At 38.6% G+C, this 229,119-nt stretch overlaps 5 protein-coding genes across 15 annotated transcripts; 1 reads left to right on the forward strand and 4 right to left on the reverse strand.

Moving 5' to 3' along the window:
- Positions 1 to 5,065: 5,065 nt before the first annotated feature.
- Positions 5,066 to 12,874, reverse strand: VCPKMT (valosin containing protein lysine methyltransferase). Of its 2 annotated transcripts, XM_030319066.2 has the most exons (6): positions 12,045 to 12,874; positions 11,837 to 11,947; positions 11,596 to 11,668; positions 10,660 to 10,779; positions 9,313 to 9,417; positions 5,066 to 6,188 (listed from the first exon to the last, which is right to left on the reverse strand). In XM_030319066.2, the coding sequence occupies exons 1-6, from the start codon at positions 12,308 to 12,310 to the stop codon at positions 6,174 to 6,176; spliced, it is 690 nt and encodes a 229-aa protein (XP_030174926.1). In that variant the 5' UTR covers positions 12,311 to 12,874; the 3' UTR covers positions 5,066 to 6,173. The 2 variants fall into 2 exon arrangements, with proteins under 2 accessions (XP_030174926.1, XP_030174924.1); XM_030319064.2 differs by lacking the exon at positions 5,066 to 6,188 and having other exon boundaries at positions 8,928 to 9,417.
- A 92-nt stretch (positions 12,875 to 12,966) lies between these two features.
- SOS2 (SOS Ras/Rho guanine nucleotide exchange factor 2) lies at positions 12,967 to 103,596 on the reverse strand. Of its 2 annotated transcripts, XM_030319049.2 has the most exons (23): positions 103,494 to 103,596; positions 79,081 to 79,206; positions 76,326 to 76,457; positions 75,047 to 75,211; positions 71,345 to 71,548; positions 68,041 to 68,184; positions 65,023 to 65,133; positions 60,845 to 60,943; positions 48,533 to 48,660; positions 47,145 to 47,800; positions 45,631 to 45,712; positions 44,134 to 44,256; positions 39,925 to 40,028; positions 37,887 to 38,109; positions 34,612 to 34,731; positions 34,281 to 34,443; positions 30,460 to 30,577; positions 29,209 to 29,381; positions 26,021 to 26,137; positions 24,480 to 24,741; positions 23,908 to 23,949; positions 15,526 to 15,635; positions 12,967 to 14,696 (listed from the first exon to the last, which is right to left on the reverse strand). In XM_030319049.2, the coding sequence occupies exons 1-23, from the start codon at positions 103,578 to 103,580 to the stop codon at positions 14,187 to 14,189; spliced, it is 3,999 nt and encodes a 1,332-aa protein (XP_030174909.1). In that variant the 5' UTR covers positions 103,581 to 103,596; the 3' UTR covers positions 12,967 to 14,186. The 2 variants fall into 2 exon arrangements, with proteins under 2 accessions (XP_030174909.1, XP_030174910.1); XM_030319050.2 differs by lacking the exon at positions 23,908 to 23,949.
- Positions 103,597 to 109,504: 5,908 nt separating this feature from the next.
- On the reverse strand, positions 109,505 to 151,570 carry L2HGDH (L-2-hydroxyglutarate dehydrogenase). 2 transcript variants are annotated; one of them, XM_030319055.1, is made up of 10 exons: positions 151,358 to 151,568; positions 147,278 to 147,393; positions 146,397 to 146,548; positions 139,741 to 139,872; positions 132,268 to 132,430; positions 130,255 to 130,289; positions 123,922 to 124,089; positions 122,571 to 122,728; positions 120,970 to 121,101; positions 109,505 to 109,902 (listed from the first exon to the last, which is right to left on the reverse strand). In XM_030319055.1, exons 1-10 carry the CDS (start codon positions 151,495 to 151,497, stop codon positions 109,707 to 109,709), a joined length of 1,392 nt encoding a protein of 463 aa, XP_030174915.1. In that variant the 5' UTR covers positions 151,498 to 151,568; the 3' UTR covers positions 109,505 to 109,706. The 2 variants fall into 2 exon arrangements, with proteins under 2 accessions (XP_030174915.1, XP_030174917.1); XM_030319057.1 differs by lacking the exons at positions 130,255 to 130,289; positions 132,268 to 132,430 and having other exon boundaries at positions 151,358 to 151,570.
- A 105-nt stretch (positions 151,571 to 151,675) lies between these two features.
- Positions 151,676 to 168,090, forward strand: DMAC2L (distal membrane arm assembly complex 2 like). 6 transcript variants are annotated; one of them, XM_030319068.1, is made up of 6 exons: positions 151,676 to 151,735; positions 158,120 to 158,231; positions 159,338 to 159,546; positions 160,118 to 160,289; positions 161,344 to 161,454; positions 164,357 to 164,459. In XM_030319068.1, exons 2-6 carry the CDS (start codon positions 158,125 to 158,127, stop codon positions 164,439 to 164,441), a joined length of 684 nt encoding a protein of 227 aa, XP_030174928.1. In that variant the 5' UTR covers positions 151,676 to 151,735; positions 158,120 to 158,124; the 3' UTR covers positions 164,442 to 164,459. The 6 variants fall into 6 exon arrangements, with proteins under 6 accessions (XP_030174928.1, XP_030174929.1, XP_030174930.1 ...); XM_030319069.1 differs by lacking the exon at positions 151,676 to 151,735 and adding an exon at positions 151,742 to 151,829; XM_030319070.1 differs by lacking the exons at positions 151,676 to 151,735; positions 164,357 to 164,459 and adding exons at positions 154,837 to 155,004; positions 166,978 to 168,089.
- CDKL1 (cyclin dependent kinase like 1) lies at positions 164,531 to 222,403 on the reverse strand. 3 transcript variants are annotated; one of them, XM_030319059.1, is made up of 10 exons: positions 222,363 to 222,403; positions 221,510 to 221,801; positions 187,922 to 188,043; positions 176,574 to 176,646; positions 174,078 to 174,168; positions 173,266 to 173,466; positions 170,982 to 171,064; positions 168,101 to 168,157; positions 166,745 to 166,900; positions 164,531 to 164,638 (listed from the first exon to the last, which is right to left on the reverse strand). In XM_030319059.1, the coding sequence occupies exons 2-10, from the start codon at positions 221,678 to 221,680 to the stop codon at positions 164,531 to 164,533; spliced, it is 1,062 nt and encodes a 353-aa protein (XP_030174919.1). In that variant the 5' UTR covers positions 221,681 to 221,801; positions 222,363 to 222,403. The 3 variants fall into 3 exon arrangements, with proteins under 3 accessions (XP_030174919.1, XP_030174920.1, XP_030174923.1); XM_030319063.1 differs by lacking the exon at positions 164,531 to 164,638 and adding an exon at positions 166,547 to 166,604; XM_030319060.2 differs by lacking the exon at positions 222,363 to 222,403 and having other exon boundaries at positions 221,510 to 222,061.
- Between the last annotated feature and the right edge of the window lie 6,716 nt (positions 222,404 to 229,119).

Below are 229,119 nucleotides of genomic sequence, written 5' to 3' on the forward strand. Positions count from 1 at the left end.
TAGAGTTAATACATCTAAACTTTGAAAATAGTTATGTGGATACATCAAGTCCTAGACTTCAGAAAAATGGTCTGCTGCTATACATTTAATTACCTATTACCTAACTGGTCTCAGTTTAACAGATGTGATAATAAGAATCACAGAGCGAAGAAGTGGCTAAAAGTCCAGGGAGGTGGAATGTTAATCCTGGAGCACCAGACAGCAAGATCAGGCTCCTGTATTTAGAAATGAGGAATTCTATTTGAAATGAGGATTCCTTTGAATGCCCATGGCACATACTTTAAAACCATAAGAATGAGGGGCACCTGGATGGTTCTGTCAGTTAAGCTTCTGACTTCGGATCAGGTCATGATCGCCCAGGCTGTGGGTTTGAGCCCCATGTTGGGCTCTGTGCTGACAGCTCAGAGCCTGGAGCCTGCTTCAGATTCTGTGTCTCCCTCTCTCTGCTCCTCCCCTGCTCATGCTCTGTCTCTCTGCATCTCTCTCAAAAATAAACAAATATTCAAAAAATAAAAAAATAAAATAATACCTTAAAATGAATAGCAAACAGGGGTGCCTGGGTGGCTGAGTTGGTAGGAGCATCCTACTTCGGCTCAGGTCATAACCACATGGTTTGTGGGTTCGAGCCCCACGTTGGGCTTTGCCCTGACAAGAGGGAGCCTGCTTGGGATTCTCTGTCTCCCTCTCTGCCGCTCTCCCACTCACACACTCTCTCAAAAATAAATAAAATATTAAAAAAAAAAAAACCACACAAACAGCAAACAAATGTTTTTCTTCCAGTCCATTTTCTTCCTTTTTCTAAAATTGCTTACGTGTTCAAGTAACAGTGTTGTGGAACAGTGCTCTCAACCTCCTCCTACCCCAACCACCATTCCCACCATGATGGGGGAGTGATGTTTACACGGATCCTATACTCTCAAACAGATGTCCAGATTTTATACTGTCATATAGATAAAAATAGATTTATACCATACACATTTTCCTAGTCCCTACATGTAAAGTAATTCCACCTCTACTATAATCACAATATATATTGAACACTTACTACGTGCCAGGCACATGAGTGCATTTCACATATTAAACTGACTTAATCCCCATGGCAAACTATTCGGTGGATACTATTATGATCCCCATCTTACATATGAGAAATCAAGCACACGGAGTTTAAATAACTTCCTCAAGGTCACACAGCTAGTAAATGGCAGAACTGGAATTCAAGCCAAGATAATCTGGTCTCTAGGCCTGTGCTGACACATGGTTTTCAGAATGCATGAAAAAAACATTATCATGGAGATAATTTGCTCTAACACATTTTTAAGTCTATTGTTTGGAAACTATCTTGTTAATAAAAATTGACATAAAATCTATCTCACAATTGATGGGCTCACTAGGTCTTCACAAAACTCCAACTAATACTTAAGAACCTAAGACAATGTCTTAAATGACTCCAAGTATGTAACAGTTTTAACCTACCTAACTGGTGTAAATGGTTTGAGAATTCACTGCTTTCTTACTCAAAACTATGTAAAGTGAAAACTTTGCGTTTCCATTACTTTTCAGTCAGATTTTGTTGCCACATTTTTTTTTCTGTATTTGAATTAGCTTGAAGGTCTCCATGGTATGAGAACTGAATATTCTACTTTTACAATGTTTATTATCAACGAATCAAAAACTCTTTCAAACCCTGATGTTCCTTGAGGAGAAAGAGAAACTGAATGTCAAGAAGCTGGCCTAAGCCTACAGGACGATGGTACAGCCAGACAGAGCTTCAGTCTTGTGATGCAAAAGCTACTTATTACTCTAGTGAGGAAAGTACACTGGTTTGAAAAGCTAATTAAAATTAATTAGAAGGTTCAAGTACCTCAAACATAAAATCATGCATTATATAAAAGGTACTTTCAAGGTCAATTTTTCAGAACTTGACCAACTAATTTAGTTTCTTAAATGTCTCTCACAGAAGATATCAATAGCAGGGAAATGGTTTATGAATTGCAATTTCTGTAGCTTTAGGAATAACACTCAGAAATTCAAAAGGTATATCAGAATGCAATCGGGGCACCTGGGTGGCTCAATCAGCTAAGCTTCCGACTTCGTCTCAGGTCATAATCTCATGGTTAGTGGGCTTGAGCCCTGCATCAAGCTGTGCACCGACAGTGTGAAGCCTGCTTGGGATTTTCTCTCTCTCCTCTCTTCCCCTCCCTCACTGTGCGCAAGTGCTCTCTCAAAATGAATAAACTTTAAAGAAAAAGAATGCGATAGACATCACGATAAATCAAATACAATTTTATAAGAAAAAATTCCACTTTACTTACACTGTTGTTATGGTCTGAATGTTGGACCTGGCCCAGCCCAAAATCTTATGTTAAAACTTATTCCCCCAATGTGATGGTATTTGGAGGTGGGCATTTGAGAGATGAGTAGGTCGTGAGGATGAAGCTCTCAAAAGTGGGATCAGTGCCCTATAAAAGTGACCCCAGGGGGATCCTTTGTCTCTTCTGCCATGTGCAGTTACCATGAGAAGACAGCTGCCTATGAGGAAGTTGATCTTGGACCTGGAAGCTGCCTTGATCTTGGACTTCCAGCCTCCAGAACCATGAGAAATAAATTTCTGTTGTTTATAAGCCTTCCAGTCTGGGATATTTTGTTCCAGCAGCCCAAACACACTAAGACAACCATGTTATACTGGAAAACAACTCATGATAGGTAGGTTTATTTTATTTATTTTTAAGTAGGCTCCACACCCAATGTAGAGTTTGAACTCATGACCCTGAGATCAAGGGTTGGATGTTCTACCAACTGAGCCACCCAGGTATGTTTATTCTTTAAAATCTAATTTGGTTCTCCTTTAAAATGCAAGTGTGATTCTAATTCAAAATATTCTATTTTAGCAACTTTCTTTTTATAAACTGTTTAAAGACAAAGTCAAGCAATGCCATCTACAGGGAAACTTTAGAACAACAGTCCTATTTCTATAACCCACGCTTCTTTAAATTAATAGAGCATTTATAGTCTGAGTTATAATATTGCATTTGGTATCATCTGGCAAGAAAAAAACAGCAGCTGTGTAAAAAAAATCCCACTAACAATCATTCTGGAATAATATTTCCTAAAATAATTAAAAATAACCTAACTTCACTCCCAAGTTTATCACACTTTGGTTATGAACCATACCTGATTGAGATTCAAGTTATGCAACCTCAAGAAACCTTAGTTTTAACTGGTATGCAGGGAAGACTCAAGTCATTGGAGACTGACCTGCAACAATTTCCTTTTTCCAACTATTGAACTCCCCTCCCTCTTCCTCTTGAGTAGCATCACCTTCCCCTTGTCGGATTCTCTAAATTTTCAGGTAAATAGTTTCTAAAGTTCAGTCCTGTTTAAACCCTATTTCACAGACCAGTCCACATCGCATTCAAAGCTCTTTCCTTCCCTATGCAGTACAGGCCCACTCTAATCATGGATGGGTTGTTTTCTTATTTCTCCTCCTTTTTCTCTGCTCTCTTTCCCTTGGGAAGTAGATGCTGGAACGCAGTGGTTCCCAATTTAGACCAAACACCCAAACCACCTGGAGCCCTTTGACAAAAATGCCATGCCTCTTACTTAATTGAACTGGTACCTGAACATGGCTTTTGTTTGCTTTTAATTTTCTAGGTGATTCCACACGCAGCCTAGTTTGAGAATCACTGCTTTACAAAAGGGGCTCCCTAACTGGCAACAACTGCATGCTGATAATGGGCCTATGGGTTTCACGGTGCACAGTGGCAACTCCTCCTTCCCCTCCCCTGCAACCCAGCCCTGGCAGTCCCTGGAGGTTTGAGAGTTGGCTGCATTCTGGCTGATCCCCAGTCCCTAGCATCACACCTCTCTCATTTATAGCACCCGCCCCTGAACTTCCTCATGTGACTGCACACGTCCTCCAACTCTTAGGCTGACAGGACCCATCTTTAATACCTCTCTGCCTGGCAGCCCCCGCCCTCCAATTCTATTCCTGTGCTCTGGAATAGCAACGCACATATGCTAACCTGCTGAGTAAACACAAATCCAACCAGGTGGAGAAAATGCTGGGTTCCCTTCTTAAAGGCATCCTGAATTGTTCCCTTAGGCCTACCTCTCGTGCTTTCTGAGTACAGATGCTCCCTGTCCCTTCTCTCATGACAGCCCAAAGGACTAAATCCCATTCCCCAACACTGCTTCTCCCTAGCCTCCCAGCTGTCTGTGGAATGGTGGTTCGGGACAGGACGTTCCACAAACCGGCAGCCCTCGGTAAGCCCTGCAGGGCTCATGGGTCCTAACCACCAGTGGTGCCCTGATCTTACAACGTGGAGACTTGCTACCTTGGTACCTTTTAGTCTCTGTTTTGGTCTTACTCCAGAATAGGAAAAGAAAAATCCCATGATTTAATGTTACAAATTACTTAAATCTGCAGTCAGTAACTTACGTCAGTTCTCTAGAACAGATGTCAATGAATGTATGCGAATGACTTATTAAGGAAGTAAGAAGGAGTGGGAATAGGACAGGGAAGGAAGCACGCCCAAGCAAAGGGGTGATTCTGACCAAGCTGTAGAGGCTGACCTCAACCCAGCTCCTCCAGAGAGTTCCGGAGTGTAAACGTACACCTATGTGAGGTAAAGGAGCTGGGCTTTCATACAGAAATGTCAAGGAGCACTTCAGGCCGAAGACCTGGAGGTACTGAGTATTAGAAGCATAGTGAACAGGGGAGGAGGGTGAACAGGTATCTGAGGAATCTGGGTGGATCACTATAGCTGGTCAATGTCAGACTTACTTCTACAAGTTCTACAACGTTACCAAAAAGGCTAAATAGACTTCACTGATAATAACTGGTGCTATCTGTAACTAACAAAGTATCATATATTTAGTTTACACTGTTTAGTAAACTGCTTAATAAAATGCTAAGGGCAGTATGAACAATGTATTTTGAGAAAGAACAGCAAAACAAATTTTAAAGACTGAAGGAAGCCTGGAGGAAAGAATGGTTCTTTTGCTAGAAAGTCTGCTTTAGACATTCATTTTCTTCAAAACAATCTCTGAAACATTCACAAAATCACAGGGTCTCAAAAACAATGTTTATTTTAATACATAAAATGTGCCACCAAGCACCAATGCCTGTAAGTACCAGAATCCCATCCAGTTAGTATTACTCTTCACAACTGGTATGACTGAAGTCCTTGACAGATCCGAGTCTGAGCAGATGATTACCATCACTAACATAAAACAGACGACACAGAACCAAAATCATTTGCTAAATGTATACAGAACTACATGTGTAGTTACTTAAAAACCTTTCTCTGTTCCATGTAAAAACACCAGTGATTTTAGTCATTTTCCTAGAAGATACACACAAGGAGAAGTGCAAGAGCCACGTAAGTGCACAAGCCTGAAAGTGGGCTTTTTATTCTCACTCCATTCTCAAATGGAAGATTCTGTAAAGATACCTTTCCCCACTCCTGATTTCTTACTTTCATTCTTACCAACTCATTACAGTATAATTTACTATCCAACTCACATAGACATGTATGGTGGAGGAAAAGAATAAAACTTTGGCTAATTTAAATATAGAAAACAGTATTTTTGTTTTTTTTTAAATAAAAGAAAATTTAAATACTAAAGCTATCTTAATAACAGCAATGAAGTGGAAGGTATATATAAAACCACTGCAGAATTATGTTAAAATAAAAATCTTTTTTTAGATTTATCTATCTTGAAGACAACTAAATTTTACTAGTTTCAATTTAAACATAATTACATAGTAATAGATGTCTCTCTTTAGAAATTGGATCAATTTATCCCTGGTTTCCTGAAGATACACCAAGTCATGGTTATGCTGCTTCACTGTTTATTTCTGGCAGACTTTGGCAAATCACAATATCTATTTTCATTTGAGGAGTGACTGATATGCAATTTTCTTTTAAGCAGAACCTGATGCTGAGCTAAAAGTAAACTAAGTTGGATTTCAGGCCCAATGGCAGGCAGGCAGTCAGTAATCATTTTTCGAATTGCAGGCAGCCCATGGTAGTTTTCATTTATATATCAAATCTCTACGGACATGCTGGAATAATCTGTGAACACAATCTTCCCATGCTGTATTCACATGCTCCACTCACATCTTTAGCTTACCCAGGTTGTTAGAGACTTGGGTAAGATGACTAAAGATTTCACGATGGAGATTTCTATAAGAAAAAAAAAAAAAGAAACTTTAAAACTTTAAAGAGGCTTTCTAAAAAGAAACTTTAAGTACTTACTGGGTACTTAATACTAGGTAATATGCCTAGTAATGGCTAAATGCAATTCAAAGGAATAGCCATGCATAATTTTTGGAGATGGTTCGTTGCTGATACCTAAATGCAAGCAACCAAAGAAAAATGACATACACTGGACATCATCAAAATTAAAAAGCTCTGTGCTTCAAAGGACATACTATCAAGAAAACAAAAAGACAACTCACAGAATGAGAGAAAGTATTTGCAAGTCACGTTCTGGTAAGGGTCTAGTATCCAAAATATATAAAGAACTGTTACAACTCAATGATAAAAAGACGACCCAATTTAAAAACAGGCAAAGTACTTTTGTAAAGATATACAAATGGCCAGTAAGTACATGAAAAGATATTCAACATCATTAGTTACTTGGGAAATGAAAATAAAAACCACAATGAGATACCACTTCATCCCTACTAAGATGGCTAGAATCAAAAAATGGACAATGACAAGTGTTGGTGAGGACACAAAGAAATTAGAACCCTCAGCTATTGCTGGTGGGAACGTAAAGTGATACAGCAGCTTTGGAATACAGTTTATTAATTCCTCAAAAAGTTAAACAGAATTCCCATATAACCCAGCAATTCTACTCTAAGGTACATACCCAAGAGACCTGAAAACACAGATCACACAAAAATTCTCACATGGATATTCATAATAGTATTATTCATTATAGCCAAAAAGTGAAAACGACTGAAATGCCTATCAAGTGATGAATGGATAAGGTGTAGTATATGCATGCAAAGAAATATTAAAACTATATTAAAAAAAACATATTATACCTAAAAAAAAACTGTAAGGAGTTAAGTGCTGAGGATGTAGGCTCCAACATGGGTAAACCTTAAAAACACTGTGCTGTTAGAAGCCAGATACAGGAAGCCACACAGTGTGTGGTTCCATTTATATGAAATGTTCAGAATAGGAAAATCCATAGAGAACAGACTGGTGGTTGCCAAGGGCTAGGGAGAGGCAGGAATAGGAAGTGACTGCTAACAGGTATGGGGTTTCTTTGTGAGGTGATAAAAATGTTTTGAATTAAAAAGTGGTGACAGCTGTGCAACTCTGTGAGTATACTATAAAACTAGTGCATTGTACATTTTAAAAGGGTGAATTTTATGGTGTGTGAATGTTACCAACTTTTTCAAAAGAAACTGATTCTGGGGCATCTGGGTGGTTCAGTGGGTTGAGCATTGGACTCTTGAGCTACTCAGGTCATGATCCCAGGGTTGTGGGATTGAATCCTGCATCAGGCTCTGCACTGAGTGTGGAGCTTAAGATTCTCTCCCTCTCTCTCAGGGCCCCTGGGTGGCTCAGTTGGTTGAGCTTCTGACTCTTGATTTCAGATAAGGTCATGATCTCACAGCTGTGAGATCAAGCCTGTTGGGCCCCAGTGTGGAGCCCACTAGGGATTCACTTTCCCTCTTGCTTTGCCCCTCCCCTGCTCATGCTTGTGGGATTTCTCTTCCCCGACCCCTGCTTGTGCTCTGTAACAATTAACAATTAAAAAAAAAAAAAAAAGTGATTCTTTGGGGGGAAAAAAAAGGAAGCCTGTACATTTAGGAAACACAAAATCTTTATGCCTCAAAAAAATCCTACTTTCAAAACTACACCACGAGGGCACCTGGCTGGCTCAGTTGGTAGAGCACATGACTCCTGATCTCGGTATTGTAAATTTGAGCCCCACGGTGGGTGCAGAGATTACTCAAAAATAAATCTTTTTTTTCTTCTTCTTTTAAATGTTTATTTATTCTGAGAGAGACAGGGAGAACGTGAGCTGGGGAGGGGCAGAGAGAGAGGGAGAGAGAGAATTCCAAGCGGGCTCCGTGCTATCAGCACAGAGCCTGATGCAGGGCTCAATTTCACAAACCATGAGATTGTGATACAAGCTGAAATCAACAGTTGGATGCTTAACCACTGAGCCACCCAGGTACCCCTAAAAATAAACCTTTAAACAAACAAAAACCCTGTACAACAGCCTGAGCTAAAACCACATTCCTTAAGACCTAAAACATTTTTAAATTTATCTTTATATCTCCAGCACCATGCCAAATAAAAGTTAGTGGATCTGAATTACTAACCCCACTAGTCCTCTTTCTTTATACTCCTAACACCTAGCCTTGATCTCCCAAATTGCAAGTTATTTGCTTTTGGCTAGAATTCACATAATGAGAAAACTTCATCAACAAATTCAACAAATTCAATCATAGCAAAGAGAACAGAAACAAGTGGGATTTACTAAATTAAGCATCTTTAATGCATAAACTTGACCATGTCTTTGCTTTATACTAGTCACATATACAGAAGGTGATACAAAAATGGATGAGACACAATTCTTCCTTTCTACAGGTTCAAACTCTAGGCATCACAGAGGCAACTTGCATAAAATATAATTACTGTAACAGGTAAAGAAAGCAACAAAAAAGGGAAACATACATAAATTCTATTTAACAGAGTGCATTTTTATTTACTGTACAGACCTACCTTATTATATTTTACTCTGACAATTTAAAAGAATTTGGGGCGCCTGGGTGGCTCAGTCAGTTAAACATCCAACTTTGGCTCAGGTCATGATCTCACAGTTCGTGAGTTTGAGCCGTGAGTTGGGCTCCGTGCTGACAATAGTGCAGAGCCTGCTTGGAATTTTCTCTCTCCCTCTCTCTCTGCCCCTCCCTCACTCACTCAAAATAAATAAATTTAAAATAAATTTTGAATGATTGGAGAAAGTTCACAAAAGTCAGAACTAATAAGAGACAATACAAACTTATAAACAGCTGAGTTCCTTGCTTAAGCTGATGTCCAATTATAAACCTCTATTATTTACAGATGGAAAGGACCTTTATAAAAGCAGCCTGCCTAATTTTAAAGGAAGAATCCAAGGCCAAGGAGATTATCTTAACACTGAAAGTGCCTTAGTTCAGTGAGTTATCAGAGCAGTTTCCCCACATCACAATCAACATCTACACCACACATTAGCTCAGAGACCATGCCCAGCTAATGAAATCTCCTCAGAGGATAAAGGAGCTAGGAATATATTTACCGGTTTTTTCTTTCTGATGTATAAAATATGAATATCTTCACTTCGATATTCTTCATCATGTTTCTCCAAAGGAATTTTTTCAAAGTCAAAGTCTAGTTGGAGTAGCTATAAATTTAAAAGAGATATACTTTAAATTAAGTAATATGAAGTGTCCTGTGGTGACAGAAGTCAGAATGATGGTTAATTTTAGAGTACTGACCAGGGAAGGGCATGTAGGAGCCTTCTGAGGTCGTAAAAGTGTTCTATAGCTTTATGTAGGGTGGTGGTTGCTTGGGTGTATACACATGAAAAAGTGAGCCGAGCACTGGATATATGTGCATTGTACATGTGTTTTAATTCAACTGAAACAGTTTAGCAATATAAAATTTTCAATTATACTCTCAAAAGTTCATTAACTTTAATTGTCAAGAAAAATATAAACCATTTTAGCACATATCTGAGGCAGAGTCATATATTTGTTTTCTCATTTAAGTAAAGTAGTCCTTTCAGGGCTGTGTAGATGTACCCTCAAGAGGAGTCACTTGTAAAGTGATGGATTTTTGCCCATCAAAAGCGTTTGGGTGACAACCAGGGGAAGATGGGTAAAGATACATGGGACTCTATGTACTACTCTTGCAACTTTGTGTGAATTTTTATTTCAAAGTAAAAAGTAAAAAAAAGAGGGGGAGGAGGGGAGAGGGGAGAGGGGAGAGGGGAAGAAACTGAAAGCAGATAGGTTTTCTTCCAGGACACGTGGGTGGCTCAGTCAGTTAAGTGTCTGACTCTTGATTTCAGCTCAGGTCATGATTTCACAGTTCATGGGTTCTTGGGATTGAGCCCCATGCTGGGCTCTGCCCTGACAGCAGGGAGCCTGCTTGGGATTCTCTCTCTCACTCTCTCTCTGCCTCTGCCCTGCTCACTCTCTCTCAAAATAAATAAGTAAACTTAAAAAAAAAAAAAAAAAAGCAGATACAATATCTTGGTCAAAGCTTTCATAAAAACATAGAGAAAACCACAGAGGTAAAAACATATCACATATCAATGTTTCCATGATGTATACTCCAAAAGTAATACATACATCAATATGTTCCCCAAAGGTAGCACAGTGTTTAATCAAGAAACATTATTTTAGATTGTTCTCTAAATACTAGATCACCTAATTAGAAAGAAAAAGAAATAAAGGATTAGAAAAGATGAAAAAAGCGGAAGTCTTAATAGAACGGTGGGCAATGAAAGATCCTCTCCTTGGGTTCATACAACCAGAATGTTTTCCCCACTCAAGAGTACCATAATATACTTGAACACACAGTCACATACAGCCTCACAGAAGGGTAATCAGTACAAAAACCTATCTAGTACAGTACTTACCTCAAAATACTTTTTCTCAATTTCTGGATTTTTTCCCATGGTTCGTTGTTCATAACAACATATAATACAAGTCTCAAATCCACTAATATCTTTTAGAGTTTTCAACAATGGCTCCAAAGACTGTTCAAAAAAGGATATAGTTTTTATTTATGATTTTTAAAAATTTATATTTTTACTATAAAAAGGGGGCAGGGGAAGTGGAGGGTAACCATAATTCCCCTCCAACTTATCCATCTTTGAATCAATCCAACAAAGTACATGTGGTTAAAGCTCTGTAACTAATGACTGGTAAACTTCTCTTAACTAATCAACCATTACACTGATTTCAATTTCCAAAGAGAGGAGTTAAGTGACTGCATTTTGGAATGCCCATGGGAAAATAAATAGAACTGACTTCACCCTTAAAAAATTAATTTTATTTAATCTATTTTAATTTAGGATTTTGCCCACAAAGGCAAGTCTGACAATACCTTGAAAGTAAGTTAGCTCGACCCTTGTTATTTTAAAAATGAGTGATGCCCACAATGCTATACAAACGGATTTTTAAAAATCATTCTGAATAATTTTGCCACAGAAAAATGAATTCTTTACAAAGCAACTTAATTCTCAATGTCATGGTCAACATGTTCACTAGGAAGAGCTTTAAAAAACTTGGCTTTTCATAACATCCAAATGGCAAAATCCTTTTAAAATCTTACAGAAGCTTCTAGTAAAATGCACATGACACTTTTCTCAACTGTTTCAGAGGTATATATGTTTATCCTGAGTGTACATATACAGTTCCTTAAAACTTATTTTCTCTTTACTGTGTCATCAACTTTAGGACAAATATCCTGCATTTAGAGATGTTAAAATGGGAAGAAATGTGCACTACGAAATCCACCAGTCATGGTACCACTTCTAAAGGAAGGGCACTTCGCTCCACTGAGTACTTACCTCTTCGTAGTATATGCAGTCGGCCATCAGTATGTAGTCTGGTGGAGAAGACAAGTCTTCTATTTCTTCCCCCCTTAAAAATGTCAACCAAATATTTTAACTGTTGCTTTAATAATTTAAAATACAGTTTTTATAAACAAGGCCTGAAAAGTCCCCTCCGTATTAACTATGCTTTTAGTGAAATGCAATTTAAAGCAAACTACGAATCATTACTTAAAACAAGCTGAAAGGCCATACAAACCATTTCAGTACCTTGGCTTGAATAGAACCAGTGACAAGATGCTCGTTCATATTAATATTCATCTTCAGCAAATCTTGCAACTCTTCAAGATCTGTGACTACAACATCAGCCCTGTAAAATAAGGTGGATTGAGGTGTAGGCACAAGTATGGTAAACCAGTAATGTGGGTTTCCCGAACAAAGCGGCGCCCCCTCCTGCCAGCTCTTACCCGAGGGTAGCGGCCATGAGCCCCACGGCCCCTGTGCCAGAGCCCAGTTCCAGCACCGACCGCCGGCTCAGAGCGTGGGCCCCATCGCCGGAAAACTCGGGCGTTTCCAGGTACTTAGAAAGAACAATGGCAGCATCCCAAACAACGCAGCCCACGCCGCCAGAGCCATACTGCTGCAGTCGTAACACTGTGCCATCTCGCTTCTCCAAAACTCGAACAAAGTTCCGCAGTGGGTCCTCCACGGAGGACTCCAGGGTAGCCGCCATCGCTGCCCGGCAACAAGAGGCGGCGTGCGCGGTGACGTCACATCCACACGCACCGCCCCAAGGGCCGACCTGAAGAGGGCCCGGCGCCTCCTAGCGGCGAAGTTGGGCTCCACAGCGCGTGCGCAAAGGCACAAAGCCGGGAAGGCAGCGTTACCTGGGCGTGGTCGAGCACGAGGCCACCCGCTTCCCCAGCGTGCTGGTCTGCCTCACTCCGCTCAATTACAAGTCAGGCCTAACAAACAGGTAGTTTAAATCACTCTTCCAAAGCTAAGATTATAAACTGCTCTTTAAAAAACAAAGGCAACCTCAGAGTGTTTTTACCTGGAGACTAATTCACATGGTAGTTATTGGCCTTAAACCCAGGCAGGTTCCAAGATCCTACCAAGGAAGGCTATAATCCTTATCAAGAGTTCCCTAGCATGTTTCTAATTTTTCATCTGAATGCATAAAAATAGTTGCTGGAAGCTTGCTGACTGCATTTTGAAGGTTAAGACAAAAGTAATCCCTCTAAAATTTACATCACTTAAATTCTTTGGGATTATGTAAGGTAAATTGCACAAAATATTGTAAATAATGTAGGTGTATTTATTTCCACAGAACTCAACAATCTCTCCCCTTGTTTCTTAAAATGAAAACACATACTTTAAAAATCTTTTAAAAATTAAGACTGGGGTAATTTATTAATCTTGTTAAGAACTCTGATACAAAGCACAGTAAAAGGCCACAGACCAGTAAATAAACAACGTGGCTTTTGGCTACTTTACAACTGCTGCTACAACACTATTAGCAAAACACGCTTTTTCATCACTTTGAACCCAGGAGTCCAAATGGCAAATAAGAGTTTTATTCACTTCTCTGAATAAAAAGTTTAATAAAGCTTTAAGTATTTGCTGGTTTAAATGTTACCAATGTAAAAAAAAATATTTTAAAAATTTTTAGTTAACATGAAATTTATAAAGTTACTAGGTTTTGAGGGCAAAGCAGTTGGTTCCTATGCCATAAGAATTTTTCCTCTGAATTTCTGAATTAGTAAAGTAGCAGATTGTATTATAGGCCTCGAGTCACTTAAATTTATATAGGTTATTAGCATTATCTTTAAATATACAATATAAACAAAACTGTACATACATGGCATATTAACTTTGTTTTCCAAAACAATAGGCAACTCATTAGCTAAAGACACCATAGTCTGCAAAAACAAAAGGCACATCTGAATGAGATACATGCCCTTTCTCCCTCTATGATTGGGTTAGGTAGTCTCTGTATACATTTTGACAAAATAATAAACACTTACAGTGCATTCTACTATTTTCATTCTATTTTTCATTTTTGTCTTCAGCAGCAAATTCTGGCATTTAAGACATGGCATTAAAGAGTTTAAGAACAGTGGGTGTTTTTCACAATTCTCCTACATGTAAAAACTAGAAGTAAAAACTAGAAGATGGTCAAAGAGTTTTAAAAATCAGTAATACCATACACCCCCTAAATCTGTGTAAATTCATTGCCTTAAAAAGGCATCTATTACTCAAATTTGAAAAATTCCACAAATGCACTATCCCCTTTTTCAGTGCAATCAATGTCACTTTAAACCATATTTTAGCAGAGTCTACAGTGCAAATATAAATTCTTTATACTGGCCTTTTGGCAGCACTGAGGATCCAAAACAAGGCAATGCTACTGATCACCTGAGGATCATGGTAAAGGACTTCTGTATTTTTATTTTTCTGATTTTTAAAAGCTTATTTGATCAGTAGCATTTTTGTAAGAGCATTATTTGTAAAAAGTACTAAAATACTATGCCTTTTTCTGAATAAATTAAAAAAAAAAAAACCTTTACAAATACCATTCCAGTGTCAATGACTACATATGGCTAAGGTCATTGAGGAGTTTCTGCATTTTCTAGCAAAGGCAGTCTGTACGATGGGGGGTGTGAAAGCTCCCGTTTATAAGTCTTTGGTGGCAGTTTTGGTAGGTGAGGGCTTGAATTCTGCCTTGGTGGAACAGGGGGAGCTTGAGGATGAGCAAGGTTATTGTGACTGGAACTGAGCGCATAGCATCGACGTGGTACTCTTGGAGAGGGTGTGCTAGGAGGAGTATTTGGTGAATTTGGACAGGTACTAACGTCTCTGAGCCACTCTGGATCTCTGTGAAGATGTCCTAGTGGAGGTGGCTGAAGATTAAATGGACAGTTTATAAAGTGTTCTGGAGGCCGAAGGGGAACTGGTGGAGGGGTATCAGGAAGAGGATCTCTCGGCGGTGGTGGAGGTGGACTATGCAGAGGCCCGTCAAATGCACCAGTAGGAGCAGGAACTCTGGGTTTTACCTTTGGAGGAGGAGGTTGTCTTGGTGGAATAGCAGGGGGGTCATCATCAGATTTCGTATTTCCCTAAAAAAAAAAAAAAATTAAATTATACCTCCATTCTCCTGAAAAATCTGTTAAGAAAGGTTTCAAAAGACTGAAAAATTCTTATGTGTTCAGTTAAATCCAGAGGTTCAAAATAGGTTAACCTAATTTAATGATCAGATTTATCAATAAATTACTTCTAGTATAACTTGGGGCCCAGTTTAATATTTTTATATATGAGATGTTTTAATTGAAATCTTAGAACATAAAGCCTCAGGTTATCTTGTAATTATAATAGGCAAGCGACTAAAAAGGATGTATAGTTTTGTGAACATTAAAATACATAATTCCAAGGGGACTTAATGCCTAGCTTCTGCTTTCTGGTCATCTACTTCTGCTTTCCCCAGTGAGGTTCTCAAAGTGTGATCCAGGGACAGCAGCACCAGCATCAGTAGGGAACTTGTTAAAAAATGCAAATTGTTGTGCCCCACCCTCTAGACCTACTCAAACAGAAACTCTGGCAATCTGGTTTTAACAAGCCTCCCAGGTGATTTTGAAGCAGTCAAGTTGGAGAAGTGCTGGTTTAAAGTTTCAAGAACGCTTTGAATACTAAAGTTTTTTCCATTTCTACCAGAAAGAAAACATACTTCTAAGTATATGTGAATCTGCCCAGCCTCTTTTTAGAAAAAAATATTCCAAGAATTAAGCAATTATTTAAAGTATTTTTCAAATAAAACCAAAGTGTTTTAAAACCTTAAAGGGTAGCCAAATTATAACTGACAGACTTCTTATAAGAACAAGCACTGTTCTGAAGATTCACAACTTTGAATAAGTTGAGTAAGTTAAGGCAAACCTAAGTCCTGTTGACTACCTTGGAATTTGAAGCATCATGATCAAACTTTTTTCGAGGAGGAAGTGGAGGAGGAATCAGTGGCTCTTCATTTAGTTTATGTAAACTACCACATGAACTGAAGAAAGACTCTAGGGGTAAAAAAGATTAGTTTAACCACAATTCACAGTGCAATCATAAGACAAGACTTTATTTCAATACGTGATCAACTCTGCTACAGCAAATGTCAGAATGTATTTTTTTTTTTTTAACGTTTATTTATTTTTAGGACAGAGAGAGACAGAGCATGAACGGGGGAGGGGCAGAGAGAGAGGGAGACACAGAATCGGAAACAGGCTCCAGGCTCTGAGCCATCAGCCCAGAGTCCGACGCAGGGCTCGAACTCACGGACCGCGAGATGGTGACCTGAGCCGAAGTCGGACGCCCAACCGACTGAGCCACCCAGGCGCCCCCAAATGTCAGAATGTATTGTAGCTGATGGTTGGTTTACCTATCCTCTCCACTAAAAACCGTAAGCTTTTTGAGGGTAGTGTGTATTTATTTTTGTATCCCTAAGCACTAGTACAGTGGTAGTGCTTGATACATGGCAGGTACCATGGCTACATGAAGATATACAATTTAATTAAAATTAATAATGAGATTCTGTATCTCAAAAGCCTTTTTAAAATCTAAAACAAACATATTTGCATATATTGTAGTAACTTCCAGAGAAAGAGCATACATAATCATACATAATTCTGAAGCAGCTAGTATCAGATACATTTCTACACAGGTAATAAAACCTCCAAATAGGAGAGCAAAAGGTAAGGTTGTATCAAATAACCCTTTCTCTTTGTTAAGTTTCTCACTGATAAAGGACATGTTATATAACCACATTAAAGAGAATTTACAAGATGATAAAGTATTCAGGAGAAAATTCTATGCCAAATAGACATAGAGTATGAACTGTTTTCTGGGGCGCCAGGGCAGCTGAGTCGGTTAAGTGTCTGACTCTTGATTTTGGCTCAAGTCATGATCTCACGGTATGTGAGACTGAGCCCCGCATCAGGTTCTGCACTGACAGTGTGGAGCCTGCTTGGGATTCCCTCTCCCCCTCTCTCTCTGCCCCTCCTCCACTCTCGCTCTCTCTCAAAATAAACAAACATTTAAAAAGTACTATTTTCATTTATTTCTTTTGTTTTTCATATGACAAAAATGCCTATAGTTAAGGACCAAGTCTATTTGATCTCTCTCCATAAACAGTTGTAATAAAAGCAGTGACCATGTCTCATTTATCATTATACTAAGATTGAGTTCACAGGAACTAGTTGGGAAAATTGACGAGTTTAATTTTAAACACATTGTGTATGAACTGCTTATGCAATATCCAAGTAAAGATGTCAATCTCGTTACTCCACGTAAAAAACTGCTGTCCTGATCATGTGACTCTGCAGTCACCTCATGGGTCTTGTTACCTCAGGGTGTCAGTAGTGGAAAAAGTATGCCTATGGGGTCTTGGCAGATGCTGTGGGATGTTAGGCAGAGCACTATGTGCTGTGGATATATTCCTTTGGCCTGCCCAACATCCTTTGCCCTGTCTTTGGATGCAAACTACTCTTGGTGATAGTGAGTCTATCTCATGTGGTTTAGTTGGCCAATTTGGCCTAGTGCACCCCAACTCCAATCAGAGAAATAACAAGTGTTGGTGAGGATGTGGAGAAAAGGGAATCCTTGTGCACTGTTGGTGGGAATGTAAACTGATGCATCCACCGTGGAAAACAGTATGGAGTTTCCTCAAAACATTAAAAATAGAAATACCATATGATCCAGTAATTCCACTACTAAGCATTTACCCTAAGAAAACAAAAACACTAATTGAAAAAGATATATGTACCCCTGTGTTCAGTGAAGCATTATTTATAATAACCAATATATAGAAGCAACTCAAGTATCCATCAATAGATGAATGGATAGGGACGCCTGGGTGGCTCAGTTGGTTGGGCGTCCAATTTCGGCTCAGGTCATGATCTCACAGTTCATGGATTCAAGCCATGTGTGGGGCTCTGTGCTGACAGCTCAGAGCCTGGAGCCTGCTTCGGATTCTGTGTCTCCCTCTCTCTGCCCCTCCCCCACTCATGCTCTGTCTCTCTCTCAAAAATGAATAAACATTTTAAAAAGTAGATGAATGGATAAAGAAGATATGGGGTGCATGTGTGCGCGTGCGTACACACACACACACACACACACACACACACACACACACACTGGAATATTAGCCACAAAAAAGAATGAGATCTTGCCATTTGTAACAATATGGATGGACCAAGAGGGTATGCTAAGTGATAAGTCAGACAAAGAAAAAGCAAATACCATATGATTTCACTTTTATGTGAGTTCTGGAAAAAAAAAAGCCAGAAACAGACTCATAAACACAGAGAACAGACTGGTGGCTGCCAGAGGGGAGGAGGGTAAGGGAATGGACAAAATAGGTGAAAGGGATTAAGAGGCACAAACTTCCAGTTATAAAATAAATAAGTCCAAGAGATGAAAAAAACAGCATAGGGAATATAGTCAATATTATAACAACACTTATGGTGAACATGGAGCAATATAGAGAACTGTCAAATCACTATGTTGAATATCTGAAACTAATATAATACTGCATGTCAACTATACTTCCATAATAAATACTTTTTGAAAGTAAGCTCTATGCCCAACATGGGGCTTGAAATCATGACCCAAGATCATGAGCTGCATGCTCTAATGACTGAGCCAGCCGGCCGCCCCAATAATAAATATGTTTTTAAAAGCAAAAAGGAAAACAAAGAAGGGGGCACTGGACTCACTCTTTCAACATGATCAGATTTCTAATCTACCTTCCTTTTATACATGTAGCCCTGTGCTTCAGGGAAAGCTGACCTTATCCCTTAAGTCTGGAGATGGGACCTGATTAGACCAAATCAATAGAGTAATCCAATCCTTCAGCCACAGTGACTGGTTTAGCTGAAGGCATGTGACCTAGTTCACATTTGGAAGATGTGCTAGCAGATCTGAAAACAAAGTTCCTTGCCCTTCTGGAAAAGTACTCTGCCAGTCTGTCTCTCTTTTCTGTACCTCTCTTTTCTTCTTACCTGATGGAATAAAGAAGCAAAGCACACAAACTGTTATGCTCCCACTACCACTCTTATGACCTTGAAGAAAAACAGTCTTAGATAAAGCTGGTAATTTAGCCAAAACAATGAAGAGTTGAAAAGAAACCTGGTCTTTGATAACATCACTCAGCCACTGATTCAACAAATCTTAAAGTAGCTTTCCTCTAGACTTCCAGTTATGTGAATCAGAATGTTTTCTTACTGTTTAAGTCAGACTTAGGTGGGTCTTCCCTTCCTTACAGAAACACACACTCATGGAAGTGGAAAATATCTAAATGATGGTAGAAAAGCTGTGAGAGCTTCTGAATATAGGTCTAACTCTACAGTCAGACCACAAAACCACTGTTATACTTCTCCATAGCAGGCAGTCAACAATCCTTGCTGAAGCATCAACACAATTTTATTTTGCTATCAAGAACACTTCCTTGGGGCACCTGGGTGGCTCAGTTGGTTAAATCTCTGACTTCGGCTCAGGTCATGATCTCACAGGTTATGAGTTCAAGCCCCATGCCTGGCTCTGTACTGACAGCTCAGAGCCTGGAGCCTGCTCAGATTCTGTGTCTCCCTTTCTCTCTGCCCCTCCCCCACTCATGAGCTTGCTCTACCTCTATCTCAAAAAAATTAAAAACGATAAAAAAAAAACCCACTTCCCTACAAGATTAGTGTTTGTGAGCATTTTAAATAGCTTCAGTGTTTAAAACTAGAATGTAGGATAATTTACTAAACAATTTCTGTAATATTAGTTAGCTATGTAAGTTACTTCCAATTTTTTTGCCATCCGTCCATCCATTTATTCAACAAATACTTATTGTGCACCTGCTATAGTGCCAGGCGCTGTTCTAGGCACTATGGCAATATAGTAGTGAACCACAACAGGCAAAAATTCATGTCTTTACAGAGCTTATATTCTGCATTGGGGAGAGAAAGTGGACATGGTAAATAAGTAAAAGTATTATGGTCATAAATTAGAAGAAGATATATTAGGTAGGGAAGGAAGACAGGAAAAGATAGGAGGGGAGCAATTTTAAATAGGGTGACTAGGGAAGGCCTCACTCAGGTAACACTGGACAAAAGCCTGAAGGAGGCAAGGGAGCCTGCCATGAGGCCAACTGGGTAAAGAGCATTCTAAGCAGAGGGAATGGCAAAGGCAGAAGTCCTAATGTGGGGATGCATCTATTGTGTGCATCAGGCAGAGTAGCTGGAGCAGAGTGAGTGACGGGAGAAAACAGTAGGTGGTGAAGTCTGACATATCCAAAGAGGCTAAAATGCATAGGATGTTCTGGGCCCTTTGCAAGAACTTTGGCATTTACTTGAGATGGAAAGCCACTGGGGGGCTATGAGACAAGTCTAACTTACATTCTAAAAGGACCTGGCTGCTATATTGAAAACAGACTGTGGGGAAGGTGGGAAGTTAAAATGCTACTACAGTGGTGGCTTGGATCAAGGTGACAGCAGTAGAGATGGTGAGAAACAGTTACATTCTGGATATATTCTGAGGGTAAACAAGACTTATTGATGAATCACATTGGGGGTATGAGAAAGAGAAATAAAAGATAACTCTAATATTTTTGGCCTAAGCAATTAGATACAGTTAAAGCTGGGATAAGAGGCTATGGGAAGAACTACTTTGCAGGGGATGAAAACAAGTTCAGTTCTGGAGAAGTTTGAGATTCTTATTCAATGTCCAAATAGAGATGTCAAAGGTCACTGAGTATATGAGTCAAAAAGTCAAGTGGTTCCAGGTAGATTAAAAAAACGGGGAATTATTAATATAGAGATAATATAAGACTGAATGGGCCAAACAAGTGAGTGAGAAGAGGTCCAGGGACTGAATCTTGTAACCTTCCAATCTTTGCTGACTGGAAATATGAAGAGAAACAAGCAAGACAGACTAGTGAGCTGAAAGTAAAACAGAAGAACCAAGAGAGTGGGAGGAACAATGTGATCATGTATGTGACTTCTTCCCAAAATTGGTATTTTGTATTAATGAAGGCAGAAACTTGATCTTTGGTTTGCCACTGAATCTGTAGTATCTAGCAGGGTAGCTGTTACAAAGTACTCAATTCCCTACTGCATGAGTAAGCCAAAGGGTATGAACATTTTTATGGTTTGACATATTGTTTACAGATTTCTTTCCAAAAGGGTCATACTAATACACCAATTTACAAGGGATAAATAACATATGAGAGTACCTTTTAACATAGGCTTGCTCCTACTTTCATGTGAACTGTCTATTCATGTCCACTGTTAATGGAGTCTTGCTGTTTTACTCACTGTATGTGAGCACTTTTCATATGTACAATGTTCTTTCTTTCAGGATTTGTTTTAGGGAGTCAGAATTTTATGCAGCTATTCTTAACATCCTCCATTAAATTTCAAGATGAAATTTTATTTATCATATGGAAAGCATATTTTATTGCCATCCAAAATAATGTCTAGAACTGCTGGTTCTAAAATGGCATGGTGTTATGCTGAAGTCCTAACCCTCAGTACCTGTGAATATGACCTTATTTAGAAATGGGGTCTTCACAGCTATGTAATCAAGTTAGGATCAAAGTGGGCCCTAACCAGTATGATTGGTGTCTTTATAAGAAGAGGAGTAGGGACAAAGAAACAAACAGGGAGAAGATGGCCATGTGACAACAGAGGCAGGGACTGAAGTGATGCACCTATACAACAAAGGATGCCAAGGATAATTAGCAAATACCAGAAACTAGAAGAGGCAAGGAAAGATTCTCAAAGGTTTCAGAGGGAGCAAGGCCCTGTCAACACCTTGATTTTTGGACTTATATCCTCTAGAACTGTGTTCTTTTAAGTCACTCAGTCTGTGGTACTTTGTTATAGCAGCACTAGAAGAAACAAATATACATAGTAAAAACATTTCCACACAGAACAACAAGGAAAAAAAGAAACATACAAACTTCACTGAAGCCAAGAAATAACTGAATCTTGAAGTTTCAGTACATGAAGGTGGACTACAATGTACATGAAGGAGACAAATGGAGGAAGATGAAACCCAAATGTCTACAGTTAGTGATACTGTCAAACAGCAGTTAATGTGTCCACAGAATTAAAGGAGGGTTCAGGACTTAAAGGCACTTGGTATAATGGAAGGCATGGACATGAAAACAAAAGACTTGATTAAATCTATGTAAGGAACAATTAAAACTCGATAGGAGATTGGGGATTTTATTTTCTGGTGAATCTAAACATTGGACTGTGCTGATAACACAGATTTTATATTAAATGCTGAGACCACCCAGGCAGAAGGCTTGAAGATCTTTCTTTGGAAAAACTAAACATTCCTAGAGAAGAGGCCTCACAGATTCTGACATTTGGAGATTTCCTAAGTAAAAATTTCTCATCACTCTATTCACAGTGAAACCTAGAAGTCAACAAGCTTTGCCCATGGATATAGTATTTCCCATCACTTTATCTTGCCTCACTCTAACATATGAAAAGCTAAGGATACCAAACAAGAAAAGAAAACCTCTAATATGAAAGACAAGAGACTACATCTAATAGAAGGAACTCAGAAAGGAAATAATATAAGAAACAAAGCAAAAATTTTTTCCAAAAAACACCAAATCATACAGGAGATAAGACAGTGAATCCACAAAACCAGGACAACAGGGTGAGATAAAATTGGCATGATCAGAGGTAACTAGAAAGAATTTCTTGGAAATTCAAAATCATTGTAGATGAAAAAAAAATAGAGGAGTTGGAAGATGAAATGAGGAAATCTTGTGAAAAACAGAACAAGAAAACAAAGATATGGACAACAGGAGACAAAATAAAGTTGGAGGCTCAATCTAGGATGTACAATATGGAAAAGGAGCTCGAAAAAGGAAGTCAGAGAATGTGTTTGGGAGGAAATTATTACCAATGATACAAGGAACATTTTATAGACATCAAAGACATGAATCTCTAAATTTAAAGGGCTTAATAAGTAGACAGTAAAATGAAAGAAAAAAATGACCCATATCAAAGCAGATCATTGTATATGTGTAGAACATTAGAAATAAAAACAGAAGATCCTAGAAGTTTCTTGAATATATTGTGGTAAACACTGCTAACTGTCCCCCAGTGCACCTTTCCTTTTCTTCCTTTCAGTAATAGGATCCTATGTATTTTAGCAAGACAAAAGGCTTCCCAGTTACAGACAACATCTCCTAGCCTCCCTTGTAGCTAGGAATGTCTGTGTAACTATATTTTGGGAAGAAAGCAGAGTAATGTGAGAGAACAACTCCCAGATCACGTTTTTCTAACAAAACTCCTTGACCTTCACCTTCCTGCTGGCTGGAAAATGAACCAGTTGGTCAAAACTCAAAGATGGAAGCCCCACTTTGAGAATCCTGAATTGCCTTGCTAGCTTGTGGAGCAGAGTTGTCTACTTGGCCTGCAATTGTGAGAAACAGATTTCCATTTCATTTAAGGCACTGTATTTTGGGGTCCCTTTGCTACCGCAAGTATACTCTAGTTTAAAAAAAAAAAAGGACTGAAACTATAGGGTCACTGACAGAGGATTTCTATTTATTTTGTTCAGTGTTCTATCTCTCGCACCCTAGACTAGTCCCAGCACATAGGCATTTAAAAACTGTGCATGAGCGGTGCCTGGGTGGCTCACTCAGTTACTGATTTTGGCTCAGGTCATGATCTTATGGTTTGTGAGTTCGAGCCACACATTGGGCTCTGTGCTGGCAGTGTAGAGCCTGCTTGGGATTTTTTTTCTCTCCCTCCCTCTGGCCCTCCCCCTTCTCCTCCTTCTCAAAATAAACTTAAAAATATAAATAAAAATTAAAACTATGCATGAATAATTCATGAGTGAATGACATTGTACTTCTAAAAAGCAAGCACGAAACCAAGAGGACAATGGGAAAATGCCTTCAAAATTCTGAGGTTTTTTTATTAAAAAATTTTTTTTAAACATTTTATTTATTTTTGAGAGAGAGAGAGAGAGCACAAACAGGAGACAGGCAGAGAGAGAAGGGACAGAGGATCTGAAGCGGGCTCTGTGCTGACAGCCCAATGTGAGGCTCGAATTCGTGAACTGTGAGATCATGACCTGACCCAAAACTGGACGCTTAACTGACTAAGCCACTCAAGTGCCTCCAAAATTCTGAGTTTTAAGCAAATAATTACACTTATTTATAAGAATTTTATTAATTTCTTAAAAAAATTTTAATGCTGCCAAAACCCAAATACCCATATACAAATTTAGTCAACTCGATTATTATCTGTACAGTCATTTCATTAGAATCAACTCACTTACTTGAATGTGGCAAGAGGACTGGAGCAAAGATGCTATTGCTGCCTATTGGAATGAGAAAAGTTAATTTGAAAAGAGAGGTAAAATGTATGGTTTTACTTTAAAAATATGTTTGCATAAAGTAACAAATGTAGTAACAGAGAGAGTACAGAATTTTATCATCCTCTATTGCCATATTTTAAAAGAAATGAACCTGCGTAGTTACCTTTGTAGGTTGGATGTTTTTCCTTTCTTAGCATGAGTAGTTCTCTCTCTAGCACAGACTCTTTTTAAACTTCTTTCACAAAACTTATCTCTTGTTTTCTTACTGTCTATTGCTCCCTTTAGAGTAGTAGTGGGGCCCAAAAGGTACTAAATAAGTATTTGTTTAATGAATAAATTAGAAAATAAATGCATAAACAATACACAAATGATGCTTTAGTCCCTTGTGTTAATCATTATTTTCACATTTAAATGCCACTTTCCACACTAATATAGTGTGCAAAGGATTCTAAAGTTCCCTAATTAAAATGATGAGAAGAATTATCTGAAACATAAGATTCCTTTTTTAACAAATGGTTTTATCAAATACATACCACAGGAACTGTTGAGATCCACATCTAAAAACACACTAAGGTCTGAAGAAGCAGATACCGGTGGAGTAGATGGCGTATTTGGAGAGGTTGGTGCTGACACAGTTGATTCAAGATCAGTTTCAGCAATCCGACTAAAGCTTATCTTATATGGTTCTCTTTCTAATGGTGTTGGATGACCTCGTAAAGTGCCTGAGGTAGAGCCATGTCGGCCTGTATTAGGCCTTATTCCAGGAGATTTTAAAGAGAAAGTTGATTTCCTAGGCTAGGAAAAGCAAAATAACTACCATTACTAATTTGCATATACTTTATTTTTAAGGCTTAGCACAACCTTATTAATTCTTATCATATAGTTAAGACAGTACAATCAAATCCCAATCTGCAAAACACCCTGTAACATTCTAGTAGAACACTTCAGAATTTGATTGCCTTAATTTTAAGATGGACTTGAATACAAGTAAACCTCTTTTCATACTGCAGAAATAAAAATGTTGAAAATCTGTGTGAAAACTTGTTGCTCCCCAAACAATTCAATTCTTCAATTCATTGATATCAATTTTATACATATTTACTGTAGGCACAATATGTGCAATATATGTTAGGTGCATCAGGAAAAAAAAAGGTCTTTTTTTTTTCTTCCTAACAGTAAATCGCCAACCTCTATGATGGCACTTTAAAGTCTTTGGGAAAAATGCTATCATTGTCTCCTACCCTCAACTTCCACCCCTCTTTTTAAACTCTCACAGTGGTAACCTAATAAAAAAACATGTAACTCAGATTCCAGTAACTTCAATTAAAATCTCAACTGTGCCAATATCTAGCTTTGCAGCCTTGAAAAAGTTATTTAACTTCTTTGAGCCTCAGTTTTGAGATTTGTAAAATGAGAATAAGATCTATATTTACAATTGCTGTCAAGAGGAGATAACATGAAACTACCATGCTTACTTCTTGGCCTAAAGTAGGTGTGTTATAAATGATTTTACTTTCTCCCACATTTTGCTTCCAGTTCAACTACTTAGAATTGGTCTTCCACTACTTCTGTTGCCACTATAAACCCAGGAATAACTAGGAACTGTAGCAGCAACTTTTAGCACGAAGTTCGTTCCACTGGCAACAACGGACTATGGTGCTCTAACGACAGGACTCATGGTTAAGCCAGAAAAACCGGGATACACTTGCTCACTCCTTTTCCCAGGTCTTTTCATTTCCTGTTCCATTCAGCTTACCTATCATTTTAGGTTTTCACTTTCTCACAACTTTCCCCCTTATACTATGAAGGATTAAAAGCTGACAGATAAATAAGTCCTACTAAGATAAACGATAAACCAGACTTTATCAAAAGGCTAATAACATTGTCCCCCCACAATATATATAACTTTAGAAATAGTATAGTAGTGTAAAACAAAAGACTGAAAAATAGTTATTCAAGTAAATTAGAATTTTAACGGTAATGTTATATTAAATATTGAAAACTGTTGTAAAAAAACAATTTTTCCAAAAAAATTTTAAAAACCACAATTTTTCCAGAATTGTAATGAACTTACAAATCGAGGTGGCTGTTTGCAGTTTCGGGGTTCAATTTCTAGTGACTTATTGAACAAATAATCTGTAAACTCCTTTTCAGAAGCATTTCCCATGGGGTTAAGGTTTTCAAAGAATCTCTGGAATTAAACAAATTTCTGTAAGTATGTTTTAGATCTTTTTGGAATATGCAACATACTAAGGGATCATGTCTTAGAGTTCACAAGATTGTTTCAATCTCCCTCCTTGCAAATAAAATTGTATAATTTCTATGGGAGCTGTATATTCTAGTCTTCATTTTCTATAAAGATGAACAGATTTTCATTTATTACCATCTTAATGGCTCAGTATCCCTCAGTTAACATTACTTCTATTCAGTGTAACAACAAGATGATTATCACCAATAAGCTATCAAAAGTGTTTAGCGGGCTCCTGGGTGGCTCAGTCAGTTGAATGTCTGACTCTTGATTCCAGCCAGGTCATGATCCCAGGGTTGTGGGATGGAGCCCTGAACCACAAGCGTCTCTGCACTGAGCGTGAAGCCTGCTTGGGATTCTCTCTCTCTTTCTCTGTTTCTCCCACTCTGTGCCTCTCCCCCGCTCACACTCATTTTCTCTCTCCAAAATAAAAGTATGTAGGGGCACCTGGGCCGCTCAGTCAGGTAAGCATTTGACTTCAGCTCAGGTCATGATTTCATGGCTCGTGAGTTGGAGCCCTGCGTCGGGCTCTGTGCTGACAGCACAGAGCCTGGAGTTTGCTTCAGATTCTGTCTCCCTCTCTCTGCCCCTCTCCGACTTGCACTGTCTCTCTCTCTCTCTCTCTCAGATATAAACATTAAAAAATTTTTTTAAATAATAAAATAAAATAAAAGTATTTAGAACAGAATTATAGTTAAAATTCAAAATAAAACTTTTTTTAAAGAAAGATTTTAAGTAATCTCTACACCCAATATGGGGCTCAAACTCACACCTCCAAGAGTAAGAGTTGCATGTTGAGCCAGCCAGGTGCCCACAATGAAACTTTTGATAATTGGGGAGAAAAAAAAAGATAAGTTGGATTAAGTTCTATTCAAATTCAAAAGTAATTTCAAGAATAACTATAAACTTATCTGTGCTAACCTCTAGTAAAATAACTTTTCTTGTCTTTAAGGAAAAATATTTTCTAAGCTTAAATTTAAGTTTTTAGGTAGGAAATTTAGATGATTTAGCAAAGGGCAAAAAGGAATATAAATAGCAATCTCACTAACCAGAGATCTGTTAATATTTTACTAATAGAATATAGTTCCAATGTTTTTACTGTGTGAATATATGCATGTATACATATATTAGTTTTGGGGGGTTATTTTGCAAAATTGGGACCACACCACAGTTATTGGTGGCTTATTTATAAAACACAAATTTTAGCTCTGGTGTATTTAATCATATGGATGTTCCAAAATATATTTCACTTATCTCCACAGAGGCAGTTATCCACAACAGTGCTGTCTAATTCTTTGTTATTACAATAATTAGTATTATTATTAACTTCTTGTGCATAGTTTTCTGTACATTTCTGATGATTTCCTCAGAAAAATTCCTTAGAAGCAAATCATTAGATTTAACTTTATTTAATTTTGAAGTGGTTTAGAAGCATATGTAAAAATAAGTATTGTTTTTCACTTTAAGGGTAGGCAAAATGAGCTTTAGAATTTCTGATATAAAATTCTCCATTTTTCAGGCTTTCTGCCAATGTCAAGAAAATTATATTATTCTAACAATATTGAATCAACTTGTTCTTATATTCAGGTTAGCCAAATTAAATCATATGGACCAACAGTAATTTAAAGACTTTAATAAAGTTATAATAGCAATATTCTTGATTTTCTCACCCTTTGCTCTATTTTTAAACACCACTTAACCATGGCTTGAAAAGTGAATAGCTACTTTGTCTATGTTTAAATTTACTTTGACTTAATCATAAAGAAAGCATTCTTTGCTCCCACATCCCCAAGAAGAATGCTATAAATGATGGTAGGAAGTCTAGACCAGATCACAAAAAACTATTAGGAGTTACTGAGACATGAATGTTAAAAGTTCTATTTGAAATATACCCAACTACAATTTAACATTATTTCTCTGGGAAAATGTATTATAAACTCTAATCTGGGCTTCAAGAATATATTTCTTTAGACCTATGAAGTTGCACATCACAGAGGGCTGGCCTAATGTTGAGGGAAGAGAATGAAATATGGGACCACCAGCATCATTTTCTTTAAAGCAGGTATCTATGTTTTCATAATGGTGTACCCTAGGTCATTCTTTCTTAGGACTAGGGTATTTTGTTTTGAACTCAGAACAAAGAATAGTTACCATCTTATAATTTAGGAGGGTGGGAGTCATGGTGGCCATTTTCACTTAATATGCCTAACCTGCAGATTAAGTCTGAAAGTTTAACACAATTTTTAATGTGACAGGTGAACTTATTCCAATAGCTATTATTTGTTCTGAATTTCAAATAAGTGTAACACAATAAAATTCATTTAACATAAACATAGTATCATAATTTACTATGATTTAGACGCTATCCCACATCTTACAGTACTACAGAATCAATGTTATGAACCACTGCTCAAAAGAGAATATCAATTGATAGAATGTTAAAAAAAAATAATTTTTTGCTATGCATACATACAACCAACCTCTTCCCCTATTTTAAACCCAGCGTTCTTATGAAGAAATTAATTACTTAATGTTACATTGGCACATGTAAAATATCTAAAATGGCTATCAATCAATGATAGCACTAGTAGCGGACTTTCTTTTTACTACATGGACATCAGAGTTACATTCCATTTCATCATTCATTTTTTGAACGTATTATTTGAAACAACTGCACAAAGAAGCAATACTCTGAGAAACTATCTAATGTATGTATTTTTAAGATTTTATTTTTAAGTAATTTCTACACCCAACTATGGGGCTCGAACTTACAACCCTGAGATCAAAAGCCACATGCTCTACCAACTGAGCCAGCCAGGCCTCCAGTACCTAATAATAATTACTGCATATTGTTAGCACAGAACATCTAATATTTACTTCTATCTATTAATTATTAACTTACTATATTATTTTTATAGTAAAATAGGTGGCATAACGCGTGGTTATGATATTTCTTACAGATTGCAGAGGATTTATTATGTTCTCTTTTAAGGATAAGCAAAGAAAATATTTACCCTCATTTCTGGTTCTATCCGTAAACAGTAAGGTTGATTCTGATATTGCTGAATTTCTCCAGTAATTTCAGCTACTTTCCTCCTCTTACTGAAATTGATTAAATCTTTCCCTTTCTTTTTTAAAAAATCATTATTCCCTTCTTCAGTTTTCAGAATATTTGTTAAATATATTCCTAGTAAAAAAAAGTATTTGAAGTTATAAAATTTGTTACTTAATCAACCATTTGAAAAAACAACTGTTCTAATAAAGTTGAAAGACATCCTATAATCCAGCAATTCTACCCCTAAAATGTTAAGTCTCTGATAGGTGTATTAATCAATTTTACATTAGGAATTTTTTTAACATGGGAAGAATTAAAAATAAAAAGAAAATTAGGGTTTAGAAAAGGCTTAATTTCTTTCTTAGACTAATAGCCTAAAATAAAAGGATTCACTCACAAAGTCTAAATTATAAGTGTTATATATGTTCTAACCATTTTAATATTTGATTATAAATATTTAATGCCAATGATCTTAAATAATGATCAATAAATAAATTTTAAGCCAATTCTGGTGATAAGACTACAGATTTATAAACTAATCCTCTGTTTTCCCAAAGCCCATAATTTAGATAGAAAAAGAATTATTCCTCACTCTGGGATAGTAAGAAAGTTTTTAGCTTCTTTTTCATACATAATTATGAGTTCATTTAAATCAGTAGCTCTCAATGGGGGGGACAATTTTGTCCTATAGGGGATATTTGGGATTGGCTAGAGATGTTTTTGGTTAACATAACTGGTTGTGTATGTGTGTGTATACACAGGCATACATGTTTGTTCAAAATTCCTATGTTGAAATCCTAATGCCCAATGTGATAGTATTAGGAGATGGGGTCTTCAGGAAGTGCTTAAATCATGAAGATGGAGCCCTAGTGAATGGGATTAGTGCTTCTATAGAAAGACTCTACAGAGCTCCTTACAACAACTCTATGAGATAATTTTTATAACCTTATGTTAAAGACAGGGAAGTAGAGACTTTAAGTTTTATTTATCAATATGAACAGCTACTATCTGAGATATGCTCTGAGAAACTATCTAATGTATGTATTTTTAAGATTTTATTTTTAAGTAATTTTAATTAATTAATTTAAGTAATTTTAATTAATTAATTAAGTAATAAAAATTGGGACAATCTGCCTTTAAAGGCTGGTATCTCTTGGCTACAAAAAACTGTACCTAAAATGTAAGCATAAATCTATATTTAGTAACTTACCAAAAAAAGGCACACAAGGTGGATTGATTGACTTAAGTTTTACCAGGTATTTTTTAAAGTGATCTTGACTTAATTCCACAGCTTCATCCAAAATTCTCCTTTTTCTTTCCTGCAATGCCTTTAAAATATATGAAGTGAATATAATTTGTTTTTTACAATTCAATCATATTTTATGAACACAGAGTTTGGAATTTTATAAAATTCTGCAAATATCTGAAAAATAACTTTTTAAATTAAGGATGTGTAGTATTTCTTTCTGTACTTGCCTAAAATGATTTATCTATAAATATAAAACTTTTCAGTTTTTTTGATGTAAATTAGATGATTAAGCAATAAAAAATTCTTCCCAAGACCTTATTAGTTATATTTCTGATTAGCCAGAGTTTCAAGTTATAGCTATAGGAGAGAAATATAGTCCCAAAGCATTCAAATATTTTTGTACTTTCTACTGAAAGGTCTTTTGGGGTTAAGGGTAAGATTTTGCTAAGGAGGAGAAGGGTGTGGGAGGGAGAGAAGAATTGAATGAAAATTTAGTAAAGCAAGTAAGCAGAGTCATTTCTTTTATATTTCATTATTACATTTGTTACAAATTAATTATTTTTAACCTTGTAAGTACACACACACACACACACACACACACACACACAGCAAACTTCATACTTGACAGAAACTATTCAATGCATTTCCTTTAACTTAAGGAAAAAGCAAAGGTGACTGCATTGTTAACTTTTATTCAGTACTATACAGAAGTCCTAACTAGCATGAACAAAAAAAAATAAAGTTCTAGAAAATGAAAAGAAAAATTGTCAGTATTCACAGAGGAAATAACTGTCTGTGAAGAAATAAATCTACATATAGAGTATTAATCAGAGAATTTAGCAAAGTTTCTGGATATAAAACTAACAGGCAAAAATCAATTGCATTTTTAGATATCATCAATAAAGAAAACAAGATATTAAAAAATATTCTAATATAAATCTAACAAAAAGGTATGAGATCTTCATGAAGAAAATCATAAAACTTTATTAAATGAATAAATAAATGGAGAGATACACATGATCATGGTTTGGAAAACTCACTGTAAAATTGTCAGTTCTTCATCAATTGAACCAACTGCAATTTATATAACCAATGCAACTCCCATCAAACTGTCAATAAATGTATGGAAGCAACTGGCTAGCCAGCCATATGGAACAAAACATGAAATTTAACTTCAACCTCACTCCATACTGAAAACTTATTTCCAGCTATGGCGTACCTGGGTGGCTCAGTCAGTTAGGCGTCCAACTTTGGCTCAGGTCATGATCTCGCTGCTGGTGGGTTTGAGCCCCACAAGGGGCTCTATGCTGACAGCTCAGAGCCTGGAGCTTGCTTCTATGTCTCCCTCTATCTCTTCCCCTCCCCCACTCAGGCTCGCGCGCTCTCTCTCTCTCTCTCTCCCCCTCCCCAAAATAAACATTTTAAAAAATGTAAGAAAAACTTATCTTCAGCTGGATTAAGGACTTAATGTGAAAGACAAAACATTAACATCTTAGAGGAAGATCAATTAAACAAGACACCCAAAAGCACAAATTATAAAAGACAAAATAAATAAATTTGACTACATTAAGAACTTTTGTTCATCAAAAGACATTTAAAAAAAGGTGAAAAGGGAAGATCTGACAAGAGATATTATCACACACTGACAAAAGACTAAGTTCCAGTATATAAGAGAACTCATACAGATTCAAAAGAAAAACTCAACAATTAAAAAGTCAAAAAATTTCCATAAGAAGAAATACAAAGAACCAATAAATGTTTAAAAAGAGGTTCAAACTCATTAGAAATCAGGGGCTTATCAACCAAAACCACAAGACTAGAAAATGAAAAGGACTGACAATGTCAGTACTGGTGAGAATGTAAAACAACCAGAACTCACACATTTCTGGTGGGAGTATAAACTGGTACAATTACTTGGGAAAACAATTTGGCATTTTCTAGTATAGCTAATGATACCCATATCCTATCATCTAGTAGTTCTAGGTAAATAACAGAAAAATTTGTGCATGCATGCACTAGGATTTATTTAGAGAATGTTCATGGCACTATAACTGATAATAGCCTCAACTGGAAACATGCAAATGGCCATTAAGTAATGAATAAATAAATAAAGTTTGGTAAATTTATTCTTATAATATGATACAGCTATGAAAAAGAATGAACTATAGCAGCAAGATACAACCTGGATGAATTTTTTTTTTAAGTTTATTTATTTGGAAAGAGAGAAAAAGAGAGCGTGAGCAGGGTAGGGCAGAGAGAGAGGGAGAGAAAGAATCCCAAGCAGGTTTCACGCTATCAACACAGAGCCTGATGCAGGGCTCTATCTCACGAACCGTGAGATCTTGACCTGAGCCAAGATCAAGAGTTGGATGCATAAATGACTGTGCCACTCAGGTGCCCCAACCTGGATGAATTTTAGGAAGATAATGTTGCATAAAAAAAGCATTTGAAAAACTATATTCATATATAATTAAGAAACATGCAAAATGAAATAGTACATCGTTTAGAGATACAAATAATAAAACTATAGGAAAATAATAAGCAACAAAATTCAGAACGGTAATTGGCTCTGAACTGATGAAAAAGGAGATGGAATTGGGAGTTCTTAAATTGGATACCAGGTATACAGGTGTTGTTTGTATTTTTATTCTTTCGGCTTTAGACATATTTTATAAATATTGTTCTATACCTAATATTAAGAGACTAAAACTTAAACCTCTCAAAATAAATACATTACACTTTAGAGTTTTTCAAAGTCAGAATTAAAATTATTAATCTATTAAGTAGATTAATATTTGGCAATAATCAACTGTTAATATCCTTCATATATGAAAAATTCATACAAATAAATAAAATGCAAACACCCAAATAGAAAAATACATATACGAAAGCAGTTTGCCTTCCACTCCCCTCTAATCATAACCAACTGAAAGAACCAATGTTAAGAAAAGAGTATGTATCTTTCCATACTCTTCTCAATGCTCATGCAATTCCATTAACATGTTTAGGGTTTGCTCTGTTTTGTTACATAAAAATGAAATTGTATTATACTCATTGTTCAAAAGTTTTTCCCCTATAATATTACAAATATTATTTTAATACAATACACAGATCCTACTCACTTTTTTTCTATACCTGAATAGTATTCTACACTGTTGGTGTAGAACAATGTATTCAAGTCATTCTATTTATGGACGTACAGGTTGTTTCTACTACTAGTAGTAGTACTACTACTAGTGGTTTTCTGCTACTACAATTAACGCTGCAGAAACTACATCTTTGTACATTAACCATACAGTCTGGCACTTTTATTTCTGGATCCAAGAGTATGTGTTTTTTAACATATACTTTCTGTATCTTCTGAATTTTCTATAACAAACACTAAACATGTACTCTTATATATAATTAAAAAAACCAAATTTTAAGTTTTAGAAAGACTTCTCTCCATGTTCCTCTTTCTTTGACTGTATACATTAAACTAAAGGTACTTGAAGTAATTTGTATACTTATATTTAAAATGCTTGTCATTTATTTGAAACAATCAATGTGTCACTGGAAAAATCCGTTTGGAACTTCATTACATTTAAGTAGCATATTAAACAGAGTCTCAAGTCACACATTCCTTGAAGAATCCTAGGCTTACCAGTGTATACTGATATATTTAAGGGAATAAGATGATTTATAAAGGATTCATTCAAAACTACTGGTGGTAGAACCAGTGTCTTTTACATCAATTGTATCTCCCCCCCAAAAAAGATAAAATATTTAAGCCTAAAACTTACCTCAAAAGTATGGTCTAGTCTGTACACTGACACTGAATTTACTGCACTGACTATCTCCAATACACCATTGAAATTATTCAAATCTTGAAAAACTTGCAGAATTTCTATAATTCTACTTAGTACTGCCACCCGTTCCTCAAAATTTTCTGCTTCCACAATGCACCTAACCAAAAAAATAAAAATAAAAAAAATCATGGCTTAAAATGCAATTATGCAATTTCCTCACCTCATGTAGAAAAGAAGAAATGTATTTTTAGCCAGAATTTAAGCTTATAGATGACTTCTATTATGATTATTAAGAAGTAATAAGACAGAATAAGTAAACACTCACTTTTCAAACCAGAGGGTGAGATTTGTGGTATGGCGAATCATTTTTAATAAATTTGGAGAATTTATTTCTTTATCTTCTTTGGTCCACACACTCCCTACAAGTTCAGAAGGCTGGACTTTCCTGTGGAACCAAAAATCAATCCAACTTAACTTACAAATGATTAGTATCAAAATTATTTAAAGATCTCCTAAAACTTAGTAAGGAAAAGACAACCCAAAAGATAGATGGACAAACATATAAACAGGTTTAAATCACAGAGGACTGGACCCAAATAGTCACATAAACATGAAAAAATATTTTATCTCTTATTCAGGGAGAAGAACATTAAACCACAACAAAATGCCATTTCACTCCTGTCAGACTAACAAAAGTCTAATGATACCAAATGGGTAAAGATGTGAAAAAAACAGCACCTTTCCAACACTAATGTGCAAGTGAAAACTATAACAATCACCTTGCAAATAAATTTAGCAATTTCTCAAAATACTGAAGATATACATATTCAATTACCCCACAATTCTATCTAGGTATATATTCTAGATACACCAGGTTATAAGAAAACATGTAAGAATATTCAGTGAAGCAGTCATTATTTCCAAGAGTGAAAAATCACAAACAACCTAGAGGTTCATCATCAAGAGACTAGATAAATTATGGAGCATTCATATAATGGAATATCACACAGTAATTAGAATAAGCAAACTAGAGCTATATTCATCAACTTGAATACCAGAAACAATTTAAGTGCAAAATATGTTGCAGAATGATACATAAGTATAAACTATTTTAAATCTGCAAACAATATTATATACTGTTGATCAATGTGTGTATGTATATAAATTATAAAGACATACATAAGAACAATAAACACCAAATAAAGGATAGTGGTTATTGGGAGAAAGAAGAGGAATGGAATTGAGAGGAATTAGTGTAAGGATTTCATTTTTGTAATGCTTTTGTTGTTCATGAGCCCTCCTTATGTAATTTTCTACATTTTTTTAAATACCTGAACTACTTCATTAAAAAACCAGACATAAAAGCAGATTAAATCATTGTATACAGTCAGTCAGGATTACATATTTAAAAAATTGACCAGTGGCATACCCATCAATGTCCTACAGACGTGGCTATTAATTAAAAAAAGTTTTTTAATCAGTAGATTCAAGTATACATGGATACTTGCTAACAGTTTTTAAAATAAGTTTTCTTATGTGGTTCTATTATTTCACCAGAAATTCAGTTTACAGTGTCAACGTTTTACATGTTAGTCTTAATCCATAATACACATATCACTTAACAAACCTATTTTCTGTGTTCTGAAGGCAGGTCCACATAGAGCTAAGTGTTTTTGTTTTGTTTCTGATGTCCACTCATGTAACAGTTACTTTATGAGGAAAAACTTGATACAATACTATTTGCTTTTTAATCTCATGTAACAAGTCCCTCATTCCTACCTTTACAAAAGCAAAAAACAACCTGAACTCCAAATTACTTAAAATACAACACAATACTCTGAATCAGATGTTGACAACTTCTGATGTGTGTGCTAAATTCTGAATGGCACGGCCAGGGCGAACCAGAAGCCCAATTCTAAAGAAGGAAAAGTTTTTATCTCTGCTGCCTTCCTACATTCTCCATTAGCACTAAATTTTGTATATTCTTGCTTTTCCCTTTAAAAAAGTGGCTGCCAATCAGGATAACTTCTTAAAGGTATTTGTATTTTGGAAGGGATTCCTAAATGCAGAGAAGTTTTTGATGGAATGATAGTGGTGGGAGGTCATTTTTTGACAGAGTTGGGGGAGGAGGCAGTTACCTGCAAGGCCTGTACTCTTCATAGGAGCCTGGGTTGTAAATGAAAGAAGAAAGCTTAAATTAGGAAGAAGACAGAATAGGGCTAATGTAATGGGAAAGGGACAGTGGTTTAAAAAAAGATGGTAGAGGAAGAAGCTGATAAAAGCGAGCTGAAAGGAGAGAAGACTATATAGTTAGAAGCTGCTTGAATTAGTAATTTTGAAATAAGAATGATTTGGAGTGATAACAAGATATGGAATATGACCACGAGGGGTGTTTTGATTTGGAGTGGAGAATGACATTGGAAGTGATGAAACCATGAAACTGTAAAGGTTAGGTTGTGAATGGGTGATCTGCATGGATACAGGGTAATGGCAGGAAGTGTTTTACAAGTAAAGACAGATGATGGGATACAGATCAAAGTAAACAGCCAAGCACATTTCTAATGAATTTCACAAATGAAAGAAAGTGGTTCAGAAGTTTTAAGCATGGGTCATCATCACACCTAATAACTTTTCTTTAAAGTTAATATGAATTTTTAACTTAAATAGAGGGGCAGAGGGAGGACAGAGGATCTGAAGTGGGCTCTGTGTTGACAGCAGAGCCCAACATGGGGCTCGAACTCACAAGCTGGGCGTGAGATCATAACCTGAGCTGAAGTTAGATGTTTAACCAACTGAACCACCCAGACGCCTTAAAGTTAATACTGACTTCAAACAGCTGAAGTACTTAAGACTCCTTTCAAAAAATAATGGAATCTTTATTCTTCTAAAAATTTTGTTATTCAATTGCCTAGCAAACCTAACTCAAACTCCAAATTGAAATTTTGATTATGTAGAACCTGAAAAAAGAAAATAAAGCTTGTCTCACTCAACATTCTATTTACTCAGCTGCCTTTAAGAGTCTACCGATCCATACTGACTGATTTAGCTGAACCAACTCCAACTAAAGCAATCTGAGAAAGTATTAGGAGCAGAAGCTGGGTGACTGCCTTGAAAGTGTTGCTATTCTGCTGCATAGTTTCTCTCCACCACTACTCTAGTGAAGGATTTAGGCCTAAACAGCAATAAGACTTTTACCTATAGAAAAAAATTGTAGTTAAAAACTGTGCTGTGAGCTTTCCTCCAAGCCCACAAGAAGACATGAGGGATTTTTTTTAAAAAATTTCTTTTAATCTTTATTTATTTTTGAGAGAGAGACAGAGTGTGAGCAGGGGAGGGGCAGAGAGAGAGGGAGACACAGACTCTGAAGCAGGCTTCAGGCCCTGAGCCATCAGCACAGAGCCTGACACGGGGCTCGAACCCATGAACCGTGAGATCATGACCTAAGCCGAAGTCGGATGCTCAACCGACTGAGCCACCCAGGCACCCCGACATGAGGCATTTTTAAGCATTCATAAATAATTTGCAAAATGTTCTGAAAATAGACAGAGGTATGTATAAGATTCTTGAAAACAGAGCAGCAAATGAACATTAATTGTTTACCTGTAGAGATCAGATTCCAAAAGTGTCAGCTGACGTGCAATTTCTATTGGATGAAGTGTCATAAGATCAAATGTTTCAAACTGTCCTGGTCTGCTAATATGCCATTCAATTGGTGGAGGTGGACTCTCAAAGGTAATATTATGGCTTATTCCATTTGCCTGAGCTTGTTTCTTCCTCTTGATGATCTTAGCAATTGACTCTACCCACTTCTTCATAGCTTTCCCTATGTTTGTGTTGCAGAGTACAAATAAAAAAATACCTTTTACTTGACAGACTGACTGCAAATCTTTATATAATCTCTGATCTTCACCCAGCTTCAATAATTATCAACTCATGGCCAATTTTGGTTTCATCTAACCCCACTCATACCCTCCCTCCACCCCCCATGTTATTGTGAAACAAGTATATCATATTATTTCATTTGTATTTAAGTATGTATCTAAAAAATTAAACACTTTTTTTTAAATGACCACAATACCATTATCATATATAAAAATGACAATAACTTAATATCATCAAATATCTAATTAGTGCTCAGATTTCCCTGATTCTCTCATAAATGCTTTCTAATAGTTGGTTTCTTCGAAATAGGGTTTGAACATGAACTATAAATTGCACTGAGTCAGTGTCTCAAATCTCTTTTCATCAATTTACAGTCTCTCCTTTTCTCTCTCATTTTTGCTTGCAATTCACTTGTTAAAATGGAATCATCTGCCTTGTGGTATTTCCCAAGTCTGAATTTTTCCAATTGTTTTTGTGGTATCTCTGTTCCCTGTTTTTTCTGTAAATCATACGCACAGAGATGTGATACGATATAGGATCAATTTTTTGACATGAATACTTGCACGAATAGTTCCAACAGCCAGCATATAACGTCCAGTTACTTCTCTTGTTACAATATTATTAGGGAGTTGAAAAATAGTAATATTCTAATTCTATCATTCCTTCTCCATTTATTAGTTAAACTATTTTTATAAAAAGAAACTTTCCCTCATCACTATTTGGTTATGCTGTGGTATAACTTACTTCAGAAAGGCCTTACGACATCAACTTTAGACATTAACATAACCCTTTACTTGCTTTATTCTAATACATATATGTATTTTATTTTTTTATTTTAGAGAGAGAGAAAGAGTGAGTGTGAGTGGGGGAGAGGGACAGAGGGAGAAAGAGACAATCTTAAGCAGGTTGCACACTTAATGCAGAGCCCAACATTGGACTGGATCCCACGACCCTGGGATCATGACCCAAGCCAAAATCAAAAGTCAGATGCTCAATCCACCCAGGTGCCCCTACATATATTATTTTAGCAGTTTCTTAGATCATATATAATTTAGTGTCCTCATTAAGAAAATAATATAAAAAAATTAATTTACTACCAAAAACAAGTATCAAGGCACACATGATGATAATGTATCTTAAACATCTCAAAGCTGAAACAAAGGAATCACAGTCTCTATTTTAAATAAAATCCCCCTTAAGTAAAAACAAGTAGGAGAGAAGTTAGGTTTAAACTATTCTTAATTAATGCCTTATACTGTTAGATAAATGATCTTGATTCAATAATATACATTTGCTTAAATGTTCATGGTGCAGAATTTAATTTCATGGGCTGTGCTCTGAAACTTCAGATAGGAAAGTCCTATCTTTCAGGTGCTAAAAATATACAAAGACTTTTCCAGAAGTAAATATCATTTTGAAAAGCTGTTAACCATTCAAAACTAAAGAATAAGATTAAGAAGAACACGAAAATAGATAAAATTAGTTGAAAGAATGGAAACCTTGAGATAAAATTTTAAATGTTTATTAAAGAAGACTTATAACTTCTTTTAAAGAAAGATTCTCCTAAAAAACTTGAAAAGGTAAGGTTCTCAGACTTCCAGTGGCTCTAACATGGGAGTTCCTTAGAGTCTATAAACCATACCAAATGTTATTTCAACTGTTAAAATACATAAAATAGTTTAGCTTATTTAAAAGTCAAATTTAAAAATCAACTCATGTGCAACATAAGATTCAATCAAACCTTTAAATAATATACCTCTTACACTTGAAATGAAGGATTCTAGTCTCTCAAGCAACTCCAAATCTCTTTCAAAGTCATAAAAATGATGTTCAACCCAGTGCCGAAACACATTTAAGATCCTAAAAAAAAAATGGAAAGAAACACATTTTAGCAAAACCTAAACTTCTTCTACTTCTCTAATATCATAGTGACAACTTTATATACAAGGGCCAATATAACACTCAGAGTCTCTATTTTGTATTTAGTTAAAACCTTAAGTACTTCAATGATGTGAAAACCGGTCTCAAGACTAATTTATTGTTTTAAAATTATACTTTAAAAATATTTATAAGCATAAAAATTGTAGTTTCCATATTTAACTACCTCTTTATGCTTAGGAAAAGTAACTTTTCTTTATAGATATGTAGAAAATTCATCTTCTGTACAGTACAAACACTATTTTAAATTCTTAAATTGAAAAGGATTTTTTTTAAAGATCTAAATTGATATATTTTTCACATAAAATGGCAAATCAAATAAGATTAGTGTATTTGTTTCCAAACTCAAGTGCTATCATCAGACTTCTGTTATCTACAGTTATGCCCACATTTCCTTATTTTATGTCAAGATAAAAATATTTCTGGGGCGCCTGGGTGGCGCAGTCGGTTAAGCGTCCGACTTCAGCCAGGTCACGATCTCGCGGTCCGGGAGTTCGAGCCCCGCGTCGGGCTCTGGGCTGATGGCTCAGAGCCTGGAGCCTGTTTCCGATTCTGTGTCTCCCTCTCTCTCTGCCCCTCCCCCGTTCATGCTCTGTCTCTCTCTGTCCCAAAAATAAATAAACGTTGAAAAAAAAAAAAAAAAAAGATAAAAATATTTCTGACAGAGCTGTTTTGTTTTGTAGTACCTCAAAAATGACTCTTACAACCTTGCAGAGATTTAATCTATCTGTATAAATATAACATTATATATAACAAATATAACACTACATAATGATAGTGTAAATTAATTACTTTAGAATTTTTTCTTCATTATTTTAAAAAATGACCATTTGTAGGTTAGCTTCTCTCCCCCCCCAACCCACCCGACTTTAGTTTTTCTCCCAGGCTAAGAAAAAACTTTAAATTCCCAATCTCTGTCATGTTATCTATAATAAAACAATCTTAAGTTACTGTGTGCCTGGTAGACTCGGTGGCTTAGAAAATATTTCAAAGAAACAAAACTGTTAACTTCTAGTTCACACTTAGGTCAATCTGTTGCCAATTTCTGTCCTTCATAATTTCTACAGCAGCTAATGTAATTTTAAAATTAGTATCATGTACAGGAAAAAAATCTCATAATTAGACTTCATCAAAAGTAAAAACTTCCATTGACCAAAAGACATTATTAAGAAAATGTAAACAGATGGGGCACCTGGGTGGCTCACTCAGTTAAGCGTCTGACTTCCAATTGGGTCATGATCTCACAGCTCGTGAGTTCGAGCCCTGCATCAGGCTCTGTGCTGAAAGCCTTAGAGCCTGGAGCCTGCTTCAGATTCTGTATCTCCCTCTCTGTCTGCCCCTCCCCCACTAGTGCTCTGTCTTTCAAATATAAATAAATGTAAAAAAAAATTTAAAAAAAGAAAAATGCAAATTAAAACTACAAAGACATACCACTATACCCCACCAGTTCAGCTAAAATATAAAGACTGACATAACTAAATGTCGGTGAGGATATGGAGCAACTGGAACTCTCATACATTGGTGGTAAGAGTGTAATAAAGAACAATCACTTTGGGGAAAGATTTGACAGTTTCTTTTAAAACCAAAAATATACTCTACAAAGCTAGCCACTCCACTCTGAGTTATTTACCCAAGACATATGAAAAAATATATTCACAAAAGATTTATAAAATAAAGTTCATAGCAGCTTTATTCATAGTAATAAAAAACCGAAAAGAACCCAGGTGTCCTTCAGTGGGAAAAAAAAATTGTGGTATATTCATATTGCTACCTTAGCAATAAAACAGAAGAAACTACTGACACAAGCAAAAACATGCTCAGAAGCATGATGAGTGAAAAATGTCAGACACAAAAGAGTACATAAGAATCCGTTTATATGAAATTCTAAAACAGGTAAAACCAATCTATGGAGGAAGATGAATACTGCTTTGGGCAATGAGGACAAAAATTGATTAGAATGGGCATGAGGAAACTTTCTGAGGTGATGGGAACATTTATATCTTGAAAGGAGTTTGGATTATAGAGATGTATGTATTTGTTAAAATTCAACTAAAGTACATTTAAGATGTGATTGTTTTGGGGCTACTGGGGGGCAACTGGTTGAGCAACCAACTCGATTTTGACTCAGGTCAGAATCTTAGTTTATGAAATCAAGCCCCACGTCAGGCTCTGTGCTGACAGCTCAGAGCCCGCTTGGGATTCTCTCTCCTCTTCTCTCCTACCCCTCTTCCACTCATGTGTGTGCATGTGTATGCACATGTACTCACTCTTTAAATAAACTTAAAAAAAAGATGCAAAAGTACAATAAACAAATAATGCACTTTTAATGATATACAAATTGAAGTATTTAAGAAGTGTACTTTGAAATACATCTCCTAAATTTGACGATTAATGGACCAAAAGAAGAATAATAAATGAATATATGTGTGATAAAATAAATATAGCAAAATTAACAGATCTAGGTGGTGGATGTATGAACCCTCACTGTAAAATTCTCTCAAATTTCATTTATGTTAAAAATTTTGCAATACAACAATAGAAAATGTTACAATCATTATAAAAATTACCATCATTGGTAAAAATTCTTTAATGTTTGTAGGACTGTTTTAACAACCTGGCTTGTATTTCAAGGCCATCTTGAATTCCACCCCATTCATTCCATATAGTTAATACCACCTACTACTTCTTGCAATACATTGTCTTCATTTCTGTTGAGTCAGTTTCCGTACTTATTTCGTCTGCACACCATTCTCACTTTTGTCTTCTTGCCTTTGTTCATACTATTTCCCAGGACCTTGAATACCTATGGTCATTTTCTGCCTACCTAAATCCTATACACCCTTTAGGGGCACTCAGATTTACCTCTTCCAAGATGGCTTCCCCTAGCTAATCTTAGCTATTGCTCAAATTATATAGGGATATATTTTTTAAAGCCACTTAAACATTTAAAATAGAATAACTATTATTACCGAACACAGAGCTCAAATTCACAACCCCAAAATCAAGAGTCGCATGCTCTGACTGAGCCAGCCAGGTACCCCTTAAATTTTTTAAAGTTTTGGCTGAGAGTCATGTAGCTGGGAACTCTATCATTTCTCTGAAACTACATTCATTTGTGACAATTATCCTGGAAAATAAACCATATACTCAGTTCCAAAGTTGTAATTTATTAGTTAGCAATAATCAAGGAATCTTAATATTTACAAAGAAAAAAATATTTAGATCATGTACAATTAGGGACTGTAAAGAAAGCTAGTCAAAGGAGCTTCCAATTTCCAATCTCAGTGGTATAAAAAACGAACACAGGCTTAAGAAGTCAGAATGGAGTCTGAAACCTGTCCTGCTGTTCTCTTTATATGACCTATCTTAAATTACTTTATCTTGCTAAGTTTCAATTTCCTCATATATGTTTCAATTTCTTTCATATATAAAGTAGTAACTGTGTTATGAGGATGAGATAAAAACGATAAGGCATTTAGGTACACAGTGAGTACCTAACAGCTAGCAGCTGCTATTATCAATTAACATTTTTAGAAATTGCTGAAATGGTTTTTAAAATTTTTTTTTCAACGTTTATTTATTTTTGGGACAGAGAGAGACAGAGCACGAACAGGGGAGGGGCAGAGAGAGAGGGAGACACAGAATCGGAAACAGGCTCCAGGCTCTGAGCCATCAGCCCAGAGCCCGACGCGGGGCTCGAACTCACGGACCGCGAGATCGTGACCTGGCTGAAGTCGGACGCTTAACCGACTGCGCCACCCAGGTGCCCCTGAAATGGTTTTTTAGATGAAGTAATAAATGTATATGTTTTGTGTGAGAATAATGGGGAAAGAGCTATAGATTCCATAAATATCATAAACTATAAAATAGCCCAGAATTACTAGATGATCACAAAGGAGGAGGAGCAAAGTTGACAGTAGGCACACTCACATAAAATTTTATAATTTTTACTTAATAGGTATTCTGGTATGCTAACTGTATATTGAAAATTGAACAGCACATAAAAAATAAAATATTCAGGCCAAACCTAAGTTGTACTGGTTGGACATATTCCTTGCGAAACCTTTTAAGGTCTGCACTGATTGGCTGTTCGCCTTTCTCTACTGCCAATTTATCTGCTTCAGTAGGTTCTGGCTCTGGAATTTCAAATCTAAGAAAAAAAAGAAGCAAAATGAGAGAAATTTTTTGTTTCATATACAAATGAAAAGGATTTAAAATACAACAGAAATATTTTATTTAAGCAACTTTCTTTCTTATCATTTATGTGAAAAGTGCAATTACTGATAAACTTTCCCCGAAGTATTACATACTGTAAGAAATTGTTCTTTAGCTATACAGTAGGAAGGTTTAATATTCTTACTTTTATCAAAACAAGTTTGGTAACTAGCACTGATCAATACAGAAAAGGTCAATTAAAAAGATCAAGCTATATAAAAATAATCTATAAGGAGAAAAACTTTCTTAAATGATGTAACAGAATTGGTATATCTAATAATCTGTCCTTAATATTTATTTTGTTAAAATTAAAGTAGACATAAACTTCCTTAAATGACTACATACAAGAGAAGGCCCAAACTGAATTTTAAACAATATTTGAAGAACACACTTAAGTGGATAAGGTAACAATCAAAGCTAAAACAAACAAATAAAAGGAAACCTTGCCCAATCATAGGAAATATAGCTAAAATAGGAGTCGAAGAAATGTGCTTTCCTTATTTTGGACATGGAAATACAACTAACTAGATCTTCATAGCACATTACACTGATTCAGTCTGGTAAACTTAGTTTCACAGTACAACATAATGATACAGGTGAAGATGTAATTCTGGTATTAGGTTTTTATATGTGAAACAAAAATTATTTTGGAGCCCAGACACTATCTAAAGAAGAAAAATTCAATCCAAAACTTAGAGTTTTTAAAAAACTAATCATAATAAAGGAACTGTTAATTTTTTTACATATAAGACTTTAATTATGTTTTTAATAAGAGTATTTATCTTTTGGAAAATGAAAATGAAAATATTTACAGATGAAATATGTTGTGTAGGATTTACTTCTAAATAATCCTGGGTTAGAGTATTGAAGTCAGTAGGGAAAGAGATGAAAAATGGGTTGATAATTACTGAAGCTGGATGATGAATAAATGGGGTTTACTGTACTCTTCCATTTACTCTTTTATATGGTTTGAAATTTTCTTTAGTAAAAAGTCTATTTTAAAGTGACAAGTAAAAAAGTCTCTTTTAAGGAAGTTTTTATTGCCCCCCAAAAACTCATTTAAATACATACTCAAAATTGGGTCTTTTTGATTACCACTATAAATATTGCTATGATCTGAAGAGACCTCTGTTATAAAAGATATTTCAATCAGCACATTGTTTGAAGAGAACAGTAATACTACTAATTTAATGCCAAATATAATTATGTTCAAAAACTAGCTGAGCACATACTAGGTCCCCATCACTTTGCAAGGAACAAAGTAGTTAACTTTTTATCAAGTGTTAAGTAAAATAAATATTTTTCTTACCGTTCAATCAGTAAGCTTAGTAATTCCTGTGGTTTACAAAATGAACGGTATGTAGTAAGAAAAGTACGGACAAAATTGGGATCTGAAAAGATAAAGAGTATAAAATGGGACGTATGTTCAATTTATTCAGTTTCATTAATTCAAAGTAGCATATTTTGGAGGACTTCCTCCTTTTTTTTTCAATGTTAATTTATTTTTGAGAGAGAGAGAGAGAGAGAGAGCACGCACGCGTGAGAGCAGGAGAGGGGCAGAGACAGAGAGGGAGATACAGAATCTGAAACCGGTTCCAGGCTCTGAGGTGTCAGCAAAGAGCCCAATGTAGGGCTTGAACTCTGAACAATAAGATCATGACCTCAGCAGAAGTCAGAAGCTTAACCTACTGAGCCACCCAGGTGCCCCTTTTCCTTTTTCTTTTTATTCTGGTTCCTCCCACCATGGTCTTCCTGCCAATTATGGGATTTCTTTTTTTTTTCATTAAAAACAATTTTTAATGTTTATTATTTTTGAGGGACAGAGAGAGACAGAGCACGAGCAGGGGAGGGGCAGAAAGAGAGGGAAACACAGAATCCACAGCAGGCTCCAGGCTCTGTCTGAACAGAGCCTGATGCAGGGCTCGAAACCCACAAACCGTAAGATCGTGACCTCAGCCAAAGTTGGATACTTAACCAACTGAGCCCCCCAGGCACCCCATGGTATTTCTTGATAAATGAGGACTGTTTTCCAATTTAAGAGTCATACAATTTTTATGAATATTTAATAATTAATGAAGTTAACATTATACATATATATTTTTAAGTTTATTTTCAGAGAGAGACAGAGAGAGAGAGAGAGAGAGAAAGAGAGAGAGCACAGTGGGGGATGGGCAGAGAGAGAGAGGGAAAAAGAGAAAATCCCAAGCAGGCTCCGCACTGTCAGTGCAGAGCCCGACGTGGGGCTCAAACCCATGAACCGTGAGATCATGACCTGAGCCAAGTCAGACGCTTCACCAACTAAGCCACCCCATGTGCACCAACAATACTGTATTTTAGAGACATTTAATAAGTTATTTATTCCCTTTGATCCTATGGAATTCTTTTTATATTTTAGAAGCAATCCCTTTTTTTCCATGCCTCAAGCATTTTTTTCTTTTTGCTTCAAGTTTTTAAAAAAAATTCTAGTTAGTTAACATACAGGGTAATATTGGCTTCAGGAGTAGAATTTAATGATTCATCACTTATGTACAAAAACTGGTGCTCATCACAAGTGGCAAACTTTTTTTTTAAGTTTATTTATTTATTTGGAGAGAGACAGACAGCACAAGCAGGGAAGGAACAGAGAGGCGGGGGGGAGAGACAGAATCCCAAGCAGGCCCTGTTCTGTCAGCACACAGCCAGATGTGGGGCTCGAACTCACAAACTGTGAGATCATGACCTGAGTCAAAATCAAGAGTCAGACGCTTAACAGACTGAGCCACTTGGGTGCCCCAAAAATGGCACAACCCAGGTAAGCAAGCATTTTTAATGAGTTTCACATACCTGCATACATATGATATGTTAACCTTTCAATTAATTTCACCACAGTTCCTCCTTTAATGATGGGAATTCCACTTCTACTTTGCAAGTTGTCTTCAAAAACAATGTTTTCCTCAGAGTCTTTTACCACAAAACGATACACTTCAGGGCTTGGTAATCTCAATGGCTGCTCATTTTCTTCTTTCAATAACACTGAATCTAGCATTCGATCTAGTGTACTACGATAGTGAAGAGAAATAAGTGCGGCCATCCAATTATTTTTCTCTTCAGCAGACTTAGCAGCAAATATTATGCTGTTTTCATCTTTGGATACTATTTCAAAAGCATGCTTACACTCACAGGTATCTTCTTTATCACATATTTGTATTTTCCTCATGACAAATTTTTCTTTTAATCTGTATTCTGCACTACTATAACCTGGAAGGCGTGACTGGCTATGATTGGGCTTACAGCTAATCATTAAGCCATCAAAGAGGAAAATATGCCGTTCATGTTTAGCACCAATTCGTGTCAATGGACCTTCCATAATGAATTCATTACAACACTGTCCAATATCTTTGCCTTCCCATCCATCTATGTTTTTCTGAATTTCATTCATTTTTTTAATAGCCAGATGCTTGCTTCTTAAGTGACGATTATAAAAAGGGCAAATAGGATCCCTAAAAAAAAAAAAAAAGATAAATTTAGCTTTTTCAATGACTAAGCAATCCAAATTTCTTTAAGCTACCTCAAATCAAGTGATAAAAATATTAAATAATCAAACACTAGATTTTGCGCTCAGCATTACTTCCTCCTACTAACTTTGCCACAACAGACACATGCCTCAATTTCATTATTGTGAAAGAAAAGTACTACAGAAACTGTATTTCATTCCAAATGCCATAAGAACTAAAGTTACAAAGAATCCTAAATTTCTTATATAACATACAAAAGTGACTATATTTAATAAAATTTTAAAAGATATACTATCTCAACAATATGACAATACCAATCAAATTTTTTTTTAATTTTAGAGAGAGACAGGGAGAGAGAGTTTGAATGGGGACAGAAGGTGAGGGAGAGAGAGAGAGAGAGAGAGAGAGAGAGAGAGAGAGAGAGAGAATCTCAAACAGGTTCCATACCCAGGGCAGAGCCCATCACAGGGCTTGATTCCAGGACCCTGAGACCATGACCTGAGCCAAAATCAAGAGCCGGACGCTCAAGTGACTGAGGCACCCAGGCGCTCCTGACAATGCCAATTTTAAACTCAAAGACCAAAAGAAAAATGTAAAACAAAAGTATAACTTTCAAGAATGCAATTATCATTACGAATAAGACTTTTAAAAAATTAGGCATCAGATCTATAAATGAAGTATGCAGAAGCATTCATATTTTCAACGGTTTGGAATTACCCAGGTCGGCGTCTAGGTGAATACTGCTTGTAAATTCGGTCCATACTACCTTGGAGATTCATAAGAGCAGTAATAGCTTGGTTCAAACATTCTCTGTCTTCCTGCTCTTCACTACATGCTTTCAATTGCTAAAAAAAACAAACAAATATTAAACCTGCATTGTTCAATTCTTTCTTTTCTTATAGTTAGAGGAAAGAGCAACAAAAATTATTAACTCTAAATGAATTTTAAATATGCTTAATAATATGCTTAATATATGCTTAATAAAACCAGTTATACTTTTATTTCATTACATACCTGATCTCTCAAAACCAACTCTCTTTCTACATATGTAAATATAATACACATATAAAGTACTACTGCCAGAGCAATCAGAAAAAGAAGTGTGAAAAACATTTGGACATTTTCCAGATACATAAAAATAGTTTGAAATATGCAAAACATGAAGCTTACAGGTTGCTTTTGTTAGTAACTATAAGATAACCACATAAGTTATTTCATATTCTTGAATGATTAAGTTCTTATGTTTCAGAAATGTCTAAAAGCTTGCATATCTTTGTTATATAACATAATCAAGTATACAAAATTAAGCAACCCAATCCATCATAAACTTTTCTGCAAACAGCATCTTTGAGATTCAACTGGTATCTTTTACAACATAAAATTCAACCACTGTAGTAAATATCAAGAAACCATGAAAGCCAATATTCTATCTCACTAACACTTAGAAATAAGGTTTATAAATTTTTAACAACTCTGGCTTTATTGGACTTATCCAACATTTCTCTTGTATCTCACTCTCAAAATGAAAGAAAATTTACCTTGTAATAAATAATTCAGTTTGGATGATGATCCAATGTTTTTTTTTTTTTTGAAGAAAGAGCACAAGCAGAGGAGACACAGAGAGAGAGAGAGAGAGAGAAGGAGAAGAAGAGGGAGAGGGAGAAGGAGAGGGAGAGAGAGAGAGAGAGAGAGAGAGAGAGAGAGAGAGAGATTGAGAGAGAGAGATTGAGAGAGAGAGAGAGAGAGAGAGAATCCTAAGCAAGCTCCACACTCAGTATGGAGCCCGACATGGGGCTCAATCCCACAATCGTGGGATCATGAACTCAGCTGAAATCAAGCGTCAGACATTCACCTGACTTGAGCCACCCAGGCACCCCTCCAACATTTCAATTTGTTTGACAAAAGAAGTCAAAGTGGAGCATTATGTAGATATTATATACAGATTATATAGATACAAAAATACATTTATGCAAGAACAAATACGGAAAACTTATAATCACTTCAGAAAATTTTTAAAAATTTAAACCTATTTCATGATTTTAAACTACCTTGCTAGAAATTTTGTGATAAATTTTCCTGATATTCCAAGAACAGTCTGAAAACCATTCAATAATGATCCCCTTTCCTCAGCAAGGAACTGAATAAAAATTGTTTGAGTGCTAGGTCATTACCTTTTTTAAGTTTATTTATTTTTTAGTAATCTCTATACCCAACATGGGGCTCAAACTCATGACCCTGAGGTCAAGAGCTGCATGTTCTTCTGACTGAGCCAGCCAGGCTTTCCTAGGTCCATTACCTTTCATTTATATATCCTAAAAATTATTCTCCAGAACACAGAACCATCTGTGGCATGTTTTGAGATACATGTAGAAGTCTTATTACCAAAAGATCAGCAATATAAATACTTGAAGAGACTATCATTAGAAATAAAGCCTTAATTTCTAGATTAAGAAATAAGAAATTGAGAGGATGAAAGTAAAAGAGGCAAAATACCAAAGAAATTGGAAAAGGATCAGGGCTTGGTCATTCGGACTTCTACAGGTGAAACATTACTAGCCAAATCACTTATTTTGCTGCTTTAAAGATTTCTTGCAAAAGGATTCTTCTCAGCTCTACTCTAAAACATTTCCTTAGTAAATATGGGTATTGATGATATAAAATGCTTAATTACAGTTTTTTTCTTACTGCTTCTGTCAATCCAAATTTCAAATTATCTCTAACAATGACAGTCCACCAAAATGAGAGCTGCTCTTCTATTTAGGTGTATGAGGATACTATTTCTACAGTCTACTTAGTCTTCAGGCTGCTCAAACTCATCTATATAAATGGCCATGTCATTTCTAAATATCCATGTTATAATTAAAGGCTGTCAAGGAGCAGGAAAAAAAGGATATTTCGAGGATATTTCAGGGTATTTAAAGCATAGGATTTCCTAGTGATCAAAGTACATAAAGCAGTGGCTCTGTTTGCCATGATCTTAGTTCACCAATTTGCTAAACATTTCCTGAACTTTAATTAAGATCAGTGAGATTTAATAAACATCAAATAAATACCCAAGCTGTCTATAGACATTTGAAAGAATGTATTCTAAACATCTTACGGCAACACAGAAATTACCATACTGAACTACTTACAAATAAGCCAAGCTCTTTCACATCTCTATGGCTTTCTATAGGGTTTCTCTGCTCCTCCTTATCCACCTGGCAAATTAGCCTCTGGACAGCTCAAATGCCTCTTCTCTATGAAACTCTTCCTTTTTCTCCCTCCTTATATTCTCTTAAAATAATATCAAATTTATAAAAAATTTATGAAAACAATACAAATAATTCCTGTATAATAGGAGTAACCAACTTTTAACATTTTGCTACATATGCTTCCTTATTCTGTGTGAGGGTATGTGCACCATTTTACCCCTGAACTATTTGAGGGTAGTGTGTGATGCTATCCTTTCAGTTCCTTGCTGAGGAAGGAGAACCGCTGCTAGTTTTGAGATGGTTTTTGTAATACAAGGAAAACTTAAGAGATACACAAATTACTCTCAAATACTATCATTCCCCTTCATTCCTTTAATATGCCAGCAGTGCATCTTATAGCAAAGATACTCTTCTATGGTAGTGACTGACTTCAGGAGATGTAACATTCATGAAGTTCTATTATCTAATTTTGCGCATATCCAATTTTGTCAATGTCCTGATAATCCTTAGAGTAATTTGACCTCCAATACAGGATGCAGTCAGGTTTCTACTGGCTCTTTTTTCCAGTTTTATTAAGATATAATTGACATACAGCACTACCTAAGTTTACCATGCACAACATGATTTGATTTACACATATTGTGATTTACTGCCACTCTTGATTTGCAAAAGCTCCTCAGCATTTACCTTTCATTGCTCCCCAAAATAAATTACACACCAAAGTAGGATAAAAATCCCTATATCCCCAAAGCCCATATTAATTTTTTTCTTACTTCCCTAGACATTGTTACTCCTGCCTCAGCAATTCCACAGTACTACTTCTTAGACACTTAATTACATTTACTTGTTGTAATTATTTGTTTAATGTTTATTTTCTTCACTAAGCCATGAATTCCTTAAACCCTGGGATATGTTTTATTTACTTTTATGTTTATTTATGTTTTGAGAGAGCGAGTGAAAAGACAGAGTGTGTGTGCTCAAGCAGGGGAGGGGCAGAAGGAGAGGGAGAAAGAAGTCCCAAGCAGGCTCTGTGCTGACAGTGCAGAGCTTGACATAGGGCTCAAACTCATGAACAGTGAGATCACGGCCAGAGCTGAAACCAACAGTCAGACACTCAACCAACTGGGCCACCCAGGAGCCCCTATTCATTTTTAGTATACTACATGGTAGATATCCAAAGGTAATTTGAATGAATGACTACTGTATAAATACTTATAATTTTGTTAAATGTTTAGACAAATAACAGCAATACACATTTACTTAGTTCTTACTCTATGCATGCTCTTTTATGCATTACCTTACTTAATCTTTGGTACAACTCTGTAAGACAGGCTCTATGATTATACATATTACAAATGAAGAAACCAAGGTACAGAAAGGTTAAATAATTCACCCAAGATGAACAGCAGAGTGCATTCAAACCCAGAAATTCCGATTCCAGGGTTCATGTTTTTTGCTGTGCACTACACTCACTGCCTATCTACAATGATGCAGACACTATGCAAAACACTGGTTTCTGCCTAAATCTGGTGACCATGAGTTGAAGGGGACCCCCTCAATGTTAAAACAAACTGGATAATTACACAGTTTAAGAAATAAAATGAAGTTGGTGTGCTTTGGAAAAGAGGTCAAGGAGAGAAATGCCCTTTCAATATATGCCTAAACTAAGCAATAAAGTGGAAATGATCTTTCATTAAGATGTAGTATCTTATTGGGAATACAAGCTGGCACAGCCACTCTGGAAAACAGTATGGAGGTTCCTCAAAAAACTAAAAATAGAACTACCCTACAACCCAGCAATTGCACTACTAGGCAGTTATCCATGGGATACGGGTGTGCTGTTTCAAAGGGACACATGCACCCCCATGTTAATAGCAGCACTATCAACAATAGCCAAAGAATGGAAAGAGCCCAAAAATGTCCATCGATGGATGAATGGATAAAGAAAATGTGGCATATATATACAATGGAGTATTACCTGACAATCAAAAAGAATGAAATCTTGCCATTTGCAACTACGTGGATGGAACTGGAGGGTATTACGCTAAGTGAAATTAGTCAGAGAAAGACAAAAATCATATGACTTCATATGACTACAAAAACAGGGAGGGGGACAAAACAGAAGAGACTCATAAATATGGAGAACAAACTGATGGTTACTGGAGGGGTTGTGGGAGGGGGGATGGGCTAAATGGGTAAGAGGCATTAAGGAATCTACTCCTGAAATCACTGTTTCACTAAGTGCTAACTAATTTGGATGTAAATTTTAAAAAATAAAAAATAAAAATTTTTAAAAAGATGTAATATCTTATGAACTTGACTAAAGAATATATTCCTTGCTTACTTGATAATCATTATTCTCCTTACTTGTCTATAAGTATATCCCGAGATTTTACACACCATGTAAGTTTTTTCTTTATGAGACTTCTTGAAATACTTATCATGATTCTCTTGAATTCCTATAAAAATGCTGTATCTACTATGGATGTCTGTGTGCCTGAAGGTAAATTATAATAAATTATAAATTTGTTTCTAATTCATTATACTGGGAATGCAGTCTTGGTGTGAAATAATATATGTGATCAATTCTTTTTTTGTAATAATAAAGTTCTCTCAACATTTTCATAAAAATAGTGTTTTAGTAATTTGGTGAGAATTCAACTCATTAAAACCTATCCTTTTCTTTATATGCTTTGAAAAAAAATGCATTATCTTCCTTAGGATGTCCTTGAATCATGTGGCAGCACTGAAAGAATACTAATTATGTAGCAAAATATTTCCTGTAGTCTTTTTCAAAAGATAGAACATTTCTCTTAATAGAGATTATCTCAAGGTCTTAATGTTATAATACACTCACACACAGGAACACAAAGCCAGTGACAAAGCAAATGTTACATAATCTTAAGAATTAGTGAACCTAGGTGAAGGGAGCACACTATACTATTTTTGCACCTCTTCTCTGTTTTTCAAAGTAAAAAGGTATTTCCTAAAGAAACTCAATCGTCTCATATCGAAATATTGTCTTCTCTTTCCCAATGAGCCTCATTAGAATTATTACTAATAGGTCCTCCTGTTAAGCTTTAAATTAAATTAAGAAGGGTTACGTTCTCTTGACAGGAGACTTTTTATTCTTTCCATGACTAAATTTCCAAGGAATGACCAGAGAAGCAAAGAATGTTACTTGGCCTTGAACACATCAATTCTGAAGTGAGACCAGATAAGTTCTTACCAACAGAAGAATAAACATAGAATATGCTAGAAAATAACAAAGTTACTTATAAACCAGGAAATGAATTATTTTTTTCTTGTTCCTCTTACATAAGGATTGAATTATGTATTAAGAAAAAAATCTATAATTTATCTGAGGAAAAAAATTAAAAAATGAAAGTAGTTTGTCATCAACTTCAGAAAGATTAAATTTGAAAAGAACCAAAAAGAAATATATTACCTATAAGATGAACTTTAAAGTACTGCTACGAATAACAATAATATAACAATTTACTGTAAAGTAATTTCAAGTAAACTATATGTGATATACCATAATTTCTCCTTATGTAGTCATTTTTCTATTTTGTTTATCATAAATTCTGGTTCTGGGAAATAAAAGTTTAATAGTATTTATTTTTTTAATTTTTTTAATGTTTATTTTTGAGACAGAGAGACAGAGCATGAGCAGGGGAGGGGCAGAGAGAGAGGGAGACACAGAATGTGAAGCAGCCTCCAGGCTCTGAGCTGTCAGCACAGAGCCCGACACGGGGCTTGAACTCACGAACTAGGAGATCATGACCCAAGCCGAAGTCGGATGCTTAACCGACTGAGCCACCCAGGCGCCCCAAAAGTTGAATAATATTTAAATGCTATGTCCACAAATAAATATTCCTTGGTATATGACTGAAGCAAATACTTCAGATTAAAACAGGTTTAAAACTGCTCCAGGATTGTGCTTTCTATTCCCTAAGGAATGTGACAGCCTTAAGTTACACTGGCCTAGCTTTCTTTCTTATGGTTCTCTTCCCAAAGTAAGCTTAACATGAAATGAAATTTCATTTGGATGAGTACTTGAGCCAAACAATATCACAAAAAGGCAATCTACAGAATGGAAGAAAATGTTTGCATCTGATATATATGATAAATTACTAATATCCATAATATATAAAGAACTCCTATAACACAACAACAAAAATGTAACCCCCCCCCCCAAATAGCAAAGGATTTAAATAGGTATTTATCACAAGAAGATACACAAATGACTAACAAGCATATGAAGAGATAGATGCTCACCATTACTAATCATTAGGGAAATGCAAATCAAAACCACAATGAGATCCCACCTCACATTCATTAGGACAGCTATTATAAAAAACCAAAATTACAGGGGCACCTGGGTGCCTCAGTCGGTTAAATGTCTGACTTCAGCTCAGGTCATGATCTCATGGTTAGTGAGTTCAAGCCCCACGTCAAGCTCTGTGCTGATAGCTCAGAGCCTGGAGCCTGCTTCAGATTCTGTGTCTCTGTCTCTCTGTGCCCCTCCCCGTCATTCTCTCTCTCAAAAACTAATAAACATTTAAAAAATACAGACAATATCAAGTGTTGATGAGGATGTGGAGAAACTGGAATCCTTGTGCATGGCTGATGGAGATGTAAAATGGTATAGTGCTATGGGATAAAGTACAGTGATTCTTCAAAAAATTAAAAATAGAATTACCATCTGATTCAGCAATTCCATTTCTGGGTATATATTTCAAAGAACTGAAAGCAGACTCTTGAGGAGATATCTGTGTACCCATATTCACAGCAGCATTATTTACAATAGCCAAAGAACAGAAGTTACCCAAATGTCTAGTCACACAATGGCTCCATAACAACATACTTAGCATACTTAAAATGGTTAAGATGGTAAGTTTCATGTTATGTATATTTTACCGTAATTACAAACAATTTTATGTTTTAAAGAACCAACAGTATCAGGGGCACCTAAGTGACTTAGTTGAATGACTCTTGATTTCAGTTCGGGTCCTGATCTCACAGTTCATGAGACTGAGCCCCATGTCGACTGAGCCCCACATTGGGCTCTGTGCTGACAGTGCCCTGCTCAGGATTCTTTCTCTCCTCCTGTCTCTCTGCCTCTCCCCAACTCATGTCATCTTCTCTCTCAAAATAAACAGCAAAAAAAGAAAAAAAAAACAATAGTATCACAGTCAGAAAAGATTTAAGAGTAAAAAGTAGTTTCTCATCTACTCATGTGATAATCCATTTAGCTTGTGTTTAGAATTACTCCTTATTTCAGTGTTTTTCAAACTGCCTGTCATAATCCATTAGTGGATCACCACCATTTTTTAAAAGAAACAGAACAGAATATAAACAGACACAGCACAAAATGTTAAGTAGCATTTCATGAAAGTTTTTGTTTCATATGTTTGTGTGTGTGTGTACACATACGTACATATACACTGATCTGATACATATACACTGATCTGATGTTAAATGCATTTCTCATTGTGGATCACTCCCACTATATAACATAAAGAATGATTCTCACAGGACAATAAATGCTAATAACTGGACCACATTCTACAATATTTGGGCCCTTGTGATCCCACTAATTGAATCGTATGCTTAGCAAGAATCAGTGTATGTTTCCAAATATGTTTATGCAAGTTGTGCCTATATCGTAATTATGTAATTCAATTACTCACTACATAAGTCAAAGAAATAGAAGTATAAGAGTAGATATTTATATGAAAACTAAAATAATTTTAAAGCCAAGCTCCTTTAAAAAGGTATAAGGAAAATGACATAAAAATTTTGGAAAAATTATGAAAACCTAGGTTTTTGCACTCAGATTGTTTTACAAACATCTTCAAGTTCATGTACCATCTAAAAGAAATGGAAAATAGAGGGGCTCCTGGGTGGTTCAGTTGGTTAAGTGACAGACTCTTTGTTTCAGCTTAGGTAATAATCTCACAGTTTGTGAGTTCAAGTCCTACATTGGGCTCTGTTTTGACTGTGCTGACAGTGCAGAGGCTGCTTGGGATTCTCTGTCTCCCTCTCTCTGCCCACCCCTCCACCTTTCTCTTTTTTTCTCAAAATAAATAAACTTAAACACGCATTATAAAAAATAAATAAATGGAAAATAGAAATCACAGAAGATAATTTTTGTGATATAAGAAAGATTCACAGTCAAAGAAAAGATTTTATCCTAAGTCAACAGATTAGCACATAAATACATACAAATGTTGATCTATAGGGGTTTTGTGTGTGTTTATGAGAATGAAATGTATATAATATTCAAAATGACTGTTTAATTAGCTGACCAACTTCAGTCCCAATTACGAGGACATGGAGTCCAGTGATTAACTGGTGGCAAAACAGCTACCAGGATCAGTCTCAAGATAAGTCAGGCCATCATTATTAATGATGCAGACATAGCTGTAAAATTAACCCTGAAGATTTTAATTTTTTTAAATGTTTTTTTCTTTTAATGTTTTTACTTATTTTTGAGACAGAAAGAGACAGAGCATGATCAGGGGAGGAGCAGAGAGAGAGGGAGACACAGAATCCGAAGCAGGCTCCAGGCTCTTAGCTGTCAGCACAGAGCCCAACGTGGGGCTCGAACTCACGGACTGTGAGATCATGACCTGAGCCGAAGTCGGACGCCCAACCGACTGAGCCACCCAGGCACCCCTGAACATTTTAATTTTTTTAATGTTTTATTTATTTTTGAGAGAGAGTGAGAGTGAGTACAAATGGAGGAGGGACAGAGGGAGAAGGGATAGAGAATCCAAACTGGAGTCTGTGCTGACAGCAGTGAGCGCAACACAGGGTTTGAACCCACGAACTATGAGATCGTGACCTGAGCCAAAGTCAGACGCTCAAATGACTGAGCCACCCAGGTGCCCTAACCTTGAAGATTTTAAAAACCAATCATCTAGATAGGGGAAAAAAAAGTAAGCTTCAATTATAAAGTCAAACAAGGATTTTAAATATTGGCACATACTAGAAGGCAATTATAAGACTAATGATAGGACTTCCAATTAGACATGAACATTCTCCAAAAAATTTTAGAAATCTAAGTATACACCTAGGGCAGACAATATATTATTCATAATGAAGGCTGCAATTATTTTTATGAGCTCTTTAGAGATCCATTTGTTTCCACAGAGACATTCAGAATCAAGATGTTCACCTATTTGTGCTCAAAAACTTTAGCATCACACATTATGGGTAATAAGACTTCATAAAGAAGAATTCCTGAGGGGCACCTGGGTGGCTTGGTTAGTTGAGCATCAGACTCTTGGTTATAGCTCAGGTCATGATCTCGCTGTTCATGGGATAGAGCCCCACATGGGATCCCACATGGGATTCTCTTTCCCTCTCTCTGCACCTCCTTTGCTTGCATGGTCTCTGTCACTTTCAAAATAAATCAATAAACTTTAAAAAAAAAAGAATTTTTTTTTAATCTTTACTTATTTTTGAGAGAAAGAGAGACAGAGTGCAAGTGGGGGAGGAACAGAGAGAGAGGGAGACACAGAATCCGAAGCAGGCTCCAGGCTCTGAGCTGTCAACACAGAGCCCGATGCAGAGCTCGAACTGGTGAACTGCGAGATCATGACCCGAGCCGAAGTCGGATGCCTAACCGACTGAGCCACCCAGGTGCCCCCAAAAAGAATTCTTGAGATAGCTTCTCATTAGAAATCACCAAATGAATTCCTTGCCTAGGTGCCTACAAGATACAGAGTTATTCTGGCTTTAATATTATTACTAAAGAGTTAGATGGAAAAAGTCTGAACAGGTTATCTAAAATAACAACTTGGTATCCTAAAGGAGATGTACAAAATACTTACGCAGAAAGATGCCTAGCTTCTAAAAAGTAATTTAAAATGTGGAAGGGGGTGCCGGGATGGCTCAGTGGGCAAAACGTCCGATTCCTGATTTCAGCTCAGGTCATGGTCTCAAGGTTTGTGAGACTGAGCCTCACACTGGGCTCTGAGACAGCCGGAGCCTGCTTGGGATTCCCTCTCTCTCTGCCCTCCCCTGCTCACACACTCCCTCTCAAAGTAAATAAGTAAACTTCAAAAACTTTTTTAAAAAATGTTGCAGAAGAAAATTTTACTAAGCAAGATATTTTGAAATTACAAATGAAAAAGGGAACTAATCTGAAAGTAGACAAAAGTCCTAGATGTTAGCTGGAGTCAATGAAGATCAGTAGCTATGACATAGAGAAATGAGGATGTATGGTACCCTGAAAATATCTATCTCTCCACATGCTGACTTGGGTAACAGTCCTAAAGATCAAGTTAAAGTGCAAAAGGAACGTGGAGTAGAAAAAGAAACATACACTCACGAATTGTGATGCCTGTCTAAAGGCAGCAGATATTCTTTTGTAACTAAGTAGTAGTGCTTTAAAGGCTTCAAGGAATAAATAATGAGAAACCACCCGTATCTCATCAGTGAAACTATAACCCTTAGATTAAATATAGAATATACTCACTTTTAATTAATGCACAACAATAATAACAAATAGAAATATGGAATGCAAAGACAAGCCACAGGAGAGAAGATATTTAAAATGGCAAAAGACTTCAATAAAACTACAATAGTTATCTAGAAGGCCAATAAACATATACTCAAGCTCATTAATAATCAAGGAAATATAAATTAAAAACACCAGATACCATTATAAATATACCAGATGACCATTAATTTAAAAGTCTGAAAATATGCATAAAGAGCAACATAAACACTCATGCATTCTCTTAAGAGTGTAAACTGTACAACCCACTTTGGAAAACTGCTTGGCATTATCTATTACATTTGAAAATATGCACATCTTATAACCAAGCAATTTCATCTTTTAGTATATACTCTAGAGAAATAAGATGCATGCACATATGTACCAAGAGATATGTACAAGAATGTACATATCAAGTGTTATCAGCAATAGCAAAACACTGTTCATCAGCTAGGAAAGGATAAATAAATTTGCAATTTATTCAAACAATGGAAGAAAAACTAGAAAAACATACAATATCAATAAATTTTACAAATATTACTTTAAGAGAAGATACAAGACACAAAATAATATATATAATATGAACTAATTTATATCAAGTTCAGAAACAGGCTATATATATTTTTAGTGATATATATATATATATATATATATATGGTTAAACTGTAAAGAAAAGCATGTAAGTAAGTGCCATTCAAGTCGGCATTGTGGTTTACCTCTGGTGTGTTTATACATTCATTTATTATATAACATGTTTATATTTTACATTTTTCTATATGTAATATAATTTACTAAGTTTAATAAGTTTATACTTTATTTATTAGAACCTTTAACAATTCAATATATTTTTATGTTTACTGATCTTTAAAAAGAGTTCAAGTTTTACTGTAATTCTTTTTATATGTTGCTTGGGTTCTAGCTATGAGAGGAAGAATACTATACTGTATGGAAAAAAGAAGTGCTTTTCTTAATAAGTTAAAATGATGGAAATTTAGACCAATGTTTTGCATTTTACTAATTAACGTAAGAGGCAAATCACTGTTATTGTGTGCCTTCAAAAATTAATGAAAAAGTAATCTCTATATTAGTACTTTGAAATTCTATATTACAAAATGACAGATAAAGACATATTTTCCTCTCTCTACCACTTGGAAATGATATGAAGACAAGAAACATAGGGTTTTATCCATGGAAAAGAAGGTAGACATTTAAGGTACTTTATTTTTATGAATAGAAAGTATGAAAAATAATATGACCAGATTAAAACTAGTTCTTAAGCCTCATAAATGCAAGTACTTTCGGTTCAGGAAGACTTCATCTTACCTTTAATAATTCAAAATAGTGCCAACAATGATATACAGGCACCAGCATAAGGCGTGGAAGGACATAACGAACTGCCTCTTTAAAACCATCAGCAATGGACTGTAAAGTAAAAAGATGTAACAGTATATCTCTGGTATCAAGAATGTAAAACAGCAGTGCCTAACACAAGTAACTTTTTATTTAAAGTTTATTTGTTTTGAGAGAGAGAGAGAGAGAGAGCGCGTGTGCAAGTGGGGACGGGGCAGAGAGAGAGAGGGAGAGTTCCAAACAGATCCATGTGGTCAGCGCAGAGCCCAACATGGGGCTCAAACTCAGGAACCATGAGATCATGACCTGAGCTGAAGTCAGATGCTTAACCGAATGAGCCACCAAGGTGCCCCTTAACACAAAAAACTTTTAAAGATATAAGATAACAAACTTAACCAAAACAATAATGGAAATCATGTTCTATATGGAAAGAGAAGCGCTATAAAATCAAGGGTTTTTCCTCCTTTAAGTTATTAGATATATACATTTCTTCATCTCTTATACAGCCAAAATAACTTTCACAATAGTCCTATACAACTTTTTTTCAAAAGTTTTGGCTTTCCCATACCCTAAAAGATTTTTGAAAGCTATGTATCCTCTTGCACATTTTTGTATCATCATTTGAAATATTTTAAGTGATTACAAAGGATGTATTTTTTGGAATGTTGCATACTGTAAACGTGATTTAAATATGTTTCACCAAACAATGATTAAATAAACTTCAAATTTAGCTTATTTTATAAAGACATCTCTCATATAACAACATTGACAAAGCCGATCTTCATTGTCAAAATAAACAGCTAGATCAGACAATGTCTTCAAAAAGTCTTGGCTGCATTCTTAAGTTCAAATACACGTTAATGTCACAGTCTGAAGTACAGAAACCATCTGAAAGAATCTATAACTGCTTCTAACATAGTGCATCCAGGTATGAGAACATCACAAGCCTTCCCTCTCCATTATTTCAATGTCCAATGAAAGATGAGGTACTCTTCGGGGTGCCTGGGTGGCTCAGTCGGTTAAGTGTCCAACATCGGCTCAGGTCATGCTCTCGCAGTTTGTGAGTTCGAGCCCCGCGTTGGGATCTGCTGACAGCTCAGACTCTGGAGTGTGTTTCAAATTCTGTGTCTCCCTCTCTCTCTGCCCCTCTCCCTGCTCATGCTCTGTCTCTCTCTCTCTCTCAAAAATAAATAAACATTGAAAACTTAAAAACAAAAAGATGAGGTACTTTTCTTTTAGGAAGTTAATATTCACCCTTGTAACAAACATCTTACTTCTTAATCCTCGGATAGTTAGATACAACAAGACAGAGATATGACATGACATTTTAGCTACTGAGAATTTTTAACACAATTAAACCCACCTCCTGCTATTTGAAACCCTTTTGCTTTGTACTCAGTGAATTCTCCTTCAAAAGCAAAAGTTTTGTGTTCTCCCTGGCTGGGACCCTGCAGGTTTTTATACTTTGGATCAATGAATAATGGGAAATTAAATATTGCTGGCAAGGGTAATGTGTAAGGAAAGTTGGAAGAGAAAATGCAAAAACACAAACAAGGTAGCAGGTAGGCTAGAAACTGATTCCCTGAAAGCTGTCTGTGCCCTTATATCACCTGAAAAATCTTAGTGAATAGCTAGGGTTAGGTATATCCCAGTTTTGAAAACTAATCGTCCACAGAATAAATGATTTTTTAAAATTTAGAAGGGATTTAAAAGTCACTCATATTGGGGCGCCTGGGTGGCGCAGTCGGTTAAGTGTCCGACTTCAGCCAGGTCACGATCTCGCGGTCCAGGAGTTCGAGCCCCGCATCGGGCTCTGGGCTGATGGCTCAGAGCCTGGAGCCTGTTTCCGATTCTGTGTCTCCCTCTCTCTCTGCCCCTCCCCCGTTCATGCTCTGTCTCTCTCTGTCCCAAAAATAAATAAACGTTGAAAAAAAATTTAAAAAAAATAAATAAAAAAAAAATAAAAGTCACTCATATTGATTTTAAATGTCATTAAGGTTGACTTAAACTAGTATTTCTCCTCATTAGATAAATATAGAAAACAGCAATAAAGGAGGAAAAAATCTCATATGATGCTTTTGAAAGTATCCTCATAGGCAAGGGGTGCCTGGGTGGTTCAGTTGGTTAAGTGTCTGACTCTTGACTTTGGCTCAAGTCATGATCTCACAGTTCGTGAGATCGAGCTCCATCTAGGGCTCTGTGCTGAAAGCGTGGAGCCTGCTTGGGATTCTCTCTCTTTCTGCTCCTTCCCTACTCACTCTCTCGAAAAATAAAAATAAACTTTACAAAAAAAAAAAAAAAGTGAAAATATCCTCATAGACAAACACTGCCATAATTCTCATAAATTGTTCACTGAAGTTAAATTATAATTTGTTCAATGGACTTGTTAACATAAGATGCACAGTCAACTTACTTTCCTAAAGATTAATTTCTTTCACCATTCAATTAATGAAAGTGATGTCAATCACTCGATATATTTTCATATATTTTATATATAATGCTTTAACTGGAACCAAGATGAAACTTAAAATTAAGTCTACAAAGATCATCTATATTGTTAATTAGCACTGAAATGGCTACTAAAGCATATTCTCAAGTGCTAATGCAATGTATATTTATAGTGTAAGAACCATAAATCACACAAGCAAATGTCTGACTATTTAACATGTGCCAAATGTGCTTAGTGTATTCCCATTTGGTTTTTACAGTTTAAAACCATAAGAGATATACATTATGATCATTTCACAAATGAGCAAACAAAGTCTCAGAGATTAAGTGACTTGCTCAAGATAACACAATTACTGACTGGCCCAAAGCCAGAAGTTCTAACTCCAGAGCTCACGTTCTTAAAGTGTGCTATACATCTTCTAAACAAGTTTTTTTGTTTTCTGTTTTTCTTAACGAAGCATTACCTTCTTCACTTTACACTGAATGAGTCTTTTTAAAGTTAATACAATACAAGTGAGTTTGGCCTGTAAAGGGTTTAATCTAAGTCTTTGAATTTCATTTAATATCTGCAGCAATAGCTTAAATAACTGGGTCCTAAACATTCAAATCGCACAGTAAGAACTCCTAATAAAATAGGAATGAAACAAGAAATGCAAAGATCTTACAGGCAGACTGTCCCATTTACATAATGTTTACTTTATGGCTTATATGAATATAGAATATTTAGCTTAAGAAAACTATTCCTTCATTGAAGTAAATTTTGAGAATTAGGTGTCATTTTTATTTCAAGTTGACAAATTACTCAGTGTAGAGTAGAAGTAGGAGACAATAAAGGGAATTCACACTGATGAAGGCAGAGGGATGGTAAGTTCAGTTTTGAACACATTATATTTGAATTGCTTGTGAGACATCCAAGTGAATTAGCTCAAAGGGCAGCTGGTTATATGAAAGTGTACAGCTGCACGCGCGCGCGCGCGCGCGCACACACACACACACACACACACACACTGCTCCAAAGAGAGCAGTTTGAAAATAAAGATAGGAAGTCATTAGCATATAGGCAACAGCTGAAGCAAAATGTACAGATAAACTTACCCAAGGAAAGCACAGAGGGGCAGAAAAGCAGGGGCTGATAACACAAATTGGAAAACATCTACAATTAAGGAGACTAAGAAGAAATCAACGAAGTAAGATAAAAATAAGGACAAAGTATCAAGGGAGCCAAAAGAACAAGGAGGGGACTAACAAATACTACAGGCATAAATATGAAATAAAAATATCCACTGGACTTGGATATTGTATGGATATTACATGAGGATATTCTCCACTCTTTATGATTTCTGTTCTAGGGAATTCTCTACTCTTTATGATTTCTTATTCCTGTGGGGAGTAAGATCCTGAAATAGCTCTGCATATTAATCTCTATATCCCAGACCTAGAATGTGCCATATTCTTGTAGCAATCAGAATGTATAATAATATTCTAGAAAAGATTTCTACATTAAGGACAGACTGAAAGAACTCAAGACAAAAATAGAAGACAATCTAAAATAAGCTAACAGTGAACATATTTTGAAGTACTTGCAAATTATTTCCTTATGTGCTTTATGAAAAGATTCTAGAACTGCAAATATTTGAAGGATAAGATGGTGAAATATTTCTTTAGTTGCTTTATAAAAAAAATAACATTCAATTTAAGTTTACCTGAAAGTGTAGAGCCACTGCAGGTCTGGCCATCAACTTACTGAAATGTTCATTAAATTTTGGAGACAGAATATCCTGTGATAATGTTTCATAAGGATCAAATGCTTGCTCCTATTTTGTTTAAAAAGGAGAGCGTGTTAGGTTTAAAAGAACATCTTTTCTACTAATACGGCACAGATTACTTAATGGCAAATTTTTATCAAGTCTTCAACTAACTTTCAGAACTTTTTGCTTTCTACTTTTAAGGGGCAAACAATAACCAGGAAATTTTTTTAAATGTAAGTAATGATCTTGAGTGATAGATGCTGAGGTCTTAAAATAGGTGACTGAATCTGTGGTCAGAAGTTATCAAACTTAGTGCTTATGCACATTTATCCCCAGTAAATAGAGAGGATTTATTAGTAAAAGAAGGTTGGGATTTGAAATTTCAGTTAGGCTTACCTAGATTGAAATGAATTTATACTTAGGATACTTCCAAGGAAGCAAAATGTACCACTGTTTTATCCACTCCACACTTTTCAAAATTAGAAAAAGAAAGCAAAGACTAATATATAGTAAAATAACACAGCAGAAACTCCCCATATGTTGTACAATGTTTATATTTAAATACATTACTATTATTTGATAATAATCAGTATCCTCAAAGTATAGAACTCAGAGATTTGTTTCATTTTTCTATTTTAAAAATATAGTATGTTTTTCAGAAAATAACAAATATTGGCGAGGATGCATAGAAACTGAAATCCGCATCCACTACTAGTGGGAATATAAAATGGTGTATGTAGCCCCTGTGGAAAACAGCAAGTTCCTCAAAAAGCTAAACAAAAATTACCCTATGACCCAGCAATTCTACTACTGGATATGTACCCAAAAGAACTGAAAAAAGACTCAAACAGATACTTGTATGCCAATGTTCACTGCAGCAATATCCACTATAATCAAAAGATGGAAACACCAAAAGTGTCCATCATCAAATAAATGGATAAACAATACATGATATATACATACAATGGAATATTATTTAGTCATAGAAAGGGATGAGTTCTGATACATGTCATGATATGGCTGAACCCTGAAAACATTTTAAGTGAAATGAGCAGACACAAAAGAACAAATATTGTTATGATTCAGTATCTAGAATCAGCAAATTCACACAGACACAAAGTAGATTAGAGGTTACCAGGGCTCAGGAGGGAGGGAAGATATAGGGAACTACTGCTTAATGAGTTCAGAGTTTCAGTTTGGGCTAATAAAAAAGTTTCGGAAAAAGATAGTGGTAATGGTCGTATAATATTGTGAATTTGATTAATGCCACTGAATTGTACACTTAAAAACGGTTAAAATGGCAAATTTTATGTTATATATATTTTTTTACTACAGTAAAAAACAAAATAAAAATTAGAAAATACATGTTTTTGAATCATGATATCTTTAAGAGAACAGCAAGCAACCAGACTACAGATTAATATGCTAAGATATTATAATATAAAAACTTTCTAATAAGAACCAAGACTGAATATTTGGGTTAGGTATTAGTAACTGAATCTTTCTATACTATCAGTTTCATTATCTACAAAATGGATATAATAAAAGTAATGTATATTTTCAAAAATAGAGGCAGAGATTATAAAGTAAGAAAATATTTTTACATGAAAACTAAAGAAAGCACTTTTAAAATCCTGTTTTCCAAAAGCAATAAAAATGGCCAATGAGTATACAAAGATGTTCAACATGATTAGTTTAAAAATTAAAACAAATTGAAGAATGAGGCTCTTTTTTTTTCTCATTAGACTGACCAAAATGAATGGAATAACACCTGGACTTAGTGAAGATGTGGGGAAAAAAGAGCCACATATACTAGAACTTACCTGTAAGTAAATTTGGCAAAATGTTTCTAAGTTCTAAAAATTTCCTAATCTTTAGTAGTACAATTTCATTTCTAGGAATACATCCTAAAATAATTATTAGACGATGAAGACAATGTAGATACGTTTGTTACAGTACTGTTTACAATAACAAAAAATGGAAACAACTTACATGCTTATTAATAGTAAGGAATTAAAATATGTTATTGTGTCTCCATATAACATGTTACTAATTCAGACTTCAAAAACAGTATTGAAGGAAGGGTAGTGGGACTGGAGAAACAGGTGAAGGGGATGTGAGGCACAAACATCCAGTTATAATGGGAGCAAATCACAGAGATGAAAAAGTATAGCATAGGGAATATAGTCAATAATATTACAATAATGTTGTATGGTGACAGATGGTTAACTACACATATAGCAGTGAACACTGTGTAATGTATAGAATTGTTGAGTTTACACATAATCTAATGTAACATACGTCAACTAATCTTCAACTAATATATAAAAAAATTACGGGTAAGTCTATTAACATGGAAAATGTTCATGATGTATTGAGAACAGCAGATTTTATAATAGTAACAGCCTATTTTTGTAAATAAATGAGTTTGTATGTACATATAGAAAAACATTTTTAAGGATTAAGTAATGTATGTTGTAAGGATAAGTTATCTCTGGGTGTTGCAAAATGGAGTGATTTTCATTTTATTTGCCTTTATTTTCCTGAATATTTTTACAATGAACTACATTACTTTTATAATCATTTAAAAGACAAAATGATTTTCACTTTGGGGAAAAAAAAATTGAAACATAAACTTCCTTTTCAATTTTTGGAAATTAAGACCAAGATCTACAAAAGCTAAATAGCTATGGTCAATAAAATTTATTTTCTTTCACCTTTAATGCACGTGCCATTAAAAAAAATCCTAAATGCTACTACTCAACCAACTTTCACTATAAATAGCATCATAAATACACTATAAAAAGTGTCACTAAAAATATAGACAATTTAGTTTGCTACTGGCTAAACCTTAAGTATTGTTTTACAGTAGTCAGCAATATCCTCTAATTTTCACAAAGAATATCTTACTGAATTTCTTAATACACCATTTAGGACTTTAATGAGAATTATCAAGTAGTTTTGTAAACTTACTTCTGCCAAATCTTCAAAACAGCTGCCAGCTAATGGATGAGGGCTGCTTTCATCAGTCATTTCAACTGTGTCTTCAATAAGACCTAGAAGTTTCACGGTCAATTCATGTATATCTGAAATGTTACTGAAAATCCTTTCAATATCCTGAAAAAAAGAAAAAGGTTAAGATATATGAGGTTGAAATTCTGTTTAAAAATTATAAAATATAAGTACTATAAGTGTTAAGGGTGTATTTTCACTCAATGCATACTTATATATTACAAGACATGATATATTCTATAACAAAGCAAAAGTTAATCATGAACACAAAAGTGAAAATAAAAAACTTCTTGGATTACACATAGTAAATTCACTGTAAAATACAGACTGTAGATAGTTTTGTTTAATAATTCTGAAACTCATACTGTGGATGAATCTATGCATTCATAAAGAATCCTGGCATTTGAGTATTTTAAAATTGGTTAAGAGGCTAAAAATCTTGATTAAAGTCTTATAGAGCTGGTTAATGACAAAAGCTGGGATCAAAATGAAGGTCTGATTCCTAACCCAGATACAACCCAGTTTCACAATTTGCGATCAGCCTATCTCCTGAATTTGAGGAGGAATTAAAGACTTCATTCAAGCTTTCAAGTGTGAATTACATCAGGATTAAGAAATGTTAAGTCCTTTGGACACAGACCCTATACTGACTGTGCAGGTTATGGCCAACTATCATTCACTCTTCCATCTTTTTTTTTTTTTTAAGATTTTATTTTTAAGTAATCTCCACATCCAACGTGGGGTTCGAACTTAAAACGCCAAGATCAAGAAAGAGTCTCGTGCTCCACTAACTAAGCCAGCCAAGTGCCCCCCGCTCTTCCATCTCGTAATGGAAACATCACAGGCTATAGAACCTGACAGACCTCAGCATGGATCTTAGCTCCGCACTTGCTAGATAAATGACTCTGGATTAGGTCACTGAGTATGTTTCAGGCACTATTATAAGTACTTGACATGTAATCTCACAACAGCCTTATTAGATAGGTACTATCATTATCCTCATTTTTACAAATGAGGAAACCAGCTCAGAGCAGGTAAGTAATTTGCTCAGGATCACACAGCTGGTATACTAACATCTACCCTCATAAGGTTCTTAATAAGGTTCTTAGTAGGATTAAATAGATGATTTCTACAAACTGCTCCTGGCATATATTAGGTCCTCCACAAACTTGAGCTTTTTGAAGACACAGGGGTAGAGCCCAAAGGAGTAAATTAAGACTAGTTTTAAGTCATTCATTCTTTTAATATTAATCCTCCTCAAATATTTGCTGAGTACTATGCTCTGATCTCAGGTGGTCTTTATCTCAAAAGTTTAGTATTTTGAGATTAAAAAAAATACGGTGGAAAAATACAGTAAATATAGATAATTTATATCTAAATGCTAAAAAAGGTACAGTAGATCTAGAAAAAGAGAAAAAGGGACTGTCTCTTTCTCTTGAGCTTTCAGTATAATAGAAATTTTCTATCAAATCAGCACTAACTCAATAAAAAGAGATCCCATAAAAATTAATTCCTGAGGAATGAAAACTAATGGGACACAGAAAAGGCAAAGAAAATAATATTAGCTATCAGCATCTGTTAGGTTTTTATTCTTAAGTAGAACTCAATGACACTGTGGTATAAAAGAACTCAAATTCAAGTTCAGCCTCTGTAACTAACTTACCAAGTCATAACCATCCTGTGTCAATTTCTTTACCAGTAAGTTAGGGATGATAATACTCAGAGGAGTATTATAAGGGCACATAAAATAGGACAGTATTTTGAAAATTACAAAATGCTGATTACTTAAGTCCAGTGGGAGTTATTATATTATCAAACATTAAACTAAACATACGTACAAAAAAAAAAGGACAGATGTCAACTAAAAAACCTTAAATTATCACTGAAACTCATGATTTTGGAAAATAATCAAAGAGGCAAAATCACATCTTAGTCTTAAACACTCAGTCACTGCACATTCGTTCACATAATAGTCATTTGGGGGAGGAAATCAGGAGGTAGAAAAAGGCTGAGTATTTAAAGTGAAGGGCAGACACACAGACATCTAAGGAAAAATGAATCATGGGATAAAGGAAGGAAAGAAAAAAAAATCTTTAAAAAGACAGGATTTTAAGAGCCTTTTATGGTTTGGCTCCCACCCTAATTTTTTTTCCCCCTTCCCCTCCCCCATGGTCTTCTGTTAAGTTTCTCAGGATCCACATAAGAGTGAAAACATATGGCATGTCTGTCTTTCTCTGTATGACTTATTTCACTTAGCATAACACTCTCCAGTTCCATCTATGTTGCTACAAAAGGCCATATTTCATTCTTTCTCATTGCCAAGTAGTAAAACTGAGAATTAACTGCGGGTTGATGGGAAGTGGGAGGGAGGGGAAAGTGGGTGACGGGTATTGAGGAGGGTACCTGTTGGGATGAGCACTGGGTGTTGTATGGAAACCAATTTGACAATAAATTTCATATTAAAAAAAAAAGAGAGACAGGATTTGTCTAGCTGGATTCCTTAAGTTGACTTTAGAAGCTACACAAGTAAGAAAAAGATGACAAGGTTCCCATCCTATTCACACCACTCCTACCCCGTTTTCCAACAGCAGCTCTACTTGTGTTTATGTGGCATTCTGCATAAACTTTTTTCTTAAAAAGTTCCACTGTTGGGGCGCCTGGGGGGGCTCAGTCAGTTGGGTGTCCGACTTCAGCTCAGGTCATGATTTCGTGGTTCACGGGTTCGAGTGCCACGTCAGGCTCCGTGCTGACAGCTCAGAGCCTGGAGTCTGCTTTGTGGATTCTGTCTCCCTCTCTCTCTGCCCCTGCCCAGCTCATACTCTGTCTCTCTCTCTCTCAAAAATAAATAAAACATTAAAAAAATAATAATAATAAAAAAAGTTCCACGGTTGAAACTTTAAGCCTCTGCCTTAAAGTATTTACCAGAAGATATGAAAAAGTATTAAGTCTATCTTTTGTAGACCATACATCTTTTTCACTATCTTCAAATGAAGGACTATAAACCTCAAATAGCTCATAGCAGAAAAAGATTTCATTCCAGTGTAGTCTCCCTTTCTAATAAGGGTAGCTGTATGCACTTGTGTCTAACTATCATTGTCACTGGCCTTAACGTAGTATAACAATTCACATATTTTAAAAACAATAAATACCACATAAAAGAATATTGGTTTACATACTCATAAAGTATAAAAAGTTACTATTTATGATTTTAAGCTGCTATTTAACTTTTGGGGTACATAGTATTTCAAACAAAAAAGGTACTTACAGAAGGTTTAAATAGCTTCCTGTCAGAAAGGAAAGCTTCTCGAAACACTTTTATAATCATATTTAATTCCCGTAGATACTGCCTTTCTTCTGCAATTTCAGTTCTGACAAGGTCATAGTAGTTTAATTCACCTGAAGAACTCGGTTCATCTTCACAGAGAGAAACCAAACCTATGTCATCCTGATCAAACATGTCCATCAAAACCTGAGAAATATAAATCAGTAACGTATAAACTTGTTTTTCTCACTTTTATAAAATGGTCTCAAGGTACTTGGAATTAAAACATTATTAAACAATGAGTTTTGTGTTTTACAGGCTAATTTATATAAGAAAATTCAAATAAGAGAAATATGAAAAGTTGAAGGGAAAAAATGTTCAAATAAAACTGGATATGCAAAAGTAAATAAACATTTATGGAAAAAAAGATAAACCTAGTAGTGAAATATATGTGTGTGTGTATACATATATATGTGTGTATATACATACATACACACACATAAACACACATATATAAAAGCCAAAAAGAGCATACCTTTGAAGAACAACAATCTGAGCCAAAATCCCGGTTTCAACCACTTACTCACCTGTGATTACAGACAAGTTATTTATTCTTTTGAAAGCGGATTCCTTACATGTAAAATGTAACTGATGAAAAAATTCAGTGAGGTAATGTACATAAAATGCATACTATTATGTCTGGCAAATAGGTGTTCAAAATGGTAGTAGTTCCTTGTCCTATTGTAAGGAAAGCTGTATGCACTTGGAGAAAAATGAAAGGACACTATTGTAGAAGCACATGATAGAGCATAGTATGATGCTTTTCTAATGCATATTTACTATACCAGTAACTGGTACTAAGGAGTTAAGAAAGGTGCCTACACCAGTGCTATTAGATAGGACTGTCAGATTGGTTACGTACAGGAGAAGTGACCAAATAAAATATATTAAAAAAATGGGAGCCAGATTTCTCAGTGTCAGAGAAGGCAGTTACAAACATGAAAAAGGGGAAGCTAAAATGAACCCTGTGGTAGTAGTTTTGGATTGGAGAGATCTGTGAATTCATATAAAGACAGATAATGCTTTTTTGGTAGACACAAGGTAGTCCTTGAGTTACAAGCATAAGCCCAAGAGAGGGGCACCTTGGTGGCTTAGTTGGTTAAGTGTCTAACTCTTGATTTTGGCTCAGGTCATGATCTCATGGTTCGTGGGTTCAAGACCTGCATCGGGTTCTGTGCTGACAGTATGGAACCTACTTGGTATGCTCCCTCCCTTTCTCTCTGCCCCTACCTGGCTCCCGTTCTCTCTCTCAAAACAAGTAAGTAAACTTTAAAAAAAAAAAAAAAAAAAAGAAGCCTAAGCCTAAGAGAAGGGTAAAGCAGATTTCCAAAAATGTTCTACCTCAAAACTGTTCTACCACTCAAAAATAGGTAAATAAAATACTATCTTTTAAGCAGAGCTAAATTACACTTTATAGGTCCACCTCCGCCTAAATGTAGATTAGTGCTAACGTATCACCTATGTCAGAAAATAAACAACTTGTATTAGTTTTCTTGGGCTACCATAATAACAAAAAGATGGAGAAGAAATAAATACGTATGTGTATGCATGTATATAATGTATACACACACACACACACACGCCCCAACTCTGGCCTCTAAGAGACCAGAGCATTTACACTCTAACAGCTTATGTAGCACCCAGATTTTGGTTTCCAAGTACCATTCTCCACTAAAAGGAACCAGGAGTTTTTAGAAAATGCCTAATTCCAGGTTTGAGCAGCATATAAAGAAAAGTTGAACCTGGAATATCTGTCAAAACAAAGTATTCAAAGAAGGATACAGACAGAGAAACCAACTTGAAGGAATTCCCACTGGCCAGATCTGGGACAATTTGAATATCAAAACAAGTAATGAAATAACAGATGACAGCACATTAAGTAAGAATCCATGGGTCTATATTAAAATAAATGAATACATTTCAAGTACAATGAGGAATAAGATATTCACAATTTCAAAATATTCCACAAGATATTTATTAATTACAAAAGGGAAATAGTACTTCAAGATAGAGAAGCCTGGAAGACAACCCCTTAATCAAGTGATCAAAATGAACAACATCAGTAATTGGACACATCAAAATTGTGTGGCATGTGAATAATGCAATGAGAAGAGTACAGCATTACTTCTATGATATTCCTGCCAAAGATCTATAACCCAAATCTAATAAAGAGAAAATTTCAGAAAAAAACTAAAGTAAGGGACATTTTAAACAATAACTAGAGTAATCCTCAAAAGTACCAAGGTCACAAAAGTTAAAGAAGAATGAGGAATTATTCCAGACTGAAGGATACATGACTGATTCTGGACTGGATCATTTTGTTATAAAGGACACCAATGGGACAACTGGCAAAACCTAAATGGGGTCTGAAAATTAGATAGTATAATGTATCAAAATTAATTTCCTGGATTTTGATTGCCAGACTGTGGTTATGCAGAAGAATGTTTTCATTTATAGGACACACTAAACTACGTTGGCAACTTACTCTCAAGTGGTTCAGGGCACAAGGAAGTACTTGTAACTTATCTAAAAGTCTGAGAGAAAAGTAAAAAACAGGCTGCAATCATAATTTTAGAAGCCAAAATAGAAATATCAAGGAATTTCTATTAAATTCAAGTGAAAAATCATTTTTGAGACTATCTCAGAGTACAGTAGATCTCAACCATAACTGTAAATCAGAATCACCTGGGATGCTTTCAAACTATTTCCAGGCTTAGAGTCCTAACCCAGGCCAAGAAAATCAGAACCTCTTGGGAGTAAGATATAGTCATCAGAATCTTTAAAAGCTTTCTTGTAATTCTGATGTACAAAGGAGAGAAACACAGGCATGTGCCAAGTCGTAGGGGTCATTTACCCTTAATGGTCTAATTTAGACATCTTCTCAATGAAGTGTTCCTGGACTACCCCATGCCAGAGTTCAACACTTTCTATACTGCACCTTTGACTTCTAATAGTTTTAATCACACTGTGCTGCAATTTTTTTTATATTTTTATTTCCCACTAAAATAAACTCCTTCTAACACAAGGGACTGCTGTCTTATTCAGTATTTTATCATCACTTGGGACAGTGACTGGCATATAACAAATACTCAAAAATTTTCATTTAAAATGTAAAAAAAAGAAAAAGTAAAAAGGAGGAGAGAGGAAAATAAATAAGAGACTCAATTTCTTCCCCCAGTAGCTTACAGCCAGGAAGGAAAAAGGTAAGTAACAAAAAAATTTATCAGAAGGAAGAAACATTAGTACTGAAGTCTTTTGCTCTCTACTTGTGCCCCAAAGTATGTTTTTCAAAATTACTTCTGTTTAAAAGTACCTGAATGCTCTGTGTAGATTCTCTTTATATTCTCTTTCTAAAAAGATAAAATTCAAACTATTTTTCCTAAACTGGTTTGAGGCTTTGGATGTTTTTTTCCTGTAGGTAAAAGACTCTTGCCAGGGGAAAAAAAAAGGGGGGGGGGATTCCCATCCTGTCATATGCTGAAAACCTGGAAATACCATGTTTTATCTAAAAAGCTAGCATTTTTATGTATTCCAATACAAGGAATTATAAAAATTACTAATGTATAAAAGAGATAGAAGTGACATATAGTCACTATTATTCAAGTTAAGTTAAAAATACAAGTGTTAAAAATACCTTTTACTTACCTTATCTGCACACATTGACACTTTAATGTCCTGCTGAGATATTTCATAATGTCGGATATTAAAAACATAATTACCAGCCAACTTCAAAATATCAGCTGAGATATACTCTAGTACAGCCACAATATACAGGGATACATGATAGTCCACTTTGTACCCTAAAACCTCCTGTGGAAAAAATAAACAATTTAATTCCAAAAAATGGGACTGCCAAGTATCAGTTAAACACTTAAAAAATTATCCAATATTCTTGCTTATAAAGAACTTTCTATAGACCAAATGTCTAAACTTACAGATATCAAAGGACATAGAATGAGCCATAGGTCCCAGTGTCAGAAGTTTTTTTTTTTTTTTTTAAAGAGACATCTAATCTAACAAATCTGCCTTTAGTATCAAGTAAGAAGAGATTATTGATTCCAATATAGAAATCTTGGTCAGGACTTCATGGAAAACCTCTTAAATTAATACATTACCCAAACCCATTGGACAAGTATCTACTATTTTCAAGGACCTGTAACCAATATTTCCAAATGCCAGTGGTTTTTATTCAGGGGAAGATGTGTGCATGTGAGGGGGGGTAGTTAGGGGCTCTCAAAATTGCTACCCAGGGGCATTCAAATCCATATACACCAAGTATTTTCTATTGACTAAATAATATTCCCTAGTCTACTTTTTCCAATGTATGTATCTGTGATATATTTGAATTTTTTTTTTTCAACGTTTATTTATTTTTGGGACAGAGAGAGACAGAGCATGAACGGGGGAGGGGCAGAGAGAGAGGGAGACACAGAATCGGAAACAGGCTCCAGGCTCTGAGCCATCAGCCCAGAGCCCGACGCGGGGCTCGAACTCACGGACCGCGAGATCGTGACCCGGCTGAAGTCGGACGCTTAACTGACTGCGCCACCCAGGCGCCCCGTGTGATATATTTGAAAACAGTTCTGAACTCACCATAGCTTTTGACAATATATATTTTCTTAATCAACAAAAGGTTGAGAGTCAGTCAGGGGTAGTACTCATCAGAAGATGACACAAAGATGCATTATTGCTTATCATTAACTTTTAATATTATTTGAAAGGCAATATGATTTTATTAGAGTGTGTTTATTTTTATTTGTACACACATTAAGAAATATATATACATATGTATATGTACAAGTATACACATATACACATGCACAGACTAATATAGGCCGTACTATATAAATACTAAAAAAATACACCAATACTTTAAAAAGTGTTATTTGTTATAAAGAACTCCCCCAATGTTTGTTTTTACTACCTTCAATGAAGGATGGATTTTGTCCACAGGCAGTAAGAGAGGATTTCTTCGTTTTCGTTTTTCTATGGCAGATTGTGCATCAGCAATAGCCCACTTGTCAATTGGATGAGGAAAGGTCTTCTGAACACGTTCCTGTTAATATCATAGCAGTACTATTGTTAATTGAAGTGTTCATAACTAGAAAATTCATGCAAAACTAAATTTTATTATCATCTTTAATGCTAGCAGATAACAGTGCCACAACATGTTTTGATTCCTGTAAGAACTACTTTTTTAAAAGGATCAACAAGACTTTCAAAATTTTTTCCTACATAATTCCCATGAATAAAGATAAAGTGAATTTTAAACAGAAAGCTTTAAGCATAAGCATAATTAAAATGGAACTGGAACTAGAAAAAAGCAGTAACATTAGGAGAGATTAAAGCCAGCATGAAATACTCATCAGTGATTTTACAATAAGTCTCCTAGGATTAAAACTATTTACCTGGTAGAAGTTGTTAACTCATTATTAATAATTATTATGCAGTCACTTTCCCTTTGCTAACCTTAGAGCTTTAATATAAAGAATTTTAAAAATAAGAGATGTCATGTACCTGTTAGAGGATCAAGTAGGTGACAAAGCTCAGAATGTCTTAAGGAAATACATCTCTTGGCAAAAATAATCTAAGTCTTATAGGTTACTATTATGGCTCATCTAATCAAAATTTAACCAGTGGTTGGCATGAATAATGAGAACTAATGATAACTGAATCAAACTCCAATTTTTAGGACTTCCTATTTTAAAAATTATACTCTCATCTTTTAGCATATTTAGCTATTGAGAAATTTGCTTTTTTTTTTATACTTAATGTCTAATTCTTAGAGCTGAGACTAGGGAAGAAATACTCTAATTCCAAGAGTCCCTGAAAATATTAATAGCTCAATTACTCCAAATTAAGATTTTCCTTCATACTGGAAGTTGTTGCCTTATTACAGAAACAATATTCCAAAGAAAGGATGTAAACAGTATAGTAAAAAAGTTAATTTTTGAAAGCTGTGCTGATAGGTATTTCTAAAAATCTAAAAATACTCCCATGTAACTGAGCCAATACAAATATTTTAGCACTAATTTACACATCTTTTAGAAGTGTGTCTGCGTATTAATCAAACAGTAAATATCCAAAAGATTTTTATTAGTCCTTTATTGAAGCAGTATTTATATGCAGTAAAATGCACAGATCTTAAGTGTACAATTCAATGAATTTTGAAAAATGGTTACACCTGTGTAACCATCACCCTAATAAAGATTCTAACATCTCACTCCCCACCCCTCATAGGCACATCCTGACTTCTATCACCATTAATTTTAGCGTTTCTGAACTTCACAGAAACGTATCCTACTATATGTACTCTCTGAGGCCTGGCTTTTTTTGTTGTATATAATATCTTTGAATTATAGCTATGTTATTGTACATTATCAATAGCCCATTCTTTCATTTTATTACTGAGTAGTATTCCATCTTATAAATCAACCACAATCTGTTTATTCATCTTCTTGTGATGGAAATTTGAGTTGTTTCCAATTTTTGGCTATTATGAATAAAACTGCTTGGATATTCATGTATAAGTCTCTCTGTGAACATGTATTTTCATTTCTCTAGATTCAACACTCAGGAGTAAAACTGTTGGGGCACAGACTAGACATACTGTATATTTAACTTTATAAGAAACTTTGTAAGAAAAAATAAACATTAAACTTTATAAGAAACTTTTCTAAGTGGTTATACTGTTTTATATTCCTATAGCAATGTGCTGAGAATTCCAGTTAGGCTACATCTCATTTGGTGTTATTAGTCTTTAATTTTATCCCTTGAAAGAGGTGTGAAATGGTATCTCATTGTGGTTTTAATTTCTATTTCCCTGTGATTTAAGAGCTTGAGCACCTTTTTCATGTGCTTATTGGCCATTAGCATATCGTCTTTTATGAAGTGTCTGTTCAAGACTTTTACCCATCTGGGGAAGGAGGGGGTCTTTTTATTATTGATTTGTAGGAGTAAACATCTTCTAGATACAAGTCATTTGTAAGGAATATATATCGCAAACATTTTCTCCTGGTTGTGACTCACACCTTTTTCATTTTCTCGATAATTTTATTCTTTAATACTTAACTGTGTTTTGAGTCCTCTGTAAAAAAAAAAAAATTGCTTAACGCCAGGTTAAACAAATATTCTCCTGCATTCTCTTCTAAAACTTTATAGTTTCAGCTTTATGTTCAACTCTATGATCTGTCGTGGGGTGCCTGGGTGGCTCAGTCGGTTAAGTGTCTGACTTCAGCTCACAATTCATGGGTTCGAGCCCCGCCACAGACTCTGTGCTGACAGCTCAGGGCCTGGAGCCTGCTTCAGATTCTGTGTCTCCCTCTCTCTCTCTGCCCCTCCCCCACTCATGTTCTGTCTCTGTCTCTCAAAAATAAATAAACATTGAAAAAAATTACAAAAAAAAGACTATGATCTGTCTTGAATTAATTTTTAAGTGAAATAGGTTTCAAGGGTTTTTTCCCCATAAATTTATTCAGTAGTTTTAGCACTCTTTTTTGCTGAAAAACTTTCCTTCCCCACTGATTTGCCTTGATATCTTTGTTGAAAATGAACTTAGCACACACCTATCCCACATGATTTCAATGGTTTTAGTTTCCACAATAATTCAGAATGATATAGATTTAAAAATTCATTTGTACAATGGTTCAGTGACTTTGAAATATCAAAATAGTTTTTACCTCCACATCTTGAACAGTCCTTGGCTGAGCCATGCATAATTTATTAAGCAGCTGAAAAATCAGCTCTTCAATATAATAGAGAGACTCTTCATTAGCTGAGAGATTGGGATGTACTTGCTCCTGAACCTTTAAAAAAAAAAGTTCTTAGTTAAAGTACAGGCCAAATTATTAATGACAAACACCAGAGAATCTTCTTTATAATTAATATTTTACTAGACTAGTCATTCAAATACAGACATAAAACACAAAAAGTGGGAAGAAAAACTCACCTCTATTTGTTACTCTCTATAAACTTTTCTGAACGTATAGAGTAGGGTTCCTTAAGCTTTTTTATACTCTATGAAAATCTATTGAAAGCCACTGGCCCCTCTCTACTCCTTACTGCCAAAAAAAAGCATATACAGATAAAATATTCTATATAATTTCAGAGGAATAGTAGATACCCATACCCTTAAGGTAACTAATATATCTACTAGAAGTCTTTGAACACTAGGTCATGAATCCCAACAATGGAGATATCTCTGAAAAACCAGACTACTTTACAGAGCTGCTCTGTGAGGTAGGTGCTAGTCAGCTTTCTTCTAGCATGGCACAGACAAACCTCAAAGATATTCTGGTTTCAGTTCCAGACCACTACAATAAAATGAGTATCACAATAAAACAAGTCAAATAAATTTTCTGGTTTCCTAATGCATATGAACGTTATATTTACACTATACTGTAGTCCAGTAAGTGTGTAATAGCACTATGTGTAAGAAACAATATATATACCTTAATTTTAAAATATTGCTAAAAAATGCTAATTATCATCTAAGCTTCCAACAAGTCATCATCACTGATCACCATAATAATAAAGTATGAAATACTGCAAAAATTACCAAAATGTGACACAGAGACATGATGTAAGCAAATATTGTTAGAAAAATGGCACCAGTAGACTTGGTTCCACACAGGGTTGTCACAAACTTTTAATTTATAAAAAATACACTATTTGCAAAGCCCAATAAAGCCAAGCACAAAAGAAGGTGTGCCCGTATACATTCCTTATTGCTGCTATATAGCTGTGGTGAGCCTTTTTGGTTGTTAATTTTTAATTAGAACCTAGTAAACTATCCTAAAAAAGAATCCAATAGAACTGGATATGAAGAATAAGGTAAAAAATGGTGTTTAGCACATGGTAGGTGTCATGTAAATATTTGTTTAAAGAATAGTTGAGAGAAAGGGGTGCCTGGATGGCTCAGTTGATTAAGCATACAGCTTTGGCTCAGGTCATGATCTCATGGTTTTTAAGTTCGAGCCCCGTGTCGAGCTCTATGCTGACAGCTCAGAGTCTGAAGCCTGCTTTGGATTCTGTGTCTCCCTCTCTGTGCCTCCCTTGCTCATGCTCTTTCTCTCAAAAAATAAATAAATAAATAAATAAATAAATAAATAAAAAGAATAGTTGAGGGAAGTAAGTATTGCTCTTTTTATGCCATATTAGAAGGTATCGATGCCACTGACATAAAAATAGAAAACGTAAGTAGTCTAAGATCTACTTTTACAAAAACAAAAAAATTGAAAAAATAACTCACAGATTTTAATATGGAATATTTTTAATAATCCAGTTCAAAATAGCTTCTAATTTCCATTATGGTTTTCCCCTTTGACTTTTAGAATTTAGAAGTTTATTTCTTAATTTTTAAACTTACAGTATTTTTTTAAGTTCTTTTTTATTGATTTCTAGAATAATCACACTGTAGTCAGAAAACATACTTTCCAGGAGTTCAATTTTTTGAAATTTGTTGAGACTTGCTTTTATAGCTCATTATATGGGCCTAGATGGCTTCACTGACAAACTTATTAAACATTTAAGGAAGAAGATAGAAAAAGAACAAGAGACTTCCCAACTTACTTTGAGACTACCTTGATATAAAAATTTAAAAAAGATGAAAATTATAAGCCATGTTTACTCATCAGCCTAGAAATAAAAGCCTAAATATCAACTAAATTCCATAATATATATAAAAAATATACGTGACCAACCAAGTGAGTTTATCCCAGCAATGTAAAGTTGGTTTAAAGTTGTAAAATCAAGCAATTTACCATCCTACCAGATTAAAAAGGAAAATACGATAATATCAATAAATGTACAAAGAGCATCTAAAAAACTCAACATTCATTCATAATAAATTTTCTAGTGAAATTGGGGCGCCTGGGTGGCTCAGTCAGTTCAATGTCCAGCTCTTGATTTTGGCTTAGGTCATGGTTTTGCAGTTCATAGATCAAGTCTTTGATTGGGCTCTGCACTGATAGTGTGGAGCCTGCTTGGGATTTTCCCCCTCTCTCTCTCTCTCTCTCTGCCCCTACCTTGCTTGTGTTCTTTTCTCAAAATACATAAATAAACATTTTTTAAAAAGTCTCTAGTGAAGTTAATTTAGTAAACGGATAACTACAAAAAAACCCTACAATAAACATTATAGTCAACATGGTGAAATACCGAAAGCTTTCTGTTTGAGATCAAGAAAAAGGCAGGGACAATTGCTACGTCATTTCTATTCCACATTGTACTGGAGGTCCTGGATAGTGCAGACCATCAAGAAAAAGAAATAAAAGTGTAGGAAAATAGATTTACAGATGATTTGATTGCTCATTGTGATAGCTAATTTTATGTGTCAAATAGCCTGGGCCACAGGATGCCCAGACATGTGGTTAATTAAACATTACTTCTGAGTGTGTCTATGAGGGTTTCTGGGTAAAATTAACATCTGAATTGGTAGAAGTCTGAGTAAAGCAGACTGCCCTCCCTAATGTGAGTGGACCTGCCTGAATAAAAGGGTGAGTAAGAAAATTCCTTCTCTCTGCCTGTCTTTCAGTGAGTATTTTGGTCTTCTGCTTTTGAATGAGGACATAAACTACAACTTTAACTAGAACTGTAACACCAACTCTCATGGGTTCTCCAGCTTACTAACTGCTTATCTTGGATTCCTCTACATCTATTAGAGAGAGAGACAGACAGACAGAGAGAGAGAGAGAGAGAGAGAGAGAGAGTGTGTGTGTGTTCCTGTTCCTTTGGAGACCCCAGACTAATACACCCATGAAGGAAAATCAAATATTGTATAAATACATTATTTTAATTTATAAAAAATAAAATTTTATTCCTGTGTAGCAGCAACAAAGTTGGAAAATAAAAATTTTCAATAATATAATTTACAATGAATAAAAATATGTATCATGTACCTTGGAATTTATCTTAACAAAACAAGTACAGGATCCCTAAGGAAAAAACTATAGACTCTGAGAGGAATTAAAGATCCAAATACATGAAATGTAAAATCATATTCGTGAATTATCAGACTTAATATTGTAAATGTATCAATTCTCAAACTGATTTTATGGAGATAAAATCACAGTCAAAACCGAAAAGGTTGTTTGCTGAAACTGACAACATAATTTCAAAACTTATATGAAATGCAAAAGGCTAAGAAAACCAGCCACTTAATCAAAGAAGTGTAAGTACTTGCTCTAATCATTATTGTGATTTATTACAAAGCTACAGTAAGAATGTGATACTGTTATAATGACAAACAAATGAATGGAACAGAATACAGAAGCAAGTCCACATATATATATGGACCCTTGACTTACAACAAAGGTAGTTCTACAGAGTATGAGGATGGGGTCATGGGAAGGTGGGGAAGCCCAGAAACAGTAAACAACTAGATACCTATATGGAGAAGAACGAAACTTAACTCCAGTTCACACTTTACACAAAAAACAATTCTAGTTGGATTTTTTTTAGATTACACATAAAAACCTAATAAACTTCTGATAATATAAAACAAGATATTATCTTCATGACCTCAGGATAGGAAAGGATTTCACAAAAATTACTATCCGTAAAGGAAAGGATTCATAAACATAACTATATTAAAATTTAAAACTTAACATTCATCAAAGTTAGCACTGGAGAAGAATAATGTAACACATAAAATAAAAGGGCTCATATCCAGAACAAAATAATTCCTAGAAATTCAGTAGACAGGCACCTGGATGGCTTAGCTGGGTAAGCATCCGACTCTCGGTTTTGGCTCAGGTCATGATCTCGGGGTTTTGGGAGTTTGAGCCCCAAGTAGGGCTCTGTGCTGACAGCAGGGAGCCTGCTTGGGATTCTCTCTCTCTCACCCTCTCTCTTTACCCCTCCCCTGCTCACGCTGTCTCTGTCTCTCTCAAAATAAATAAACTTAAAAAAAAGAAAAAAAGAAATTCAGTAAGAAAAAAAGTATAAAAATTCCAGTACAGGGGTGCCTGGCTGGCTCAGTTAGTAGAGCATGTGACTCCTGATCTCAGGGTCATGGTTCAAACCCCATGTTAGGTATGGAGTCTACTTAAAAAAAAAAAAAAAAAAAAAGAAAGAAAAAGCAGGTAAAAAAAATCAGCACTTCATAATAGAAGAAATTCAAATGACCAGTAAGAGCTTTGGCTCTTTAGTAGTCAGAGAAATGCAAATTAAACCACAATGAAAACTATTACCTACTCACATCAAACTGCAAAACTAAAATGTCTGATAATACCAGTAATCATGTAGAACAATGGGGAAAAAAACAATGCGAACTTCAGACACTGCAAATGGAGTGCAAAATGCCTCAATCATTTTATTTTTTTTGGCTCAATCACTTATGAAAACTTAGCCATTATCTACAAAAATGCAAAATATGCAATACCCCGTAGTCAATAATACTGTAAAAACTTCGTATATTAACAGATGGTAACTAGACTTATTGTGGTGATCATTTCGTAAAGTATATATACCTGAAACTAATACAATACTGTACATCAATTATACTCAATTAAAAAAATTAAAAATTAAGGACACCTGGTTGGCTCATTCAGTACAGCATATGACTCTTGATCTTGGGGTCATGAGTTTGAGTCCGGCATTTGGTGTAGAATTTACTTAAAAATAAAATCTTATATATGTAGATAAATAAATAAATAAAGTGTTTAAAAGGATATGCATACCCTATGTTTAAAGCTATGTAGACCAACATAGCAGACACTAGGCACCTGTGGCTACTGAGTACCTAAAATGTAGCTCCACTGAATTGAAATGGGCTTTAAGTATAGAATATATGCCAGATATCAAAGATATAGTATAAAAAAAGAAAGTCGAATATCTCAATGTTTTTACTGTTTATATGCTAAAATGATTAGATTTATTGGGTTAAATAAAATATATTATTAAAATCAATTTCATCTGTTTCTTCTTTTTTAATACAACTATGAGAAAACTGTTTTTTCATTATGTAAAACTATGTAAAACTATGTTTTTACATTATATTTCTATTGGACAGCACTGTTCTAGAGAAATTAGCACATGGGTTTACTAGAAGACATGTACAAGAAGGCTCATAAGCAGTATTACTAGTGATACCACCAAACTAGAAACTCAAATATCTAGGGGCGTCTGGGTGGCTCAGTCAGTTAAGCCTCTGACTTGGGCTCAGGTCATAATCTCACGGTTCGCGAGTTCGAGCCCCGCGTCGGGCTCTGTGCTGACAGCTCAGAGCTTGGAGCCTGCTTCTCATTCTGTGTCTCCCTCTCTCTGCCCCTTCCCTGTTCATGCTCGGTCTCTCTCAGTCTCAAAAATAAACATTAAAAAAAAAAAATTAAAAAAAAAAAAGAAACTCAAATATCTATCTAAAGTGGAATAAATTATAGCATAGTATACAATTGAATATAGGAGGAAACATGAGTAACTACAGCTATGGATATATCTTCAAAATAATGTTGGCAGAAAGAAGTCAGATAAGGAGAATATATACCATGGAATTCCACCTCAAGATCAACAAAACTAAACTATAATGTTTAGGGACACGTTTAAAAGGTAAAAATATAAAAGAAAAGGGCAGTTATTACCATAAAAGTGGTTACCTTCTGGAGAGTTCTATTGAGAAAAGCCCTAAATAAGTGTTCCTTAAATTGTATATTTATGTTTTATGCATTTTTTATTGTTTTACCACTTCACCATAAATAAGGTTTTAAAATGTTGGAGAATCATCTAGCAAACAGAAAATCAAGGGGTGAAATTACAAAAAAAAATAAGTCAAAAGGACCCTCCTAGTCACGAGCTAATAAATGAAATTAAAATGTCAAGGGTGCCTGGGTGGCTCAGTTGGTTAAACATCTGACTTAGGCTCAAGTCACAATCTCACAGTTTGTGAGTTCAAGCCCCACAATCAGGCTCGGTGCTGATACCTTGGAGCCTGGAGCCTGCTTCAGATTCTGTGTTTCCCCCTCTCTCTGCCCCTCCCCTCCTTATGCTCCGTCTCTTCTCTCTCTCAAAAATAAATAAACATTAAAAAAAAAATGTCAGAACCCTGGAGACAAAGAGAATATCCTACAAGCTGAGGGTGAAGGAAAGAAGCAGGTCCTATACAAAGTAGGTATTAGACTAGTTCCAGACTTCAACTGTAATACTAGAAGCTAGAAGGCAATGATTTTCATCCTAGAATAATATCCTAATAAACTATCAATCAAATGTCATAGTAAAATGAAGACATGCTTAAACATAACAAGGTCAAAAATTCTGTCTCCCATGCACACATTCTCATTAAGCTTTTATAGTTTGTAACAGTAAAAGAAGAGTATGAATCAAGGAAGAGAAAAAATGGCATACAGGAAATGAAGGAACTAATACAGAACAAAGGCCAAAGGAGTAACCAGCATGAAGTGAAGGAAAAATGTGAGAGTTGTACAACAGGCATAAGGTCACCAGTCCAGACTGCAGATCAGAATACTCTGGGAGAAACTATCTCAAGAAGATGAAATCACAGAGCACCTGGCTGACTCAGTCGAAGAACATGTGACTCTTGATCTCAGGGTTGTAAGTTCAAACCCCATGGTGGGTGTAGAGATTACTAAAATAAATAAAAACTTTTAAAAAAAGATGAAATTGATAAGAGTATCTGATGGATCTAAAAATCTTAAGAGGCTATTTAGACAACTGGTAGAGACTTTAATCTTGAATTAGTAAGTACATAAACAACTACACAAATATGAAAACAAGACAATTATTAACTCCAGTAAAAGGTTAGGTAGAAAAGGAAAAGCAGTTTAACTATAAACAAAATTTACAGTCATAATAATGTAAACTGTAAATACTGATCCAAACAAAACTAAGATATAACCATGGTGTGGGGTGAAACAGGAAATATGTTATGTATGGTAAGGTAGATGTGTATGGGGGAAGGAGGGAGATGTATATGTGTATTAAAGAATATTAAATCTTTATCTTCCATGGTAGGAAGTTAACAGATAATGGCCAAAACAGAAAAATCAAGAAATAGTAATTTTTTTCCTGAGAGATACAGAATACTGAAACAAATCACTTTGAAAGTTAAAAGTAATTATCTCTGGAAAGCAGAAAATTTTGTGAATGGAGAAGAGATACTGCTATTTTTCTTACAAGTTATTTTTCTTATAAGTTAGTTATCTTTTTATTTGCAGGAATAATTTTGATAAAATATAAACTAACTTATAAAGAAATATAATCTGAACTGGGGAAGTAGGAAAAAAGAAGGATACATAAAACTAGAAATGATAAACACTACTTTTTCAAGAACTTTGGATAAGAAGAGTTTAAAGTAAGGCAGTTAGATATTTATACAGGACCAACATCCAAAATGACAGGCTTTATAATATTTTTATAAATTCAAAATAGATTTCAGGGAAATATTTTCTCTTACATCGTGTACTTCTTTAACATAACAAGAAGAAACTTAATTACATCTTACCATATGTTTCTATTAGATCAATAGAATTAAAATTTTCCTTTTTTTAATAAAAAATAAGGATTGGGGTGCCTGGGTGGCTCAGTTGGTTAAGCATCTGACTCTTGATTTTGGCTCAGGTCATGATCTCATGATTCATGAGTTCCAGCCCTGTGTCAGGCTCTGAGCTGACAGAGCCTGCTTGGCATTCTCTCCCTCCCTCTCTGCCCCTCCCCTATGCCCATTCTCTCCCTCTCTCTCTCTCTCTCAAAATAAATACATAAACATTAAAAAAAATAAGAATTTACACTGGAAGTTTAGCAATGGCATTCATAAGACTGTTTCTTATAACATCCTTCCATAAAAGCCAAGTGCCCTACTCAGTAAAAGTGACTGTGCATGAGAATTAAAATAATGTCCAACTGGGATAGATTTTTTTTCCTGTGATTATGATTTTGGTAAATAACCTGCAAAGCAACTTTAACATTTAGCATCAAAATTTCTTACACCAAACTTCTTTTTTTTTTTTTTTAATTTTTTTTTTTCAACGTTTATTTATTTTTGGGACAGAGAGAGAAAGAGCATGAACGGGGGAGGGGCAGAGAGAGAGGGAGACACAGAATCGGAAACAGGCTCCAGGCTCTGAGCCATCAGCCCAGAGCCCGACGCGGGGCTCGAACTCCCGGACCGCGAGATCGTGACCTGGCTGAAGTCGGACGCTTAACCGACTGCGCCACCCAGACACCCCACCAAACTTCTTAAAGTAAGTGCAAATATGAAAAGTCATAAAAATATATGTTAAAATCCCACACATAAATACTAATAGGACATCAAGATGACAATAAACGATAACCCTACTTTGCACTTCCACAGTGTTTACTATGTCAGCACCGTAAGAGACAGTAAAAATAAAATTACCACATCAGAACAAACTCACCTATCATATTTTCCTGAAAGACTAGTCAGAAAAAGAGCAATTAAAATAATTTTCAGTCCTTAACAGTAGATCAACAAGTCAGACCTGCATTTTAGTTACACCATTTTTTCAAATTGCCAGAAAGTATTTCCCTATACATACACTGTAAAAAGAATAGTCATGATTCTATATATAGATTCATGCACAAAAACATTAAACTTTAAATTTTTTCCTACTGAGATAAACACTATACAAACTTCAGAAATGTCATTTCCTAATTTGTACCTTTCAGTTCTGCATATTCACAATCAAATAAAAAACTCTTGCTAGTGCATTTATTTAATCAATTAACATTTGAGTTTTTGTACAATGTAGAGATAAATCCCTTTGGCCACACAGTATGACATTTATTGATGCCAAATTCTTCACTCCATTGCCAAGATTTTTGCAAGGATGCAAATATCTCAAACATCAATATTAAGAATACTGGAAGTTTAAGGGACACCTGGGTGGCTCAGTCAGTTAAGCATCTGCCTTTGGCTCAGGTCATGATCTCATGTTTTGTGAGTTCCAGCTCTGCATCGGGCTCTATGCTGATAGCTCAGAGCCTGAAGCCTGTTGGGATTCTGTGTCTCTCCATCACTCTCTGCCCCTCCCCCACTTGCTCATGTGCTCTCTGTCTCTCTCTCAAAGTAAATAAACATAAAAAAGAATACTGGAAGTTTTTGTTGTTGTTATAAAAGAGTTAAAATTCAATTTAGGGGCACCTGGGTGGTTCAGTTGGTTAAGCATCCGACTTCGGCTCAGGTCGTGATCTCGCAGTTCGTGGGTTCAAGCCCCGCGACCGCTCTTTGCTGACAGCTCAGAGCCTGGAGCCTACTTTGGATTCTGTGTCTCCCTCTCTCTCTGCCCTTCCCCTGCTCACGCTCTGTCTCTCTCTCTCTCTCAAAAATAAACATTAAAAAAATTCAATTTAAAAAGGAAAAGCAAATTTCATTCTAAAAATATACACAAAAAACTGTAAAATATTGCTGACAGAAATTTTAAAAGACCTATGTAAATGAAAAGATAAACTTTATCAGCTGGAAGACTCAATATCATTAAGATGTCAATTCTTCTCAAATGATCTATCAATTCAACACAATCCCAATAAAAATTCCATAGTAACACAATGGAAATCCCAATAAAAATTTGCATAGTAATTGATACCCTGATTTTAAAATTCTCATGGAACTACAAAGGCCCAAGAATAACCAAAACAACTCTGAAAGAGAACAAAGTTGGAGGGCTAAAATTACCTCATTTCAAGAATTTTTATAAAGCTACAACAATCAAAACAGTGTAGTATTGTTGTAAAGACAGGCAAAAAGGTCAATGGAACAGAATAAAGAATCCAGAAAGAAAGCCATAAAGATACAGATGAATAATTTTCTTTAAAAGATCTTATTTTTAATAAAAGTAATCTCTATATCCAATATGGGGCTCAAATTCACAACCCTGAGATTAAGAGTCACATACTCTACTGACCTAGCCAGCCAGGTGCTGAGTGATGAGTGATTTTTAATACAGGCATAAAGGAAAGGACAAAACTTAATAACATGAAAGATGTTCAACATCATTAATCACTAGGGAAATACAAATAAAAACCACAAGGAGATACCAAGACAGACCTATTACAGTGGCTAAAATTAAACACCAAATATTGGCAGGAGGAACTGGAACTCTCATACTTTGCTGGTGGGAATGTAAAACTGTAAGACAGTTTGAATGGAAAAGTTTGATAGTTACTTAAAAAGTTAAACATATATCTACTGTCTGATCCAGCCACCCTTTGGTAATTACTCAAGAAAAAAGGAAATATATGTTCATATAAAGACTTGAACACAAATATTCATACCAGTTTTATTTGCAATAGCCAAGACTGGAAAACCAAATGTACACATATAGGTAACGAGATAAACAGTGGTATACACACAATGGAATGCCACTGAGCAATAAAAAAGGAGTGAACTATTAACATATGAAGCAAAATGGATGAATCTCAAGACAATTATGCTGAGTAAAAGAAGCCAGACAAAAAGAGTATATATCGTATGATTCCATTACTATAAAACTCTAGAAAATGCAATCTATAGTGATGGAAAGCAGAACAGTAACTGCTTGGCTACAAGAAGTGGGGAGGGTTGGGAGGGAGAATTATGAGAGTCAAGAGGAAATTATGGGGCTGAGGATATATTCAATATTTTTTTGTGATGGCTTCACTGATATATACATACACAAAAACTTATCAAACTGTACACTTTAAATATATGCAGTTTATTATATGTCAATTATACTCCCAATAGTTTTAGAAAATAAAAATATAATATTTTAAGGTAGCATTTTCTTTAACTAGGGTATATAATGAAGAATTGAAACCGCAGCTGTACACTATCAAATCTTTAAGGTCAGAACCATTTCTTATGTTTTTGGTTTCCTCTTATTTCCCCACCCTTTTATTTCTAATATACAGGTAATCTAGTGCCATGCTTTGCCTAAGGAAAGCACTCAGTATATACCTGTTAAATAAATAAATTCACTGTAGCAAAGAGATTTCTTAGCCTCACTGAAATCTGGCCATCTGGCACTGGCGAAAATTGAGAACTCCATAAAATTAGTTTTTATTTCACTGGATATGCACTGGAGACTCAATTATCCCATATAACATTACAAATGAGATTTCCAATCTATGTTCCTCCGTTCTCACTATCAATATTCACTTCTCAGATTCAGTGCTCTTAGGTGCTTTCTTTTCTTTTTTTTTTTTTTTTTTAGAGAGAGAGAGAGAGAGCGAGCAAGAGAGAGAGGGAGCGCGTGCACACCCATGAGTAGGGGAGAGGGAGAGAGAAAGAGAGAGAGAATCTCAGGCAGGCTCCACACTCAGCACAGAGCCCAACATGAGGTTTGATCCCATGACCCTGGATTACGACTTGAGCTGAAATCTTGAGGGGTTTTCAATGTAAGTTTTTTTTTAAATGGAGATAAGTACAGGACAAGAATTTTATTCTATTCAGCTTAATATTATGTGAGGGCTTACCGTAAAATAATCAAAGCACGTAGAGAAAACTATTGGTGGAAGCTAACATTTTTGTCATTAAAATTTTCCTTAAATGGAATGCAATGGCATATGATCTGTCATGTGAATATTAAGTACATTCCCATACAGGCAGGCCATTAGCCTATAAAGCCAAGAAAGTGCAGGCTAGATCAATGGTTCTGCGATGTTTCAGGGACAAAGCATTTCGAAGTTACACTGCTCTTAGCAGAATATGAAATATTAAGTCATTTATATTTCATCATAGAGAGTAGGTGTAATATTAGTAAAAATGACTACAAAACTGAAAACTATAGGCACATGTTTGTAAGAAAAAACAAAAAGTGCCAAACTTTTTCCTGCAAAATCTCTGTATCTCTTGTTCATTTGTGTTACTATCTTTCACTACTCACTAGCAAGTAAACTGTAGCAGACACACCATAGACTTAAGAAAAACTTACGAGAGAAAAATAAAATTGAAAAAAATTAATATTGGCTTTTTTCCCCCTCTGAACTAGGAAAAGATCACTATTCTCAATATGCTTTTATTCAAAGGATATTTACTCCTAGTGCCAAATACGCACTTCCTTCAGCATACTACCAAAACTTTTAGTATGTACTCTTTCTTAAAGAAGATCTGCCTGACAAGGTACCTGCACTCAAAGAGTAAACAGGCTCTCCTTTCCCACCTCTTCTCAGCTGCCCTCCCACTTTGCTGAAGAGGCAGATCTCTAACTTACTCTGAATGTCACTATGGTGTGTTGCCCTGGGGTGCAATAAAAAACTAATAACTAAATTCTAGGACACTAAACAAAGAGACAATTACAAATACTTTTCATTAAAGTACCCTGCTTCTTGGGGTGCCTGGGTGGCTCAGTCAGTTAAGCGTCCGGCTTTGGTTCAGGTCATGATCTCACGGTTTGTGAGTTTGAGCCCCGCATCGGGCTCTGTGCTGACAGTTCGGAGCCTGCAGCCTGCTTTGGATTCTGTGTCTCCCTCTCTTTCTGCCCCTCCCCTGCTCATTCTCTCCTTCTCTCCTTCTCTCTCTCTCTCTCTTTCTCTCTCTCTCAAAAATAAATAAATAATTTAAAAAAGTACCTTGCTTCTTCCATTTGCTAGCCTACTATCAAAAAACACAGCCTAAGGAGAAAAACTCATGAAAACAAAGAAAAGAAAGCATCTTTAAGAAATATTAAAAGGCAGTATTACCTTATCTCGTTCAGGAGAAAAAAATTCAAAGCAAGTTTTCACACTTTATCTACTTTCCTATCTTACAATTAGAATTCAGAAGTGAGATGGCTGGCATGTGACATGTATTAACACATTCATTTGAACGCATTCATTTGAACTGAAAAATTAAGTCAGACTTTGTCTCAAAGAAGATAAATATGATGAGGCTGGTTGGCTTGACAATTAAAACTAACCTTAGCAATTTGGTTATATGGTGGATATTTTGCATTAAACAAATGAGCGTGGTACTCAGAATTCTAAGGTGGCCCCTAGGATTCCCCCCCCCCCCCCGTTATATACGTGCTCTGTGTACTCCTCTTGAGTGTGGGCAGGACCTGTGAATGTGATGAGGATATCACTCCTATGATCAAGTTACCATATAAGGCAAAAGTGAATATGATCCATAATCAGTGGACTTTGAGTTAATCAAAAGATTATCACTAAATCAGGTGAATCCTTTAAAAGAAGGTCTAGAGTATGAGATAAGAAACAGCACCAGATACATTCCTGTTGGCCTTAAAGAAACAAACTGACATGTTATAGAGAAGGTCGTGTGGCAAGGAATGGCAGCAGCCTCCAGGAGCTGAGGGCCTCAGACATGTAGCTGCAAGGAAATGAATTCTGCCAATAACTACATGAGCTTGGAAGAGGATTACCAAGCTTCAGATGAGACTGCATGCCCAGCCAAAACCTTGACTGAGACCCTAAGCAGAAAACCCAGGTAAGAGCTGTGCCTAGACTTTTGACCTACGGAAATTGAGACAATAAATGTGTTGTATTAAGCCACGAAGCTTGTAATAATTTGTTACACAGCAGAACATGAATACAATGAACTAGATCTACAGCTCCAAGAATTCAATGAAAGTATGTTTAAAGATGAGGCATCTGGGTGGCTCAGTTGTTAGTTAAGCATCCAACTCGTGATTTCAACTCAGGTCATGATCTCACGGTCATGGGATTAAGCCCCTTGTCGGGCTCCATGCTGACGGCTCAGAGACTGCTTGGAGTCTCTCTCTTCCTCTCTCTCTACCCCTTCCCTGCTCATGCACTCTCTCTCTTCCACAAATAAACATAAAAAAAAGAAAATGTTTAAAGAATATGATAAGGTAAAATATATTTTATTAGTAAATACTGTCATAGCTAAAGTGTACTAAAGTTAATACTGTTTTCATTTTCCCAATTTTTCTTAGATATACTGGACTAAACAAAGTACTTGGAAGCAAAAAAGTGAAAAAGTAACAGTTATAATTATTAGTCATTTGACACGTTCTAGAAAAGCTAGAAAATAAAAAAGTGAATAGCTCTAAATACCAGGCAACAAATCATTCTGCAAGTCAGGTGGTTTCCAACTTTTTACTTTAAACAAAAGGAGTTTAAAGTAAATGAGTTGCTGGGTGACATGTCATTAAGACTCTTTGATAGATCACAATATAATTTTTGGCATATAATTTTGAAAGAAGTTTAAAAATGAGTTTGATTGTTTTAAATTCTTCTATTTATGTTAACAAGGGGTCTCAGGGCTTACATCTATAGAAATGGGAAATAGGAATAGAACTAACACTGAACTATGATTCACCTCTGCAAGACCCTATCTTATTCTAGCAGTTAAGTCATCCACAAAACATGAACTAATTTAAAAACAATGCTGGGGCGCCTGGGTGGCGCAGTCGGTTAAGCGTCCGACTTCAGCCAGGTCACGATCTCGCGGTCCGTGAGTTTGAGCCCCGCGTCAGGCTCTGGGCTGATGGCTCGGAGCCTGGAGCCTGTTTCCGATTCTGTGTCTCCCTCTCTCTCTGCCCCTCCCCCGTTCATGCTCTGTCTCTCTCTGTCCCAAAAATAAATAAACGTTGAAAAAAAAAAAAAAATTTAAATAAAAAAAAAAAAAACAATGCAAACAACTACATAGGTGTCACTGAATAATGCACATTCAATAAAACTTTATAAGTACTAATTGTTCAAAATCCATGACATACATGTTCTTTTGATCAACCATGTCCTGCTAGTAATTCACCCTAAAAGAAAGATCTTAACACTTTATAGTCACTGAAGAGTTTTAAAAATTCAATATGTAGACACTTTTGTTGAGGAAAATGTAACTATAAAGAAGAGATAAAAGACTCTCAAGCATAAAAATAATATATTAGACTATAATTATGTGGAGGAAGTGGAAGGAAAAATTCAGAGTGAAAAAAGAATGATATAAAATTTCCAGCTGTTAAAAACAGCACTTTGTCCCATTTGCAATGACATGGATAAAGCTAGAAAGTATAATGATAAGTGAACTAAGTCAGGGAAAGACAAATACTGTGTGATTTCACCCATATATGGAATTTAAGAAACAAATGAGCAAAGAGAAAAAAGAAAGAGAGATGAACAAACAGACTCTTAACTATAAAGAACAAAATGATGGTTACCAGAGGGGAGAGAAATGGGGGGATGGGTCAAATCGTTGATGGGGATTAAGGAGTGCACTTGTCATGATGAGCACCAGTTACTGTATGGAAATGATGAATCACTATATTGTACACTTGAAACTAATATAACACTGTATGTTAACTAACTGGAATTAAAATAAAAACTTTTTTTTAATATATATATATTTTTTAATGTTTATTTGTTCTTGAGAGACAGAGAGACAGAGCACGAGTGGGGGAGGGGCACAGAGAGAGACTGGGAGATACAGAATCTGAAGCAGGCTCCAGGCTCTGAGCACTCAGCACAGAGCCCTACGTGGGGCTCGAACTCACCAACTGTGAGATCATGACCTGAGCTGAAGTCGGACGCTCAACCAACCGAGACACCCAGGCGCCCCAAAATAAAAACATTTTTTAAAAAGAACTTTGTCATGTATATTATAAAAAGATGAATGGTGGATATCAACTTGTTATGGTATTTAGATTTCACTGGATTTATTTAAAAGACTGATGGAACTGTTTTATTTTAAAACATCAGTATTTAGGGGTGCCTGGGTGGCACAGTTAATTGAGTGTCCAATTCTTGACTTCAGCTCAGGTCATGATCTCAGAGTCATGGGATCGAGCCCTGTCAACACAGGGCCCCGTGCTGAGTGTGGAGCCTGTTTATGATTCTCTCTATCTCCCTCTGCCCTTCTCCCCTACTCATGCTCTCTCTCTCTAAAACGAAAACAAAAAAAGTCAGTATTTAGAACACATATACATTTTTTTAATGTTTATTTATTTTTGAGAGAGAGATACAGGGTGTGAGTGGGGGAGGGTCAGAGAGAGAGGGAGACACAGAATCTGAAGTGGGCTCCAGGTTCTGAGCTGTCAGCACAGAGCCTGACGTGGGGCTCAAACTCACAAATGGGGAGATCAGACCCGAGCCGAAGTCAGACGCCCAACCGACTGAGCCACCCAGGCGCCCCCTAGAACATATATAAAATTATATCTTCTGCAACTATTTGAACGTGAAAAATTTTAAATGTCAACATAAAAACATGCAATTAAAAAATTTCTTTTGGGGCAAACCATAAGAGACTCTTAAATACAGAGAACAAACTGAGGGTTGATGGGGGTGGGGGAAGAGGGGAAAATGGGTGATGGGCACTGAGGAGGGCACTTGTTGGGATGAGCACTGGGTGTTGTATGTAAGTGAGGAATCATGGGAATCTTCCCCTAAAACCAAGAGCACACACATACACTGCATGTTAGCCACCCTGACAATAAATTATACATATAAAAAAATGTCTTTTGGGGATACATAGCAATAAAAGTAAAAAAAAAAAGCAAAGCAAAACAAAACAAAAAACAAACCCTCTAATTTAGGAGAATCAGGGCTCCATGCTGATTAGATTTGAGCCTAGTGTGACACAGAAGGGAAGGATGATGACCAGGTTTCTGGCTTGAAAACTGAGTATATCATTTATACTGGAGGTTTTGGAAGATGATAATAAACTTGGATTGGGTTATGTTGTGAACATCTACATAGGAATGTCCAGGAAGCAGGGGATGTAGCAGTTTTAAATAGGCTTCAGGAGAAGTCCTCTTTAAGATGATGTTTAGGGGCGCCTGGGTGGCGCAGTCGGTTAAGCATCCGACTTCAGCCAGGTCACGATCTCGCGGTCCGTGAGTTCGAGCCCCGCGTCAGGCTCTGGGCTGATGGCTCAGAGCCTGGAGCCTGTTTCCGATTCTGTGTCTCCCTCTCTCTCTGCCCCTCCCCCGTTCATGCTCTGTCTCTCTCTGTCCCAAAAAAATAAAAAACGTTGAAAAAAAAATTAAAAAAAAAAAAAAAGATGATGTTTGACTTAAAGGAGATACGAGGACCAATCATGTTTTCAATCTGCAGGAAGGTTGTTCTAGGCAGACAAAACAGCAAATACAAAAGCCCAGAGATTAGAATACGTCGTCTACAGATTAGAATGTCTCTATCTGTGGGTACAAGATAGCCACTATGGGCAGGAGCAGAGCAAAAAAGGGACAGTAGTAAATGAAGTCAGAGGCGTAAAGGTAAAGGGCAGCATAGAGTGCAATAACCTATTGAGAGGACTTAGACTTTTATTCTGAGAAGCAATGAGAGTTTTGAACAAAGGAATGACATGATCTTACTTACCTCTACTATGTTAAGAAAAGACTGAATGGGGCAAGGGCAGAAGAGAGGAGGCCAGTTATAGAGTATTTTAATACTCCAGGAGATTGATGATGACTTGGTCTCAGGTGGTAGAAGTGGAAGAGTAAGAAATGGTGACTGAATGAATATAGCTACTGTTTTCGAAGTACAGCTAAATGGATTTTCTGACAGATTAGAGAGACAAGATTTAGGAATAACTCCAGATTTTTATTTGGAGCAACTAAAAGGATGGAGTAGCCATTTACTGATATAAGAAATACTACAAAAGGAGCAGGTTTTGCAGGGGAAGAGAAGGAACTCAGTATTGGTTGAGATGCCTATCACAAATACATGTGGAAGTATCAAGCAAGAAGTTGCTTAGGCTCAGGAGAGAGGTCTGAGTCAGAAATAAAAATATGGAAATCATCAGATACGGATGACATGCGAAGCCATGAGGCTGGATGGGATCCACAAGAAGTGACTGTAAATAGAAACAAAAGTCCCAAAACTAAGCTCTGGGGAAGTCAGGATGAAGTAGTTAGGGAAGATGAGGAGGAATCAACAAAGGGAGAAGACCTAGAAGGAATAGCCAGAGGGAGAAAACCTACAGAGGTTGGCATCCTGGAAGCCAAACAAGGAAAAGGATTTCAAGAAAGAGAAGTTCAACCGCCAAATGCTGTTAATGGGTTACTTAAGAAAGCAAAGTGCTATGTAAGTAAGAGGTAATGTTTGAGTTTACAAAGGGACTTAAGAAAACAGGGAGACTGAAAACTTTCCTTGGAAGAGACAATACTAGTGCTCATATCTACATCTTGATGTTATTTTCATTGTATTGCTTCATCTCCACACATTAAAATGTGAAGCGCACAACACTTCATACATTACAAAGGCTTTCTACTATCATATGTTCTTACATAAAAGAAGAAAAGTTTCAGGTTGTTAATTTTTAACGTGACTACATGAGATAATGCTAAGTCCATTAGTTCCATTAAAATTCCTTCCTGATTCAAACATACAGGCTAACAGAGGATATAATCAAACTACCGTTCCCTTGAAAGAGAGGCCATGGTTAATATAAAAGACACATAGTGGATTTATGTCAAGTGGTAACACAGGTAATGCTTTGGATAGTCAGCATAAAACACTTTAATGGAATATTATCGCTCCAAATATACCATACCAAAATTAAACTGAAAATGGAGGACGACTACTAAATCATGGCTGACAGGGAACTAAATGCAGCAAGTTAAAATGCATTCCTAATGCTCATCCAGTTCTGGCTGAACCCCTTGGGTCAGTTTGGGTCATTATTAGTTTGGAATAATTCCAAATGACTCCCTGGAGTTCTACTTTTATATTCACTGGCTTTAGGAAATCCAGAACAGGACTGACGTCACAAAAAATCATAGGATATCCTATTTGTTGCTAGCTTTCAGTTGCAGTTATCTTTTAAAAAAGCAATTTGATCAAGTTAATCTAATTATTTTGTTACATAAATAACACTACAGGACTTCGTATTTTCAGGTAGAAACGTTAACCTGGTCTTACCAACTAGCCTCTACTTTTCACTTCATCTTGGTTCTTTAAAACAAGTCGTGTTTCCTACCTTTCCCTCAGTCTCAAACTTTCTCCACCCCCACTCCCTTTCTTTGTCAACTCCTATTGATCTTTCAGATAATTGTTTACTTCTTTATTGTCTTTCTCAGTCCTCTCCCACACAGCCATTTAGAAGGGAAGCTTTATGAGAGCAGGGGCCTTACTACAACCTATCAAGAGTAGTGCCGGGAACCTATGAGGCACTCAATAAATATTTGAATATATCCTCCACAACTCGGCACAGATGTTACTTCCCTAGAAAAGCCTTCCTTCACCTTCTTATGTTAGTGACACCAAGTTTATTTTCTCAAAGCACCCAATGATTTTTTTCTGGGCCCCAGAAAGATCCAGAGCAGTCTTCTAAAATGGCTCCAGGAGACATTAGTACAAAGGCAGAAACACTAGATCTTACAGAGGTCACAAAAGCATTTCTAAACCAAAACCCCCGACCCTCTTTTTCCTTGCCACAGACTGCTATTTACTTAACTCAGACGTTCTCTCATACCTCTTATATTTTAGACAGCTATCTAAGAGCAAACTTTAACATTTGGGGTGGGGAGTTCATATTTAACCTAATTAAGTTAGAGTCAGGAACAATGTAATTCAACCAATTCTTTCTCTCTATGACATTTGTAGCTACAGATAGTAAGACATCAGATATTTTCTTTTCCATAATTAGCCTGGTGAAGAACACCTGAAGGAAAAGACATCCACAAGGGAAACATCAGGGACTAAAAAACTGTTAAAATGATTTTAAGGTATGTTTCCCATACGTAGAATGCTTACACTGATTTTTCGCAGCATACACTCAATAGCACATACACAAAGTACCAAAGGCATTTCAAAGACATAGGTAATAAGCTGCACTTACAAGTATACTCCTGTGCTCTTTTTTCCTCCCAAGTAATATGATAGCTTCAATTTTCTTAGGGAGTAGTGGTGAAGGCATTTATGTTTCTTGCTCTTTTAGGGAAGATACATAATTTAGCAGTAATGTTAACAATCATGTATCATCCATTAGTAATGTCATTTCCCTCTGCTTTACCCTCTCTAGTTCTTTACGTACGTAAATGCTCTACATGAAGTTCTGTTATAAAAGTTAAATAACAACAACAAAAAGTGAAAGAACAAAAACAAAACAAAAAGTGACAGAACACATTTTTATTTTCAAAATCATTTTTCCATAAATCTATTTTTCAATGTTAGTGTTTCTATGTAGCGAAATACATATTTAAAGTTGGTTTAAAAAATGTGGTTTTGGGGGCGCCTGGGTGGCGCAGTCGGTTAAGCGTCCGACTTCAGCCAGGTCACGATCTCGCGGTCCGTGAGTTCGAGCCCCGCATCGGGCTCTGGGCTGATGGCTCAGAGCCTGGAGCCTGTTTCTGATTCTGTGTCTCCCTCTCTCTGCCCCTCCCCCGTTCATGCTCTGTCTCTCTCTGTCCCGAAAATAAATAAACGTTGAAAAAAAAAATTAAAAAAAAAAAATTAAAAAAAAAATGTGGTTTTGGGGTGCCTCAGTGGCTCAGTTGAGCATCCAACCCTTGATTTTGGCTCGGTTTATGATCCCAGGGTTGTGGGATCAAGCCCTGAGCTGGACTCTGATGTGGATGTGGAGCCTGCTTGAGATTTTCTCCCTCTCTCTTTCTCTCTCTCTCTCCCTTTGCCCCTCTCCCTAGCTCACGTGTGCGCTTTCTCTTAAAAAAAAAAAAAAAAAAAAAAGACCCCTGTAGTTTCCAGGGCCAACAATGGTGACTTTACCATATTATTTGATTTTCACAAAAATTAGCCAAAACTTGAAAACAGGCAAAAGAGATTACTAGGTGTCTTTCAGTACAATGCTGTATTCAAAGCTCTGATTACTCCGTAATGACTGCATTATTTTAGAAATCTGTAAGATTAACATAAAGATGTTTTGTCTGGTACAGAAACAGATAATTTCAAATCAATAGAAAAGACAATCCACAACTCAGTGTTTATATTCCTATAGGATATTAACTAATTTTGTATCTTACCCAACAATCTTAATACTACTTTTAAATTATCTATAAATACCTACCTCCTAAAATTTTCATATGAAGAAGCCTTAACATCTTGTGAGTTCCCTCATTAAGGAATGCATTAAATCAAACTCACTAACACATGTTCATTTATATTTGCATGACAGTTATGATTTTACTTTTCTGAAAATTATACTTCAAGTTTTCGAGGTTCCACCAAGTAGAATCTGATAGAGCCAATTGAACTACATTGCTCTTTTCTCACACACACACACACACACACACACACACACACACACACAGATATTCTTTACATAACTTTGAGTTCCTAAATGCTATCTTATTTATATAAACCAAAACGAGAAAGTTTAGAATTCTCAGTGTAGATGGTAAACACTTTTAGAGTGGGGCCCCTGCTTTTATTCATCTGTGTAATTTTAGTTCCAGCATGGTGCCAAATACCTAAAATGTGTTCAATTAATGTTAATTGCAATCATACTTCAATTTTTAAAAATGCAGGGATAAAAATAAAGCACAGTAAAAAAAGAAAAAAAATGAAGTATACCACATGTTCAATGGAGGAAAAACCAACTGGAGGAGAAAAATCCTAGTGGTCTAAACTACTGCTACAAGTCAATTACTAATCCTGGTCGTCTTTATAACTATCTGTCAGCTGAAGGAAGCCAAATTCTAGAGGCTTTCAATGTAAAGACAGAGCGTCCCAGGAAATGGCAGGATTTCTCATTGTACAAAGGTATGGGTGGCAGACACATACCAGAATGTAACACATCCTACAAAGAAAGAGTGAACTTTGAACTCTTTATGAACTGTAACTCTTAGCAGGCACTACAAACCTACAGGTTGCAATACCACAAATACCCAAATGCCACAAAACTGAACGTAATTCAAATTACTAACACCAAAAATTTTCCCAAAATATGAAAAATGTCTTCCTTAGGAATATATCTCAATTCTATAATAACAGTAAATTAATGAATTAAATAAAAATTGCTTTTTGAATTCAATTCACCTAAGACCACATTTTCTTAGGTGTATTGATTCCATAAGCATGGGATATACGAGAACTGTGGTATAAGACAATACAAATCTACAAAACACCTGAGCTCCAGGTAAACAAGCACAGAAAATAAATGCAAAATAACAGTCTCAAAGCAATGGACTAGCAGGCTTGTTCTGGCTTTGTTTCTAGCCTAACCTGAAGAAGTAAATCTGTGCATGCAGGATCATTAGGGTAAAAGCTACCTACTGAATAAGTTACGCAACATACATTCAAAGACTATTTGCTACCAGAAAGTACCTGTAGGTAGATACGTGCGTCACAGTGCCAACAATACATGCCTACCTGATAACTGCACTCACACTTCTGCTGAGTGCAACTGTTCACGGACAAGTCAATTACTATCTAAGCATATCCCCCTTTACTTTCAACTCAGGCCAGAGTTCATTATCACTACTCAGCACATACCCGTTTCTTTCCCCCTCCGTTTAGCATCAGGCTGCCCATGGAAGTAAAGTCAATTTAATACTTCAACACCCAGCATGCCAATGAAATGATAACTGCCACTGGTTACCTCCACTAAGTTCTCTAAAAAGACATGACTTGGTGTTTGGCCCAAGGGAGGCAGTATCTCCTTGTAAGAATTATGAAAACAGGGGCGCCTGGGTGGCGCAGTCGGTTAAGCGTCCGACTTCAGCCAGGTCACGATCTCGCGGTCCGTGAGTTCGAGCCCCGCGTCAGGCTCTGGGCTGATGGCTCGGAGCCTGGAGCCTGTTTCCGATTCTGTGTCTCCCTCCCTCTCTCTCTGCCCCTCCCCCGTTCATGCTCTGTCTCTCTCTGTCCCAAAAATGAATAAACGTTGAAAAAAAAATTAAAAAAAAAAAAAAAGAATTATGAAAACAATGGAAAATCTAAAACTGAATGCAGGTGGAAAATGTTTTTACTTTTAAAATATACCTCTTCCTTTCACTTACAGAAATGTATTGTATGAACATTTATTTTCCAAGTGCAGTCTTTTAAGTTAATGTTTATTTTTCTTTATTATTTTGAAGTTTATTCTTGGTTATTTTGCACAAAATGCGGATGGGGCTAAACCTGCATCAATGGCAATGGAAGCCCATGTTCAGCAGGTGTCATGTCTAATCCTGCAGTCTCTGTCTTGACTTTACAAAAAGGTTTATTTTATTTTTTTTAATTTTTTTTTTTTTCAAAGTTTATTTATTTTTGGGACAGAGAGAGACAGAGCATGAACGGGGGAGGGGCAGAGAGAGAGGGAGACACAGAATCGGAAACAGGCTCCAGGCTCTGAGCCATTAGCCCAGAGCCCGACGCGGGGCTCGAACCCACGGACCGCGAGATCGTGACCTGGCTGAAGTCGGACGCTTAACCGACTGCGCCACCCAGGCGCCCCAAAAAGGTTTATTTTAAAAATGACAGTGTGATTACTATCTAAATGCACAAACGAAGACCGACATCACCTACAGGAGAGATGCACTCAGGCGATATACACCCAAACTTGAAAGACTGATTTTTATGAGCTGCCCCTTTTTTGCCCCCTTAAAATGATTCCAAGTTCTAAACTGCACCCAGTGAAGAAACACCAAATTTTATAGGGGAAATCTCTTGTAAACAGATAAGACACTTCTGGCAGGAAGTTAAGAAGGCACTTTAAATTTACCTCAAGAATTGTAAACGGAGTCTTACGGCTCACTGACATTTCACACGTGAAACACATTCATATTACAAAACAGTACTGCCCCTTAAGTGAGTGGACACCCTTGACAAGCAAACTGCCTAGGGGAACACCCCCAAAGAACCTGATTAAAAGTAATTACCAGGTCTGGAAATGAACTTTTGTTTTAGAAACTATGTAAACACCAGCGAGACTTTCTCCTGCCCGAATCCAGCCTGAGGACAACAAATTGGCCAATGGCGGAAGTCGCCTGACAAAATGACTGCAACATGAAATCCATTTTTATGATCATAACAAAACCTTCCTTCCGGGGCCAGGCAAAAACTTGAGAAAACGTCCTTCTGGATGCAACAGGCGATTGTTGAGCCCCCCCACAGCCAGCCATTGAGCAACAGCTGGACCCGCGGGACACCGGCACTGGGAGGATGTGCAGCTCTCCGTTAGAAGCTCGCAGGGGGCCCCGGGCCCGGCACCCCCCCCCCCCCCCGCCCGCCTGCTGCCGGGCTCCGCAGACGCAGCTCGCGGCCGCCCCGGCACCTCCCTGGGCCCCCGCGGCCGCCCAGGAGCGGCACTGACCTTCCGCAGGGCCGATACCAGCAGTCCCCGCCATTTCGGACTGTTCTCTTCGCTGAAGAACTCGTACGGCTGCGGCGCCTGCTGCATGGCCCCGGCGGCAGCGCCTCTGCATCAGGGGCGGCCCGCGGACCGAGCCGGGCCGGGCGGGTGGCCTGACAGGCAGGGCGCGGGCCGCCTCGCCTCGCCGGCCGCCGCCGCCCGGGCCGCAGCTACGGCCGAGGCGGCTCGGGGGCGGCGCCGGCGGGCGGGCGGGGGCTCCGGGGGAGGTTTCCTCGGCCCGGGCGGCCTCGCCTCGCGCAGAGTCCGCAGAGGAAGCGCGGCGGCCCGACAACCCGGGCTACCCCCAGCTGCGACCGAGACGTCGGCCTCCTTTCCCGGCGGCGTTGGCCCGCTCCTCGGGCGGCTCCTCCTCCTTTGTCTGGGTTCGCAGTCCCGCGCGGGGTACAGCTGACCTCGCCCTCGCCCCCGCCCCAACTACCGCTACGGCCGCGGCAGGCGGAGAGCGGCGGCGGCAGCTCGTCTCTTCATCGCCTCATTCCCAGCCTCCCAACAGGCAACGCCGCCCGGCCCGCTCGAGTCACCTCCAGAGGGCCCTGGGGATCGGGCGAGCGAGCCACACTCTGGCGCGCACAGTGCTGGCCACCGCCGCCGCCCCTTCAGACGCCGCGCACAGCGCCCCGGGGCCGCCGCCGAGCTCCGGGCCCCAGCAGTCGCCTCTCGGCCCGCCCCCTCGGCCCGGCGCTCATTATCCCGGGTCGCCGGAGAAGCCCCGCACGGAGCATGCGCGCCGCGGAGCAGGCAGAGGCGCCGGCCGGTCGCGGACTTTCAGAGGCGCGGGGGCCCGGCCGTGGGTGTCGGCCTGTGCTAGGGACTTGCTGGGGGCCTGTCCCAGATCGACTCTTCAACTTACTGTGTCTAACACGAACGCTCCCTTCTCTCGACCTTCCCAAGACAATCCTGACTCGGTGCCACTCTTCGAGGACGACAGTCATGGGAAGCAATTCAGGACGGGGAGAGAAAGGGACATTCGGGCTGGACACGATGTTTAACGTATGTGTATACATAGGAGGTAGTTAACTATTTCATAGTGTGATGTTTTGGGGATTGAAAGGTGAGGCGCGGAAAGCCCTCAGCCACCAGTGAGGAAGGGAAAGAAAGAACGGGCGGCGGGGCGGGGGAGTACATGCTGTATACTTCAGTTCCAGGATCAGTAACTCAACAATTATCCTCTTCTCAAACACACCTCAATTTGTCATTTGGCAAAAATCGGAAAGACAGAGTTGGAAAATTTATTTTTCTAATCCAAGTACCCACGGAATCACGAATTTCTTCTAATAAAGTCACATCCACATTCCCATGTACTTGGGATAAAGGGTAGGATAGTAAAATGCTTGTATTTCTCCAATTACTTTTTCAGTGACGGCAGACTTTGACTTATACAGACGGTTTTTTACTTTTCTCTCCTCGTCCGGAACTCCAGCTGTAAACTACTAGGCTGTCAAACGAGACTGTCATTATATTTTCTTACAAGAGAGTAAAGTGGTCAGTAGGAAGTTTCATTCTTGGCCAAGGAGGATATTGGAAGCCTTCTGAGTCAAATTTGGCTGAAGACACATTGTTTACCCAAATCTGTATTTAAATTTTAAAATTGTTAATATTTTTAAATCAAGAGATTTCATATAAAAATGGATTTCCAGCTTCTGGACAAAAATCCAGCAACACTGGGTGCTGCTGCATTCCTGCAAAGGAATAGTCAGCAAGCAGGCAATCGGTAGTGGCTGCCCTCTTTAGAAAAGTATGCCATCCCATTTCCAGTTGGCTATACTCCCTACCTGGCACTCTTCACTCTTTTATGTAACCTGCCTAGTCTCTACAGGCATCTGAGTTGTGATCTCTGAGCTAGGCAAACAGAAATGTGATCCACCTGCATGAGGGGGATAATCCAAGAATTACTCCTGTAAAAATCCCAACCAGACAAAAGGGCCATCTAGAAAAAAATGTTGGATCCATACCCCACATGACACGCTAGGATAAATTCCATTATGTATCAAAGACTTAAATGTAAAAAGTTAAAACCATAAAATAATTTGTTTATAATTTCAGAGTACAAAAGACCTACTATGATATAAAATTTAGAATATTGGTAAATCCATTTTTTTTTAATGTGTGGCAAAAACAAAAACCATCACAAGGTAAGGCAAAAAGCAGATGACAAACTGGAAAAAATGTTTGTAACTCATTTTCTAAATAGTTTATTTCCCCAATATCTAAAAGAGTTTCTACAAATTAATAGGACCAAACTTAAGGGGAAAAAAAGGATAGCAAATACGAAAAAACACAGTTCACAGAAAATGAAATATGTCTCTTAAACATAGTACAGATGCTCAACTTTACTCATTACAAGAAATTTAAATTTAAATTATGCCGTTATTTTTTACCTATTAGAATAGCCACATAGATCCAAAAGTTTGATGATATACTATGTTGGTGAGAATATGAAGAAACAGATACTCTAATATATTATTGGTGAGAGCTTAAATTGGTTCAACCTCTACCAAAGGCAACTTGACACTATCAAAGTTGCAAAGGCACATACCCTTTGACCCAGCAAATTCGAAGAATATGTCCTTTTGGCACACTTGCTCGAATGTGAAATGATTTAACACAAAGTTACTGACTGCAGTACTGTCACACCAAAAGCAAAACAAAAATGCCCGAGAAATAATTTAAATAATTGTCAGTAGGTATCAGGGACTGGTTCAACAAATAATAGTAAATTCGCAGAATGGAAGCTATAAAATCATTTGAAAAGAACCAGGCCACTGTGTTCAGGTCACTTGAACATTATCAAAGGGACAGTGCAAAGTGAAAAGAGCAGGGTGTATAATCTAGTATGCAGAGTATGCTACCACTTGTGTAAAAAGAAATGGAGGCAATATTTTTTTATGTATAATATCTCTGCAAGGCTGCACAAGAGATACTGACAATTTTTGTTGCCTCATGAATCAGTGAACTGGGTGGCTTGGAGGAGAGGAGATTCTTTCATGGAGTACATTTGGGGAATTTTGAATTTTCAACCATATGAATGTTGTACTTATTCAAAACACTGATTAATTAAAAAACATTTTAAAAATAATACAGGGCACCTGGGTGGCACAGCCGGTTAAGCGTCCAACTTTGGCTCAGGTAGTGATCTCGCATGATCTGATTGTGTCTCCCGCTCTCTCTGCCCCTCCCTCCTCATGCTCTGTCTCTATCTCAAAAATAAATATTTAAAAAAAATTTTTTTAAATAATAAACACTTGCTTCAAGTGTTAAAAAATGGAAGTATTAGGGATACCTGGCTGGCTTAGTGAGTAAAGCATGCTACTCTTGATCTCGGGGTTGTGAATTCGAGCCCCACATTAAGTGTAGAGATTACTTAAAAACAAAATCTTTTTTAAAAATTGGAGTATTAAACATACTGATACTATACTTGGTCATAAATTTGAGTTAAAATTAATATGCTAGTTATTTGACAAGTACTAATTTTGTCTTTTTAGAATTTAGAATGGCTTTTGGGAGATAACTTGAATAATCTAAGCACATCTCAAATTTTAAAAGGCAGTGAAAATTTTAACAGTAATATTCTTGCACTGAAAAGCATTTTCAAGAAGGACTTACTCAACATTTCTCCCATTTACTCTCTCCTACTTCCTCGATGTATTTAAAGCTACAAGTGCTGCCAGTCAGAAGCAAACCAAAGCAAGGCCACAGGAAACAATAAATGTCATTGTCACTCACTTTCATGGTTTGTTGCTGTAGCTAACTCTGGTCCTTTTATAATCCACCTGCTGGCAAGAAGTTGGAGCAGGCTCTCAGACAGATCATGTGCCCTATCACCCTTATATGAGGCTTATGCCCAGAAATCCAACCCCCTGTGTAAAAGATAGCATACCAGAATGTCTTCCTAAGAGAAACTATAATGATTTATGAAATTCCGATTTGATTGATTTACTGTCCCCTCCACTGCCTGCAAAGCACTGTGTGTTTATGTGTTATATATACATTCTGCTATGGAACAGAAACCATGTTCCCTGGTGCTCTGGGGGTATGAAGATGACACTGAGGTGAGCCAGATATTGCCACCACTACCAAGTGGAAAGCCATTTTTGTAAATGGGGAAGTGCTCTACTTTTTACCTAAAATATAAACCTCATTTTTATATTAAATGCAAATAGTTTTTTTCATTTTTCTAAGGTTGGCTGCTATTTAAAGCTATGATAGTTCATGTTTTACACACAAAAAATTCACTTGAATCAGTTTTATGAAACTAAAAATTATGTTTACAACACAAAAACTCATTAAAATATTTTAATATTTACATTTTCTTATCTCAGAAATACACAAAACTTTTAAATATTATATCAGTATTACACAACAAAACCCTATTGATATAAATATAAAATGTTTTGCAAACAGAATAACCTGCACATTCAAAACACTTTCAATAACTTTTTTCACTTATATTTTTTGGGCTATAATATAGACTCAAATGGAATGAGGGTTGCTTTAATGAGGACAGTTATTTTTATAATTTCAGTCTTTCACAGCTTAGTATATATGTAATCTCACTGTTTATGAAATAGAGAATTGTAAAATTTTCCATCTCTTAATAGTCTTGCGATGGAACAGAAAAATATCCTGTGTGTCACATTTCTTGGACGAATCAGTTGTTATGAAGAACCATTAGGGCTAATTTCTTCTGTGAATGATTTCTAAATGCTTTCAATATGTTCATCCCAAGTGTCAAATAATTGCCTAGTCTCTACCTGGGATGTGCTACTTCTTGAACATGAGTTGATGGTGTAGCCTTTCAAATTAATGGTTGAGGTAGCTCAGACAATGTAATCACTGAGGCTTGAAGTGAAAAAGAAGAAAACAGAAGTTTTTCCTTTCAGTCAAAATGCACATCCTTCTTAGTCATCTATCACACAGATTTGGAGAGATAAGAGGAAAGAATGAAGAGTGGAAGATTAATCCTGAGAGAGTATATATGAGGGAAGGGATGAAAATGTCTCGCCTAACTGGTGGTGCTGTAATAAAGTTTCCCCAATCAATGGGCTGCCATAAATTCATTTATATTTCTATTTTCCAACTTTCTGAATTGCAAGAATCATTTCAACAGATACCACACACATATATACAGTATACAGTATTGGCACTGGGCAATAATTTAAATACTCATGAAGTACACGTGAATGTAAGGCACTTTTGCGGTTTACAAAAGTGAATGCCTCAAAGTTAGGTATTTCCTCAAAATGAAGAAATATCCTCATAAAAGTTCATAGGATCCCTGAAAACCAAGTAGGCATGAATAAAATAGTGATCTTGGCTAACGTTTGAGAAACCTGGTATGACTGAAAAACAGAGATATAGAGGTAAATTTTTAAAATTACAGAGTTCTATATATCAGTGGCAGAATTCTAAAACTGCTCACATAAAAACCTATCAGTTCTAAGTTCTTTTAGTTTTGCAACCACAGAAGACTAAAGAGTAGGCAACAACCATTCATAGTGTACTGCTGTTTGGATTTAATGGGAACCCTACACCAAGTCAGTTATAAAAAGACTGGGAATAATAAAGGGTTTGCATTTCCTTTGCAAAGTTATTTCTTACAAATATTATAGCTAAGATAGAATCTTATTCAAACTACTTAAAAATGTGAAATTTCATAAATTTTCTTTAAATCAAGAATTTTAAATTCCCAAATACAAATACTGTTGCTCTAAATAATGTGAGCTTTCATTTGATCCTTCAAAGTTAAAAGGAGGTTTGCAACCTACAATATACTATATTTTCTGATCTAGGAGAGAAAAAAAAAAAAAAAGCTTAGATACTATAAAGACAAAACGTTAAGGGAATAATCAATTTTTTGTGCCATCGTTTCCAGAAATTCTAAGAGTCAAATCTCCAGATCATGGCTGGTGAGGAGAGGTCCGTAACAGTCAAGGATTCAGTACAGACACAACTGTACCTTGCTTCTTTATTCACAAAGGAGCATGGACTTTAAAAAATTATTTTTCTATGTTACAGCATTCTAACAATTCAGTTGTTATCTAAATGAGATACCTAACAATAAGATTTTCAAATCATTGTCCTTAAAGAATACAATTAGTATATTCTTGTTGCTGAATGTGGAAATTAAAATGCATACTTAGTTCCTTACATTATTTACAATTTAAATCTTTGTTGCACTTCATCTGCAATCATTCCAGAAATTGCAAGAGAAGAAGTAGCAGCAGGGGAAGGTGCATTTCTCACATGAAGAATGCGATTTCCAATATCCCCAACTCCTCCATCAAATACAAAATCTTCTATCAGATTTCCATCTCTATCCAGGGCTTGGGCTCTTACTCCAGCTGGACCTCTGCAAAAACATGATGGTAGTCAACTGACTAGGAGAGACAGGACACTTTACAGATCAGTGGTTTCAGAGTATTCTTAAAGCAATAAAGTCTTTATTCTTCTAAATGCACCATTATGTGGAAACCCAATAGGTTTGTGTTTAGCCAAAGGCTATCAGTTTGGTAGGGTAGCCTGTCAAACATATCCTTAGCCTAGAGCATAATGCCTGCCACATTACAGTGTCAATAAATGCTTACCAAATGAATACACAAATGGCAAGTTACTTATAAATATTTGTTTTTCCCAAAGTAGCAGATAAACCCACATTTAATTAAAAGATGCATTTTTAATTTGGATTTATAAGATGAATTTATTACAAAATCAACCAATGGGAATAAATAAGTCTCTTCTGACTAATAAAAAGCAATAGAAGTGGGAGTTATGTATGTCAGTTGCATTCCTAAATATGTGCGACAGGATTCTATTTATTTTTTCATTTTGTTGAGTATAAATTAACATTTATAGAGAAAAATATTTACAAATGGCAACAAGTTCTTTTTTGTGATTTGTTGCTATTTTCAACAGTTTAGCCTTCACTATCAGGATAACCTTCAATTAGCTAAACAGAGATGATAGAAAAAGCACAACCTGGCAGCATGTTCATACAGTAAGAGGCTTTACTACTGAAAGTTCTGCTTTATAACACGTGAGTTCAAAAATTAGTTTTTTTAAAGATAGTTAAAATTTACAAATGAAATCTAAATAGAGTATTTTTGAATCCAAAACTACCTCCCTTGTACAAAGCCAAGCAAGGTTAGGTCATAGATTGGATTTGTGTGTCATGTGGTGGCTGCAAACTCCCAGTTCCTAAGGGTGTGACCTAGGGCAAGCCTGTCCATCATGGTGCTAACCAGCTAAAAGTTTACTGGAAGCCTTCAGTCTGTTGCACATGAGCAAGCTGGATGCCACTGTGGGGCTCTGAGAATCCTGAATTCTTATTGGGTTTGTGAAGATTCCACATACAAATTCTTGAGGTTATCTTCTTTGATCCATTCCATAAAGCCATCAGTAGAAATCCTGACACCCACTGGATCACCAAACCACTCCACAAGCACAGGGGGATGCAAGGACTGACATCTGCAGGCTGCAAGAACGCAGCCTTTGGAGAGGGTCACAAGTTCCACCACACTGTTAGTGGTTCTGGCCACCTAGCATGGAGAAGGTGCAATCCTCTCCAGCTCCGCTGGTACCACTAATGTAAGCAATGTTTGTAACATTCTTACCTAATAAACAATTTAGGACAGTCATGTCAGCTTAAAAGCGTTCTTTGTCTGTTAAAATGAGTTGTCTGCAGATTGTTCCAAGAGCATATTGTCAAAACTATTAAAGTACAATACTGTTTGAAGACTATTAAGTGATGGTGTATCCTGTTTTTGATAAACACTTCTCATTTCTGTCCTTGCTTTATCTTATTAGGGAGTTTATACGTCAGTGTTTAAAATGCTGTTTGGCATAATAGGTGTAAAATCTGTAAAAGTGGGATGCAGAAGCTAGCCATGTAGGCTTACTGGTGCATATAACGAAGCCCACACTTCACTGGGGTGATGTAATGCTCTGCTGGCTTACTCTCAAATGGCTATTTTGGGGCACGTGGGTGGTGGCTCAGTGGGTTAAGCATCTGACTTCAGCTCAGGTTCGTGAGTTCAAGCCCCACATTGGGCTCTCTACTGTCAGCACAGAGCCTGCTTCAGATCCTCTGTCCCCTTCTCTCTCTGCCCGTCCCCTGTTCATGCTCTGTCTCTTAAAAATAAACAAACATTTTTAAAAATGGCTGTTTTTAGGGGTTTGGTAAGGACAAGCTTTTTAAATTGTATTCTATTTGGAAATGTGAAGACTATCCTAATCTTTTATCATGCTTATATGCAGAATAACAAAGTTAACTAGGGACCACATTTTTAGGTTGAATCCAATATTCCACCTATGTAACTGCTGCTTCTAAAAGAAGAGTTTAAAAGAATGCTACCATTTTTAGGAGAATTGAATAAACCTGTTGCAAGAGGGTTCACTTACAAATGAAAATAAATCCTACTTAACCTAAAAAAAAAAAAAAGACTACCTCCCTTGAAACTGTTCAGAAAACACAGTTTGAAAACAGCTGCCTTAGGGGTGCCTAGCTGGCCCAATTAGCAGAGCATGCAACTCTTGATCTTAGAGTTGTGAGTTCAAGCCCCATGTTGGGCACAGAGCTTACTTTAAAGAAAATAATAATTTTTAAAAAAGAGAAAAAAAATAGCTGTCTTTTACACAACACAAGACTCAACAAATAAGGCAACCATATTAAACATTTTTAATGATTCTGGGCCAATGAAGAGAAGTACTTGAGGAAGACAGAATAGGAGATCACTGCCCTCTAATGATAATACGATAATGATAATAATAATAATAATAATAATAATAATAATATGCTATTTACTAAGTGCTTTCTCTGTATTAGCAATTCTAATTCTGACAACAACTGTAAGAGGCTGATACAAGTATATATTTAACAGCAAAGAAATAGATTAAATAAGCTGCCTGAAGTCACAGAGCTATCCTATTCATTTGTAGAGAGGTAAATAAGAATTACAACAAGGGTGAAAGATTCTATAATAAAGGTAAATATTCTTACAGAAGGCTGCAAGGAATCTGGACAGGAGAGTTTTGAGGTGTAAGTATTTCTAAGTAAGAATCAGATACAACACACAGAACATAAAAAGAACTGGACTGATGCTAAGATGTCTTAAAGATACGTATCAACTGACACACCATGTTATCAGTCAGCACGCACTCCACTTTGTACATTCTGTTTTTGTAGCTTATCGCAACCCATCAAAGCAGCATTTGCCCTTCTTTTCCTGAACAATGCTGCTGTTGCTGTTAAGAGCACCTCCAAGAGTTTTCTTGTTCCACTCCTTTTATCTGGTAGAAGGCCAACATGGAGGGGGCACAGAGTGGCATGACCAGCCGTTGATGTTTAGTGAAGAAAACAAAACTTTTTTTTCTTACAGAGGTTTAGTTAGTACATTCCCCTAACTTTCCCTTCTAAGCAAAAATAAGTTAATACTGATTAACTACAGTTACAAATGTGTCTCATATTTATTTCTCTTACAAACACCAATTATCTTCAGTGTCCCCTCCTGACCAAATGTTCAAAACCTATAATCCAAACTGTAAAAAACAATATACAATATTGTTTTTCTAAGGATCTCACTTTAGCTCAAGCTAAAGTTAACTATTTCACATGAAATGTTTAAAATTTTTTTTTAATGTTTATTTATTTTTGAGAGAGACAAAGCGCGAGCTGGGAAGGGGCAGAGGGAGAAGAAGACACAGAATCCAAAGCAGGCTCCAGTCTGTGAGCTAGGGGCACAGAGCCTGCTGAGAGGCTGGAACCCATGACTGTGAGATCACGACCTGAGCCAAAGTTGGAGGCTCAACCGACTGAGCCATCCAGGTGCCCCTAACATGAAATGTTTACCAAATTCTTCAGGTTTCCTCTTCAGCACTTAATGCAACTTCAGGGTTTTTCTTTGCACGATTACATACAGGCATTCCCCCTCAGAACACCTCAGCTTGAGATGAGTATTATCACTTGAAATTTCAGGTAAGATAAGCCATAAATTTCTTAAGGGTCAGCATCTTCTACAACACCCCTACCTCACCCTCATGTCTAGATTTGTGCCTTGTGTATAGTAAGTACTCAGTAAGACTAGAAACTTAATTTTTTAACTTCTAATTCTTTAAAACTCCATTTTAATAGCTGAAAGAACAATTTAGTAAATTTAGTATTTGTTAATTCAGCTACATTTAATTGTTTAGAGCTATCTGTAGCTATGTATTTTGCCCTATCTGTGGCTAAATTTAATGGGAATATAAGTTCTAGATGCTTAAATATGTCTAGAAACAAAAGGTGAATATGAGGGGTGCCTTGGTGGTTCAGTTGGTTGAGTGTCCCACTCTTGATTTCGGCTCCAGCGATGATCCAAAGGACGAGGGATTGAGTGCTACGTTGGGCTCTGTGCTGTGTCAAGTCTGCTTAAGATTCTCTCTCTCTCCCTCCATCCCTCTCCCATTTGTGCATACTGTCTCTCTAAAAAAATTTTTTTTAATGTTTATTTATTTTTTGAGTTAAAGAGAGACAGAACACGAGTAGGGGAGGAGCAGAGGGAGGGAGACACAGAATATGAAACAGGTTCCAGGCTCTGAGCTGTCCACACAGAGCCTGACGCGGGACTTGAACTCATGAACCATGAGATCATAACCTGAGGTGAAGTGGGACGCTTAACTGACTGGGGCACTCAGGCGCCCGCTCTCTCTCTAAAATGAAAAACAACATAGGGGCACCTCAGTAGCTCAGTCAGTTAAGCATCCAACTCTATTTCGGCTCAGGTAAGGATCTCATGGTTTGTGAGATCAAGCCCCACATTGGGCTCAGCGCTGGCAGCCCAGAGCCTGCTTGGTGTTCTCTCTCTCCCTCTCTCCCTGCCCCTCTCCTGCTCTCAATCTCTCTCTCTCTCAAAATAAATAAACCTTAAATTTTTTTTAATAAAAAAAATGAATATGTAACTAATGGCATTCCTTCATCTGAAAAGTGCTGTATTTATTGCTATATTGTTCTGTGGCAGGCATTAACCTGTGAGCTAGAAAAGAACTATGAAAGGCTAAAACTGATGTCTTTGACCAGTTCCAAATAGGACAACTTAGTATTTTATAAAACTCACCATGGGATCTACTGTTAATCTAAAAATAGAAGTTCGCATGAGCATATTGTATGGGGAAAGTAAACTACTCCATCTTAATTTCCAAACATGAAGGAAGAGTATTTTTGTTACTTATCTTCACCTTAGCTGGATTGTGACAAGAGAATATGGTTTTTCTATGCCCAGTTTTTGAATTTTGTTGAGAACCTGATTTAGGGATTAGAGCTTTTTGAGTCTCTGTAAATATTTTCTGAGGGCTTGAATAATACAAGCAGTTTGTAATGGGGTTTGGGGAGTTCTATACATCCATTCAATCAAGAGTTTTAATTGTGTTATTCAAATCTTCTAATATTTTATCTGCTTGATCTACCTTCTATCAACAGACATGTCTTAAAATCACCCACCACAATTGTGGATTTGTTGATTTCTGCTTGCAGTTATGTCCATTTTTGTTCTTTTTTCATATCTCTGTTATATGCAGCAAGTTTATAGCGACCTTCTTTATCTCTAACAATTTTTGCCTTAGACTGTATTTTATCTGAAATGACCCAGTATTTATCTTTCTTCCAATAAGCCATTTGCCTAGCACATAGATGCATTTTTTAATCCAATGTGACAATTTCTGCCTTAACTATTAAGTACACTTACATTTATTGTAATCACCAATAAGTTTGATTTCTGTTATATTATGCTATTTAACCTGATTTTTCTGAGTTTTTCTCATCTCATTTCTTGACTTACTGAATATTCTCTATTTTTCTTTCCTCCTGTACTAAATTGTAAGTTATATAATCTATTTCCATTCTTGTATTTCGTTTACTTATGAGATGGGATTCACCATGCATCCTGTGAATCTTATGTCATTTTGCCAATTCTAGGAATTTCTCAAATACTCCTCTGCAAAGTATTGCCTCTTTTCAATTTCTCTGGAAATCCTATGAGATATAGTCTGGAATCTTCTCTTTTCTTCTCTTTTAATTTCTATGTCATGCACCTTTATCTTGCAATGTTCTCTAAATTCTTCAGATTTATCTTTCAACTTATTAATTTTCTTTTAAGGTAGGTCTTACCAACTTAGTCATTTGAGTTTTAAAATTTAAGAAGTATATTTTTGTATTCTAGAAATTCTAATTAGTTGGTTTGCAAATTTGCTCAGATTTTGGGGTGGAAGGGGTGTCTTAGTCTTTTTCATGTTTTCTGTTCCTTTTTGTTTTTAATTCACTGGGTTATTTTATGGTTTCTGATATTACTATTAACCATTTAAATTCACTAGGTTACTTTATGGTTTCTAATATTACTATTACCCAAAGTTATTAGGGGTCTAATTCTGGTATTTATTCTATGTGCTTATTCTCACTCATGGTGCTTTGTAATATTTGATGGCGTCCTGTTCAGCAGGACTTTATCTGGGGGAATACTATACAGGATGGGTTGAGGTTATGTCCTCCACGGAGGTTTTACATTTGCTTCTATCCAGTGCTTCAGAAGTATTACCATCCTTGGAGCACTTTTTTTTAATGGATATTTTTAAACACATACAAAAGTAAAATGAATAGCATAATGAACTGCTATGTATATATTACCTAGTATCAACAATAATCAACACCCAGCTAATTCTGTTTCATCTACATCTCCACTCACTGTCCACCTCTCTTCACTGGATTATTTTAAAGCAAATCTTAGATAGCATATCATTTTACTTCATTTCTTTTTAAAGGATTCTTAAAGGGGTGCCTGGGTGGCTCAGTTGGTTAAGCATCTGACTTGATTTCAGCTCAGGTCATAATCTCACAGTTCATGAGTCTGGGCCCCTGTGTTGGGCTCCGTGCTGACAGCTCAGAATCTGCTTGGGATTCTTCCTCTGCCCCTCCTCTGCTCACACATACATGTGCACATTCTCTCTCTCTTTCAAAATAAATAAATAAACATTAAAAAATCATAAAAATAAAAGGATTCTTAAAAATAATAATTCAAAACTAGTAATTGCTTTGTATCAGTAATACTTAGTCTGAGGTCAAATTACCCTGATTGTCACTGTCTCTAATTTGTTTAAAGTGAGAGAGAGAGAAATGGTTAGTTTGAAGCAGGACCTGAACAAGCTGGATTTACTTTTTTTTTTTAAAGTAATCTTTACACCCAACGTGAGGCTGGAACTCATGACCTGGGGATTAAGAGTCACATGCTCAGGGTGCCTGGGTAGCTCAGTCAGTTAAGCATCCAACTTTTGGTTTCAGCTCAGGTCATGATCTCACGGTTTGTGGGTTCAAGCCCTGGGTTGGGCTCTGCGCTGACAGGGCAGAGCCTGCTTGGGATTCTCTCTCTCCCTCTCTCTCTGTCCGTCCCCAATGTGCTATCTCTGACTCTCTTAAAATAAATAAACTTAAAAAAAAATAAAACAAAAAAAGTCACATGCTTTACAAACTGAGCCAGCCAGGTGCCCCTGGATCTACTTTTTAAAAAGTTTTTTTTTTTAACGTTTATTTATTTTTGAGACAGAGAAAGACAGAGCACGAATAGGGGAGGGTCAGAGAGAGAGGGAGACACAGAATCTTAAACAGGCTCCAGGCTCTAAGCTGTTAGCACAGAGCCCGATGCGGGGCTCGAACTCACAGACTGTGAGATCATGACCTGAGCCGAAGTCGGACGCTTAACTGACTGAGCCACCCAGGCGCCCCCTGGATCTACTTTTTAAGTTAACTTCTTAGTTTAAGGTTCCTAGATCAAGTGGTGGTACAAAGTCAAACTCTAAGCACTTGTGAGGGCGGGCCCAGGGTTCTAAATCTTTAGAGGAGATTGCACCTATCCAACATTACCTCTACCCCCAAGGCCAGGACAGACAATATTCCTTAACACTTTCTGGTGCTAAGGGGATTTTTTTTTTTTTTTTTCTAGACTTCCTTTTCACTGAGGGTATAGCCCTTCAAGAGTCCCTGGCTTTATACAGGGGTCTCAGTTCCAAGTTTGTACCTTTTATATATAAGCCTCCTTCCCAGCACTTGAGTTGCAGTTAAAACATATGTCCCTAATGTTTTATATCTTGCTCTATGTGGCAGATACATGAACTTATACAATTGCCAAAATCCGTTGAGCATTTAAGATCTGCATATTTTACTGTATGTAAATCATGTATCAATTAAAAATAAAACTGTTATATTTATATCAAAATCAGCAAATCTAACCCCCTTCCACCCAGAATAGCATCAGCACCAATTCCTCTTAGTACATGGGTTTTCAATTTCCTTTTTGTTTTTGCTCCTGGGATGCCCCTTGTTTTGTTGCATTCACGGCTATATGTATTTCAAGGGATTTTTATATTTTCTCCAGACTCTGGTATTTTGTAGTATGAGGGTTGCCCAACTCTAGACTAGATGTTCCCAACCAAGGGAGATTTTGCCCCCTGGGGGACATTTGGCAATGTCTGGAGACATTTTTGGTTGTAACTAGGAGAGTACTGCTGGCATTTAGTGGGTAGAGGCTAGAGGTGCTGCTAAACATTCCACAATGAACTGAACAGTCTCCTACAGCAAAGAATTATTTGGGCCAAAATTTTAGTAGTGCCAAGATTGAGAAACCTTGATCTAGATCACTTTAATTATAGAACTGTTTGGCTTTCACCTTTGCATTTCACAATGACATAGTATAGTCTTTAGCTATCACTCACCATAAAAACATCTTGCTTAAAAATTTACAATTCCCCAAATAAGACACTTTTTAAAATAAAGGGTGGGAAGAAAAAGGAGATCTTGGCATGTATGCCTTCATCTTTTATGCTCTTACTGCTGTTAGATTACCATGTCAAGTTTATCACAGAACAAATTAAAGGACTTCGTAGATAAAATTAAGAACCTTAGAGATCATCATTTAACAATGACGAATTTATACACCTAACACATGTACTTGACAGATTATAACTTTACACTCCAATCCAATGTTCACTGGTCAATTATCGCCCCAAATGCTCTGGCTAAGCAGAAAGAAGTCACGCTGGATGCCCTTTGGTTTTGCTTTTTGGAATTTTTTTGGATGCCCTTTGGTGGCAATTTAAGGACACTCTCTTGAGCTAAACATCCCGCTGAAAGTGTGGCTTCAGTTCTCTTACTATCTAAAACTGCTTAATATGCTTCTGCCTCAATATTAATGATAGAGCATTTATGGTTCCACTGCACTGAGCTGCAAGACAGGTAGGACTTAAGCTTCATAATGCGGGAAAGTCTATCGATCTGATTTTATTATGATGACTTAATACTGCAGGCATATACCAAGGTACAGAGAATAACATAACAAACACCTATTTTCTTACCAAAGAGCTTAAGAAATAAAGCTTATAGATATGACAGAAACCCCCTGTGGAGCTCTCTGATCCCATCCCTTCCTCTCCCGAGAGGTAACCACTCTACTGCATTAGGTGACTCCCGTGCTTATTACTATTTTCACATGGTATATAGAATCCCTAAACTATATATGATATTGTTTAAACTGATATAAATGCTATCAAATATATTTTCTACAACTTCCATTTCGTTACTGATAATTTCCTTCTGTTAAAAATTTTTTGTTTGTTTGTTTTTGAGAGAGAGAAAGAGACAGAGTACAAGCTGCGAGGGACAGAGATAGAGGGGACACAGAATCCGAAGCAGGCTCCAGACTCTGAGCTGTCAGCACAGAGCCCAATGCGGGGCCTCGAACTCACCAGCCATGAGATCATGACCTGAGTCGAAGTCGGACATTTACCGACTGAGCCACTCAGGCGCCCCAAATTTCTTCCTTTTAATAGCTACAGGAATTAAGGGAAAGATGGAATTGCTGAATGTGTTCAGCTTCTCTGTCTCCAAAGAGAAACTCTCTGATTGGGTTAAATTTGTCCCTAAATGTAACCTGTCTACAGTGCTGTGTGTCCTTTTCTACTACATGCTAATGAAACTGGAAAATGAAATTCACACCCTTACACTCAGAGACAGCAATATTCACTAAAACCCAGTTCTACCATATGAAACCCACTGGTTGAAAGAGTTTTCCCCAGGCTTCTATGAAAGGGTGGTAATAGAATATGGGTACTGAATTCACTGCAACTGTTTATATACAGAATTCACGATGTCCACCTATTGTGTTATTCAAGGAATATTAACAGCAGTAACAGATGCCAGATTTGATTAATATATTTTCAGATATAAAACATAACAATTCTACTAAAGCAGACCACTGAAAACACAAAAGGCTTTTCTTTATAGGTGAGTGAAAGAAAGGAAAGCCTAGATATTTTTATCCCTGCCATTTCAAGAGGTGAGTAGAAGGGATGAGAGAGATAAGAGTAAAAACATTAGCTGGGTTTTAATAGTTCTTCTAAGGATTCAAAGAGGCTGGTCTGAGAATGATACATTAGTGTCAGATTTAGACCAGGACACTTAGCTCCCCTAAGGGAGACAGCTGACATGATTATTGCTCTCTTCCCAGGCAAGTTCAGCAGCTGTTCCTCAGAAGACAGACATTCAGTGCCCTAGAGTTTCACGGAGGGATGGATTCACAGAGAGAGAGTACTTCAAAGAACACTGCTGATTAGGCCTAACAGTAGCTTGGCCAGGGAAAAAGGTGAACATCCTAAAATATCACCAAATGGAAAAAGAAAATTGGCTTGGGTGGTATTTAGGACAATGTGCAGCTCAAGTCCAGAGAGCCTTTTATCCTTGAGAAAAAAGTTATCCTTCCTTTTTAAGTTATCCTTCCTTGGCCCCACATCGCTACAGCACTAAGACTCAGACTGTTACCACATTCTTCCCACTTTTGTCCTCCAACTAGAGTCCCTGAGTGGAGTAGGGCCCAAGAAAGAACAAAAGAGGAAGAGAGGAAGCAGGTAAGATGTCATGTATAGGAGTATGTCTAACAGGTTGTAAAATGTAATCAAAATGTAATTTTTTATGTGTTTATTACCTAATCAGTTAATATAGCGATCAATGATCTCATACAGAGTTTAAATCAAATGGCTTTGCAATGACAAGAGTAAGTAGCCAGGAAGATTAAAAAATTTCAGGCAAGATATTTTTATCGTGATACCTAGACATGAAGGCAAAAGTGGCATCACAATACAGCTGCAGTGGAGATTTGAGTTTAATGCTGTAAAGTGGTCTAGAAAATTATAAATGAACCTAGTTCAGGCACCAAGGGGCACGAAGCAGCAAGGCCCAATGCATGCGATGAAAAGGGAATTCAACAACTTGCTGGGAAAGAGAGGACACACAAAGATTCACTGGGTACGCTGACTCTGAAAGTATGCTTACTGAATCACCAAGTCAGAACCACCTGCCAAATTCACATAGGTCATGACCATATTTGCAATCCTTATAGCTTTTCCTTACCTAAGTATATCACTGACAGTAATTTCAGGGATAAACTTTTGAAGGTGCTTCACTGTTGCACTGAGAAAACAGGCTTTATACATTTCATTAACTCCGTAGGAAAAATTCTGGAACACCAGTTTAATCAAGCCACTGAAAGCAAAAAATTTAAAATCTTTATGAGAGAAAGGAATTCTTTATTACTATAAAACATCTTTACAACTATGAGATTTTTAGGGGGGTGGCATCACAGAAATGTAGGCAAAGTCAGAAAAAAACACGTATTAAAAGAAAATCAACTTTTGGCCAATATAAGAAGGAAACTTCATCAAAGGAATACCTTCCAAACTTAAATTCCCAGGGAATGCCGGTTTCAAGCTAGACTCTATGAAGCCTGCCAACAGCAAGGTTTTCTTTTCTTTTCTTTTTTTTTTTAATTAAAATTCAAGTTAGTCAATATATAGTCTGGTATTGGTTTCAGGAACAGAATTTAGCGATGATTCATCACTTACATATTAACACCCAGTGCTCATCCCAACAAGTGCCCTCCTTAATGCCCATCACCCATTTAGACCATCCTCCCACCCAACACACCACCATTAACCCTCAGTTTGTCTCTGTATTTAAGAGTTTCTTATGGTTTGCCTCCCTCTCCCTTTTTATCTTATTTTTCCTTCCTTTCTCCTATGTTCATCTGTTTTGTTTCTTAAATTTCACATCTGAGTGAAATCGTATTTTTCTTTCTCTGACTGACTTATTTTGCTTAGCATAATACACTCTAGCTCCATCCATGTTTTAACAGGTTTACTAATGCAAATATTAGGTGCTTTCGAAGCCACACCTAAAAGGCATTAACAGATCTTTAAATCAGAGCCATTAAGCAAGTGGAATATTTACCCTACTTTTCTTTGGTCAGCCAGAGGTAAAATATTCCAGATCCTCCAGCCAGACTCTACAGAGCCTATGTAAATGTATATGTATTTTTACAAGCACACATGCTGGGAAGCCCCACCCTAAAACCTGTTTCAGAATCAGTGAAGGGTGAGACTCTAGTATAGCTTAATAAGCTTTCTACTGATTTTGATGTAAAACTGTAGAGCGCAACATTATTAAAAGGACCAAACAAAATATCTCACTGAGTAGTTCTTACAACCATAAAGAATCTGCCGTACAGGTCAACACAATTTATTGTCAGTTTTCCACAAAAGGAAACAACACTGGTTATCAGCAATTTCTCCAGTGGTTTTCAAAATGATGGTGACAGATTGGAAATGATCTTATCAAAGTAAGCCATCTACTGATTTTGAAAGAAACTTTTTTTTTTTTTTTTTCAAACTCAACTAGAAGATTAGCCAAACAAGATTTGGGTTGTCAGATATGTGTTTGGCTCCTGGTCTTGTTTTTTTGACCAAGACACCACCCTGGCTCATCAGAATTTTCTTTAAGTAGTTAAAACATTACGTGTATTACATGAAACTCTGAATCCAGATTAATTAAAAAAAAATCAACATACCAATCACAAATAAGAGGATTTACGCAATAAACAGAATTATCAAGAAAGACAAAATTTCCCATCTTAAAAATATAAGCATATAAAATCTTTTTTAAGTAAATAAAGTTACCTCTTGATAATTACATCCATAATATCTCTGGCACTGAAGTCAAAGGGTCTGTAGCCCTCTCGTTTAAAGGCAAGAACTGCATTAGGCCCTAGCCAAATACTGCCATCCATCCTTGGTGTGAAATGAACCCCTAGGAAAGGAAACCGGCTATCTGGGACCTATGGATTCAACATGGTAAAGAGTTATTAGCCCCACTTCAAACTGCATTCTATTAAACATGCAAACATGCAACTGGTAATATAAAACACTTTCTTCCCATGCATTTAATTTGCATTACTTTTGATCTGCTACTCAGATATTTTTCTATGTATACACGCTTCTGCCTAGAAATGCCACACAGGAAACACTGATACTATTGATACCAATATACACTGTCCCACGTGTTCCTCTTTCTAGGTTGAAATAAAAAGAGAGAGACAGAGAGAGAAAGAGAGAGAACCGTCCTAGTTCAGGTTACTCCCCACTTCCCAGCCCCTCACCCACCAACTAGCAATTATGTGTCTGGCAAGTAAAATCTCAGAGCTGTCAGAAAAAGAACACACATTTACAGTACAGGCTTTTGGAAAGTGGAAATGCAATAGGTTAAGGCAGATGAAATGTATGTTTTGGCACCATCAAAAACATTAAATAGCTGAATAGTGGCAATTTCACCTGGTTCAACCCAGTAGTTCCAGAGAGAAGAATGAATTCTTCATTTAAATGGTTCTGTCTATACCATGAAACTATAGTAACCACATCCCCTTTCCTGCACCTATCGATAATGAACTAAGAAAGACAGCTGGGTATCTGGGCATCTTGTAAGGGAAAGTTCCCTTATGAGTGCCCCTTTCATCAGAAAGGAGGAAGAATTAGGTTCCTTCTTTTTTTTTTTTTAATTTTTTTTTTTCAACGTTTATTTATTTTTGGGACAGAGAGAGACAGTGCATGAACGGGGGAGGGGCAGAGAGAGAGGGAGACACAGAATTGGAAACAGGCTCCAGGCTCTGAGCCATCAGCCCAGAGCCCGACGCGGGGCTCGAACTCACGGACTGCGAGATCGTGACCTGGCTGAAGTCGGACGCTTAACCGACTGCGCCACCCAGGCGCCCAGGTTCCTTCTTGATAGCCCTTCCTGAGGTGCACTCATGCTTTCTAGAGACATGCACTTGTGGGCAGTTAATTATAATTTCATAACTCTGATTTTAGGATAAAGATTTAAAGATTTAATGACAAAAGAAACAGGTGAAAGACTTGCCCAAAAGGCCCTTCAAAATAGCTCTTACTTCTAACCCAAGTAAAAGTTTTTGTTTCATTTCCTTTTTGCCCATAGTCATCTTGAGAAAGGTAAGAAGGCAGAAACATCATTACCTACCGGATAAATATTTCCTTTTACAAGATAGCATTTTTCTGGCTTCAAAATCAGGTAATCTCCTCGGAATGGCACAATTTGAGGATCAGGATTACAGCCACTCAGCTCTGAAATACGGTCAGAGTAAAGTCCTGCACATGTCACCACATACTGACACTGAACTTCCTCTCCCTAGTGCAAAAGAAAATATGAGTAGAAAGCAATGAGGAGAAAAATAGGTCAAGGGGGGTAAAAGATGACAGAAAAGATAATAAGGGTACAGAAATGAACTTTTCTCTATTTCTTTTAAAAGAGGAAATCAAATACAAGTATCAGCAAAATAAGTTCTGCAGCATTTAGGTAGCAGCTAGAAACTTACGGTAGTGGCACGTAGGAGGATGTCACCTTAAATTTTATACTTTAGAGATACAATCAATGACCCTGCAAAGATACTTAAATTAGACAAACACACACTCCTATTTTACTAAGACCTAGCATCAAACTTAACTATTTGCTATATTAAGAAACAAACTTCATTTAGCTGGATGGTTCCCCCCAATTTGGCCTCTTCTGTATTTCAGACAGCTTCTCCCATCTTATCTAGGAGTTAACCCTGTTGCTCTCAGGTTGCTCACACTCAATAATCTAGCTCAATTCCAACTGTATCCTACCCATCAACCGATTTCTCCTTCCTGATCAATATCTGCTTTGCAAATTGAGGCTACGTTTGAAATGTTATCCTTTCAGTCCACATTTACTGAGAACACACACTATCGTCAAGGTTTGCTTTAGTGACTAGGAGACCACTAATCTTAGGCTGTTTGCATTTTCCCATACATTTTATTTTGCGATCATCTGCATATTTTTCTGCCTTATCCTGCCAGGGTTAGTCAATTTGCCACCCTATTTCCTAAATGGTTTCCTTTAACCCCAATTCCCCACTATACTTTAATTCCCATCTCTTTAATTTTTACAGAGTAAACAACTAGCACCTCCTTGCTCCAAGTAATTTGCTGTCCCTAGACTTCTTTCCCAGACAACCTGTTTCTGAAGCCTCAGAGTTCTTACCTGTCTCAACAACATTTCTTTCCAGCCCCTATTGATTCAGCCTTATTCTATCTTTACATCCTCTTTTTGCCTAGCTGCAAAGGTAAGCCTCTTTTTTTTTTAAGTTTAGTTATTTATTTTGAGAGAGAGAAAGCGGGGGAGGGGCAGAAAGGGAAAGAGAATTCCAAGCAGGCTCCGCGCTGACAACACAGAGCCCTATGCAGAGCTCGAACCCACAACTGTGAGATCATGACCCGAGCAGAAATCAAGAGTTGGGAGGCTTAATTGACTGAGTCATCCACCCACCCCTAGCTTCTTTTCGAGTTATACAACTCACACTTCAGACAAAAGTCAGATGAAACTTTTTTGTAATGAAGTCAAATTAGCTAGACTAAACCATAATAGTTTAAAAACCCTTGAAGTCAAAAGAGCTATGTCAACAAAAACAAAAAATGCCTTCTTTTAAATAGGTTCATATCTTTCCTGTTCATCTAGAGTTATACCAGAAGTACAAGAAAGATTTTTATGTGATATAAATTTACTAGTTCCTACTTGAAAGGTCAGCAATTCTTTTGTTCTTGCAACATAAATTGTAAATACAACTCTGGATAAATGTAAAGATAAGAGAATTTGTAGAATGGTACCAGTATGCAACAACCTAGAAGTTCTCTTTAAAAAACTCAAGGAACAATTCCAAAGGAAGAAATGACTAAAACCTATCATAGGTCCCTGAAATCATTTTATGCTACACATGAAATAATAACTACATTCAGTAATACATTAATTTCACATCCAAAATGGAGATTTAGATAAACAGTGAATGATGTATTTGTTCAAACAAAAATCTCTTTTAAAAAAACAAACTATGCATCTCTATTGCTATTTCAGAAGTAAAACAAAGTTTTTCCTAGTATGTATAAATCTTTAGTTTGCAAAACCTCTCCCCCCAAATTTATTAATTTAATCTCTTTAACCTCTCATAAAAGCACAGAAGTTCAATTTGATAAGCTGACTCAAAATTTTTACATTATATCTAACTATACTAAAAGTAAATGCCCAAATAAAAGGCAACAGTTATAGCATCTGGGGTTGAAATACATACTCACTGGCATCCCAGAGGCCCCTGCATATCCTCCATCACATGATGCCATACTCTAGTAAAGATGGCCCTTCGATGAGGGCAAGGGTAGAAACAGACTTTTAATCCTTCTTTGAATGGAAATCTTAGATGCACTGTCACCTGGGCCACATGACCCAGTGGATCTGATGGTAATCAGGGTGTCTATGGCAAATAGTGATGTCTTATGGAGACTTTGCTAGGTCCCTATAGCCAAATCACAGCATAGAACTTTAGGATTTGGGAGGAGTTATACCATCCTCTGCAGATAACTGTCTTCCTTTTGAGAAAGTACTTCTGGCTTTGACTCAACACTTGACCACAGGTCACTAAGTTACCATGTGAACTACTCATTATTAACTGTATGTTGTCTGACTCACCAAGCCACAAAATGGGGTGTGTACAGCAGTACCCTGTCATCAAGGGGTAGCAGAATATACAAGGTTAGGGTTGTGCAGGTCCTGCAGGCACACATAGATTGTGGAGGCAGGTGGCTCAAATTCCCATGGCCCCTAGTCCTGCTAAATTACTTCCTCCTTCTCAAGCTGCTCCTGTGGCCCTATGAGAAGTTCTCCATGATCAGTTGTCCAAAGAAGAAAAACTACAGGCTTGATTTACAAATAGTTCTGCACACAACATTCTGGCACTGGAAAGTAAACAGCTACAAACCAGAGTCCCACTCAGGAGTGACCCTAAAAGACTGCAGTGAAAGGAAATCTTCCTGGTAGGCAGAACTCTGAACACCATACCTGTTATATATCTTACCTAGAAGGAGACATGACTAAAGGTATGGATCTATATTGCTTTATGTGCAATGACTAATGTTATGGCTGGTTAGTTAGGAAAAGGAGCTCTGGAAAAAAAAAAAAAAAGTACATGAATGGACCTTTCCAAACAGGCTCAGAGAGTAAAAGATATATGAGCTCCATAGGAATGCTCACTGAAGAGGCCATGGCAGATGAAGATTTTGATAATCAGTAGACAAGATGACCTGCTCTGTGGATGTTAGCCTCTTTCTCCAGGCATCCCTGTCCTTACCCAATAGCCTCATGAACTAAATGGTTATAGCAAAAAGGATGGAGGTGGTGATAGGTTCAGCAACATGGACTTACTCCCTAAGGCTGGTCTGTCCATAGCCATGGCTGAATGCTCAATCTGCCAATAGTAGAGATCAACAGAGCCAAAGATATGGTCCCTGAACCACTTCAATTTAAAAAAAGGGGGGGGGGGCAATACTTAGTCCTCACTGAAATAGATACTTGTTCTGAATATAAATCTGTCTTCCCTGCCCACAATGCTTCTGAAGAAACCACTATCTGTGAACCTACAGGATGCCTTATTCACCATTAGGATATTTTGCCCAGAAGCATTACTTCTGATCAGTGAGCTTATTTTACAACAAATGAAGTGTAACAATAAGCTCATGCTTGTGGAGATCACTGATTTGACCACGTTCCCCATCATCCTGAAGCTGCTAGGTGACAGAAAGAAAACAGTTTTGAAGATGCAAAACAAAACTAGCTGACTGGCAACACCTTGCAGGTCTGGGGCAATGTCTTCCAGGATGTTCTATATGATTAATATATGGTGTTGTTTCTCCAGAGCCAGAAATCAAGAGGTAGAAATGGGAGTAGCTCCTTACTGTTAGAATAATCCACTAATGAAATTTTTGCTTTCTATCTTCACAACTTTGGGCTCTGATGTCTAGAAGTCTTAGTTCCCAAGGGAGAAATGCTGCCATTAGAGAATAAAAAATTGATTCCATTAACCTATAAGTTGACACCGCCATACCTGGCCACTTTGAGTTCCTTGTATCAGTGAACAGGCAGAGGGGATTACTGTACTTAATGGGAAACTGAAAATAACTCTCAAGGAGAATGAGAGTTGCTACCACACAGAGAGCTTGTGGGTGATAAAGAGAAATACGTCCCAAATATAGATCTCCTAGGGCATGTCTTAGTACTCCTATGATTGATATAAAAGTTAATGGAAACTACCACAACCCAAAACAGGCAGGGCTGCTAATTGCACGGACACTCTGGGAATGAAAGTTTGAGTTATCCCACCACACTGGAACATGACCAGCTGAGATGCTTGCCAAGAGCAAAGGAACTATGGAATACGTAGTGAAAGAAGGAAATTATAAATATCAGCTATAACCACATGACCATAGTGGTTATGAACTGTAGTAGTTATGAATATTTCTTCCTGACTTTGAAATAAATATATTTATCTATATATTACTAATATCTATATCAGTAATCTACATACTATCTATATACTATATTAGTAATCTATATTACTATCTATATATTATTAATTCTTTCTTTATCCTCACTGTTATGGACTGAATTGTGTCTGCCCCCACAAGGGCATACACTGAAGCTTCTGCTCCCAATGTGGCCATTCGGAGACAAGAGCCTTTGGGGAGGTAATGAAGATTAACTGAGCTCACCTAATCTGTCCAACAGGACTGGTGTGCTTCTAAGAGTAAGAAATATCAGAGACTGCTCTCTCTCTGTACATGTGCATGCACAGAGAAGAGGCCATGTGAGGACACGGCAAGAAGGCAACCATCTACAAGACAAGAAGAGAGAGCTCATCAGAAACCAATCCTGATGGCACCTTGATCTTAGATTGCTTAGACTCCAACTATGAGAAAATAAATTTCTGTTTAAGCCACCTCATCTGTGGTATTCTGTTATGGTACCCAAAGAGATTAATACCATCTCTACCATTTCTCCATTATCTAACACAGCGTTTCTCAACTTCAGTACCACAGACATTTGGGGCCAGATACCTCCTTGTTACAGGGGCCTATTCCTCACATTGCAGGATGTTTAGCAGCATTCCTGGCCACTACCTGCTAAATGCCAGTAGTGCTGACCCCCTCCATCAGTTGTACCAACAAAAATGTTTCCAGACACTGCTGAATATCATCCCCTTGGGAGCAAAATCACCTCCAATTGAGAACTATTGATCTAATAAGTTTAAATAGTGGTTAACCTTGTATCTCAATATTTAAGTTAAAGGATCTCAAAGAGGGAATGTGACTCAGCTAAAAAGAAATGAACATCACCCAAAGATGGATTGAGTGGACTTCCTATCTTTTTCGAAGAGTTACCATGTCTTCAGTTGTATAAAAGATAATTTCATCTTGTAGGTGGAACAGTAATTTTACTACTGTCTGTACTTGGAAGTTACATGTGGTTAAAAGGGGTGTGAATGAATGCCAAGTTGAAAAGGAATGGACTGCAGGCATTTATCTTTGTCGATTTGGTTAAGGTGGGAACTGTAACTGACAGAATTCCCTTCCCTGTAATGGTTCCAACTTAAAATTGATCAAAATAGGAATTGCATATGATTTGGCAGGCAGAAGTAAAGCAGCAGCCACTACTCTCTGAAGGTCATTCTAGTCCAATGTGGTGACAAAACTCACTGCTCAGGGAATGACAGTTCCATATCTAGCTCTGCTCCCCAACTACTGATCCTACTGACTAACTGTTGCCCTAGCCCACTGCCTGGGTAAGAGGCAAGAGCTCCCCCAGAATGCCTCATGAGCTTCCCACTTGCAGTCCCACTTTAGCAGTTGGACACACTTGGCTTCTCAGACCGGCTGGAAATGCCTCTGATCTACCAACTCCCCTTCTGAGCCTTTGCTTCCCCAGAAGCCCTCACAATTGTGTAATGCCTAATTCCTATAATGAATCCTACAACCTCATTAATGATTCAACTTGCCTGACTGAACTCTGATCATTCAGAGAACACACAGCAAATGTAATGCTTCTCTGCCATCCAATAGCTCTGGTTTTAGACTACGTGGAGGTGAAGGAAACCAGTTCATTTCCCTCTGAGCAATCTACCTGCCACCAAAGTCCTCTAATTGGTAGAAAGCTAATAAGTAAATGCAGATAAGTAGGCGGAGCAATAAAGTATTTATCAGTGTTGCCTTAAACACTCCAAGTGCTTATAATCCTATTCTTGGCTGGCACAATCACTTTGTGAATACATTTCCAAGTTGAAACCCTTCTTAGAAAGCAAGCTTTTGAATTGCCCTCAAAGAATTTCTCTCAGAACAACTTCTACATTATACAAAATTCATTCACACACATAGAAAACAGCACTGTGATTAAACTTTTTGAGGGAGGAGGGGGGTTAAATTAGATAAAGTAGTTTTGCTTAAGAATCTTTACCTTTGTATTCCTTATAACAATTGGATATTTCATCCCTGAAAAAAAAAGAATTAGTGAAAGATTTTTAGTAAAATAAGGCCTACATTATTAGAAATATTATACTAGTATCAAATTTAAACAATTTTCTTCTGCTTCCCACTTTCATTCTAAAGCTTTTTATGAAGCAACAAGATTAAACTAGTTCATATTTGATAATATATAAAACTCTTGACATATTTTTAAACTTGTTTTAATTCACTGAATCTATGATAATAGACCACTCCCCACTTCAGATCCAACACAAGCAGTTCTGGCTCTTCTCTGACTACAATCCTAGAAACGATTTTGTAAAAGATCATTAATCAGTATGTATTTTCACAAAGGACTAATGAATGCTTTTTTGTCTAAGTGTAGGTAACCTGAGTCTTCGTAGATTCTGGGTTGTGTAGAGAAGCAACACAAAAAGTTCCAATCATAAACTATTTATAAAATTATTTCCCAATCAGACACATGGGGTCTCAAAGTCTTAAAAAGCATATGTACACCAAGTAAAGAAACAATCTATTTGTATCATAAATTTGATTTTATGCTACCTACCTATACCAATATTAATTATTTAACAGTTTTGTTTATCATATTACAATTCAGAAGGACACTGGGAAAATGATTCAGATGGCTCAGATCTCCTTAAAAACCTGTCAAGGAAGAACTGAGCACTACACTTTTTCTCCTTCAAATTTCCCAATAGCAAAAATGTCAAAAAATTCAAGGTTACAAATCTATTTATTGGGTTTTAAAAAAAATTGTCAGCAGGGCGCTTGGGTAGCTCAATCAGTTGAATGTTCAACTCTTGATCTCAGCTCAGATCTTGATCTCAGGATTGTGTGTTTGTGCCCCACCTTGGGCTCCATGCTGGGCATGAAGCCTACTTAAAAAAAAAAAAAAAAAAGAAAAAAAGGAATAAAATGTCCCCACAACAAAGCAAAACAAAACAAGCTCTAAGTAGTCTACAATGGGGGGGGGGGGCGCAGTGCAAGGGGACTTCAAAAGGGCTCAGTTGTGCCCTGTCTCCAGATAGTCTGATCCACTAAGACCGAGTATGCTAAAAATTTTTAACTTTTATTATTATTATTTTTTTATTTTAGAAAGAAAAGGAGAGAGCATGAGGGAAAGGGGTAGAGGGGCAGAGAGAGAGATTCCTAGGCAGGCTCCACGCTCGGCACTGAACCCAACACAGGGCTTGATCCCATGACCCTGGGATCATGACCAGAGCCAAAATCAAAAGTCAGACACTCAACCAACTGAGCCATTCAGGCACCCCTCTATTCTTATTCTTAAGAATTAGAAAAGGCCAATTTCACATTCAACATTTATTCCAAAATGTCAAATAAGTATGATTGTAGATCATTCATCTGTAGAGTTTGAGCATGTTTTGAGTGTAAAAACAAAAACAAAAAACCCCACAAAACAACAAGAAAAAACTCAGGCTATTAATTTCTCATATTACCTGGAGAGAAAGTTTGAGCTGAAATCAAAAGCCAGATACTCAACCAACTGAGCCACCCAGGTGTCCCTGCATTTTTTTTTTTTAAGGATTTCATTTTTAAGTAATATCTATACCTAACATGGGACTCAAACCCACAACCCTGAGATCAAGAGTTGCATGCTCTTCCAACTGAGTCAGCCAAGTGCCCCCAAATCTGCATTTTTAATAAGCATCCCCAAGGAATTCTGACTGTAACCTACAAAATAAGCAAGTGTCTGGGGGCTGGTTTTCTATTAACAGCCTTGGCAGTTCAGGTTTTAGCACCAATCAGAAGTGTCCAATCAGTGACAAATTCTATCAGCACAAGACTCACCAGAAGCCCCAGTTCTCCCACGTCCAATCTCACACTCATCCCTTCTGCACATGCATCCAGCTTTGCTCCCTACTTTAGCCTAATTCCTGGAGGCCCTCCCACCAGCACCACGCCAGCCAAAACTAGTTCCAAGTTGGTTCAGAAGTCAATACTGGTATTCAGAAGAAAAGCTTACCATCTTTACTTCTTGAAGGACTTTCTTTAGCCAATTCAATATCTTTTACTTCAAAATTGGTCAAGACAAAGCCACCTGCTTCTTGGAAATCCTTGGCAAATGACAAAGCCACCTGCCGATAGTCCACAATGCCAGTGTATGGACAATCAATAGCCATTAGACCCTGAGATAGGTTTATGAAAAAGTCAAGATAATACAATTAAAAATCATTGAGGATAGTTGTTCAATAAATTTTATTTGCGGCTGAACTTTTTTACTGTTAACTTTGATGGATCACATGTATTATCATTTCTTGCCAAAAATTCAGTGCCTAAATTTGATGTTGAATAAAGTGTCTAGTAAATAAAGAAATAATACTAGCTAAGTAAGAAAATCTCTATACTTAGGAAATAATTCTCCTCTAGGGAAGTTAATTTTGCTGGGCTCTTCTGGCTGCTACAATGAGTTTTTCAGTTTTATTCATCCCTCACCATATCTGATAGTGAGTCAAATTCGGAGTCAAATTCTGTATCACCATGTGATTGTTTTAAACAAACTCCACTGAGATTTTCCCATGCACATTCAGTGAAGACTCAGAGATGTTCTAGCTTTTTACAACATTTGCAGAGCATTGATCTAATTTGCTGCAGACTCTTATCTTCAGACTACAAATGCTGAATGGAGATTTTATGTAGTTAATGCAAACTTTCACTTCAGGTAATATAAGAAATTAATAGCCTGAGTTTTTTGTTGTTGCTTTGTGGGGTTTGTTTTTGTTTTGCCACTCAAAACATGCTTAAACCCTACAGATGAATGGTCTACAATCATACTTGTTTAGCTTTTTCAACAAATGCTGAATGTGTATTGGCCTTTTCTAATTCTTAAGAATAAGAATAGAGGGCGCCTGAATGGCTCGGTTGGTTGAGTGTCTGACTTTTGATTTTGGCTCTGGTCATGATCCTGGGTTCATGGGATCGAGCCCTGCACTGGGCTCCATGCTGAGCGTGGAGCCTGCTTAGGATTCTTGCTCCCTCCCTCTGCCCCTCTCCCTGACTTGCACACCCTCTCTCTCTCTAAAATAAACTTAAAAAGAAAAAGAATAAGAACAGAATTTCACACACCAAGTATTGACTAGATTTTGGTGGATCCTTGGGAATAGCATCATTTTCTGTTGCCTTACTGTGTATGTGAGCGTATCAGTTCTGCTAATCAACTTTCCTAAGAGGGTGGTAGCCTGGTTCCTGGTACAACTAATGCCGAGAAGCTGAGTGTGACTGGTAAATGCTACCATTCTCTTGTCTGGCCAGCAGGGAACTGGTGTTGTTGCAGTTTTACAATAATATCTGATAGTATTACTTTAAATATCTTATTCTTATAGTCAGTCCCACCGCAACTCCAATACATTTACTTGCTTAGCCTTTAAAAGCTTTTAACTTTGTGGGGCGCCTGGGTGGCGCAGTCGGTTAAGCGTCCGACTTCAGCCAGGTCACGATCTCGCGGTCCGGGAGTTCGAGCCCCGCGTCGGGCTCTGGGCTGATGGCTCAGAGCCTGGAGCCTGTTTCCGATTCTGTGTCTCCCTCTCTCTCTGCCCCTCCCCCGTTCATGCTCTGTCTCTCTCTGTCCCAAAAATAAATAAATAACGTTGAAAAAAAAAAAATTTAGAAAAAAAAATAAAAGCTTTTAACTTTGCTACCCATCCCTGACCATTAATTCCAAATGTCCAGATCACACCAGGGGTAAAAGGCACATAAAACACACAACAGTCTCTTGTCATAAATTGAAAGCAACATTTGGCAAACTTTATTCTTGCTTCCAGAATATGAGATCATTTGCCAAACACAAAAATCATTCCTTTTGTCTCAATGTAGTAGATACAAGTTTAAGATTTTTATATTAGACCTTATATTGCCTGACCACTTCCAAATTCACAAGTCAATAGTTATAATCCAACTTCAAACTATAAACAATATTTAGGGTACAATACCCTTGGAAAAATTACCTTAGGATAATACCAAGAGTTTAGTCACAAAAACTCAATTTGCATAAACGACATGACAAATAAGATAACAGAGGGACAAAAACATGCTGTAAAAGTGCTTCATATCAATAGTTTTTTAGAAACCCAAATATCTTCCATATTCATCTTATTTTCCTATTACCCAATACAATGCCTGACACACAGAAGGCACTCAAACATTTACTGAATGAACTTCTGAGGACTGTCTTTAAACATACTAGATATTCCCCCTTCTCTACCTTCCCTTAAAGGTCTCCCTTCTTTTCTTTCTCTTTCTAGTCTCGGTTTTGCTCCTCCTCATGAGATGTCGGTGTGCCCCACTCTACGTAAATGTTGGGGGAAGGTAAGGTGGAGTGAGTCACTGCTGCTAAGCAATCCAATACCCTGGCGCAGGATGGGACTGGTGGACAGGCTGGCTGTCAGCTAGGGGGCTGGGCATGCACCATACAGGTTAGCAGGTCAGAGCTTGAAATCTGAGGCCACTGCAGGTCAGGTGGCTGGAAAAGAACCAGGCAAGCAGGACACAGAAATTTGGGAGTTGGAAGTCAGTCAGGAGGAGAGAGGAACAGATGAATGTGTGGTTGACCAACAGTGTTTAAGAAAGGGCAGCAAGATCAGGAAAGCTAAGGTCAGAGTGAGCAATCAGGATTTGCCCAGACAGAGAATTGGCAAGACCTATCCTCTAAAGTCAAAGTTTACAAAGGCATTTAAAAATTTTCTAAGGTGGAGGCGCCTGGGTGGCTCAGTCAGTTAAGTATCCCACTTCGGCTCAGGTCATGATTTCTTGGTTTTTGAGTTTGGACCCCATATCAGGCTCTGTGCTGACAGCTCAGAGCCTCGAACCTGCTTAGGATTCTGTGACTTCCTCTCTCTCTGCCCTTCCCATCCCCTCTCTGTCTCTCAAAAATAAATAAGCATTAAAAAATTTTTTTGAGATGCTCCCCTTGGGGGTATTTGGTATTTAATCTTTTTTTTTTTTTTGGGAGAGCATGGGCCAGGGGCAGAGAGAATCCCATGCAGGCTCCACACTGCCAGTGCAGAGCTCAATGTGGGGCTCAAACCCACAAATCGAGAGATCACAACCTGAGCCAAAGTCAGACACTTAACCAATTAAGCCACCCAGGTGCCCCTATTTAATCTCCTTCTTAAAGAGACCTGGTCCAAAAAGAGACCTATTAGAGCTGCCCTGATAAATTTTTTCTTTGTGGAGAGGCTGGAAGAAACAGATATGACCCCATACCATAGAAATCTTGCCCACCAGTCCTGGTAGTAGCATAGGGTTGAAGGACAAGGGAGAAATTCACTCAAGAGACCTTTCTGAAATAACCAGACTGTATTTTCCACTATACATTGCCACCATGAAATATATCTAGGCACAGATAATTACAATGTGCCATTATATAAAGTGTCAGATAATGCTAATGTGGCATTATATAAAGTAGATCAGTTCTGCAGAGGCCGCAGAGAAAAGCAAGATGTGCCTCCTTTATAAGTTACACTCCTTACTTATCTTTCAAGTGAAGGTTCACCTAAAGAATGCTTTCTTAAACTCCTGGATGAAGCTAAAAGCTTTTCTGTACATCGATATAAACCGAGTATCAGTTCTATCAAAATACTTATCACTGTATTAAAATTACATCTTCTGCTACACTGTAACTTTCTTTAGGTTGACCACCATTTCTTCCTCATCTTCTTATCTGTAGTACCTACCATAGTATTTGGCATTTAGTAAAGAAGAAAATGTTGGTGGAACTGAATAGAAGAAATACCAATTCTGAATCAGATCTGGGGGCAGGGGACTCTTTAGAAGCTGTGTGACCTTGGCAAAGTAATTGAATCACTTTATTCATTTTTAAGACAAAAAATACATGTAGATATGTAATTTGATGATCTATGTACACATAGCTCATCTACCTCATTCTGAGACCCGTAAATATCACATGATTGGGGCATAGCACAATATCCAGACTCATCTTTAACCTTATGATGTGTGAAAAGCTGGTTTCTTTCTTTCTTTTTTTTTTTTTTTTAGACAGAACTGTTTATTTAAATTTTTTTTAACATTTATTTATTTTTTTTTTTCAACGTTTATTTATTTTTGGGACAGAGAGAGACAGAGCATGAACGGAGGAGGGGCAGAGAGAGAGGGAGACACAGCATCGGAAACAGGCTCCAGGCTCTGAGCCATCAGCCCAGAGCCTGACGCAGGGCTCGAACTCACGGACCGCGAGATCGTGACCTGGCTGAAGTCGGACGTTTAACCGACTGCGCCACCCAGGCGCCCCAACATTTATTTATTTTTGAGAGACAGAGCATGAACAGGGGAGAAGCAGAGAGAGAGAGGGAGACACAGAATCTGAAGCAGCCTCCAGGCTCTGAGCTGTCAGCACAGAGCCCAATGCGAGGCTCAAACTCAAGAACCATGAGATCATGACCTGAATGGAATTCCAACACTTAACTGACTGAGCCATCCAGGAGCCCTAAGAGAACCATGTATTTAAACCCAACTTCAACTATACAACTAAAGATAACTTTAGGGGAAAAAAATCTATTTCTACCTTGTCTTTTTTGCAGAAAAGATTTGAAGCAGCTTGTAAAAACAAACAAGGAACACAAAACAATATATACTAGAGGTGCCTGGGTGGTTCAGTTAGTTGAGCATCCACCCAGCTCTTGATTTCAACTCAGGTCATGATCCCACTGCATCGGGCACCTCAATGGAGCTTGCTTAAGATTCTCTCTCTCCCCCCTGCCCTTCTCCCCCACTCATGCATGCTCTCTCTAAAATAAAAACAAAAAAAACAGGGGCGACTGGGTGGCTCAGTCAGTTAAGTGTCTGACTTTGACTCAGGTCATGATCTCAGGATTTGTGAGTTCAAGCCCCACATCAGGCTCTCTGCTGTCAGCACAGAGCCTGCTTCAGATCCTCTGTGCCCTTCTCTCTCTGCCCCTCCCCCACTTGTTCACTCTCTCTTTCTCAAAAATGGGTAAATGTTTAAACACAATTTTTTAAAAACAATTGACACTAGCATTACATATTGAGCCAGCTAAGTATATGAATTGGAAAGAAAGAATTATTTGCAGACAGCTTTACTGTCAATAGAAAATCCAAAAAAGAATAAAATAAACTATAGACAAACTAGGAGAATATGTGAATTTAACAACTAAGATGTATGCAAGGTCAAAAATCAATTATATTTTCATACATTTGCAACATACAAGTAGAACATGAACTTTAAGTAACAATACGATTTATGAGAGTATCAAAAACATCAAATACTTAGAAATGAAACTAAGAGATATGAAAGACCTCTGCACTGAAAATTATAACACATTTTTGCAATGAATTAAAGAAGATACAGATAAATGGGTGGATCTACTATGTTGATGGATTGGAAGATTAAATACTGTGAAGATATAAATTGTCTCCAATGGCCCTACAGATTCAATGCCATCTCAATTAAAATCACAAAAGGTTACCTTGTGGAGTTTAGCAAATTAATTCTAAAATGTATATAGAAATACAAAGATCCAAGAACAGCCATGACAATGTTGAAGAACAAAACTAAAGAAATTACTGTACCAGGTATTTCAGCCTACTAAAAAGCTATGGTAATTAAGATATTATGGTAGTGGTAAAACAAGAGACAATGTAACAGAACAGAGTCCAGACATAGAGCCCACACATACAGTCACCTGATATCACAAAGGTAAGACTGCAGTGCAATGCGGAAATAATGGTCTTTTTGATAAACTGTGCTGGGTCATTTGGGTATCCATATGGAAAAAAAAATGTATCTTGACCTCTACCTTCATACAATGGACTATTAATAGTACAGCAAGGAAACTTATAACTACAGTTATAAACTTATAACTAAGTTCAGTCAAAAATGAGCACATACTACATGATTCCACTTAAATACAATTCAAACCTGTGATGTAAAAAGCGAGGACAGTGTTTACTCTTAAGAGAAAGGTAGTGATAGAGGGGGCTTGAGGAGAATACCGCAAGGCTGGTAATGTTCTGCTGTTTATGAAAGTTCACCAAGCTGTACATTTATGATTGTTATATGTTATGATTAAATGAAAAAAAGTCCAAAAAATCAAGGCAGAGAGGAAATGAGAGTAGAAAGATATAAGGAAATGAAGAAGGAAGTTAAGACATAAAAATAAAAACGTATGCTTAAGGACCTAAATATCTGGCAGGAGTGTGGCACAAATGTGTCTCTCAGCTTCCTGGCAGTCAAGACATACACAACAACACAATCAATGAAATGATTCAGTGTTTGTAAGATAAAAACAAGCCAACTGTGCTCAGAAAGAACACAATTATTCTTAGAAATGAAGTTTGAGGAAAATTTCTCCTGAGGGTTTTCAGAGAGAGAGATGTTGGGTAACAAAATGAACAACCTATGTCCTTGACCCCATCCTAACAGTAGAGGCCACGGTGTCACAATGACCTTCTCCTTAGGCTGACGCCATAAAACCAAAGAACAATTCAAGGACAGTAATTTGGGATAGAGGAGTAGCATGGGGAGAGACAAACAGTGCAGTGAAGGTGTGCCACTGTGTATGGGAATAAGTGGTCTACCTATCCTTCAAGATACTGCTCATAAATTGTGTTTTTATTTCCCATACACCAAGCTTTTGATAAGCATTGCCCGGCAGTGAGTTCAAAGTCACATTCTCTAGGACCGGTACCTAGAGTCCTGCTATTGTACATGGTCAATAAAATGGAGGGGGTGGGCAGAACAGGAGATAACAGCCATTTGTTAGAACAGTTAGTGGAACTGGGGGTTGGACTGATAGCCTCTGAAAGACTATCAAAGAAAGTCAATATGCAGAGTAACTATTAAAATATTATTCATGTCTCTTTCCTAAAGAAAAGATCTGTTCTCCCCATAGCATGTTCTTTTTTTTTTTTTTTTTTTTTTTTGGACTTTTCAACGTTTTTATTTATTGTTGGGACAGAGAGAGACAGAGCATGAACGGGGGAGGGCCCATAGCATGTTCTAAGCAAGATACTCTACAACCTACCCTTCACACTCATGGATAATGTAGCTACCCTCCTCAAAAATTTCCAGTGGCTCCCCATGCCTACTAATTTCAAAGCTATTAGCAGGAATATCAGGCCTTTTACACACACCTAATCCTGCCTTTCTAGTCACATCTATTATCTCTCCCTACATTCCTAGGATTCAACCATACCTCACTGTTCAATGCTTTCCCAATATGCCATATGGTCTCAGACCTCCTCTTGCCTTTGTTTATGTTCTTCAGATTTGGTATTTTCTCACAAAGAAAGAAGAAATCAGGTGTTCAGTTTATGGCAAGCCCTCTTGTGTCTGTCACCTCACTGTCACAGAAGCAGTAATTCATGCCTCCTATAAATTCACCCTCCGCCTCCATGTCACAGTACTGAGCCCTAAACAAAAATGTCCCCGTGAGCATGTACATAGAGTTAGTGAATCACTTACCCTACAATATGGCTCCTTCTTTTTTATATCCTCCTGTTGGATTAGCCTTAAGCCCTGGACACCATTCTGCCGGCCTCTCTCATATAAGGCCTGAAGTCTGGGAATTTCTTCTTGTTCAACAGCTACTATAAGCTTCAAAAAAAAAAAAAAAAAAAAAACAAAAAAAAAAAACAAAAAAAAAAAAAAAAAAAAAAAAAAAAAAAAAATGGATAGAGTTAAACATATAGCTTTTATTAGCTATAAAAGATAAAGTCAACAGAAAATCATACATTATTGCATGATTCAAATTCAGTTGATTTTTATCTACTTCTCTCTTTCTTCATGACCTCAATTTCCTCTACCACTGAAAAAAGTTATCTTAAGAAAACTGCATTAAAACAAATTTTCCCCAAAAGTTAGATGTAGCCTCAATCTCCCCTTCTGCTATCATGGTTGCTACATGAATCTTGGCCACAGCAACTGTCATCAATATCACTCCCTCAATCCCAAAGAGTGAGAAGCACAGGTGGCTTTGTCTTTACAATTAAAATACAAAAACAAAAACAAAAAACAGAACAAACAGAAAAACAGAATGGCCGCCTTCTTTTTATAAGAGAATGTAAAATGCCCATATATCAGAAAGACAGTGGTATTCAGTATAATGGATATCACTAACAGAAAAACTATTCACTTTATTTCCTAGAATAAAGTATATTATAAAATATTTACTAATGCATTCTACTGCAGAGGGGAAAAAAACAGTAAATTAATCAACTTTACTTAGGATTCTTTTTCATTTTATTTCTAGGCAAAGTATCTTTTTGAAGTAGTTTCTTCCTTAATTAACAGCTACTAGAAAAGAAAAGCAGAGATGCATATTCACAGGTACGTTAGAATTCACAAATTGCTATTTCACAGCAAGAAGTCACCAGAATTTCATGAGATTATACTTTTAATCAAGGCACAAAGGTTATTTAAATCAACAAATAATTAACCTCAAAAATAAAAGTGGAATCAAAGGACACTATCAAGAAAGAGAAAAGACAACCCATAGAACGACTGAAAATATTCACAAATTACATAGCTGTATGGCAACAAATTAGATAATCTAAATGAAATGGAAATGTTCATAGAAAAACACAAACTTCTAAAACTAACTCAAGAAGAAAAAGAATCTGAATACACCTGTAACAAGTAAAGAGATTGAATTAGTAACTTTAAAACTTCCCATAAAGAAAAGCTCAGGCCCAAGGGCTTTACACATGAATGATACCCTATGTTTAAAGAAAAATTAATACCAATTCTGCATAAACTATTTCAAAAAACAGGAGAGGAGGGGCGCCTGGGTGGCTCAGTCAGTTAAGCTTCCGACTTCAGCTCAGGTCATGATCTCACAGCCCATGAGTTCAGCGTCGGCCTGGAGCCTACTTCAGATTCTGGGTCTCCTACTCTCTGCCCCTCCCCTGCTTACCCTCTGTCCCCCCCCCCCCCCCCGCCAAAACAAAACAAAACAAAACAAAACAAAACACAGAAGAGGAGGGAATACGTCCTAACTAATTCTATGAGGTCAGTATTAGCCAGATACCCAAACCAAACACAGATATCAAAAGAAAATAAAACTGCAGACCAGTGACCCATATAAATATTGATGCAAAAATCCTGAACACAACAATAGTAAACTGAGTGAAGTAACATAAAAAACTACACACCGTGACCAAGTGGGATTTATTACAGGAGGTAAGATCAATTTAACATCCAAAAGTCAATTAATGTAATATACCATATTAATAGAATATAAAAACAACATGACTGCCTCAACAAAAGTGGAAAAGATGAGACAGAAAATCCAACACCATTCCATGATAAAAAAAACAAAACAACACTTAACAAACTTGGGGCACCTGGCTGGCTCAGTTGGTAGAGCATGCGACTCTTGTTCCCAGGGTTGTGGGTTTGAGCTCTACGTTGGGTGTAGAGACTACTTAAAAATAAAAATCTTAGGGGCGCCTGGGTGGCTCAGTCGGTTAAGCGGCCGACTTTGGCTCAGGTCATGATCTCGCGGTCAGTGAGTTCAAGCCCCGCATCGGGCTCTGTGCTGACAGCTCAGAGCCTGAAGCCTGTTTCAGATTCTGTGTCTCCCTCTCTCTGACCCTCCCCCGTTCATGCTCTCTCTCTGTCTCAAAAATAAATAAACGTTAAAAAAAATTTTTTTTTAATAAAAATCTTAAACAACAAAACAAAACAAAACTATCAATAAAAAAGAATTCCCTCAAACTTATAAGGGGCATTTGCAGAAAACCTACAGCTAGCATCATACTTAATAGTGAAAGATTGAATGCTTTCTCTCTAATCAGCAACAATACAAGGATGTCCATTTTCACTACTTCTATTCAACACTGTATTTGTGATCCTACCTGGGGAAATTAGGCAAGAAAAAAAAAAAAAAAATATATATATATATATAAGGTATCCAAACTGAAAAAGAAGTAAAATTATCTTATTTGCAGATAACATGATCCTGCATATAGAAAATCCTAAGGAATCCACACACAAAGAAACTATAATGAGTTTAGCAAGGCTGCAAGAAAAAAGAATATATAAAAAATCATATTCTATACATTAGCAATGAATAATTCAAAATGAAATTAAAACATTTCTCCTCACAAAAGCATCAAAAAGAATAAAATACTAAGGAATAAATTTTGCAAAAAAAATGCAAGACTTGTACACTGAAAAATACAAAACATTGTTGAAAGAAATTAAAGATCTAAAAAAAAAAAATGGGAAGACATTCCCATGCGCATGGTTTGCAAGATTTAATATTGTTAAGATGGCAATACTCCCCAAATTGATCTATAGATTCAACACAATCTCTATCAAAATTCTAGCTGCTTTTTTGGAGAAAGTGACTAACCCTAAAACTCATATGGAAATGCAGAGGACCCAGAAGAGTCAAAATAATCCTGAAAAAAGGACAAAGTTAGAGGACTCACACTTCCTGATTTCAAAATATAATCAAGAGCCACAATAATCAAGATACTACGGTATTGGCATAAAGATCAATGTACATCAATGAAATAGAATTGAGAATCTTAAATATACCATCCTACATTTATGCTCAACTAACTTTTGATAAAGGTGTCAAAACAATCTTTTGATTGCTAGAATCAACAGAAAGAACGGTCTTTTCAATAAATGGTACTGAGACAACTGCGTAACTACATGCAAAAGAATTAATTTGAGCCCCTTCCTCACACTATGTGCCAAAATCAATTTAAAGTGATCATATACTGTAAGTACAGGTACAGGGCTGGGGTGGGGGGCTCTGCTTCTGGTGGCAGAGTCTGGGGAAGGAGCAGGAGGCCAGCTGTGAAGGTGGTAAGCCCCTGAAATAGCCAAAGAAGCAGGCCAAGGAAATGAACTAGGAAGATAAGGCATTCAAGCAGAAACAAAAAGAGAAGAAACTCAGGGGGCTAAAAGTGAAGGCTGTGGGAAACAATCTTCTGGCCACAGTTGGAATTAAGAAATCTGGCAAAAAAAAAAATAAGTTGTTCCTTGTGCCTGAGGCCTGAGGCAGTGGTGATCTTTAATTCCATTCTTGTTTAAACATTTGGATTACCTGCCATAGTATCTGTTGCCACCTACAGCTAGAATAAAGTGTCATCTTGGACCCTGCTGTATGTTTAAGAATACATTTTTGTAAAAATAAAAAATCCTGGGGCGCCTGGGTGTCTCAGTCGGTTAAGCGGCCGATTTCGGCTCAGGTCATGATCTCGCAGTTTGTGAGTTCGAGCTCTGAGTCAGGCTCTGTGATGACAGCTCAGAGCCTGGAGCCTGCTTCGGATTCTGTGTCTGGCTCTCTCTCTCTGTCCCTCCCCTGCTCACGCTCTGTCTCCTCTGTCTCAAAAATGAATGAAACATTAAAAAAATATTAAAAAAATAAAAAATAAAAAAATCTTACAGTGGCTCATCTTCTCTTTAGTTCTTCTCACTCAGCCATTCCTACCTTAGCTCTGAAGTCAGAGTAAACCCAGCTCAGGATCTTGCCAAAGTCTGTTCTTCAATCTTTGATCTACCTCAAATTCTGTCCCACCTGGAGTTAAATCAACTCAATTGGGGGGAAAAAAGTGATCATAGATCTAAATGTCAAAGCTAAGGATATAATAAAACTCTTAGAAACGTAGGAGTAATTTTTCATGATCTAAGGGTAGGCAATGATTTCTTAGATATGACACAAAAAGCATAAGCAACAAAAGAAAAAAGGTAACTGGACTTCATCAAAATTAAAAGCTTCTGTGCTTCAAAGTATATCATCAAGAAAGTAAAAAAAAAAAACAAACTACAGAATAGGAAAAAATATTTAGTAACAGTTAAAGTATTACCATTACTATTATTATTACCATTACTATTATTACTATTTTATTTTATACATAAAAATATTTCAGTATTTTAGTAGTATTTTAGTAAATATCAGATAGCTGATAAGGGACTGTATCAAGAATATATAAAGAACACATATAGCTCAAGAATAAAGACAAATAACTCAATTTTTAAATGGGCAAAAGATCTGAATAGACATTTCTCCAAAGAAGATAACTGAATGGCCAATAAGCATGTTGAAAAGATGTTCAACACCATTAATTACTAGGGAAATGCAAATCAAAACCATATTGACATACCACTTCACACCTACTAGGATGGCTAAAAGACACAATAACAGGTGTTGGCAAGGATGTGGAGATACGGAAATCCTCACTACTGATGGCAATTTAAAATAGTGTGGAACTTTGGGGCATGTGAGTGGCTCAATCAGTTAAGTGTCTGACATCAGCTCTGGTCATGATCTTGTGGTTCACGAGTTTGAGCCCCACATCAGGCTCTGTGCTGACAGCTCAGCACCTGGAGTCTGCCTCAGATTCTGTGTCTCCTTCTCTCTCTGCCTCTCCCCAGCTCGTACTCTGTCTCTCCCCGACTTATACTCTCTGTCTCTCAAAAATAAATAAAAATCATTTTTAAAAATGTTTAAAAATAAAATAAAATAGTGTGGAACTTTAAAAAAAAGTTTGGCAGTTCCTCGACATGTTAAACTTGGAGTTACCATATGACCTGAGAATTTCACTCCTAAGTATGTATCTGAGAGAAATGAAAATACAGGTCCGTACAGCCAACAGGCACATGAAAAGATGCTCAATGTCACTCCTCATCAGGGAAATACAAATCACAACCACACTGAAATACCACCTCACGTTGGTCAGAGTGGCTAAAATGAACAAACCAGGAGACTATAGATGCTGGCAAGGATGTGGAGAAACGGGAACCCTCTTGCACTGTTAGTGGGAATGCAAACTGGTACAGCTGCTCTGGAAGACAGTGTGGAGGTTCCTCAAAAAATTAAAAATAGACCTACCCTATGACCCAGCAATAGCACTGCTAGAAATTTACCCAAAGGATACAAGAGTGCTGATGCATAGGGGCATTTGTACCCCAATGTTTATAGCGGCACTTTCAACAATAGCCAAATTATGGAAAGAGCCTAAATGTCCATCAACTGATGAACGGATTAAGAAGTTGTGGTTTATATATACAATGGAATACTAGTTGGCACTGAGAAAGAATGAAATCTGCCCTTTTGTAGCAACGTGGATGGAACTGGAGAGTGTTATGCTAAGTGAAATAAGTCAAGCAGAGAAAAGACAGATACCATATGTTTTCACTCATAGGTGGATCCTGAGAAACTTCACAGAAGACCAGGGGGGAGGTGAAGGGGAACCAAAAAAAAAGTTACAGAGAGGGAAGGAGGCAAACCATAAGAGCCTCTTAAATACTGAGAACAAACTGAGGGTTGATGGGGGGTTGGGGGAGAGGGGAAAGTGGGTGATGGGCATTCAGGAGTGCACCTGTTGAGATGAGCACTGGGTGTTGTATGGAAACCAATTTGACAATAAATTATATATTAAAAAAAATACAGGTCCATACAAAAAAAGTGTACATAAATGTCCATAGCCGCATTATACGTAATAGTCTAATAGCAGTGTTCATAATAGTCAAACATGGGAACAACCTAAATGTCCGTCAACTGATAAATAGGTAAATAAAATGTGGTATAGCTGCGCAATGGATTATAAAAAGGAATAAAGTACTGATTCACGCCATAAGATAAATGAAGCTTGAGAACATTATGCTAAGTAAAAGAAGCCAGTCACAAAAGACAACATATTGTAGGATTCTATTTATAGGAAACTTCCAGAATAGGCAAATCCACAGAGACAGAAAGTATATTAGTGGTTGCCAGGAGCCAGGGAAAGGTAGGAATAGGAAGTGAGAGGTATAGGCAATGACTGTTAATGCATAAAGGTTTCTTTTTGAGGTAATGTACATGTTCTAAAATCAGACAGTGGTGACAGCTGCATGATTTTATGAATATACTAAAAACCAAATTGAACACTTCAATAAAAGGGTGAATTGTATCACATACTGTATATAAATTATATGTCAATAAAACTGTTATTTTTTAAATTACGTGGAGTTAGTCATACCACTTTTTCTAAAGTTATTTTCTAACATTAGACTTTGAAAATTACATAAAGATAGAAAAGCCATTTTTTTAAATTCAACATTAAACGTTGCTAAGAAAATGCTAGTTATAAGTAAGTCAAGGCTGTAGTAAAATGCCTTACCTTACCACATTGCTTGTAGGAAATTCCTTTTTGCTTACAATACTCATAGATGAGGGCTGCACCTTGTACACATAATTTAGCTTTTAGAGATTCAGGTTTATAATAAATTCCACTATGTATGACACCACTGTTATGTCCAGTCTGGTGAATAGCTACCGGACAAGAGAAACAGGATAAGAGAAACTATACAAAGTATTCAAAAGCTACAAAGTGGAGGAACAAACAAAGTTGAAGTTAGTAGAGACCACATTATTGAAAATTCTGCCTGAGTTTGTTCTTATAGGCAGGACACTGGTAATTTCTTCTAGTAGCCATCCCTGGTATCCATGCCACATCCCCTCAGGCCATCTTTCACTTCAGTTACAACTTTGATGCACAAACCCACTCCTCACTACTAGCAAACTTTGGTGCACAAACCCAACTCTCCCTGCTGGCAAACCCACTATAGCTCTGGGTATTCCGCCCCAGGGCCTTTTCTAATGTGACAGGAGGGGAGAGGGAGAAGATTACAACTCAATGTCCCCAGGGGCAATCCTCAGCCAGTAGAAACACTAGCTGATGGAAAAATGAGCACAATCCTTGGAAATGTTTATGTTGCTCCTCAGAGGTCCCAGAGGAATCAAGCTCACAATTGCAACCTTGATTATGTACCCTCCTGTGGCTTTTCTTCCTTTCAGGCTTACTCTCCACACTCCTCACTTCTGCCTCCTAAACAACATCTCAAATAAATCACCTCTACTCAAGTTCTGGTCCCAGGCTCTGCTTTATGAAGAACCCAAACTAAGGTACTACTAATGACATTCAACATGAAAGATGCAGAACTGAAATAATGAGCAGGTATTCAGGTTAAGCCCAAAGAGCAACACTGGTAATATACATACCCAAATCTTTCTCCTTTTCCAGAACACCAATGGAAAGTGCTGGATGTCGCAGGATGAGTGCTCTGGCAGAGGCAAGGCCCACAATTCCGCCACCAATAACGACTACATCAAATGAGCTTTAAGAGAAAGTCACCTTTAAAGTATTGCATGTTTACAGTAGATCTCATCAAATTTCGTGTGCATAATTTTCACCAAACTATTAATTTGTAATCATTACAATCAAATATTTACTGGGCTTTATGATATTGTCTTCTTAAAGGAAAAAGCCTTTAAGAATTACATGCATTGCTGGGTCAGTAATATAAGCTGCCACACCCAGCAGGCAGGGTAACTAGTTCCCAAGCCTCTCTCAATCTCACCCTCCACAGCACTCTGCCTGGGCAGAGTGTTTACTCTGTGTTAAGCATCACACTCTTCTCTACCAACTATTCATTTAAAACTCAAGTGCAGTATTCTTGAGGATAAACCAACACATTAGGTCTTTAAGACTTAGGTCCTTCAAGACACTCAAGTCTTCAGTGTGCAAGAACTTTTTTTTACTGAGAAGGAAACAGCCAGTGAGAATTTCAAACCTTAGGGAAATAACTGATCCAGAAATAGGCTTACAGCCACAATTTCAGCCATGATAAATCCGGATTATACAACCATTTCAAAGATTAGGAAGGGCATGTATAGCCTATCTAATTCAGTAATGAGAAGCAGAAAAAGATTACCTTTAGCACCTACCTCATGCCCAACATATCTACTTTTGTAAGCATATGGCTAATCTTGCTTTTTCTATATCCCATCTATTTCACCTCCTCCTGCATTAAATTATTTTGATGTAAATCCTAAACAGCATCTGTAAATATGTCAATATGTTATTTCTAAAAGGCTTCTTTAAAACATGCACACAATACCAGTATTCTAATTTTTAAAAATTTACAATAAATGTATTATATCATCAAATATTCACCATAAAACTTGTAGAAGAAAACAAAGGAAAAAACCTTTGGGATCTAGGGCTAAGTGAAGAGAAGACACCAAAAGCATGATCCATATAAGGAAAACTGATAAACTGGACTTTATCAAAATTAAAAATTTTGTTCTGCAAAACATTTTGTTAAGGGGGTAAGAAGACAACCAACAAGTTAGTTGCAAGCCACATATCTGACAAAAGACTCCTATCTAGAATACATAAAGAACTCCCACATAAGCCATTTTAAAAATGCGCAAAAGATAAGAACAAATTTCATCAAAGAGGATAGATCTACAGATGGAAAATAAGCACATGAAAAGATGTTCACTACCATTAATGACTAGGGAAATGCAAATTAAAACTACAATAAGATGTCACTACACTCCTCTTAGAATGGCTAAAATTTAAAAAGTGGTTGGGGCGCCTGGGTGGCGCAGTCGGTTAAGCGTCCGACTTCAGCCAGGTCACGATCTCGCGGTCCGTGAGTTCGAGCCCCGCGTCGGGCTCTGGGCTGATGGCTCAGAGCCTGGAGCCTGTTTCCGATTCTGTGTCTCCCTCTCTCTCTGCCCCTCCCCCGTTCATGCTCTGTCTCTCTCTGTTCCAAAAAAAATAAATAAACGTTGAAAAAAAAAAAAAAGTGGTAACACCAAATGCTGGTGAGAATGAGGAGGAACTAGATCACTCACACACTGCTGGTAGGAATGTGAAATAGTACAGCCACCCTGGAAAAAGAATATAGCAGTTTCTTAAAAAACTAAACATTTATCTTTGCCGTTGTATAACACACTCCACTCAAGTAAGATAATTGGTTTAGGCCGTGACGTTGGCACAACCTCCTTTGTTCTGTTCTCACTCGTACATAGGAAAAACAGATCTTTGGGCTTATATCTTACCCAATTTGGGCCACATCATTGATCTCCCACTCTTCCTCAGGTCATTCTTTGGATTGTTGAAGATCTCCCACTTAAAGGATATAATGGTCTCTTTTTGAGTCCCAAACATGGACTCCACTCATCTCAAGTCTTTCTGTAAGGGAAATTCTAATATTCAGAACCTGGATCCCAGGTGCATGACTTCATGTTTTATACTTCCTTGGGAACCTCTGGTGTACTCTTCTTTTATAAATCAATACTCAGTATTTCTCAATGGATATTCCTTTTATGGCCCTATATTAAAAGCCATGCCTACAATGAAAATAAAAAACTAAGCATATGTTGGGGCACCTGGGTGGCTCAGTCGGTTGAGCGCCGACTTCGGCTCTGGTCACTATCTTGCGGTCCGTGAGTTCGAGCCCCGCATCGGGCCCCTGTGCTGACAGCTCAGAGCCCAGAGCCTGTTTCAGATTCTGTGTCTCCCTCTCTCTGACCCTCCCCCGTTCATGCTCTGTCTCTCTCTGTCTCAAAAATAAACGTTAAAAAAAAAAATAAAAAAACAAAAACAAAAAACTAAGCATGTGCTAACTAAATATGTCTTAGCAACTACACCCTTGGGCATTTATCTCAGAAAAATAAAAACTGATGTTCATACAAAAACCTGTATATAAATGTCACAGCAGCTGTATTCATAAGAGCCCCAAATTACAAACAGTTCAGATGTCCTTCAACTGGTGAATGGTTAAACAAACTGTAATACAACCATATGATGAAATATTACTCAACAACTAAAAGGAAACTGCTGTCAATATAGGCAACACCGTGGATGAATCTCCAAGACGTTATGCTGTGTGAAAAAAGCCAATCTCAAAAGGTTATATACTGTGTAATTCTACTTATAAAACCTTCTCAAAATGACAAAATTTTACAGCTAGAGACTAGATTAGTGATTGCCAAGGGTTAGGAAGGGTGAAGAGATGGTATGTGAATATAAAGGGATTGGTAACATAAGAGATATCTTTGTGGTGTATTTTGTGATAACAGTTACACAAAGCAGCATGATTAAATTGCATAGAAACACACACACACAAATGAGTGCATCTAAAAACTGATGAAATCTGAACACGGTCTGTGTCATACCAATGTCAATTTCCTAGTTTTGATATTATACTATAGTTAGGGAAGACGCTATCATTGGGGTAAACTGGCTGAAGGTTACCTAAAATCTGTATTTTTGCAATTTCCTGTGGGTCTAGAATTATATCAAAATAAAAAGTATACACAAAACCCTCACTAACTCTACCTTGTTTCCTTAAGAAAAGCATTCCCAAAATAACTGTCTACATACCCCCACTATGAATCACAAATCCTATACCACTCTAATCCTCCAAATTAACACACAGCAGCCAGTCAACTTTTGAAACCTCAACATTTAAGCACTCCCTCTTCTTAAAAACCCTCTAAGTCTCCCAATTCCTTTAGAATAAAGTTCAATGTGTAGTTAAAATCAAATCAAAGCTCTGCTGTGATGTAGCCTGTCTCCAGTATCATGCCACACCATCTCTATTCCACTAAGCTCCAGCCACATTCAATTTGCCCACCTTCTACTTCTCAAAATATCCAAGAGCTTTCCAGCTTTAATGCCTTAGCATAAGCCATTTACTTCACAGAGAGCAGAGAAAGACCGTGGTTTCTAATGTGACCTCCAAACCTCAAATCACAGGACACTTACTTGTGCAGGTTTTGACTAGTAACTGAACTGCTTCTCACAGGGCAACTCTATGCAGTGTTTGCCAGGAACTGACTGATTTAAGAATGGTTTCAAATCATCCAAGTAACATCAGGGATGCCAGCTAATAAACAGTTTCTTTGATTGCTTAGTGTGATAGGTCCTTTAACCCTTAAAACGACCACCTACGGGAGAGACTAGGCTCCTACCCACAACTGAGCCTTTAAGAAGCTTAAGTAACCCACCCAAGAATTGAAAGGGAAGTGGAGGGTAGTACTGAAAACCAGAACTGCTCTAGAGCTCCACTCAACACCGCCTTATTCTTTTCATCCGTCACACAAACACAACCAGTGAATCCTACAGGTAACTCCTGGGATCCGAGGTTGCAGCCAGGGCTCCACAGGACCCCACCTTCACTCACGCCCGGGGCAGGGAAGTAGAGTAGGGGCAGAGGTCCAGCAAGAGGCACCTCCGAGAGAAGCGGTCGCACAGGCGGCGAGGGCAGGCCAGCGGCTACTCACCGGGTGCTAGCTGGGCGGCCACCTTGGCACAGCGGCAAGGACCTCCCCGGCGCCGGCCGGCCTGCGGAGGAGAACCCCCCGGGGAAACCTCCGAGGGCCCGGCCGCAGGCACCGCGGATACAGCGCAGTGCGGGGACCATCGCCTGCGCCCCTCCCCCGTCCTCCCTCAGCCCCCAGAGGTGGTCCCTCGAGCGGGACGCTGCGGGACTCTCGGCGCTGTCTAATCCCGCCTCCCACTCAGGGGCCAATGGAGCACGTGTCTTCGCCCCACGTGGGAGCGACGCCAGTAGCCAATGGACGCGCACGGCGGAGGGCGAAGGGCAGGCCGGCGGCGCCGTAGACGCGGGGCACGCTCGCTCCCTCCCTTTCTCCAATGCCGTGAGTAGAGGAGCTAGGCCCCGCGCGAGGCGGGAGTAGGGTGGTGGTTACGCTCTGCCCTTTTCCTTCTCGCACTGCGGGGCTCTCTGAAAAGGTAGCCCGCCGAGCCGCGCGTCCTGTCATCTCAGGCCCTGAGTCCTCGGGGCCTTGGGAGAGAGTGCGGGCGTGACTGGGGTGAAAGCTCTCATTTGGGCGGGCCCAGCGGCCTCCCTGTCTCCGGCTGGGCCCCTGTCTGCGGGAGGCCTATTGCTGGCCACCCGCAGGCGAATTGCCCACTGAGGGGCGCTGCCCGTCCGGCCCTAGCTCTCGCTCGGGACGGAGGCCTTGTCGCGGCAACGCCTGGTAGCCTGCAGTCTTCTGGACTTCTTTTTGTAGGGCTCCTGACGGTGTCATTTCTTGGTGTTGTAAATATCGAGCGCCTAGAAGAACCAGATGGCTCTGTCTCTGCCATCATTAGGCAGTCTGTTTCCTTGTCTTAAATCCTGGGTGGAGATACAGATTTAAATCCACTGTGCGGACCTGGGAATACGGGGCTCTTCCGTACAGGTCTCTTCACCCCGTGTCCTTATCTGTAAAGTGAAGGAGGTGGGCTATGGAATCCCTAAGCGACCTTCCGACTGAAGTTTTGTGATTCGCCCTCACCGTGGCCGTTTAACGCCTGTGCTCAGTGCTTATCGGCAGTTTTTCATTTTTAGGGTCAGAACAGCTGAACAGAACAAAATTAGAATGTTAAAAACTTTATTGCTGGAAGGACTTTGATTTGGTTCCAACTGTTTAGTCTGGTGGCTTGGGGAAGTCACTTCGTCTCTGCCTCAGATCTCTTCTGTGAACTAGGAGTAATAGCTGTGTCTCTCACACAGGGCTGTTGTGTGCATTACATGAAATAAAGCCCAAGGGTGTTTAGCGGAGTGAAATACAGTTGACCCTTGAAGAGCACAGGTTTGAACAACTCCTGTCCACTTGGAGGCAGATGTTTTTCAGTAAATCCAGTACAGTACTCTAAATGTATTTTCCTTATGATTTTTTTTTCTGTAGTTTATTATAAGAACATAGTGTATACTACATATAACATGCAAAATATGTGTTAATCACCTATGTTATTGGTAAGGCTTCTAATCAAACAGTAGGCTGTTAGTTAAATTTGAGGGGAGTCAAAAATCCTATGCAGACTTTCAACTGCCCTTAGCCCTTATGTTGTTGAAGGGTCAATTGCACTGGATAAATGACTTTTTATTATGTTCAAATGGTTTTACCTCCTGGACAGTTGAATGCCTTTGTTTGTGAAAACAACATAGAATGTTACCTGCTTTTTCCATCACAAATGAAAAAATAATAATAATGAGATGGTTATTCCTTAAATTCAATTTTTTGTTTTGAGATAATTGTAGAGTCCCATACAGTTGTAAGGAACAATAGCGATCCTGTGTACCTTTTACCCCTTCTCCCCCCATGAAAACATCTTGCAAATCTGTAGGACAGTGTCATAACCAGGAAATTGACATTGACATAATCCGTTGATCTTACTCAGATTTCCCTAGCTTTACATTTGTGTGTCTATTTAGTTCTGTTTAGTTTTTATCATATGTGTAGATTGTTGTGTCACCACCATAGTCCAGCTACAACACAGTTCAGTCACCACAAGGGATCTACGGGTACCCTTTTATAACTTCACTCCTTCGGGGCACCCCTTCCCCAATCTGTAATTTTTTGGAATTAGCTATTTTTTACTTAGTGTAATCCCTTGGGATCGTTGTATGTATGAAAGGTTCATTCCTTCTTATTGGGGAGTAGTATTTCATGATATGGGTATACCACAATAGGTTTAACCGTTCACCCGTTGAAACACATCTGAGTTCTAATTAGCTATTTGGAATAAAGCTGCTATGAACATTAGTGTGCTGCTTTTTGTGTGAACCTGTTTTTGTTTCTCTGGCATAAATGCCTAAGAGTCCAATTGCTGGGTCATATAAACAAATGTTTAGTGTCGTAAAAAACAGGCAAACTGTTTCCAAAATGGCTGTACCAGGGCACCTGTGTGGCTCAGTCAGTTGATCATCCCGCTCTTGGTTTCGGCTCAAGTCATGATCCCAGGTTTGTGGGATAGAGCCCTGCATCAGCCACCACGCTGAGCATGGAGCCTGCTTAAGATTCTCTTTCTTTTCCCTCTGCCCCTCTCCCCCAGTCCCTCGGTGTCTCTCTAAAATAAAAAAAAAAAGTGGCTGTTCCTTTATACATTCCCACCAGCAATGTTTTGAGTGATCTGGTTCTTATCATCAGCAATTGGTGTTGTCACTGTTTTTAATTTTTGCCATTCTGATAGGTGTTTAGTGGAGATGGTTATTTTTTAGTTTGCACTGGAGGTAGTGGATTTTTATTACTAGGTTGAATACAGAATTACACATGTTTATGGTCAACTTTCATGGGACGCTTGAGCCCAAAGTAGTGACTTGTTTACCATGTAATTTTGAGTACGTGCTTCTTTGTTTAGCAAGATGAAAGAACTCACAATACATCTGCTCTTTGTATAACTTTTTTTTCTGCTTACCTTCCCCTAGGTTTGACTGTACCTTAATTTGTTTCAGTTAAGTAATTTCAAGTCAAGAGCTTACCTTCCATTCATACACCCTGTAATGTCTTGGGTGTGACATTTTGTATTCATGACACCACCCTCAGCTGAGAGTTCAAGTTCATCTTCCATCTATGTCAGAACGAATAAGACATTACTTCACTGGATCCCATGTGATGTTGGCCGAGGAATGGCTTTGGGGAACTTTGCTTCCAATTCCTAATGAATTTTTCTCTTCCTTTTCACTAGACTCTATACACCTCAGGAATAAGAGTTGGCATCAATATTGGGTGATTTGCAGTGAGGTGGGGTTGTAATTTGGGGGAAAATCTCCCCAAATCTGCCCCTTCACATTTTTATCACCCTCAAGAAATAGTTCTTTAGTTCAGTCTTTTGGGCCACTTAGTTAGCCATCGCTTTGGATAGCCCAGCTAAGTAAAAACAAAACTTCCACTGTTATTTTTATTAAAAATTTTTTTTTTAATTTTAGGTAGGCTCCATGCCCAATGTGGGACTTGATTGAACTCACAACCCTGAGATCGAGAGTTGCATGTTCTACAAACTGAACCAGCCAAGCACCCCAGAACTTCCACTTTAAAAAAAAACTTACTTTTCTTATGCAAACAGGGGAACCCTCAACCAAACTTACTCAGAAACATTTTGTGTGCATCCTATTTTGAATCAAACAGAGATCTAGCCTTCTGTAAGTAACAAGCATAATTGCAATTTTTAGAAACATGTGCTTTCAGCCAGGTTATGAGAGTAAGAAGGAGCTTTTTTAAATGATTTTTTAATTTCTGAATTATTTATTGAAGCAATAATTTAGTAGTGGCTATTTTTTTTTTTTAGCTTGCTGTTAACTGGTTTGTTTTTTTCCCCCAATCATTAGAGCTAAATTCACCAACTCACCACTAGAGGTCTCCTCTTTCCCTATAGAAAACATTTCCGGAAGTAACTGCTTGAATTCTAAAATCAGCAGGGGTGCAGTTGAGAATGTAAAACCCTACCAATTTATTTATTTTTTTTTTTTACCTTTATTGCCAAGTAAAATTTTTATATTCATGTTTAAAGTATTTTAAATATAATAATCTAGTATTTTTAGAGATCCTAGCTGGAGTAAATTTAGCCTCTCCTTTAAACTGAATTATAAGGTGAACCAAAATGAATCAAGTGAAGGTACTCAGTTTTCACAGACTACTCTAACTTACTTAATAACAGTCTCTCTGGTTTGCCTTTCTCTATGGAAATATATCAACCATTGAAGACCACTAATTAGTAAATATCCATTAAACTCTTGCATTTGGTGGATGGGAATGTGCTAGGTGCTAAGAAAAATGGAAATGAATAAGATGTAATCCTTGCTCTCCTTTTTCCTCTGCACACTTTTCTTTTTGTCTGCCTAACTAGAAACTCTTAATTATCCTTTAAGACCCTCTCAAAAGACACCTCTAGTGTGAAGCCTTCCCTTCCCTCCCTCCTTGTGTTTCACAGAACTTGTTAAGACCTCTGTTTAGACATATTGCAGGCTATTTATTTGTTTTTATGTTGTCTGTCTTCATTAGAGTATATATTCTATGAGGACAAAGAACCTTGTCTTTCTCTGTCTCTCCTTTGTTGTTTTTTAATCTTACCATTGTATCTCTGGCACTAAGTATAACAGATATTCAATAAATACTTACTGAGTGAATGAATGAATGGATGGGTAGAGATGGCATTTGAATCAGGTCTTGAGGCTGGGTAAGATTTCCACAGACAGGATGGGGATGGAGATAGGGGAGGGACAGGAAATAGGACAGCCTAAGTTGAAGCTGAAAAGTCCAGATAAATGAGATTGGCAGCCAGTTGAGTTATCAGAGGTGGGCACAGGTGGAGAGAGCTTTAACAAAAAGTTGGAAAGGGCTGAGAATGAGATAGTGATAGCAGGTGGGAGGTTTGCAGTGATGAAGGCAGATGATGGTAGAAAAGAAATGAAGAATGGAGGTGATCCCGGGTTCTGTCCTCAGACCTCATCTCTCACTGTTCTATAGCCTCAACATCTGCAGTCACTTCTCAGCTCTAGGGTGGTTCCCACTCAGGCCTCTTTCTAGTCTTCTTAATCCCAAGTTCTAGTACCATCCATTGACTGAGGAAAAAGCTCTGGATGGTAGGAGAGAGCACTAGGTTCAGGTCTCCGTGCTACCACCAATTAGCCATGAAACATTGAGTAAGTTCTTTTAAACATATGCAGTTATTAAATCTCCACCTTGTTCCAGAAGGGATTTAGGGTGTCAGCAAGTTACTTAACATGAGGGCCTGTTTCCTCATCTCTAAATGGTCTAGGTGGTCTAAGTTCATTCCAGTTCTCCCATTTTGTGAATCACTCTAATAATTTGTTGGTTATCTCCACTTAGAAGTTCTGCTAACACTTCATAGTTAGGATATGAAAAACTGGGGATGGGGGTGGGAGAAACCTACAGCTGGTTCTCCTGACACTGATTTCTATTCATGGCATCACCATCCAACCAGTGACCCAAGACCAAAACTTAATGTCATCTTCAACTATTCTGGCCCTTGCCAGAACATCTCACTGAGATGTGGAATCCACTCTGTAATGTCATTCCCATTCTTTCCCCATTTGGTCCTTTCCCATGGCTATGTGTAGTTGAAGCCCTTGTTAGCTGTTTCTTTGTTTTTTTCTATTGACCCTCAGTCTTAATGCTGTTGTCCAAATAACATTCTGAAGCATAGCTCTAACATGCCAGTGCTCTTTGCTAAAACCTCAGTGACTCCCAACTGCCTGTGGAAGATAATCCAAATTCCCTGGCTGATCAGGCGAGACCCTTCCTGATGTGACTGTGTAAACTGTCTGCCTCCTCTTCTCATGATCCCCATGTGCTAACCAAACTGAGCTACAGCATGCCTTAAATATTTCTGCCTCAGCTAATCACCTGACATACCTTCTCCTGGCATTTTGCCTGTTGAAATCCTGGTCTATCCTTATTTTACCTCTTTAAGGAACTTTTCAGGTTCTATCATTTATTTTAACGACTTGATAACTTGTTTTAGCTCACTTCACCCCACAGTAAGTTTTCAGCAATCCAAAGGCAGAAACCACACTTCATTTATCTTTGTTTTCCTCTGACTTAGCACACTCCTGGAGAAACTTGAACTGAATTAAATCAGATTGAGACTCAGTTCAGAAATCACTTTCTCAACTCATGCTCATAGATTTTTACAGGTGGAAATCACCTGAGCAAATCATCTGATTTTACAAGTGAGAAAAACAAGGGTCACAGAGGTGAAGTTACTTGCCCAGTCTGTCCTAGCTGCCCTTGCCTTTGTTTGCACTATTCTGGTGATACTACTTGCAACCTCGTCTTAGAAAGGTCTGTTTTCACGTCGCCTCTCCCTTCCTGAATATAAGCGTCTTAACCTCAACACATTGCTCCCTAGGTGATTTTAGTTTGTCATTTTGATACTGGAAATGTAGATTGGTAGTAGCTGGTTTCAGCAAATGTGTAGGTGGACTGCCTGAATGGTCATCAGGTGGCGACACTGCAGGCAGACTCCAACCCAAAGTTGAAGAATGAAACTTAATATCAAGGCTGGAAAGAACCTTCCAGACCATCCAGTCCAGCCTCTCTATTGTTTTTTTTTGCAGCAAAGAAACCAGGAAACAGAGACAGGAGTGACTTGTTCAATAACTTTGAGTGGCAAATGACTCATCAACTTCATTGGCACAAGAGCATTGACTTTGAAGTTGTAAAGCAAGTTACTGTGTGTTTGGGACTCTGATTGCCAGCTGATAACCTAATACGAATACTGTTTTGTGTGTCTAGGTCAAATGATGCTGTTTGGAAAAATTTCCCAGCAGTTGTGTGGCTTAAAGAAACTCCCATGGTCATGTGACTGCAGATACTTCTGGGGCTGGTTGAATGCAGTGTTTAATAAGTAAGTTACTCTAAGGTGAAGAAACATGGTAATTATTATAGCTGATGAGTTTCCAGTAGCTAATTTGGTTATTTCTTGTATGTCAAATATCTTTTTTTTTGTACAGTATGTGCAATATGATCCTAATTTTGTTTAATAACAAAACATACATACATTGAATAAAGACCAGAAAATATTAACATTACTAATATAAAATATTAACTAATTGGGTTCCAGTCAAGATTTCAGTGATTTTTGTTATTTGTCCTTTCCATACCATTCAAGTTTTCTAAAATGAAAGGGATCTTAAAGGATGTAGTTAGCCTTTTAAATAGTACCATGGGGACTCAAGTTTTTTAAAAAGTGGGTGGCATGCTTTGAAATATCATTTTGAGGGGTGCCTGAGTGGCTCAGTCAGCTAAGCGTCTGACTCTTGATATCAGCTCAGGTCATGATCTCATTGTTTGTGAGTTCAAGCCTGTGTCGGGCTCCACTGTCAGTGTGGAGCCTGCTTGGGATTCTGTCTCTCCCTTGCTCTCTGTCCCTACCCCACTTGCTCTCTCTTTCTCTCTCTCTCCCTGTATTAAAATAAACATTTAAAGATTTAAAAAAATGAAATATCATTTTGAAACTAATGAAACTCATCTGCTTGTTGCTTAATACAGCTTTAATACCACCAACTAGCGAGAAAGGCAAATGTAAAAATTAAATAATTAAAAATTAATGACATTAATTTGAACAGATTTGAAATTATTCCATTTTATCTTTTATCATTAAAAAAAAACAAACAATAACCCAGTATAGTCGTTCATTCAACACGTAGTTACCGAGTACCTCCTGGTGTCAAGCACTGTGCTACATGTGAATCAATGAAGGTACATGTCTGCCTGATAAACTCATATACAAACAATAGACCTAGACAGAGTTCACTTGGGAACAAAAGAAAAACAAAAAAGGGAGCCGGAAGAGCCCTCATGTTTTTTTACATGACTCTCACGAGTATACTTCCCTCCCTCTCAGTCATTTGAAAGGAAAAATTGTTGCTGTACTGTATTTATGTTGACGGACTGCCATTAAGCAGCTAGCGATTATACTAAAAACGAACTATTTTTGTTCTTTGCCGACAGAGTGGATTATGAACGCATCAGGGATGTGGGACCCGATAGGGCAGCATCGGAGTGGCTGCTGCGCTGTGGGGCCATGGTGCGCTACCACGGCCAGGAGAGGTGGCAGAAGGACTACAACCACCTCCCCACAGGACCTCTGGACAAGTACAAGATTCAGGCAATTGATGCCACCGACTCTTGTATCATGAGCATTGGATTTGATTACATGGGTAACTACCCTGTCATTTGCTTATGGGAAACGGAGGTGCTTTGCAGTGACATTTTGTTGCAGTTGATTCACTGTTACAGTCAGAGGTGTGTCCTTTTTTGCCCTTGTCAGTACAATCCAGCTTGTTTTTTCCTGTGTATGATTTTTTTTAATTAAATAGATATTACAAACACCTTCCTCTCCTTTCTCCTTCCACTAAGCTTATCTCTACATGCCTTTATTTTGTGCTTATTGGTTTAAAATTCAAGGCCTGGTTTATCAAACTGTCAAATTTCTGGCATTTGAGAAACCCTCAATAATGTGAGAATAATTGTACACATACAGCTTTTGCTGGTGTGGGCCCTTCTTTCCTCCAGTACATGGGCATCTGATTACAGAATGGACCTATATTATATAGTGAATAGTTTGTATGGTTAATAGGGTGACTAATCATCCAAGTTTTCCTGGGGACTGAGAGGTTTCTGAGGACATAGGATTTCCAATCCTAAAACCAGAATAGTCCTAGGCAAACTAGGATAGTTGGTTATCTTAATGGTAAAGCAGATTCTTAAAATGTATCTTTTATCTCCTAGAGGGCCTACAGCATGTTGAAAAAATAAGGCTATGCAAGTGTCATTATATCGAGGATGACTGTTTGGAGAAACTTGGTAAACTTGAAAATTTACAAAAGAGCGTATTGGAAATGGAAATAATTTCATGTGGGAATGTCACAGACAAAGGCATCATTGCTTTATATCACTTAAGGTAGGTGGTCAGTGCCAAAATGGAAACTTGATAATGTTAAAAGTGAATAATTAGAATTTAAATTTTAAAAAACTTTAAGTAAACTCTACCCACAACATGGGGCTCCAACTCACAACCCCAAGGTCAAGAGTTGCATGCTCTACCAACTGAGCCAGACAGGTTCCCTGAATAATTAGAATTTAAAACAATTAAGAGGTGGAGGCTTTTTTTTAAATTCAGAAAAATATAAGAAAATGACTTAACTTTCTTCCAAAATAAAACAGTTAAAATTATCAACCTTAATACATTGTTTTATTGCATTTTTAAGGGGGCATCTTCTTTAAAAAGTAAATGTACATCAAGCATCTAGCATGGTGACTGCTACAATAGGCCATCAATGGGCATTTGCCATTATCCTTCCTGTCCATCTTTTGAAGAATTTTTCCTGATGTTCTGACAATAACCTCAGTATCACAGAAAGTTTGAGAAATTTTAAGTTAATTTTTTTTAGTAATCTCTGTACCCACCCTGAGGCTCAAACCCACGACCCCAAGATCAAGAGTCTCAACGCTCTACTGACTGAGTCAGCCAGGTTCCCCCACCCCCACTTTTAAGTTTATTTTTTTTTTTAGTAGAGAAATTTTAAGCATCAGAACCAAAAGTAGTAGACTGTCTCTTATATTAGTTGAAGGTTTGAAGCTTCATCTTTTAATGAAGTTCTTTTAAGAACTTTCCCATTTTTTTTTCTTTTCTGGATTAAGATTCATATTTAGTGTTTCACATGCAAAGGAGTTCTATGGCATAATACATACACTGTATTTGGAAAGATCCAGCTAGAATTACTGATATAATTCAGAACAACTCAACTTTCCAAAGTCTGGCTTAGCTCCTAGAATGAATTTCATTTAAAATAGCACTCTTAACACTACTGTTCTAAAAGTCATTTTGAAAGTATAGTGTAATATAAACACATTCTATGTGCAATGTTTTTTAGGCCAGTGAATACAGTTTATTGTTCATGCTATAAGAGTAAAGGCAAAACCAAAGTAGCTTTTTTTTCCTTCTCTTTTTGCAGAAACCTGAAATATTTATTGTTAAGTGATCTTCCTGGAGTAAGAGAAAAAGAAAACCTTATCCGAGCCTTTAAGACAGCACTGCCTTCTCTGGAACTAAAATTAGACTTGAAGTAAAATAATCATATTTAAGAAGTATTGTATTTCAATATAAAGTATCATTTGAAATTGTTGATCCTAAACATCATAAATATTATATAATAATCAACAGACCCTAAGGATATTCAGTCATGACATTTCAGAAGCAGAGTCCATCATGTAGAAAATATTCAGACATGACTCACTGAAGTTACTAAGTTGGAAGTAAAAATATATGTACATTAAATCCTTTTAGGAAAAATGGAAACAAGGTAGCAGTTTAATTCTAATATGTTCCTCATTTTATATAGAAATCTGTACAGTATGTAGATACTGACAGAGTTCTTTAAAGTGATTTAAATGTGCAACACAGATATTCTTTATTGTATTTTATCAGTAATTTATGTTAATGTTACATTTTACTTTAAAGCTATTGAAGCATGTTACTATAAATGTATAGTTATGAAAAACTGAAAGCTAAGTTTCAGATTCATTGATGAATTAGGAAAGGCAGTCATTGGTTGTTGAGGCATCCATATTGCTTCCCAGGATTTGCATTCATTTCTCATGACCCTACATTCCTTTGTTCTTTATAACCTACACCTTTCTCTGAATGAATAGTTTCTGGCTAATTTGTCTATTTTGTAAGCTTAGTCGGGTGTTTTATTAAAACTAGACATAAATATTTGGCTGAATTCAAATAGTTTTGCAACTGCAGTAGAACAAAGGAAATAATCATGAAGACCATACTTTTTGCTTAAATTAAAATACTGCTTTAAACCAAAAATTTTGACATGCCAACTAGAAACTAATTTAAATTTCCCCATATATGTTGGGTACTGCTTCCTATGACTTCAAGGGACATCAAAAAGAAGTATAAACACAAAATTCAATTTATATCTAGAAAGCAGTGATAAAGAATATCGCAAATAGGTAAAAACAGATCTTTAATTTTACCTGCTTGAAATGGCCCTGGTTCTATTATTGTTAATTATAGGCCAACTTGTCTGTAGATTTCTGTATGTCTGGTTCTTGAACATAAACTATACGGTCTTGAATAGAACCTTAGCTGGAAATAATTTTAAAATAAACACTGTATGATGCAGCATTGGGGTAGAAAAAGTGGATTTTAATTGTGTTTAGAAACCAGCTTATATAAATAGCACATACCACAAATGATATACTATTTACGAATAATTGCCACTGTCATTTACAAAATCAGAAAATAACAAATTAAAAAGACTAGGTTGTAAAACAGTCTTATGTGAAACAATAGTGACTCCATGCTGAATGAATGATTACAGATATGGTTGAATTAAGCATTAGTGCACATTTAGAACTCATTAGAAAAAAATGAATGCTTCCATCTCAGATTTGTTTGCTTATTGTGTGGTGAGGCAACTGATTCACCACAATTTAGTCTGCAAATACTTTTGTATTCTAAATGGTTCTGTATGAAACTACTGGATAAATTAGGCAGTTATAATCATCTGCCTCGTCAAGTACATTGTTTTGGGTTAAAAAGAAAAACACAAAATGTAAACTCTTCACAGAAGTGGGCTGTCCTTCTTTGCCATTTGAATCAAAGCCACATAAGAAGAATCAGATAATGCCGAGACTAGTATTTAACCCACTGTCAGCTCCTTGCAAGAAGCCACATACATCAGGAAGCCTTAGAATATCATTAACCTGGCTGGAGTGGCCAAAATTATTGAATAGATGCCTAAATTTGGTGAGTTACTTAGCAGTAAAGAATAAAGTCATATGCTGTCATGAAGGAAGTTACTATAGCAGTAAACTAGTAAGAGTACAGAAGAAATGTTCTAAAGATACCGTAAAATACAACATCTAAAACTATGGCTGAGAATGACTAGGACACAGCAGCAGCCCATCAGCCAAAACTGGCAGTCAGCTATAAGAAACAGACGTGAGCTTCATTTTACCCTGTGTTCAGGGGACGGGAGTGATGAAGCTTTTTGAAGAGTGGTAGCCCGCGTCAAAGCTAATTACAGGTCATCATTTCAAGTCTCACAATACAAAGCTAGGAATCTTCAGTATCAATTTGGACTACTCTGTTATTTTTATCAGTTCTTAGCATAGTATATGTATACACACACTTATATGTGTACAGACACATATGCATATGTATACACATATACATACAGATAGCATAAAAAAGTATTTCAGGAAAAATAGGAGTTTACAACCTCAAGTCTTTCATGATCCAAGTAAAAACTCAAGCAATTTCTTCCAAATCCCAGATTACTGTAGATAGTCCTGCCCATAGATCTGTCTCCAAGTCTGAGGCTGAGCTGGAGAGAATGAAGAATAATTACTCTCAGGCTGACAGGCTCAGTTCCCAGGAAGCCTGCAGGGCTCGTTCTACCTCTTGATTGCCTTGGTCTGCCGCCAGCCTTCACACCACTGTTTGCATGGGGAATTGGGTAACCTGTGGATGGGTTATATAAACCCATCTTGCCTGCAAAAATGACTAAGATGCATCCTTTACTAAAGGTAAAGACCAAAGCATATGTAAGAAATGTCTAGAAATATCATTAAATTTGTAATTTTGTTATGATAATCCATGATTTTTAAAAATATTAAGCAACTCTTCAATATTCCAAAAATGTTTTAAAATAGGAAAATCAAGAAATAGAACAAGCAGGAAATGGGATTTTAAACATTTTGATTTCAGGAACTAAAAGGCAGGGGATAGGACTCCATGTGAAAGAGATACAAGAAATACGTATGGGTGTTTTGTAATCCATTTTTCTTGTTGCATATAGTACAGTTGAAGCATAAATCTTTATCACATCTCTAATCTTTCCAGATATATGGGCAGCAGCTACAATTTATATTTCTGTCAATAAACTCAGCTACTTAGATACAACAAAAATGCAAGTGAAAATCCAAACAAGTTTTTCCTTTCTGTTCTAGTCACCATCAGGAAGCATGGAAGAAGGCTGCCTCTGTAATTCCCCTTCCGATTCTGCCAGCTGGCCTCCCCCAGGTTATTACTTAGGTTTTCTCCTGATGTTCTTAAAGCATTATGATTATTTTCAATCAAGTTTGTAAGTTCGGTTCCTTTTTCATCATCAATCTTCAAGCTCCTTAAATGTTTGGAAAACGGGAGTTGAGTTTCTTCAAGTTACAGTAGTACTTCTTATTATCCAAAGCTGGAAGGAAGCTGCTGCTAGTCAGCTGGGGTAGGTACTGCAGCTGAAAATACAAAACACAGGATCAGGTTCAACACCACACACTCTTTTTGTTATTGATAACATATCACAAAAGAGGTAAAGAAGTCCATTTTTCAGCATGGAAATCCTTTTTCTGCACAGAATCCCAGGTTCTGAGTGAAGACAAAATGTTTCAATTTGTTCTTTTTCCTTTTAAAGATTTCTTTAAAAAATTTTTTTTTAACATTTATTTATTATTGAGAGACAGAGACAGAGCATGAGCATGGGAGGGGCAGAGAGAGGGGGAGACACAGAATCCAAAGCAGGCTCCAGACTCTGAGCTGTCAGCACAGAGCCCAACGCGGGGCTCAAACTCTTGGGCAGTGAGATCATGACCCGAGCTGACGTCTATCTAACACTTAACCGACTGAGCCACCCAGGCGCCCCTAAAGATTTCTTTTATATTAAAAAGCAAAACATTGCACATTTGAGAAAATTTAGAGAATATGAAAAAGAAGCAAAAATCTACATATTAACATTAGGAAAAAACCACATAGATTTACAGGAGTTAAGAGCTTGCTGGGACTTTTGGGATCATTTAAGCCAATGCATGATCTGAGAGCCAAGAAAACTGGTGTCTGGAGCACTTAAACAATTTGCCCCCTTACTCCTTAGTTAAAAAGGCAAAACTATTCCCTTCATGCTCCCAGAAAATGTTTGAATTTATTGTCAATGTCAAATGAAAGTAAGGAGAATATACAAAAAATAGATGTTCTACATGGCCTTAGGTATCTGAACAGTGGTTACTTTTTTTTATGTCTATTTATTTATTTTGAGAGAGAGACAGAGAGACCATGGGTGAGCGGGGGAGGGGCAGAGAGAGAGGGAGAGACAGAATCCTAAGCAGGCTACCTCGATGTCAGAACCTAACTCAGGGTTCAAACTCACGCACTGTGAGGTCATACCCGAGCTGAAATCGAGAGCAGGATGCTTAATGGACTGAGCCACCCAGGAGTCCCTGAACAGAGGTTACTTTTTAATACTTCAAACAGTTGAATCCTTCAGGGCCTATATGCAATACACTAATTAATTAGTGGGCTTCCCTATTCTTCCAAGTAAAAATATTTGCATCAAGACCCTCTACTCTTGAACACAGATTAACAGCAAGTTAAGTGGTAACTCGGGGTGGGTGGGGGTGGGGAGTCTAATTCTGGCATGTTTTGCTACCTGGGTCATATATGACAATAAAATAAAGCTTTCTTAATTTTGTAACTCTGGTCTATCTTTGGACCCCGCAGTTCATGCTCTACCTGTTTGTAATGGGTTGTCCATCCCCTTCTCTCCTCCAAACCTCACATACACAACCCGGATGCCATTCAGCATGCTGGGCAGTGGGGTCTGCAAAGGGAAAGACTAAGGCATAATAATTTATAGATTAAGGGCTACCTAGGCAGATCCAGAAATGACCAGGAGTAGCCAGCTCATCTTAGTTGTGGTTCTAACCACAGTCCATTCTAAGTTACTACAGCTTTTGGCTTGTAACAGGCTTACACTTAAGGCAAGGCTATTTTGCCACTTTATACCAGTCTTTTTCTTCACAGGCTCCCTGTATGCAGCTTGGATGCTGTTCTCTGGTTAAATAAGCTGTTCTGATATCACTGAGAGCACTCGGCACTGTATCTACCGGAGCCAACTCTGATGATTAAAGGAACAGAGGGGAAAACAGGTCCATTTTTGGATAAACCTGGAACGTCAATCAATACTGAAAGTAAACATGATGACAGAGAGCTGCCTGGGATAAATCTGACTTCATTCTCCAAAGCACAAAAAGCACGCTCAGCGGGGCTCACGCTCGTGTACCTGAGACCCATGCTCGTGCACAACAAAACCCCTCTGTGGCAGCAGGGAACTTCAGGGCAAGGACGCCTTCAGGATTCAGGGAGAAGGGGGTCCTTGGAGGCAGATGTCTCAGTGCCTTGGTTGACAGATCATATGCCCGTCACCGTGCTCTGCAAGGAAGGTGCTGGAGCTGCAAGCCGCTGTTACCGCCCCGAGAATAGATACAGACTCCCTGCACCAGGTGGCAGGCATGAGGTCATTGGAAACTACAACCCCGGGACACTTGTGTAAAGCAGTGCCCCATTTTTACCCCAGGCAGGTGCTTTCGGCTCTGTCTCAGCGTCTTCCTTATTGGTCTGTCACGCTCTTTTGCTGAATCCTCTGTTTCTCTGATGCTGTCAAAATACGGGTGCTGCAACAGCTGTTCACATGTCATTCTCTCAGCAGGATTCATGTGGAGACAGCCCTAAAAGAACAGACAAGTCTCCATTCTTCTTTAAAATTGTATTAACTTACTGAAATCAATTTTTTTTTCTTTGACAGATCAAACCCTTCATTCGGGAACAGGAAGGAGGAAAAGTAGGAGAAACACACCAAACATGCTTTTGGTTCCTTCCACAATTATTCCTAAATGGGTAACCACATAATAAGTAAATAGATAGGTTCTAGGAATAGTAACAAAAAAATCATTTTCTCCACCTTGCCCTGTTCTGGAGGCAGTTGGTACTCTGCCCTGAGGGAGTAAGATAGGATTTTTGAGTTTGCCTCAGTATCCAACGGGAATAATCCACATAACCAGTTTGGTCCTTTGTGTATACTTTGTGAAAATTTGGGTTTTTATTAAAAAAATTCATACCCACACATGGTAAAAATAAAATGTATACAAAACACAGCAAAGTCTCCTCACCACTCTAGTTCTTCCATTCCCCCTTCCAGATTCAGCTGTTCCTTTTTTTCTGGTATATTCTTCCAGAAATAGTCCATGCATTACAGTGTATATATGCATGTATGGAAGGAGAAGCATAGTATACATGCCCTTAGATTGCATCATTCTGAACTATTTGCTTTGCCATTAAGTAGGCCATAGGGTTCATACTTGAGTAGATGAAATCTCACAATTATATACCCCAAGGAACTGTCTCCGTTTTTTGGGTTTTTTTTCTTTTGGTTTTTTTTGGTTATATTACAAATGCATCAGTAAATGCATTAAATACTTTGAAATGGGTAGGGCATGGACTATAACTTGAAAATGTTTTAGTTGGTACTCGATTTTACATAAGAGCTACAGATCTCTGAAAATGTATATACAAATCAAGTTTTAAAATCAAAACCTACTTCTGATATACTAGGGAGTTGACTATTTAAATGAATCCTATGGCCCAACATTTTTTGAAGAAAAGGATCCCTGCATAAAACAAGTACTATCCATCTGAAATTTCTGTAACTTAGATTTTAAATACAGTATGTTGGGTTTAAAGTGACAAACACCTACAGATGTTTTCATTGTAACAATGTAAATAAAAATTCAACGTATTTATACTTCCCAAAGGAGAAGGAGAATTCTAAAAGGAACACTTTTCAATTCATGGATTGATATAAATCATTTAGACTCCCCAATGACACCAGCTACTGTGTGCTTCCGGTCTGTTAGAAGCTATGATTTTACCTTTAAGAGCCCCAGGGCCGGAGAAGAGATGTTTGGAAATTTTAATTCAAGTGGTTCCTGTTTTTAAAAAAAAAAAAAAAGAAGAAGAAAAAAAAGAAGAAAAGGGGGTTTTATTTACAGTATGTATTCAAAGCTAAGGTGACCTCAGGTTGAATGTCTTCTGAGTAACAGAAGCATCTTCCTGGCACCTTTCTTGCCTCCCCCACCCACCTCCCAGCTGAAACAAGGCCTGTTTCACAAGCTCCTTCTCTCTCCGCCTCCAAATTTCTTTTCCAAATTTTCCTCCTCACCACTCCCTTCACTTCCCAAAGAAATGGTGCAGGTAGCAAATTATGAGGGAGCATTCATGGAAGAAAGAAACACACTTGTGAAGCAACTGTTATTTCTTTTTTTTTTTTTCTGCCTCAATTTCTATAACTTGCCTTTCCTTAGAGTAATTTTTGGCACTTACATTGGCATTTAAAAGAGGCCCTAATTTTTGCATCTATTGACATTTACATAAAGGAAGCTTCAAAATAGATTTTTCCTCCCTACCTAGGTGAACAGATGCTTCTTGGTTTTCTGGAATAAACACTGGTTTCTCCTCCCACAAGAGCCTGCTGTTTCCCTGATCATCCTGCTGTTTAAAGAGTCTCTGGGGCAGACATTCATCAATCTCCCTCTGGCCATATAAGGCTATTTTGCTCCAGTCACATGCTGGAGGCAATCAGGAATAACAAGCACTATAAAGCAAGAGGAATGCTGAATGTCAGGGGGCCAGACAGGCCAGTTAAAGAGATACACCACTAACAGAGGCTAATTAAGGAGGGCAGCTGGATGGAGTGCATCACATGTATAAAGAGATGGCAGATGTGAGCTGGAGGGACTGGCCAGGCTCATCTAATGCAATACCACTCTTAAGTGCTGTGGTCAAGCTTAAGAGCACAGCACGGTGTTATTTTTGCACAGGGAATCAGCCCCCAACACTCAAATTCCGAGTGTGCACTTACCAATCACCATAAGGGTAAGAGATAAGAACCTCAGTTTTGGAGTTCCCTAAGATCACCAGGGAAAAAAAATCCTACAGCAGATTTGTATTAGAACCTTGAGAGTAGCCTCCCCCACCCCCAACTATATCTTAAATATTTCTCTTGCCTTTTGTGTGTGTTAAATCTGGGCACTGCTAGGGATTGACATGACATTGCTGACACTGAGCTCTGCTGTCTCAGCAACAACGCCTGGCCTGGGACGAGGCCCGCTGGTTGGCTGTGATAGGAGAGCCCATTCTGCCTGCTTAGCTGGTTTCCCAGTGCCAGAGGCAAGCAGGCCTCCCTCCAGCAGGATGACTGACCGGCAGAGGGACTCTGGCACAGATGTTCAACCAGTGCAGCCCCCGCATTACTTCTTCCTGTGTTTCTGTCAACAGGAAATCCCCTGCAGGACAACCTCTGGGAGACCCTGGGAAGCCTTTTGCATTTATGAAACCCCGGGTTGTTCATGAGTCTTCACTGTAAGACAAGCGAAGAGGAAATCGCTAAGGGATATTTAGTGTGGAACTGGGAATGTCCAGGTCACAAGGGAGCCAGCTGGGTCACCTCCCATATGCCAGGTGTCATTCCTGCCTCTCGGTCCCAGCATGCTCCCAGCATGACCCACTTTTCCTATTTGTAGTGGTGCCGGAGAAGGAGGCAGCAGGGGAAGGTGAAAGCCTTCACCGTGGGACAGGCCAGGAGGATGAGTGAACACAGAGCTCAAATGGAGCTTAACAGAACTTCCATCTGGAAACTGAGCAATTAAAGGCTTAGTTTCAGTTTGAAAGTACCTTCCTTAGACGGTAGAAACTCAGGATTTCACAAACGTTAATTGTGCTCTGAGATGTTTTTGATTATAATACAGGCTCATTGGAAGACACCCAAAAGTATTTTTTTAAAAAACCATAAAGAAAGAAATCATGCCACCACAAAGAGATACCCACTGTTAATATTTTGGTATATAACCTTGCAGCCATTTATTTCACAAATGTAAAAAACTTTGTGTGATTTTCCAGAAGCGGTCACATTTTATTTATATATGTAAATGTATGTGTACGTACATACATAAATTGTGCATTTATTAAACATTTATTAAAATTATGTCAAATGATTAGTACTGTTTATAGCCTTTTTCATTTAACAATACATTGTGGACTTTTTATTCAGGTGAATAATAAATCTAATTATTTTTACTGGCTATGTGGCATTTCTATTGTAGAGATATATCATAACTTACATGATGAATCCCCTATGGATGGAACACTAAAGGAAATAATTTCTAATGTCACATATTGATGCCTCTGTCTGATGGTTTCACTGCAATAAATTCTTGAAAGTGTGTTAAGAGTATGCACATTTAGAATTTTTCAATTTTAAAAAATGAGTATTTTCTCCACATTGGCTGTAGAGGAGAGATACCAGAATGAGGCTTGCCAAGCAAGTTCATTACAGTTTCCCACCATGGTCTGGGCAGTAAGAGTACAGTAGAGTAGGGGACTTGGGCAATGCTGGATTTTCCTCCTGGATAAGTCACTGTGTGAGGTACCTAGCTTCAGCTGCTGAAAACAAGGCAGGACAGGAGAAGGCAGGCAGTTCTGCATTTCTGTCCAACATGCTGGCTAACCTCTGCTATCAGCAACTTCTAAATTGGTATTGAAGGCCAGGGTCTTGCTAGCCAATTTGCCCCGATTTTCTTTTTCACTCTTAAATGGACTTTCCAGTGCAGAGTGGGCCACGGCACTAAGGCAGGCGAGTAACTACCAAAACCTCGTTAGTCTGCAACTCCCCATATAAAGAGAATGATTACCACCTAAACACCCTGGTAACCTTAGCCTCCATATTCAGAGCTCTTTCCAAAATGGGTCACTCACCATATCCTCAGGGTCTGGAATTTTCACCCCGCTGAAGTACTGATTCGTACTAAATACTTGCTGGTGTCTAGGAATGAGATCTCCTTTGGACAAGAAGAAAGAGACTGGTTAGCAAGGTCTGATCTACGGTTTGTCTCCACCAGTGCTGGGTCTGTGCCTACCACCAGTGAAGGCTGTAGTCTGCTCTTTCAATCAGAAGGATATGTTGAGGCAACCCTCAACAACATGTACTAAGACCTCAGTGGATGAAGCACCATGTTAGGTGTAGAGAAGGCATGCACAGAAACTGAAGGTTATGAGGTTCTTGCCCCTCAAAGACTCACAATGTATTTGAGGAATCCAAACAACTCAGAAGCATACACACACACACACACACACACACACACACACACAATAATGCCTTTTAAAAAATAGCCAACGTGCAACAAATACAAAGCAAAATCGTATCAACTGAATTCTGATGGGTGGATATAAAAGGGTACTGGCCTACCACTTAGAACAGTGCCCGACACATACAAGCAATCAATAAATATCCGAGGATAAAAGCAAGGGAAAAAGGAAGAGAGGAAGGAAGAAAGAGGGATGAAAGGAGGGAAGGAAGGAGGAGGGGTAGGAGGAGGAAAAGAAGGTAAGAAGGCAAGAAGAAATCATGGAAGATCTTCTAGCTAGAAGGAATTCATTTCCAAATTGGAACACCTTTTCTTGTTTCATCAAATAGTGATCACTTGGAAATCCCATTTTACCTACTGCTTAGAAAGCATTTACAATATGAATCAATGAAACAAAAGAAGCATTTCTATATTCTGGAGGATAAGGTGAGGCTCATCCTACCCACATTTCAGCCAAATCAGCTAAAATCACCCTTGTGTAAAATTCTAGGGATATTACATGTGAAGAGGAATTTTGTTCCGAGAATACCAGGGGATACTCAGCAGGGTGCCCCTGGGGTACACCCAGGCCCACTTCCCAAAGCAGAGTGAACGACAAAAACCTCCCAATCAGGGACCCAGAAATACTGCTAACCCAGAAACTGGACTGGAGTTTCCACCCCAGGGTATCAAGTTGTCTAATTTTATAGATTTGTTTTGGAACTTTACCTCTCATGCAAATCCAAAAACTGTTGTCTTGCCCCATTTTGTACAAGCAGCCAAAACAACTCTCTACTACCTTGCCCCGGATCTCAGTGAACTTCATCATGAGCACACTGCTTGTATCTTAACAACTTTCTTCCATCAGGGTGCTGGAAGTGGAGACACAAGAGGGTGCCCTGAAACAAAGGAAGGCTGAGTGCCCCTGGAATCGCTCCAAGGTGCCTTACATACTACTCAAAAAAACCCATCAGCAAATACCTACTACCTACTATGTGCAGATATTGGTGGAGGAAATCTAGAAATGTAAGACATGATCTCACCCTCAGGTAGCTTACAGTATCTTTGGAGAGATAAAAGTACAAGACAAGACAGGGTGATGGTAGATGCTCCAAGAGTTTAGAGGAGGAAGTTTGCTTTCAATTGAGGAGTAGTAGCAATTCCCTGACTTTTGAAGAAGGCAGTCACTGCTTATAGATCTTTTCATCCATTCCTCTCCAAGTCTCTCTTCTCCTCCCCTTCCCTCCCCCATCCCACCCCAAGAGTAGAGAGAAAGACAACGAAAGTGACACCAGAAGATCCAGCCTTTCTTCCTGACACTTAGAAGGTTTAGAATCTTCTATAGCATCTCAGTGATCCAATCTAGCCTGGCAGGCTAGAGTGAAGGATACCCAAAGAATAAATTACAATAATAAAGAATAAATCCTAATAAATGAAATCCTAATAAATGAAATAAAACACAGTAGCATTCTGTAAACTGTTAGGCCCATACAGAAACGTAGCTTTTACTGTTGCTATGATCATTATTCAGAGTTTAACTTGATCCAAACTATGCTGAAGACAGAACCTTGTGTCCTTTTGAACAATCGGTATGTATTCACTCTAGTTAATTCTTTTTATTAAAAACAAACGTGGACAACTTTTTCCTTTTTTTTTTTTTTTTAATAATCTGTATGCCCAAGGTGGGCTCAAACTCACAACCCCGAGATCAAGAGTTGCATGCTCTACGGACTGAGTCAGCCAGGTACCCCCAAATGTGGACACCTTTAATGGAATTATTTAAGTGAGGCTTCTAGAGTACCCCTCCTTTGTGACTGTAAAGGGCATCGAATGAGACTGGGAACTTGGCTCCGTCCTGTATTGACACGGGTCAAACTATTCAGTTTCCCAAAAGGCATAACAAAAACACCACTTACCCAAGGTTTTCCTAATCAGATAGAGCTGATCCACATCTGATTTCCCCGGCCACAGAGGCACCCCTGACAGCAGTTCAGCAAAGACACAGCCAACAGCCCACACATCTACTGGGGGGCCGTACTGGGTGTCCCCCACCAATAGTTCCGGGGAGCGGTACCACCTGGTAGCCACATAGTCTGTGTAGTAGTCACTTGGTCCAGCTGGCCAGTGATGGTACATGGAAAACAGAGAGAGAGCAGTGGAAGACTGGAATCAAAACAGGGAGGGGGAAGACCTAAGAAATCAAGCTTGTGTCCCATCTTGTGGCTTTTGTAAATCAATGGTTCTCCATACTGGTTGCATATTAAAATCATTAATGTAGTATTTGTTAAATTACTAATGCTTGCGCCCCATCTCAGTCCAGTGAGACCAGAACTCCTGGGGGAGAGCCTGGTGAGTTCTCAGTGTAGTTTTTATAGTTATAGTTAATAGTTCCCCAGATGATTCTAATCTGCAGCCAAAGCTGAAAACCACCACTCTTCTAAAATAGTACTTCTGAGATCACTATTTAAGAAAAAAAAAAAAAAAAAAAAGGGAGAAACCAGGAGAATAACATACTCTTTAATAATAACTACTGTGGTATAATTTATATAGCATACATTTCTAAGCCACTGTATGTATCTACATGTTTTCAGTAATTGCAGAATTGTAATTTAGGGCATGCTTATGCCCTAAACATATAAGAACTAGCTTTTTATAGCATCAGGAGCCTTTCTCATATAAAGAAATCTCTCTCTCTTTTACAATTATTTAAGAAAATATCAATACTCACTCAAAAGCCGAGCAAATCCAAAGTCACAAAGCTTAATCACTGAATGTTTTGTGATGAGGATATTTTCTGGCTTCACATCTCTATGTATGCACTAGTCACAAAAATCAAAACAAAAACAGATTAGCAAGGAGAACTATAACGTATGGGATAAACAGAACTCATGAATATTTAGCAAATATCTGAAAAATCATTAAAACCTTGTACTGGCTGTTTGGATAATAGGCTACAAAATAGCGGCCTAAAATAAATCTAGTACCATACTTATTATAGCCTGAATCACTCCAAATTCCTAAAGGACCCAAGAGGACCAAAAAGGAAGAAAGAAGAAATGAAAACAGGGTAGGCAGATAAACAACAAATAAGTTTTCAGTGTAAGTACATCCCATGAAATATTTGGGACATACTTATACTAAAAAGTTAAGATTGTTTCTCTGAAATTCAAATTTAACTGGGTGCCCTATATTTATTCTGGTAAGCCTAGGGGGAAGGGAAAATGTTAAAAGCCTCTGGGTGAGGCCTGCATCGGGGCTGCAGAAGCTGCAAGCTGATACATAAGCAGAATTCACAGTTCAGTTGTTTAGCTGAGAACAGAACACAGTCCGCCTGGTAAACAGGACAAGCCCTGGGCCTGCTGAGATAAGCTGGGGAAGAGAAGGGCGGGAACCAGAGCTTGCCAAGAGACCTCCCTTCCAGCTCTTGGAATTCATCCTGACAAGATAAACAAGGGTAGACAGAGCTTAGCCTCTGGGGAGAGTCGCTAGATGTCAGCTCTGTCCCACACACAAGCGTTCTTAGAGCGACATCCACCCCCACGGGACATAGCCCCCACTCCATAACTTAGACTCAAATCACCTGTGGTTTCCAAACCACAGCTGACATTGTTTAACAGGCTAATGTTAGAAGAAAGTTGAAGAATCTTCACATGATTTTCTTATTAAATAACAATTCTCTTGGCAAAGAACAAATCAACAACCTAATTAAGGATTACATAAAAACAACATTTGGGTCAAAATCCCAATTTCCAATAATCTTCCCTTCTCCCAAGCATTTTCCTCTCTGGAGAAGAATGTTGGATCCTGCTGCAATCTGAGAGACCCTCGTTAGCTTACAGCTGAAACCCTGGGGTATTCTTGACTTTCTAGAATTTGGAGAGAGGACAGAGGTTCTTCTTGGGCCTGGCCTAGTTCTCCCTCCAAAGGACCTTCAGGGTGAGAGATCAGTGTGCATGTTTCCCCATGGGTATTTATTATTCTTGAAAATCTGGGGGTGGGGGGAGACAATTTCTCAATTATTTTGTTACTATCTATCTGGTTCTCAGCAATTAATGTTCCTGAGATCGCCATTCTTTTCCCACTGGCTTCACATATTACTATAAATGGGTACACCCATGAATATCATGATGACAGATGGTCAGAAGGACTCACAAGCAAGAATGTGTTCCTATTCTGTTCTGGGAATTCTTTTACAAGGTTCTACACCCTCCCCACATCAGTATATGTGGCCGCCCAGAGCTTCAGGGACTCTCCAGGGAACAGTGGTATGTGTTGTATTCCTCTTTACTGTCTCTGATTTTCCCCACCAGGGCCTTTAGGAGGTGTCTCTTGCTCCCCCGTCTTAACACCTGCCTTCAGGAAAGTGCTCACCCCCACTTGCAATAAATAACAGCATAAGGTGTCCATGCTCTCTGGGATACATGCATTTTGACAAGGATTGTAGCCTTCAGCTGAGTGGAGGCTCCACAGGGGGAAGTGCTGGCGACTTCTGTATTTTCTCCTTCCAGAAAGGCAGTTTCAAGAAAAATCATTTAGGACCTCCTAAGGTAGGGGATTCAGCCCACCGGCTAAATTGAGCCTGGCAGTAGATAGGATATGACATATTGCAGTCAAGGTGCCCTGATGGCCAAAATGAAGCTCAAATATTGGAATCTGGCTTCCATGTGCAGGGAGGGGGCAGTGCTGTACTGGAGGGAGCAGTCACTTGCCCAGTGTTCATGGTGTCTTACCACCTGGGCAGCAGCCCCCTGTGCCTCCCACGCAGCCTAGCTCTGGCCAGGACTCTCAGAGACGTCCGCTGGGCTGCTGTGCTCCAGCGTTGGCATTCTTATCTCACCAACACAGACACCAGCATTTGTGCATGGCGCGTGGGACTCCACCTCCTGCAACTAAACAGGCATGAGCCACCTGGGACTCCTCTCTCCAGTTTCAGAGCTTTTTGAGGGTGCCAGATCAATGCAGACTCCAGATTCTACTTTAAGCAGTTTCTCACCAATATAAACCTATAACTACTTTCTTAACATTGTAACAATACATCCTTTATGTAACCTGAACAAGTAAGAATAGCCAGGTTGGCATTTTTAGCCTCTGTTAACCCCGACCAGGCTTCAGAAGATTTGGGTGAAAATCATATCCACAAAAGTAGGATGTAAATTTTGTACAAAGGCTCTACCTCAGCTTAAGGGCAGCCTTCTGATTTTTCAAGGGCGATCATGAGACTTACGTTGTGTTTATGGCAAAAATTTACAGCTTGCAATGTCTGCCAAGTTATGCTCTTCACAAGATGTTCTGGTACCCTAATAAAAATAAAGAAGCAACATAAACACATTCTTTAGTGTAGCCATGGAACTCAGCGGAAGGAAGGAAGGAAGGAAGGAAGGAAGGAAGGAAGGAAGGAAGGGAAAGGAAAGGAAAGGAAGAAGGAGGGAAGGAAGGAAAGGAAGGAAGAAGGAAGGAAGGAAAGGAAGGAAGGAAGGAAGGAAAGGATTATCGATAGTGAAGGAAGGAAGACAGTTTGAGGAAGGGAGGGAAGGAAAGGGAAAGAAAGGAGAGGGAAGGAAGGAAAGGAAGGAAGAAGAAGGAAGGAAGGAAAAGGAAGGAAAGGAAAGGAAGGAAGGAAGGAAAGGAAGGAAGGAAGGAAAGGAAGGAAAGGAAGGGAAGGAAGGAAGGAAGGAAGGAAGGAAGGAAGGGAGGGAAGGAAGGAAGGGAAGGAAGAAAGGAAGGAAAGAAAGGAAGGAAAGGAAGGAAGGAAAGGAAGAAAGGAAGGAAAGAAAGGAAGGAAGGAAAGGAAGGAAGGAAGGAAGGAAAGGAAGGAAGGAAGGAAAGGAAAGGAAAGGAAGAAGGAGGGAAGGAAGGAAGGAAAGGAAGGAAGAAGGAAGGAAGGATAGGAAGGAAAGGAAGGAAGAAGGAAGGAAGGAAGGAAGGAAAGGAAGGGAAGGAAGGAAGGAAAGGAAGGGAAGGAAGGAAAGGAAGGAAGGAAGGAAGGAAGGAAGGAAGGAAGGAAGGAAGGGAAGGAAGGAAGGGAAGGAAGGAAAGAAGGAAAGAAAGGAAGGAAAGAAGGAAGGAAAGGAAGGAAGGAAAGGAAGGAAGGATAGGAAGGAAGGAAGGAAGGGAAGGAAGGAAGGAAGGAAAGAAAGGAAGGAAAGAAAGGAAGGAAAGGAAGGAAGGAAAGGAAGGAAGGAAGGAAAGGAAGAAAGGAAAGAAAGGAAGGAAGGAAAGGAGGGAAAGGAAGGAAGGAAAGGAAGGAAGGAAGAAAGGAAGAAAGAAGAAAGGAAAGGAAGGAAGGAAAGAGTAAACTAAGGCTTATGTAGTGACACATACCGTCATCTACCTCACAGAGCAAATCCAAAGTGTAAAGAGCATGTGATCAACACACAGTGGGATTCTAGGGACAGCAAGGTAATAGCAATACTAACATCGACGTCTACAGAAAGGGACCATGAAGACTGAGGGGTTTCCACAAATACTTACGATCACCTACCTCAAACATCTGTGACACCACTGGAAACCTGCCTGGTAATTTGAGCTCCATTTCTACCAGGAGCTTTTTGTTGATGAAAAGTTAGCTAATACATAGCATAAAAGGTATTGTTGTTTGTTTGCTTTTTTCAAGTGGCTTCAAACTGATGCCTTGAGACAGAATTCATCTTTCATGCACGGGCACATGGTTTCTCCAGACTCCCCAGGCAGCATTTTTTTTTTTTTTTTTAAGTAATGAAGATTTTACTGCCAAGAGGGAAGAGGTTTACATTGCACAGCATGTAACAAAAGTGAATAAGTGGTTCTTTCCCACACTGCTTCTCTCTGGCAGCTAGCCGCATCCCACTCCACATCTCTCTGCCCTGTCCTCTATCACCGTCGTCTACACTTGGTGCCACTGCCCCCAGCCTCCCACTTCTTCCCTGACTCTCAGCTTACATAACCAGGGCAACCAGTAGCCCTGTCAGATGCTTCGTGCGAATTAGGAAGAGACTCCTCTTCTGGGAGCCTTTAAAATATATATCGGGCAATGAGTGAAATGACTACAGAGAGAGTACATTTATTTTTAGAGCCTCCCACCCACCATCCGGACTTACTGTTTTTATGAATCAGACATTAAACAATGGTGTTATGGTCCTCAGCCAGAACTAATAAGTAAACCAGGGAGGAAACTCTCTCTAGTAGTTGTGTTTAGGTGACCAAAACAAGTCACTTCTAGGCTCTGGGATGGGCCAGGAGGCCACTGTTGTCACCAGACCAGATGTTCAGGAAATCCTTTCAAGTAGATCAGAGGATGCTTGAACAGAGGATGGGACAATGTGGAGGAAATGAAGAGGCCACCGCCAGGAAGAGCTGGGACATTTCTGGACCAGAACCATGTCCCTGGGATTGAAGTATCTTCTCTCTAAATTCTCTTCCTTGTCCTAGTGCTACACTGTTACAATGCCAGGAAAGCTCACCTGTTTAGAAAGAAGGCCTAGAAAAATACAACTAAGAAGAGGGCACTTTAGAGAAAATGCTTCCCCCAGCCTCACCTTCTTGTCCAGAAAAAATATGGACCATACTTTGATTATTTAATGAATTAAATATTAATATAAGGTTATCAGTGCCAGGCCACTTTAGTCTCTAAAAACATTTCCCTAAAGAAATTATGCAAAAGGAGCACTTAAAAGTAAATCATAACAGCATACTTATTAATACTCCTCTAAAGCTGGGCCCATTATTACACAGTCCTCAAACGTCAAAACCATCCAGTGGTCATCTTGAGCTAGCTACTCACTTCACTTTATTACTCTGTTTCTTCTCTAAAATGCCAGGGCCTCAGAGTCCATCTCTAAGATCCTTCTTAGCTGATGATGATAGGAGGCAAGTTTTTCACTGCTGAAGAAGGGAGTTACAAAGATAAGAGGGAAATAAATAGAATCCATTCTGTTGTGTTGGGTTGGAACTGGATATACACGTAGGTACACAGGGTTCTGTGCCGGAAGGGGCACTATCTTCTGTAGCGTGGTCCAGAGAGCTTCTCTGCTTAAGTTAACATTTGAAGTAGTGGTTACAGGAGTGAGAAGTGGCCAGATTTGGGCAATATTTTCAAAATAGAATCTTCAGGATTTTCTGAAAGATTGGATAGGAGAGACAGAAAGGAACCAAGGAATGATACCAAGGTTTCAGCTTGACTAGCTGGTCCATGGTGGGGCTCTTTACTGAGGAGAATGCTGAGGGAAGATCTGGTTTGGGGGAGGAAAGGTGAATATATTGAGATGCTTATTGGACAGCAAAAGAAAGCCTCTGGGTTGGCAGTTCTGAATTCACAAGGGAGGTCAGGCTGGAAATATAAATTTGGGAAGTATATACATATGGATGATATTTGGAGCCCTAGGGCTAGATGGAAGCCACGGAAGTGAATACAGAAAAAGAAGAGAAGGTCAAAGTCCTGAGGCCCTACAACAGGTGGAGGTCAGAGAGCAGAGAGGAATTCAGCAAGAGACTGGGGCTGAGTATGGGGGAAAATAAGGTGACACTCAGAAAAGCAGTGTCGCCAAAGCCAAGTGAAGGGAGTGTTTCAAAGGACTTGTGGATTAAGACAGTAGGTTGAACAAGCCCATCTAATTTCACTCCCTCTCCAAACCTGACTATAGCCACACTGAGAGGTTTTTTCCAAGACCAAAACCTACATGGTCAGAACAGGAGAAGAGATAATAGCAACACATTCTGGAATTTGGAAAGCAGGCGGATGAATGAAAACCGACAGCAGATCCAAGAAAACCAAAACCTAAGCCAGAAGAGGAGAGAGTGGAAGACCAACCAATTTGTCCCAAAGAATCCTCCAAAGGTGGGGGTGCACCTCCAAGGGTGCAAGACCTGGCAGCCAAGATCCCTCTGGAAGTGGGAGGGGCAGAGGAGTGTGGAAAATCTGTTTTGGAAACAATGAAATCTCTAGATCCCTCCCCCTATTGTATCCCAGTAGGGAGCATTCTTCCCCCAACCTAGTAGAAGGCTGGAGTTTTGTTTTCTGGAGAGTGTAAAACAGAGGATGTTTGGTACAGTTGAGATGGTGGATACTGTTCCCAAAACGGAGGATTAAATGATTATGTACATACTAACTGGCGAATGCTGAGACTCCCCAGGCTTCTTCCCTCACTGGCTCTAACAAAGCTGGCGGCCAGACTTCACACTCCAAGGAAAATACTGGAAGACTTTTATGGAGGAAGCTCAGGAGGAAAGATCTGAAAATTCTGACATTAGGGTTCCCCAGCAAATGAACCAGCCAGATAACCCCACAGTGAAGCCCAGAGCTTCCAATAGCACCCTACTCTTAACCATGGGCATTATCTAATGTCCAAGGAAAGCCTGAAATGAGAAGGGTAGAGATCAAAACAAACAGAAAGAAAACAACTTAAAAGAAACAGAAACCGTGGAGGGTGACAAGAACTTAAAAAAAAGAAAAACAGGGGCATCTGCGTGGCTGAGTCAGTTAAGCAGCCGACTTCTGCTCAGGTCATGATCAGGTTCATGAGTTTGAACCCAGCGTCAGGCTCTGTGCTGTCAGCTCAGAGCCTGGAGCCTGCTTCGGATTCTGTGTCTCCTTCTCTCTCTGCCCCTCCCCCGCTCACACACATGCCCTCTCTCTCTCAAAAATAAATAAAACATTAAAAATTTTTAAAGAAAAGAAAAAGAAAAAAAGAAAAACATTAATAGAGAAAAGGAAAGCTGTTGCATCCACGAAACAAGAAAAAGACACTATAAAAAAAAGCAAAAGGACCAATTAGAGTCCAGAATCCAAATAACAAAAGGCCCAGAACAAGAAAATACAGAAAACAAAGGATAGTAAATCAGTAATAAAACAATTCAAATTTTCTTTCTCAGACAAAAGGAGCCCACCAAGTGCCAGCATAAGGGGTAAAAAGCAAGGCCCATGATTTTCATAATGCAGAATTCTGTGAACAAAGAGAGGAAGCTTCTGGAAATAAAAAAAGAAACGGACTTCACAAAGGAGCAGAAAATAGAATGGCAACAGACTTCTTAACACTGGAAGATAGAGGGCACTTCAAAAATGCTTTCAAGGGGAGCCTGGGTGGCTCAGGCAGTTAAGTGTCTGACTCTTGATCTCAGTTCAGGTCATGACCTTGTGAGGTCAGCCCTGCATCAGGCCCTGCGTTGAGCGTGGAAACTGCCTGGGATTCTCTCTCTCCCTCTCTCTCTCCCCCTCCCTGCTCATACTCTGTCTCAAAAATAAATAAATATCAAAAACTTTTTTTGAAGGACTATTATTTTCTAAAAAAAACAAACATACAAATCTATATTCACACAAAATACCAATCAACTGTGTGAAAGAATTTTTAAAGTGCAAAGGCAAGACTTCAATCTCTCTTTTTTATTTTTATTATTTTTTTAATGTTTGTTTATTTTTGAGAGAAAGAGACAGAGTGTGAGCAGGAGAAGGGCAGAAAGAGAGAGGGAGACACAAAAAGGGAAGCAGGCTCCAGGCTCTGAGCTGTCAGCACAGAGCCTGACACAGGGCTTGAACTCACAAGTGGTGAGACCATGAACCTGAGCCGAAGTTGGACACCCAACTGACTGAGCCACCCAGGCGCCCCCCCCCAACTCTCTTTTTTAGACCTCTCATACACCGTTTCTCAGGGAGCCCCTGGAGGAAGCACCCCACCCAAAGAAGTAGACTATAAAAGATTACTTGAAACAGAGAAAACTGGATGCCTGACACACAAGAAGGAAGCAACAGGAATCTCCTGGAGGATAGTGAAGGGAGATGTTCTATGATAACGGCATTCCAGGCATGGAAAACAACTTGTCCAGATTGGAATAGCTGACTCAAGAGCCAGGCATGTTGAGGGTTGTCACCACCATGCCCTCTGCCTTATACCATCTCAAATAAATATGAACATATTTAACAAACAGATGCTTTGGAAGAGTCTACATCCATGTTCAAATTTTGAGTACCAGGCTATACTTTTCTTGTGTGCAATTCCATAAACAAAGTCAAGTTATAATCAGAATGGTGTTTGGCAGGCAAAGGATTGGGATGAGGGAAAGTAGGCAGTATGACTGCTAGCCTGGGCTAGCTTCTTTGCATCCATCTCCAAATTAGGGGATGCAATTATAAAACAATGCAAGTTATAAAACATATATAATCAGTCCATTTTATCTATTTTTTTAAAGTTTATTTACTTATTTTGAGAGACAGTGAGAGAGAGAGAGAGAGAGAGAGAGAGAGAGAGAGAGAGAGAAAGAGAGAGAGAGCGCATGCAGGGGATAGGCAGAGAGAGAATCCCAAGCAAGCTCCATGCTAACAGCATGAGGTCATCATGACCTGAGCGGAAATCAAGAGTGGGACACTTAACCGACTGAGCCACCCAGGTGTCCCTAAAAGTAGGTATGTTTGAATCAGGAGATAGTGCCTGAATACTCTTTAAAAAACGCAGAACTGAATGATGTAGAATACAATCTATTTAAATATGGATATACATAGAAAAACAATTAGAAAACTATTTCTCAACCTGTTAATTTTATTTCTATGTTTCTGTGTTGCTTGAAACATTATTGCAACAAACAATGTATCACTTTTAATCTAAAAATAAAGAGTTTTAGTGTTTTATAAAAGTTGTGGAATTCCATTGCCAGAAACTGAAAACTTGCAGTAATAACCTTCCCCCAACAGATGTTCTTTGAACAAACTCCATCAGAGTCAGAGGCAGAACCAGTGGTAATGGGAAAGAAGTATTATGTCTGGCTGCACTTACAGAGGGATAGGAAAATGAGGAGGGAATCCAGAAACTAGTCACTTACCAAACTTTGACCGAGGACAGACCAACAGTTTAAGAATAAGTATATTAAGTTCTTCAGAAGATAAGGAACGGTAATATGTTTGTTTGAGGGCAAATATAAACAACATAAGCACCACACTGGAAATTATAATGGATACATATTTATGTCACTGTAGCAGGATACATGTCTTGTGGCACAAACTTGCTTGTTAGTAGCAACATGAATTTGAATCTTTTCCAAAAGCTTTCCAAAGGAGTACAAGAAGTTACAAACATGATAATGAGGAAATGAATTAGTGTCCATTTCAGATTCAAAGTAGAGACAGGTCTTTTGAGTTTTATTTGTCAGGAATTATTTTTAATGATTAAAATGTAACCACAGTGATACATGCAACATGGGGGAAGTATTTTAAAAAACATAAACAGGGGCGCCTGGGTGGCTCAGTCAGTTGAGCATCTGATTTCAGCTCAGGTCATGATCTCATGGTTTGTGGGTTCGAGCCCCACGTCAGGCTCTCTGCTATCAGCGCAGAGCCAGCTTGGGATCCTCTGTCCCCCTCTCTCTCTGCACCTCCCCCACTTGTACTCTCTCTCTCAAAAATAAATAAACATTAAAAAATGAGTAAAATGAAAACTATAACAATCATAATTCAAGGTATCACTATTAAAATATTAAGTGTATTAATTATTTTTCTTTTTTTCTATATATATATGAATTCTATGAAAGGAAATTATGTATTTTTATTATAGCATTTTTCTTCATTTTGCAATTACTCATGAACATTTTTCTATTTCAGTGTTTGGGTTTTTTTTTTTTAACATTTATTTATTTTTGAGAGACAGAGACAGAGTGCAAGTGGGGGAGGGACAGAGACAGAGGGAGACACAGAATACAAAGCAGGTTCCAGGCTCTGAGCTGTCAGCACAGAGCCCACCATGAGGCTCAAACCCATGAATGGTGAGATCATGACCTGAGCTGAAGTCAGACACTCAAACGACTGAGCCACCCAGGCACCCCTATTTCAATGTATGTTTTATCTATAAGCATGATTCTTAGTGGCCCCACTGTATTTCATTGTAAAGACATACCATAATTTACTTAACCAGCCATCTATTATTGGATATTTCAGTTGTTTCCAATGTTTACACTATAAAAAAATCCTTTAACGGGGCACTTGGCTGGCTCAGGTGGTAAAGAGTGCAACTCTTGATCTCAGGGTCGTGAGTTCAAGCCCCACAGTAGGTGTAGAGCTTACTTAAAAAATTTTTTTAATAAAAAAAACAGAAAATCCTTTAATAATAAACACTTGTATAACTAAACCTTTGTGCATATACTCAATTATTTTCTTATGATAAATTATTAGAAGTAGAGTTGCTTGGTCTAAGATTTGTCTCTAAAGCTGTTAATACACAATGCGCCAAACTGCCCTCTGGAGAGGCTGCTCCAGCAGTGTACTGATCATTTCCTTTCACAATATTAGGTTTTAGAATTTTATTTATTTTTTAGGTAGGCGCCACGCCCAAAGTGGGACTTGAACTCGCTACCCTGAGATCAAGAGTCACATGCTCTACCAACTAAGCGAGCCAGGCTCCCCAGATTTTAGAAGTTTTAGTCAAAGTAACTATCTTAAAGTGAAAAATAATCGAAACACTGTTATTATTACCCTTCTTCAAAATCATTTTGTAAGTATCAGTTTATTGGTCTGCTAACTTGGTCATCCCACAACAAGTATTAGGGATATACCAAGTGCCGAGAATTAAGGTACAAGATACTGGGGATACACAGGGGAGGAAGGCACAGCTCTTGCCCTTGAAGATTTTTACAATTTACTGTGCAAATGGAGTCTGTAATAGAAATAATCCCAGAAGATACTATGGATACCAAAGAAAGGAACTCCTGACTCTTCTCACCATCAACTAAAATAGTTACCACACAGGAGGTCATATTTGAGTCGTATCTGAAGGACAGGCAGGGGTGTGTAGGCAGAGTAGAGAAGGTAGGGCAATGCAGACTGAGAAAGCAACTGTCCTACTGAACGAGGCTCAGAATGGAAATGATTCCATGAGGCAGTGTCACGTTTTATGTGGCAATCTGGGGAGAAATGGGGCTGTGAAACCTGGTGTCCCATGTTAGGATCACATCAGTAAGCTTTGGGGAGCTATTACAGGGTTTTATAAAGAGGACTGGTAATATCCACTTTGTATTTCAGAAATTTGTACTTAGAAATACAAAATGGTGATCACGGGACATTCTGGAGTGAGTGCACAAACCGAAGGAGGACCCCACCTGACACCAGGAAAACACCGGCATCCGCATGCTATCCTTTGTTGATATTATCCAACAGATTAAACATGATGTTGAAGGAGACCTGCCGTCTTCTGACCTCTAGGGTATCAGATCAACAATTCATAGCACTTTAGACCTGAGAGTCCCCTTAAACTTCACCTGGTCCTAAACTCTCATTTTTCACAGGTGAGAACACCTGAAAGCAACTTGCCAAAGGTCACACATGTGATGTTGACTCACTTTTACGGGGGATGTACTTATAAAGTGCTATTTTATAATATGAGAAATTTCTAAGTTGAAAAACAAAAGGTTTCCTATGAATTTCAAAATCTTTGGTTGATGCAGTTTAATGACATTTACTCCTTAATGATGACAAGCAAAAATTTGAAATAGCATTTAAAATAGATTGGAGAATTGTCAACTATTCAGTATAATGGAAAGTAACTTTTATTTTTAAAAACAAAAAAAATCCTTAAACTTCAAAATAAATAAATAAATATAATTTGGTTTAGAATAAATCTTATTTTTTAAGTTTGCTCATTTATCAGCATTCCTTCGGTCAATCTTCTATTTAACAAACCACAGCACATCATCATTTGGAAATGTTGCTTGTACTTAACCTCACATGTATCTACTGGTCCTTCCCTTACCCACCTCCATATTAAAGCACTTTCTATTTCCTGGAACATACATAACATATTTTAGCCAGTGGAGTTAAAAAAAAAAATCTGCTTCTAAATTCTAATCACTCCTTGTCCTTTCCTTTTTTCTTCTGCTCAAACTATATGCCAAAAAAAGAATTGACTCCCAACTGCTTTCAGCCCCCCACTGATCAGTGTTTCCAAGTGACTCAACCTAACATGATTCATCAAGCTCCCTGCAACATCTCCCTAGTAGCACATAGCCAGGAGTAATTTATACTAATAGGTTTAACTGAAATGTCAGTTGCAAGCTATCAAAAGAGCAAATATCAACATACTAACAGTTTTCCTCCCTTGAACACATAATTTCTCTGTATCAATGACTTTCTGAAGAGAAGCGTCTGTTCTCTGGGCTCTCTCTGGCTGTGTAAATTAACACGAAAAGCCTATGCCATGGTCACTCACAAACCACAAGCTGCTTTAATCCTATTTGTCTGGATATCATGGCTGATCACATAACTACCACCACGTGGCAAAGAGCAAACACTTGGCCGGGGTTTGAAAGCATTGTTGAGAGAGCCACAGGCTCCAGTCACGGGGTGTGATTGTGAGCAGGGATGGGGCACCAGTCCACCATTCTGATACACGAGGCCACTCTGCATATTGTCCTCAGCCAAAGCTGGGCTCCCAGGAGCACAGCAAAAGGAGGGGATGGGCTACCCTTCCCTGCTCACATGTTTGAAGTCTCTCACTATTCAACTCAAAGGCCACCTCCTCCAGGAAGTCTTCTTGGATCCACGTTGAATCCTATCTTCCAGGCCTGCTAAACATTCTACCCTCTCCATCTGGCCACAGTGATTAGCCTCCAGGTTAGCTCCATCACTTGAACTGAAGCAGAGTCTTCCAATGACTTTATATGCAGATGCTACCTTCTTCTAGAACTTTCTTTCCTCTAGAATAGCTACATAGGTTGATAAAAGCCCGTGGCAATGCTTCCTATTTCGTATTTTCCCCTTCTATCGTATACCATTGACACATACTCTCCCAAAGCCACCTTATAAGACTCCTCTGCAAGGCAGAATGAAGCCAGCACAGAGAAGAGTTGGGAGAGAGAGAAAATGCACCACTGACGGTGCTTTAAGCATCCAGTTGAGGAGTGGGTGGGTGCCCAAGTCCAGCCTGCACTCCGCTTACTCTGGCAAGAGGCTACTGTCAACCAGAGGAAGGGACACACACACTTTTGTGTGTTTTTTTTCTTTTTTCAAACAAAAGCTCTGTCTGCTCACCAAGCCTTCCTGTAATGCACACAAAGCAGCTGCCCATGCCAGAAAGGGGTGTGTGATAAGGTCACCAGAGCCCCCAAGTCATGCCATCCTTCCCGGCCACAGCCACCCCAACATTCCTTTTTCACCTACACTTGCCTTAAGTGGGTTCTTGTCACCTGTAACCAAACAATTCCTGACCAAGACACCAGACCAGACTCCCAGATCGCTTCAGCTGAAGTGTTAAATTTGTTTTCGCCTTAAGCCTCCTATTGGCCGTCGACTTTGGACTCTTGCCTTCAATCTCTGAGTCCTTATACCTCCCTAGTCAGGCACGACTAACCAGTAATCTTCCTTTTCTTTCTTAGAGACCAAGAGGGCTTCTATGCACAGATAATATAACAAGAAATGAAGTTCAACCTAATAATGCTGCTGCTTTCTTCATGAAAACAATTAGTTATGACCCGCTTCCCAGCCTTTTCAGTAACTCTTCTGCTGTCAGGCCCAGCAGCGGACTAAACCTGTTCTTGCCCGATCTGCAAAAGGGGCCATTGCTAATTTTCCCTCATGAATCCTGGCGTGTGGTGCCGTGTTTCATTTGTAAGGGATGGATCACTCACCCTCTTTGGTGTCTGTCCAACTCATGGAGAACGGTGTGGTCACAGTACTCAAACACCAGGTGAAGTTTCCGCTTCCTTCTGAAGACTTCGATAAGGTTAACCAGGTTGGGATGCTTGAGTTGCTGAAAACACAAAAAGCAAGGTGCTAAGCTGGGGCCGTGAAAGACCGCTTTCTCCAACTTTGATCCAATTAAAAGAGAGCTGTTTGTCCTTTGGGAACTTTCTTGTCTTGGACTGAAGGAGGCTGTAAACAGTATGATCTTACTTCTCTCGAGGAGCTGTTTGTCAGCGGCTTGTAAATAATTACAGCATAAGGGCACCTGGGTGGCTCAGTCGGTTAAGCCTCTGACTTTGGCTCAGGTCATGATCTCAGGGTTCGTGAGTTCAAGCCCCACGTCAGGCTCTGTGCTGTCCGTGAGGAGCCTGCTTCAGATCCTCTATCCCCAGCTCTCTCTCAGCTCCTCCCCCACTTGTGCACTCTCTATCTCAAAAATAAACATTAAAAAGAAATTAAAAATAAAAACAAAGTTATAAAAAAAAATGATTACAGCATAACCTAGGTGGTTGGTGAAGGCAAAGAGAGAGATGGGAAGGCCAGAAAAGAAAGGAGAATGAAAAAGAGGGGGCGATATTTAGTTAATGCAAGTTCATCTTCAGATGAGGATCAAATGTCCCTTCCTAAAGAGGTGTCTTTGGACCTCCCCAGGCTGGTTCAGTGTCCTTGTATGTCTCCTAGCCCCCCTGAACTATGTCTCCTTGGCAATCCTTTGGAATTACTAAGATCATTCATTTGATTGTTTAACATCCTCTGCTGTCAATAGATATAATATTCCATGAAAAGAAGAATCATGACCTCAGGATTCTCCTGTTGCCTCAAAACGATGTGGCTGTCCTCCCAGCCCAGGGCTTTGCACATAATAGATGGGGGGGTGCCTGGGTGGCTCAGTCGGTTAAGCATAATAGACATTTGATAATTATTTGTGAAAGAAGGAGTAAATCATGTTTCCTAGCTTGATGAAACGTTTTAAGACAGAAAAATGATGTGCCTGAAGGTGTGCATGTAGAGGAAAAAAAAAAAAAGTGGGGAATAGATATTGTGTTGCCAAAGATAAACCTTGCGCTTAGCTTCCTGGACGCTTCTGTCCATAATCCTGTCTGAAGCACTACAACTAGGCAAACTAATAATTGTGAAGGGAGACACAGTGATTAACTTTCTCCAGGACGTGAAGGCCTCCGGGCACTGGTCTAAGAAACAAAAGAAGGAGCCATAAGGCTTCCTAAGGCCGGTCCTAGAAGCCAGGGGACACTACTGCCGCTTCATTCTAGAAGTCCAAGAAAACAAAGCACAAGGCTCAGTCCTGAAGAAGCCCGGGATGAAGTACCTCAGGCAGAGAGGCCCAGGTGTCCTCGCTGAGCTCATTCCCCAGCCGCTGCCAACTTAAATTCAGCTGCCTGAGTGAACCGGGCGAGGCCGACTGAAGGAACCCTTCCCCAAGCCACAGAATTGTGAGAAATAAAACATCACTCTTTCTTGAAACTACTAAGTTTATGCCACAGTGGAGAACCTGTACCAGCTCACAGGGGGTCTTTTGAAACCACAGATGTGTAGGCCCCATGCCCAGAGACACTGAATTGGTCTTAGGGGCCAAACATCTTGTTTTCTCTCAAAATTCTCCAGGTGATTCAAGAGGTAGCCAGAGGTATTAATCACGGACGAGCAGATACTTCATAAAAGGTAAAAAAGGTAGAAGGAGAAAAAGAGAAGATCTTGAACTGCATGCGATATTTGTACGCGCAGTGAGAAGAGAAGCAGCCAGCAAGGGAAATACTAAACGAGACAGGTACTTTCTCGCTTTCTTTGTAAAATCCCTCTGTAACCATCAAGATATGAAATTCTTCCCGTAGATATTACACTTGGTGAAACAAAGCCACGATACTCTAAGGGCCATTAGTCCCAGGTGGGCCTTAGAACAGAGGGCCCTACAAACTATAAAATCTCTTATTTATGTTAACATACCTGGAAACGTTTAGCCTGAACTAACATTTTCCAGACAGAGTAGGGCAGATCTGACTGCTGTCTTGAACTAAAAAAAAAAAACTGCACGGACTTAGATGTCTCAAACAGCAAACAATCAGCTCAAAGGGCCGAAACAGTAGCATTACGACATAATTAGCAGAAAGCAGGGGTTTTCTTTCAGGCTCTGAAAAATCGCTGTCCACAGGTCCAGACTTCAAATCTTAGATTCTTTTAATTTTCCATGTTCGATATGCAGTCCTCATTTATATCTCCAGCCAGCCTTTGAAGCACAAGTAGAGATAGATCAATTGTACCCAAATGAATACCCAGACCTTCTCTGGATACCAAGACTGGTGCCCCCACCTTGTCATGTGCACATCTGCAGGGATTGTGGCAGGGTGCTGCTACCTCAGGATAAACGCCAAAGGTCCTCTCAGTCTGGCTTCTGCTTATGTCTCCAGCTTCATCTCTCATAACTTCCTCCCAAAGGCCCTCAACTTCACTCACTTCCCTGAAGGCTGGTGCTCCCTTTCCTCTCAGGACCTGCTCACCTGGCTCTCTCTCTGGAACACTCCCTTCATCCCGATGTCTGGCTTTCTCTGGCTTTCTCTGTCTGGCTTCCTCCCCCGCAACCCTGATGCACCTAGTGGGCACTAACCAGGCACTGTAGTGCTGGAGCCCGAGCGTGGGTACCCCGTGAGAGGTGAAGGGCACTGTTACAACAGTATCCACTGAACCAAGGGGGACTAAACATATACTACACCCGTCTTTCTATTACTATACACCTTTGCAAAGCCAAAACCCTAGTAACTGTAGTAAGATAGTCTCTTCAGATAACACGTAGATTCTTTCCAATTTGTGGCTGTTGTAAGTAAGGTTTTGGTGAACAAATTACTCACTGGTTGACCTTAACTTTGAATACATTCACTTCAGGCCTCAACCTCCATCAGTGAGAGCAGGAAGCTCAAGGGTTGCTGTGATAATGCCACACAAGGAGCACTGAACAGTGTCAGTTGAGTACAGTAGCCTCTTCATGAAGGGTAACTGCTGATATTATTATTTGGAGTTAAATCTATTTTTACGTAGGATGATGTTCTCTACTCAGAGTATTCAACAGCTACTTATTGATTTTAGTGTGCATGAGATAAAGTCTTAAGGACATAGAGACAAAGTGAGTCATGCCCCTACCCTCCAAGAGCCTAGAATCTAAGAGGGAAAGGAGATACTGAACAAGTAATTACAGCTATGATAAATGCTAGCAAAAGCAAGGCAAGGGTGCCTAGTTTGCGGATGGTGGGTGGTCCAGGGAAGATCTTGAGGAAGTTAGGTAGACACTATCTAGAGCACCAAAAATACAGCTTTATGGCTCTAGAGAAGGCCAAATTGCTTTCCAAAAGGATCACAGATATTTACACCTAGGTCAGGAGCATGAGAGTACTTTTTACCATACGTTGGCCAGCTATATATATAGATCTATAGTTATATATAGATAGCTACATATAAATTTATCTATAGATATAGATAGACAAACAGATAGGGACTTAGACATTTAAGATTTGTGATATATATCATCAAATTGCTTCTAGCAAGACAGGTCATATGGCTTTTAAACCACCTGTCTCTCCTAACTCCCCCCATGAGATAATCTGCATATAACTGAAAATGGGTAATAAATTGTTTCTCCACTTATTTTAAGAACAAGTTTAATTTAGAAAAATTGATTGCTAAGACTAAATTCTGACTGGGACTTTTAAATATTAAATACTTTAAACTAAATTATTAACGGTCTCTAGGTTGCCAGGATTCTGGGTGATCAGAAAACATTCCAGAGCAGCAGATATTTTAAAATCATTCCCTGTCCTAGCTGTGTTCATTTATTCAACAAAGATCCACAGAGCACCTGCTTCGTCTCAGACACTGTTCTAGGCACTAGAGGCACACTGGTCAAAGGGGACAGGAGACTCAGGCATTAAACAAAGAAGTGTCACGAAGAGCTCCACATATACAAGGGATTAGGCTACCTCAGAGAAACTGTCCCTGAGTAAGTGGCCTTGAGCTGAGTCCTGGAGGGAGAGAAAGGTCTCACCAGACCAAAGTCAGGAGGGGTGGTAGAGGCAGCTTTCCAGGCAGAGGACTGGCCCTGGCCAGAAGGGGATTAGGCCACTTACAGAACTGAAAGACAGTGTGGCTTGAGGGTCAAGTGCATGGAACCAAGGCCAGTTTGAGAGTCAGAAGCGGAGTCCTGTACAACCTTGAGGGCCATGCTAAGAAATTTATACTTTATCCTAAGTGTGATGGAAAGTTACTGGAAGGAATTTTAGCAAGATGTAATATAATAATACCATGTGGGTTTTTTAAAGCTCACTATAGTGGTTAGATACAGAATGGCTTGGAGGAGGCAATATGGTGAAAGGAGACCAGTGACGAGCCTGTTGTCAGCTGAGAGATGATGACAGCTTGGACCGGGCAGAGGCAGGGAGATGGTGAGAAAGGCACTGTTTGGTATTAGAATATTCAGGATGAGGTGATGGGCTGGAGGTGAGGGACAAGGGAGAGGGAGCTGTTAAGAAGGACCAAAGTTTTGTATAACGGGGCAGATGGTGGTGCTGTCACAGAGAGGAGGAGCAGGTTTTAAGGGGAAGAAACTGCTGTTTTGGGCAGGTTGGTGGGGACTCTGAGATACCAAAGTAGAGTTGTCAGGTTGGCTGGCGTTGGAACTGAAGATAAAAGCTAGGGAGTCAGCAGGAAGGTAAGGGAAGCCACGGGTAGATGCAATTTCTTAGAAGAGCAGGTGAGAAAGGAAGAGGCCCACAGAACCTCAGCACTAGATGTGTGGTGGCTGAGGAGGAAGCAAGGAGAAAGGGAAGAAGACCTCCCAAGATAAGAGAGAAGACAGCAGAGGGATGGGCATATCATGGAAGGAAGAAGTGGTCGGCGGTGATGGAGGCTGCTGTAAGGTGGAGTGGGGAGAGGCCTGAGAGGTTTCCTGCAGGCTTCCCCAGGCAGGCTGGGCTGTGTGACCTCCCCGGAAGCTGTGTCAGTGCTGGGCTGAGACCAGAAGCAAGGTTGTATGGATTTAGCTTCTCAAAGAGCCTTACCCCTCTCTCTTTGCTGACTTCCCCTTACCCCAGGAGCAGAACTCAGGGGGACCTCTCTAATCCTGAAACCCGTTTGCAGTTGGTAACCTGGAGGGTTCAATGACAGCCCCAATATTGTGAATGTTTGTGTTCACAAAGGTTCGAGTACTTCTGCTTCAATACTGAATGCGCTTCTTCAGAGACATGCAGAGGAATTAGATGAGAAGTAGGCAACATGACGGATGGACTGTTCATATAGGCTTATTCGGCATGGTTATTTATACATACAAATAATCTTAATAAAACAGGTTCAACTGCCATATCTACTACCAAGATGTAGTTCAGGGCTCTTTTAGTTCTAATTGCTTCCTATTTATGAGTGTATGAAGTCAAAACCTCAGGGGTGGTCTTTTTTTTTTTTTTTAAGTTTTATTTATTTATTTTGAGAGAGAATGCATGCACATGCATGCAAGCAGGGGAGGGGCAGAGAGAGAGAGGGAGACAGAGGGAGAATCCCAAGCAGGCTCCACACTGCCAGCGCAGAACTCAATATGGGACTCGAACCCACGAACGATAAGATCATGACCTGAGCTGAAGTTGGACACTGAACCAACTAAGCCACCCAGGTGCCCCAGCACTGTGAAGCATTTTGTGCTAGTTGCCAACATTTCAGATCAGGAGATGTTACTTTAAAACCCTGGTTACCAGGATCCTCTGGAAAATGATGATGATCTAGCACAACTGGGCCTATAGTATCTGTGGCATCAGTGAGCTGGGGCCAGGAGGCAGCTGTTCACTGTAGATAAGGCCTGTGGGCTTCAATTCCCCACAGTCTCCACCCATCCCTACCACTCCCCGACACTAAGGCCAAGTGAAAATGGTCCTTTCTCATCACTCTTATATCATTGATTTTCTTACGTGAGTTAAAAGGGAGATATTTAATGTACCCATGTTTCTATCAAAAGTGGGAAAACGGACAAGCAACAGAAATGGCTGCATATTTCAAGGCAAATAAGAAAAAGTGTATTTATTTGCAGAAGTCAAGCGTTGCTCTCACACCTGTCTGGCCCCGGCAGGTAGTCAGTGTGTGACCTCCACCCTAGGGAGTCCTCAATAATGGCTGCATGTTTCTGGACTGACCAGTGCACGTTACATCTGTGGGTTCTCCTTTCCTTCAACTGTCAAGGATTCTCATTCTTTGTGGGGAGAGGGGGAATATTTATCCTGTCTTTGCTTTAGACAAAAAGGATTTTGTCATTTTCTCAAGGATCATATCCTGTTTTCCTTTCTAAAGCATTCTTCTCCCACAACTGTGGTAAATAATAAGAGAGATTAAATTGGAGAAAGTGGGAGCTATCTTAGTAATATGTTTTTATAGGCCTTTACAATTCTTGAACTTGACTCTAAGTCTTTGCAGGGATCTTCCATCAGTTAACGTTCATACAGAATGGAGAAAAGTGATGCCCCCCTCTCCTTTATAATAATTAACCTTGAGTACTTTCCAAGGATTCCCAGATCAGCATATTATAACACTGTCAACCACTTGAGATCCAGCAAGGTTTAGAGCTTGTCCAACTAAGAAGCTGAGAAAAATCAAGTTCTTCATATTGCCCTCCCGTTCTTTTTTCTGAGATGAATGCTCTCAAATAAATCACAAGGCAAGAGTTAATAGCAGCAGTACTCAATTTGCTTTTGATTCAAAAAGAAAGCTTTAAACTTCACCTTAACCCCATTTAAGAACTTTGGAAGTACAGATATGGTCCTAATAAAATGATACCACTCAAGAATGGATATCATAAAAAGGTGTTCTAAAACTAATATGTAGATATAAGGCAGTTCGAATCAGAATTAAAAAAAATGTTTTTGAACTAGATAAAATGCCTTTTACCTTCGTACAGAACTGTAACTGTTTTAAAACCACCAAGGAGGGGGAACCAGGATGGCTCAGTTGGTTAAGCATCTGACTTTGGCTCAGGTCATGATCTCATGATTCATGGGTTCAAGCCCCATGTCAGGCTCTCTGCTGACAGCTCAGAGCCTGGAGCCTGCCTCAGATTCTGTGTCTCCCTCTCTCTCTGCCCCTCCCCAACTCATGCTCTGTCTCTCTCTCTCTCTCTCCCTCAAAAATAAACATTAACAAAAAAATTTTTTTTAACCACCAAGGAAAAATGGGGCAACTTGCTCTACCAGATGGCAAAATTTTCAATGTAGTGCGTATAGGGGCACTTGGCTATCTCAGTCAGTTGAGTGTCCGAATCTTGATTTTGGCTCAGGTCATGATCTCGTGTTTTGTGAGTTCGAGCCTCACACAAGGCTCTGCGCCGACAGTGGGGAGTGTGCTTGGGATTCCCTCTCTGTCCCTCCCACATGTGCTCACTCACACTCCCACTTTCTCTCTCAAAATAAATAAAACTTTTTTAAAAAATAAAAACTTTTAAAAAGTGCCTATAATCATTACCACCAGCAGCAGCAGCAGCATTAACACGCCAGTAGGCTATTGACTAAGAAATGAACAAACAGAAGAAGTACAGGGTCTAGAATTAGATCCAAGTATTGAAGGGAAATTAACATATGACCAAGGCAGTACTTCACTACAGTTGAAAAAAATGTGCTTTATTTAAAATTGATTCTGGGAAAACTGGCTACTCCTTAGGAAAAGTAAAATCATACCTTACCACCCTGTATATAAGAATAACTTTCGGATATGTTAAAAATTTTGGTATGAGATACTAGAAATACTAGAAAAAATTTTAGGAGAAACTTCCTATGACTTTAGAATGGAAGAAAGCATCCTGAAAAAACAATCTAGAAGAAAAAATGAAAGATAGGTAAGTTTGGCTACAGGAGAATAAAATAATGTTAGGAAGATGGCAAAAGTTCTGGAGATGACAGTGGTGATGGCTGCATGCCACTGTGAATGCCCTAACATCACCGGACTAGACACTTAAAAATGGTTAAAATGGTAAAATTTATGTTCTGTGTAACTTACCACAATAAACAAAAACAAAAACACTCAAGACGATGTCAAAAGACACATAATTGGCAGGGAAATGTGTGTCATGACAAATAAAGGGTGATAGCCCTTCTATTACAAAGATACTTCATGTATTATGAAGAAAAAGACACCTACGCAGGGAAATGGGCAAAAGATATAAGTAGGTAATACACAGAAGAGGAAATACAAATGATCCAAGAGACATGGAAAGATACTCAATCTCACTAGTAGTCAGAGAAAGGCAAATCAGAGCAACAAGGTAAGGCGACTCAGGTTCCTAACAGGTAAACATTTCACAAACTCCTAACATCCAGTGCTTCCAAGGATATAGGGAAACAGATCTTCTCATACTTGGTTGGTTAGACTTTTTGGAAAAGTTACGAGCAGTATTTATTAAAACAATATACCCAAAACACGTGGGCAAAAGATCTGAGCAGATACCTCACCAAAGAAGAGATACAGATGGGAAATAAGCATATGAAAAGATGATCAACATATTTTCACTGGGGAATTGCAAATTACAAAATAATGAGACACCGGAGTGCCTGGGTGGCTCAGTGGGTTAAGCATCCAACTTCAGCTCAGGTCATGATCTCAAGGTCCATGAGTTTGAGCCCTGTGTCGGGCTCTGTGCTGACAGCTCGGAGCCTGGAGGCTGCTTCAGATTCTGTGTCTCCCTGTCTTTCTGCTCCTCCCCCCACTCACACTCTGTCTCTCTCTCTCTCTCTCTCTCTCTCTCTCTCAAAAATAAATAAACATTGGGGCTCCTGGGTGGCTCAGTCCATTGAGCGTCTGACTTTGGCTCAGGTCATGATCTCATGGTTTGTGGGTTTGAGCCCCACGTCAGGCTCTGTGCTGACTGCTCAGAACCTGGAGACTGCTTCGGATTCTGTCTCTCTCTCTCTCTCTCTCTCTCTCTGCCCCTCCCCCACTCATGATCTGTCTCTCTCAAAAATAAATGAATGTAAAAAAGTTTTTTTAAATATTTTTAAAAATTTAAAAATAAATAAAAAAAAATAATGAGCTACCATTACACACCTATTAGAATGGTTAAAATCCAAAAACAGCTGAGGACACCAAATACTGATGACAATACTGAGCAACAGAACTCTCATTCACTGCTGGTGGGAATGCAAGATGGGGCAGCCACTTTGGAAGCCAGTTTGGTAGTTTCTCACAAAGCTAAACATAGTTGTACTATATGATCCAGCAGTCACACCCCTAGGTATTTACCCAAATCATTTGAAAATTTATGTCACATAAAAAGCTGCACACAGGGGGACCCGGGTGCCTCAGTCGGTTGAGCATCCAACTCTTCATTTCAGCTCAGGTCATGATCCCAGGGTGGTGGGATTAGGCTCCATGTGGGGCTCCATGCAGAGTGGAAGCCTGCTTAGGATTCTCCCTTTCTCTCCCTCTGCCCCTCCCCACCTCAGTTCATGCATGTGTGTGCACTCTCTCTTTTTCTCTAAAATAAAAATTTTTTTAAAAACACACAAATGTTTATAATGGCTTTATTTATAATCACCATAAATTGGAAGCAAATGGTCTTCCTATAGGCAAAAGGATAAAAGATTGTGCTCTATCCACAGTGGAGTGGGATATTCATCAGAGATAAAAAGAAATGAGCTATCAAGTCATGACAAGACATGTATAAAATTTAAATGCATATTAAGTGAAAGAAGCCAGTCTGGAAAGACTACATATTGTATGATTCCAATTATATGACATTCCAGCAAAAGCAAAACTATGGAGACAGTAAAAAGATCAGTGATTGCCAGGAGTTCAGGGGACACGGGGGGAAATACAAGGTGAAACAGGATTTTTAGGTCAGTAAAATTATTCTGCATGATACTGTATTGGAAGATATGTGACATTATGCATTTGTCCAAACCCACAGAATGTTACGGCACCAAGAGTGAACCTTAATGTATGCAAATTTTAAAAAATCATTTAGGAGGTTGGGGAATCCTATGTTAGAATGCAGAACCTAAGAACAAAAAAATCTACCCGTATTACTAATGTATGAAACAACTTCAGTGGCAGTGGGGGTGGGGGTGAGGGGAGTAACTTTGGAAGTGGTTAGAGTCTGTAAGACTAAAGGCAAAAGGAACTACACATAAAAGTATCAATAAGGTACTCTTAGTGATAAAGTTGTTTCTCAGGGGAATAGGAATTGACAATTCTGGTTGGTTTTTTTTTTTTATGTCTATTTATATTGAGAGAGAGAGTGCATATGTGCGAGCCAGTAAGGGAGGGGCAGAGGGAGTGAGAGAGAGAGAGAATCCCAAGCAGACTCCACACTATCAGGGCAAAGCCAAAAGGCCAACCACAGAGCTCCATGTCATGAACTGTGAGGTCATGACCTGAGCCCAAATCAAGAGTCAGGCGCTTAACCCACTGAGCCATCCAGGCACCCCGGAATTGACAATTCTAATAACATTATACACTGAATTAAACAAGTAAATGAATGCTGGATAATGAAAACCAGTTTCCCCTGTTAGCACAGGGTTAATGATAAGCAAGGAGAAGAGGCTAGTGTAATCCATGATCTGCTCCATCCATGGGTTAGAGTTGGAGACATCAGCAGGAACTCATGTTTAGCTTAGTATTGATACAGGTGGTTACATACAGGAATAACTATAGGTACGTCTATACGCACAGGTTAGTATACACACACATATTTCCTTGCTCTGTCAGCTGAGAGAGCCTAGAAGCAACCACACCCTAGCAGCAAGAAGTACACATGGAGCCCAGATCTTGGTTTCTAATACCATTCATTCTCCAGCAGAAGGAACCAGAGTTCCTCAGAGAAAATGGATAATTCTAGGTAAGGCATGAGAAATACAAGATGAGGCTGGGGCATCTTATAGTGCCATCAAGGAAAGTGCTAGGACAAAACAAACACTAACACTGCATTGATGGGGATATGTCATAGCGACACAAATATCCATGAGTCTCTACTAACATAAATAAATGACTGATTGAATGAGTGAATGAATGAATGATTAGGGGAGAATAAGTAAGTCTATGTACAGGAATTCCAAGTAATTTATGTAGATACTCTCTGCATGATCATCTCAATTTTTCTGGAAATCTAAAACTGTTCTAAAAAATAAAGTTTATGGAAATACACGCACATCACCTATCTTACCCAGCACACCACTTCCAGAAATATACCTTACATAAATAAAAGCCCATTGTATAAAAATATATGTACAGGGGTATTTATTGCAGCATTATTTGTAAAAGCAAAAAATTAAAACAACGCCAACATCTTTTATTAAAGAGGATGGTAAAATAAATTGTGGTACATTCAAAGCATGAAATACTGAATACTTTGTAATGGTTAAAAAGAACAAAATTAACATGGGTCTATCTACTGGCCCAATGACAATGATGTAATGTTGAATAAAGAAGGCAAGTCACTGAATGATTTTATAAAAACATATGAAAATAGAAACTACTGAATAATTTCATTAAAAATATATAAAAATAGGGGCACCTACGTGCACCTGGGTGGTTCAGTCAGTTGAATGTCTGACTCTTGGTTTCTGCTCAGGTTTGTGGGTTCAAACCCTGTGTTGGGCTCTACGATCCCAGTGCACAGCCTGCTTTGGATTCTCTTTCTCCATCTCTCTCTGCCCCTTTCCTGAGCTCTCTCTCTCTCAAAAATAAATAAACTGAAAAAAAAATTGGGGCAGCTAGGTGGCTCAGGTCATGATTTCACAGTTTGTGCATTCAAGTCCCACACTGGGCTTTGCGCTGTCCATGTGGAGCTTGGGATTCTCTTTTCCTCTTCCTCTGCCCCTCCCCCACTCATAATTTAAATATATATATTTATGTATAATATTGTATATTATAAATTAATGTATATTTTTACATATATATGTATGTATTCAAATAGGGTGGGGGAGATGCGAGAAATAGGTGAAGGGGATTAGGAGGTACAAACTTCCAGTTATAAAATACATAAGTCACAGGATGAAAATTACAGCAGAAGGAAGACAGTCAATAAGACTGTAAAAACATTACATGGTGACAGATGGTGACTATACTTATCATGGTGAGCACTGAGTCATGTATGGAATTGTTGAATCACTACATTGTGCACCTGAAACTAATATAACATGGTATTTCAACTATACTTCAGTAATAAAAATTTTAAAAATATGTAGGAAAATAGGAAGTAATCCAAAAATATGAAAAAGTTCTATTTTCATATATTCATTTTTATATATTATTACTCAAAAACCTATGCTGAGCCCTACTTTGTGCTGGACATTACTGTAAGCTCTGAGATTACCATACTTAACATGGCTAAGAAAAATCTCTGCTCTCAGGGAGCTTATAGTTGAGTACCCTGGATGGTGATAAATTTTACGGAAAGAAAGAAAGAAGGTATGGGGCACAGTAGTAGCACGGTGGGGGATACAATTTAAAACAGGGTGATCAGGGAAGACTTCAGGGCAAAGGTGACAAATTAAAAAAAGATCTGAAGAAGGTACAAGCCATGGAGATGGCCAGAAAAATGTTCCAGGCAGAAGGATCTACCATTCCAATGGGTCTCACTCCTGCCTGGAGTATTTCGAACAGCAAGGTCAGTGTCAGCCCATCTTCTAATTTAACTGTTGCTGCAGCAACCAGCTTCATGTGGATGTATCCAACAGGCCCTCATCTCAGCTACATTCTGTATCTTTTGCCTTCTGCCCCAGGGCTTCTGGGGTGCTGAGGTACAGGATGCTGGTGGGTGACTCAAACTTGCAGCAGTTAACATTCCATGGGGGAACCCTTGACCAAGGGGGCCAGGAAGTGGTAGGTATATGCTTATCTCTTCAGTCCTCCATGGGGGAACCCTTGAGCAAGGGGGACAGGAAGTGGTAGCTATATGCTTATCTCTTCAGTCCTCCGGCTCCTTACAGAGACCTGGCAGGTTGAGTCCCTGTTGTCTCTTTCATTGCTTTTCCCTCCTTCCCCATTTCCCTCTCCCCTGTCCCTTACTCCTGCTCCCTGGTATTACTTCCCCCAAATAAACTACAAACGTGCAATCCCTGATCTCAGACTTGACTTTATAGGAGGTGCACAGGCTGAGATGGTTGGTACTAGAAGTGGCCGTAGCTAGCGGATCTTCAGAATGGGATTCTGGAACTGGATCCATCCACCAGGCAGATGGCAACAGGGACCCCACTGCTGGTGGTAAGTGAGGTGAGAGGAAGCCCTGGGGAACTGCCTCAACATAATTAGCAAGGCTGTTGTCAGGAGTGGTTTTGAAGGCAGTGCGGTTGGCTCATACAATAGCAGCGGCTGGTGAGTGGTATGGGCTAACGGTAATTACAGGGTTATTGAGAGAGCTGGCTTTTGTTAACACCTTCAGGTCGTTGAAGGAAAAAAAAGAGAAAATGACAGGTTTGGGTTAGCCACCAGCAAACTGTGAGAATCAGAAGGCCTCTATGTAGTATTTAAAGAGACATTTATCTCCTGCGGACACAGGACAGATGGTGCTAAAATCAGGCTTAGGACTTAAGAACAGCAGAGATACAAAGGAGACGATGTACAGCTTCAACGGGTCTCTTATGCCAAAGGCAAGGCTCTGGTGAGAAAAGAGAGGGGCCCTGAGATCTGGAATAGAGACACTTAGGGTAATGAGCCTGAGAATCTTAAATTCTCAAATTGCCCTGAACCCTCTGGGCTGGGAGAAACAGCTTCTGCTCTTTTGCCAAAGGTGAAACACTTCCTCTCATACAGAGGCTGTGGGAATACCAGAAATATCACTGAGGCAGGTGTCTTCTTGGGAGGATGATGCATGTCCTCCTTAGATTCTATCCCCACTCTTCCCAGGGCCACAGACCTGTGTAACTAGGATGCAACTGGAGCAGAGCTCAAGCAGGGCAAGGTGGCTCTTGATCCAGGAGGAAATAACTGAAAGCGTTACAAGACCTGGCTGGTAAGTACGGCAGAAATCTTGGGGCCTTCGACCATGGCAGTGGTGACATATAAGGCTGGAGAGGGAAATTCACTGATATGGGAGCACTGTCCTGTGACTTGGGACTTATTTCCTGACAAGGACACCTGGAGACAGTCTTTCCTTCCTCCACTAATGCAGTATAGAAGGCACAGGGAAGGAGGTCACTGGTATCTTTGAGAAGCTCAGTGGCAGCCATCCTCTCTCGGCTGGAGATGCTCCCATGGAACTAGGCCCTCTGGTACCATTATGGGAAGCGAGGCCCGATGCCGTATTTCCCAGAAATCTGTGCTGATGCCCAGATAAAAACTCACCATGGTGGGGCGCCTGGGTGGCGCAGTCGGTTAAGCGTCCGACTTCAGCCAGGTCACGATCTCACGGTCCGTGAGTTCGAGCCCCGCGTCGGGCTCTGGGCTGATGGCTCAGAGCCTGGAGCCTGTTTCTGATTCTGTGTCTCCCTCTCTCTCTGCCCCTCCCCCGTTCATGCTCTGTCTCTCTCTGTCCCAAAAATAAATAAACGTTGAAAAAAAAAATTTTTTTAAAAAAAACTCACCATGGTGTTCTTATACGTGAAATAGAAGAGCGGCTGGCAGGTGTGTTACTTGACTTGTGTTACCAGAAACAATTGAGAAATGACAAACAGAAGGTTGCCTGTCAGAATGGAAAACTACAGTTTCTCACCCAGTTTCTAGATCTAAGTCGGTGTGTACCAAAGTGCTGTTGATTGAGTCCCGTGCCGAGGGATCCCGCAATGCCACCACAAGTACTTCTCAATCCTTTCCCAAAGGGATCTGTGGCTGTTTACCAGAGTAACAGGGGAAAGGGAAATACTCAGACCTTTCAAGGGCTGTGGCTAGCTGCAAAGTCTGAGCTGGCACTGACATCTGGGGATCCAAAATGCTGTCATGGCCCCAGCTTCGAGTAATGGCTCACAGTGGGGCCTATTGGGTCCACAGTTCTGCCCTTGAGGTTATTTCCTCCACTTCCAAGTGCATAATAAGGATGGATACACTAGTAGTTCACAAACCTTCACACTGGTTTCACAACCAGTTGGGAGTAAGAGGCAATATGGCAGAAAGGGCCAAAGAGAAGGCCTTGAAATTGCACACACTCCCCAACCCAATCCTGGCCAAAAAAGGAAATTGGAACAAACCACATCCCAAAAGGAAATGATGGATTAGCACCATCAAAGACGTAAAGGATGCAGGGGTGGCAGTCCGCATCATAATCCCACTCAATTCACCTGGTAGACTACTATAAACTCAACCAAGTCATACCTCCAAATGCAGGTGCTGGGCCAGACGTGGTATCTCTCCTGGAAGAGATCTACACAGTCTCTGGCACCTGACATGCAATTCACCAGATCATGCATTCATCATTGATCTGATAAGTGTATTCTTCCCAATCCCTATCAGTAAGGAGGATCAAAAGCAGTTCATTTTTTGTGGAACAGACAGCAGTCCACATTCACTATTTTGCCCAAGGCCTAGGTTAACTCTTCTGCTCTGTGTTACAATAGAGTCTAAAGGGACTTTGATCATCTTGACATTCCACAGAATATCATGCTGGTCTACCGTATTCATGACTTCAAGTTAAATGGACCTTCTGGTGAGCAGGAAATGACAAGTATTCTGAATGCCCAATTAATGCCAGAGGGTGGCAGAAACGTTCATGGGTATGTCATGGGTTAACGTTCTAGGGGTCCAAAGGCCTGGGGCATGCTGAGACATCCACTCTAAAGGACAAATTGTTGCACCTTGTATTGCCCACCACTAAAACAAGGCATTGCACTAGGTGGGTCTCTTTAGATTCGGGAGGCAGCATATCTTAAACATGTGCACCACGGACTAGCTCTTGGGAATACTGCTCTCATTCACCAGGTAATCAGGAAGGCTGCCAATACTGAGTAGGACCCAAGATAGAACTTTACAGCACATCAAAGCTACCGTACCACTCAGGTCATATGAGTCAGTACATCCAGACAAGATCGGGTGTGTTCAGGGCACTGTGGCCATAGACGTGAGTCAGTATATCCAATCACGCTAGTGCTGTCTAGCCTCTGGTGTGTCACGAGCCCTAATGGAGACTGAGCACCTGACCACGAGACATCGAGTGATTATGTGCCCAAGAGCTGCCAGAGCTGCCCACTGTGAAGTGGGTAACAGAGACCCATGTCATAAGATTGCACGGAGGCAGCAGCAGTACTCTATGCTGTGACAACGATACATGTGTGATCAGGCTCAAGCAGGTCTGGAGGGAACAGGCAAGACAAAAAGAGGTGGTCAATTCTCCCATGCCATCTATTTTATTGTACTGTCACCTCTCCTTCAACGTACATACATGGTTTAATGGGAGTTTCCAGGTAATGGGAGAAAAACCTCAAGTCCAACTCACAGATGGCTCAGCTCATTATGCTGGCCCTACCTGAAAATGAACTGCCACCAGGAGGGGCCTTGAAGGACAATGGTGAAAGGGCATCCTTCCACCGAACATAGCTTCAAGTGGTGCACTCAATGGCTCACTTTGTATGAAGGTAGAAAGGACCTGAGATATATATGGACCCGTGGGTAGAGGCAGATAGCTTTCTAGTTGACTAAGAGTATGGAAGGGACAAGGCTGAAAGGTCATTTGGAGAAGAGGCATAAATTGCACTTGTGGGAGTGAGCACAGACCTTGAGGATCTTTGGGCTTCACACTAATGCCCACCAGAGAGCATCTACTACAGAAAACTCACTGAGAAACCTGGCAGATGTATTTCTGGTGGGGGTGAGCCTGCTCCGTTCTTGGCCACCCCAGTGCCTGTGTAACTGACCCATGAACACAGTGGTCATGGCTGCAGAAATGGTGGTTATGAATGGCCCCAAAGCACGGCCCCCTCTCTGCAAGGCTGATCTGGCTACTGCTGCTACTGAGTTACCCAACCTGACAGCAGAAACGACTGATACTGAGGCGCAGAGGTGCGCTGTCCTTTAAGGACAGCGGCTGCTATGTGGAGGGGATAGTGATTTGTCCTCACTGGAATTGATACTAGCTTTAATGTTTTATTTATTTTTGTTTATTTTATTTTTGAGAGACAGAGAGAGACAGAGCGTGAGTGGGGGAGGGCCAGAGACAGAAGGGGAGACAGAATCTGAAGCGGGCTCCAGACTCCTTGCTGACAGTGGGGCTCAAACTCACAAACCATGAGATCATGACCTGAGCTGAAGTCCGACACTTAACTGACTTAGCCACCCAGGTGCCCTGATACTAACTTAAAAAAAAAAATGTTTTTAATGTTTTATTTTATTTTTTGAGAGACAAAGAGAGACAGAGTGCAAGTGAGGTAGGATCAGAGAGAGAGGGAGACACAGAATCCAAAGCAGGCTCCAGGCTCTGAGCTGTGAGCACAGAGCCTGATGCAGGGTTCGAACCCACAAATGTAAGATCATGTCCTGAGCCGAAGTTGGACATTCAACTGACTGAGCCAACCAGGCGCCCCCCCCCCCCCAATACTAACTTTAGAGACGAGTTTTGCCTTTCCTTCCTACACCACAATCCAAGGGCTTAGAGAATGCCTGCCTTACTGGCATGGAAATTCACATAACATCAGACCAAGAGGCCCATTTTTATAGCAAAGGAGACATGACAGTTAGCACATGGCCATGGGATCCACTAGTTCTACTATATACCTCATCAACTACAACTAACCAGCCTAATGGAAGATGGAATTCGTACCTCAGCCCTTCAGGGGTAACTGCACTGACCCACATGGTGCTGTGTCTTCAGTGGCTGATCCACTCTGGCTAATTCCCAGTGGGTCTGGGAACCAGGAGCAGAAATAGGACTGGACTCTCTATCATCACTCCTAATGATCTACTTGTGGAAATCATGCTTCCTATTCCCAATATTCTCTCAAATTTGCAGAGGTCTATGTTTACATTATTGACTGAATGTCTATTAAGAGGTGATTAGTGGGGCGCCTGGGTGGCGCAGTCGGTTAAGCGTCCGACTTCAGCCAGGTCACGATCTTGCGGTCCGTGAGTTCGAGCCCCACGTCAGGCTCTGGGCTGATGGCTCGGAGCCTGGAGCCTGTTTCCGATTCTGTGTCTCCCTCCCTCTCTCTCTGCCCCTCCCCCGTTCATGCTCTGTCTCTCTCTGTCCCAAAAATGAATAAACGTTGAAAAAAAAATTAAAAAAAAAAAGAGGTGATTAGTTAAATAAACTATAGGACTTTATATTGCATTCAAATGATAAAACAATATGCAGTTGCTAAAAAGAATAAAGCATATCCGTATGTGTTGACTTGGAAAGATGTCCAAGATACAGTGTTAAGTGTAAAACAAATTACAGAATGTATATACTATATGATAGTATTTGTATGTATTTTTTAAAAAGAAATATATGTCTTTGTACAAGCACAGAAATCCTCTGGGGTAATGCCAGAGAGAGAGGGTAAAGTCAATTTCCTTTTCACTTTACATTCTTCTATACCTTCAGTTTTTTCTTACATGAGCATATATTACTTCATCATACAAATGGTTTTAAAAAGATTTAGGGGTGCCTGGGTGTCTCAGTTGGTTAAGCATCTGGCTCTTGATTTTGGTTCAGGTCGTGATCTCATGGTTTGTGAGTTCGAGCCCCACATCAAGCTCTGCGCTGACTGTGCACAGCCTGCCTAGGATTGTCTCTCTCCCTCTCTCTGCACTACCCATGTTCCTTCTCTTTCTCTTTCTCACAAAATAAGTAAAATAAACTTTAAAAAGTAAAATTAAATTAAATTTTAAAAAATAAAAAGATTTATGTGTCTTCACTGTATTATAAAACCAAAATAAATATTTTGAAGTTAGTTTCAGAGAGTTAATACATCACCTTTGGGGGGAAAAAGCTATTTTCATTCTTTAAAAGGCTATTTAGGGGCGCCTGGGTGGCTCAGTCGGTTAAGCGGCCGACTTCAGCTCAGGTCACGATCTCGCAGTCCGTGAGTTTGAGCCCCGCGTCAGGCTCTGGGCTGATGGCTCAGAGCCTGGAGCCTGCTTCCGATTCTGTGTCTCCCTCTCTCTCTGCCCTCCCCCATTCATGCTCTGTCTCTCTCTGTCTCAAAAATAAATAAACATTAAAAAAAAATTTTTTAAATAAAATAAAATAAAAGGCTATTTAATTACTACCACCATCTCCAGCCAAGAGGAAAATATTCTTTACCCCTCACGGTGTGGCTGAGGAATCATTCTTTAACGCTTTTGCTAAAGGAAAGCTGTCTTCATCTCGTATTTCTTCCAAATGCCACGGTAGATACCCTGGCTAATGTTTTGTTTTGGGGACGAGTAGAGAAGGAAAGGGTGTGACATATGAAGCAGGAAAGTATTGAAAAAGCTGGAATCACAAGTGGAGAGGTGGGGAGGGGCTTGATGTGTATTTATTTTAAGTTTCCTGTAGACAACGTGGACAGAACAGGGTATGCCAGGCTGGTAATGAAATCTCTTCTGGATTCTTCCCAGCACAGTCTAAGGATGTGCACAGTAGATGTTCGATTTGGTTTGTTGACTAATAAAGTGTATGAAAAGTTCCAGAAAAGAAGCAATAGTGCAAATGGGGTCAAAATGAAAGTTAACAATGGCATAGCCAAAAATTAAAGCAGCAATGTACTGATAGTTAAAAACAAATTATTTCTTTGGTTTATACACAGGTTGATAGCTTCCACCAGTTTAGAAAGTCACCTTTCTAAACAAAAAGAGGAATCGAGTTCAAAGTTTTCAACCAGGCAATTCTATCCAATAGCGTTTTTACTACAGTGCTTTTAAAGTTACTAAGTAATCAAGAAGGCTAATAATTAGCAAGAACATATGCCTGTGAAAGCAAATTTGTGGCTAAGACATCAATCCTGCCAAATAAAAAGGTGAAGTAAAACAGTAAAAAAATTTAAACGGAAATGAAAGACAAGCCTAGCCCATTAAAAAAATTTTCCATTCTGTATAAAAAGTACTACCTCCTAGTATGGTTTCACTGTTCTATAATGACTGTATGTAACACAGACTGTCTACTTATAAATTTTTTATTTGCTGAAAATAAAAGCAATTTGAGTAGCTAAGAAAGTAATAGCTTAATTACATTTTTTTTTTTAGCAATGTGCACTCTAAAATCGCTTATTTTCTCCTATTGCTCTGTGATATTTTTTAATTTTCTACAGTGTAAGGTGTAGGCAGGATGTGTGTAGGAGCGTTTAGGGGACTGATACACAGTGGCATGTGCTTAATCTCCATATAAACTAAGTGTCTCTATGACGGTAATGAGCCAGCCTGTTGATTTCTGCTACTTTTGTTCTTGAAGTATTTGTACGGCAGCTTTATTACTTAGGAGTTCACTACACAGCAGAAATACAATCTTTCTGTATAAACAAATTGTGAGCTAAGCCAAAACATCTTATAATAAACAAACAAAACAGCCTGTTACTATTTGCAGGTAGTATGTTATCTTGTAAAACTCAAATTAAACAGGTCTCCACTTGTTGAACAAATAGGGAAAGATGATGATAGGGGGAATTTGTTTGGTTTCTATCACTGTGGGCAAGGGAATGCCCTGCTTTGTCCTCCGCACTATTGACAACCAGTTTCCATGAACCCCCAATACCTATCTATGTATTAGCAATGAACATCGAAGGGCCAGATCTGCCAGTCTCTACTGAGAACATCTGCATATAATGAAAGCTGTACATTCCAAAGGCCCAAAACTGAATCTGTGGGTCAAACGTTACCTGCAGATGTGTTCTGTTTGGCCTGAACGGTGTTCGACATTTTAAAAAATTGCTTGTCAACATTTTTAAAGTCAGATTTCATACTGAAATGAACCACGGCTCCTTGGAAAAATGGCTGGTTCCACACCTGGGGCAGGATGAGCCTGGTACATTTTGTTATGACACACAATAAAAAAATATTCAAGGAGGGGAGGCTGGGTGGCTCAGTCGGTTAAGCGTCCGATTCTTGGTTTTGGCTCAGGTCATGATCTCATGGTATTGTGAGTTCGAGCCCCATGTTGGGCTCTGCGCTGACAGCATGGTGCCTTCTTGGGGTTCTTCTCTCTCTGCCCCTCCCCCTACTTGTGCTGGCACCTCTCTCAAAAAATAAATAAATAAACTTTAAAAAAGTATTCAAGGAATGGTAGCATCTCTCAGGACAGAGGAGTGGGATCTAAAGAGTCCCACAGGGCCAAACATGTGACAATTTGAGAATCAAAAAGAAGAATGACAGTGATGGTTTGGAACAAACTGAAGAAAAAAAAAATCCACAAATTCACAGTGATACTGAACAGTGTATGAGGTGGTGGGAGGGGTAGTATGTGAAGGAAAGGTTGTTTTGTTGTTGTTGTTGTGAGCAGAAAAACTGTTAAATAATGAATGTAGAAAGAACTGTTAAAAATCATCACTTTATGGGGCACCTGGATGGCTCAGTTTGTTAGGCGTCCAACTCTTGATTTAGGCTCAGGTCATAATCTCACAGTTCATGAAATTGAGCCCCACATCAGGCTCTGCTCTGTCAGCACAGAGCTTGCTTGGGATTCTCTCTTGCTCTCTCTCTGCCTGTGCCCTGCTCATTCTCTCTCTCTCTCTCTCAAAGAAATATTAAAAAAGAGAAAATCACCTGTTACAATAACTCTTATTATAATCTATTCAAGCAAAGATTACTGGGTGAAAGTTGTTGGTGCACAAGGTGGTCAAAGAGTCTCAGCGTATCTCCCCACAGATTACACATTAACTCTAAAGGAGAAGATGTTTCTTTACAGTTAGGAAATATGGAAGACCCATCAGGACCAAGAGATCAAAGCTGAGAGCACCAGTTATGGGACACACTGATACTGTGTAGAGAACTAGTGTCCTCCTGCTGAGAACTAGTGTGACGGACCCATCCTCACTCCTATAGTGGAAATAGCCAGACAATCTATGTTGAAGCACATTCTAACAAACTGGTCTGCACTCTTCAAAAATGCCAATATTAAGAGAGACTAAAGAGACATGATAACTAAATGCAATGTGTGGTCATTGATTAGATCCTGGATTTAAATATATAGGTGTAGTTATAGTTACAGTTATATAGTTATAGCTACATAACTATTATTGGAACAATATGAGAAATTTGAGCACAGCCTGTATGTCAGATAATGGTTTTGAGTCAATGATAAATCATATTGTGGAAATCATGTTGTGGTTACACAGAAGAATTCTAGCAGATTCATGCTGCATACTTAAGGAAATGATTCAGCCAAAAAAGTGTGGTGTGTGTGTGTGTGTGTGTGTGTGTGTGTGTGTGACAGAGACAGAAAGGAAATGAAGCAGAATTTTCACAACTGATTAATGAATCCAGTTAAGGGAATGCAGGAATTCATTATACTATTCTTTCCACTTCTATATGTGTATTTTGTAATTTTTTTTCAAAACAAAGAATTGTGGGGGGAAAAACCCAGAGATTTTACATAAAATTATTTGGGGGTTTTTAGAAAAAGACTCTGAAAATCTAGCACCCTGGGCTTGCATTCTGTGGGTGGAGGGGTAGCCACCCACCTACACACCCTACAAGCCATGAAGTCTCTGGTCTGCCCAAGTCCACTTTCTATCTTGTCGTACATTCAGCCTGCTTCAATCCTTTGTCTCCAGTGTGATCCCCACAAACATTTGAGTTTGCAATCTCACATAAACCATAACAGAGAATTTTGAACATGGCTAAAGCAATTTCTAGAAATGTGTTACAAATCCATTTCAACAAGCCAATTAAACAATCTGAAGAGAAGGAACCTAGAAATGACATCTACACTAGCAACGGCAGCACTAAATGTCACAGAACTTCCCATTGAGACTTCTATTGAGTTGTGGAATATTATTCCACTAATACTGGGAAAATATTCCTTCAACTAATACTAGGGCAACAGAAGCCTTTAAAAATTATGAAATATCTAGGGCACCTGGGTGGCTCAGTCGGCTGAGTGTCCGACTTGGGCTCAGGTCATGATCTCACAGTTCCTGGGTTTGAGCCCCATGTTGGGCTCTGTACTGTCAGCATAGAGCCTGCCTCAGACCCTCTGTCCCCCCATCTCTTTGTCCCTCCCTGGCTCATGCATGTGCTCTCTCTCTCTCTCAAAAATAAATAAACATAAAGAAAATTTAAAATTATGAAGTCTCTAATTAGATCCTAACACTAGGGAGCATTTACACGGTACTCTGTTAGCATTCGGTGGAATGGGGGCCCTGGCACAAGAGCACATGGAATTAAGCACTTCATAAGTTCTTTGCATAACAGGGAACCATGTCAGATGTATTTGCCACAGTGCCTTCTCATCCCTGGGATGGTAATTTGCCCAGTTTACTGCAGTGAACCTCTCAGGACAGACCGTGTGAAGTCCTTCACCTACAGTGCCTATCTTTGGTATTAAGTCCCACCTCTCTGCCTTTCCACGTATGCGTCTTTCCCTATGCAACTGTTTTGTTTGTTTGTTTGACCCTCTATTTTTCGGCCCTTGCATCCTTAAGGCTGTTTGACCACTGTTCAATGTTTGGCCCAAGAGCACTCTTGCTCCCCTCAGCAAAAAGTCAGCATAACAGTGCCAAACACAGACATAAATCAAGGTGAACTGGTGGGCCAGGTTCCAAGCCGCACCAGAGCTTGCCCAAGGTCACCCCACAGCTCTGAGCTATTTCAGAAACTGCAAGTCTCAACTGTGGCTCCTGTCCCCATGCAGTCACACAGCCTGACAGCCTCATTGGAAGGTTACTGAAAGCGAGGAGACAACAGGAAAAAAAAAAAAGGGAATGTTCTGAACATTCCGTAGGTTCTTACTATTCATGATTAATTAAAATCAAATGAGAGCATGTTTCTGGCACATAGAACACACTCAATATTCTCACCAACCCCAAAGGAGCTTTTCCCCCATATTTATCCCCAAATGAGTCTTTTTTCCCCTTATCATTTCCCAATGAAATTTTAACTCCACACATCTACTGTATATGTGCTGTACGGAATCTGTGCTTTATACAGTAAAAGTTACACTACCCCTACCCATTCCCTGAGACCAATTTTCATCCTCTTGGGGGTGATGTTGTTCTCATTAAGAAAGCAGGTACTGTAATGTTTATAGTAAAGCTGTAAATGGACATTTTCCCCCGTGCTTATTCTTGTCTTTGTTGGTCGCAAACCATAAATTTTGCCCTTTAAAATAATCCACAGGGTCATGGAATGAGAGTTGGAAAGAACTGCCATTCCAGCAAGAATCTGCACCCAGGCTCCTTGGAAGCCATAAGTCCCACAGCTAACGCCCTGCCAGATAGGACAAATCCTGAGGACGGTCACTGAGAGACTTCAGAGTGTGGTGTTTGGTGTAACGTGATGGTTCTGATGTGTGGGAGCAGCAAGGCATGGACTTGGGGACAGACAGAACTGTGTATGCATTCCAGCTTACTAACCAGGAGGCCATGGCATATCATTAACCAGCCTGAATCCATATGTAAAATGAGATAACAATACCCACCTCCTAAGGTCATGATAAATATGATTTGTGCCTCCCGGGTAATGATACTTGGCACTTTGCCTAAGTCTACTGGGTCACCAAATGGCGATACGTCATTCCTTCTGCTTGCTTCTATCTTGTTTTGTCTTCTGGAGGCAGGTTACCACAGACAATGTCCTAGCTGCTGCTTTCAGCCCTTGACTGATGTCAGTCTGATCTACTCTCAGGCCCCCATACCATGTTCCACACTGCTAAAGGTCTGCCCAGGCACCGCATAGTGGTTCTGTCCTGTCCTTTACCTCAACTCCTCTGGGAGCATCTACTCTTCCTACCACTCCTGTTGGAAATCTCTGCTTCCTCTTCCAATTGTTCTACCATTTTCATGCCACAGAAAGAAGGTTTGACATCATAAAGGCTGGGGGGCTTCAGTAATACAATTCTCCTGGGTTGGCTGGCTCACATTGTTTTCAACCACAAGGCCCTTTCTTTCCTGGACAAATAGATAGTCCCCAGGAGTTGGGTTGGGTTCAGTTAAGCCACCTGTTTTATGCAGAGCCAGTACTTACTTCCCAACACAAGGCCTGTGATGACTCTAGCCTATCGTGCCAGACTTCTTGATGTAAGGTGATTTTCTTGCAGGATCCTTGTGTCTCTGCATAATCTAGCTTCTGTCATGACTGCCCCACTTCCCATCTAAAATATCTTTATATGCTTGAAACCCTAGTCATGGAAGGGGGTTGAATTTTTCCTATAGGGTTCATGGGTCACATGCAAATCAGGACATGTCACATACCTAGGTGGAAGAAGTTCTACACACATAGCTTGGAGATAACTGTAGGTCCTGTAAAGATTAAGGATATGTTAAGAACCTAGCAACATTCCAAGTAGCCTAATCTAGCTGGTCCATGAATCGGTCTTTTATTACACTATTACAGCTATTTTTGGCCTTAGTGCAGGTTAGTAACTCAAGGTCATGGCTCCAGGAATTCTCTCCCTCCAAAAAAACATCAAGTTTCTTTGTCTGCTGGACTGATACCATTAGCATACAAATATACTTATTCTCCCATATAAAAAACAACTACTAAAACTCTCTTGATCCTATTTCTCAGTTTTTTTTTAAATAATCAAACTCGCCAAAAGAGTTGCCTATATCACCGTCTCCACTTTGCTCTCCCCATCCTCGGTCAAATCCTCTCTGATGAAGCCTTCATTCCTGCCACTCCACCTAACAGCTCCTGTCAAGATCTCAAATGACCCTCATATCTTCAAAGCCACTGACTAATTCTAAGTCTATACTAATCATGACCTTTGACACTTTGGACCATTCCCTTGTTCTTCTTCATAAGAGCTTTTATTTGAATTCCAGTTAGTTAACACAGTATAATATTAGTTTCAGGTGTAAACTGTAGTGATTCAACACCTCCACACCCAGTGCTCATCACAAGTGCACTCCTTAATCCCCATCACCTATTTCACTCATCCCCCCACCTACCTCCCCTTTGGTAACCATCAATTTGTTCTCTATAGTTAAGACTCTGTTTCTTGGCTTGCCTCTTTCTTTTTTCCCCCATGATCATTTTTGTTTGTTTCTTAAATTCCATGTCTGAGTGATATCATATGGTATTTATGGTATTTGTCTTTCTCTGACTTATTTCACTTAGCATAATCTCCTCTAGCTCCATCCACGTCACTGCAAAGGGCAAGATTTCATTCTGACCATCCCCTCATTCTTGAAACTTTTCTTCACTAAGAATTTAAGTGTGGGGAAATAGGTGCAAGAATTCCTTATATTTACATAAATGGGTTAAACAAGCTTAGGGCGGAAAGCTGCCACCACAGGGCGGAAGTGCCCAAGGTTAGTTAGTGAGATATTATAATAGGATCAAGAGTAACACAAGTTACACAAGTTATATCACCTGCAGGAAACTACTTTCCATCTGGCACCAATATATTTTGATCACACACTGCACTTGCTCTCCAGACCCTTTGCTTCTTACACACACAACTGTCTGATCATTTTCTTCACATTCACCACGTATGTAAGATCTTGAGAGCTCAATAAATATGGAAGCAAACCCCTTGTTTGGGGCTCTTATCTGTCCCAGACATTAGCCTCAATTCTGTGCCTGCTCTCTTACTGGACAAGAGAGAACTCCAGACTCATAGTCTGTGACATTTAAGAACATTGCTCTAGAGATTTTCCTACGTTAATGATCACCCCCTTTTATTCCTCCTTTGCTGGTTCCTCCTCATCTTCCTGACCTCCAAATGCTGGAACTCCAGGGTTCAGTCTTTGGTGTTTGTCTCTCCATTCCCCATGGCAACCCAGGCTCAGGCCCTTAAATGCTTTTGTTATGCTGATGTCTCCCAATTTTATATCTCCAACCTGGATTTCCCCCAAATGCCGGACTTGTATATTTAAATGCCTACCTAATAGTCTCCTTAGATTTGCATCTCAAATTTACCATATCCAAAATAGAATTCTTGATTTCCTTTCCCCTAGATTTGCACCTGGGTCTCCCTATCACAATGAATGACCCGATCTTTTCATTCTTGTAGTTAGTTACTTAAGTCAGGAACTTTGGATTCGTTCTTTTAAAAAATTTTTAATGTTTATTTGCTTTTGAGAGAAAGAGCATGAGTGGGGAGGGGCAGAGAGAGGGAAGGAGACACAGAATCTGATGCAGGCTCCAGTCTCTGAGCTGTCAGTACAGAGCCTGAGGCGGGATTTGAACCCATGAACCTCGAGATCATGACCTGAGCCAAAGTTGGACGCCCAACCGGCTGAGCCACCCAGGTGCCCCATTGGATCCGTTCTTGATTCCTCATCCAACAATCAGATTCCTATGTACCCTTCTCTCAGAATTAATCTTGAATCTAACCACCTCCACCACTACCACTGTGACCCAAACCCCATCACCTCACACCTGGATTGCTCTAACAGTCTTCTGATTGTCTTGCTTAAAGAGCTGGAGCAATCAGTAGCTGGAGGAATTCTTCTGGAATGTATGTCATGCCAAGGCACCTCTCTGCTCAAAATCCTTTCATGGCTCCCATCTCATTCAAAGTAAAATCCACAGTTCCTACCAAGACCCACAAGCCCTTACCCCTCTAACTTCTGACCCCTTACCACTCTAACTTCATCTTCTATGACCTTTGCCCTTTGTTTACTGTGCCTCAGACCTACTGATCTCTTTACTCCTCCTAGAACACACCAGAACACACCACACCTAATACACATCACTTGATCCTGCCTGTGGCCTTTGTACTTACTATTCCCTCTGCCTGGAAAGCCTGCATCACTCACTCCTTCCCATTTCCTTCTGTTATCTCTTCAAATGTCATTCTTCAGAAAGGCTCTTCCTAACCCCTCTCTATAAAAAAAGCAAGCCAGCCCCTTCATCACCTTTTACCCCTTTACCACGCTTTGTATTTTACCACTTGACATATAATTATTTCTTTACTGTCAGTCTCTCCTTACTTGGAGGGCAAGGGCTAAGAACAATGCCTGCTACATACAGAAGTTCTGTAAAAAGCTCCCAGATTAACATGTGGCAACTCTCTTATGCACAAGTGTCTCATCAAAAACAATGAAAATGTTGAATTCCTTTTTTTTTTTTTTTCCACATTGGAAAGTCAGTTTAAGAAAGGGTAGGAGAGCTGCTTTGAGCTCAGGTACTGCAGTATAATTTTATTACTGTCACTAAATAGTACTTAATTTAGAGTATGTCTTTAGAGTATGAGCAGGCTGATTATAACTGTTCCAAGCGTTTATATTTTTAAAAGCCTAACTATGTAACTGGGAAAAAATAAGATTCAGAATTAAACATTAAAGGATTGACTGCAATAGGACCTCTTGGTGAACAGTGAATTATATTTAGTTTAAAAAGCAGTTTGTTAGGGGCACCTGGGTGGCTCAGTTGGTTAAGCATCCGACTTTGGCTCAGGTCATGATCTCATGGTTCATGAGTTTGGGCCCCATGTCAGGCAGGCTCTGTGCTGACAGCTCAGAGCCTAGAGCCTGCTTTGGAATCTATGTCTCTGTGTGTGTGTCTCTCTCTCTCTCTGCCCCTCCTCTGCTTGTACTCTGTCTCTTCCTCTCAAAAATAAACACTTAGGGGCGCCTGGGTGGCTCAGTCGGTTAAGCGTCCGACTTCAGCTGAGGTCACGATCTCGCAGTCTGTGAGTTCGAGCCCTGCATCGGGCTCTGTGCTGACCACTCAGAGCCTGGAGCCTTTTTCGGATTCTGTGTCTCCCTCTCTCTCTAACCCTCCCCCGTTCATGCTCTGTCTCTCTCTGTCTCAAAAATAAATAAATGTTAAAAAATAAAAAATAAAAAAATAAACACTTAAAAAAAATTTTGAAAGCAGTTTGCTAGTACAAACACTACATTTATCTCATAAAAATGTGTCACTTTTTTTTTCAAATGGCGCAAAAGAATGTTATTTAAAAAGTGTTTCAAGTTTTCAGGAAAAAATGTTTTCTAAAAATACTAGCAAACCAGTTTTTTGATAATTATTATCCTCAAGAGCATTTACCAATGGATGGTTACGTCCTTATATAAGCTTCCACACCAAGAACGGAAAGCATTGCAGGTGTGCTGCCTTGAAATTATGCAGCTAAACGCTGGACAACACACTCCCATGATCTCATCTGCTTCAAAGAAAACAACCATAATTTTCAGAACAGTCCAACAGCAACTATCGGGAGTTACTCTAAACTGTAAAGTTTTAAAAACACACACACAAGGAATTCTCTGAGGATGGAGGGAGGCCAAATATTATTACAAAATCCAAGGACCATGCAGTTCTTCTGTCGTGTGCTAGTATTTCATTGTATCAGCTATGGATCCTCTAAACAGGGCATCACCTGATCTGGGGAAGCTTCTCCTTCTCAGACATAGTGCTAACTTTCCTGACATTGAGCCGCACAAAACAAATGACGTCACCATTTTCATCAGTGGATAGTGAAGTGAGAAAATAAGGGCAATGGTACACACACACACACACACACACACACACACACATAATTACACAATCCATTATTCACATACAGCAGGAAGGTATCTGTATAGATGTTATTTGTAATTGCCAACTACTCTCTCAGGAAGACTGTGCTTTTTTCGAAAATTGTGTTTTTCCTAGGTTTTTTTTTGTTTTTAATTTTTATTTTAGAGAGAGTGAGTGAGCAGGGGAGAGGGGCAGAGGGAGGAGAGAAAGAATCCCAAGCAGGCTCCACACTCAGCACAGAGCCCATTGTGGGGCTCAATCTCACAACTGTGAGATCGTGAACTGAGCTGAAATCAGGAGTTGGACACTTAACTGACTGAGCCACCCAAGGGCCCCTATGTTTTTTTTTAAATACTAAAATGTCCTGTCTTTTATGAAATGATGGTGAAAGTAGTTGGTAGTTGGTTTTTTAAAATGCGGAGAACACTATCCCAATCTGTAAAAAAAAAAAAAAAATTTTTTAATTTTACAGGTACATGAAATCCAAAAATCCACACGTGAAATGTGTGCATGTGTGTGTGTGTGTGTGTGTGTGTGTGTGTGTATGTGTGTGTGATGGAATATAGTTCAGCCATAAAAAGAAGAAAATCCTGCCACTTACAACAACATGGATAGACTTTGAGGCAATTATGCTAAGTGAAATAAGTCAGACAGAGAAAGACAAATACTGAATGTTTTCATTTATGCATGGAATCTAAAAAAGCTGAATTCATAAAAATAGAAGGTAGAATGGTGGTTGGCAGGAGCTGGAGGGTGGGGAGATGGGTACAAACTTCCAGTTATAAGATGAGTAAGTTCCAAGTGATTAAATATACATGTGGTAACTACAGTTAACAATACACATTATATAAATGAAAGCTGCTAAGAGAGTAAATCTTAAATGTTCTAACTACCAAAACAATGGTAATTATGCGAGGTGATGGAGGGGTTAACTACCTTATTGTGGTAATCATTTCATAATACATGTGTAACAAATATCACATTGTATGCCTTAAATTTACACAACGTTACATGTCAATTATATCTTAATAAATGGGGGGGGGAGAGAAAAAAATCCAAAAGTCTACAAATGACAACCTTCTAATTAAAGGCATCTTGGTTAGCTTCTTTCTTTTCAGAAGAAAGCCAAACTCCTTAGCCAGGCATTCAAAGTCTTCTACATGTGGTCTTAATCTATTTGTCTTGATTTCCTTATAATAGGAGCAGTCAGGGGGTCAGCCCCTGCCAGTCCTCACCTACTCTGGCTAAGGCTTCTGAGGTAACCTTCAGCCTCAACCTCCCTGGTTCCTAGTTCCTGACCTTAGTAAGGGTCATTAAAAGCCCCAGCTCTGCAAGAGGTGTGCAAGGAAAACACCAGGAACTCAAACTCACTGAGCTGCAACTTTCCCCTGGGCCCACAGAGCTGTGCTTTGCTCACAGTTTAGTATTCTTCTTCCCACGGCCCACTGGAGCTCTCCCTTGAATTCCAGCTCAGATGGGGGCCCTAAACTGTTTGCCTAGATGTCACCAGTTTCCTGTTCTCTGGGACTACAACATGTCCTCTGGAGTCAGGCGCCAAACCCCAAAGGCCACCTGGGACCAAGGTGCCGCTTTGGGCTAAGCATCACTTAACCCAGGCCAGACCTATCTTCCAGGAAATTCCTCACACCCCCTTCTACTGAACCCTGGCTTCCTTTGCTTTCCTTCTCTCCCTGGCCTGTTGTCATCCAGCAGGCAATCCTGGCTAAGACTTTAGGGTTATAACCTGTGTTCCCTCAATATACTGCTTTCCACACATACACCTTTTCCTGGGACAGACTGTCTGCCCTAATGCCTTATTTCTCATTCCATGCATCCTTAAATACCTCAAAATGTACCTTAAACATACCTCTAATCACTTTATTTAGAGGGTTCTTGTCAGGCAGACATGGGGATACAAGGTAAATGACACAAACCCTGCCCCAATAGGAACCCAGTTTATCAGGAGTGAGAGCCAAGGGGAAATTTATCTTCCTTCCCTTCTGTGAATTAAGCATCTGAAACACAGGATGTACAACTTCTTATAAACACTGTTTTAGGCACAATGAGGCTCTATACATACTTACTGAATAAATATATGGAGAAAATGTGACTTCATTTAAACTCTCAATTCACTTTTTCAGCAAATATTTAAGGACCTATTATGTGTTAGGAATATCACAGAAAGCTAAAAAGTTAGGGCGTTAGAGAGCAGACTCTATCAATAATCTAGTCTTCTCTCATATAGATTAGGGGAGTCTACATTTGTGCACTTGATTTTGAAGAATGGGGAGCTCTGTGCTTTGAAAATGGGCTCCTGTGCCCACAACTCTTTCCTTTAAGGCGTATCAATACTCAGTTATTCGGGAGAACGCATTCTGACTTCCTAATATATTGTGAACAACCACCCTACCTAAGAGCTTATTTTGTTAACATTATTTTTCAGTCCAACAGTAACATTTATTTATTGGGGGCCCAGCCCGCTGCACACTTGCTTAGAAGTCCACACAGGGGCAGTCGGTTAAGCGTCCGACTTCAGCCAGGTCACGATCTCACAGTCTGTGAGTTCGAGCCCCGCATCAGGCTCTGGGCTGATGGCTCAGAGCCTGGAGCCTGTTTCCGATTCTGTGTCTCCCTCTCTCTCTGCCCCTCCCCCGTTCATGCTCTGTCTCTCTCTGTCCCAAAAATAAATAAACATTGAAAAAAAAAATTAAAAAAAAAAAAAAAAAAAGAAGTCCACACAGAAAAACAGAGCTTTCCATCCTGGAGGAACTCAATTAACTCAGGGAGCTACACCTGCAAACCCAGTATTGCTAAAGGGTGCTGAGAGGGTTCCGAGGCATTCACAGGTGACCTTCAGCATCAGAAAAAGAGTACCTCTCCACTAGAACCAGATTGTCTTTTCTTTAGAGTAAATGAATCCTTTAAATACGATTATCGCCTTCTGCCCTAAGGGAAACCTGAGAAAGTGAAAAACCCCCATCAGCCCAAAAGAAAGGGTGAGAACCTGTCCCTGTGTGTAGACAGTGGGGAAGGGCAGAGTAGTCCAGGCCCTGAGATGGGCCCTGCTGGTCTCACCCCTTCCTAGGGGAGGGCCTAACAGGGTGGAGGTGGGGAAACCCTGGAAGTGTCCTCTCACAATAGATAGCATCCTGCTGGTAAAGACCATCCTAAACCTAAAGAGAGAGTTTTCCTATTTTCCACCCATTTAAATTTACCCAAAGCCTGCTACTTCACATTCAGATAACCCCATACACTCCAGCCATGGGGAAGAGAAGACTATTAGAGAGGCCTGGAGAAAACAGAGAGGCAGCCATAAGAGAAAATCCCCTGAATATTCCACTCATCTCCCACTAGGTTGCTCTTTCCTGATCATTTATTTGGTTATACATGCTGGAACACAGAGGCCCTGTTTGAAACCAAGTTAACTCCACTGTGTTCATTACATGGCATGTCCTGTGTTGGGATTTGGGTCTCATCTTCACAGAAATTCAGAAAAGTGGCCTCTTTCTATTACGGAAAAATACTTTCAGCTTGTAAGTAACAACTGTTTCCACTGCTCTGATTTTATGGTCTCCTATAGCTAACTAATAAACATTTTAAAAGTGATCATTTCACTTTTTTAAGAAGAACCCTTTTCCTAGAGAAAGGACATTAGGGTGTTCAGCAGCAGATAAAACGTGAGGTGCAAAGAAAACCTGTCAGCTTCCAACAGTTTGAAAACAGGTGAATGATTAATTATCTTAATGGACTGAGAATATCAACAGAAGATGGCCTGAAAGTTTAAAGCTCATGAATGCCAGAAAATTGGAGTTGTTCCTGTACTATCAAAGTTGAGGGCTCTTGAAGACTCAGATCTAGAGCTGACATCAAGAAGCAATGGGGAAGAAAAATAAAATACCCCACAGCATCTCTGAAAAGGAATAGCATCTTTCTCTGCACTGATGTCTCTGCTTTCTGGTTCATTGTGCATTTGGTGACCTGTACATCTTAACACATTTACTAAACATAACACGACTCACTTAAGTTTTTTAGTCCCTGATAATTCACTTTAAATAATCCATTACCTTGAGCATGCGGATTTCTCGAAGGGCGATTTTCTTTATGACAGGGTCATCTTCTGATTCCAGAAATCTCTTGATGGCTACAATCTGGCCCGTGTCCCTGTTTCTGCATTTGAAAACAACTCCATAGGATCCTTCGCCAATTTTCCCAATTTTTTCATACTTCTCCATCATAGAGGAGGAATAAATCTTAAAATGGATCTTCACATAGTTTGAAAATGTCGCTTATGAAATACTGGCACGAACAGACTGACTGTACTAGAGCCCCACTCAACGATGGGTCTTTGTCAGGCACCTAGAACAGAAGGGCACTTGTTAAAGAATTAGGAATCGACCCCTGTCCTTAAAGCCTCGCCCCTCAGCAACCGCAACGAGATCCGGGATGACAGCCTAGAGCTCGTCTCCGGTAATCCAATTCTAATCGTCTGGTACACACCCTGCAAGTTAAAATGCAACCCGTTATCCTAAATCGGACGGAGTTGTAAGATAATCTATCTTGTTTAATGTTATAGTTCATCCGATCTAAGACACATGAGCCTGCTAGAGGACGGAGAAGGAAGACTCAGGGATTCCCCGGTTCTAATTTCGGGTCTCATTTCCTTTGGGCAAGGAGACACCGCCCGGGTCCCCGCGGGGGCGAGGCAGGCGCCCGAAGGGGGAGCCCGGCGACCCCAGGCGCGGGCAGGCCTCGGCGGGGAGCGGGGCCGCGCCTTCCCGCCGCCCCCGCGGGGCCCGGCCGCCAGCGCCACCCGGTTGCCCACCCGCGCCCGGTCCGCGCAGCGCAGCCTCGAGCGGCACCACGTGGCGGCCAGGCCCGCCGTCCGGGCCCGCGCGCCTTTCCCCGCCCGGGACTCACGGCGCCGCGCGGCCCGGCCTGGCCCTGCTCCCGCCTCGCCGCCTCTCTGCCGGCTCCGCTCGCCGCCGCCCCGGCCGCAATCCCTATGGGAACCGGCCCCCGCCCCGGACTGGCCTGGGCGGGGCCGCCGCGCCCCGGCTGCCCTTCTGGAGCGGGCCGCCAGCCAGGCTGCGGGGAAGGGCCCTGGGGGGTGGGGGGGGCCCTAGGGCCCGGTTGCCCGCGCGACCCTCTGCCGGGAGAGGAGGCCTGCGGGACTGCAAACTCCAGCAGGTCGTGTAGAACGCAGCTATAGCAGAGTCGGCTGGGAAGACGCCTGCGCCGGGAGCACCCCTCCCCAACCCTCGTGCAATCTGTACTTCACCGGCGGGGCAGATCCTACCGGTACTACGCGGGATTACTCCCCCGTGCCCTCCGCTAGGATGTAAACGGCTTGAGGGCAGCTTCTGTGTCTGTGCTCATCAGTGCTGTAGCATCCAGTCCAGTGAATGATGAATGAATGAAAGCAGAGTGAGGAAAAGAGGGAGAGGAAGGTATGATGACTGAAACTGGTTGCAGTCAGCACTTCCTTCCACTAGTTTGGGATCCATCACCATTAACTTCCTCTATAGCTGGGCTTTCTGATATGGGAGACTTACAGAGCCCGCCTTGGTTTAGGAGGGGTTTTTTTTCTTTTCTTTTTTTTTTCCTCTTCCTTCCTTCCTTCCTTCCTTCCTTCCTTCCTTCCTTCCTTCCTTCCTTCCTTCCTTCCTTCCTCTTTATTTTTTCTTTCCTCCCCTCCCTTTCTGACTTTTCTTAAGTGATCTCTACACCCAGTGTGGGGCTCAAACTCAGGACCCTGAAATGAGGAGTCTTATGCTGTACCGACTGAGCCAGCCAGATGCCCCTGTCTTAGCTTACTTATTCCCATCCTTGTCCCAACTGGGTCCTACTCACCCAGGTCTAAGCACAATAGTGGGACGTTAATGGACCTGGGGAAATAATGAAATAATTTGCTACTAGGCAGACTGCCCCAGTACTTTATCATCTATCCCATTCCATATGCCCAGCACTGAGATGGCTGTTTGCTGGGGAAGTGATATCTGAGGAGAGGAAAGTGCCATACTGTCTATGAAACAGGGACCAATTCCACACCAAGCAGCATACCATTAAAAGTAAATCTGGATACGGTTCAGGAAGGAGCTGAAACTGGGAGGAGAGGAATTAGGGCTGCCTTGGCTGAAGTCACATATAGATAGGGTCCAGGGATGAGCTAGAGGTGGTCTGTGAACCTCCTAGAAACTGTTTGCAGATGGCAACCACTGATGCATTTCCTGTCTCTATAGTTTTGTGTTTTCCAGATTGTCATATAAATGGATTTTTACATTATGTAAGCTTTTGAGGCTAACTAAACTTCCTTTATTTAACATAATGCATTTGAGATTGATCCATGTTGTTGCATTTATCACTAGTTCATTTTTTTTTTTCATTGAGTAGTATTCCATTGTATAGATAAACCACACTTTATCCCAGTTGAAGAACATTTTAGTTGTTTCTAGTTTTGCGGCCATTATAAACATTCATGCATGGTCTTTTGTGTGAACATACGTTTTTATTTCTCTTGGGAAAATACTAGGACTACTGTTAGGTCATCGGATAAGTATATGTTATTGTAAGTAATTGCCAAAATGTTTTCCAAAGTGACCATTCCATTTCACATTCCTGCCAACAATGTTCAATTACTCTGCATCTTTGCCAGCACTTGGCAGTCAGTTCTTTTGATTTTTATCCATTCTAATAGGTAGGTAATTGTCTCTTGTGGTTTTAATTTGCTTTTCCCTAATGACTAATGTTGAATAGTTTTTCCATGCACTTTTTACTCTCTGGATGTTTTCTCACTTATAAGTTCTAGCTTTTTGTAAATTCCTTGGGGTTTTCTAAGTGGACAGCCCTGTCATCTGCAAATAGGGACAGGTTTAGTGCTTCCTAACTGGTATACATTTTATTTCTTTTTCTTGACTTATTGCACTTGGTAGGTGCATTAAATAGGAACAATGAGAGCAGCCATTTTTATTACTGATCTTAGGAGGAAAGCATTCAGTCTTGTACCATTAGGTAGGATGTTAGTTAGATCACTTCGTAGATGCTGTGGCAGGCAGCCTCCAAGATGGCCCTTAATGAGCCCTGCCTCCTGGTATCCATGCCCTTATGTGTTCCCCTTCCCTTCAGTGTAGGCCAGACCTAATAACCTTCTTCTAAGGAATAAGATATGGCATAAGTAATGGAATATCACTTCCAAGATTAGTTTACAAAGAGACAGATTTCCGCCTTGGGAACTCTCTTGCTCACTTTCCCTGATGGAATCAAGATGCCGTGTTGTGAGATCCCTATAGCAAGGTTCTGAAAAGGCAAACAGCCAAGAAATTAGGCACTCAGTTTCATATTCTGTGAGGCACTGAATCTTGCCAACAACCATGTGAGTGAGCTCCCGCTCCAGGGAGCCCTCATATGAGACTGTAGCTCCAAGTGACAACGAAATTTCAATCTTATGAGCGACCTTGAATCAGAGGCATTTAGCTAGTCATATCTGGATTCCTAATCTCCAGGAACCATGAGATAACAAAGGTTTAATATTTATGTTTTGGGGTTGTTATGCTGCAATATAAATTTAACACAGAAGCCCTTTATTAGATCGAGAATGTTTTCTGTAATCTCCTTTTACTGAGAATTTTTAAAAATATATTGAATCCATGTTGAATTTGCCAAATATTTTTCTACATCTATTGAGATGAGCACATGATTTTTCCTATTTAGTTTGTCGATATAGTGAATTACATTCATAGATTTAAAAATGTCAAACCAACCTTGCATTCCTGGAATAAACCCAACTTGCATGATGTTCCATCATTTTGATACATGCTGGAGTCAATTAGTCATATTTTATTGAGGGTTTTTGCATTAATATATCTGAGAGATATTGATCTGTAGTTTTCCTATAATGTCTTTGTCTAGCTTTGGAGCCAGGGTAATACTAATCTCATAAACTGAGTGGGAAGTGTTTCCTTCTCCTCTGTTTTCTGGAGAAGCTTACATTAAATTGTATTATTTACTTCTTAAATGTTTGTTGTGATTTTTCAGTAGAGCCACCTGAGTATGGAGTTTTCCTTGTTGAAATGTTTTAAATCATAAATTCTATTTCTTCTATAAAGTATAGGGCTATTCAGGTTATCTGTTTCTTCTTGAGTGAATTTTGGTAGTTTGTGTCTTCAAGGAATTTGTCTATTTTGTCTAGATATTTAAATTTATGGGCATAAGGTTGTTCATATATACTAATATTACACTATTATCTTTTTAATGTTGTTCATACATAATACTATTACATTATTACCCTTTTAATATCTATAGTACACATAGTGGTGTTCCCTATGTCATTCTTGATATTAGTAATTGTTTTTTTCTCCTTTTTCTTGATCAGTGTGACTAAGTCTTATTGATTTTATTCATCTTTTAAAAGAAACAGCTTTTGATTTAATTTATTTTCTATTTTTTTCTCTTTTTCATTTCAATGATTTCACCTCTTTTTTCTGCTTGCTTTGCTTTTAGCTGCCTTTTCTAGTTTTTTAAGATGGACACCTAGAGGTCACTAATTTTGTTTTTATTTTTTATGTTTATTTATTTATTTTGAGAGAGAGAGAGAGATCATGCACTAGCAGGGAAGAGGCAGAGAGAGAGGGAGACAGAAATCCCAAGCAGCCTCCACACTCATCACAGAGCCCAGTACGGGCTCTATGTCACAAGCCATGAGATCGTGACCTGAGCTGAAAATCAAGAGTCAGACGCTTAACTGACTGAGCCGTGCAGGTGCCCCTAGATCATTATGTATTTCTTCTTTATAATATAAGCCTTTGCTGCCATACATTTTTCTCAAAGCACTACTTTAAATACATCCCATAACTATTTATATGTTGTGTTTTCATTTTCATTCAGCTCAAAGTATTTTCAGTTTCTTTTGTGATTTCCTATCTGACCCATGGGTTATTTGAGGTGTGTTGTTTAATTTCAAACTAGTTGCGGATTTTCTAGATAATCTTTTTATTACTGTTTTCTAGCTCAACTCCACCATTTTCAGAGAACTCTCTTTGTATGATTTAAATTCTCCGAAATGTGTTAAGATTTGTTTTATGACCCAGCATATGGTCTATGTTGGTGAATGTTTCTTTTTTGACAGTTAAAAAAAATTATTTTTAAGTGATATGAGAAAGTCAGTGTGAGTTGCTCCAGAGCTGCCTTGTCTGAAGTTCATACCAGGCTACGGTTAGTCTGGAAAATTAACTTTATGGACTCTACAAGGTTCAGTACCCAAGGGGCCTGGAATTGTACCAAGCTCGGTGGTAGTTAAAGTAGGGAGCAAGTGCACTATTTATTTACGCCTAAGTAGGCAGTGGACCAGAAAGTCAGCGTGACTGGCAGCTGGACCAGTTGTTTTGTTTGGAGGAAGTTGGAGCAAAATAGTAGAGGACAGCTTTGAAAAGGAGACAGACAGTTGATGTCACCATTTAGCACCAAACAGAGAGGATACTGTGGCCTCTCTACTGTCAAATCACAGGCAGTGCTTTCAGTTGGCAGGACTGAAACTGGTTTTGATATAAAAGAATTACAGCTCCTGGGAAATACAGTTCTTGGGAAGCTGAGAAATGGTCTGATATGTGGGCTCTTTTTCTCAAGCGAGAGCAAAGAACAGCGAAAGAACATTATCATTTCCTACTTACAGTGATCTTTTATTTGTAACTCTGCATAATTAGAATACGTCAATGTCCCTGTATTACATAAACAGTGCTGTGGTATTTTAATCACTTAAGGAAGCAATAAGCATTCAGTAAGGAAACACACGGTAAGACAAAGAGCCTGGGATTTGCAGTCGGAAGACTAGGATTTCTACCTTCTTACTAGTGTTTGATCTTGTGCAAGATAGTTACTGTTGCCTAAACAATAACAACAGCCAGTTAACTAGTGTGAACCTCGTGACAGGCATTGTGCTTGGAGTATTTTCTGTGTGAGCCCCACAACAACCCTGGGAGATGGGCATCCACATCATCACTAGATAATTTCAGATGAGGTTTCAGATGAGGAAAGTGAGCTTTAGAATGGGTAAGTGAGGGGCACCCGGGTGGCTCAGTCTGTTGAGCGTCCGACTTTGGCTCAGGTCATGATCTCACGGTTCCTGAGTTCAAGCTCGGCGTCAGGCTCTGTGCTCGGAGCTCGGAGCCTGGAGCCTACTTAGGATTCTATCTCTGTCTCTCTGCCCCTCCTCTGCTCACGCTCTGTCTCTCTCTTTCTCTCTCAAATATAAAATGAATCATAAAAAACAAAAAAAGAATGGGTGATTTGTCTGAGGGCACAAAGCTAGTGAGTTGTGAAGCAGGCATGGGATTGTAGGCAGTGAGTCCAGAACCTTTACTCCTAACTGTTTTTGCTAATATCACCGAATGTTTGGGGGTGGCTGTCAGGATTTTGGAATGAGGGTATAGGACCCTGGGAGTTGATCCACTGTACTTCCCACACACAGTGTAGCGCTCTCCTTTTTTTTTTTTTTTCAGCTGCCTGGAAGATGAGTCTTGTCATTACGCTTCCTTCTCACAGAAGCCCAGAAACTTCATCTGTGTGCGGCTCTGACACTTTGGAGAATTAACCTCCCCAAGGTCAGGGCAGAGTGCTGACACCTCATCCGAGTGCTGAACACAGGGCGATGCTGGAAGTTTCTCTGCTTGTTAGTTTTCCAATTATATTTCCTTAAGGAAAGGGAGTTGAGTCACAGTGATCTTAAAATGACACAATACAGCTGCTCGAGGAAATCCTTGACTTTACTTTCCCTGCTTTAGGTGGATTTGGAAAGGAAATCATTTCATGGCACATTCAGAAAATGGTTAATGACTACCATTCAGGGACACTTATGTTTCAGGTTCAATAACCACATGATGTCTAATCTTTATAACATTCCTACATGGTTGGATATATTAACTGGTTGGAATTATTAACTGCCCCATTTTATAAAAGAAGAAGCTGGGGATCTGGGAGGTTGGTCAAAGTAGACAAGGCCATCCAGGTATCCAGGGCTAAAGAAAGGCAGGTTTCAAACTCAGCCCCACCTATTTCCAAAGCCCATGCTCTGGAGGTGCTAACATGTAACTGTGGCAACTAAGAACACCCTGTGAACAGCCTAAAGAGAAGCCAGGTGTCACCCAAGTTCATCCTGACAAATCACTACTAAATGTTACAAAGCCAGGCGTGTAAGTAACTTTTCCCTTTATCTGGAGACTGGTGAATCAATTCCAAAATACTGGAAAATAAATGTAAATAAAATAAGGGCCTATCGTCCTTGACTTTCTCTGTGGGCCTAGCCAACAGTAAAAGTGAGTATTTTCATCCCTATTAACATAACCTTAGTCATTTTGTGTGGGTGTTTTCCCTTTAAGTACTTCTTGCATTTCCCATTTGGCAAACCATCCTTTTAAAGCACCTCCTCTTCTAAGGGCTTTCTTTGTTTCTGAATCTCCCTTTAACAACCTCAACACCTTTTTGCCTTTCCAGATTTTAAAACCACCACCCAGTACCTTCGCCCTTGAACCTACATGCCACAAGAGCTCAGCAACATTAACACTAAAACCTTGGGAGATTTATGTGGCTGACCCTGGACTACCAGTGGGTGAGTCACTGTATCCGATGATCCATGATCCGTCTTCAGGAAAGTGTCAAAACCTCAGGGTGTACATCTCTTTGCCAC

The sequence above is a fragment of the Lynx canadensis genome, chromosome B3 (genome assembly GCF_007474595.2).
Source record: "Lynx canadensis isolate LIC74 chromosome B3, mLynCan4.pri.v2, whole genome shotgun sequence".
Taxonomy (NCBI): domain Eukaryota; kingdom Metazoa; phylum Chordata; class Mammalia; order Carnivora; family Felidae; genus Lynx; species Lynx canadensis.

Excerpts from the sequence above, each read along its gene's own strand:
- SOS2 (XM_030319049.2), bottom strand. The coding sequence starts at position 103,580 with ATGCAGCAGGCGCCGCAGCCGTACGAGTTCTTCAGCGAAGAGAACAGT. Across the intron at positions 68,185-71,344 it reads GGAAGCTATTTAAACCTTCT|GATATTGAAAGGATTTTCAG; the intron begins GTAAGTACCTTT and ends TCTTTTTTTCAG. Across the intron at positions 29,382-30,459 it reads ACCTTGTGTGCCTTTTTTTG|GAATATATTTAACAAATATT; the intron begins GTAAGTTACTAA and ends TTTTTTTACTAG.
- L2HGDH (XM_030319055.1), bottom strand. The coding sequence starts at position 151,497 with ATGGTCCCCGCACTGCGCTGTATCCGCGGTGCCTGCGGCCGGGCCCTC. Across the intron at positions 147,394-151,357 it reads GGCCGCCCAGCTAGCACCCG|CTCATTTGATGTAGTCGTTA; the intron begins GTGAGTAGCCGC and ends TTTCTCTTAAAG. Across the intron at positions 124,090-130,254 it reads TTGTTATAAGGAATACAAAG|GGAGAGGAAGTTCAGTGTCA; the intron begins GTAAAGATTCTT and ends CTTTTGCACTAG.
- VCPKMT (XM_030319064.2), bottom strand. The coding sequence starts at position 12,310 with ATGGCGGCTACCCTGGAGTCCTCCGTGGAGGACCCACTGCGGAACTTT. Across the intron at positions 11,669-11,836 it reads CAAGCCAAGGTACTGAAATG|GGGGGAAGAAATAGAAGACT; the intron begins GTTTGTATGGCC and ends GACATTTTTAAG. Across the intron at positions 9,418-10,659 it reads TTGAGAAAAAGTATTTTGAG|CTACTCCAACTAGACTTTGA; the intron begins GTAAGTACTGTA and ends TTAAATTTATAG.
- CDKL1 (XM_030319059.1), bottom strand. The coding sequence starts at position 221,680 with ATGATGGAGAAGTATGAAAAAATTGGGAAAATTGGCGAAGGATCCTAT. Across the intron at positions 188,044-221,509 it reads GAGAAATCCGCATGCTCAAG|CAACTCAAGCATCCCAACCT; the intron begins GTAATGGATTAT and ends TTGTGTTTTCAG. Across the intron at positions 168,158-170,981 it reads TTCCAGACCCTGAGGATATG|GAACCACTTGAATTAAAATT; the intron begins GTGAGTGACCCA and ends TTTTAAAAACAG.
- DMAC2L (XM_030319068.1), top strand. The coding sequence starts at position 158,125 with ATGATGCTGTTTGGAAAAATTTCCCAGCAGTTGTGTGGCTTAAAGAAA. Across the intron at positions 159,547-160,117 it reads CATTGGATTTGATTACATGG|AGGGCCTACAGCATGTTGAA; the intron begins GTAACTACCCTG and ends TTTATCTCCTAG. Across the intron at positions 160,290-161,343 it reads ATTGCTTTATATCACTTAAG|AAACCTGAAATATTTATTGT; the intron begins GTAGGTGGTCAG and ends CTCTTTTTGCAG.